This window comes from Phycodurus eques, chromosome 7 (assembly GCF_024500275.1).
Source record: "Phycodurus eques isolate BA_2022a chromosome 7, UOR_Pequ_1.1, whole genome shotgun sequence".
NCBI lineage: Eukaryota > Metazoa > Chordata > Actinopteri > Syngnathiformes > Syngnathidae > Phycodurus > Phycodurus eques.
In genome coordinates, this window is record NC_084531.1 from 12,230,142 (window position 1) to 12,492,341 (window position 262,200).

The following is a 262,200-nucleotide window of genomic DNA, read 5'->3' on the forward strand; positions in this document are numbered from 1 at the left end:
CCTGCCCGATGATAGCTGGGATAGGCTCCAGCACGCCCGCGACCCTAGTGAGGAGAAGCGGCTCAGAAAATGGATGGATGGATTATATATTAATGTAAATTATGATTTATAGTTTTAATAGATTTTTTGTAAATTACAAAATCCTCTTTAATCAAAACTGGACAACATCTTAAATAATAAATAAGTGCAAGGAACATAGCCAGTTAATTATGATAACTTGCAACATGTAAAAATAAATATGACACAAAATAATGCATAGAGTGAACCAAAAGTCCATGGCAGTCTTGTCACATGGGTACGTGCAATGTATGTGTCATATAATTATTGCAATGGCTCCTCTTACCCATTCTTCATGATAACCGCCACCTTATACAATCAAAATAAACACAATGGCTAGAAAGATGTGACAGTCAAAACAGTCCATGGCGCACTCATTTACGCACAGCCACGTACGCATCCAGTAATGAAAACAATTGCTCCTCCTGCCAGTTCCTCATGATAAATATCACCTTGTACGATAGAAAGAACCAGATAATCCACAGTCAAAAATCTCCACGCACGCAGGGGCAGATGTGTGGATAATGTAGACCGAATTACCGAAAAAAAAATGTAACTCGGTGTAATATAAAATTATTTATCCTTCGCGAAGAATGACTAATACCTGAACGAGTTCAATGAATCTGTTCATACTTGGGCGAACATGAACTGACCGAAGAGTATTTGTGCCTGAAGAACGTTTTTGTGAACGCGCTCATTCCGGCGTCTGTAACCGTTTTTTGGAAGGCAGTTCATTTTCATTCCACAGAGTGCAAGATTTCCTCTAAGCGGCACAGCATTACAGGCTTTACAGTAATGACAAAACATACAGTACATACCAATTACATGCGACACCAGTCACCTTACTTAGCCAATAAAGTCTGCATCTCAGGCAGTAATCACTGTCTGCATGTAGACTAAAAGACAGGGGGGGAAGGGAGGGAGAGAAATGAGAACGTCAGAAAATGACCGATAAAGGAAGAGAACATTTGGGACAAATGACACTCTCCCAAATAATTAAATAAAACAGAACAGCCAGGGTAATTTTTAATATACTTCCCTGAGGGAAATTCCCACTGGGAGAACTTAACTTCAAATTGTATATGAGAAACATCAGTATGAGACAAAACATAGAGGTTTTGAACAAACATTAAAACTGTTCAATTATTAAGTTTGTTAAACTAAAATATGTACAATTGTTTGGGGCTGTTGCGTCGAGATGGAAAACAGAAAAGGATCCATTTAAACTTTTTTCTTTTATTTTTCTGAAATTAAGCACTTGATTGAACACATACAATTTCCGCTTTTTATTTACTTTAATTTTGAATGCAGCACTACTTTTTTTTTAAATACATGAGAGAACATTACACAGTTGTGTTTATAAGTTTGATTACCCTGGCAGCATTTGTAAGATGTCTGCCATTTAAAAATGAAACATCAACAATTTTTAATGGGATTCACAAACTACAAGGCATTTCAGAAAAGCACAATCATTACAAAAAACATTAACATAAATAAAGTAATGAGATAATCCTTGTTCACTCATCAGCCTATTTATTTATTTATTTTTTTAATGCCAATATTTCCCAAATTCTACCAGGGTATGTAAACCTATGAGCACACCTGTACATATCAGCAGTCATACATGTTACTTGACAATAACAAATGCCAAAAGGCAAAGAAGACAGAGAAAAGGTCATCTTTCTCCTGTATCCTTGTGTCACTCTTAGATACCACAGTATTACAAAACAGAAAAAACATGTGTGTGTGTATATATATATATATATATATATATATATATATATATATATATATATATATATATATATATATATATATCAGACAAATGTCTTCAGTATAGAACAAAAACAAAGGAATTGACCTTGCAGTTCCAATACTTTGGAGGGGACTGTATGAAATTTGTTTACATGGCATCAAAAATAAACATTTCAAAATTGTCAAAATTCACTATTCGTATTTCTACTTCTTAATCGATATCAGAGCATTAAAATCAATATCGAATTGAATCGTGAGGTTATTAATAATGACCAGCCTTATACAAGACACCACTGTATTTTAATTCTGTCCACCAATCGGGAATGTTTGTTGTTCAACAAACAACTACTATTGGGGTTGCATCCTCATTATAGAAAATGTGCAATACAAAGCAGAAATAGAAAAGACAGCTAACTCTTAGTTCCAAACCAATAAACCACAGCAGAAGTGGTCAACACCATCTATATAAAAATAACAATTTAGAAATGTTTTAAATCTGATTTTGATCTTGCAAATGGAACAGTAAGAATACATAAAGTCCTGACAAATACAACTGTCTTGCTGGCAGTAATGATACATCCCACATGAGCATTGGCAGCCCGCAGAATGCTGACAATAACATTATTTTTTTTCCCCCCACCACTACCTTTTGTTTCCTTCCACTCCATCCTCCAAAAGCCTGAGACCTTCACTCCTCTAATCCCAGAGTCGTGGCTTGGCCCAGACCCCAAACTCTCCCCTCAGAAACACACAACCCCTAATTTGCTGAAGGATTAGAGTGGGGGCACCAGGGTAAAAGTGAGACCGGTGCCACAGACCCCAAAAGAGAAGAAACGCAAACACGCTGGGGACCTCAGGGCCGGCTGGGGATACACATGCACGCAGACACACACACACCCACATTGTGTGAACCCAGCACACATGACACAGACTGAGGGCTAAATAGCATTATGTATTCAAACCTTGTATGTGCACGCACTAACCTCTTCTCCAGACACGTCCTGAAACACAGACGGAGACGGGCACAAATAAACACTGACCTTAAGGCTGTGACAAATACATATTAGTGCAATTTAAAAGTATAACAACACTCAGTTGCATACAGACCTCCACCAAGGTTGAACAGGTAACAAAAAATGAAAAAATACTTTATTGGTTTGTTTGTCTGTCCAAATGCTAGCAGGTCACTTAGTGGTTCACAGATGACGATATAAGATGTCTGGACTGTATCTGGGGTGTGGGAAGCGGATCCATTGGCAAAAAGATAAAATACATTCTCTAACACTAGTAAATTAAAAATAATAATAATAATAATAATAATGGCCAGTGTGGTAACAGACAACGTGAGCGGGTACCCTTATTAAATACAGAATGAGCTGGTGACTTACAGTAAATATCTGTGGACCTCAGTATCTGTCTGCCTGTGCCCTGATCAAATTCACCAAAATCGCATTAGACCAGCAGTCTACCATTCGCCAGTATTTAGACATGGTCTTAGCAGGCGTAAGACTAACTTTTTGTCACCAAATTTTCACTCAGTCGGGCGTACTTCCATGGACACACCCTCGTTGCACCAAAAAGCCCAGCTTGGCACGGACTGGTATGCCCCATTGGAAAAGACGAAAATCAGAATCACCCGGCATTTGTGCCCGCCGCAGACGCGCTGTCTATGAAAATGGAGCCTTATAGCTCCACATTTCAATACTACACAATTATGTCTTTACATGTTTTCAGCAATTATCTTCAACCATGTAAAATGTATTTAGAATAAAATCTTTGAATTCACTTTACAGGTTCTTCAATTGATGCAAAAAAGAAACAAAAGTGAAAAACTGCAATGTGGAGCACAGGATTTGTTCACACCACTTCCTGGTCTAAGGGCACATCTGGAAGTGATGGAACTATACCACTTTTCTGGGCTGGGAACAAGTACATTCATTAGAGATGTCCCGATTCAACTTTTTCACTTGCGATCTGATACTGATATTGCAGCCTTGAGTTTTGGCCTATACCGATATCGGTCCAATCCAATATCAGCAATAATCACACATACTTTACTTATTTTGTAGTAATGAATATTAGTAAGGGCGGCACGTTGGCCGACTGGTTAGCACACCTGCCTCACAGGGCCGGGTTCACCTGTGTGGAGTTTGCATGTTCTCCCTGTGCCTGCGTGGGTTTTCTCCAGGTATTCCAGTTTCCTCCCACATCCCAAAAACATGCGTGGTAGTTTAATTGAAGACTCTAAATTGCCCATAGGTGTGACTGTGAGTGTGAATGATTGTTTGTCTCTACTGTATGTGCCCTGCAATTGGCTGGCAACCAGTTCAGGGTGTACCTGGCCTCTCGCCCAGAGTCAGCTGGGATAAGCTCCAGCACACCTGCGACCCCAGTGAGGATAAGCGGTACAGAAATTGGATGGATGGTTGGAATGTTGTCACTGATGGTGTAGCGGTACACTCGCAGGCAGCGTGGGTTCAGTTCCCACTCTGTGATGGTGTGAATGTGAGTGTGAATGGTTGTCTTTGTCTATATGTGCCCTGTGACTGACTGGCGACCAGTTCAGGGTGTAGTCCACCTTTCGCCCGAAGTCAGCTGGGATAGGCTCCAGCGTCCCGCGACCCTAACCAGGATAAGCGGTGTTGAAAATGGATGGAGGGTTGGAATGTTACCAACACCGATGGGACCCAGCAGGGCACAGCCCGAAGAGGTAATGTAGCTCACCTGTGAGAGGGGCCAAGGGGGTCAGGTGCGTAGTGAGCTGGGTGGCCGCCGAAGGCGGGGACCTTGGTGGTCCGATCCCCGGCTCCAGTTGCTGGCTGTAGGGATGTGGAATGTCACCTCTCTGGCAGGGAAGGAGCCCGAGCTGGCGGGCGAGGTTGAGAAGTTCGAACTAGATATAGTCGGACTCACCTCCACACACAGCTTGGGCTCCGGTACCAATCTTCTTTTCCACTTAGGCGTCGCCCACAGTGAGAGGCACAGAGCAGGTGTGGGGATACTGATTGTCTCCGACTCTGTGCCTGCACGTTGGGATTTACCCCAGTGGACGAGAGGGTAGCCTCCCTCCGCCTTCGGGAGGGGGGGAAGCGTCCTGACTGTTGTTGGTCCTTAAGGAGAAAACAGCAGTTGAGAATACCCACCATTTTGAAGTCCTTGGAGGAAGTGCTGGAGAGCAGTCCCGTTGGGAATTCCCTCATTCTGCTGGGGGTGGGTGCTCGGTCAACACTGTGTATAGTGAGGATGCTGCGCTCTGACCTCAACTCAGGACATTGTGAGTTGGTGGGCTGAATACTCGTAAGACCTCCTCAATTCCACCAGCACGCCTTCCCATGAGGAAGCACAGTCTGGGGACTCTGAGGTGGGCTCTTCTATCTCTGGGGTTGAGGTCACTGAGATGATTAAAAAGCGTCTCAGTGGCAGTGCCCAATGGGGGGATGAGATCCACCCTGAGTTCCTAAAGGCTCTGGATGTTGTGGGGCTGTCCTGGCTGACACACCTCTGCAACATCACGTGGACATCGGGGACAGTACCTCTGGATTGGCAGACCGGGGTGGTGGGCCCCCTTTTTAAGAAGGGGGACCACAGTGTGTGTTCCAACTATAGGGGGATCACAGTCCTCAGCCCCCCTGGTAAGGTCTATTCAAAGATCCTCTGGATCCCCCCGGAAGAGCTGGAGGAAGTGGCTTGGGAGAGGGAAGTCTGGGCTTCCCTGCTTTAGCTGCTGCCCCCCACGACCCGACCACGGGGAGAACATGCAAACTCCACACAGGCGGGGCTGGGGATTGAACCCCGGTCCTCAGAACTGTGAGGCGGACGCTCTAACCAGTCGTCCACCATGCCGCCAATTGAATCAAATAAATCAAAATGATTTTGAAGAAAAATTCAATAATAACAAAAAATATATATTTAAATTGCAACATAACAACTAAACACAAGCATATTCTACATTTTAATACATTAACTTTAAAAAATTACAAAACCATGAAAAATAACCTCATTAAATAATAACTACAAGTTATACATTTGAACTGCAAAATAAGTAAAATTCAATTCAGTTATTTTTTTAGTCAGTATATGTTGGAAACAGCATTTGGTTTGTCACATGTGGGGCAATGCATCTTGGGTATAGTTATAGTCGCTGTTCCCGATGTGTACATCTTGACCTCTGAGGGACAGTACGGTGCACATAATGAGATACACACTCACAGTAACAAAGAAAGTCAAAGTCACGTTTGAATATTTTTGGGTTGTTTTTCACAGTTTGAAGAATAGAATGCGCACAGTTGTGTGCTTTTAAATTGTGTTTTTATATAGTAGTGGTGGTTTCTAATTTGTATGTGTTAGTGGTAGCATTAAAAGGTGGATTAAGTCAGATAAGTCCCCACTGAAGGCCCAGATACCAAATGCTCTACCCACCACTGGTACTTATGTAATTTAATATGACTGCTTCTCACATATTTATTTTCTACTTACAACAACATACCCAATACCAAATCATGCAAGTTATTGCTTTATATGAAGACATTCAATTTATATTGAACACAATTGAGGTTAGCATGGTGTGGCCCTTGACAACCATTCCAGTTTTTCCCATGGTCCCTTTGGAAATTCTATTGCCCAGCCCTGCTCTAGACGGAATGGACGCTGGGGCTGGGAGCAGTGATTCTATTTTGTACAAAAGGTGAAAAGGGAAAGTAAATCAAAATCTTTTTGGCGGATTTGGGGTAAAAGCTAATAAAGTTTCATAGAAGTCACTTAAGACGTTTTTGCGTAATCCTAATGAGCAATCAAAGATAATACATCTCGCCTTAACACTTTCTAACTTGGCATAGTTGAAAAGAAAAAAGAAATAAGAGTGGAACAACAAGTTCAGAGGGAGGTTTGATGATCCTGGCGAGTGTAAGGCGTGTGGGAAGCAGGTCGTGGAAAAGAGAGAAAGGGATGTTGAGGCAGAACAATGGGAGGGAGAGTCAGCGAGCACACGAAAGTGATTGTCAAGGAGAGACGGAACATCAGTGTGAAAACTTCTAAAGAAGGCCCTGCTCTGAGTTTTAAATGCTCTCCTCCCTCTACCACTCTTCCTCTCATGCCTTTCATGAATTAAAAGCATGGCTGCTCTGTGGGGAGAAGCATAGTTAATTCTGATCAGATCTCCTCCTCCTCCCCTCTACTGCCGCCGCCTCACTTCCCTGGGCGACGCTTGCCAGCAGTCTGACAGACGGAGATGGGATCTGACAGTAAACAGGCCCGCCAATGCCCGGCTCATGATTGACACGTAGGCAGGTTGGCGGGGGCCCGCCCCCCTCCTAATCCTGCCCTGTCAGCTCTAATTGGGGAGGTGGGGCTCCGTGTCATCAAGGTGACTGATTGACAAGACCCTAGCTTTGCATAGATATGAGGCAAAGGTGGGAAGGTTCACGCATGGCATCACACTGTTAACACTACGAAACTGCTAATAGAGATACGTGCGTGTGCGAGCAGGTGAGAAGACTCATGAACATGTCAAAGTCCATAAATACATCCAGCACAATAAACTGTGAGCAATACTGACATGTGCACAAGGTGCAACATGGATACAGTTTTATACACAGACACACCTACACAAACCATCCCAGGCACGCTGGGATAGAAATGATGATAAAGGAGGAAGAGTTTTCCACAGAGAGCAGTAATATACTAAAGAACAAATAGTGTGTGCGTAAAAGTGACATGAAGTGTTCACTTCTTGACACACAGGTGGTAAGAAGTCAGGAGCCTACTAAGTAATTAATTAGTCCTATATCTGACCCACAAGCTTATTATGGCCCGTGCACCTTTAACTCATACACGGCCTGTTAGCAAACATACATGATTGCAACTGACTCTTAAGTATGCCAGAGTACTGTATAAGCAAACTGAAGTAGAAATTTTAGCTATTACACAGTTCAGTTATGGGACAAATTGGATAAGTTAGAGAGACAGACAGATAAACAGATCTATACTGTAGACAGGAAGACTAGCAGATATTGACAGAGCTTGACATAAAGACGTCCAATACCTACACTACATACGGAAGGGCGAACAGATGACGAGATAGCCACAAAACTAGAGATGAAGATATAAGCTAAGCTTGCTGGATGTCGAGAAGGTTAATTTAATGGAAGGACGAATGGAAGAATGGTCTGACAGATGGAGAGTTAGAACATTAGCTACATCCTAGCTAAACTTTCTAGCTTCCTGGAAGGATGGAAAACTAATAAGGTGTACAGACAGACATATACTGTACAGTAGATGACTCATAGAGAACTAGCATGCTAGTTACATGCAGTACGTACATACAGAAAGAGGGATGGGTGGACAGTTTGAGAGCTACGACATGATCCAGATACTAGCAAACTTGCTACCTTGCAAGAGAGATACATTTGTCCAGCAGACAAATGGACTGACAAGTAGACAGAGACAAGACATTAAGACAGATCTAGAACTAGTGTGTGATTCTGTGTTAGAAGACTTAGTTTTGAACTAAATGCTATAAACACGCTTATCATGCTCTCGTTTAACACGACTTTGTACGCTGACAAATTTGGATACGTTAAAGGTCACGTATTTCGTCACGACAAACCAACTTTTTCTGGTATTTGGGATTTAATATTGTCTCTATGGTGCCTCAATAAACAAGTGAAATATGAATTAAAATCATCCACCCATTCCTGAGTTACGGAATTTTTTTTGCCGAGAGGCCTGAAATCAGGTCAATCAAATTCCTCGAGCTTATCTATGTCACTAGCAAAGATCACCGCCTACTTCTCCGCTTCAAGCCAGCGCTGTAAACATAACAAACAGGAGTGCTCTCACAAGTGGGTCTTTTACACGGAGGGAACCAATCAGAGAAAAGGGGTGGGGGGGTGTCTTAGCCAAATATGGACAAAGCGGATACACAAGTGGGTCAAACAAAACGTAGCTGTCAGAGGGGCCTTTTCTGGACACTTGTATGACAAAACAAGGTGTTTTTTTTTAAATAAAATAGACACTTTTATGTTAGAGTCCATGTTAGAGAATCACTCTATGGAGGTCTAAGTAGCCAAAATGCGGGACATTTAAACAGAAGCACAAGGATTTCTTTTCAGGGTGTTCAGAAACACAAAGATTTCCTTGTAAAATCAAACAAAGGAATTTACGAATTACTAATGTTCACTTTGTGTCATTCATCACTACACATTCAATAGTGATGACTTCTCAGAGGATTAGTGAGAGGTTTGACATTTTGGTGGCCGTAGAACAGTGATTTCCAACCTTTATGGTGCGAAGGCACATATTTTACAATTGGAAAATCTCACAGCACAAAAACAAACAAAATGTCACAAAAAGTAGATTAACAGTGATTGTAATCCTGCCATTTAATAGAAGAGCATTTATTTGTTCTGTCTGTCACTATGCCTCACTGGCATAAATAGAGGAACAAAAATACATTATTTCTTGAAAATGAAAAATTTTTTTTAGTAGTTAAGTAAAATTTGATAATTTCCCACAGCACACCTGAAGATTGCTCATGGTTGACTAATGTCCCACGGTTCGTGGTTGGGAATCACTGCCCTAGAATCAAAGTCCGGGATACACCAGTGTCAGCATAATTTATCTAATAATGAAAAATGTAAAATAGTTAACCATGAAGACAACAACGCTGCACGTAGCCTTCTATTTAAAAAAAAAAAAAAAAAAAAAACACCCCTGTGGCCACTTTATTAATTAAACCAACGCACCAGGCAGGATGATGGATCCTGCCTTGATGGATGTACTAAATGTTTTATGTTGAGATATTTTATGTGAGTTCACTTCATGGCTGCCGTGTTGCATCATGTTCCACTGACAAGACTTGTGTATGATGCACAAAAATTGATGATTTTCAACTCGTTGACCTCTAAATCCATTGGCAGTAATTTTTTAACCCTTTTAGCACCATAATAGATATATTTATTAGTTTCAGAGCTTTCAGGGGCAGTTTAAATGATTAAAATTGCACGAAGTAGCTATCAGGCCAGGACCAGATACAGGACTCAGATCTTGTAGAGAGTGCAGATTTTATTATACACACCGATTACCTCTTAACGAGCCGATGAAATAATCAGTTACAAAAGTACTCTAGTAGTTCAGAAGGAGGACCAGTATATCCGAGGAGAGGGATCTTTCCTTGCATAAAAAAATAACAGAAAAACAGAAATCGCTCCCTGGGCGGCTCGACTTGACTGACATGGAAGGTGGGGTGAATATGGAGGGAGCGAGGCAGACAGAGTCGGCTGTCGGCGGGACTGATGACTTTAGTAATGGGGAAGGGGCTGACGAACCACGGTGCTAGTTTCTTGGAGGAAACTTGGAGATGAAGATTCTTAGCCAAGAGCCACACTTCCTGGCCCGGCTGGTAGGCGGGTGTAGGACGCTTCTTGTGGTCCACCGCTTACTTGACCCGGTCCCCTTGACGCACAAGTACCTGCCATGTGGCATGCCCAAATTCGTCGGCACCGGCGGATCGAGGCGTGGGCGCAGGGCACAGACACTTCAGGCTCTTGGTCACCAAACACAGGGGGCTCACAGCCGTAAACACATTTAAAAGTCGAAAAACCTGTGGCTGAGGTGGGCAAGGAGTTATGGGCATACTTGGCCTCCGAGTGGTAGCCTGAGGTCAGGCTGGCCTTGGCTCCGATGAGCCGACAACATTCCCTCCAAAAGCGCGACATGAACTGGGGCACCCGGTCTGACACGATGTCCCTGGGAAAGCCATGGATCCTGAAGACATGGTTGATCATAATCTCAACGGTTTCCTTGGCTGAAGGCAGTCTGGGCAGGTCAATGAATCTGGCCATCTTGGAGAATCTGTCCACCATAGTGATGATAGTGGTGTTACCTTGGGAGACCGGGAGCCCCGTGAAGAAGTCCAAGGATATTTCGGCCCGAGGAATGCAGGGGATGGGAAGAGGTTCCAGAAGTCCCATGTGTGGCCAAGAGGAAGTCTTGTACCTGGCAAAGACCGTACATGCCTCGACGTACTCCCGGACCTCACCACCAAAATTGCAGCGAGATGACGAATGTCGTCCACTGAACTCCCGGATGACAGGAAAGCAGCAAGGAGTGGGCCCAAACCTGTGGGCGCAGGTCTACAGGGACAAATAATCGATTCTCGGGGCACCCACGAGGTGGCGGAGCCTCCCCATTAGCTTGTTTAACCTCAGTTTCTATCTGCCAAGTCACCACTCCAACTCCACAGGTCAGTGGAAGAATTGGGTTTGGCTCTTTGGCAAGAGGCTCAGGGTCCTATGTGCAAAGTCTCAAGCAAGTCTCAAATCATAACCAAGTCTTAAGCAAGGCCCAAGTCACTGCGGGAGGGCGGGGGTATGGGTGTGGGGTGTGGGGGGTATGGGGGTTTGGTGAATCAAGCAAGTTTAGTCAAGTCATCCAATCTTGCAGTTTTGTTTTCAAATCATAGTCCTAAAAAAAGATTCACAACAAGTTAAACGAACGACAACTGAGATCATCATTGATTGAATTTATTGCACTGAATTGTTTTAAAGTTGTATTTCAAACTCAATTTAACTCAACTTTATTTCTGAACAAACTATGCTGTGTACTTTGTGGTGACAGCCGTTTAACTCCTGCGGTTCTTATGAGAACAACATTAAACAAAAGCCAAGACTGTTTTCTGGTGGTCAAATACATTATAATTAGATGTGTACCTAATGGGCTAATGGAGAATGAAATAGATTCATAGTTAAGGGAATAATCCATCCATCCATTTTCTGAGCCGCTTATCGTCACTAGGGTCGCGGGAGTGCTGGAGCCTATCCCAGCTATCTTCGGGCAGGAGGCGGGGTACACCCTGAACTGGTTGCCAGCCAATCGCAGGGCACACATAAACAAACAACCATTTGCACTCATGGACAATTTAGAGTCTTCAATTAACATACCATGCATGTTTTTTGGGATGTGGGAGGAAACCGGAGTGCCCGAAGAAAACCCACGCAGGCACGAGGAGAACATGCAAACTCCACACAGGCGGGGCCGGGGATTGAATCCCGGTCCTCAGAACAGTGAGACAGATGCTCCAACCGTGCCGCCACTTGGTAAGTCATGTAGTTTAAATCAAAGTCAATTCAAATCTCTTGGCTACCAAGTCTAAAGTCAAGTCTTTCAAGTCGTTGCCAAGCAAGTCGCAAGTCTCTCTCGATTCGAGTCTCCCCATCTCTGGCCATTACATCTTGCAATTGTGATGAAACATTTGTTTTGTTTTAATCAAATATTGTTCAAAAACAAACTTATCTTAAAAATGGTATAAAATTTGCTCGAGTATAACACTTATTAGAGTAACAACTTGTCATTTCTGACATTTTAACGTCCAGATGTATGTGTTTCTAACAGTCTTGCCACACATTTCACTCCTGTAACACAAGGCAGTTTAGTTGTGTGGTGTCATAATCTGAACACTAGGGAGCCTATCTCAGCTGTCATCGGGCAGGAGGCGGGGTACACTGAACCGGTTGCCAGCCAATCGCAGGGCACATACAAACAAACAACCATTCGCACTCACAGTCACACCTACGGGCAATTTAGAGTCTCCAATTAAAGCATATTTTTGGGATGTGGGAGGAAACCGGAGTGCCCGGAGAAAGCCCACGCAGGCACGGGGAGAACATGCAAACTCCACACAGGCGGGGCCAGGGATTGAACCCGGGTCCACAGAACTGTGAGGCTGACGCTCTAACCAGTCAGCCACCGTGCCGCCCCCAATCAAACTTTTACATTTGTGTAACTGTTTGATTGCGTGTAAATTGATTAGTGATGCCTGGAAAGTGGAACACACAGATGATATTCTGTTTTTTTATGTCCACGCTGCTACGTAGCCATATTGAATATACTTTATGTCACCTGAAATGTACTGTACATGGAAATAGTGGGTAAAAAAAACAAAAAAAAAAACATACATTTTAAAAACAAAACAAAACAGGTAGAGGTATTAAATTGGAATTAGGCACTTGGACCTGCACTATAAATCCATCTTAAAAGAAGTCTATTGCTGCTTGGTGCACAATGATATGAATTCTGCTTTTCCTGTTTTAAGGATCAGAAAATTATTGTGCATACATACTCTGGCGGACTATAAAACGCACATATGCATGTTCAGGTGTGTGTGCGTGGACATTATGTGTCTGTGTGTGCAGGTGTATGTGCGCTTTGATTGACAGCTGCCACTGACCCATGCCAGTCAGAGTGCCATGCTGTGGGGCGACAGGGTCGATCGCTACGGAGACGACCTTCGCCCTCATCTGCATCCCGCCTTCATTAGCGGAGCCAGGCAAGGAGAATAACAACCCAATAAATTAATAAAGAGAAAGCGGCAGAGGAGGGAGGGGGGCATAGGGCTTGGGGTGGTGGTAGCTGACATGAGAGGAGGGGAAGGGAGAGTCAGGTAAAGGGGGGAAAAGAAGGGGAGGCCAGGGAGGACAGAGAAAAAGAGCAGTGAAGTATGGATTGCTGGGAATGAGGAGGTGAAAGCAGTGTGGCTGACTTTGTGTGTTCAGTGCAGGTGAAAAATAAGCAAGGGGCGCTTGAAGATGATGTACTGAGGAGCTTTAGCTCAGCGGGCTTGGGTAGATTTAAAAAAATAATAATAACTTGCCAACTCTGAGGCTGATAGAAATGTGTTAAGCTCTATTTGTACATATATTTACTTTTCATTTACTTGACCTTAAAAAAATAAAATATTCCATTGATAATTATATTTGGAATATTACATTCCAGAGTTCAAACTGTCATCATCATAAATATGAACTATACACAGGTATAAAATGAATTTTGATGAAATTATTTATTTGTAAAAAATATGTAATCTTCATACCGTCTTATCTCTCACTGTACAGGCAATGTTGTAAGTAACATTTTAATACCAACGTGACAAGATTTCCCAAAAATGACAATCTGTCAGAATGGAAAGTCTGGTTGGAATGGCCACCTTAACCTGAGTACAATGCACCAAGAATTTTGAAAACCAGATGGTGAGTTCCTGAGAAATGTAGATTTTTTCCCAAGCTTTTTTGTGGAACACTTTTGTATGATATTTATTGCCTATCGAAAATCCGATCAAAAAACACAGTCGAATTAGAGTAAAACAATACAACTTAATTATTTCTATCAAGCTATACAGAAATTCAAGTTTAATTGGTCAGGCTGAATTCGATTTTGAACTTGTCTCTTATGACGATGCTCATTTAAAGGCCTAATTAGCATAAATTGACAACATTTAATTTTTTTAGAGGGATGGTCTGCATTTTCTTTTTAAAGGAAAATACCGAAACTAAGCTTTCCAAAGGTGGACATAATATATTAACCTATAATGTACTTTTAAAAATAGAACATTTGAAAATGTCAGCATTGGTTGCCTTGGTAACAAGAGTTTTGTCATAAAATTATGTGATTTCACCAGTCACGCTATTTCTCAGGAACTACAGTATGGATTTGGCTTAAACTTGCTGTGCACCTAGTTAGAAAGCTATTGTTTGCAACTATGAAGTTTGGTGCAACACAGTTAATTCTACTTGATACTGTGTAAGCCTGAAGTTTAGACCCCACACAAAGCTAGTCTTTCGTAACCTTGATAACAATATCTTGGGAAATAGTCATTTTAAATGGTCGGAAATTCTTATTTGCATTATAGAAAGTATCATGCAAAAGCTTAGAATATTTAAAGCTGTTATCTTGAGTAGATAGTGTAGAATATACAGAAGATTATACAACCCCAATTCCAATGAATTTGGGACGTTGTGTTAAAAATGACCCTGTCCCAGCTTTTTGGGAACGTGTTGCAGCCATAAAATTGTAAGGTAATGATTATTTGCTAAAAACAATAGAGTTTATCTTTTTGTCTTTGTAGTGTATTCAATTAAATATTGGTTGAACATGATTTGCAAATCATTGTATTCTGTTTTTATTTATGTTTAACACAACGTCCCAACTTCATTGGAATTGGGGTTGTATAAAGGTTAGTCAATAGTTATGCCAAGGGCTTCCGTTGTCTGTCGGTTTCATCGTGTCTGTCTAGCTGGATGCAAAATAACTACATCAATCAAAAGATTACTCACGACATACCAAACATATCGCTGAACGACGTGAGTAGTATTATTCTAGCAAATTCTTCCACGTCAATACATGAATTCAACGTGGACCAAAAGTCACATAGTAGCCAATGTTAGTTCATGCTCATTCTTTGTTCAAAACTACAAGACTACACAATCGCTGCCATTTTACTCACAACTACAAGCAAAGCAAACTACATCAGCACAACATTCTAGTTTTTCCCCCTTCTTTCATGGTCACTTGAGATGATTGTGGGGTTAAATGACCACTTCATTAAGGACAGCGAGGAGGTGAACACAACCTCGTATGTTATTTTCCGTATGTAAAAAGAGGGTTTCTTGCTTTGTTAGTCGAAGAGGCAGAGAAAATAAATCGATCACTCCAAAGGGAACCCATGTTTTGTTTTATCTAGCTCACCCCGAGGACGTAGCCATTGAGTGGACAGGTGTATAGTGCCGCACACACATCTGCTTGCGAAATCACTCGTTTCTTCGTTCAATTACAGGCATGAAAAGTCAATGATTCACGACTTTTTGACTATTAACTATGAGCCTAAGGCCCGGTACACACAAAGATTTTTCCACTCTTAAAAGATGTTTTACCTGCTACAGACCCCACACATAAAGATGAAAAAAATCAGGCATTCAACAGTTTTCTCAAAAAATGACTTGCTTTGGAAAATACTTCTTGGTGTCTGAGGAACCCACTTTTATACATAAAACGACATTGGGTAAGACATTATTGTTATCCTTTAAGGGTTTCTTCCGTGTTCATCAGTTTTGGCTGCTTGTTTTATTGGCTGCATTATTTTCCACGTCACCACTCTCAGCGTCATAACTCGAGAGAAATCGGTGTTCTCCACACACATGAAGAGTTTTGGTCGTAAATATTGAACACGTGCATTATTTAAGATTGTCGGCCCGGACCTGTTTTGAACTCTAAAATCAGGTCGAATCCACGCTCAACTCACATCAGACCTAAGGACAATCGCATAGGATTATCTTATAAGACATAAGATTGTCTGGGGTTTGACATGCTTGGTTGGGAACAACAAAATCACCACAAAAACAGGCCGATTGTCTTTATGTGTGTCCTGGGCTTCAGGAATAAATTAACTCTGCTGGAATGTCAGCACTCAGCCAGAAAAGCAGATTTATTTATTTATTTATTTATTTTTACATCTTTGGCATCCTCGCACGGATGTCCATAGCTACAACTGATAATTGCCTTTCGTCTTCTACTCAGTGGACCACTCTCCTGATTAACTGAAAAGTTTTAGTTAAATATATCCAACATTAAGATCGTAATGGCCAAAATTCCAAACTGTTCTGTAAACAGACCCCTAAAAATTAATGTGAACCTTTTAACTGTGTTACTTGCACTTAAAAACGACTTAAAAAGTGCAAATTGAACATGTCATGTCATGAACAGGTCATATACTTTAATCATCAATTATTTTTTTCGTGAATGTATTTGTTAGGGAGGATTTTAGGGGTGTTTGCAGTGCGCATTCCATGTTTTCCAAAAATTCAACCAAGATGGTGGCCACTTGTCGTCTTGCTTATTTTAACTTTCTTAATTGTCATTAGACTTTACACCGATTTTATGGGCCTGATCGGTATCGGCCGATAATTAGCATTTAATGCTGATCGGCTTTAATGTCATAATTCGCCGATCCGATCAATGACGCTCCGCAAAAGACATTTATTCCGTGTCGCCATTGTGCACAGTATATTTGAATCCAAAGGCTTGTTTATTTTTAGCCTTGTCGCGTGTCTTTTGACGTAGTACTGTAAATATCTCATTTAAATGAAGTTATTTAAAAATAATAATAATAAAAAGAACGTCGGCGGTGTGAGACAGACACGTCTGACACAGACAACATGTAATGCCCGGATCAGACTAGAAGACAAATTTGCTCTTTCAGGATTGCACTATGTCAGACTACTGCAATAAAATATTGTATTCCGATACCACCGCATCCCGTTTTTTACGATCATTGGGCTTTATCTTATCCACTCAAATGCGACCGGATACACTCGTTACCGTGGCGACGACAACAAGAGTGGAGCGCGCCGACTGTATTATAAGGACAAAATGGGGGAAAACGTGTGTTGGGTGGTCACCGGTGCTCAGCGCAGGAGAGGACGTTCGTTTAAGGCTTGCTTGAGGTATGTTCACGTACTTTTAATACAATACGGCTCGCAAGCAGGCAACAAAACGTTATGTAGCCTCGCAAGCTACTGCTAGCACTGACGGTTTTGGTGTGGGTGAAGTAATTTAATTACAATAAGTTAGCACCCATTATTTCTGTCACGTTGTAATGTTGGTTTGACCTGACTGATTAGAACACACGATCTGACTTGAGCAGTGATTTCCAACCTTTATGGAGCCAAGGAACATATTTTGCAATTGAAAACCTCACGGCACACCAACAAACAAAAATGTCCCAAAAAGTGGATACATCCGTTACTGTAAGTACTTCCTGCCATCTAAGACCATTAATTTGTTCTGTTTGTCACTATGCCTCACTGGCATAAATAGATGAACAAAGATACATTATTTCTTGTAAATATAATTTTTTGAGCAATTAAGTACGCAAGTATATACTGTAAATGAACAGGTCATTTAACTAGACACATTACTCCATCTTGTGATCGGATCGGTGATCGTTTTTTTAAACTCGCTGATTGGTGATCGGCCCCAAAAATCCTGATCGTGTAAAGCCTAATTGTCATACGTTAAAACTCCCTACCGATTACAATCAGCTAGCGCAAGAAGCTGACGTAGCAGTTAACGTCCTCACTGCAGTGGTCCTTGTCAAACATTACAAACAGATGCACTCAAATGGAAGACAACATTCAGAGAAAACCTAAAACAGATCCTGGATTTGATCTGATTTGTTTACACAAAGTTGGTCCTGAGAGGCCAACCAAGAAACTGAGAATGCAACAAAAAGAGCATGTAAAACACAATAAAACAAGTGATGGAGCTAAACATGGCTTAAAAGAAGCAACACTTCTGCTGAGTCATCTACATAACCACAGGCCATCATCTCTACCTACCATGATAGTGACATGACACTGGACAAGAAAAAGTGTCACAAAAATCAAAACATACATAAAGTTGATCCTTTGATGGTAGCTGAAAAATGAGGTGTGCTGATGTCGGTATTTTGAATTCCAAAATTTGTATGATATTTGAGCCAAATCTGCCGAAAAAATTCTGGCCAAACTCCACATTTTACAAGCTTTAAGGCGTTCAACTTTGACACTTCCACTGTACTGTATAGGCTCTTCCTGGGGTGAACTCCAGCAGTTACTTAGCATGCCGGCAACTCAGCCAACATGTTAATAAAGTATGAGGTTTAATCATCTATTGTTCCCAATACTTGTTCATAAACAGACAGCAAAAACAGAGGGAGGAAACACATCCACTCCGGTGGTAAAAGACACACACACACACACACACACACACACACTCAGAAGAGAGGCGGGTGAGCTTGCCTTGTAAATAAATAAATGATGACCAAGTATGTTACACAGGATGGACTGTTGGTTGGGGGCTCTACCCAGGAGGAATCTACAACCCCAATTCCAATGAAGTTGGGACGTTGTGTTAAACATAAATAAAAACAGAATACAATGATTTGCAAATCATGTTCAACCTATATTTAATTAAATACACTACTAAGATAAGATATTTAATGTTCAAACTGATCATCTTTATTGTTTTTAGCAAATAATCATTAACTTGGAATTTTATGGCTGTAAAACATTGCACAAAAGCTGGGGAAGGTGGCAAAAAAGTGTTGCAGCCATAAAATTCTAAGTTAATGATTATTTGCTAAAAACAATAAAGTTTATCAGTTTGAACATTAAATATCTTGTCTTTGTAGTGTATTCAATTAAATAATAGGTTGAACATGATTTGCAAATCATTGTATTCTGCTTTTATTTATGTTTAACACAACGTCCCAACTTCATTGGAATTGCGGTTGTAGTAATGAGTAATAACGCATTCTCATCTTGCGGCTCAGTTGCACAATACATGCCTACTACTACTACTACTACTATTACCCACTCAACTTTATTTATAGATCACTTTAAAAACAACCGCAGATGTAACAAAGTGCTGTACATACTTAACTTGAACATAAAACAAAACTACTATTTGATTACTGCATTTCCTCAAATAGTGCCCGTCCCTGTAATCGACAGCATGCTCCGGGTGCCCTGTCTACTTTACTACTTTAGAGTAATAAATGCCTCTCTTTTCCCCGGAGAAAAAAAGGGTGGTAACTTGCATTTATGTCAGGTTGTAGACACTATTGTTCACACACAGACATTTAACTGCTCAGCCCATTTGAACTATGTTGCCAACCAAAACAGCAGCCCGCTGATTCAAAAAACTGTCCGCTGCAATTTTTCTTAATTTTGTCAGAAGATTTTTTTTTCCCTCATTTTGACATTTGTATCATGATTACAAAAAAATGAAGAAAAGCAGATGGACAAATTAAAATGTGATGCTCTAGTTGTAGCAACGACTTCCTGATTCCATCCAATCTCTGTATCAGTGATAGGCAACTGGCAACCCCCGGGCCACATGCGGCCCACGCCCACACTCGGAGTGGCCCTTATAATATTTTTGAAAATTATAAAAATCTTTCCTCTGTAATACCTGATCATTTTAAAGTTGTAATAACACCGTTCACCTAGGGCTGGGTGATTTGGCAAAAAAAAAGATTAAAAGCATTTTTTCATATTGCCCAATCTCGATTAATTATCACGATTTCCATCCATCCATCCATTTTCAACACCGCTTGTCCTGGTTAGGGTCGCGGGACGCTGGAGCCTATCCCAGCTGACTTCGGGCGAAAGGCGGACTACACCCTGAACTGGTCGCCAGTCAGTCGCAGGGCACATATAGACACGGACAACCATTCGCACTCACATTCACAACGTCACTGAGTGGGAACTGAACCCACGCTGCCTGCACCAAAGTCAGACGAGTGTACCACTACACCATCAGTGACTTAATTATCACGATTTAAAAAAAAAAAAAAAAATTAAACTGCCAATTTCAAAGCATCTGTAAGGAAAACTAAAGAAAAAAGATTTGTTCAACATTTTACTAACAGAGGCGGCACGGTGGACGACTGGTTAGCACATCTGCCTCACAGTTCTGACGACTGGGGTTCAAATCCCAGCCCTGCCTGTGTGGAGCTTGCATCTTCTCCCCGTGCCGACGTGGGTTTTCTCCGGTTACCTCCCAAATCCCCAAAACATGCGTGGTAGTTTAACTGAAGACTCTAAATTGCCCGTAGGTGTGAATGTGAGTGTGAATGGTTGTTTGCTTATATGCGCCCTGTGATTGGCTGGCGACCAGTTCAGGTTGTAGCCTGTCTCTCGCCCGCAGTTAGCTGGGATAGGGTCCAGCATGCCCTAGTGAGGATAAGCAGTTCAGAAAATGGATAGATTTTATTAACATATGAAGACTGTAAATTATTTTTTAAAAAGTGAAAAAGCTGAACATAGAAAAATATTTAGAAAAATGTACTCAACATTGAAACAAATGTAAACAAAATATAAAATAAGACAAAGAACCAGTTTACAGTTTTGAGTGTTTTTGCAGGTATGCACAGCCCATGCTAAAAATTTAATGAATGTACCTGCAATCTGATTATGTCTTTTTTCAGAAAATGTACCGGATTCCAGTAAAAACTTCTTCTTTTTTTTTTTTTTTTAATCCTGAATACATAATGCCGGTACATGTATTCAGTGACACCTGTTGAGGCCTGTTCCACATACCCCCTGCAATGTGCTCACGTACCCCTGGTTGGGAAACACTGCTCTCCAACATACTGTACGTGGTGCCTCGAAACCTGATAAACGGCCGCAGTTTTTCCGTTGCAGCGCTTTGGTAGATTTGCGGTGCTCAATCGCTCGGTGTGCGGCGAAGAGTCCACCCAAGCCGTTTGTGCTCTTCTTCTTTTCTGTTTTCTATCTTCATTAGGATTTTCCACTGTGTTGCCCCCTCTTAGGCACCATACCATTTAATTGTGTACCCCAGTTGATTTAAAAATAATTATAATAATAATTTTGACTTCATTGCGCTGTACCGAAGTATAGTTACACCGGATCCTGTGAGCCGATGTAACTGGTGTCCAAGAAAACTGTTTACAGGCAGACATGCTCAAGTCACATCTGACTGAATTGAAGAAAGAGCTGAGGAACACGCCATGCCACCCGCTATAACCACCTCATCACGTGGCGTGAAGAGGATGAGAGAGGACGCAGGTAATGTGCTTGCACCCATTTTGTCTCCAAATGAAAAGAGCTGGCTGCTCAGGGTCGAGGCGTGCGAATGACGGGTAGCGGCGCCCGCTGCGCCAGGAAGGGAAATTCTCAGGGCGATCGATGGGGAGGATTAGGGCGGGCTTTGGTGGGGGGCTCTGGATCTGAGCGGCGCTCTCTATGGGGGCCCCCACGGGAGGTTCAGAGAGGAAAGCGGGAGGGAAGAGAGGAGGAGGGCCAAGGGGGAAAGTGTAGAGAGGGCTAACCTGGAACTGTCAGGAGGCTGAGGAGGAGGTTGGCCTCGCTGGGAAGAGGAGAGCTGTCAGGGTTCCATCGGGCCTCCTGCTAAAAACACACCACCGGGGGAGCTGTAGAACAAAAACATGGACATATTATGCTATTATTTGGCTTCTTCCTTGTACATCTTTTAATTGTGCTCAGGCCAGAATCACTAAAGCGGTGTCCACACATATCAATAATCAGGTCTAATTAGTGCATTTTTACTCTCTTCCGATAAAAGTCAGGAAAGCCCTAAATGATTAGCCTTACTGATTACCCTGTAGTGTAGAGTGTCTTAAGAGTCGTTTTTCTTTTCTGATCTTTTTAGGAAACAGTCTGGGTCAACAATTGGAATACGGGTTGTGCGCAATCAAGTTCCACATTTGGCAAAACAAGTCGAAGCACTTCCTTCTGGTTCAGGTCACTGGCGGAGCCCAATGGCAAGGATACCGGGAAAAGCAAGTACAAGGTCTTTGTTTTACACAAGATATTTTCAAGACCTACCAAAGATAACCATATCCGATGTCCATCGCATTTGCAGGGTGACATCTAAAACTCCTGCCATGAAAATGGACAAAGGTTTTAATCTGTATGCCTGTAGATAGCAAACTACAAGTAGCTCATCTTTGCTGACAGAATTGGATGGAAAACATGTTACTCCCATCTAACATTATATTTGTGCAAGTTAACGATAACTTCTCATCTCTCATCACAGCAAGTTCTTAACTGCATCATGCCCTAAGCCTGTAGCTAGGTCACCTGGCTTGTCCAAATTCTTATGCGTGTGTTCAACACAAAGTCTGTTCAAACCACTGAGTCTATGATTGTGACGTGATAAGGAACGATATCCCATTAGGAAGTGACCTGAAGCTTGTGCTATTGCTGTAGACAAATAGTGGAGCAACTGGCTGTGTTGAGTGTTTGTATAAAGTGTCTCACAAGTCATTCACAACAATAAAAATGACTTCTACTACTACGGTAGGGACTGACCTCTGCCGCGAGTAATTGATTCCCCCCTTAAAACTGTTTATGATAGTTTCAACCGTAAATATACCACAAGCTTTTACCCCAAAACACTATCATTTATAAACTTGTCTTACAACATTACACATAAAAATACATTGCTTACAGATCATTTGATTTTGAAAAAATGCACAGGTACATGCACATGTGGCAAAGCAAAGACTCTCCATAACAACCGAGGCTAAACTTAGCTCCTCCATTACATACAAAGCTTGTCTCTCAGTCAAGATGTGTCACTTCAACCGACTAGCTTGGACTAATTACTGTAGTACTACTACTACTACTGTAGTATTTAGACAGAACTTTGTGTGTTTGTGGCATTTCAGAAAGAGCACAAAAATGTTTGATGATCTAGGTGAATGTGTGAAAACTGACCCACGACTATGTGGGGAATAACTTTTATACTTTCGTGCAGTCTGGATGCCCTATGGCACAGTGCTGCCTTTCACAAGTCAGTTTTGGTACTACAACATCCATCTGGTTTTGGGGAAAAGACTCACGTTTGTCCGTGGAGATACCGTTGTGTGCGTGGTCATCTCGAGTCACCACACACTAGGGGATGAACGACTTAAGATTTTTGCAATTGACTATGATAAGATGAATTTGAGTTGATCAATTGATGATATCATTGATATTTTTATCAGCACAGTACAGCCGTCCCTAACCTTTTTTTGCGACTAGGACAGGTTTCACAGAAAGACATATTTCAAAAGACCAGCATAGAAACAAAAGAAAAACAAACTACATTCAGCACTACTCACCATTGTGCTGAATGTAGTTGTTGTAATTAATGGGAGCTTTGCATATTTTCCCTTCAACGACCCAGTCGGTCGCATCTTGTATAATGTTTTGTAGCCAGGCTTAAAAAAACACAACATTTCTCAGTTTCTATTTCTCATGTGCTGATATTTTATTTGGGGATAGACTTGCATATTTTGAAAGTGACTATTCCATGGGTCCATGGGATTTTGGGTAAAATATTTCCACATGCTATTAGCATAATATAACTGTATGCCATAATGCAACAAGTCTTAGGACACAGTGTGGTACCCCACACATTATTGGACATAACATTTTGGTGACTGCTACCCTCGTTCCTCGTCGCCAGTCCCGTGGTCCCGCTAGTATGAATATTTTAAGACTAGCGCCGATTGGAATAGCCCAAGCTAGCAAGGCTAAGTGCTATTGTCATCCATAATCATCTTATTTTTATACTCTGGGACCTGCGCAATTGTATAATGACTGTGTCGCCTTCTTGGCCAGACATTTCGCTGCCTCACTGAGCGATTTATAGTCTGACGGGCAAGTCTAAAGTCTACATCTATAAGTATAAATTAGCCAATTGGAGGACGAGATGCCAAAAACACGTGATTAACGATTAGTGCACTTCAAGCTTTAAACTTCGACGCAGAATGATAAAGTTGACTTGTCTATCAGTCGATCAATCGGTTCAACTCCTACCACACATTATTTATCCTTGACATTAGCGGTGACTCTCACGTTTCACATTTTATCGTTTAAGATGATACCTTGACGCGGAGACTCCTTCCATCGGCAAGTCTACCACCAATCCCCGCAATTGGTCAGCCTGCACGCCGAATCACCGCGCTCCCTCAGGCGCACACGGTCGGATCCATGATTCATATTGCGATGATGGGGGGGGGGGGGGGGGGGGGGGGGGGGGGGGGGCAGAGAGTGAGAGAAGAAACAGTCAAGACCACTGGGAAATTATATGGAGGCGCAGCATGGTGGATGTGGAATTAAACGGCATAATTAATCAAGCACAAAAACAAGCACGTTGCTCATACATTTATTATTTGCATTTTTTTTCTACTCGAGGGGAGGTAATCAGGCACGTGTAGATGTTGGCGCTCCTGATCCGCGTCACATTGACCTCCAGCCCAGGCGCCTGTCTCAAAGCAGTGACCCTACAAACGCAATGGGGGAGCAGTTCGGCTCCTTTTTTGCCGGATCCTGATGTTGTCTCCCTGTCCTTTAAATTAGGATGTCTTCAAAATTGGGTTCACAACTCCGAGCTCTCCATGGAGTTGTTGCGCATTATGCAGTGTGTGCACTTGAGCCAACGAGGGGAAATAATAACCACTTCAAAATAAAGAGATACTGCGGTTATCACAGCACCAAAAAAAGTAGTAGCACAACTCAACAAGACAGGACACTTGCAGGTTATAGCCACGCGCTTTTATCAAAGTATCGATCGACAAGCTCTTGACTGACAAACGATGCTGATTGTCATGCAACCTTGTGGCACATTTTACTGGCTGACCTAATTTAAATGTTAATATCATTCTGCCTTTGCTTCTGTACAGAAGACAAAAGGTCATTTCCTTCTTTTTTTTTGTGTGTCAGCGCATCGAAGTTGCGCCCTTAACTTTCTCACCTAAAAGAGGTTCCGACATTAACGGTGGGCCGGGGCCACTACACACTATGTCGGGCCACCACCCACGTAGACACAGTCCAAATTTCTAAGTCACCGAAAATTTGCATTGCACTGCATTTTCAGTGTCGTTCTGAAATTATTTCAACACTGAAACATCTCGTCCACGACATGATGTTGTGATGACGCAAGGAGTAACTGCGACGAGCACCGCCTCACCGGATAAACGGGCACGAATTCGGCTTAGACTCGAGACGATAGCTGAAGCTAACAAAGCTAATAAGGGTAGCCTCATACAGCAGCTCATACTTTGCAGCATGTAGAATGTTATTCAGCCCTCCCTGAGCGTGATTTAAGCCGTTTATTGAAACCCCAGTTGGAGTTTACTATAAATCCAAGTGCACAACAAATATAATTACACTCAATTTATATTTAAATACAAGATGCACATCCGTTTAGAAATCGCTACCTTAATGCTAACAGTCAATGGAAAATGCTATTGACGGGCTCGCTAATATTAATATTTGGACACAGGAGGAATTTACTAGAATTTACCTCAAATGATTTTATTGACGCTATTTTGTGACTTTCTTCTTCGATTCTTTTTTTTAGCTTGCAGTAAATGAGTAGCTCTATGCATGCATGGTACTGCACTGCCCCTAAGAGACCAAGGCACACACAGCAGGAACAGTAAACGCAGTCATTGACTGTATATTTAAAAAAAAAAAAAAGAAAGAAAATTGTTTTAAAAACATACTTTTTTTTCCCCCTGACTGTGAAATCAGACAACACTTTTCCTGTTTTAGGATTTTAGGATTACCCAAATTATTTATATTTCCTATATACCAGAATAATGAGAGGATTTTTTAAGACAACTACAGTATAATAGACAATATGGCTAAAAGCATTGGCGCGTTTTTACCCATGAATTGATTTATTTTTCGTTATTGTTTTTTTCCCCCAATTTCTATTATTTTAATATATTATTATTTTAAGTGTTCATTTATTTGTTGATTGTTATTTTAAGTTATATTTAAAGTTGAGTTTTGGTAGTTGAATAAACACAAATCTTTGAAATAAATGAATAATCATGCTTATAATCATGATTTCAATATCAATCAAAGTGATTGTGCTTATTCTATTTTCCATAATCGCCCAGCCCTAATATAGCGCACCCTCCCCTCTTCACACTGAGCTGTGAAGCAAACCCAAACTAACATGTCAGATCATATACCCAATAACACTAACCATAAATAAATGTAAAAAGTCCAGGGTGTAGCCCGCCTCTCGCCAAAAGTCAGCTGGCATAGGCTTTATATGAGAGGAGGCCTTTCATTTTTCTGGGTTTAGATTCTGTCGACGGTGAATAGTTACATTAGCGTTGGAGTGTGTAACTGGCTCATACGAGCAGTTTCTATCCCGGTGTCCTTTATGTCCTTGGTTTTTATCAATAATGCAGTGCAGTCGGAGGAGGAACTAGAGGGGGTCTTTGTTATATGAGGGCGTTCCATTCCTACTTTGACAAAGTAACTAGAATTTGTAAATCGGAACACATGGTAGTCTATCACTAACCTACGGTAACACAATAATAAAGTCGTAATTGCAGTAAATGTTGGTATGAAAAGCACTTCTAAGCCATGAATACAAAACAATCAAATGAAAACGTTAAGTGTGGCAAAAACTGAGCATGCCTTCTTGTACCCCTTTACAAGGTATTCTTACAGAAGTTCCACCTACACACATTTAGCATAATAATTTGATTTTGGTGTTTCGGTTTAGTAAATGCCCTATTCATTTCCCCCGCTGGCCCGGTTGGTTTGCACACCGCAAATGATGGCACCGAAATGACACGTCCTTCAAAACACAGTAAAAATGTTGTAGAGTAACATACAACCCTACGTCATGTTGAAGCGCTGTTCTTTTGTTTTAATGCAGAATTGGAGTTTAGGGGGGCACCAAAAGTTACATACTATAGCTACAATAGCAATACAAAATATGCACGTGATGTGCTTGTATTGTTTTTGACAGCATTGTTTGAAGATATTTGTATGCGTTCAAATGCTATTAAAGCGCTTTGAGGTTATAGTTTGTGCCAGATTTACGGTTTAAAATATTAATGGATTATAATCCTTTCTAGGGGAGCTTCTTTTATTTGCAGGAAATTTGCCATTTGCAGTTGGGCTCAGTCCCTATCCCCTGTGAATAGTAGGGGTCCACTGTATTGTAATATCATTTTCAAAACATCACCATAGAAGAAAGAAACGCACTATCGCTATCGCATAACACTGATCCATTTGTTACTCGTGTATCAATAAATATCAGACATGAAGTCACTGATTAATCCCCATTATTGTTGTGCACAAGCATAAATAAACGTCGTAGAAGAAGAGCTATTATGAGCACTGGGCATAAACCCATCAAGCGAAGAAGCTCAATAACAGCAGCTTGTTCCTGGAGCGTTGTCATCCATCCAGGTATCAATATGGAAATAGCACCACTACGGCCCAGACATGAATCAATGGTGCTCGCGGGGGGAAGGCAGAGGGGGAGGGGCGGTGGGGGGCACCTGAAATCATCAATGAGACGGATCGGCCAGCGGTCAGCCTCGGACAGGCCGTATTGATAAGAGCGTTTCCACCTGTAGAGGCCAGCCCAAATCACAATTCAATAGGCAGCGCAGCTGCGCGCTCCAAGCCCCACAAAGACACGCTTGAGCGCGGCTACGTGCTTCGACTCGTCATGGTGGCTCATGTGTGTCGCCTTCCTTCATTCTCAATGCTTCTTTAAGGCCTTCGAGTAGGGGGGGGGAGACTTCAAATTAACAGTGGTGGGATGTAACAAAATACAAATACTTCGTACTGTACTTAGGTCGATTGTTCCGGTATCTGTACTTTACTGAATATAGTATTTATTTTTCTGTCGGCTTTTCATCATAATCGTTTAGACTGTGCCCCCCCTTTCCCGTGCAGTGGACTATGGACCCTTACTGTGCTTGTGTAGACTTGACTAAGGAAGAGGGCAGAAATTAGCATTTGGAAATTCTCTACCTAATCTGAAAACACACACACGCATACATAGGTTAGATGTATTCTTTTGTTAGAATTATCTAATGTAGTTCACAGCAATAGTACAAAATATTGGATAAATCGCAGGGGGGGGGGGGGGGGGGGTCTTTGTGGTAGCGGCTCCCAAATTGTGAAGCCAACCCCCCGCATTAGACTTGCCAGTACTCTGGCCGTTTTTCAATTCATTTCTTAAAACACACTTCTTCTCCTTGCCGTTCCCTCACTGTGCATAAAGACTGGCAAGCTCTTTATGTTTTCTTTCTTTCTTACATTGGTTTCGAGAGTTTTATTGGTTTTACATAATGTTGTCTTGTTTTTATCGTCTGTAAGCTTACTTAGTCGTATATCCTGTGTGTTTTAAATGAATTGGATAGCACTTTGGTCAACCCTGTTGTTTTTCAATGTGCACTATAAATCCATTTGGATTAGCTTGGATGGGAACATGATGTCTCGATAGCATAAAAACCTGAGCCAACGTTAGGTCGGTAGCTAGCCTTTGGTGCCAAGTTATCAAAACTGGTACAATATTGTATGCAATTGACAATGGTTTTTGTATGTTTACTTTTTACTGAAATACATTTCAGAGTCTTGACATTTTTAAATGTTACTTAAGGAGTGACATTAGTACAGCTATTTTTACCAGTACATTTTTTCATGACTTAAGTACAGAGAGTGGGTACTGTCTTGACCACTGCAAATGAATTCGAAAATGAACTTGTCTGTGACTTGGCCCACCTTCTGAAGTTAGTCGAGGCCTCGTCTTCTTCCCATTTCGTTGCCTCGCCTACCGTCCGACTCACTTCCGCATCGTTGAGCCGATCAATGAGTTTTTGTTTGGGGCCATCGCCGACGAGACGAAACTGCTAATCGCAGTACACTATTAGTCGTGTGGGACGAGGGAGACCCCTGGTGGAGAAAACATACATTACTCGTACTGGACACTTTATTAGGTACACCCAGCACTGTTTAAATGAACTATATCGCTGAAAAAGGCAGTATTTAAAAATATTGAAGGTCAATTCTACCCAAACTTTGAGATAGGTATTCATTTTTAAATGTATTATTTATGTATGACGAATTTAAATATATTTTCAGGGTGATCGAAAAGTACCTCCCTATTTTAAAATACTTATTAAAAAAATGTGTGTGTATGTTCCATGATGTATGAGAATTAAATCTATGTTCTTGTTCTCTTCTCAGATCGATTATTTTGTTTAAAATTCCAAACCAAAAAAACATTCCACCATCCTTGTGAAATCAGTTAATGCGGGTCCCAGGGTGCTTGAGAAACTGGTGGCTAATGCTGGCGCCCATTTTAAAGAAAACTCCATGGAATACACTTTCTTCTCATGTTCATTTCTTGTAAGAATTATAGATCAGAAATAAATTACAAGTACTTAAAAATTGGGAGTTACTTTCCAATCAGCCTGTACACACACATGTATATATATGAAGTGATTGTAAATTCTTTTATCGGAAGAGAGTAAAAATGCTCAAATTAGACCCGATTATTGATATGTGTAAAAATGTTATCACTACGATATGTATTTGTCCTAATTGTGTTGGTTTTGTTTTGAGGTGTATTCTTTTACAAAATTGTGATGTATTTTTAAAATATACTTGATGAATATATGTGGTAATAATTTACATTTTCATATAATTCTAAACAAATTAGAAGTAGTTGGTCTCATTTGAATTATTAATTGTATTCTTTTATTTATTTTATTCCTTGTATTCATTGACATTTTTTTATTGTTGTTTTACTTCTTTTGTACAGTGACGTTGACTTTTTAGAAGGGTACCTACAAATAAAATGCCCTAATATTTTTACCCTTATATAACAAATCATACATCCATGTTCTATAGTGAGGAAATGTAAAATTAAATACCTATCATAAAGGACTGTGTTGCATTGTTGTGTTGTTTACCGTCTTGACTTGAATGTAATGGATCATATTGAGAGCTCTTTCAAATATTTTGTCTCTCTCATGTACTGCATTTAAAAGGTAAAATAAGCAAAATATTAGAAACCACTGTGTGTATGATGTCGCGGAGTTCTACGCCACTGCAAAGTACAAACACAAACATATTGTTAAATTAATTCATCAAAAGTTAGCATGATATAATTTGTCATTATTTACATTTAAGTTTTAATCTTAGTTTATGCTTTTAATTTTCACTTTCAATTTTAATGTTATTTTTAATGGCGATTGTGAATCTAATTCAATTTCAATGCTTTTGTAGTAATAATAATATGTTCTTATTATTATTATTATTTCCACTTTTCATTTCTTCATCTTTCAACTGCATTTGCAAAGGCAGATTTTATTATAGTAGTCGTACCTCTTTCTTGAACTACTTCATTCTTGTTAATGGGCTCTTATTTGATACTGCACATTCCGTTCTGGCCATCATAACACCTTAAAGGTCAAAGTTAAAGGGTCATGTGTCCTGTGTGCACACTGGCCTGCCCTTTTCACGTGCCAGGATGGAGAGAGAGAGAGAGAGAGATGCAGCACAAAGGTCACGCGCATGGATTTTCTTTGCTCCGACTCAGTGAAAAGGGCAGGCGAGGGCACCGCCAAATGGCAGCCAGGCCTTCACGTCGCCCACACACGGGGGACCGCAAGTCCTCACGTCCCCCGAAACTTTCAGTCAGGGGGGAGACCCTCTTGGCATGTGCGAACAAAGAAGAGGAGATCAAATAAACAGAATACGAGAACAACTACTGACCTGTCCTTACCTTTCCTGCAGCAGGACACAGCGTGAGGCAATGAAATCAGTTCGGTCTTCCAAGACCCTCATTCACTTGGACACAATGTATTCTGAAATTCTAACTGCTCAGTATGTGTATAGGACATTTTTTAAGAATTTGGCACGCTTTTTTTCTCTTCACAAGAAGGAAATTAAGTGACTGGAAACAATGACTGAAACATTTTTGGAATCTTCAAAATAAGTAACATTCAAGGCATCCAACTTTTCTACTTTAGGAACCCATCTTTTATTCGCTGGGGGGAAAAAAAAGCCTAATAGCTGTGTGTGTGAGAATGGCCAAAGAAATGAAAGTATTACTTTACCCCCATCTTGTGGCATATTGGCGTTGTTGCTATGTTTAAAGAATAGTTTTTTGTTGTTGTTGTTGTTTGGGTTAGCGTTTGTGTTGTCCTCTAATGTAGCTGGTGCAAGGGAACACCCAAAGTGTAAGTTTGTCTTTGCTTCTCTCCCGATGCAGCTACTGATACCTCGTGTCGTCTACTTTGCCGTTACAATTTGCCTGTATTCCCAAACATTTGTGTGTCAATGCCAAAAGGTGTATTTCATGACTGAGTTTGTGTAAAGTGCTTGTGCACGTATTTGTTTACCCATGTATGATGTCAAGTCAACATGTGCTAGCATATTATTTTGGCTAGTGTACTAACTAATACGATTGATGAGCCTCATGTGAAGGTGCTTTGTTTTTCCATCCATCCATCCATTTTCTGAGCCGCTTCTCCTCACTAGGGTCGCGGGCGTGCTGGAGCCTATCCCAGCTGACTCTGGGCGAGAGGCGGGGTACACCCTGAACTGGTCGCCAGCCAATTGCAGGGCACATATAAACTCAGAATGACACCTACGGGCAATTTAGAGTTCTCAATGAACCTACCATGCATGTTTTTGGGACGTGGGAGGAAACCGGAGTGCCCGGAAAAAGCCACACAGGTACAGGGAGAACATGCAAACTCCACACAAGCGAGGATGGATTTGAACCCGCAACCTCAGAACTGTGGGCAGATGTGCTAACCAGTCGACCACCATGCCGCCCAGGTTTATGTTGAATAATTTAACGACTGAATGCCGTTGTTTACAATGAGTACGGAAAGTATTATGACCCCCTTACATTTTTCACTCTTTGTTATATTGCAGCCATTTGCTAAAATCATTTAAGTTCTCTTTTCCCCCTCATTAATGTACACACAGCACCCCATAGTGACAGAAAAAAAACAGATTTATTGAAAAAGAAAAACTGAAATATACCACAGCCATAAGTATTCAGACACTTTGCTGTGACACTCATATGTCCATTTCTTCTGATCACACTTGAGATGGTTCTACACCTTCATTGGAGTCCAGCTGTGTTTGATTATACTGATTGGCCTTGATTAGGACGGCGCGGTGAGCGACTGGTCAGAGCGTCTGCCTTACAGTTCTGAGGACCGGGGTTCAATCCCCGGCCCTGCCTGTGTGGAGTTTGCATGTTCTCCCCGTGCCTGTCTGGGTTCTCTCCAGGCACTCCGGTTTCCTCCCAGATCCCAAAAACATGCATGGTAGGTGAATTGACAACTAAATTGCCCGTAGGTGTGAATGTGAGTGCGAATGGTTGTTTGTTTGTATGTGCCCTACAATTGGCTGGCAACCAGTTCAGGGTGGCATCTAGAGACAGTTACAAAACTTTTAGGGGGCATCAATCGCTTGCATATTTGAGCTATTCGCTGCAGGGCTCGGTCCCCATTCCCATTCCCAACATTTGCAAAGGGGTTAAAAATAATTGGTCATTTTCCAGAAACCAGACATGCAAACACCAAAGGCATGAAAAAGGTGACAAAAAAAAAAAAAAAACATTGCAGGGGAAGTCTGGGGGGGGATCCCCCGGGCCCCTGCAGAGAATTTGTTTTAATCTTTACATAAATTAAGCAATTTGGAAGACTCTGACTAGTACAATAAGGCAAAATCGACACATTTTCGTCACGCAGAAAAACGTATTTACACTGCTATTTAAACGTATTTAAAATGAGGTTTGCCTCATTTATTTGCTTTTTTGTTTTGGCCTCCAACTTGAGTCAGGACCATCTCCACCTGCACCTAATGCCTGCTTCAAGCTGTGCCACACGAATAGAATCCTCCTCTTTAAGCACTCTCATTCTGGAAAAGAATAGACGAAAATCGTTGTTTGTTTCACCTCGTTTTTCACTATTACCAACTTCAAAGGCTAATCCCAAATGCATCCTCCAGGTAAATGTTAAGTACAATATTATTCTGTTTTTATTGGCCATTTCTGAATTCAAAGTTAATTAATTCTGTGTTGTGACATAATCCCTACCATTGCTCCATCGCTTAATACATTTAACATTAACATCCGTGAACTAATTACATCATTGTAGCTGCGTTTCCTAATTAATACAAAATGTACTAGCGGATCAACTCTTGTCTCCGATGTTACGTGTGCTTCGCGGTTCCGCTGGGACCGCAACCAGGGCCACGACCCGCATCACCTCAATGCGAAAATACAAAAGACCAGTGCAACAAATACGACAATGGCTGATCTGATGACAAAAATGTTGCTTAAACGTAAGAGTAGCAATAGACGATGTCCGCTCCAGAGGTACGTAGAGGAGCCAAACATTGTACTCAAGTAAGAGTACTGTGACTTGACAATAACGTGACTCAAGTAAAAGTAAAAAGTAGTCCTCCAAAAAATTACTTGCGTAAGAGTAAAAAGTACACAGTGAAATAATTACTCAAGTACTGTGTAAATAGCACACATAAAACAAACACAAAAAAAACATCTGCAATTTACTGCACGGTGTTTTCTTAAGTTATAAGTGAGCTGAAATATCCACGTTTGGGCAGACAGTGTCAAACAAATATTACAATACATGCAAGCTGTTGTTTTTGTTCGTCTAAATGTAAACAAGAGGAGCGTGCCGTTGCCTTCATGGTAACGACGGCCTTCCCAAAATGGTGGCCATTTAGGCATGACGATCAGCCAGGCTGGTTTATCTAGTGTTAATACCTATGCCCGGGAACCCCCATTAGAAGACTTTGTGTGAGGTCATGTGACTTTTTTGTGTTGTTTGATTGGTGAACTAGACTTAAACGTCGCTACCGCTTAAATTAGATTGTCTCAAACAGCGCCCAATGCGGAAGTTGAAGTCGTAGTCTCGCGCACGAAATAGTTGATAAATAAGCCATCCATCATCTTTACTGCTTCTCCTCACTACGGTCGCGGGCGTGCTGGAGCCTATCCCTAACCCCGGTCCTCAGAACTGTGAGGCAGATATGCTAACCACTCGTTCAACGTGCCGGGTGATAAATGAGCAATAATTGATCAATAAAAGTAGCGAGCGACATTTAGATCATTGTAACGGAGTAAAAGTACAGTTACCGCTAGCTGCCAGCGTTCAAGGAGTACGAAACAGCCTATGACGACAGCGACGGCTACCCACCCCACCTCAGGAAAAACTCATCGGATCTATACGATTCACGTAATTGGCCTACTTTGAGTTCAAAACGGCGAATTTCGCTGAAAGGCCGTTGATTTGCATGTATGAGAAGCAGTAACCAAATTGGACACAGTCACAATCAGACAAAAAAAAGAGTAATTAACAAAATGAAATTTCTGACTGATTTTGTTTTTGTCTAGCAGTATAATCAATTTATTTTATATAGATATACTCTATTAGGCCGGTGAGGGAAATTAAGAATTTATTGAGGACTGTTTAGTAAGTCAAAATATCACGTGAAAAAGTTTGTCATACTATTGCTTAAATCCTGTAAATGTACATTTTCTTCTTGTGATATTACATGCATGTTGCAATTTTACGATAAATACTAGTAGTCTGTTTTTCAGAATAACCAGTGTAGTTTAAAGCTTAAAAAAAAACAAGAAAGTGGACCTTGATTTGTTTTTAAAGTTGTCGTCTTTACTTGAGCATGTCTCCGTGCAAACATAAGTGACACAAAGACATCTTTGTACAAGATTTCATTTATTAACTATGATACAGATCACATAAGGCCTTGCTGTATACACCATTCCCACTGAGACAAATTACCAGACTCAGCAAATTGACATGTTCTTTTCAGTTTACAGTACTTCATTACTTTGTTTTTTTACCCATTATGACCCCACCCCCCCAAAACTGTTCATAATATTTTGTTTCATTATCTTTTAAATAGTACAAGTGGTGAAGCCCTCCTCTTCCTCTTTGGGGAAGAATTCATGCACTATAGTGGGCATCAAAAGAAATGTTTAAAAAGCATTTTTATTTCCTATTAAAATAAAACCATAAAAAGAAACTTTCTATCACCACTGACTAAAGGGCAAAATGTTAAACCCGGGCCCTCCCCAAGCATACCATAAAGAACCCCATTCGACATACTTTTTCTTGTTTGTTTGTTTTTCCCTTGTTTTATTTTTTTTAATTTTTTGTTTTTTAACTTAACAGACATCTGACACCATTGTTTGGGGGGAAAAAAATGTCACATTTGTTTCTGTTTTAATATTCAATTGTTCTGCACGGTCACCTTTTTTGTCCAGTCTTTGGCTGCCTCACAGTCATTTCAACACACGGATTGGACTCACCAGTTCACACACACGCACACGCTACCAGTGGTCAACAACTCCCTCACTCTCCCAAGGTATCATCCCCTTGTTCCTAATAATATGGATGAGCGAACAGGCTTAGCCAGCGGGGGCAAGTGAACACGAGGGGAGCTGCATTCTTTGCCGTCACCTTTGTTTGGATCACGAAGCTGTCTGGACGTCTGCCACGCACAGCTCGTTTAACATACACCTAATTCCAGCACACACACATTTAGGAACACACACAAGAAAAGGGGGTAAATAGGTAGTGTTGTGATAAAAATGTATAGTTCAGTGATTGTTTAAAAGGCTTTCGGGCCAGCGAAGGGGTGTTCATGTGACCTTGGTGAGCTTCTGTGTAACAATACACAAAAACGCACTTCAAAAGCGGTTTGGATTATGGATCCTCCAGGCCCCCGTCTCGCTGGTTTCTAAGGTAACAGCAGGCCAGGGAAAGGGAATTTGGGATACTCCGTTCCAGTTGTGTAGACGGATGAATGGACTGTCTGTTCCGGTCTCTAGTCCCAAAAAAACAACGAGAGCCGCTCTCGGATGGAGAGGGTGGCAAGGAGCTGAAGTAGCTGAGCAGTGCCGTTGGGGGCAGTGTGGCGTAGCGGTCGAATTTTAGCAGAAACAACAAGCTGATTGAATGACAAGAAAGGATATTAGGACCCCCAAAAAAGAGGAAAATTCACATAAAATGCATATTTCAAAAAAAAAAAAATTCACATAAAATGCATGTTTTCCAGGTAATATTACCACTTCATGTTGTAATTTTATGAGGAAAAAAAGAAGTACCTTGACAAGAAAACAGTTGTAATAATAATAATAATAATATAATTAACGGCTTTATTGTAAAATTCTATTTTCTTTAAAATATTATGGATAAATTGTACTTTTATGGGCATTAAGTCAAAATATTACAAGGTGGGGGGGTAATAATATGAGATCAACTTTTTTTTTAAACCAGGTAAAGCACGGTGGTCGACTGGTTAGATTGTCAATCCCCGGCCCCGCCTGTGTGGAGTTTGCATGTTCTCCCCGTGCCTGCGTGGGATTTTTCCGGGCACTCCGGTTTCCTCCCACATCCCCAAAACATGCATTAATTGGAGACTCTAAATTGCCCGTAGGTGTGAATGTGAGTGCGGATGGTTGTTTGTTTGTATGTGCCCTGCGATTGGCTGGCAACCAGTCCAGGGTGTACCCCGCCTCCTGCCCGATGACAGCTGGGATAGGCTCCAGCACGCCCGCGACGCTAGTGAGGAGAAGCGGCTCAGAAAATGGATGGTGGAAAACCAGGTAAAGTTGCAATATTACAGAGGGGGAAAGGTCATCATTCCACATGAATAAAATAGTTTACGAGAATAAAGTGGAAACTGGTCGGTTAAAACTAGCTCCATGTTTTTCTTGTAATATTACATGATAAATGTTGATTAGATAACTTGTAAAAATTCGTTTTACAAAAATAAAGCTGTAATAATACGAGAAAATAGTTTACATTTTACAGGTTTGAAAAAAAAGTTGTGATGTTCCAAGAATAGTGGTAATATTACAAGAAAGCCCTCCATAATGTTTTTTCTTAATTTTTTTGCTATTATTGAAAATAATTGTAATTTTACATGAAGTGGTCATATTACAAGAAAAGCTGTACTATTATGATGAGTCTTTTTTTGTCTCCTAATTATGGGGAAAAAAAAAATTTTCAAAGAAAGAACTACTATTTTTATAAAATTAGGAAAATTTCCCCTCATATTAAAAGTTGTAAGTCCGCAAGAATAAAGTGGTAATATTACAAGAAAAACTCTTTAGACTTTTTGTTCTCATGATTCCATAAAAGCTAAAATACTTAATTTTACAAGCATAGTCATGATACTATGCGTGAAAAGTTGTAATTCTATCAAAGTTGTGATATTGTGAGAAGCCTGTTATTTTTAAGAATAAAATGGTGATATTACAAGAACAAGAAATAAAATCACTTTAAAAAAATAATGACAACCTATTTTATTCTTAATAATGACAAAGTTATAATTGTACAAGAATAAAGGCCTAAATTACAAGAAAAATACAGATTACCATTGTATCCTTACAAAATTATGACTTTATTCTTGTCAGATTATGTAGAAGGGTTTAACTGTCATTTTTTTCCTACAGTATTGAGACTTTGTAATATTACAACTTGTTCCAGTAATCTTACTTCAGTCCCGTGAGGTTCCAAATTCTAGTAAGTTCTCTCATTTTACCCCCAGTGTGACCCTAATACGATTATCAATTCATATAACCGGAAATGCGTCTGTGTTTTTTTATTTTAAAGCTCCAATAGGGTTGTAGAGAACCATCTGACAGTGCAATGTCCTCATGCTTTTAGGGGCGTTGAGGAAAATGTTATTAAAAATTTGTTGGGGGTTGGTTGGGGCTGAGTGTTTTGTGCATACCCAACTTGTCAATAAAGTTTAAAGACAATGCGCGATGCCATGCCATGATTACCTCACTTCTTAGAACAGGGATTCCTAACCAATATTTCATGAAAGATGTAGTGCGCTAAAAAATATTTACTGCTTATTTTGTTCATCTACTGTATCTATGCTAGTGACTATAGTGACATGCTCTTCCACTATATGGGAATTAACGTGTATCCACGATTTGTGACATTTTTGTTTTGACGGTGTGCCGTGAGACTTTTCCGAATGTAAAGTATGTGGAATGGCTCAAAAAATGTCGCCTTAGACAAAGGGAAGGCTGACATTAAAAAAAAAAAAAAAAAAAAAAAACACAGTGAAAGCTATTGGCGCAACGCCCATGTAGTGGCTGCTATACTCCGATTGCTCCTCTAGATGTCAGTGGTGTGCTCCCATAAGTGAGAGTGAAGGGTGACGTCAAAGCTCCAATCTCAACAAAAAAAAATGTGCCTTGAAAGTGCTCAGAAAAGTGCTTTTTAAACAAGGTCCTTACTATGAAAACGGCAGCAATGACACACACACAGCAGGTAAACTCACTGCCAAACACAGGTAAAAAGAACACACGCACGCACGCACACACACACTCGCACAATGACTGATTGGCAACAGAAAAGGGTGGAAACTTGAGGTGTGGGCCGACCTTTTAAAATACTATCAGTAGCGTCGTAATGACGGTCACATCCAGATAGAGCGAGCGTACAGTAGACTGAATGCCAAGGGAACGCACCCATGATCCTTTGCCCTGATCTGCAGATCTGGTTGGTTGAGTTCTTTTGTTTTTTTCCTCTTTCTGTCTTAGGTGCTTAACAAAAAGCCTCGAGTGAATCCGTCTTTGTTTGTGTGCATGTGTGCAGAGACAAGGATTTTAATCAGCAAATGTGTGTGTGTGTGTGTGTGGAGGGGGGGGGGTCCCCTCCAGCGAGATTTAAAAAAAAAAAAAAAAAAGTTGTTTTGAGGCTGCTAATGTGTCAATAGTGTGTTCTGAGCTGACGTTCCTCCTGTGCGACAGCATGGAGTCTGGGCTTCTCTATTCAAGCACTCTTCTTCCAAAGTATCTCCCTGTGCATACTGCAGATCCCTCAATGTCCTCATCCCATTTCCTGTCCTTGGTTTCTCCTTCCGTTCCTTTGTGTGTATCTCTTTCCGAAGCACACTCAATCTCTTTTTTCCCCCCTTGATCCCTTGGTGGTTCACAGCGTGTGTTGTTCCGTAGGTGGGTGATGCGGGTGGAGGGAGGGCGGTACCAGGGCGGGGAGGGGTAACTGCGGGGTCGGCGGCGGGGAGCGGGGTGGCAATTGGTGGTGGTGGTGGATGGGGGGGCCGTAGTGCGGGATGACGGGAGGGGTTGCCGGGAGGACGTAAGGGGTCGGGGGGGATGGCGCTGGCGAGGAGGAGTAGCCGCCGGACATGCACGAGTATGCCGAGGTGCCCACGCCGTAGGAGAGCGTGGAGGTCGGCGAGCCTGGGAGGCCGTTGGCCAGTGGTTGATTGTAGAAGAAGTACGCGCACTGGTGGATGAAGCTCTCAATGATTGTCTGGTAGGTGCGCGTGGCGGTCAGCGCGTCCATGGTGGTGAAGTCAGGGCGCATCAGCGTGGGCCAGAAGCAGATGGACAGGTTCTCGCTGGTCATCAGGTTCATCTTGCTATTCTGACTCACCCTGCGGAGCACATTAATCCATTAATTCGGCAATTACCATCCCCCAGAAGTGGGTAGTAACGCGCTAAAATTACTCCATTACATTTACTCAAGTAACATTTTGTATAAATTGTACTTGCCAGAGTAGTTTTAATGAAGCATACATTTTACTTTGACTTAAGAAGAAACGGTACTTTTACTATGGTACAATAATCTACACGCCGCTCGCTACTTTCATTTATCAATAAATCCATGCGCAATCTATTTTTAGACTTTTGTTTTAAACTTCCGCATTGGGCGCCGTTGCTCCAATCCACCATGATTACCACAGTGATGTTTGACTCAAGTTCACCAAACAACACACGAAAGTCACATGTCCGCACACAAAGTCCTCTATTGGGCTTCACGGGTGGTCCGTGGGTTAGGGTTAGAGGGCGACAGCGTGGTGCCTACCCATGCCAACCGTCGGAAAACACGGAAGAAGAAAGCGAGGGTGCAATTAATGAGATTCGTAGGCTGTAGGTGTGGGACGGAGAAAAGTCAAATGAAGAAAACATACTATCATGTTCCATCTCAAAAGTATTTACTGCGTACCCCTAATTTGATTTCTCCCACAAACTGAAGGCTATAAATTGCGTCTCCTCATTCCTCCGTGTTTTCCAACGGTCGTTTTTCTATTTTTAATATCTGTCTCCAAACGTTATATCCAATTACCAAAAGAGACACAGACCGCGGGCCAATCAAAGTGAGTCTTGACAGCTACGCGCGACTCTTGTTGACATAACAGACTACGAACAACAACAGCTTTAACATGCAGCGTAATTTTTTCACAGCCCACTTCTAACTTGAGAAAACACCTTGTGGTAAGTTGGAGATGTTTTGGCTGCCCATATGGCAATATTAGTTTTTGGGTTTGTTTTTTTGTGTGTAAAACATGCACCACCTTTTGGGGTATGTTCTGTTTTGGTCTCTTGCTTTGTCTCTCTCTCTCTCTCTCTCTCTCTCTCTCTCTCTCTCTCTCTCTCTCACACACACACACACACAAAGTCGGGTCATCAAACAGCTTCTTCATCCGGTCCTTTTAGTGGATAAAGCAAATGTTTCTGTAAGGCCCTACGCGTGTGGTGTTGTATTTGTATCACTTCAAAATTTAAATGGTGGCAGGTGTGTGTGTGGACTGCCTTAAACATGAGTTTGAATGTGATCTGTTACTTCTGAACATAGCCACATGCCAGTTATAAGAGGGACTTCATCCTTGTGCAACCAGATTTATTTTTATTTTATTGAAACTTTATTTACCAGGTAAAAGACCAGTTAAAACATAACATCTCTTTTGGAATGGTGACCTGGCAAAGAAGGAAACGAGTTAAACGTCAAGTCAACTTGATTTTCACCACGCCTCTCAAAAAGATACAAAAATAAATCAGTTGAGTTGTACAAATTCTATGTCACATTAATGGTAGAAAAGTTTTTAAATGATTTATCTTGGTCCAGGCGGTACGGTGGACGACCTGTTAGAGCGTCAGCCTCACAGTTCTGAGGACCTGGGTTCAATCCCCGGCCCCACCTGTGTGGAGTTTGCATGTTCCCCCCATGCCTGCGTGGGTTTTCTCCGGGCACTCCGGTTTCCTCCCACGTCCCAAAAACATGCATTAATTGGAGACTCTAAATTGCCCGTAGGCATGACTCTGAGTGCGAATGGTTGTTTGTTTCTATGTGCCCTGCGATTGGCTGGCAACCAGTTCAGGGTGTACCCCGCCTCCTGCCCAATGACAGCTGGGATAGGCTCCAGCATGCCCGCGACCCTAGTGAGGAGAAGCGGCTCAGAAAATGGATGGATGGATTATCTTGGTCCAAATTCTTTTACAACTCAAACCCTGACATTTGAAGAGGGGTGTGTATACTTTTTATATCCACTGCAGCCTTGTTCCTGTTTTTGTAATCTGTCTGGTGAGCATACAGTATTGTGCTGTTTAACAAGTACAAACTATATAGTGTAAGACCATTTCTTGGAGCTGAATTTACCTTAATTTGTTATTTTATAAAGATTGTATTGTTTTAGATTAAGTGATATTGTTCAGCAATATCTGAATTTGCACATTCATACTTTATTGAGTTATTTTAACTTTATTTTACGTTCATGCTCTGATTTAAAAAAATAAATCAGAAGTTGCTCACGAGTTACTCAATAATTTAGTAGTTTTTATTTTCTTACTTTTACTCAAGTAATTATTTGGAGGACTAATTTTTACTTTTACTTGAGTCAAACTGTCCCCTCCAAAAGTATTCGAACGGAAAGGTCAATTCTTTTGTTTTTGTTGTATCCTGAAGACATTTGGGTTTCAGATCCAAAGATGAATATGAAGACAAAAGTTCAGAATTACAGCTTTTATTTCATTGTATTCACATCTAGATGTGTTAAACAACTGAGGACAGAGCACCTTTTGTTTGAAGCCACTCTCTTTTCAAGTTAGAGAAGTATTGGAACTTGTGACTGATGAGTGTTTCTAGTTGTTCAGGTGTTGCCTTTTAGATTTATTGCTTAAACATTAGATTGTCCTTGTTTTTGGCTTTGGGTTTCACCTGGAGAAAAATGCATTTGCTGTTAATCAAAAATGAAGACCGGTGAGCTGTCTATGGGAGAAAAGCAAACCATTTGGAAGCTGAGAGAAGAGGGAAAATCGATCAGAGCTATTGCACAACTACTGGGCATAGCCAATACAACAATTTGGAATGTCCTGAAAGAGCGTGAGTGAAGAAATACACAAAGACAACAGTCAGTGACATCACTGCCAACTTCCACATGGCAGGGGTGAGGGTATCACAGTCCACTGTTCAAAGAAGACTTTGAGAGAACAAATATACACGCTATATACCACAAGATGCAAACTACTCATCAACAAAGTGATGGAAAGGCCAAATTATCTGCTTATGATCCAAAACGCACAAGGTCATTTGTGAAGTACGGTGGAGGTAATGTCATGGCTTGGGCTTGCGTGGCTGCTTCTGGAACGGGCTCACTAGTCTTTATTGATGATGTAACTCATGATGGTAACAGCAGAATGAATTCTGAAGTCTACAAAACCATTTTGTCTGGCAATTTACAGAAAAAATGCATCCAAACTAATCAGGAGAACCTTCATCATGCAACAAGACAATGACCCAAAACACACTGCCAACACAACAAAGGACTTAATCAGGGGGAAAAAGTGGAAGGTCTTAGACTGGCCAAGTCAATCACTGGACCTTAACCCAATACAGCATGCATTTTACCTCATGAAGAGGAGACTGAAGGGAGAAACCCCCAGAAACAAACAAAAACTGAAAAAGGCTGCACTAAAGGCCTGGAAAAGCATTTCAAATGGAAGAATGCAACAGTCTTGTGAAGTCAATGGGTCGCAGGCTTGATGCAGTTATTGCAAGTAAGGGTTATGCCACTAAATGTTATTCACTTTAAGCTAATTTAATCATGTGTGTTCCAATACCTTTGCTCACTTGAAAAGTGGGTGGCTTCAAACAAAAGGGGATCTCTCCTGAGTTGTTTAACACATATAGATGTAAATACCATGAAATAAAAGCTGGAATTCTGAAGTTTTGTCTCATATTCATCTTTTGGTCTGAAACCCTAATGTTTTCGTTATACAACAAAAACAAAGGCATTGACCTTGTCTTTCCAATACTTTTGGAGGGGACTCTATTTATTCTAAAGTAACAGGACTCTTACTTGACTACAATATTTGACTACCCACCTCTGCCATCCACTGTGCTAATGTGCCATGAGAGACTAGCAGGTATGCTGCCGGAAATTATCCAATTTCTCTTTATTTGTCGGAAAAATATTACAGTGGTGCCTTGGTTTGGAATTAGCTGTTAGTTTTTTTGGTTTCATGGTGGGATGGACATTTTATGTAATGCACTTCATTTTGCCACATCTGCTTCAAGGCAAATACATGTATTTATTTTTTTTTAAATTCATGCACCAATTTAAAATGTATAAATCCTTACAGTGCTGTTTTTCTCACTTACTGGTGCTGCAACATCTTGGTGTAAAACAGGAACGGGCACTTTTGTGCTCTGGGACAACATTAAAGCTTTAAAATGGTCAGATGGGCCATTTTTGTATCACTTTCTATTAAATTTGTTATAAATAATTCAAATATTAATTTCATGATTTCTTTTAATGTATAATATATTTTTTATTAACCTCATCTACAAATAAATTGGCATCATCTGTCCATTTTAAAAATCTAATGTGGCCCTTGAGCACAAAAGTGCCCATCCATGTTTTAGACCAAGATTTTGGAGAACCAGATAGTGAGAAAAACTTTGAAGCAAATGTGCCAAAATGAAGTGCCTTACACAAATGTCCATTCTGACCATGAAACCAAAAAAACTAACAGCTCATTGCAAACCATCTGCAAGTGATTAAAGTGCGATGCACTAATGATAATAGCATAGGCCATCAAAACATCACAGGACTGTTCTGGTTAGAACTGCGAATAATGATGTCAAGCGGATGGCATTTCATTCTTCTATTAGCAGTCACAGCATTAACTGTCCTTCGATGACGCTAATTGTGAGTCACCAAATGTCCCAATGTGTATGCATGTGGACCACAAAAACGTCCCGAACAAATCTGTCTGACTCTTGTCGGATGATGTATAATAACAACAGTGCACGCCAGTCCGGTTGTTCCCACAGTACACTTTTGAACAGAAAACCTCTCTCTAGCTTGACAGCAGTCAAAGAATTCACCAAATAATACGACATTACGCATAACAGAAACAAGAAACATAAGCTAATTAGAATCCTCTCAATCATGAAAGCTCTCTGTTGGCCAATCAACAAGTGCCACTGCTTCTATCTCCACCCCTAAGATATTGTACCACAGCATTTGGTACTCCCAGATGTTATGTATTATTTTTACAGATTTTGACACTGAAAACACTGAAATTATCTGTCTTACACTGATGTGAACGAAACTGTATTGCTTGGTAGAAAAGGAGAGAAGGATCATGTTAGCATATCTACAAGTACAACCCCAATTCTAATGAAGTTGGGACGTTGTGTTAAACATAAATAAAAACAGAATAAAATGATTTGCAAATCATGTTCAACCTATATTTAATTGAAGACACTACAAAGACGATATTTAATGTTCAAACTGATCAACTTTATTGTTTTTAGCTAATCAGAATCATCTTTATTTGCCAAGTATGTCCAAAAAACACACAAGGAATTTGTCTCCGGTAGTTGGAGTCGCTCTAGTACGACAACAGATAGTCAATTTACAGAACACTTTGGAGACAGAAAGACATAATCATTAACTTAGAATTTTATGGCTGCAACACGTTCCAAAAAACCTGGGACAGGTGGCAAAAAAGACAGAGAAAGTTGAGGAATGCTCATCAAACACCTGTTTGGGACATCCCAAAGGTGAACAGGCTAATTGGGAACAGGTGGGTGCCATGATTGGGTATAAAAGGAGCTTCCCTGAATTGCTCAGTCATTCACAAGCAAAGATGGGGTGAGGTTCACCTCTCTGTGAACAAGGGCGTGAGAAAATAGTCGAACAGTTTAAGGACAATGTTCCTCAACATACAATTGTAAGTTTTTAGAATTTAGGGATTTCATCATCTACGGTCTATAATATCATCAAAAGGTTCAGAGAATCTGGCGAAATCACTGCATGTAAGCGGCAAGGCCGAAAACCAACATTGAATGCCCGTGACCTTCGATCCCTCAGCATCAAAAACCGACATCAATGTGTAAGGATATCACCACATGGGCTCAGGAACACTTCAGAAAACCAATCTCAGCAAATACAGTTCGGTAAGTGCAACTTGAAACTCTACTATGCAAAGCAAAAGCCATTTATCAACAACACCCAGAAACGCCGCCGGCTTCTCTGGGCCTGAGCTCATCTAAGATGGACTGATGCAAAGTGGAAAAGTGTTCTGTGGTCCGACGAGTCCACACTTCAAATTGTTTCTGGAAATTCTGGATGTCGTGTCCTCCAGGCCAAAGAGGAAAAGAACCATCTGGACTGTTATGGACGCAAAGTTCAAAAGCTAGCATCTGTGATGGTATGGGGCTGTGTTAGTGCCAATGGCATGGCTAACTTACACATCTGTGAAGGCACCATTAACGCTGAAAGGTACAGATTTTGGAAAAACATATGCTGTCACCCAAGCAATGTCTGTTTCATGGACGCCCCTGCTTATTTCAACAAGACAATGCCAAACCACATTCTGCACGTGTTACAACAGCGTGGCTTTGTAGTAAAAGAGTGCGGGTACTAGACTGGCCTGCCTGCAGTGCAGACCTGTCTCCCATTGAAAATACGTGGCGCATTATGAAGCGTAAAATACGACAACCGGACTGCAAGAACGCACCCTAGTGATTAGTTTTAAAACTGCAGCTTTATAGAGGTATTTTCCACCTCCCACGTGACCATTGGTACGTAAGCCAGCCGCCTTGCACAACGTACTGAAGGCTAGAGACGTCGTGTCCCCAGATAACACGTTCACTCCTGGTCCAAGATGATAAAAAAAAATAGTTAAGACACAACAAAAGCGGCAAAGGGCGGATAAACACGCAGAACCTCTATTAAAATTCACATTATTGCAACTATGAATGGGATTAGGGGACTAACTGACTTAAAGCAGCATTTTAACAACGGTGTTAGGCAGGCTGGGAAATCCTCTGATAGCATGCCGCCATGTTTTTACGATGACGTCATTGTTGACTTTCCCAGTGTGCCTTGCACCGTCCTATAGTTGTTCCTATAAAATGAAAAAGAAAAAAAAATACCTCCGTAAAGCCGCAGTGTTACAACTAAACACTAGTTATAGTAATACATATATTACAAAAGAAATAGTAAACCAGAGGACTAATAATAATACTACAGTGTCAAAACTATACACTAGGATGCATCACAGCCTCAATACTTTCACACTAGATGATGTAAATCACAAGATTTAAAACTAATTAATGGCTTTTCTGAAACACATCTACAGCATGGTGGACGATTGGTTAGAGCATCAGCCTCACAGTTCTGAGGACCCGGGTTCAATCCCCGGCCTTGCCTGTGTGGGGTTTGCATGTTCTCCCCGTGCCTGCATGGGTTTTCACCGGGAATTTTCCTCCCACATCCCAAAAACATGCGTGGTAGGTTAATTGACAACTCTAAATTTCCCATAGGTGTGAATGTGAGTGCAAATGGTTGTTTGTTTGTATGTGCCCTGCAATTGGCTGGCAACCAGTTCAGGGTGTACCCCGCCTTCTGCCCGATGATAGCTGGGATAGGCTCCGGCACGCCCGAGACCCTAGTGAGGAGAAGAGGCTCAGAAAATGGATGGATGGATGAAACACATCTACTCATATACCTCATTTCACTGTGAAGGAACTTTTTAACTTTGACTATAACCATGTGTAATGGGTGCTATTGAGTTTTGAAGATTTTTTTGTGGAAAAAAATACAGATTATACACGAGAAATTAAGGTAAATCATTTAATAGCCTCCACTGCCCAATATTATCTTTAATTATTACAAATTTACTAAGAATTTGTAGTTGCATGTTTTGACAGCTATGATTCCACTGATTTTAATGATTAGGTTTTTACCATGGTTTCGTTTCTGTATCGGTATCGAGGTATTTTGTACAAGTATAGTATTGAAGTCAGAATATTAGTATCGTGACAACCGTACTTCTAAATTAAGATACCACTGTACCTGGTTTTCCCAATGGTACGCTATACAACGGGATGAGCAGATTGAGTACAGTGCAGTGGAAAAGTGGCATAATAAAAGGTAGTGTCATCACCGCAATCAAAAGACATCTACGACCTTGTCACTCACTTGTTCAAGTGGCTGATAACATATTTGAAGACCTCATAATTCTCCTGGGGGAAGCGGCGGAGAATGTCCTTCATCGTCTGGAAGCGCTGCTCCCTATCGTTGATCTCTGAATGGTGGCAGAGAGAAAAAAAGGGGGGGAGGGAGGGAGGGAGGGAGGGAGAGAGAGAGAGAGAGAGAGAGATTAGTGGAGGAGGCAGAAAAGTGTCAAAGAGAATAGACCATAAGATGTCACGGAGCAAGGGAGTCATGCAAAGATGAGGGGACCACAATGGAAAACTGTGACAAGGGTAATAAAAACAACTTTACTCAGCTCTCCAAAAATAATATGTGCAGGACACAGTGATTTCCTCCTACAACAGTACACATTTCACATGATTAAAAAGGATGCCAAACTGTGACACAAAGACCACACACATCGGAAAGAACAAGAATATCACACATACGACCACTGGAGATTTCGTTAACAAGCATATATACACACAAAAACACACACATAGGGTGGGTTAAGACTAATTGGCAGTGAGGAGTGAGTCAGAAGAGCTGACGTCACCCATCTAACAGTTGTTCCCAGGTGTACCGTATATGTGAGTGGGGCGGACGAAGCAGCAGATGTTCTCATCCACACGGCACACATGATTTACACGCAGAGAATTGGACTCTCTCATTCCCGCCTTGAGGTCACACCAGATCAAAACCACATTTTAGGTGGAATCCCAGTGCGAGAAACTATCATCAGTGACCAAAGTGTGACTTCTTACATTTCTGTTACGATGACATCAGCGCATATTGGACATGGCAAGCAAGCTAACACCTGATTTGTTGCTATTTGTTGCTGGATGTACTTGTCCAGAATCTGGCTGTTTAAAAAGCTGACTGATTGCCTCATGGGTGTGGAGGCTAAAAATAATGTGCAGCCTAGCTATCCAATATTCTTAGTGCTAAAGCTACATTTATAATATGTTCCCGGCGGCCACGATGGTCGTGAGACGATGCGAGGGGACGGGATGGGCAGAGGTGACAGGCAGTGATTGCCATGGCTACCCAGTGAGAATTTTAATTTGCCACGGCAATAACAGTGCGGATGAGTGAAACCTAGTCGGCCGTAATAAAACGGAGTCAATGAACAATAGCAGTACGTATTAGGGAAACTTGAAAACAGTCTGTCGTAAGACAGGAAGAATATGTATATTTCTCGGTATCTGACATTCACCAGCTACAACTCTTCTAAAGCTAAGCAATGTGTTTAATTTACCTACAATATAACACCTGTTATATTGTTTAATGAGTTTGCGAGAGAGAGATGCACTCAACTCTTTGAGGGCACGCAGATACTGTGCAGTGTGTATGTGAATAACGGGCTCTTTTGCATGTTTTGGTCCAAGAAATAAATTGTTGACAGAAAACTATTATTATCAAAAATTTGTTGAGCAGCATCTTCACATGGCTGCCACGTCAGTGTCTAAAATGTAATATGGCGGCCACGTAGGCACGTGTTTTGGAATTGGATCTAGTCATATTGTATATCTGCGACCTGGAAATACATCAGTCCCATTCTCTGGCTGCATTGTGCCACAGTGGCACGAAACAACACTGGCCAATTCTGAAATTAACAGACTTTGTCAACGGGATTTAAAGTGAGATATGGAAACTATTTTGGACACATTGTTCAGTCCCGACGGTCCGTTTTATCCGATATCCGTTATATCGAGGTTCCACTGTACGTAGAAAAAAAATGGCCCAAATCCTCCCATTGTCGCCGGGAACATAGTGTAAACGTTGCCTAACATTTGTAAAATATATAACCACACACAGTTTTGCTATGCGAAATCCAAGAAAGCTTCCAACAAGTATGATTATCACATAATATTCCATGATTGAGATCAAAACAATGACTTTTAACTCCATTATGGGGAGCTAAGGGTTGTCCAGTGTATTTATTTTTTGGTCCTATTATGTCTTTGAATTTAGGATTTAATCATTTACTCAACAGCAGCGTAATGTAACAGCAATGTAAATAATAATTAGTATTCAGCTTCTTTTGTCCAGGATGGGATGTATCCACTCCTGATAGCTTTACTGATGTCATGTTGGCTCTGCAGGTGGTGTGTGTTGTGGTAATGTGATGTCATAGTAAATGTTATTCAAGCCACCAAGAGCCACTACCCGTTTTTTTAATTTATTTTGTTTTTTAATGAGGGGATAAAAAGCCGGGGTCTATTTGAGGTGCGGTGTTTATTTAGTGAACATCGCAGACTGAGATTAATTGGGGCGCCACTATTTCACACATGAACCTCTAAAGTCGTAATTTCTATACTTTGGATATTTGTGGGACTTGAACCAGCCACAATCAGGTTTCCAAGGCTTTTAAACAATCTGAAAGGAATGGCCCAACCTACAATAAATGCAACATACAATATAAATCACACATAGCAATAAAGACTTAAATATGGCGAAAAATGTTTTTATTTTCATCCAGCAAGAGGGGGAATTCTAGAAAAGCACTGCATTAGTTGGTAATCGTCTACCAGACGAAGCTTTCAAACTGCACTTATTTTCTTTCCCAAGCATTCAGTCCCTCTATTGTGGTACAGCCTGCAGGAGCCTTATCATGTCCCTGTCACGGCTGAGGGGTCTTACTGGGGCCATGAAAAAATTAAACACACACACACATATATCTTAGTGTATGCGTGAGCGAAGCAGGGTGACAGCACTACGCAGCCTTGGGCTAAATATTTGGGACGATGCCAGTCAAAGCTCTGCCTTAAATCTTTATTCCTGAGTGGAAGCTGGGAGACAAAAAGAGCGCAGTGACCTCATTTACCTCAGCAACGACTTCATCAGGGAGACCCGATTCTCCTGAATCCTGTCATCATCACCACATTTACACATTTACCAAGCCTGAAGTATTTTCGCCGCCATCCTATTCTGCATAGCTTGTACTGAGCGGTGAATCCAATTCTCTCCATGAATGGACTTGCCTTGTGAGAGTTGTGCTTGTTAGGTTAACGAAATGCAAAAGGGATTTCAAGGAAAATCCAATACACTTCGGGTTATAATAAGCCCTCCTCCTCCCACCAACTTTACTACAATGCCAATTCCAATTAAGTTGGGACATTGTGTTAAAAATAAGTAAAAACAGAATACAATGGTTTGCAAATCATGTTCAACCTATATTTAATTGAATGCACTACAGAGACAAGATATTTAATGTTTAAACTGATAAACATTAATGTTTTTTAGCAAATAATCATTAACTTAGAATTTTATGGCTGCAACACGTTCCGAAAAAGCTGGGACAGGTGGCAAAAAAGACTGAGACAGTTGAGGAATGCTCATCAAACACCTGTTTGGAACATCCCACAGGTGAACAGGCTAATTGGGAACAGGTGGGTGCCATGATTGGGTATAAAAGGAGCGTTCCTGAATTGCTCAGTCATTCACAAGCAAAGATGGGGCGAGTTTCACCTCTTTGTGAACAAGTGCGTGAGAAAATAGTCGAACAGTTTAAGGAGAATGTTCCTCAATGTACAATTGAAAGTAATTTAGGGATTTTATCATCTACAGTCCATAATATCATCAAAAGGTTCAGAGACTCTGGATAAATCACTGCATGTAAGCGGCAAGCCCGAAAACCAACATTGAATGCCCTTGACCTTCGATCCCTCAGGCAGCACTGCATCAAAAACCGCCATCAATGTGTGAAGGATATCACCACATGGGCTCAGGAACACTTCAGAAAACCAATGTCATTAAATACAGTTCGGCGCTCCTTCGTAAGTGCAACTTGAAACTCTACTATGCAAAGCAAAAGCCATTTATCAACAACACCCAGAAAAGCCGTCGGCTTCTCTGGGGAAAAGAACCATACAAACTGTTATGGATGCAAAGTTCAAAAGCCAGCATCTGTGATGGTATGGAGCTGTGTTAGTGCCAATGGTATGGGTAATTTACACATCTGTGAAGGCACCATTAATGCTGAAAGGCACATACAGGTTTTAGAGAAACATATGCTGCCATCCAAGCAGCGTCTTTTTCATGGACGCGCCTGCTTATTTCAGCAAGACAATGCCAAACCACATTCTGCACGTGTTACAACAGCATGGCTTCTTAGTAAAAGAGTGCGGGTACTAGACTGGCCTGCCTTCAGTCCAGACCTGTCTCCCATTGAAAATGTGTGGCGCATGATGAAGCGCAAAATACGACAACGGAGACCCCGGACTGTTGAACAGCTGAAGCTGTACATCAAGCAAGAATGGGAAAGAATTTCACCTACAAAGCTTCAACAATTAGTGTCCTCAGTTCCCAAACGTTTATTGAATGTTGTTAAAAGAACACGTGATGTAACACAGTGGTAAACATGACCCTGTCCCAGCTTTTTTGGAACGTGTTGCAGCCATCAAATTCTAAGTTAATGATTATTTGCTAAAAACAATAAAGTTTATCAGTTTGAACATTAAATATCTTGTCTTTGTAGTGTATTCAATTAAGTATAGGTTGAACATGATTTGCAAATCATTGTATTCTGTTTTTATTTTTGTTTAACACAACGTCCTAACTTCATTGGAATTGGGGTTGTATTTCCCCACCATCCTATATTGCATTACAAGAGCACCCCAGGACTTACTGAAAGCTTCCACCAGCTCTCTCTGCATGCTGTAGGGTACCAGGGGCTCGGGAAGCTCGGAGAAGAAGGCCTTCATGGCCCCGGCTACTGTGTTTATGGTGAAGTCTTTCTCCACCAGGTCCAGGTTGTGGTCTGATAAAGAGGAGGCATTACAGTGTTAGTCGCACAACACCAGATGGAAGTACTTATCTTTATAAAATTCATAATGTTGAGCTGAATCTCACCAGTTCTTTTGAAATCCCTAATTCAAACAGAAAACCCACCATACAACAAGTAAATAGCATATTTAAAAAAATAAAACATTAAGGGCTGTGTATGTCTGTATAAGATATTACTTTTACAAATGAATAGAACTGCATACAATCTACAAATATCCATCCATCCATTTTCTGTAGCGCTTATCCTCACTAGGGTCGCGGGCGTGCTGGAGCCTATCCCAGCTGACTCCGGCCGAGAGGCGGGGTACACCTTGAACTCGTCGCCAGCCAATCGCAGGGCACATAAACAAACAACCATTCGCACTCACATTCACACCTACGGGCATTTTAGAATCTTCAATCAACCTACCGTGCATGTTTCTGGGATGTGGGAGGAAACCGGAGTACCCGGAGAAAACCCACACAAACACGGGGAGAACATGCAAACTCCACACAGGTGGGGCCGGGATTTGAAACCAGAACTGTGAGGCAGAATTGCTAACTAGTCGGCCACACCGTGCCGCCACACAATCTTATCTAAAACTTTATTTTCTAACCCCAAAAATATCGTGTGTAAAAAGTACAAGAAGCTAAAATTCTAAGGCCTAATTAATATCTGTAGCAAATATATTCCTCCTAAGTAATTATTCATTTATATACTGTATATAACTGTTTATACAGTGGTGCCTTAAGAGGTGAGTGACGTGAATTATGGGTTTTTCAAGATGCAAGCTGTTGTTCGGCCGATTTTTTGCTTTGACTTGCGGGCAAACATTTGAGATGAGAGCGCTGTATGGAGGCAGTGATAGTGAACAGTTCTTCAAAAAAGATTCTTCAAGCTGTTTATTGACACTGCCCAGTGAAGTTCACTTCCAAACTAAATATGAAACAAAGAGAATTACACGTTATTTAAAACCACCAAATAGCTTAAGCTTCAGCAAACATGTCCGTTTAGCTTAATACTATAAAACAATGCAAAATGCCGAACAGATGGGCTAACAAATAGAATCGGTCTCACCATGTTATTACCCTTTAAGGAACAGCTATTTGAAAACAAATGGTCTTACTCATATCTCTATATTTTATTATCTCCAGATTGCTGAGATGTTACAATCTCAGCAATCTGGGATTGTAACATCTCACCAGATGTGCGCATCTCAGATTGCTGAGATGCGCACATCAGATGCAGCAGCACAATGGCCATTGAATTTAAGCAAAAAAAATTTAAATTCTTCACACTCTTTTTAATCAGTCAGAACTGTATGTTTTTATCAGGTACAATGTTACAAAGTGCAATTTTTCAGATTGAAAACGCATTAATTTACAAACATTTCTGTAGTTTTTTGGGAGGCATTAATTTCAATGGGAAAAGATGATTTGAGATACGAATGTGTTGCGTTACAAGCATGGTCATGAAACAAGGCACCACTGTATTATTAGTATATTTAATGGAGTAATAAAATATATAAATATCAAAGAAAATGTCTCTTTTCAATTTTCCACGTCATTCAAGTTGAAGATTTTCACTTCAAATGTGTGCAGATGGTACTTCCGTGTATTTGCTTTTGGGGCTTTAGAAAACAAATACACTGAAGTCCAATTAAGAATAAATAATGGACAGCTTGGATGTTTATTTTTGGCTCGTCAAACTGCATTGCACATCACTTTGAGAAATGTTCTGAATATTTTGCTCCACTTATGTGGCTAAATGAGGCAACCAAAATATTAGCGACAAGTCTCAGTCTGATGAAGTACAGTTCGAGAGCACTGGAAGCACACATTGTTAAATGAATAACTGACAAAGTGTCAATCAAATTGACCGTCTTGAATTATTCAGCACAGCTTCAAGTCTGATTCCTCGAATTGGACTCGACCTTATTTACATATCTATGTGCTTGCATTCTGACACCATCTTACGCCACTATCCATCTTACCCATGATATGCTTCATTAAACAAACCAATCTGGAGATAATGATCTGCCCTAACCTTATAAGACACATGCGTGCGCACAAGCACACACACACACACACACACACAAAAGCACATTGAGAGCAAGTAGAAAACTGAGGTGGCATCTACCATTTACGTACAGTCTATTCCCTAGTGTCATCGGTTTACGACGGAGTTCTCTCCCTACGGCAGTGACGCAAATAAAAGACAAAGCACGAAGGTAACCGAGCATGGCTTCTTGCGCCATGTGACAATGTATTCTTACGCCACTGTGCAAACGGGGGCCTTGCATGCAGTTTGTAACCTTGAAGAGGCATATTTTAGGACCATTGTAATCCGAGGAACCCCCTTATACTTGCATTGTCCCATAGGAAAGTGCTATATGGAAGAATACATACCTTGGTCAAATTGACGCTGCATGCTCTCCATCTCCGCCTTGTTCCCGCTGACCCTGTAGATACCCTCGGTGCTTAAGCCTGGGGAAAAGAGTTCATTTAAGAACCCGTCATTGTGGTTTTGTATACAGAAGCACTGTGAGATCCAAGGACAGGGGCTTCTAATGTCCCATTGTTACGTCACTTGTCCTTCTTAACAACACTTTTAGCACTTACTGAATCCATAAAGCACTGCTGAAGATCCACTATGAATGAGGCTGAGGCTACCTGAGTGCCACATATTAACAAGACAATGACCTGTGAAGGTGCGCTCCTTCAAACACCTGTCCTTGTTTACTAGAATTGTTTTAATGGGCTAGATTAGAGACAGATTAAATTTGTTTCAAGCCTCTACCGTGGAAACTCAGGTGATAAAAAAAGGGGTGAGAAAACTTCAATTGATCATATTTTTCACCTAATACTTTCCATCTTGGATTCCCTCGCATGTTTCCTGGCTTCTACTGTTACACAAAAAGGCACATACACTTGAGGTTTAAGTTAAATGCCTGTTAAGGTGGCCCCTGTTGGACTTTACTACCTGCTGACAGCACATGAAAAGCATCACGAGCAGCATGAAAGGCTGTAGCCGTGGCACTGTTAGTTTCCCCCCCCCTCTTCTTTAAAGGAGCAGTTACCCATTTTGCTTGATGTTCTATTTCACTACTGACTATTACTGATAAACCAAAAGCTCAATGACAGGTCCATGCAGTTCCATTATGACCTCCATACAGGAGGAGAAGGATAGAATTAGAGTTAGGTTTAGGTATCTAACTCAGCAGTAAGAAGGAACTGTATGAATTTGCTCGCATCAGCAAATTTAGCAGTCAACAATATCAGTGAATAAGCCTGGACACCTCTCATGTTGTTAGCATTATCTTCTATGCTATAATTAGAGTTCTGTGCATTTCTTGTACAAACTTTGCAACATACTAAAATGTTGCAACAATGGTTATTTCAAGACAATGTTGTAATCGAGACAGCATGTTTAGCTTAGCTTCTTTAGCTCCAGACCACGTCTTTTTCGTCACAAATACAGGGAGAGCTCAGGAACAAAACAAACAAACAATGGATGGATGAATGAACAAACAAATGAACAACAGAGCAAAGAAAATAAGTGGAATGATAGTACCTCTGAACTATCTCCTTAAACTCCAAAATAGTCTGCACAATTATATTTTAAACAAATTGTACAGTTGCAGTATTGGTTTACAACAACCCAATGGTATTCCCTTACAGTATTTTGTCTCCCTTATTTTATCTCTTTTACAGCTTAAAAAAATCTTACATTATATTGCATTCATGTGGATGGAAAAGTAAGAATTTCTGTGCAGGGGAAACATGTTTCCCTACAGCTCATATCATAATAAATACATTAAATCTTAAAACATTTAACCGTACAAATAATGCCTTAAGTAGCATTTTAGGTAAGGTAACCACAGTAAAACAAAATAAAAATCACAGGTAATAATAGTAGCTCATAGAGGTGGTATAGGCTAGTCGAATTGTCGACTAGTGAATTTGTTGACTTTACTACTGCACAATGACATTTAAAGGGTGATGTCGACTAGTCACTAATGTTTTTGGCTTGACGAGGAGGCAGAGACACTTTCAGCAACAGATGAATGCACTGAATGAAATTAGTCACCTTTTAAATTGTTATTTCTGAAAGTGCAGCTCTGATAAGTGAAGGAGAACCAGCAAAAGGAAAAAAATAGAGGCTCAGGCAGAATTTTTAACAACTATTAACCCGCAATATCAAAGTGAAATGAGAGTGGGAAATTATTCCACTGCACACAAAGAGATCTGTGATTATTTGCAAACACCGCAAATTTCTTCCATGCAGAACTCACTGCTATAGTGTGCCCAGAACGAGTACAGGTTGCCCAATTTGTTCAAATACTACCAGGCTGTCCCAGTGGCAAGCACACAAAGCAAGAATAATTTTTCTCTGGCTGACAATGCCATCACTTGAAAGCAAGAGAGCCTTCACCCAGCCCACGTCAATGCTCATGTTCCAACGTGTATATTCTGCATATGAGCTTCCCGTTGTTGGTGAATATACAGTAGATTATTACAGAGCATTATGCTGGTTGAATTGATCTCTTGCATGGTACACTGAACCCCTCGCATCACACATGAAGAGGATTTGACCAACTTTTTCGACTTCGAAAGCATACCTTGATAAAAAATGTTGTTGGCCAAGTTGCACAACTGGGACAAACTTTGAGGTACCATGATAAAATGAAACGACAACTGACTTAGTTCTACTTTAATTTAGATTTGTGAATAGTCCATTGACTATTGTAAATTCTCCAATGACAAAACACAGCCGAGTGTGGAATATAGTAAAAGTACAATTACCGTTGTGAATGGGAAAAAAAGAATCACCGTTGTTACATTCATAATTTAAAACATTTTTCATTAAAAAAAAATTTAAAAAAATAAATAAATCCACCTGTCATCACTGAAATAGTCCGTTCAAACTTTTGATAGAGACAAAGGAGGACCGAAGAAGGTGAGGTAGGAAAGGAGGTAAGAGGGGTGAGGCAGAGAGGAGAGCATTCAGTCAAGCCGTACGGTATTGACCGCCTAAGCCTCCCAATCAATTATCCACAAAAGCTTTTCAAAGCAGACAAGGAGGAAAACAGGGGGAGAGGGAGCCAGAGAGTGGCGAAAGAGGGTGGAGGATTGGGGGGTAAATGGGAACAGTAAACAGCCAAGGACGAGAGCGATACTGAGGGTGGATGTTCACTGTAAGGATGAAAGAATAGACAGGGATGAAGACAACATGGGGGAAGAATTCTCGTAATAGTGCATCAAAGTAGTACAATTCAAAAAGATTGCGCTGACATTTTGTACTGGATTGGATTTTGCATTTGGGTGAATACCTAGCTGAAAAGTGGCCAATAACAGACCTCAAGTAGTGTCAGTTTCTCAATTAATGGCTCGGTGCACTGTGAACAAAACAGGCAAATGTCTACCCTCAATAGATGGTTCCTTTACACCCCAGAAAAACACACGTAGTAACTGTAATTACTTCACTTCAGATCAGTTAACTGCTGAGCCTTTGTGCCCTCTGTTGCCAACCAAAATAGCACCACCTACCGAAGCATGTGAGCAGTCTTTAAGATTAATATAATTCTAGAATTGTTTTGTGTCGTCACTTGGATTTTGGAAATAAGTTGCCTCAAAGTATAACTATTCATTTGTGAAAAAGGATATACAAATCAAAAATAGTACAAAGGGACCTTGGTTTTCGTATGCTGGAGTTTTCGTACAATTCTGTTTTCGAATACCTTTTTCAACTTTTCGTTCCCTTGTTTTCGTACATTGTCACGGTTTTGCTACTCATTTCCCGGAACTGATGCGGCTTGACAGACTCATCCCGTCTATGTTTCTTGTCCAGTGAGTATCACCCCACATGTTCACCCAAAGACATTTGTATGTTTTTGTTTTTACCTAGTTTATTGAGTGTGACTTCTAAATAAGCCATCATGAGGCCAAAGAAAGCTCAGAGTGCCAGCCCTTTGATAAAGAAGGCGAAAAAACACCACAGAATTCAAGAAAAAAACCCTCATTTTTATTTATTTAAAATAATTTTGTTGGGAACGGATTGGATTTAAATTATTTCTCATAGAAAATATTGCTATGGTTTTTGTATGATTCTGTTTTAGTCAGACTTTCTGGAACAGATTAATCACCAAAAATTAGATTCCATTGTACTTCATGGTTTTCTAAATGGGCAGTATTGTGGACTAGTAGTTAGCACGTTTGCGTCATAGTTCTGAGGTTCAGGATTTGAATAACAGATCTGGCTTTCCTGCGTGGAGTTTGAATGTTCTCCCTGTGCTTCTTCTCACATTCCAAAAAGATGCATGTTAGGCCAACAGAAGAGTGAATATGGTATATAGGCGTGAATGTGAGTGATTTTTGTTTTGTTTTTGTTTTATGTAACCTGTGACTGGTTGTCGACCAGTCCAGAGTTTAACCTGCCTTTCGGCCAAAGTCAGTCGGGATAGTCTCCACGACCCTAATGAGAATACCCAGTATAAAAAGGGATGAATGGACAGCCAATCCTTTCTGCTGTTGAGTAATCACAATGCTGGTCAGTATATAAACAAATATATACAGTCCCTATGAAGCAGCAAGCACATGATCTCAGTGGCATCAATGCGCAGGCAGGTTAATTGGTTGCGCCCCAACCACATGTCTCAGTGGTACTACGCTCCAGCTGATCCTGCATCAGCCCAGATTCCGAAAGAATCTCTCTATGGACTAAGCCGCCGGGAGGCTGATTTCATCGCTCACCATGGCGACAGCCAGGTCGGCGGCTGCTGCCCCTTGCGTCACTATGGGGGCTCACACGGTCGGCAGATATGCCTGCACACGCTCGCGCAAATCACTTCGGCACCCATAGGCAAGACGCGGGCTATCACGCTGAACAAAAGCCAGGGCTGATGGCAGATAACAGCAAGCTAGCATGGATTTATTTTATACAACCGCTTGTACAAAAGCTCCAAAATAACACAAAATAGCACTACCATTATTCCCAAGGACACGGGAACTTGGCTTCAACATCTAAAAAAAACAGAAAATATTATAGGACATTGTGTAGTGCCAAAACAGCCACTATTAAGAAATTGCCTTTCTTCTTGAAATTGGATCTGGCTGGGGATCATAATGAATCTTGCCATCATTCTTTACAAAGAAGATTTTATTGAAGATATTTTTAAAGGCTGCGATTGGCTGGCAATCAGTTCAGGGTGTACCCCCCCTCCTGCCCGAAGATGGCTGGGATTGGCTCCAGCACTCCCGCAACCCTAGTGAGGATAAGCGACTCAGAAAATGGATGGATATTCTTAAAGGTCAGAGGGCAAAGATTCAAAATGTTTCCTTGATAACTCCAGAACCCCTTTACAAACCACATCTGCCATTTCGAAGTGATTATATAGCAGTTAAATATAAATATGATGCAGAATGCCCCTTCTGCTTTTTGCATCCAGTGCCTTGCGGTCTTCGGCTCTATCCGGCGCTGTGACGTCAGACGAGCCAAACAGCCTGTTCATTCGGCGTTGTGTGCTATTTTTCCATGCCGTTATTCACGTCTTTGTATATTTGTTGTCGTATGATTTAACGATGTTACGATGATTTATTGTGTGGCATTTGGTTGTACAAATGCATCAGGCAGCGGCAATAGTTTTTTTTTGTGGCTTTCCAAGTGAAAAAGGAATACGTGAGCAGTGGATAGGGAAAGTCAATTGACAGGGGAAGAAACGTGGTCAGCTATGGGTGCCGAGCAAGCATTCCAAACTGTGCTGATCGCTTTGGCATGTTTTGAGAAAGACTTAGCAGAAACCATCGGATACACAGGTGTAGTTAGGGAGTGGCGGAAACCAGCTGTGGTGCCAAGTATTTTTCCTACGGCCATCGGGACCTCAACCGCCAGCAAAAGAACTCAATCTCGCAGCCGCCCCGGTGCCGCGGCGCAGACAAGAGGTGAGGAATTCCTTGTATATACCTACGACTCTATTATGGTTACTATGCACTAGGGAGTAGGAAAAAAAAGACCCACGCAGTACTTTTCAGTACTTTCTGTGCGGCGTGTTATAACGCTACTCAAGCAAGGGGCACACAATATATAGGAACACTGCATCCTATGTAAAAGCTTGTACCGTGTCACTAAAACATATATGAATATATAATACGTATAGTCGTGCTCCAAAATATTGGCACCCCTGGGGTGTCATTATTTCAAGGCATGACTGTATAAAAAGACATGCTTTTGACATACCGTCACCTGGAGCCAGTGGCCACTCTCTTTTTCTGTTGTACAGCTGCTACTTGGCTACTCGTCGCCGTCACTGTTCCGACCTCCTGATCGGCTCAAACATGTACAGTTTGAAGATGTCAAACATGTACAGTTTGAAAATGCCAAGTTCAGTTGGGTGCTCTTCTACTTCAAAATCCTCCTCCTCCTCATATTCCAACACGTTGGTCGCCATTGCGTATAGAGTGTAGCGCACTGTGTTTGGCAATTGCAACGTCACTTCTGGTAGTCCTTGCGGAGGATAGACTAACCACACCCCGGTGTCTTGAGCTTCGGGTATGTTCGGGGAGGCCTCAATATGTGTCATAAAAACCTATTTTTTAACTAAACTATAGTTGAAAACTTGCTGGAAGTTACGTGCATGTATTACATAACATATAAACAATGCAAATATGAATTCTAACTAACCCCATAACATCTTTGTCATCTGACCTTTAAAGATAACGTGGGATAAAAGGAGGTACACAGCGGAGTGCTTTGCTGTAGGTATTTTTTGCTGTAGGTATTTTTGCACGAGAGTGTAAGGATGTGGGTCAAAGAAGCGAGCTCAGGGTCAGCTGCGCAATACTCAACAGACTATCAACGGACCCTAAGGTGACTAACACAGTGTCAGCATCGTATCGTAATTTCCTGCAACCACCATTATAGCAGCAGATTGCAGTCACAGATAGCAGATAAGTCTGACTTACAGCAGCTAAGAAAGTCTCATAATACATTGTTACTCATTTCCCACCACTTCCACCCCTCATCTGTGTCACCGGTGCTACTGTGTTAAAAGTGTGTCCTTATATGTAAGCAAAATGCACCTACTAAACACTTCATTCAGTGATTGTTTTTAAATACATTATATATGTTTTAAGATAATTGCTAAAAACATGCTGAAAATGTACTACTCAATTGTGGCGCTATAGCTGTAAACTGTTTTTCGCCATTTCAGGTTTCCTGATTTTTTTCATTGTGGCTAAAAGGCGCCCAGTGACGTACATGGGGTCCGGCATGAGTCCCCCCTTCACCACTATATAAAAAAATTTAACGCCCTTGTTTGCATCAGTGGTTATCCAACGCAGTTGCGACGTGCAGTTAGTGTGGCAGTGAATGTGCGCAGGTCAGAGAGAAAGGCGAAGAATCATTTTATAATCTTTTTTTTTTTTTTTTAACATCCAAATTTGGCAGAGTTATTAACAATACTCTGTTCTATTCTCTGTGGTATGCCAAATTTATCAGACAAAAAAAAAAATGTTCACTTTACAAGGACATTAAATTCAAATGTACGGAGACACCCTGGTGCCAAGGAATGAGAAAAATAAAATACATTGATAATCTGTTCCCTCAATTTAGTAATCCGTTCCCTCAGTTTAGTAAACTGTACCCTCAGTTTAGTAATCTGTACCCTCATTTTAGTCAACTGTACCCTCAATTTAGTAATCTGTACCCTCAGTTTAGTAATCCCGACCCTCAATTTAGTAATCCGTACCCTCAATTTAGTACTGTGTTTAGGAAACACGCAGGCTAATTGTAGCCAGTCCTGCTAGTACTGCTATATAATGATCAACCCCCTCGAACTACAGCAATATTGCCTTTCAGTTGAAAAAATGGGATGTAGGATATATCACGACATGACAATTTATACACAGAATTCACACGAGTAAGAATATAACATACAAATAGAATTTACTTCACTTGACAGATATACCTAGGTATACGGAGCCTCAGACATTTGCTAAACTGAGGGTACAGTTTACTAAACTGAGGGAACGGATTATCAATGAATTTTACTTTTCTCATACCTTGGCACCAGGGGGGCTCCGTACAAATGTAATATTAGCGTTGTAATGTTTTTATTTTGTTTGTTTTTGAACTCTGATTGATGAATGCAGGTCAAAATCAGGTGGCTCAATTCATCATTATGATGCTGTTTCCAATGCAAAATGTAAATGCCTTGCTTAGATGACATCGTGAGCTCTGAGGGCAATATGTTAAGAGCTGATAGTACCAAATGACAAATATTGGTTCATCATAGAGAGGTATTATTATGAAAACGAAGTATCAAAACATTAAATGCAGATGAACAACATAATGTAAAGTAGGTTTCTGGTGCTAAATATATCTTGGACAGTGATTCTCAAAGTGTGCTGTGTACCAGTAGTAGTACGGTTGTTCCCTCTCGTGGTACACGAGACTTACTACGCAGAGTTCAGTTGTATTTAACTTTAAATTTCAATAATTTTTACGTCGTACTTGGTGTAAAAAGTTTGAGAACCAGTAGCCAAGTGGATACCTGCAGTTGGATGCATTGTGGTCACATACAATGCATTTGTCGTTATTCAGTTATTTAATTCATGATGCAGCCCTTGGATTGGATCTCATTAGATTGTGCAGTTGCACCGAATGCAACGGCTGGTGTTTGTATTTCTATTCAGGCTTAAAGAGGCAGAATTACTTGAATAACCTGTATCGTCATTTTTAACTTATGAGAATAAACACAAAAAAGGAAGGCAATAGAGGAAGAAATGTAAGGATACAAGAGGGAGGCAGGTGATAAGAATGCAGAAAAATAGAAATACGGGTGAAGAAGTAGTTGAAGGAAATCAAAGATGACAGATTAAACGTACTCAAAGAGATTGAGGGGGGAGGAGGAGTGAATCAGAGGTAGAGAAACAAGGTCAGCGAAGGACATGGAAGGCAAACTGAATAAATGAAAACCTGGAGGGTATAAAGTTGCAAATGAAATTAAAAAAAACACATCTGGTTGAGTGTGTACATAAACAAATACTCAACCTTTTTTTCACCTACTAAGAAGTTATTGTAACTGCTTCATTTCACACGGAGAGGTGAAACCTAACGTGATTCCTCATTATCCGGAGAGTTGCCCCCGCTCTTCTTCGTGTAGCAGGCCAGTGGATGTTTTCTAAAGCTTGAGTAATCCACACATACATGGGCTTTTAACAGCAGAGAGATTAAAAGAGGAATGTCTGGAATGTCAGTAAGCAGCAGAATTGTTTTCGATGAACTCACGTACTAGAATACAGGTTGCCTAGTCCTGGCCTTTTAAATTATATGTATATAAAGCAATGTAAAGCTTCTTGAGAAATATTTTATAAAGGGCACTATTTGAGTTTAACAGGACGGGTAGAATAATTGATTTGGCTTGCCTAACTTCAATCGTTCATCAAGTTAGGAGCGGATAGTTAAAGGAAATATTGTATATGTAGGGCTGTAGCTATTGAATAATGTTAGAACTGATTATTCTACCGATTATCCCATCAATTAATCTGATAAAATAATGATTTTGCATTAATAAACAACAAAATGTGCATGTGTCGTGCAGGCATTATTTTTGTCAAGATGGCGTCGTCATCCTCACGTTCCAAACTATAATATCTGTGACTTTGTGTATGTGTGTGTGTCTGTGGCTTTAAAAGCTGGGGCCTGGCCTGGTGAGTGACATGGGAGTCAGTGAAAGAAAGTGTAGAGTTGGTGGCTGTTGTGAGCTTAGGTTAGCGACTGGTTGTTAACTGGCTAACTGTTAGACAGTCTGTGTGTTAAATGCCTAGGCGTCTGTTGTATTTTGTTACCATTTGTACAATAAAGTGATTGAAAGTGCACCGGCGGCTGTGTCTATCCTTTACCACTTGTGGAGGCATTACAATATGTCCTAACTTGTGGTCTTGGGCTTTAAGTCAGCTAACATCGTTACCTTGTGTTGGCGCTCGTAGATGTGCTGTTATGGTACTGTCGTTCTGCTTTGCAGTCGGCACAGTTACTTTATCTATTTTAGTGTGAAATGATCCTAAATTTTGGACATTCTCTGTCTTTTATGCACTCCTTCTTCCTGGCTTGCCGCTATGATGCAAATCTATTTCTTCAGGGAGTGGTACATGTGTTTGTAGTGAGATTAGTCTGTCTGGAAAAATGATCACTACAAAGCTTGAAGGCAGACATATTGCCTCAACTTTTTTTTTTAATCTACTTATTCAAGTTTTTATATTAATCATTTCAGCTGTATGCATATGCTGGGGTTGAACTAGGCTTAATGGTTGGTTGGTGCAAGATGAGTTAATTCCATTCTTGAGACTGACCTTTAAAATAGAGCAATTCATACTAGTACAGGGCAACTTCAAATCAGTTTGGAAACCGAGTTGCTGTACACGTCTGTGTCCTGGCTCCTCAGTTATAATAAAGGAAAAAGACAATAAATAGACATAAATAAAAGTCAGAGTGTTGCATCTTAATGTGAAGAGACTCACCCCTTGGGCATATCAGAGATAACGGTGACTGCAGAATATATTGTCTAGGTTTTAAGATACAATGGTTGATTGCCTATTAGGTCATCTGGCAGCCTGCAACGTGTTCAAACCTTTTAGTTCAGTGTATTAGTAAAGCCCATGCAATGTAACGGAATATAATGTGAAATACGTATCTTTAATGGAGGTCTCTATATGACTAATCGGACGACTAAGGACTCAGTGAGATGCAAAACAAAGAATTTAGGTGTGCCATGAGAAAGCATTACTTATGCCACAGGAAATAGTTTAATTTCACTTATTTGTTTTGAAACTCATTTACTTCAAATAATGTGTTTGTTTAATTATCTATGCCAGCAATGTATACTGACAGGCAGAATCTGATCTTGACTACATGGCAGAGGGTGCATTACTAACCTGTGTATCCACTGTTTGTGACATTTGTTTGATTTTTTTTATGCAAAATATGTGTCTTGGCTAAATAAAGGATGGGAAACCATGGTTAAGATCATGAGAGTTTAAAATGAATGAAGATAATGTTCAAATTCTGTTCCTTTCTTACCTGTTGTTTCAATAAATCGGATACACTTCTCAATGAACACTGGGATGGGCCTCTCCGGAGTTACGGCGGTAACCAGCGGCATTCCGAAGTAGTTGCTCTCAATAGGTTTTGAGATGGAATGCCTCGGCTTGGCTCGCTGTTTCTGAAAGAAATTCAAGACAAGATTGGTGGGAGGAATAAAGAGTTGAGGTCTTTGTCTTGCTTGATTGACACCACTAACAAAAGAACATTGGATTGGATGGAGATGCGTGCAAATTATGCATTATGATTGCAAGTATTTACTTGAGCGCACGTACATCCATCCCGTACATTCCTTTAAAGCTTATATGATAAGCAATCATTCGTTCAATCTTGTTTTTTCGCATATCTCTAAGATAGACATCGCTATGGTGTCGCCACACTCCTTTTTTTCACCATTGGAAATATGTTCATACTGTAATATGTTCATACTGTAATTGCTTTCAAAACACCCTTATTTACAATTACACATTCTCTGCCTGCCTCCATATGGCTGTACTGTCAGCAGTAATTGTACTGAGTTGAAACCGTTAATGGTTTTGGGTGGGCGTGTTTTGAAGGCCCCCAAGGCCTGCATCTCTAGTAAGTCTGTCAGGCCCCCGAGGCTGTGTCCTGGCAGGCTGGTTGGTGGGGGCGGAGATGCATGGTTGGCTGGGCACATAGACTTTAACAGTAAAGCAGGCCTGACAGTGCAGTGGAGAAGTGCTCATTAGAGAGATGGGGCTTGGAATGGCCTCTGCTCCAGATACTGGCCTCACTGCACTGCACTGAAGGTTTTCCATCCTGATTCTACACACTTTCACACAGTGCAACAGCAATACACAGACACATAAGCAAGGAAACACTAATTAAGACTGATAAGCTCAACAGAGGCTGACCTCTGCATTTGTTGCACTGACAGTTGAATAAACAATCAAAGTTGTCCTTCACATGGACCCATTGTTAGTGACTGCCATTCACTATTCAAAGTGACTGAAGTGATGCCGCACTAACATTTGCAGATACTTACCCCTCTTGGGCAAATGTGGCAGACATAAAGCAGCTACAAAGGCTGACTTACAAAAAGCATTAATGTTGAGAAAGCTTGAAAGCCATAAAGTCAAAGTCAACAGAGCTATTGCTTTGACATAAGTAGACCTTTAATAGAATTTTAAAGAAGATGGTTTAAATCCATTCCAGGGTCAAATTGCCGTTATCATAAAACCTGTATTAACTTTACAGGCAACATTCTAACATATGTTTACCACTTTACTACTTATTACGTAAAACAATAAAACACTAACACGCTCTTAACTTTAATTACAAATGAAGAGGGAGTAATAAAAGTTGCAGATGCACCTCACACCTCGGCCAACTGTGTAAAAAGAATGTACTAGGGGTTTGAAAGTCGGTTAATCATCATTTGTCAATTATATTTTTTTCAGCACAATTAAACAGCGCTTCCCAACCTTTTTTTGCGTCATGTACGTTTCACTTAAACACATAGTTCAACAAACCAGCATAGAAACAAATAAAAACAAATGATTAAAAACACAACTCACCATTACACTAATTGTTGTAATTAGTGGGAGTAGTGCACGTTTCTCTTCAACAAACCGGCTGATCTCATCTTGTGTTCTATGGCATGGCATAACGTGACAACGTAGCTAGGCTTGGATAGAATTGCTACAGTTCAGTAAAACATTTGGTAAAATGTTCCCACACGGGCGGCAGGGTGGACGACTGGTTAGATTGTCTGCCTCACAGTTCTGAGGACCGAGGTTCAATCCCCGGCCCCGCCTGTGTGGAGTTTGCATGTTCTCCCCGTGCCTGCGTGGGTTTTCTCCGGGCATTCCGGTTTCCTCCCACATCCCAAAAACATGCATTAATTGGAGGCTCTAAATTGGCCGTAGGTGTGAATGTGAGTGCGGATGGTTGTTTGTTTGTATGTGCCCTGCGATTGGCTGGCAACCAGTTCAGGGTGTACCCCGCCTCCTGCCCGATGACAGCTGGGATAGGCTCCAGCACGCCCGCGACCCGAGTGAGAAGTGGCTCAGAAAATGGATGGATGGATGGATGGATATTCTCACACGCTTGTAGCATTTATAGGGCTGTATAGCATAGTGACGTGAGTGTCGTAAAGCGACAAGTTTCCCTTTTAGTTACAAAGCAACAAGTGTCACCTTGTTGGTGTGTGTTGTATCACAACTTCTAGGATGAATAAAGTTCTCATTAGCACACAGTTGTTGTAGATGCATTATTTGAATTAACATTTTGCCCCGGCGGCACGGTGGCCGACTGGTTAGAGCGTCAGCCTCACAGTTCTGAGGACCCGGGTTCAATCCCCGGCCCCGCCTGTGTGGAGTTTGCATGTTCTCCCCGTGCCTGTGTGGGTTTTCTCCGGGCACTCCGGTTTCCTCACATATCCCAAAAACATGCATTTATTAGAGACTCTAAAGACTCTAAATGTGCCCTGCGATTGGCTGGCATCCAGTTCAGGGTGTACCCTGCCTCCTGCCCGATGAAAGCTGGGATAGGCTCCAGCACGCCCGTGACCCTAGTGAGGAGAAGTGGCTCAGAAAATGGATGGATGGATGGATTTTGCGCCTCGTTCCTCGCCGTCAGTTCCAAGGTACCACTAGTATGAATCTTTTAAGACTAGAAGTGATTGGAAAAGCCTAAGCTAGCGATGATAACAGCTAGGCTGTTCCACAACCAGCCTATTTTTGTACTTTCTGACTCAAAAAGACGTATGAAGACTGTGGCCTTGTGGGCCGGACATTTGGCTGACCCACAGATCACTATAGTCTGGTGACGCCAGCAGACAGGCGAGGAGAAAGACCTCTGTAAGTTGGTCGACTGGAAGACTAGATGCCAAAAAACAGGTGATGAGCGATTAGTTGACTTCAAGATTTAAATGTCGATGGGGCACAGTAAAGTCGGTCACCTAATCGGTTCATTCCCAAGAATGTACAATGTTAAAGTTGAACCAAACAGTCAATTTGACACATCACAGAAACGAGTCTCGTTAACAAGCCGACAACGAACAAATGAATTTATAAATAATAAAAATAATGAAAAATACAAAAATAAAAAATAAATTGCAAAGTATGTGAAATCAGAATCAGAATCATCTTTATCTTTATAAATGTTCAACATTTATAAAGCTTCAAGGCTATAAGGCTTCAAAATGTTCAACAATTGAGACATTGTTTCAATTTGCAGATGCTGTGGGCGTGTCGCTGAATGCTCTGAAAACCCCGCCTCTCTGGAACTTACAGCTGTCAATCAAATACATAGCGGGGAGAGGAGAATTCCCAGCGACGGGCATTGTACACGCTCTCACAGGATGCAGAGAAGCAACGTCTAGGCCGGCATAATGACAATCGGCCGTGCCGCCGGGACAATTTTCCGTCCTTTGAAATTCAGCGGGACAACGTGCTTCTGTGGCCGATGAAGGGTGGACCATAAGCTGCCACATAGCGCAATGCGCACCGCTACCCTTGGATAATTTTTTTAACCTCCTGGTCCTCGCCTCACAATGTGCAGCTGGCAACTGTGAGCTTGACAGCCCTAACATGGTTGTGCTGGACCTCCAGCAGCTCCTCTAACAATTGTTGGGCTGGCTAGGGGCCTCGGATCCCGTCCGGTTTGCCGCTGTCTCGCAACGCGTGTGGGGCCAGACGGCAGACACACTGTTGCCCAAATAACACAAAATACATTACACTTCAGGGAAGATGTATTTTCTCAAGTTGTGGGCATAGTTTGATGGCCAATTGCACACTATACTGGTAGTAATCTGTCAGGTTATAATGAATGAGGAAGTGGCAATTCTGCCTAATGGCCACTGTCTGGCACTGCATGGAATAAGGGAGCTGGTGTTTATATAGCGGGGGAGGGCCTCATGCCAGAAAGTATACGCCCCAGCCCGCTGTCGTCACAGGGCTACTTTTTAGCCCCACTCAACAAATCCAGCCAACTGAGATCCTGAAAAATAATTTTTCGGTATTTCTCAACAATTCAGTACTGAATTGGTTTGAACTCAAACACGCTGCCACGTACCTACTGTCACATCCTAAAATGCTAGCTACTCAAGTGGACTTGCACAACAGACACCTAATGCCTTGTTTTTGTTTTTTTAATTTTTTTTGTCTGTCGTGTTCGGCTGTTAGGTCAAGCAGAATGGAGGATCTGTATCCCTTTATGCCGGAACAGTTTTACTGTGTCACAGTGGAGTTTTTAAGCTTCCGCTGTGGTTTCTTAGTATTATAATTGATGTTTATTGAGACTCAGAATCAATCAGTCGAACAGAACAAAGTTTTAGAGGGGAGAGAGAAACGAAGACAAAAGACAAAGCACTAATTGTAAACAGGATGAGAAAAGTAAATCATTACATATCTATAACAATGAAACATTAGATATGAGTGTTGTATGGGGCTGGAGTGCTACACACCCTGTGAGACAAAGACAGGAGAAAAAGCGTGCAGGACGAGGGTCGTGAACCCAGCTGTACAATTTAAGTGTAGTGGGATTGACAATGTAAATTATAAAAGTCTTGAGGACAAGCGTGTTAGTGAGGGTATACACAAGCAATTCGAATATTCATGAGTTATTTGTCGCAATAAGTGAGTGGCCCCACATTAGGGGTGTGTACCTGCGGACACATGCAAGTGAATGGACACCGTTTTGCATGGACAGACTGACAGTGTTATGTGTGTGTGTTCCGTATCCTCTGTTCCGTTCATGACAGACAGACGTTTTCTGTAATAGCTGTGCCTGCTCCGCGGAGGCTGAGGACCCCACCCAATCAATCAAGGGGCGGGATCGGGCCCAGGGGTCGACCCGAGAGCACCCCAGTGGACGGAACACGTCCCAGACCGAGGGACCTAGGGCGATCCGCCGGCCCCACCGAGGCGCCCCGACAACTGGCCACCCGATGGAGGCTGCAGGGACCCAGTGTCACGCCCCAGCCAAGGAGCAGCCACGGGTCATGAGAGGGGAGCCCCAACGCCAAGCAGCCTCAAGCACTGCTGCCTTTTTTAATGACTAACCTGTTTTTATACTTACAAGAAATGCTAAGAAGATTTATTTTCATGTGTTAAAAATTGCCTCGCTGAAAACATTTCTAGGGAAGAAAATAGTTTGCTGCTCAATGTGAATTTAAAATATAAAACAGATGATTATCTCAAAAAAGAAAAACAATAGGTCGTTAATTTTTAAGTGAAATGGCTTATTATTGCTTCCGTATTCATAATTGCTCTTTAACTAAGCAAAAATATAATTTATCCGAATACCTGATTATTAAATAGAAACATTGGTAGGATACTCAAATACTAAAATATTCGACAGCTGCAGCTCTAATATCTTTGCAGGATTGTGTTGTCTATGTCAGAGTTATCTCCCACTCTCCTCTTTCATGCATGAGGACACTCAAGTGGAGCTAGGTGACAGAGGAATTCAAAGCATTCCGCTTGCCGGCTGAGGACAAATGGAAAAAAGCTGCAGGAGAGAGCAGGAGAAAAATGTTTCCGGCCTCTCGCTGAGCGAGGGAGGTAGTGCAGGACAGTCACACAGGTTGTGGCTGCCTCAGGTTAAAAAGCTGTTTCAATTATTTGTTGTCACCCGTCACAACTCAGAGTTGTCGGTACCCTCTGTCTCACAGCAGATCTCTGATGTGTTGACTGCTTTAAAAAAAATATATTTAAATTAAATTAAATAAAAGCACAATATACTTTCCAAGATGAACAGATACCTCAAAAACATCCACACAGTTGGCGACCCAGAGGGGATTCTAGGCTAGAACCGATTGAAAACAGAGTCCTCTGGTAGACTCAGGTGTGTTGGAAACACTATGATGGAGCCAGATCACTTTTTTACTGCAACAATGGCTTTTAATGTTGCGATCTAAAAATGCTCTTGGATAGTCAATAATTAGCGCAAAAATGGTGATCCAAACTCTGCAGGGTTACATTTGTTTTGAAACGTATAGATGTAAAATTGCATTTATTGCGCTTCACCCCCACACTTCCAGGGCCAGGTCACAGAGCACTATGTTCAAGAGAAAGGTCGGAGCTACTGGAGCCTGTAACCTTGCTTATGTAGGTCACAGACTCTTGGCCATCGTAATAATAGTATAGCCAGTAAACAATCTGGCTTTACAGTTCTCAAGCTGTTGGTGCACAAGGTAAGCAAGTTGTGAGCTAAATACACAAAAAGAAAAAAAAACTGTTAGGCCATATAGTAATAAAAGAGACTTTACACAGACACTCCTTTGACCTCACAATGAATGTGTGAAAATGTGTTCCATGCCGCTACCAAGCATCGTAATTATCACATGAGCGCAACATACACACAAGGGCCTTCTGTACCATGCCGTGCAAGAGAATGAACAGCATACCAGGACTGGTAAACAGTTTAAGGTCAAAAGTGTCACCGCAGTGGTGGGGGAGTAGAGTGAAGGGGGAGATACCTACGAAAAACACTCCACTAGAAAATCAAACAAGTCAAGTGTAACTCGGCAAGAGGAGCCTTTTCTCTGATCGCACAGCCAGGATCATTTACGCCTCAAGTATGCCAGTGTAAGGCAAAAATCTGGCTAAAAGAAGAAATACATTTTGATTTTGAATCTCCCTCATTTATAGCTTGCTAATACAGTGGTACCATGAAGCTTGAACAACAATTTATTTTGAGGGAAAGTATGCATTAATGTTACATTTTGGACATCGCGCTGTGATATTCTGTTATGTCAGAACCTCACTAGCCCTCACTTCAGTCAGCATTAAAAGATTAATTTAGCCTTATCCTTTTTGGGAGTTTTGCCACAGTTTTTCCTGAAAGAAGGCGATATGATATCTCCAGAAGTTACCTTGAAGTAAGAAGATCCACTTAAACTAGAAATACTTTAGCAGTGTCCATGTACTTTCAAGTTAGTCAGTATTAGTGCCATGATAGTTTGAAATGATCACAGGATCATGTGAATGACGAGCACAAGTGTTCACAAGTATTCTATTAAGGAAGGATGGACCGAATCTATACATCTGTACTCCTACTTGAAAAAATGCTCAAATACTACAACATCTATACCACTTTACCAGCCTGACATGTACCTTCTGAGTAGGTGGAGAAGGCGCTATGTCAGTCATGTACTGACATCATAAACCAAATCATAACACTGGACCGGCCTAGCGCCAACCAGCACATAGCAGAGCTCCAGAAACTCTGTGCTTGCCGAACAACTGCATCTTGCGGGGCAGATGCCTTCGTTGGTGCCCGAGCAGAGTTCATCATCCATTTTGCAGACCGACTGCAAATTATATTTTGCACAATGGATGATGACCTCCACCTGGGTGGCGACGGAGGCAGCCGTCCCCAAAGTTGCAGATATGGGCCATTTAGCAGGCACAGAATTTCTTGAGCTCCACTCCATGGTATTCCGTTCCAGGCCGAACAACCCGCAAGGATCACCTCAATTGTCCTGCTAAGTTTTATTTTATAACTGAAATGCCTTGTGTTACAGGCTACATCTAAGTGTTAAATGTGTAGCAAGACTGTGATAAAAACATGCAGTTGGATGGTAAAATGTCAGTAATGACAAGTTGTTAGTCTAAAAAGTATTATGTTTGAGTGGAACAAATTCCATGTTCAAGAAAAAAGTGTTTTGTGTTTCTGAATAATATTTGATTAAAATAAAACATCACAATTGTGTGTCGTAGTGGCATTATTAAGTATCGCTACTTGGTATCGGCGAGTACTCAACTGTAACTACTTGTACTTGAATTCAGTTTGAAGCAAATGGTATCAATGCAACCCTCCTATTGCCTGTAAATATTCTCATTTGTCCAGGTCTTTTCATTATCAGGGCATTGAACCGACTGCAACTGGACTGTTCTGGTTGTCTTAGAAGACGTTTTACCTCTAATCCAAGCAGGCTTCATTAGTTCATACACAAGACGAGGTAAGACAGCACTAGCTTACAATTAAGAAATGTTTATTTTGGTTGGTTTACACTTGTCTTTTGTTACCATGTCTGTTTGCTTAATAGGACTTGGGCACAGCAGGTATTGACCAGCTTTTTGTTAACAATGGGCTTCAATTTGGAAGTTGACAGTTTAGACTCTGGAATTAGTTCAAATATAATTAATCTCAATCGTAAATTTTGTTTTGAAAGTAGGTTGACGCAATAAATATTTTTCAACCTTGCAGGTACCTTTCCTGCAATTTCTAACATTTCCTGAAAAGCAGAAATGTTTATAAATAATTAGCGAATATGAATTTCTCATTCATTTTTATTCATCAGTATACTAAATGAAAAAGCGATGGTTTCAATATCTGGTTGACATGTATTAAAGTGTTGGCGAATATGTCTCTATTCACTGTGAATCTCTTCCATCTGCAATCAGTTTAATGACGAGAGTTTTTATTTTGTCTCTGATAATCAGCTTGTTTAGAGGGCTCCCACAGAGCGGTCAGGGACAATGTAGCAAACATGCTTTTAGGAGGATCCTCTCAAGTCTGTCATGTTTTCACTGAGCATGGCTGCCCGAAAGCAAAGATTACACTAATTAGTCTTCAACTTCAGTGTTAAATTATCCACCAAAGGAAGCAGGTGTTGATTCTGAGCCAACAACTAATTATACTTCCATTCTAACCATAAACAAATGCATGTGGAAAAACATCCTGTATTGATGCAGAAGTCATTAAATGCTAATATTGGACAATATATTTAACAAGTGACATTCTATGGAAAATAATTGCATTGGAGTATGCACTTTTCAGGAAGGAGTTGGCAAATAACACCATTTATTCAAAAAGACTTATGAGAATGTTGGACTTGTTTAAAAGCAACACTGTGGACTCATGAACACTTTCTGACTCGCTTTGTTGATATAATAAATCACTCAGCAAGTCATTAGGTACAGTTTTCCTAGATCAAATGAAAAGATTGTGTTTACCCCAATTCAAAGTGAATGTGAAGGTAGTTGATTTGTCCTGTTATAATGTTCTGCAATCCCATTTTAAGAAAATAGACGATCTTAGGTCCAATCCAATCCAACATAACTCAGTTAAACAGCATTGAAGGTGACATTCTCTGAGATTAATACACCGCAAAATCAGTGTGGTATCATAATTAACTTGAAAGTCAAATTTAATCATAGAAACACTGACCTTTGTATTTCTGCGCAGGCTCTTCAGGATATTTCTCTTTTTTGGATCCTCACTCTCCTCAATGGAATTGTCCTTTTGGGCACCTCCTTCATCTTGGCTAGCCTTTGGTGGACCCCCCATTTCATCATCGCTGCCGAGTGAGAAGCTCGTCCTAAAACTGCTGAACTTTCCAAGTCGTTTTGATCGATCTCTGTAAAGCTTGGGCTTTATTCCAATAGCTGACAACTTTCTTCTGCGCTCCAGTGAGCTGCTATCGGCCTCGCTGTCCGACCCATTCCCCCCGGCACTACCATTGGAGTGACCTTTGTTAGCATTACGGATGGTGATTATCTTGCCCTGTGTGCTGTCATGAGGGACGGAGTAAATGCTCTCCTCATCTCCATGTCGAGGTTTGCTCACAGCATCCATAGGCTCTGCGTAGTCTGAGGGATCGTAGCCACCGTCACTACCTGGAGCCCAGCTGACAGCTTGGGGCAAGGAGCGTCGGTTGGTCCCAACCTGTTGGTCCATGTAAGGGCCAAGATTGACCTTGCGCACAGGTTTAGGTTTCACCTGGGGAGGCACCTTGTTGTTCAGCTTGCTCTCAAAAGTGCTGAGCTCAGAAATGACAGAAAATGTATCACTTGAATCCAGATCTGGCAGCTTGAAGCTTACCAGATGGGAGCCACTACTTCCATCTTCCCTCAGGGTAGGGTAAGGTGCTGACGGGTCAATATCATCTTCTGAGTCCATAAGAATGTTAACTGGACTGGGAGAGCCACAAAGGGGGCTGGTACTCTCATTGGTGCATGCTTCAGCCACATTATCGTACATGTGTGTAGCCTCAATAATAGTGCGTTTCTCCACTATCTCCTTGAGAAAAGATTGGAAAAGATCGATTTTATGAAGCCCACCTACAACTCCTCCATGCCCACATATTATTGTGTTGAACCTTGCCTCAATTTCATGAGCGAGTTCCTCTCCCTGACTGACCTGTTCCCTAGCTGACTCTGAGTCTGAAAGCTCCATCTGGCTTTCCCCAACTGCTAACAACTGTACTGGAATGATGTCTTGAACCTCACACAGAAAAGCACATAAAGTTTCCAAAGAGGCTTTCCGCCGAGCAGAGTAAACTGCAATGTAGCCATGGACCAGCTTAGTCTTGCGGAGGGAGAATGAGGAATGGAAAGACAGCAAAGACAGCTCAATAGTCTGCCTCTGACCACCTATACTCAGATCCAGCAAGACAGAGGTGCCACTGTTGAGGCTAATAGCAGGGCGACAATGCTGGGGCAACAAGAAAGGAGCCAGGAGCTGGTCGAGATCATACGTGTCTCCACACATGAGGCACATGACGATTTTGAGGTCTGATTCTAGAATTGGTTGAGACTGAAAGTCTCTGAAGGCAGATAATGACGGGGGTAAGGGTGGAGAGCTGGTCCGTAGGCTTCTCCGGGACTCTAAGAGGCCTCTCAACATCTGGTTGAGATGCTTCTCATGGAAATTGCGCCCATAGCCCATGCCTGGAGAGGCTGGGTCTAGGTAACGACACTGCTGCTTTGCAGAAACCTGCAGCCCTTGCTGGATAAGAGTCTGAGCTGTTTCCCCTCCAATATCCCCTATGGAACCCACCCCACGCTTAGTCACAAGCAGGAGGAAAAGTGGAAGTTGGGCTAAAATGTTTTCTCTGTCCCTTCTACTTATGGTTGACTCTCTAAGCTTTTCCACACTCTCAACGACATATGACAGTGATTCCTTTGAGTTGTACAAACAAAGGCAACCATAGGGTGCAAAGGTTGGTGTGTGGAAGGAATTAACTGGCAGCCGTACATTGCCCTCTATTGGACGAAGAGCTAATTCATATATCTTTCCATCTAACACATACCTATCGTCACTGGTACACAATGCCCTTATTTCATTTGCCATCTCTCTGGCAAGCCCATCTTTACCTAGTATGACTAGATTTATCCTTTCTGCCCTGCCTCCATCCAGTCTTGAACTATCTGGTGATGCATAGCGAGTGGGGAATCTGGAAGCAAGTATCTGCTCGAGTTTAGAGTCCACACAGTGGGGGCTGTTTGGACAGGTGTCCTTTGTAGGGTGGTAGACAAAGTGGATATGTTTCAATACCAAAGCATCCCTCTCTGCCTGCAGCTTCTGTAAGGCTTTAAACCTTTGTTCCTCACCCAGTAGTTCCTGAATTGCTCCCATTTTTTCTTTACTTGGTTTTGCATCCACCTCCAGTTCATAAAAAAGCTCAGAGTACTCAAGAAGCAGTTCTTGGAAGTCCTCTTTGGCTCTGTCAATAATCTCCTTCTGGTGTTTATTGTAGATATCCAGATATTCCGCTTCATCAAGCCACTGGTAGAAGTCTTCATTCATGATGAAGCTCCGAGCCTCCTCCCACGGTTTGCCTGGAGTAATGAATGGAGAGACACTAAGTTTCTCCTTGAACTCCCATCTAATTTCAGCTCGTTTGCGGTCATTCCTGAGCTGGTCCAGGTGGGTCTTATATATGGCCTCAGCCGTGTGAGTTTCGAGGAGGTCCTGGGGTATGCGATCATCCTCAATTTTGTCAATGTGGGGCGTGGTCTCCCATGGTGTGTCATCTAATACAACAAACCAATGTGAAAAATCTCTCTTGGTCTCCAATACTTTCTGAACTCCAGACCAGCTCAAGTGGTCTATCTCATCCAATTGTGGTAATAGTATAGACAAGGCCTGTGGCAGAGTACTTAGATACGCCTTCCTGCGTTTCTCTATATGATCTTGCTTTAGTCTATGTACATGTTGTTGAAAGAGTTTCTTTGCTTTAGGTGTCCCCTCAAGGAAGACATAGTCCTTGTACTCTGGAGCTGTCTGCATGCGGCAACTGACAGTGGGCCATAACTCATTATGGTTTTTCACAATTCTGTTGACAAGCCACTCATATCGGTCCTTGGCCGAGGCAATCTGTTGACTCTGCTGTTTCAGTGCCTCAAAGTAAGAGATTATCTTGGGCTTTCCTCTGCCTTTGTCAATTAGTTGAACAAGTGTCAGAAAGGCTAAGTCAACATTGACATTTGATCGCGCTGAGGTTTCGACCACCTGGAGGTTTTTCTTTGCTAGCGCAAAGGTGTGCGAGTCCTTAATATTGCGGTCAACTCCTTCATCATATTTGGTGAGAACCAGTACCACAGGTTTCTTAGTTTTGGAAAGTTGGTTGTACAGGTTGGTAACAAACTTCATCTGATCCTCAAAGCTGCGGTTCATACCACTGCTAACATCCACACAGAGTAAGAATCCATCTATCATGAGCTTCCCCTCAGGCATCTGTTTCTGCTCAAAGTCTTGCTCTAGCCCCAATTGGTCTGTGCAAAAGTACATCAGCTTCTCAGCTGAAGCCAACTTGGTGGAGGCTGCCCTCTTGATATATGGCTGCAGTGCTGTGCTTCGGTGTGGCTGGAATGTCTGGTCATCAATGAATTCTGTTTGTTCCACCACATTCATGCGCCACTCTGGCCCCTCCTCCATAGTCCTCCCAGCCTCTCCCCAGAAGAGGAAGTGGTCATTGTTCACTACACGGCCTCCAAAGTCACTGGTGCTGAGAACTGAGGTGTGGTCCAGGTAGAAGTCATCGGCGCATGGCCGAACAAAGCGGTTGCACAGACAGGACTTTCCCACTCCACATTGGCCCTTATCTTTCTCTGTACCAGACAGCCCAACCACAACCAGGTTGTAGGTAGGTGCCCGGACATCTTGCTTTTTGGCCATCATAATCGCTGGCAGAAGCTCATCCTGTCATCCTTGCCTCAAGCTCTTGTGAGAGACAGAGGCTGTCAAGGACACAGGGATCCCATGCAATAGGATTTCACGATACTCAGATCTGACCCTGTAAGACAGACAAAGGGAAGCAGAAGAGAAAAATATAATTACTCAAGAGTGATACTGAAATAAAACATCAAAATGACAAGCTATATTAGTGGCATTACACAGCCTGTCATCATAATTACTGTTTAATTTGTGATCCTATTCCTTCAATGAATGTTTCCAGGAAAGATTGAGGTCAATAGCAAAGCTGCTGGAATGCAGTGCATAACTTAACCTAGCTGTAGCTCAGCAAAAGACAATTCCCCCCTTCAATAGATATAACGCTGCTAGGATAACTCTCGGAACCGTGGTTGCAGCCTCAATGTTAATCATTATTTTGGTGCAATTAACTCACATATTACAACAATCTTGGTCTTGTGCAAAAAAAGTTGTGCAGTTTCATCACTTTCAGAAGAAACATTATTAGCATAATGACACACATACAGTAGATACCAGTGTAGACTAGCACTTCAAGCTCCCATCACCCCAAATGAAAGACACACACGACAAATAGATGAAAACATAGTGTTCCAATTTACTAATTGCCCAACTCGGGAAAGCCATTTATTATTTGGTAGCCCAAACGGCATAAAATGCATTCTGTCATGAGACACAATCTAAAAATAAATCAACAAGAGACAAGAATCCTCTTCATGAAACGACCCTGTCTGACAGTACAATTTGTAATGAACAAAATTCTTCCAAAGCTACAAGACAGCCAAAACACAGATGTGACAATTATTATCCATGTCATAACTTAAGCATTTAATATACAAAAACAAACTGCTTTTTTCAAAGACTAAAACCAAACCAAACTTGCACGCTGCTGTAGTGAGTCTGTGGATGCGCATTCATCTTTCAACATTGTACTTTAAAGTACAATGAGGAGCAGGCAGTGAAACAAAACCGGCAGGGGGAGTTGAAAAAATAAAAACTGTATCATAATAAAAATCAATAAAGCGGTACAGACAATGGATGGATGGAGACAGCGGAACCCACTGCATAATGCAACCACACAACTGCCATGTGTCAACTACGGCATATAAAGTGGATTCACCAGTTTCATATAAGCTGAGAGGCATTTTCTTAATCAAAGTTCAAAGCTGACAGTTACAGCAAGGCCTTTAGAACCTGGATTTCTGTAATTCCTTTAAGACTGTGAATCTAAATTACAAAGGCAATATCCCCTGCTGTCCTTTGCCAGGTAGGAGACAAAGGGGGAATCATTATCAACAAGAATGTCTTGTTTATTTATGTTAATCAAGGAAATATGCATAAAATATTAAGACATTACAGCAAAAACCTCCCTTAAAATGATAACAATAACATTATAGCTAGACTAGAGGTGTCATAATCAATTAATGGACAATTAATTGCTCATCAAATGAATTGACAACTATTTTGATAATCGATTAATCACTTAGCGACATTGTTTAACTTAAAATTGTCCAAATCCTCTGATTTCAGCCTCTCAAGAGTAAATCTCAAGTTTCTGTAGTCCTTCATGAAAGCAGACTGATTATCTTTGTGTTCAATCAAAATAAGACATTTGCAAACATCTGCTTTTACTTTGGAAAACAATGATCAACATTTTTCGCTATTTCCTTGACATGTTATGGACAAAACTGAATTATGATCAATTTAGATAAATAATGCAAAAGTTAATGGTTTAATCTATTATGAAAATAATCGTTACTTCCAGCCATAGTATAACCTGTAATCGACACGTTGCATCTGAGGTCGCCACAGAAGTATATATCAAACTAGTAGCCAGTCGCCTTAATCAGTAACAAAGAAGTAGCTCTCAGTTTCAAAAGGGTTGGTGAGTACAGTATCACTCCCTATATAGTACCATATTTTGATTGATTTAATGTGACCCTCATTTCTTTCTTTTTTTCTACAAAAACTGAGAAGTAAATGGTGATTTCTTCACAGTATTCAAATTTTTTGAAATCCTGATTTCGTGGGTTTTATGAACAGGAAGCCCAAATTATGTAAAAATAAACAAATACTTTAAATTGTTTAAATTGTGGACCCTGAATCTATAATCTATGAAAGTTTAACTTTTGAATGGAATTATGGAAATAAATGAACTTTTCCATTCTATTAAAATTTTTTGGAAAGGGTCTGTACGTTTCACAGCCTCAAGTCTAGTGGTGGGAATCAAAAACCGGTTCCAACTTAGAACTGGGTCCGGGACCAAAAATGCTGGTTCAACATATCTATTGAGACGTTCGTGCCAGCATTACAAATTTTGAAGTCACCGAAAAATTTCGCCCGCTTAGAAAGTCGCATTTTCGGACCGAAATATTTTTATCACTGAAATATCCCAGCTCACACGGAGTGTTATGACGAAAGTAAAAAACGCGACACGCACTTGACAGGAAACGGGTAGGCTTTACACGATCAGGATTTTTGGGGCCAATACTAATACGAACATTTTCATCCAACTGCATACTAATATCCATCCATCCATCCATTTTCTGAGCCGCTTCTCCTCACTAAGGTCGCGGGCATGCTGGAGCCTATCCCAGCTATCATCGGGCAGGAGGCGGGGTGCACCCTGAACTGGTTGCCAGCCAATCGCAGGGCACATACAAACAAGTAACCATTCGCACTCACATTCACACCTACGGGCAATTTAGAGTTTTCAATTAACCTACCATGCATGTTTTGGGATGTGGGAGGAAACCGGCGTGCCCGGAGAAAACCCACGCAGGCACGGGGAGAACATGCAAACTCCACACAGGCTGGGCCGGGGATTGAACCCCGGTCCTCAGAACTGTGAGGCTGACGCTCTAACCAGTCGGCCACCGTGCTGCCCGTGTGACAGAGTGCGAATAGTACTTTACCCTTGGCTGTTTTACGAGGAAGCACCGGAAAAAAGAGGCCACGAGGTGGGTAAACTTTGGCTCGGATGAAACCAAAGTACTTTTGAGGTTCATCAAAATTGGCATGTATGAGGGTGGGATGTCCGATCGAGATATGGACGTGACTATTGACAAAAGGGTACAATAAAGTGACATCTACATACCAGTGACGTGCAGTGAGGTTCATGATTGGTGAGGCACTGACTACGTCACGTAACTGACAGTCACGTGACGTCTGGAGCTTGATGAAGCTCAACTAAGCACTGCCACATGCTGGTTGCGGCACCATACATACCAGACTCCACTGTGCACTTTTAGTGGCTTTTCTGGTCGATCAGAAAGACTGAATGGATGTGTGCGTGGTCTCTTGAAGCATTTTAATATTTTGCATTATTTGTTTATGTATTTATTTATTTATTTCAAGGCTAGCCTCTTGAGATACATCATCTCCTTTTCAAGGGGGTCCTTTCAACGCATACGTACAGTACAACCTCCAATAAACAAACAATAATTAAAGGTACATCAAAATCATAATATACAAGCAACAGACACACACCCCACACTCATGGTGGCCCAATCAAAAAAGGTTTAACGTCGGACCCTGCTTCGTTATTTACTAGAAATGAAGAGACTTAAGGTTAGTGAACCTCGACGTTAATGCAGATGATTTGCTGGCATCTGCACCAACGCCACCTTTGTTCAAAGTTGTTGTGTGAGTGTCAACATGGTTAACTATGTATGTCTCAGGTGAAGTTTACATAGTACCGTCTTTCAAATGACAACTGGAAAAAAAGACATTGGACCACTCAATGGAAAACACAAATTTAAAAAAAAACTGTCATTGCTCACGATAATGAGCTTGTCAATGCTTCTCCAGCAAAGTGTACATTTGTCAAGCAGCGACACATGACTTCCATAACTCTGAAATTGTCACCCCAATTTTATAGTAGTATAGTAGTAGTAGTAGTAGTAGTTTTTTCAGTTCCTCATGATCATCAGGATCATCATCATCAACATCTTGTTGCCTGTATGCGAAACTAAAGTGAGAGAAAACACATTTCTACTCCCATTTCGAGTAAGGTACTCTATGTGCACATGGAAAAAATACTAAAAGTAAAGTCAAACCCAACTGCATTTTTTTTGCTTTATGACATCTGAATGACACTGGGAGAAACATACAGCAGAACTCCGTCTTGCCAAATGTGGGGATGTAAAAGTTTAACGGCAGATGGATGAGAAACAAATGCCTCAAGCGACTGACTGCCATGCCTAAGACAAACTGACAGAACAATAGAACATAAATGGCAGTAAACTGCACAAATCTGCTTGTATTAACGACATGCTTACAGGCAGACTAAAAGCGACATTTTAAAAAAAATAGATGTATTAATTTAGAGAGCACTTTCCCCTGTTTGGGTAGAACTTTAAGACACTGCAGCCTGAACTGAACTAGCTTGAGAGAGGCATAGAACCTTTTTGCTGCTTCACCCCAAAGCCTGGTGTCCGGTGGGCATGTCCTTTTTGCCTATTATCTTAAAAACTGGAGGGTAAGCAGAAACAAAAGATAGAGAGGGAGTAGGAGGCCGTGGAAAAGAAGTGTAGGAAGGAATGGAAGGCACTGTTCTGGGGAGGAGGCCAGGGGTGGTAAGTTAGCACACTGGGAGAGGATGGGGTATGGGGAAGAATGGTTTAGAGGGGAAGGGGGTAGGTCAGTGGCCTGGGTCATCTGAGCTGCAATCCCTTCAGGAAAGAAGGGGCAGGGCGTGGTAAAGCATGGCTAACTTAAGGTTCAGGGTCTAACACTAAGCGGCCGTTTACACAAGACCGGTTTTAACGTAAGACTGATTAATAATAATAACAGTTGATTTTGAATTTGTTGAAGCTGACAACAGTGTTTGAGGGCCTGAAATTATAATACAATATTTCAAAAGTCTCTTCATTCACCTGAAGTGTCATGAATTACTGGCCTGCCTGGTGTGCATACTACTTAGTAGATTAGATGGAAATTGGTTTGAAAATGCTGTCATCATAAACTAACACTTTTCTTGAGAACAAGTACGAGTACCAGTACTTACATTTGAGTACGAGGCAATACAGAGTATATATATTTGATAATGCCATACCTCTTGCAATTGGTTCATTTGAACCAAATATTGTTCAAAAACACAAACCTTTCTTGTACATGGCATTAGATTCACTAAAATATAACACTTTTCAGAGTAACACCTTGTCATTACTAACATTTTCATCCAACTGCATGTTTATCTAAGTCTTGCCACACATTTCCCATAAATGAAGCCTGTAACACAAGGCTTTTTAGTCATGTAAGTTATGTCTCAGTCTGAACTCTGTGTAAAAACAGTACATACAGTACATACAAGACGAAGAATAAGAGACGAAGAAGTACGTAGATTCTGGTGAATATACAGTAAACAAGTAGCAATATGGATGCCATGTATGTATGTAAACTACATGTAAATGTATGTAAACTACATGTAAACTACAAAATAAAGTAAGTACTACACTGCTTCTTGAGAATATCCTGTTATAAAAAGTAACGGACAGCACAACATAAGTGATAGTTCATTAAACCGTCGCATAGTGCAAATTCATGACTGGCTCGGCCGGAGGTAAGCAGCGCAGCCCGCGCAACAGGGTTCGAAACTCACTGCTTGCCAGACGGCTTGCGGTGCTGCCCCCCAACCCGTCGCTGCCCCAGCAGAGCATAATTTTCAGTCGGCTAAAAGTGTCACTCGTGTTTACCTTTAAATACACTATATTGCCAAAAGTATTCGCTCACCTGCCTTGACTCACATATGATTTTAAGTGATATCCCATTCTAAATCCATATGGTTTAATATGATGTTGGTCTACCCTTTGCAGCTGTAACAGCTTCGACTCTTGTGGGAAGGCTTTCAACAAGGTATAGGAGTGAGTTTATGGGAATTTTTACCCATTCATCTCCAAACTATTCCCACAAAGTTGGAAATGTCCAAAATAGTAGCCCCTGACCTCCAGTGAAAGGATTTTTCAATGCTTCAGCATACCAAGAGATTTTTGACAGTCAAACAGTTTGGGGATTACCCCTTCCTGTTCCAACATGTCTGTGCACCAGTGGACAATGCAAGGTCCAAAAAGACATGGATGAGAGAATGCGGTATTGATGAACTTGACTGGCCTGCACAGAGTCCCTCAACCAGATAGAACACCTTTGGATTTCAAGTGGACAGTGAGCAAGGCCATTTCGTTCAACATCAGTATGTGACCTCAGAAATGCGCTTCTGGAAAAATGGTCCTTGTGGAAAACCTTCCTAGAAGAGTTCAAGCTGTTATAACTGCAGAGCGTACACCCATGTCATATTAAATTCTATGGATTAAGAATGGAATGTCACTTAAATTCATATTTGAGTCAAGGCAGGTGAGCGAATACTTTTGGCAATATAGTGTATCTCCACACGGCTGACTTCGCTCCTACCCGGAAGGTATATGTAAGGCCAGTGAAGTGAGATCGGTAACGTATTATCCGTGCATTCTTATGAGTATTTTACACGTGCATAATGTAGTAATGCCACCGATACCGATATCAGTGAATCCCTACTCTCAAAAGACAACCCACCAGTGTTAAAAATCAGGTCCTTTCAAAACATCACTTTCTTTTTCCACAGCCCTTTCTTGCTCCTTTCTCTTCCCAATTAATTACAATGGTCAAAACAGACATGTAACGAGAAGAGCCCATTCTCGGTCACTACTCATCGAGAGGACAAGAGAAGGCGAGAGCGATAGGCAGGAGGGTAGTGGAAGCTAGGGCTCGTGCAGCAGGGCGTAAGGTTCACAAAAACGTGCGACAAAGGCCAGTGAGGGACGAACAGGCTGTGTTCACTGCTCGCAAGCAGGAATGTTCATATACAAGCCATCATGGGGTAGCTGCGTTCCTCTCATTACAGAGTTAACAAGAGTTAGGAAGGACAGAGAACCAGTCAAGGTTCACTCATGCCGACTATGAGGAGAAACTAATTTGAGACAGCTATTCCAGGAAACTAATGCATGTTAGCTGCTGAGGCAGAACATTGCGCGCCTCGGGCGCTGACAATATCAATGATTAATCTCCCACATATCCCTAGGTTATTCCTTGAGGTAAATCATTTCCATAATAACAAAAGGATTTGATTTTTTTAATGCTGATTTTCCAATGAAAAGTGCTCAATGAAGAATCACACTTGAGAGATTGCCACACCAGCCTTCTGCTTGTACACTGTTATCCACTCAGAAGGCCTGGTTATTGACAAGGTCATGAAGCAGTGTGACAGTGATGACGATGACAGTAGTAGAATGGGAAAAGTGGAAAAGTCTTCTCACTTATTTTTCCATTTAGTGCAAAAATGTTTTCCCTCTTTTTCACTTCTGCATGATGCAAGTGTGCAAGCGCTTCCTCGCCCTTATTGGTGCTCTGCTCATGTGCTGTCACCCCGACTAATATTATCTTCATGTTATAGATTTCCAACCTCCATCTGTGGGGATCGGCTCTCTTTCCATCACCATCTCACACACACTTCCTACCTACTCATTCCACTGTATCAGTGGACATGATGTCCATTAGTAAGAAACTGAAGGTTGAGGATAAGAGATAGAAGCTGTGGGTAGGGACAATCCTTGCACTGTTACCACTTCCTGGTCTTCATGTGCTAACACTTTGAAACGGTAAAGAAGGACTAATCTACAAAATGTGAACAGGTCTGACATGTATTACCACTGCTGCACCCATGTATATACCTATTAAACAACAACAAAATAGCAACTCATTTAAATTATTATTAATGGTGTATTTCCTCATACAGCAAACCAGGATATTTATTTACTGAATTACAGAAAGCATTGTATGTCTGTTTGGTGTAACATTAACTAATTGAACAGAAATTTAAATGAATATACAGTCTATTACAATTTACCAAAAGGAGTGAATCCCCATTTATCATGGGGGTTTTATGTTGCAGACCTATCCGCAATAGGTGAAAATCTGTTATACAGTGAGAGCACTTTTTTTTCTTCTTCAAATAGTTTTACTCCTCACAGACCCACACACTTTAAACTTATTAAAACACTTAAATATTTAGTGTCTCTTTTCACTGTCGCTCGCACAGCTCTCCAAATGAGAGGAAAAGCGTGCTTGCTTCGGGTTTAAACTTTATTACTCCCAGTTAACGTTTATTGAAAAAATGACACTTGAAACATGAGACTTAAATATTGTAAATTCAAACACAAACATTCAACCAAACCATATAAGCTCATTAAACATATGTCTGCTCGCTTAATGCTAACATATAATGCTAAATCCCATAGGAGGGCTGACAGAAATTAGCATTGATGTCAAGGTCATTGTAAACCCTCAAACTGCTACTTTAACACACACGGACCAGCAACGCAGACAAACAGTAACAATATTCACAGGCATATGCTCGTTGAGAACAATGACTATTACGAGAGCTCAGTGGGAACCTTCTCTGCCTCTTCTTGCTGTTAATTAGGCTGCATCTCTTTAGGTAGACCTTAGTGCTGCACAGCATGTTTTGGCACAAAATGGTACTACACTAAAGGCACGCAACTCTAAATTTAGACTTGTCAGCTGTATACGGTAAAAAAAACTATAGCTTAAAAATATTCGAATACAGTGGGGCGCAAACAATGATGAGTGGTACAGTGGGAGTCCACTGTACACGTATTTTAACACCTCCCTCTATTTTGCCGATTTCCACAAGTTGCACTCTCTTCTTGTATCTTTTGTGTTTTTCAGCTCAATGCTGAAATGATTTTAATTCCACAATGCTCCACACTACACATTCTCTTTAAAATATACCACTAACCTTACCTGTACAGATGTCTGTTGTGTGTGTCTTTGGTACCATCTGATTTTTTTGTTCTTGAAGGGAAAAAAGGAAGTCTCTCTTTAGGTGTGGAGCTTATTTGTTGATGTTAAAATGCACCAAGCGATTAATTGTGTCACGTCTATTAGAGTCAAGCTTACTATTTGAGGAAATATACCATATCTGACAGTATCGTGTAATGTATTAAAGCAGAATTGGGGGCAGGGTTTTCACCAACATTGTAATCACTCCTTGAGAGACTTGAACTGCGAGTCCCTCAAATGTAATTTCCTGACATATACGAGGTGTGTCAGAAAAGTTCCATGACTGGTGTCAAAAAATATGTATTTCAAAGCTACAAAGTAATGATTTTCCCCTTCGGTTTGGGCCAGACGATCAATCAACATGTCTACAGAGAGATTCTGATGCACTTAAATGGGAACAGGCAAACAAGCAAGAGTTGTGGCAGGACAACTCGTGGCTGCTTCACCATGACAACACGTCTGTTTACAATGCCCTGAGCATCCGATGGCTCCTGGTGGACCAGAACATCTACGCGCTGGAGCAACCTCCCCACTTTCCCAGCCTGGCTCCATGTAATTTTTTTCTCTTTCCCAAGCTCAGGGGGAAGATCAATGGGACCCATTTTGAAGACATAGACGACATCAACATGGCAGTGATGATGACACTGTGAAGGATCCAGGAAGAATCCAAGAAGAATGCTGCGAAAGTGCCTTAGTGCCTTAGGTGTAGTCTACAATTTAATTCCAATATGACAGGGGTACTTCAGAATCAGAATCAGAATCATCTTTATTTGCCAAGTATGTCCAAAACACACAAGGAATTTGTCTCCGGTAGTTGGAGCCGAACAGACAGTCAATTTACAGAACACTTTGGGGACATCAAGACATTGACAAAAAACAATTGTGCAAAAAGATGCAGAGTCCTCTAGCACTTAGAGCAGTTCGAACGACTAATATTGCAATAGTCCGGTGCAATGACCATTGTGCAAAGAGCGGTGAGACTTCAAGGAGTGTATGCGGTTTAAAGTGGCGAGTAGTGCGATCATCTGGGACAATGTTGGTTGTGCAAATGTTACAGATACTCCTCAATCAGTGTGCAAATGGAGCAGATGCTACTCTGGCATGAGTGGCCAGTATATGCAAATAGTGCAGCATGGCGAGACAACTACAGTGAGTGCACGAGTAATACATAATTGGCCCCACAGAAATGTGACAACGAACTCAAGTCAAAAAATTGCCAGCTTGTTGTAATGGAATTATAGGTTAGGTGTTATGGTGTTATATATGCAGTTATGACTGCATATTTGTACAGTTGTGCTCATAAGTTTACATACCCTGGCAGAATTTGTGAAATATATATATATATATATATATATATATATATATATATATATTTTTAATACGACTGAACAACAACCATCATTAATTTCTTGATCGTTATGTTTTGTTTAATGACAATGCTTTTCTGAAATGCTTGACAGTTTAATTTGAATCCCATTAAAATAAAATTAAATGTGTTTCGCCTGGCCCTTCATGTTTTCTTTAAAGAACTGCACCCATCTTACAAATTCTGCCTCGGTAATACAATTTTCTCATTTACTAAAGAATAGACTTTACACGATCAGGATTTTTGGGGCCAATCACCGATCATTGAGTTTTAAAAAAACGATAACCGATCTGATCACAAGATGGAGCTATTTAAATAACGTGTTCATTTACTGTATATAGTTGTCTATGTAATTGCTCAAAAAAATATATTTACAATAAATAATGTATCTTTGTTCCTTTATTTATGCCAGTGAGGCATAGTGACAGACAGAACCAATGAATGGTCTTCTATTAGATGGCAGGAAGTACATACAGTAATTAACGTATCCACGTTTTTGTGACATTTTTGTTTGTTGGTGTGCCGTGAGATTATACACGAGAAATTACGGTATATCTTTTGTGACGACAGGCATGAAACTTTTCTGACACACCTCATAAGGCACACCTTGACACAGTGGTATAATTTATATGTTTGAGGCATCAAGGCATGCAAAAAGAGGAAGGTAAAGATTTTCCCTCTCCTGGTCTGAGACTAAGGTTTATTTGTAGCAAAGAATTTCATTTATGTCAATAGAGCAGGTGTAGCTGTTGCAGCCGGTGCACTTCTTCCTGAGATCTAACAACCAAGAAAATGCACGTCTGCACACACACACACGTGAAAATAGAGATACAGCATCAGTCACACATCCATGGTCTGATTCAGAAGATTTACGAGTGGGATTATAGACACTCTGTGGATTAGGTACAGTTATTTGCATCTTCGCAAATGGAGCTGTAACAGACAGCGCCACTTGTATGATCCGATTGCACGGCGATAACTACGGTGAAGCAGTAACAAATCCCTTCATGCCTGTCATACAGCACTGCACATAGGGACATAAAGCACATAACCCTACATTTACTGGATTACTGTACCACTTTAGAGAACATGCAGTGTATATTGGTTATTTCCATTTCATACATACTGTATAGTCTGCTATAGTTTACTTCCACCTCTTTCCTCCGCCTGCCCGGCACGGGAGCAATAGCACGTCGGACGCCAAGAGACCTCCCGGGGAGAGCGGCAGACAGACGGACAGAGGGCGGAAGGATGCAGGATGAAGGTACAAAAAAGGATAAGTGGGACAAAGACTGTAAACCAACACACACTCAGCAAGTAAGAATGCAGGATACAAGGCAAGAGGGGAGAGGTGACCACATGCACAGTTTAGGAGGGAGCAAGGTTCTAAGTTAGATAAAGAGGGGTTCTTGAAATAATGAAGAGTCTATTTGGAGACGGGTAATGATAAAGGGGCAGAGAAAGTGTGTGTAACAGCGGTTTCACCTCTTCCACTGCAGCAGAAGGTCTTGCTGATAGCACAGCTAAACATAACGTGCCGGTGGACTATGACAGCTGGAAGTTTAAACTACTTCCTTATATATCCTCTCAGTGTCTTGCATTCATCCAAAAGTAATGACAGCGCACTGTCTACTTCAATCTGGGGGCCATTTCTCTCCGAATGGACAACAAGAGAGCGGAAATTCAAATCATGGGACAAAAGTGCTTCCAAGACAACGAACAACCTTTAAAAGTTTGGAGACAACTTGTTAGCTGTCATTCACCAGAACTCACATTTCATCAGAGAGTTTACAAGCGCAAGCTTCATTAACTCTCTAAACAAGGTATTCATTTAACAATGTTATATGGGAATGAATTTGCAGACTTTTAAAGGCCAGTGCTTATAAACAAAGTTTTTGTCCAAAGCCGACATAAAGCCGACATAAACAAGCTATACATCCAAGATGAGATATACTGGTGTTTTTCTCAAGCACAAACTCGTGACCCTCAACGTTTATCTTACTCTCTCTTGCAAAAGCGAGATGAGCATGCAGTGGATCAAAGTATTTCACTATAATAACAATTGGATATGCTCATAGGCACATTCAGTAGCTACTGTAGGTTGTGGTCTCCCAGTCTCACCTGAGGCTAGTGCACTTAAACAGCCCCAATGGCAACAAACACGTGTATGCAAATATGTACATTAAACCCGGCAGATAGTATTACCTGCAGGAGACACTGAGCACATACACACTCCTTGTGGCTTTCATATGACTTCTTTTTAGTTGAAAGATATTGAGAGGCTCCGCCTGAATGAGCCGCCAAATACGAGAGTAATTGGGCTAACGGTTAGTCTCACAGAAGCAGGGGAAGCCCCTTTCTATACTTCAATACATGCATCTGGCTGCCATTTGGGGAAGTTTTTACACTTAGTTATGAGCAATTTTTTTTATCAGTTAGGTGCACTACCTAATGAGTTATGACAAGTGCAGTGGAACTTCTGAAATTGAATACCCCTACTGTCTTACGATTCTGAATTTGACAAAAATTGACGGGAAAAATTTGCCTCTAAAGAGAGAGTTTGAACCCCATATTATGAGACCTCAGCGTACCATATAAGAGCTCAGTTCAGAAAAAGCATCAAAAAGTTAACGTGTAAACTGTTGTAATATTTCCTCTCTAGACACTTGATAATTTACTTGCTAATTTACTGTTCATAGATGATTATGCTCTGCTCTCCAGCCAGACCTCTGTTAAAAATGTACTGTCCCACCTAAGCACCAATTCAGATGTTTCACTACTCAACTTAGACGTTAGCTTAGCGGTTAGCCTTGCTTCTAAGTCTTCTCCTGTTCTCTCTTCTTGCCAATTAGCTACTCCTCATACTCTTTTAGTGAATACTTGTCAGAAGTGCAGCTTATTCGTCATCATGGAGTCATCATAGTGACTTACAGGAGCGGCTCCACACCCTCTGCAGCCACGCTAGCTAGCCAGCCGCAGCTCGTACCTGAAGGAAGTTAGCTTAGCACCTAGCAGTCATACTGTATTTCCCGAGAAGCCGGGAAAGCAGGGAGGATAGGAGACTGTTCGATGTAGATGCACGTATAGCTAGGATCTCTTCCAGCTCCGTGGTCAGATGTGCTTGAAGCCATTTTCACACTGAGGCAGATACAATGACGCTATCAACAAGCGGTATCGCAATCATTTGATAGAGTCCAAATCTACCGCATATACCACGCATCCCTAGCTTACGTTCCACAAAAGTTGGCTTCTTCTTACACTATTAGACGTGACAGGAATCACTTTTGCATGATGTCTTTGTCATCGGTCATGAAAGAGCCTTTTGTTGTTTGAACAAATTTAAATAGTGACAGTTTGACTCTAGAAGTAATTATGTCTATTTACATCATCTCCTAAGGTATACTTTTTTCTAAATCTGCTCAAATGCAGGTCACCAAAATGGATTTTAGAGGTTCCACTGTGCCTGTTTAATACAAATATGTATTCTGAACTTAAGAAACAGAGCAATTCTAAATGATGCTCCAGCCAGTGAAAAAATCTCGAGATAGTGTATTGTATTTCGAGAATTTGGCTTACATATCCATCAAAGCCATAAACCACCTAACCAGTGTGTCTATAACACTGTAAACCCAAATGAGGTAACCAAAACAAATTTTAACTGATTTTTTTCTTATCCAGCTCATTAGAAACTAGACTACTACAAGATTGTATAAAAGCACAATATCCAAGTATTCCACTGTTTTATTGATTTTATTCCCAGTTTTAAAAAATGCATAGTTTGACCTCTAATAAGCAGTCACCAAACTAAACGTAATGATGCTAAATCAGTTTCTTAGTGGATTTCAAAGCAGCATATTCACACACAATCAAGTTCTATACTGCTTACAAGAGGATGTTGCATTGAGATGAACCCACCTACACTCTTAGGTGACAGCTGGTCCTCACACAAACACACACACAAAACACCCTACAATTGCACCATATGCTCAAATGTAGATGCAGTGCCTTCAAAATCTCACACACATGCCCGTTCTGCACTCTGCTTAAACAGGCAAAGTTTAAATAAAAGTCTGCTTTTTAAGACACCCCCCTTCTCCTCCATGAGTAATTATCATGCACTGCTGAGTCTTGAGTCCAATTACATGGGAAAAGAGAAATGGAGAACAAGGGTAGGTCTTGAGGGGACTGAAAGATAGTGTAAACCTATTTCTAAGAATGTCTATTCTGAAAAGTGTTTCCAGACTGCAAGTGAATGCCAAATTTGCATAGGGCCTCTTCTTGTCATGTTCTCCTGTGTGAGGAGGCCAGGCGGCACTGGGGGAGGCTCGAGAGGCAGTATTCCAGCAGCATCATCTAATTCTGGCAGGAGTACAAGACGACACACACCCCAATAGCCGCTACCACTCATGTGCTCTGATGAAGGCTAATAAAGTAGTAAGCAGCTTCTAGACAATCCAATGTAGAGTGCTAAAGACACACAAACAACAACAAAATTCAGGAGAGCGCAGTCCCCAGTCAAAGCAAAATGGGGAAATTGTACAACGTGATAGGCTACATTTTATAATTTCGTGGAACTTACAGTTGATAAATCGCATCATGATTTAATGGAGAAAAATTAGGGCAAACTACTTGGATGCAACCAGCAAAGGTGCTGTCGATTTAGTCTCAACTAGTTTGCAGTCAAAAGAAGACCAACATGACATCAGTCAAAACAGTCATCACAAACAGTCATCACAAAATTTAGAAAGAGAGAATCTGCCATGTTTAAAATACACAAAAAAAGATGTGAAATTCAGTTAAGGAGAAGTAATCAAACTTTTATCAATACTACGAATGTGACTGCTGTGTAAGTGGACAGATTGTCGTCACTGCAAAACAAATCAACAAATACACCGATCAATGACGTACGCCTCTCTCAAAACAACACACCCACTGTAAATCAAAATGACAGCCAAAAAAAACCACACAGTTAGCCATTAAGTCTCTAAATGTAGTGACATTAGAGGCACATAGAAAAGTAAATGAGGAAAACGATGGCTAACGGCCATGTAACATCAAGCACAGTTTCAACATTAATACTGCGCTTAAGTATAGGGGAAAGAAATGTGCTTAAATAATGATTCCATTCAAATGTATTGCATGTAAAAGTTAAACAAAAATGTACCGGAACAGATGTTTAAAAAAAACTTAAGATTAAATGTATGAACTTAAAAGTTAAATACAACTGAACTGTACTGCTATAGAGTCTATAGGATTAAATTCTGGAGACTATAGTATAGCGCAAGGGTCAGCAAAATGTTGAAAGAGCCATATTCGACCAAAAAAACAAATCTGTCCGCAAAAAATTAAAAGCCTTATAATGAAGGCAGCACATGGTGTGAGTGTCTATATTAGCCTACTATCCAAATGACATAATGAGCACTCATGATTAAATGCAGTTTCAGACAGTTTCTCAACATCGGGCATGTAAGATGTAACTTTAATCTTGACAAATGACTGCAAGCTCTCATCTGTGAGGCGGTTGCGGTATTTGGATTTAATGTAGTTCATGTTTGAGAATATCTGCCCATAAATCTTTGTCAGCAATATCGGCCATTTCCATTTCGAGGTCAGCTTGATTTACTCCTGGGAATGTGTTCAATAAGGACAGCTAGCATGCCTTCCCTGGAAATGTCTTTCCACATGACTCTTTTTGTTATTTGACAACTTCTCATTACAAAGCAGACATGTAGACAATCCTTCCGCGTTGGCAATGAAAGCAAATGATTCGGTCCAAAAACTCTTAAATCCTCAGCTATCTTTCTCTTTTTCCCTTTGCGATTCATGGCCCATCATACACCCGCCGGTTTGTTTGCGACAGCCACCTGACACGCCGAGCTCAAAGAAGCGCGCGTCGCAGGCTATGACGTAAATCGCCGTTGACAGAAATGTTGAAATTTAATATTTATTCCACACATTATTACAGCATTGGAAAATGTTAATAATGTTTGTCATGTTTGTCCTGCTACAAAAAACACATTAAAAAAAAAAAAAAAAGTCTCCCCCATCTTTTTTCCATTTTCATACATTTTTGAAAAAGCTCCAGCGAGCCTGCGCTAAAGAGCCGTATGCGGCTCGAGAGCCGCGGGTTGCTGACCCCCGGGATAGAGGGAAGAGTAGGTGCTGCCAAAACTGTTTGCTCACTTCTGTGTTACAACACAACACTGCCTCCTGTTGTTGCGTATATTTCTGTATCGTGTGTGTAGTTGTTCACTGTTGTTTTGGACAAGCAGGTTGCTTCTGCTGTTCAGTAAATGCTAATGCAGTGATATTAGAAGTGGAACACTTGAAGGGAGATGCAAAAAAACTTGGATACAGGCACTGTCACTGTAAATGCAGCCATAGACACGTCTGCCTGATTGTTTTTCATTAAGATTTTAACATTACTAAACAATTAAGGAAAACGTTGAAAAACGCAATGACAAAACTGAAGATTAAATCCTGGATCGGAACCTTTAAATGGATTTATAGGATATGGCATTTAATAGTTTCTTCCGTGGCCATGGCACTCCCAAGTGTTTTTGAACATCGATGAAAACAAAACCTGCGTGGCAGGTGAATCAACAGCTGTCAGCTGAACTAGTTGTCTACAGTCAGGCCCCACTGTAACGAAGTTCATCTTCATTCGTGCCCCTGCTACGTTACAGATTTTTAGCCAATCTTTTTTTTTTCTTCCTTTTTACTGTATGAGGCGGCACGGGGAATGACTGGTTAGCACATATAGGCATATGTGCTAACCACACACATGGTGGTTAGCACATATGCTAACCACGCAATTCTGAGGTCCGGATTCAAATCCAGCCTTCCTGTGTGGAGTTTGTATGTTCTCCCCTTGCCTGTGTGGACTTTCTCCGGGTACTCTGGTTTCCTCCCACGTTCCAAAAAACATGTATGGTAGGTTTATTGAAGACTCGAAATTGTCCGTAGGCATGAATGTGAGTGCGAATGGTTGTTTGTTTGTATGTGCCCTGCGATTTGCTGTCAACCACTTTAGAGTGCACCTCGCCTCTTGCCTAAAGTTACCCTAGTGAGGATAAGCAGTTCAGAGAATGGATGTATGCATTCAGTGTCGTAGAAAGTCTCTTTTGTTGTATGTGATGCTCCTCTTTTTGTGTTAAATTATCCGTTGTTTGAAGTTTTATAATTACCATAACAGCTATGCTAATTTCCATTAGTTTGTCTATGCCATTTTGTATTGTACAGCATTAAGCTAGTTTGGTTGATCATTTTGCTCTTTAAACAGACAATATGTAATTCTCATTTTCAGTCAGTTTTACAGTGAAATTCAAACTCAAATACAAATTCAAACCGCTTAAATCAAGCACAATTTCACACACAAACGTAACTCAAATATTTACTGCAACTCAATGTGACTTTTGCTTTTGCTTTTCTTCGTTTTTATGTCTACCGTCTTCAAAAAGGATTTCTTGCATAAACAGTACGTTGCAACAAACGGTATGCTGCGAATGACAGCCAAACAAAGCGTTATGTCACGAATCATACGAGGGGGAAGAATGGAACGAACACAAACACACCATCTTGACCTCTGCTGAACCAGAGATTGATTCACCGAACAACTGGGGCTTTGATCAAACGCAGGTTGAGAAACACTGGTTTAAAGTGTGTTTAAAACGTTTTTCTTTTTTTTTTAAGTTTTATATGGTTACTCTATATCATGGTTTTTCGCCTATCGAGTGTAGGTCTAGAACAAATGGGTGTTCACTGCACTTGCTTTGTTTGTAAAATTGGACACATTTTGGAACACCAATTAAACTGACAATACTTGCAAGAAGCTGCTAATCAATGGATTTGAACTAGCTTTTGAATTCAGGCTTGTTTGCGAATACCAATGCAAGATTGGATTTTTTGTTCTGCTGGAGTGGCTTCAAATTATGAAAAAAGATTATTTTCTAACAGCAGCTGAAGCCATTTAGCAGCCTGAGTGGGACACACTACTCAAGTGAGACGAGCGAACGAAAATAATGACTTTGCTAGGGAAGAAAGTCTTGTGAGGGGCGGATGCAGGTTCGAAACCAAAACCAACAGAAGAGTGCAAGAGGACTTTTTGGCAAAGTGAGGTGAAAGGGGTGAGGATAAGAGACAAGAGGCAGCAAGGGATGAGCAGGTTAACGCTGGCAGTTTCTGCTGAGTGCTGAGCACTTGTGGTTGGTAATGGTACACTGGCAGAGCTACTTCACTATCACTCATATCCACTTCTTACTGCTGTCTGCCTGACAATCCTCAACAAGTAGGAGGTAAGCCCTTGATTTGAAAACTAAACTGTACTTGAAAGTATTTGGGCTTTGTTACTGTTTTTAAATCAGATGCAATACATTTTAATAATCACTGTTATTTTTTAGTATTTATTTATATTTATTGTATTAATGTTGTTTTATTTACTGTATAATTTCTGCTGTCTCTTGGCTTTTGAAAAGATTTTCTCTCAACAAGCTTTTACCTAGTGAAATAAAGGATGAAATACAAAATAAGGCCTGCTCTCGAGCTGCTGGGCTGTGATGTGAGACCTTAACTTTCCCATGTGTTTGGGTGTGTGTGTTATGTTGGGAACACACACAACTCCGAGCGCTAACGTTTTAACGATGTCGGCGCTGTCAAGTGAGCTTTTTAGGTCGAGCACTTAGCTTGCTAGCTCGTTAGCTCGCAGGCTAGCGAATGTAATAAATAGTTAACGTTCCCTTTGTCCCAGTTGTGTGTATCTATGGAGCAAAAGCCGTTCTGCCAGTGGCTTGCTGCGTCGTGAGCTGCCCGGCGCGCGTTACGACAACAATGAAAATGTATTGAGTCCAGAAAAAACTCCCGTGACTATTGTATGGAACCATAACCTGTCCCACTCTGCCTCTGACTGGCTAGCACCAAGGATTCATACTTGTCATTCAGTGTTCGGAAGCTCTTTACCAACACACACACGCGCGCACAAACACGCACACACAGTCCGTGCACTTTGGTTGTTTGTTTGTATGTGCCCTGCGATTGGCTGGTGACCAGTTCAGGGTGTACCCCGCCTCCTGCCCGATGATAGCTGGGATAGGCTCCAGCACCCCCGCAACCCTAGTGAGGAGAAGCGGCTCAGAAAATGGATGGATGTGTGGATATATATATACATATATATATATATATATATATATATATATATACATACATATATATATATATATATATATATATATATATATATATATATATATATATATATATATATATATATATATATATATATATATATATGTATATATATATATATATATATATATATATATATATATATGTATGTATATATATATATATATATATATATATATATGTATATATATATATATATATATATATATATATATATATATACATATATATATATATATATATATATATATATATATACAGTGTCGTGAAAAAGTATTTGCCGCCTTGTAAAATTATTTTTGTTGCATTGGTTCCTCACTTTGTTTAAGATCATCAAACAAATGTATATAGACAAATATAATGCCTGTAAACATAAAGTGCAGTTTTTAAACAGTGATTTTTATTTATTAGGGGGAAAAAAATCTATTCTACGCTACCTGGCCCTGTGTGAAAAAGTAAATACCCCCCTTTGTTAAATCATGAATTAACTGTGGCTAATCAATTTTTTGGGGAAAGCTGGGTTTATTTTCAATGACCAAATCCAAGCCTGATTACCTCCAGACCTTCTCAATCACGAAATCACTTAAATAGAAACTGTCTGACAAAATGAAGTTGGCCAAAATATCTAAAAAATAAAAAAATGTTTAAAAAAAAGCTACAACAAAATACCACGATCCAAAGAAATTTGAGAACAGATGAGAACTAAAGTAATTGACATCTATCAGTCTGCAAAGGGTTACAAAGCCAATTCTTAAGCTTTAGGATTCCAGCAAACCACAGTGAGAGCCATTACCCTCAAATGGCGAAAAGATGGAACAGTGGTGAACCTTCTCAGGAGTGCGCAGCCTTCAAAAAATAACCCAGGAGCACAGTGATGACTCATCCAGGAGGTCAAGAAGGAACCCAGGTTAATATCTAAAGAACTGCAGGCCTCCCTTGCCTCAGTTAAGGTTCGTGTTCATGACTCAACAATAAGAGACTGGGGAAATGTGTCATCCATGGCAGAGTTCCAATGGTGAAAACCACTGCGGACCAAAAAGAACAAAGGCTCGTCTTACTTTTGCAAAAAAAAAATTAGAATGCCCAACGGTCTAACATGGTGGTAGTGCGATGGTCTTTGGCTGCTTTTCTCCTTCAACACCTGGACCTGGTTGACTGTGATGCATGGAACCATCAATTCTGCTCTTAAACAGAAAGTCCTGAAGGAGAATGTTCGGCCATCAGTTTGTGACCTCAAGCTGAAGCACACTTGGGTTCTGCAGCACGACAGCAATCCAAAAACACCAGCAAGTCAACTTCCGGATGGCTTAAAAAAATTAAAAAAATTTTTTTAAAAAAGGCTTCGGAGAGGCCGAGTCCAAGTGCAGCCTTGAATCCGATTCAAATTCAGTGGTATGACCTTAAAAAGACCGCCCATGCTCGAAAACCCTCCAGTGTTGCAGAATTAAAACAATTCTGCAAGGAAGAGTGGGCCAAAACATCTCCACAGAGACTTATTGCCAGTTATAGAAAACACCTGATTTTAGTTGCTGCTGCTGAGGATGGGTCAACCAGTTCATTAGGTTTAGGAGGCAATTACTTTTTCACACAGGGCTAAGCAGCTTTCAATAATTTTTATTCTTTAATAAATAAAATCACCATCTAAAAACTGCATTTTATGTTTACTTGGGGTATCTTTGTCTGATATTTACATGTTTGATGATCTTAAATTGGGAAAACTAAGCACAAACAAATAGAAATAAAAATGCCCCCCCATTTCGTTTCAGGTATCATTCGGACAGACATGAGGCCATCAGTATTTGACAGCTTAGGGCTTACAGTTTTGGAAGCATATCATTACCCTGCCCATGGCTCACCAATTTACAATTGCCGCCAAGCAAGAAGTAATCTGTTATTAACCGGCAAGAAGTGATCTGTTATTGACAAACCACACAGTGGAAGGCCCGCTACTACTCCACCTGCTGCCTGCTACTACTCCACTGATGAAAATACTGATGTCATGTCAGACAGTCAGGGGGGGGAAAAAAGCGTTTGTGTCTTTATACAAAGCCATGACTGTATCTGCTGTACGTGCCTTGGCCTCTTGGGGGGAGTGTGGTGCGATGCATGCATGGAGCTGCATATAAGCAAAAAAACAAACAAACAAAAAAAGTAGAAGTCGTCGGAATAAAACTTTTTTTAAACTCATTTTTCACTGATTAGGAAGAATAAATGCCTGTGAGTATTTTTACATTGTCTGTATGTACATATGTGTTAATATGGCGTATGTGTAAATATTCATTTGAAGGTAAATCTCTCCCCTGATCTATGTTTGCCAGCTCATCAAGAGAATTTTCCATTGATTGATAGCAAAAGCTGGTGATTTCTAAAACTATGTGTGTCTTGTATTTAAATGTTAAATGTTCAACAAATTATTTTTGTTCTGCATTTCGTTTTACAGTAAACTCCAACTGGAGTGTCAATAAACAGCTTAGAGCACGCTCAGGGAAGGCAGAAGAACGTGTCACACGCTTGCTGAAAGCAACACAGGGTGCATTCAGGGTGTTTACAAAGCAGGATCCTTCATACACAACCCGGGCCGCTGCACATTAATAATTTTTGATCGATTATAAAAAAAAATTATGATCGTTAGAAGCCAAATCAGCCTTCAATTGTGATTAATCGCCCAGCCCTAGATCAGGTGTTTGTGCAAAGCCAGGGAAAGTCTATCAGGAGGCTGCACTGGAATTTGGCATCCACAAAAGTTTCAACGGTTGCTTGGAAGAGTGATAAAGCTTTGCCCGTACCGACTTCAGGTCGCTCAAAGGCTTCAAGCGGATGATTATGATACCAAACAACCTGAAGTCGTTAGTCAACTTTAAACCTGAAATACATTTTGTAACGCTGCTCCAATGTCAATTGCAGAGTAATGGATGAAGGAACGATATGCGATATACTGTACAAAAACTTTGAAGCCAAACCTTTCAAATGCTGAAGGCCTCACGTTCGACCGATAACTGAAACGAAATAGACAAAAGGAAGTGTAGAGTGACTTTTGGGAGACCCTGTTTTGGAAGGTAGGGCTGGGCGATACGGCTTTAAATTCATTTATCCATTACTTTTATCCTACTTTATTGAATTTCTTATTGTCCTTCAGTTTTTTTATTCTGTCCTTCTGTATTTTAGTCTTCTTAACCTTTTAAGTTTAAATCCAGAGTCTCCTCATGGGAGCCTCCACGCTGGGAGGTGTGTTCAGTCTGCCCACGGGAAATGTCATTCTGCAGCTTCCCCTTGCCATATCTACACACTATTAATCAATGTGTGCGTGTGTACATGCGGGTTTGCATGTTCATGTGGGATTGTTTTGCATTTTTTAAATCTGGGGGTGGGTATACTTATTGTATTGTATACAGTTTTTCTACACACATTACTGCCACAGAAATTTAAAAAAAATTCTTTACAGAAAATGTGAAAACAAATGCATCCTCTCAGTAAAAGAGAATTTTTTCAAAAACGTATGTAAACACACCCTAATAATTTACAGTGGGAGGAAAAAGTATTAGTTAAAAGCAATGTTTTTGCATAAACTGGTCATAGTATGTAGTCGGATCATCTAAATCACAAGAATAAACAGATATAAACTAATACCACACAACGTACCACACAACGTTGTATTTTTAAAAAAAAATACTTCTATGGAAATTAACGTAAAGATTCGCAGGATGGGGATGGAAAAGTAAGTGAAACCTTAGATTTAATAACTGGTTGACCCTCCAACCAGTTAAATAGTCAATAACTTATAACCTATAATATAACTTATAATAAAAGCAATAACCTCAACCAAATGTTTCCTGTAGGTGCAGATCAGATGTGCTCAATTAATTTTAGACCACAAACACGAAACCTTTGCAGTTCAGCAAAATTTCTGGAATGTCTGGCATTAATGGCTCTTTTGAGGTCTTGCCACAGCATCTCAAACAGGTTGAGGTCAGGACTTGGACTGGGCCACTCCAGTACACGTATTCATTTTTTTTTTCTTTTTCTGAAGCCATTCTGTTGTTGATTTGCTTCTGTGTTTTGGATCATTGTCCTGTTGTAACACCCATCCTCTTTTGAGCCTCAACTGTTTGACAGATGGCCTCAAGTACTTCTGCAAAATATCTTGATAAACCTGCGAATTCATTTTTCCATTGATGATAGCAAGCTGTGGGCCCTGAGTTAACTTTCTTGTCTTATTGACTGGACTCCAGGTTGGTTCACACCTGACTGATTAACTCTTGGAGAATCCGTAGCCTTGAAGTTCACTTACTTTTTCCTCCCTGTCATGTGAATGTTTCCATGTTATTTAAAAAAAAAATGAAAACATAATTGTTTGTTTGATATCCATTTAAATGTCCCATATTTTACCAAACCAGTTTTTTTCTAGTATTTGGGATGTTATATTGGCTGTATGGTGCTTCAGTAAACATGTGAAATATGAATTAAAACTGTCCACTCATTCCTGAGCTCCAAACCTTTTTCTGCCAAGAGGCCTGAAATCAGGTAATTCGAATTTCTCGAACTTGTCTCCGTCACTATGTGGAGTATTAGCATTATAAGTAATTCATATTATGAATTCTTCTTTTAGTGGTGCTCTTCATAAATAACCAGTTAATAAACTGAATAGTGAAATATGCTGGCCTCTTGGAAGCTACTTTTGGAAAGTTGGGAAGCCCAAAAGATACAACTCTGGTGGTCCTTACTCAGATAACGGCGGGTGACATATGATTAATGTAAAAGACAACTGGAAAGCTGAAATAGGCCCATGGTAGCCAGTCAGTCTACTGCATAGGTTAAAACTAGGAAGGCCTGCCAAAACTTGATAGTTTACGATTGTCAGCCGGACAACCAGCGAGACGCCCCCAGCCTAGCCAATGGACCAAGAGCGCCTCCAAGAGGGAGATAAATGCCATAACAACCTTGTAGTTACAGATACCATTAGAAAGCAAGAAACTCTTAATAACTAGTTGTATTTTATGGTAAAAGAACACCAGAGACCATTAAAAACTAAATATATATATGATTATATTGCATCACTTAATAATATTAAAAATATCAATGAAGATGCTGAGACACAATTATAAACTAACAACTTGAGGTAACGTGACATTGGATCTGTTGTGACACGATTAGAAACTATGCCATTTTCGGGAAACTTGGTCTGAGCCAATCAAGACCAAGAGGAGGGTTTTAGAATGAGGTGGGCGAGTCCCAGATGGAGTGTATTTAAACGCGTCTTATTGGAATTGTTCAGTATTTTCGTCGTCCTGGCGAGTTGCTCTGTTTGTTTGTGGCCTCGAATAAACATTCAGTAATCAGCTCAAGCTATTTCTTTTGGTTTCATTTCAAGTTTTAGTCCAAGATTACTTCTTAAAACTATGAGAGCTAAATTCAAATTCAAATCCATCGCTTGGCCACCGTCTTCTGAGAAGAAGCAGCCTTGGGAGCAGAAGGAGAGCGGACCAAGGCTGGGGACAGCACCTCACCAGACGGGTGCCAACCGACAAAGGAAGCGGTAATTTGGGACACCACAACTACCAAAGATCTCTGCCTATCTGCCCGCTCCTGAGCCAGCGCTGTCAACATAAATGTGTACTCTCAAATGTGGGTCTAACCCTACACAGAGGCAACCAATCAGAGGAAAGGGGGCAGTCTTAGCCAAATATGGACAAAGCAGATACAAAACTCAGTCAAACAGTAGTAGTGTCCAGAAAAGGTGCCTTTTCTGGACACTCATATGACAAAAACCAAGGTGTTTTTTTTAAATGAAATTGAGACTTTTATACTACGTCCATGTTAGAGAGACACTCTATGGAGGTCTAAATGGCCAAAATATGGGACCTTTAAACAGACTCTTTTTTTTTTTATTCTAGTGATTTAAATGAAGATCAGACCATATTTTATGATTAATCTATGCAGAAAATTAAGAAATTCCAAAGGGTTTACCTACTTCCTCTCACTGCGACAATCAATAAGTACTTTCAGTTGCTAATTGTTATCTAGTCAACTTTTCAAATCATTAATCAGTCTCAGTCCATACTAGAATATAGTATTGTGCATGACACTGCTGCCAAAGACAAGTAAATCAATGCAGAAAATGTGAAAAAAAGCTCAAGATACAATTGAAAACCCCTGGACCTGCTATAGTGTCCAGTATTGAGGATTTTTTTTATTGGTTATCAAGGTAACCAAATGTCAAGGCATTGCCAGTGCTGCAGTTGTGGAGCCAGGAATGAACGTAGAGGGTAAGTGGTGAATTATTGCAAGCTATCACTCAAGCTGACAAATGAGGAATTATGTACAATCTATTATTAGTTTATTTACCATTACTTGCTACAAACTACCCCTGAAATCAACCCATTCACAACATTACATGGACAGTTATGAGTATGGTTTACATGCTGCATCCCTTTCATTGCTGAGGTCTGCTCCAATGACGCTCACTAAACACAGAGCACCACATACCCCATCTTAATCACGCTTCTAATCTTTGATCCCAAAGGAGAGAGGGGGGGGGGGGGGGGGTTCGCTTGCACCCCCCATATGTTCAACAGCACACCAAAAAAGGTACAGGTCTATCTATTGGTGAGTAGGCTGAGATCATTAGTGTTATTTCTGTCAGCAATCCACTCGACAAACATCGGGGGACTTTGGTTTGTTATTTTCGCTTCCTCCATCACTTACACCTTGTTCTTTCTTGCCAGTCTGCATGGGGAGCAGAGTGAGGACGGGTGAGTCAGTTATTAAGATGACTGTACATGGAAGTTGAGTAGGAATAACCTTAATTGGCACTCTGAACAAATGACCTTGAGTAGGCATTTGGAAAGCCCACTCACACTGAGACAGACTGGCATCCAAATGGGATCCAAATTCACAAATTCACAGATAAAAGTAATTAATGTATTTGTCAAATAATAGACAACACCCCTACTAAAGAGTATTTACTGGCGTAAGGCTGAAACCTCCTTTGTCCAAATTTTCTTCAATTTCATATTTTTTTTTTTTTCTTCGATCCCTCAGACGGCACTGCATCAAAAACTGACATCAATGTGTAAAGGATATCACCACACAGGCTCAGGAACACTTCAAAAAACCAATGTCAGTAAATACAGTTCGGCGCTACATCCGTAAGTGCAACTTGAAATTCTACTATGCAAAGCAAAAGCCATTTATCAGCAACACCCAGAAACGCTGCCGGCTTGTCTGGGCCCGAGCTCATCTTAGATGGACTGATGCAAAGTGGAAAAGTATTCTGTGGTCCGATGAGTCCACATTTCAAATTGTTTTGGGAAATTGTGGACGTTGTGTCCTCCGGGCCAAAGAGGAAAAGAACCACCCGGACTGTTATGGATGCAAAGTTCAAAAGCCAGCATCTGTGATGGTATGGGTATCTGTGTTAGTGCCAATGGCATGGGTAACTTACACATCTGTGAAGGCACCATTAATGCTTAAAGGTACATACAGGTTTTGGAGAAACATATGCTGCCATCCAAGCAATGTCTTTTTCATGGACGCCCCTGCTTATTCCAGTAAGGCAATGCCAAACCACATTCTGCACGTGTTACAACAGCGTGGCTTCTTCGTAAAAGAGTGCAGGTACAAGACTGGCCTGCCTTCAGTCCAGACCTGTCTCCCATTGAAAATGTGTGGCGCATTATGAAGTGTAAAATAAGACAACGGTGACCCCGGACTGTTGAACAGCTGAAGCTGTACAACAAGGAAGAATGAGAAAAAATTCCACCGACAAAGCTTCAACAATTAGTGTCTTCAGTTCCCAAACGTTTATTGAATGTTGTTAAAAGAAAGGTTGCTGAACATGAGCCTGTCACAGCCCTTTTGGAATGTGTTGCAGACCTCCAAAGGCACGACTCCACTGGCAGCATTATTCTGCAAAACACTAGTATGGAAACAAGAGTCGAGAAAACTGTTGATTTTCCTTTCCCTTTATAGGTCCTATGTTTTGATTATTTAGACTTCCATAGATTGACTCTTTAACGTGGACTTACTATAAAAAGGTTAATTTCATTACAAAAAACACCTTGGTTTTGTCATGTGAGTGGCCAGAAAAGGCCCTTTCCTCTGATTGGTTGCCTCCATGTCGGAGACCCACTTGTGTGAACACACGTGTTCTTTATGTTGACATCGCCGGGTCGGGAGAGGAGAGGTAGGCGGAGACCTTCGTTAGTAAAGTAGATAAGCTTGAGAAATTCGAATGACCTGATTTCAGGCCTTTAGCCAGAAAAACGTCTGGAACTCAGGAATGCATGGATGATTTTAATTCATATTTCACATGTTTACTGAGGCACCATAGAGACATTATAACATCCTAAATACTAATAAAATAAAAATAAAAAGTTGGCAAAAAATATGGCCCCTTTAAAACTATATATGTTTGAAAACATTAAATAAAAAAATTGGTCATTAGGTTTCCTGTAGTTTAAGTCAAATGTACATCTTTTTTATGCCTTTTTACAACAGAATTCTTTATTTGGGGGCGAGATGGGTAAATATAAATAAATAATTAAAAATGCATTTGTACAAGTGAAACCTCTCTCCAAATAAACGCTTGCGAAGTTCTGGAGTTAAGTAAAGACACTAAAGGCCCCCGACCATCATGTCAAATAAAGCCGCCTTGTAAATGCATTCTGGAGGAACAATTACAGCGACATGATCCATCCATTCACCTAGTAGAAGTATTTTACAGCTTTTTAAGTAACAAACTAAACATTTGTGGGCACACCAACAGCGGACCACGCTTGGCTTCCAGCCCATAAGCCACTCTGATGTTTGGATTCTCAAGTGAGGTTCTTGCCCGACTTGAAACAATCCAAGACAGAAGCTAAATCAAACTCTTGGCACAATCGCATGACAACCAGCAAAGCTAATTAAATCATGCGAATTAGAAGACAAATAGGGCGGTGCAGAACAGCGAGACCAATCTAAACTCGATTGAGCCCTGACCACACTGGTAAATAATGTCCCGTTCATTCCCTCCACAATGCGTATTAAATCCCACGTCCACATTAATTGGCCTGCCAGGAGGTGTGTTTGCCAGGCTGCTATGCACACTGACATGTTAACCTCGAGTCAGATTCCTATTTAGATCACTGCAGACACGTGACAGTGACAGCACGTTACGAGTGTACGTGTTCGACCTTGCCGTAATTAGGGTGATAAATCCTTGTCAAAATGAACAACTGAGCTTATGTCACTTCTAACTCACATCACAGAGTTGTCATCACAATTCAAAACTAAAACGGTGCCTCTGTGAGGGTTAATCAAGCATTGTGTGTGAATTAAATGACTCAACTGTCAGCAATTGACTCCTACACCATTAGAAAAATACAATAAAAGGCCAGTATTTGGACTATGGTAACTTGGTGATCGAAGAAAAACATGAATCAAACTCTCAGATAGTAAAGTAAGATTTAAATAAAATGAAGCTGCAGTCCCTACAAAGCATAACGCATAAGCCAATATGAACTGAGGTCATCGACGAAGTTTTCTTCCTACGGCTTATCACGAATTTGTATAAACGCGTCATAGTCACTGACATATAGTAATGTAGTAGTTAAATCATAATTGCAGTGAATAGTTGTATGAAAAACACTTCTTGGCAATAAACAATCAATGAAAAACAGTAAGTACCGTGGAAAATGAGTGTACCTTCTTAGTCATGTCATAATTTAGGCCAGGGTGTTTCAAAAGTCGCTGTGCACTTCCTTTTTTCTATTTCGCTTCAGGTATCATTTGGACAGATGTAAGGCAATCAGAATCAGACAGCATAGGCGTTGCAGATTTTGTAGGCATATCATTCCTTTGCCCATGGCTCGCCAATTGACATTGGAACAGCGTCGAAAGGTTGGCAGGATGTTTTTCTGTCCTCGACCTCAGATAAGGGCCAGTTTGACAAACTTAATGGTTGTCACACTACTCCAAAGCGAAGTAGAATTTAGACTATTCATGGCAGGTTTCTCAAAACAGGATCTGTTATTGACAAACCATGCAGCAAAGCCAGGGAAAGTCTATCCGGACTGGAACTCAGCATCCACAAAAGCTCGGTTCAGCGGATGCTTCGGAGGGTGATCCAGCTTTACCCGAACAGACTTCAGGTTGTTCAAAGGTTTCATGCAGAGGATTATGATGCGCAACAACTGCTGCGTGGTTCGTCAAGAACAGATACTGTGTCGAAAAAAAGGATGGTGTAAATTTTACTACGTATTGGAGCAGTGTTACAGCCATAAAGCTTAAACTGGCTCTGGACTATGGGGGACAGAAAAACCTCTTTCCAAGTGGCTATTTTGCAACGCTGCTCCAATGTCAATTAGCAGGAGAATGACATGGTTTCAAAAACTCATGTTTCTTATTTCAATACATTCATAAATCAAAGACCCCCTGTAGAGTATTATTGCTCAGGCAAGTACCTCTTTCATCTGATAAGAGTCAGCCAAGGTAGCTGAAGTCTCAGATCGCCACCATCAAACCAAAGCATCTTTCCAGAATAGACCCATTCTACATATGGAAATCCTTCCTTAGTACATCCGTTTACAATTACCCTTCAAACGTGCAGTAACAGAAGACCTTCCATTGTTCGACAGAATGGATGTAATGTTTATTTCAATAACAAAAGTGGCATATTGTGAAGAAAAATAAGACTTCAGCACACTATAGAGGAAGAATGAGAATTAAGAGAATAGAATTGTGGCAGGAAGGATGTCTTTAAACACAGAAAACACCAGTGTTCATATTCCAGCACTACACAGAACACAAAGGAAGACATACTGTAACGTCTGCACCTCCAAGTGTCTCTCTTTTTAGTACATGTTCTGCTTGTCTTGTACAAGAAATCCCAGTGGAGCCAATATTCATGTAGAGAACAGCGGGAGAACATGGGAAATAAAAAAAAAACAGCTGTGAGCTATGGGCTTTGTATTATCACAAAAACTAAAAATGTCCAGCCGCTCTGCTGGGCTGAATGAATGCACACATGAACAGAGCACATGCATCAACTGAAGTATGAGGCAAGTGCAAAGGTGCACATCTACTTGCTCCAGACATAACACAACAACTGTCCATTTTTATTACGACTTGTTCTCATTGGGTCTCGAGTGAACTGGACCCTCTCTCGTTTGGCGAGAGCCGAGGGCCACTCTGAACTGGTCGCCTTCTGATTGTAGGGCACATAAACAAGCATTCACACTCATACTGTGTACACACCTATGGACAATTTAGAGACCCACCTTTCAAACTCAAGGCCCGGGGGCCAGATCTGGGCTCCACATCATCTTGTGTGGCCCACGAAAGCAATTCAAGTGCATCAACTTCCATGATTCTTGCTAAAATCTGTACCAAAATTTTAAATTGTCATATGTAATCAATAATAACTATCTTGCAAGCATTTTTGTTAGCAAACGCTCTTACAGTAACTTCAATAGTTGAACAAACTATTGTCCTTGACTTCAGATTTCGAAAATAATTATCCATACATTTTTTGTGTGTATGTATGATGATGAGGCGATTAAACATATGGTTTCACAGTAATAACGCCCCTGTCTGAGGGAAACCGTAACTACAATGTGGCCCGTGACAAAAATAAGTTTGACAACCCTGATTTAGAGTCAATGAATCTAACATACATGTTTTGAGAATGTGGGAAAAAGCCAGAGTACCTGGAGAAAACCTAAACAAGCATGTGGAAGGCATGCAAACGCCACACAGGAGGCCCTGAGCTGAGATTCAAACCTCTCTCCTGCAGACCTTGATAGATAATCCATACAATCATATAGTAGCTCAATTTCTGTACATTCTTACATAACTGTATGTCTTAGACATGCTGACTTGCTTAAGATTGACTAATGACTGATTCGACTGTTGACCATGTTTGTGGTTGTTGGGAAAGTTCCTCTTTGATTCAATCAGAGGATGACAAAGTCAGACCGCACCATCTTCCTGGGATGTACGGACACAAGGTGAGTCAGATTCTGAAGAGAAGTGGTTCTCAAACTTTTTACCCCAAGTCTCTCCAATGACCACGATTAGGAGCACCATCAAAATACAGTAGCATATTAGGCCCTAGTGTTCAAAAAAAAGCGGACACACCTTATACCACATGATGACTAGTTTGTAAACTGTACAGTTTGTAAACTGTATGCCAGGACCATCGTAAATCCACTGTATGAGAAACAAAAATAGAAGTACTCTTGTGTTGATGATGCATGACAAAGACGCATGGTTCTAAATGTGGCGATGTGATTCAATACAGGGGTAGAGCTATTCTACTGGGACACAGGGCTGCTGACCACCCCAAATCCACCCCCCCCCCCTCCCAAAACAAATATTTTGATTCTGTTTTATCTCCTAGCTGTTTTTTTTTTTTTAAGATACTGGTATCATATCTTTACCCACACTGGTGAATTGGGTTTTAGCATGTTTGCATCCTTTGATTTTTCTGTATGTGGCCCTTGGAAGAAAATGTTTTGACACCCCTCCACTAGGCATGGTCTGGTATAAGATTTTGACAGTAAGATAACGGTGAGCAAAGGTATTGCAGCTACATGGTATCACGGTAATGCAATTATAGCTCTACAAATTATTATTTTGAAATGTTTGAGATCACTTTTTTCCATTGAATGTGCTCCGTAGGGACATTATTAAACAGAAAAAGAAAACAATAGAATTTTTCAAAATAAAGTCAGAATGCAACAGTAAGAGTATGTATGTATTTCTCAGAAAATGAGTAGCTACTTCTCTGTTCTTCCCTGCTTGGTGAAGTAACATCAGAGCTTTAATGAACTGATGTTAGTTATTTGCCTCGGTAGCAACCAAACCAAACCAAATGTAGACAAATGCAAACTCTCGTAGCTGGTTACAAACATTCACTTCATTGACAGTGTGGTAGTAACATATTAACATTATCTTGAATTTGTCAAAGAGTGTTGGGTGGCGCTCTTGTAAATGTGATATCATATTGGAGGTATTGACTCCTATTGTATTCACTCTTCGTAAGTTTTGCATATCCTGCCTTTACCAAGCCGGCCTGCGATACCCGAAAATAATTCCTGAAAGAGACGACAAAGAGATAAGTCATTGGGCTCACTGATTCCTCGGACCAATAACATGAGGGTGAGGGATTATGTCACTGTGCCTGCACTGCCGACTCATACCGCTGATGGAAAGTTTTGGCGGTTTTGAAACCGTGACTTTTTAAAAACACAGTATAGCTTGTAGGGGTGGGTAAAAATATCGATTCATCAATGCATTACAATCCCCCCCCCCCCCCCGCAATTTAATATCGATTCAGCAAATCCTCCGAATCGATTCACCTCCTGGCGCTTTGCGTGTGATTCGCATTGTATGGCTTTTGCTGCGCTGAGATAGTGCCACTATGTGCTCCTTCTGTACGTCTGCTAATGTTCAATACCACCAACTTCCTTTGTGGTACGGTACTGCAAATACAGTCCCTCAAATGACTGAAGCATCAAGATTTATTTTTTGAGGTTTGATCTTCTGGTATCAGAGGCATTGACATTTCAAACAGTGTCGATCCTTTCTCATGCCAGTGACGCTGCTCTAGCATTGTAACAAAAATAGTTTGGTTAATACATTATGCAGTGCTTGGGTTTTTGTATAATTTTCAATTTCATTCTTGTTGCTAGATGCCATACATTAAGAAAGCAGCACATGTAGCATTAAGACAGCTGGACCTGACTGGTGACAACACTCCCATTCATCAGCATATCCCTGAAGAGTCCTCATCCCCGCACAGTGACAACAGTCTGCAGCACACAAATACACATGCGCGCGCGCACACACACACACACACACACACACACACACACACACACACAGCACTGTACAAGAGCCCATGTCAGCATCATCACCGATCGAAGACTGGCTCGTGGGAGTGTGTGTGCGCACATATATTATTCATCAGCATGCAATCACATGAACAAAGTGTCTCTGGTAGGAACGATAAGGCCTTCTTTATTTCTGCCTCTCGCTTTTGTGTGAATGAATGTGTAGACGTCTGTATTCTCCCCAGTCGTCTGGAAAACAGACCATTTGTAAGGACAGGGAGGAGTGGAGAGATGGAGCGACAGCAAGATGCAAAATAGGCAAGTGCGTGTCAGGGACGTCTAAAAATAAGAGACAGAAAGGGAATCACTTATTGGTCAGCGCCATGACAGAATGTATGAGGAAGGGTGATCGGGGCTTATCACGTCATATTTTCATTCTACTGCACAACCTTGAATTTATCAGGACACATTTGCTTGTACAGTCCAAAACACCACGTATCCACCTCCCTTCTTGAACACATGGCACTGAGTGCTCATGTACCCCTTCAGCTATAACAAGACAACACTGTCAACACTCAAAGTGGGCTCCATTCCATATGCAGTGTTTCCACAAAACCAAACAGACGCGTTGGCACTGGGAGAAGAGCATTTCACACAATCTCGCAAGGCATGAAGAAACGCTTCAATAGCACTACACTTAATCGTTTTGCTTTGTTTTTGTTTTTTAATATGCAGTGGGACAGGAAAACACAACCCACATTTTCTGGCCGGAAAACTGAAAACCAGGGCACATCAGTCTGAAGGAGATAGGTTAACAAACAACAACAATGGAGGAGAACGAGTTTCCCCTGTATTTACTTATGAACTGTCCTGAGAGCCAAAGGAGGGGGAAATTGTTTCTGAGTACCCGCAATGAATGGCAGCCGCGGTGAATTTGGTTAATTTCCGGATGCCGAACCGCGACTATGTGAGGATCCACTGTACTATGTAACTTTAGCCAGGAAACGAGGCAATATCTAGTTTGGTTACAGAGATCCAGCTAATAACATTTGCTTGGGAACTAATCTACTTGAATATCTCTACTTGAACGTGTAATCTGCAACCTGTATAATTATGTCTTGTTTTTCACTGATATGAAAGCGCATATGATTTTGCTTCAAGCAGGCAAATCCCATTTTATCAGACCGTACTCATGTGCTGAACTCGGAATTTGTTCTTCTGAACTCCGGAAGGAGATATAGGCTTCCCCTGTGCAGGGACAACCATTACAAACCTTCTTTAATTCAAGTATCAATCAAGCTCCTGAACACCCATAAATGACTCTGACGGTTCTGCATTGGGAAATAAATGTACTACTCCAGCAATTCTATTGTGATGTGAGGGGAATACTTGAGTGGATACTATGATGGAGTGTTTGGAGGTGGTATGGAGGTGTACTGTATATGTGGTAGTACCGTCCAGTGTTGGTCTGTATCTAATCCGCTACTGTCTTTTAAACTGATGTAATTTGTTGTTAGATGTTGTTTCCCTTGTATGTTATTTATGTGATGTGGCTTTTTCCCTGTCTCTCAGACAAACCTCTCCCTGGAGGAGACCAATAAAGTAACCTGAACCTGCTTATGTTTCCATTAGAATTTAGTGGGAAATTGCCTGAAAATCTTCCTGTCACAAAAATACTGTTTAGCAGAACCCCTGCTTTCATACAGCCTAGCTTTTGTACAATTCGTTTTTGGTTACTTTTTTGGGCAAAATTGTGTTCCAGTTTTCATACCAAAACCCTGTGACACCGTTGACTCAATTACCGGACTTAGGAACCCACACAAAGCATCTATCCGAAGCATTTAGTATGTTTTTTGTGCTAATTTATTGAGTGGGACTGCTAAAGGAGACATCATGGGCCTTCAATAAAGAAAGCAAGAAACACAATAAAATTAAAGAAAGAACTTGTAGCACAGTAAGAAAATGGCATACACATGGCTGATCTAGCCAGGATGTATGGAAGTCTGCCTCAAACAGATTCCTAGTGGGACAGCCGACACGGGTCCAGTGACTCTAAAGATTGTCCTGGCACTAGTAAAAGACAAAGGTAAGTAACCATTGATAGGGGGATTCCCCTTTCAAGCAATAACTTCTCCTCCCTCATTGCAGTCTTCCATACAGTAACAAGAGTCTTCAATAAAAGTGACGTTAATATTCATTTCTTCCATGTCATTAGTCATTTTTTTTCATTTCATATTGTTTTCTTTTTGTAAAACTATAGTTATTCTCTGGAAATGTATTTTTGTTAATTTTGTTTGGTGACTGGGATGAATACATTGAATGTACATTATTTTCTATGGGAAATATTGCTTCAGTATAATTCAGTATGATTCAGTTTCAGTCAGAATTTTACAAACAAATTAATCACAAAAATTGAGGTTCCACTGTATTCTGTCATAAAATTAATTAAAAATGAGGTATTTTCATCATCTACTCAATAAAGCATGTTACAAATTTTGTGTGAGAGTTTAGAATATAAATATTTTTTACAACAAAACATCGAATAGTTTGTTTGTGCACCAGTACTTTCCAAATGACAGACTGCCATAAGGTTAGTTCCAACATGATTAGATGTGTAATATATTACTTCCGCATGAATGCGCCTGGGTGATTAAACAATATGTAAGTGGGGCAGTAATGAGCACTTCTATGTCTGTCACCATTGCTGGAGTCTAAATACTTTAGTTTAAAAGTACCAGTTGGGCAGCTTTTGAATTTTATTTGTAAACATTATTTTTTCCTGCTTTTGATCCAAAAATGAGATCACAATAATGTTATAATGCATCCATCCATCCATTGGCTTGTCTTGATTAGGGTAGTGGATGAGCTGGAGCCCATCCCATCTGACTGTGGGCAATTGGCAGGGTACACTCTGGACTGTTTGCCAGACAACCGCAGGGCAAATATAGTATACTGTAGCCAAAACTAGTGTCTAAAAGGAACCTAACGTGCATGTTTTTGGAATGTGGGAGAAAGTCAGAGTACCCAGAGAAAACCCATGTAAGCCCAGGGAGAAAACAATAATTCTACACAAAGACCCGAGCTGGGATACAAACTCGGAACCTCAAAACGGCAAGGCAGACATACTAACCACGAGGTGATCGTGCTGCTTAATGTTGAAATAAACAATATGTTAAATTAAAACTATTTGAACACTCTGTAGCCTACTTACTCATTCAACATAAATCTTCTCTCTTTAGACCAAAATGTAACAGGACTAGTGTGAAATAAAATCAAACTGTATGAACATCAACTCCCACAAAGACAATTGATGAAATCGAAAGTCAGCCATCGAAAAGGAAGAAAGTGGGGGCAGGCAGGTGATCACTAGATGGTCTATTGGTGGGAGATATGCCTTCTGTCCACCTCAGCATTTCTTCACTGTGCACAGGAGGAAAGGTAATTTTTTCTTCCTCTCTCCCCTCCTGTCGACATTGCCATCCTCCCATCACCTCTTCTCCTCCTCCTCCTTTTCTCCCATCGCATTTATCTCCGCCCCACCTGCTCTAACATCATACCCCTTGACTTTTATCTCCCCCTTTCAGCATCATCCTCCTCTTCCTTTGCCGCAACACCCATGTCCTCTCCATCCCCATCCTTCCTACTACTATGTTCTCAGTGCAACAGCCCATTCAGGCACTAAAGAAAGCTGCCTACAGCATCATATGATAGCTAATCAAGCACAACCAAAATGCGGCGGACTTCAGATCTACTCAGCGGGGAAATGATCATAGCGAGTTGCAGGCCTCAATGGAAGAACAGTAACGTAAGAAATAGGGGGAGCAGAGGGGGGAGGAAGGTGGAATTTAATCGGAAAAATTACCAGGGTAACGTCTTAGCAACCTATTGACGTGATCACATGGGCTCTGCATGCCATCCGGGAGCTGCTGGATAGAAGTGCTGGAGCATGGAATAGACTGCTTGTATAAGAGGGGTAAAATCTGAGATATGAGAACCAGTCTGATCCGATCCGATATTAAATATTATTTTGCTGAGATCGGACCGATTTCCGATCTTAAAGATTGGATCGTCACATCCCTACTGCAAACAGAGAGATTATTTACACCGCTCAAGTACATGTTGATGTACGAATTTAAGATTAAAATTAAATTTGCCTCATTTCTTTGCTTTTATGTTTTGCACCTGATGCCTACTTCAATCTGTGCCACACGAATAGCATCCCCGTTTTTAAGCACTCTCATTCTGGAAAAGAATTGCCTAAAATCATTATCTGTTTCACATAATTTTTCACTATTACCAACTTCAAAGGCTAATCCCAAATGCATCCTCCAGGTAAATATTAAGTACAATATTTTCTGTTTTTATTGGCCATTTCTGAATTTGAAGTTAGTTCATTGTGTTGCGACATAACATCGCTCCATCTCTTAATACATTTAACACTAACATCCATAAACTAATTAGATAATTGTAGGTGTCTTTCCTAATTAATACAAGATGTACTAGCGAAATCAACTCTTGTCGTCGATGTTGTGTGGTTCACAGTTCCGCTTGGACCACAACCAGGGCCACAACCCACAGCAACTCACGAAAATACAAAAGACCAATGCAACAAATACGACACTGGGTGATCTGATGAGCAAAAATGTTGCTTAAACGTAACCGTAGCAATAGAGAATGTCCGCTCCAGAGGTGGGTAGAGTAGCCAAATATTGTACTCAAGTAAGAGTACTGTTACTTGACAATAATGTGACTCAAGTAAAAAGTAGTCCTCCAAAAGAATACTTGAATAAGAGTAAAAAGTATGCAGTGAAATAATTACTCAAGTACTGAGTAAATAGCACAAACAATAACAAAAAAATATATATGTAAAATAAAAACATTTGCAATGTCTCAAGTTATAAGTGAGCTGAAATATCCACGTTTGGGCAGACAGTGCCAGACAAATACTACAATACATGCAAGCTGTTATTTTTGTTCGTCTAAATGTAAACAAGAGGAGCGCGCCGTTGCCTTCATGGTAACGACTGCCTTCCCAAAACGTGGTAGGTCATGTGACTTTCTTTTGTTGTTTGATTGGTGAACTAGACTTAAACGTTAGTAGCGCTTAAATTAGATGCCACAAACAGCGCCCAATGTGGAAGTCAAAGTTGTAGTCTCGCGCACGAAATAGTTGATAAATAAGCAATAATTGAGCAATAAAAGCAGCGAGCGACATTTAAATCATTGTAACGGAGTAAAAGTACTGTTACCACTAGCTGCCAGTGTTCAAGGAGTACGAAACAGCCTATGCCGACGGCCTCCCCCTGCCCCCCAGGAAAAAGTCATCGGATCTATACGATTCACGTAAATGGCCTATTTTGAGTTCAAAACTGCAAATTTTGCCAAAAGGCGACTGATTTACATGTATGAAGTACAAACTTTCTCTGATTCTGATTTCTCTTTTTCTGATTCAGGCATCACTGAAAACAACAGGTGGTGGGTTCGTGTAGCAATCTAACAGGGGTACCTCAAGCGCGTGTAAATATTTCACTGAGATCGGAGCCCGGTCACTTGCAAAATATGCAACTCAACTCTCAACTCTCATAAATGCACACCAATTTGAAAAGGCACCTATAAACACTAGCTGGCAAACAGCCTTAAATCCTCACTTCTGCCATCAGCAAATTCCCCAAACATCCTCCCATAACAGTGTAAAGTCAATATACTGAAGCGTCCGCTTAGACGAAACGAAGACAAGCAGTGGTCGATCAATAACTTTTTTATTGTGAAATTTGAAATGCTCATTTCAAGTTTTTTAGAAATTCCACAGAGATGGCTGCCGTTTGTCACAATGCGTCGACAATATATTATTGCAAAGCATTTCCTCCTCCTGTATTTTTTTTAATGTCCTATGCTATTATTATATACTGTTGAAAGTAGCAACCCTTCAGGTATGTTATGTGGATTGGTGTTTAGAGTTTTATAATTTACGACCGTCCGCGAGGCAATGAAGGTGTCTGAATATGAACGGATGAGCGAGTGTCTGAACGTGATTGGATGAACGAGACTTGGGGTGGGACCTGTGCAACCTAGGACAACAAGGAGAGTCCTGGAGGAAGTTTGGATTGGAGTTTGTGTTTGGAGAAGCACACAGTCAGTTGACAACTGCAACAAATATGAATGACATAATCAATTAATCGAATTCGACAACTATAATCACCTTAGCATCAACTACAAAAAAATTAAGTCATTCGACCCCTAAAGCACAGTATTAAGCCTTGTTAAATTGCTTTCTTTGTCCTGACCATTAGCTTTGTAAAGGCAGTCATTTTCTACAGCAGTCATTGGACAGATGTACCTTATGAAGTGTCTAGCGAGTGTGTATATCCCCATGGTGAGATTAGGGAAGGAATTTGGGTCACCAAACAACACACACATCCACGTTTGAATACATGGGGGAGACGTGAGGAACTGAGAACAAGGACAGGGGAGGGACTGTGGAAGCAGAAGTGCAGCAGAGACCAAAATGTGCTAAAAGGCAGAAAACACGTTAATTAACGTGTTGTACTGCTCACCACTTTCTCAACATTCTGAGTCAGGGATTTGCAGCACCCGGTGATGAGGCACCTTGGCCTGACAGAGCCATCATTATGTCATTGCTTGTTTGGTTTGTGTAGCGTGCGTGTGCTTTCAGTGGGTGAGTAAGACATCGTCCACTACATTTGTTGTCCATCTGTGTGACAATGATTTTTACAAAAGGTATTAAGTGACTGTTGTCATAAACGTATCACAACAAGGAGAAAATCTCATCAGTCTTTGGATTCATCAAGGAAAATTGGTTGACTTTTGCTACATCAAGCATATTGGAATCGGCTGGTCTGGAAAACAAACAGGGTTCTTCTTCTGAAATTGAACAACGAAAAGGTTAAAGAGAATTGGTTGAGACCAGTAAAGGTGACAAGGAATGTGCTGACGCATGCAGAACATCTTTTGCCAGATAATATACCAGATCAATAAAGTTCTTGCTTTTACAATGAACAATAAACTGTGAGCAGACAATTGATTAAAAACTGTGACTGGTATATGCTGACAAAAAAAAGTACCTAGCAATTATAGGAGTCTCCTGTTGACTGATCTAAAAAGTCTCAGGTCTCTGAGGGAATAACCGCAGCTTAATTTTTTAACCTATTTGATAATGATGATGTAGTGTGACGAAGGATGCAGTGGAAATCATGTGTTAAAAGGAAAGAAGGAAGCCAGTGGATTCAGGCAGCAAATCGAGAGGTGCAGCTATTAGACAAATGGTGGGTAGAAGAGAGTGTGATGGCAGGATTTGGGATTTGAGTCTTTTAACTTCATTAGTTCCACCTCAGTCTGGGGGCTGTAGATTATGTCTAATTAAGCAGCTTAACACGGCTTAAAAAACCCCGCACAGAAAGCACAAGAGCCTTATCTGTCAACCTCCTCAAACGGTTCTTCACTTCCCCTTTTCTTCCCGTGGCAGGCGGACATAAATTCTCTTTGCATGGCCTTTAACACGGGGAGAGATTAATGACTGCGACGTCGGTGTGATCGGGATAGCGAGCAGCCGCTATGATAGCAGGTTGGGTTGCCAGGGCATCAAGTGAGAGACTTAATGGAGAAGGGTGGGACTAGCCAAACCTAAGAGCCCCCTCCCCCTTGGTACACCACCGCCGGATTAGACTCCACATTAAGAGACCCCGCATGTTAGCAGGCACATAAGCAACCAGCTCAGCTTTCTTTAACGAGCAGACATCTTCAATGTCGGTAAATGAGACAGCTGGGTTCCATATTGCGGGAAAGGGATTTGGAGCTCTCCTGGACTGCATATGTTTAGCCTAGCATATGTGTAGTATAGCATTCCAACAGGCAGCATGTAAAGTTATTTTTTTCCCCCCACGCTAAAAAGGCACAAACTTCAGAGTTCGAATCCATGCATGACATCAGGCATTGCACATGAGACGTGAGAGCATAAAAGGATTTGGTTTTTCTTTGGCTTTTTGCAACAACAGACCACTGTCACGCATGAGGTTACCCGAGACAACTGAATATGACATGGACTACATTTGAGGAGGTATCGAAGGATTAACTTTATTTGAACACGTAATACTTTCTTTTTATTTACTTGCTCTTATTTTGAAATTCACAGCCCTACTTTTATTTAGTAAATGAGAAAACACACAGTTGTGCTGATGTGTTTGATTACCCGGGCAGAATTTGTAACATGGGTGCAATTATTTAACGAAAACATGAACGGCCAGACGAAAAACATTGTTTTATTTTAATGGTATTCAAATTAAACTGTCAAGCATTCCAGAAAAGCATTATCATCAAACAAAACATAACCATAAAGAAATTAATGACGCTTGTTGTTCAGTCATCATCGTATTTTAAAAAACAATATTTCGCAAATTCTGCCAGGGTATGTAAACTGTACATATTATGCAGTCATATGTACCCCTGTAATATTGGAATGAAAGTATAGACTACACATTTTTCATAGCCTCTAGGTGGCGCTGGCATATTAGAATGAAAGTGTACACCTTTCTCATAACCTCTAGGTGGCAGTGGCATATTGAAATGAACGTGTACCACTTTTTCATAACCTCTAGATGGCAGCATACAGGTTTTTTTCATTTCCATTTCCCCTATGTATAATGCACACAATGATCTGTTACATTTTTTTAGGGGAAAAAATGTGCATTATACACGGGAAATTACGGTATACTCTATATGTCAAGTATGTTTTTCAACAAGTAGCCGTGGAAGAGGCTCTCACCCAGTTTGTCTGTGAAATTCAGGTTTGTGTCACGTCAATTAGGAGGCAGAGAAATACTAACACAAGTCAAACACGTTTAGGCGCCGCACACTTGAACATTCATGAAGTGAACGACGAATGCCATGTACAAAAATTCAAGTTTGTCTCATAGCTGTATATCTGTAAATACATTATTTTGTCATCAAAAGCCCTTTCTCAGTCTTATTTTTGCTGTTTTATATAGTTTGACATGTCACAAAGGCAAATAATATTTATATCAAAGTAATTTTTCTGCTTGACATATTTCTTTACACTAAAAGCTTGTTTTTTCCACTTTCTGCTCAGAAACCTGTGTTTTGATGAAACCAACTCATTTTCTATTGCTGAAAGGCTATAGAAAAATGTTTTTCCTGTTGGTAGGTTTGGTGCTTATATTGTCACACAGCAATATTCTGTGGGTCTTGAAAGATCAATCAAACTGGTCCTAAAAGTCTGGCAATATGGGAAATGATGCTTTGAAAACAGCTGCCAGTGAATTAGTTAAAATTTTACTTTAAAAATGTGCCTGTAGAATTAATAAAGGTTTTACAATGGCGACAGTTTAGCCCTGGAAATGATTTCTAGTTCAATTTTTTTTCTATGGGACCAAAATGTCAAGAATACATTACATTTTATTTAGTTTGAAACACTGCTGTGGAAATGTCAAGAAGAAGAAAGAATTTAATGAAAAAAACAAGACAAATAGTGGTGAAAAATCGCCACTGAGATGTTGCTGCAGCTTATCACATCAATGCTGCAGCTGCATGTTCTTCCACGTCTCTTTAGCCACTAAAACTGGACAACCTCACAAACATGTTCTAACATCTGGTTGTTGCCTTCAGGGGGAAAGGACTCAGCGGGAATGACTGATGGGTATTATTTGGACAAAAGGTTTCTCTGCTAACTGTTTTCTAAGAAATTATGTTTTTTCTATTAAGAGTACCTATTTACACCAAACAATACTTTAATATGCTATTGAATGTTGTTGGAAGCACGGTGAGATTACTATGTATCGAAAATGCACAATAAATTTTCCTGAAATACCTCCCGAACAACACATCACCTTTAAGCGGTAAATGTTTGTGTGCCTATGTATGTGTGTGTGCGGTATGTGTGTGGTCCGCACACGCCTCTTCTAAACCTGCTAATTATCACACAGTTGGGAGACTGGACTGGCGTGTTTCAAACCAATAGGAAGCAGTGTTGGTATGACATCACTGGGTGCCGTATGTCAGCACAGAGCCATAATGTTGGCAGTTTTACGAGACTGGGGCGGAGTCAGGACTAGCTGCAACAAAAACGCACGAGGTCACAGTGAGTTTGGCTCTGCTCGGCTTTTTACGCCAGGCAACAGTCACCACCTCGGCAAGAGATTGTTCAAGGTACACAAATACACTCTTTTTTCAGAACACATCTACCCAATGTTCTTTTTCTTTTAAAGTACAAAATATTTCTATGGAATGCCAAACAGGGGTACCTGCATGATGTGTTCCATGATGTGACTGACTTCCTAGTTGTTCTTATTTCTAGTGAATGATCATATGATGGTAGTAAAGGGAATTAATTCATGCCATACTCAAAACTGTCAACATTATAAAATCTTTATCAACACTACAGGGAATACAGTATTTTAAGTAGCATCTTAACATTCTTCAGCTGAAAAAAAGGACTACAAAATAATAATTGAAGTAAAACTACTCACACTTGGAATCAGCATGACAAACTAAGATTTGCATGTTTTCAGCACAGTAAAACTGTGCTTGGTTGACAAGCTTCTCTAACTCAACTCAACTTTTATTTTAACGCACTTTAACAACAACCAATGGTGTTAGGCTTTCAATTCTATGCTATTCGCGTTAGCGCCTTCTTTGGGGGAAAAAGGTTTGGGCATCATTGATATGGAATTGCATTGCTCATATTGTATTGAACACTACCTTGTGCCCATATTCCAAAAATATGCATGTTAGGTTGAAGAATATAATTTTAGGGTGTGCACACTTTTGCACTTGCAGGCCACATTTGATTTTTTTGTTTGTTTGAAGGAGACAGATAGTCATTCCAATATGTTTAAAAATGTGTTAAAATGTTAAAGTTAAAACGCTTAGTCTTAATGCATAAAACGTGATTAAGTAATTAAATAAAAACAAAAAGATTAAATTAATAATTTAATGAAATAAATAAATGTTATTTATCATATATGTAAAATTAGTTCATTTTAAAAAATCAATCAACCCATTTTTAAAATAAATGGTTTTATTTATAAAAAAAAAAATTAAAAAAACACACACTTTAACCTAAAATAATGCAACAAATATTATGGGACTCCCGAAAATGTAAATGCCCAGTGGGCCAGATTAAATAATAGAGGAGTATTATTCCTGTACTGTGCCCACCACTGCGCTAAATTCTCCATTGGTGTGAATGTCTGTGTGACTGCCTCTCACCCAAAGTCAGCTGGCATCTCAGCCGTGACTCTAACTAGGACAAGCATTACAGCAAATGGATGTATGGCTATTGTATTGAGCAGCTATACCTGTTCCTATGTCACATTAAATTCCAATTTTGGTTCTTCAGTATAGTTGTGATGATACTTTTCTTTGCCATAATTGGTACCCTTCTGTGGTGACGGCTGAAGTCGCCACAGATTTACTGATTTCTCACATGACATCACGCATGATGTTTGTTTGACTTTAACAGCATATTTTTCAGAAAACCTTTCCACAGCATTGCGTCATGTGTGACTACAGATTCAGCAAGATGGCCACCCTTAGGACAGGTCCATCTTGTTAACAAACGCCAACGCACCAGGGCGTTTGAGAAACTGGTCACACAGGGTCTTTTAAGCGTCAAACAGCCTCTGATCCAAATCTGCTAAGCGTCTATTTTCTGACAACTCCTCCACTCAGCCGCCCTGTCAATAGGAGCGCAAGTGGAGGTGTTTAAATGATGAAAGCTGGGGACAACAAACGGAAAGGAAAGGGTATTACGGCTACAGAGAAGTAGAGAACGGGACGTGAGGTAGCGATGGAGAGATAAAGTCAAAGCATGATGGACGTGGCCAAGAGAAAGACTAGAGTGAAGAGAGAGCCGCTATCTGATATTAGGGATTTGCTCTACCCTGGAACAGCAATTTACTAAAGCCATTCTGCACAGGCCCATCAATGGCGATCTGCTGCCAGATTAGACAACAAAACCTCATCCCTCGCTTTCTGTCCAGCCAATCAGAAGCGGGAAGTGGGTGAGAGGGAGAGGATGAAAGGATGACAGAGAAGAGGAGAAGGGGGTGAGGGGCTCTTACCGCCCTCTTGCCGTCTGTTGAATGAAGGAAAGCAACATACGCAAAATACATATTGGAGGGTGGATTGGATTTGATATACAGTGGTTACGGAAAGTTTTCAGACACTCTTAAATTTTTCACACTTTGTTATATTGCAGCCATTTGTTAAAATCATTTAAGTTCATTTTTTCCTCATTAATGTACACACAGCACCCCATATTGACAGGAAAAAAACGTAATTGTGTAAATTTTTGCTGATATATTAAAAAAGAAAAACTGAAATATCACACAGCCATAAGTATTCAGACCCTTTGCTGTGACTCTCATATTTAACTCGGGTGCTGTCCATTTCTTCTGATCATCCTTAAAATGGATCTACACTTTCATTGGAGTCCAGCTGTGTTTTATTATGCTGATTGAACTTGATTAGGAAACCCACACACTTGTATATAAGACCTTACAGCTCACAGTGCATGTCAAAGCAAATGAGAATCATGAGGTCAAAGGAACTGCCTGAAGAGCTCAGAGACAGAATTGTGACAAGGCACAGATCCGGGCAAGGTTACAAAAAACATTCTGCTGCACTTAACGTTCCTAAGAGCACAGTGGCCTCCATAATCCTGAAATGGAAGACATTTGGGATGATCAGAACCCTTCCTAAAGCTGGCCGTCCGTCCAAACTGAGCAATTGGGGAAGAAGAGCCTTGGTGAGAGAGGTAAAGAAGAACCCAAAGATCACTTTGGCTGAGCTCCAGAGATGCCGTCGGAATTGGAGAAAGTTCTAGAAAGTCAACCATCACTGCAGCCCTCCACCAGTCGGGGCTTTATGGTAGAGTGGCCCGACGGAAGCCTCTCCTCAGTGCAAGACATATGAAAACCCGCATGGAGTGTGCTAAAGACTCGAAGATGGTGAGAAATAATATTCTCTGGTCTGATGAGACCAAGATTGTTGGCCTTAATTCTATGTGGCATGTGTGGATAAAACCAAGCACTGCTCATCACCTGTTCAATACAGTCCCAACAGTGAAGCATGGTGGTGGCAGCATCATGCTGTGGGTGTTTTTTTCAGCTGCAGGGACAGGGAGACTGGTTGCAATCGAAGAAAAGAAGAATGCAGCCAAGTACAGAGATATCCTGGACGAAAACCTTCTCCAGAGTGCTCAGAACCTCAGACTAGGCAGAAGGTTCTTTGAGCATCTCTGGAAAGACCAGAAAAGAGCCACTCACCAATGTTTACCATCCAACCTGACAGAACTGGAGAGGATCTGCAAGGAGGAATGGCAGATGATCCCAAAATCCAGGTGTGAAAAACTTGTTGCATCATTCCCAAAACGACTCATGGCTGTATTAGCTCAATATGGTGCTTCTACTAAATACTGAGCAAAGGGTCTGAATACTTATGGCTGTGTGATATTTCAGTTTTTCTTTTTTAATAAATCAGCAAAAATGTCAAAAATTATGTTTTTTTCTGTCAATATGGGGTGCTGTGTGTACATTAATGAGGAAAAAAACTAACAAATGATTTTAACAAATGGCTGCAATATAACAAAGAGTGAAAAATTTAATGGGGTCTGAAAACTTTCCGTACCCACTGTATATTCACTCTCCAGACATTTCATGGACAATTTACAAAGATTGTAATGCTCAGTTTTGAATGACAAACTTTCATGTTGCTAAATCAGGTAACCAACATAAAGACTTCTCAGTATGACAACTGTGTAGTTCTAAATCAAAATACATTGAAAACTACAACCACGATAATAAAGCAATTGCCCTCTCTCACAGTATATCGAAATAAGAGCACAGTTTTATGATCTGATGTTTAATATACCTTTATGGGCAATGGTAGAAGATTTTCTGTACAAGTCATTTCTGGCAGCATAATGCTGCCCCTGAAGTAGTGTAGCACTGATTTTATTATTTACATTAAAGACCCAGTTAAGTCATTTTCCTCATGTTTTTTTTTTCTAAAATTAAATATGTTTGACGGTAAGTCCTAAAAACGTGCAAAGACTGAGAACAATTAAGGACTGAATTGTTGCGATATAGCGTTAAACAGTTTTTCACCATTTCAGTTATCCGGATTTTTTGGGTTTGGCTAAAACTAGCTCAACAACGCATGTAGGCTGGGCCGTATACTTTCTGGCATGAATCAGCCCTCCCCCACTGTACAGGTGCAGTATAACAACCATCCATCCATCCATTTTCTGAGCCGCTTCTCCTCACTAGGGTCGCGGGCGTGCTGGAGCCTATCCCAGCTCTCATCGGGCAGGAGGCGGGGTACACCCTGAACTGGTTGCCAGCCAATCGCAGAGAAGATTTACAAAAAATGTAAAATAATAATAATAAATTAGTCATTGAATAGATGATTAATATAGTCAAATACCCATCAGCGGGAAGATTTCAATTTTTTTTAAAAAAAATAAAAATCATCCAGGGTGACCGTGGTGCATCGCACTGCTGTGGCCACATATGGTGCACCTTTTGGCAGCCACAGCAGCATGATGCACGGCCAACTAAAGTTCAACGGAGGGAAAGGAGGTTTAGGAGCCGGGAGAAGGCATATATTAGATTGACAGCTGAAAGTTCCGCGGGGCAGGGTTTTAACAGCATTCAGCGGCATGCCCACAAGCTACTGTGGAAAATGAAATGTGGTGACTACAAAATTGCAAAAACAAGTATTAGTTACTGAGAGCACTACTTCTCGCAACATGACCTCAACTATGGGAAGTTCATCTTAAGTACATAAGTGCAGACACCTGCTGGTTCTACAACTCTGGACACTGGCATGAAAACGTGAGTTCAGAAGATTTACAAAAAATTTAAAATAATAATAATAAATTAGTCATTGAATAGATGATTAATATAGTCAAATACCCATCCCTTGAATATACTATACCTTAATTTCAAGAAAATCTAAAAAATACAGAGACCCAATTTCAGTCTTAATGATTTGGAAACACCCTGGATTAGGGATGCACCAATACCAGTATTGGGTTTCGAGGTACAGTATCGGTACTCCTCGAAATTGTCCAATACTGTACGCACCAATACCACATCATCAGTCTGACATACAGGTATACCATCTAGATAGGAGCCATATCAGCTATGTGTGTGTGGCTATACTTAAAGACTCAGATGACAACACTTTTAGGCAACTGCGAATTATATCTGCAAAATGGATGATGAACTCGGAAGAGTTATGAGAGCCCCCTCACTGGCTCTCCTTCACATACAGTGTGGCAAGTTGTGTTTCTGATGGTGCGGAATAGTTGATAATAAGGTGTTCATATTCTGTTAATTTTTTATATTTTACCAAAATTATAACGTGCAGATAACAGCTCTCTTTAATTGTTATGAGCCGAAACTGAGATCTGTGTCGCCTTTAAAGTGACATTTTGCAGACAAAAACTGACTTTTTTCACATTGAACTAATATGCAGTTGTTCGTGTGTTGTGCAGATTAAACTGTGCTCTCGGTAACTCCATGCATCTCTGTGTCAGTTTCATTGTGCTTTGTTTGGTTCTACATTATTTTTCACCCTTTTGGCTTGTAATTAATGCCGGCTTGCTGTTCAGTACAACCGCCATTCATGTTTACACTAGAAGTCATGTAACGGCTGTTTGAGCTGCATTCAGCTACACATTGTAAATGTGTAGTACAGTAAATTTCTTACTGTACAGCATAATACAACGGATTACCCGGGGAAATAACTTTTGTACTGGAATGCTTTAGTTAACACATACTGTACAATCACAGTTGTAATTAATTATTTTGTTTGTTTGTTTTATTTTTGTATTATAATATGGGATTTATTCGGTTCGGGTCGTCATGTTGTAATGGCAAGTCGACCACAGAAATTGTTTGACGCAAATATTTCTGACTCGAGGCAAAGAAAACTATTAATAAAAGCATTTTTGTGCTGCCTGGGACTACTGGCCACTCTCCATGTTTACCGCACGGACATTTGTTGCAGACGGACGCACTGTTGAGCCAGTGGAAAAGCATTGCCAAAAATGACAGAGGAGTGTCTGTAAGTGATTTTTAAGACAGTATTAGATATGTATGCTAACCCTTTAGCAAAGGCTGATTTAGTTGTCTCAAATTCTGTACAGTTTATACCATACACTCAGTACCAACATGCAGTGGCTGAAATAAGTATAGAACACCTCACCATTATTCTCACCAAATATACTTCAAAAGGTGCTATTTTGTCAAGAATGTCTCGGTACATTTGCCCATTCACCCTTCCTTCAATATTGTGAAGTTTACCAGTACCATTTTCTGAAAAGCAACCCCACACCATCAAGCTCCCACCTCTGAACTTCACTGTTGGTATGGTGTTTTTAGGGTAATATGCAGTGCCATTTCTCCTCCAAACGTGGTGTGCATTATGGCATCCAAAAGAGTTCAATTTTGCTCTCATCCGACCAGACTATATTCTCCCAATATTTAACTAGCTTGTCCAAATGTTGTTCAGAAAAACTAAAACGAGCTTTGACGTGATTTTTTTCCAGTAATGGGGTCTTGTATGTTGAGCGTGCATACAGGCCATGGCGGCGGAGTGCATTACCCACTGTTTTCCTTGTGACAAGAGTAACTGCTAATTCCAGGTCTTTTTGAAGCCCTCCACGGGTGGTCCTTGGCTCTTGTAAAACTCAAATTCTATGCACTCCTCTGTCAGAAAATCTTGCCAGGAGCACTTGATTGAGGCAAATTTATAGTGGTATGATTGGCTTTCCACTCGCGTATTATGGCCCCAACCGTGCTCACTGGCAAGTTCAGAAGCCTAGATATGCGCCTGTAACCAATGCCATCTTTATGTTTGCAACCATTACTTTGTGATGGTCTTGAGACAGTTCTTTGCTCTTACCCATCATGAGATGTGTCTTGACTCACACCTTGGCAATGAGACCTTTTTGTTGGCCATCAATTAGGACTGAACCAGCTGATATTCATTTCCACTGACAAGGGGCTGGATTACTGTTTCATTATTGATAGATTTTAGGTGTTGTCTTGGCTTTCCATGACTTTGTGCACCTCCCTCTCATCGTGTTCAATACTTTTTCCCTGGTTCATTTCACATTTTGACACACAACTTAATTTCTAAGCTTATTTGTTCTACTTTCTTTGTATGTATGACTTGGGTTGTTCCCAACATCTGGTGAAATTTTCGGGTCAATAGCACCTTTGGAAGTATATTTAGTGAGAAAAATTGTGACGTTAAATACTTATTTCAGCCGCTGTATGCAGTTTAAGGATAGAAGTCCAGCCCTCGTAAATGAGAATAAAATGCATGTTAGGAGTAAAACAGTTTAATTGCGGTTGGTAGTTTTTTTACTTTGATTACTCAAGTACTCAACAACATATCTATAAGATAATTGATTCTAAAAAGATTCAATAGTGACAGCCCTAAATACAGTGGTGCCAACTTGGTGTTGATTTTTTTTAATAAGACTCATAGTTAAAAGTTTACTGTCAAACTAAACATACAACTAGAAATAATTACGTGTATTTAAAACAAACTTTGCCTTTCAGTCGGCTAGCTCAGTGCTAATACATAATGGGAGTTGCCACAGACAGGCTAACAAAGAGGATCACAATGCAGAGCGTGTTATAATGCTTTAAAAAAAGGATATTTAAACAAACGGTGTAGCAACACATTTAGACAGACAAAATAACAATACTCAGATGTATATGTGCTTTATCCTCAGAAAAATGTTTGACATTACTACAGGTTACTGAGGAAATTACGGTCGTTCTTTGTTTGTCTACATGACTATTATACTGCTGCCTGGTGTCCAATTCGCACACATCATAAGGAGCCTATATGAATTATGAGCCTAAATCATTATGCACAAACTGTTTCATTATTTACATTCTATTGACTAATTCTATTACCATTTATTTTTACAAAGTACAATATTATAGAGTGTTTTTTAATTCATTCATTTTCCGTACCGCTTATCCTCACTAGGGGTCGCGGGCGTGCTGGAGCCTATCCCAGCTATCTTTGGGTGAGAGGCAGGGTACACCCTGAACTGGTCGCCAGCCAATCGCAGGGCACATATAAATAAACAACCATTCACACTCACATCTATGGTCAATTTTGAGCCCTCAATTAACCTACCCTGCGTGTTTTTGAAATGTGGGAGGAAACCGGAGTACCCGGAGAAAACCCACGCAGGCACAGGGAGAACATGCAAACTCCACACAGGCGAGGCCAGATTTGAACCCGGGTCCTCAGAACTGTGAGGCGGATGTGCTAACCAGTCATCCACCTTGCCATGAGCGTTATTTCCCTAATTTAAAAAAAACCATTACAACATTTTTTGTTGTTTTTTTGGGGGAGGATGGAATGGATTAATGGCATTTCCTTTCGTTTCAATCTGAGGGATGATTTGAGATACGACTGTTTCGAGTTCTGGGTGTGAACACACAAATAATTGCATTTCAAAGCACCACTCTATGTGATTAAAATTAAACACATTTTTAATCAGAATTTCAAGACGTATTAGCATTATCAAGTATCTGTACTCGGTATCTGCGAGTACTCAAATGTAAGTACTTGTATTTGTACTCATCCATTGCAGCCTGGTCCATCCTGAAAGGGGGATTCTCCCCGCATCTGGAGTACCTTCTCAAGGTTTCTTCTTTGCCCAAATGGGCTTTCAGTTTTTTCGTGCCTAAGTGGGTGGTTTAGATTTGGGGATGTCGTCAATCATTGCCAACTCAGGGCCTGTGAAGCCCTTTAAGTCTTTTGTGAATAAGGGGTTTACAAATAAACTTGACTTGATTCAGTCTAAAAAAAAATTTAAATAAAAAAGTGCTATTCGTGCACCCAATGCCCTCCAAAAATGTTTTGTGGAAACCTGTTATGATGATCACTTTTATGTAATTCTGCAAATAATAAAATGCAATGAAAATATACTAACAAAGAAACACCAGACAATGTTTTTAAAACTCAATACAGTGTGTTGTCCTCAAACACACTGCATACACACAAGCTATGAACTGTTCTTGAGCATTCACATCCTGTGTCTCTAGCTTTCGCACTGACACATGAAAAAAACTAAGTGGAACAACAGTGAGCTGTTCCTTCCCCCAGAGACTCTGCCATCACCGCTTCCGCGCTCACTTTGGAGCTGGTACCAAACCTCAAAGCACCCTTGGGGGGGCCTCTAGTGATCCCTTGAGGAGAGAGCTGACATCATCCATCCATGTCTCCTGTCAACTATGAACCCTGGAGAACCAGGCGGGGGCGGGAAACAGCCCGGGCCTGGATGAAACTGCACGTGAACTCTCTCACTGTTGCACAATTTCCCAGAATTGGATCTGTTATGGCCAAACACTGAGTGGGGACAACCAGAGGATATATTTACATAGTTAAGAAGCAAAAAAATAAGGGTGGGATTCACCATTGTACCATGCGGCGTTTGCTTTGGGTCTGACCGTAAGTGCGCTTATAAGTCGGAGCTGCGGTTCAAGAGCAGGTTAAACTAGTCAGAGCCGACTTGTTCGGTTCGTTCAACCAAACAGCACTCAAACAAGGAATTCTTTGCAATCACAGCAGAGTGACTCAATTCACTCCGCCTGTTTGTCACAGCACAGCTAAAGACTCAGATATGATTTGTTTGTCATTGTAATTGACCTCTTTAGGGACTTTCAAGCACTAATTCCAAGTTTCTATCTTTTTGCACCTACTGTCAGGGAAACATCAACATTCTCATTATCTCTTTGTGCCGTCCTGACACACATATGACAGGAAACCTATAAATTCTGCCGTAAGTGGTGATTGCTACGATTATAGGGATTCTGCAAGGCTGATTATCTGGCCTAAGACTCAATTTCTGTAAGGCTCAATTTCTGGAGCATTAATTAAATCAAGTCATAGACAAAACCACTGAACACCAACTTTTTTAGGAATGAGTATGAGTACTTACATTTGAGTACTTATACAGTATGTACTTATGAGTACATAATGCCATTATGTCTTGCATATGTGATGAAAACAGGGCAGTGAAAAAAAGCGGCAAACTCGTCTAAGTCAACAAAAATTTGTCAACGCAAAAATTTGTGCCTCGAGGTAACAAAAAATATTAATAAAAGCATTTCTGCCAGTTTGCGCTGCCCGGAACCATTTATCCACTACGCATGTTTACTGCACAGACATTTGTTGCAGATGGACGGACTGTTGGGCCCGTGAAGAATATTGTCAAAAATGACAGAGGAGCGTCTGGAAGGCCCATTACACAGATAAAAACAATCAGCCTGTTTTTCTCCCAATTTTGCCCCTTCGCAGAAAAGCACGTCAAACGGCAGACAATCTTAAGTGTTATAAGACTGTTCAATAAGATTGTCCTTAGGTCTGATGTGTGTTAAGAGTATATTCGTCGCAATTTTAGGGTCCAAAACAGGTCGGGCCGACAATCTTAAATATCCATCTATCCATTGTCTTCCGCTTATCCGAGGTCGGGTCGCGGGGGAAGTAGCTTCAGCAGGGAAGCCCTGACTTCCCTCTCCACAGCCACTTCCTCCAGCTCTTCCGTGGGGATCCCGAGGCGTTCCCAGCCAAGCCGGGAGACGGAGTCTCTCCAGCGTGTCCTGGTGCGTTGCCAGGGGGCTCCACCCGGTGTGACGTGCCCGGAACACCTCACCAGGGAGGCGTCCGGCCAGCATCCTAAACAGATGCCCGAGCCACTTCATCTGGCTCCTCTCAATGCGGAGGAGCAGCGGCTCTACTCTGAGCCCCTCCCGGATGACCAAGCTCTCTCAGGGAGGAAAACTCATTTCGGCCGCTTGTATCCGGGATCTTGTTCTTTCGGTCAAGACCCACACCTCGTGACCATAGGTGAGGGTTGGAACGTAGATCGACCGGTAAATAGAGAGCTTCGCCTTTCGGCTTAGCTCCTTTTTTACCACAACGGACCAATACAAAGTCCGCATCACTGCAGACGCTGCACCGATCTGCCTGTCGATCTCCCATTACATTCTTCCCTCATTCGTGAACCAGACCCCAAGATACTTGAACTCCTCGACTTGGGGCAGTATCTCATCCCCGACCCGGAGAGGGCACGCCACCCTTTTCCGACTGAGGACCATGGTCTCAGATTTGGAGGTGCTGATTCTCATCCCAGCCGCTTCAGACTCGGCTGCGAACCGCACCAGTGAGAGTTGGAGATCACGGCTTGATGAAGCCAACAGAACCACATCATATGCAAAAAGCAAAGCTAAACTGCCTTTGACAATGTCTGTTAGTTCCAGAATTGACCGCTGTTGTTTACTGGGAGACACGTATTTACAGGTCATAGATATACAATATGACTAGACCCAGCCAACAGAGTAGCCTGTGCCTACGTGGCATGTTGAATGTGGTGACGTTCCATCAAAGGTAATGCATTGACATACTGTATGGCAGCCATTTTGAATGTCCAGGCATTGTATTGACGTGGCGACCATGATGGTAGGAGTTCTATTTATTCTCGTAAAGAGATTTGCGGAGAGAGAGACAGCAGCATGGCGTGGGCAGCGTTTTTTTTCTTTAAAATATGTCTCTGGAGCTGTACGTCAATCTGGAACATGCTATTTTTTGTCCGGTAACAGTTTTTTTTTTTTTTTTTTTTTGTCAAGCCGTTCTTTGATGGCATCTAATCTTAACCAATTTTGGAAATAGGAAGCACACTAAATTCCTCGTGGCTCATGAAAGCAAACAATTTCAAGCTTCACAATAATTTTGTACTGTACAGTAATATGGATGAATATTGCCACAAAAAAGGGCTTCAATATAATGGACAATCGGCTGTAACAGATGACCCCACTGCCCCGATTAGTCTTTTACATTGATGTTCCACTGTATTGTGCTATTTCAAACATTGTAATCTACCCCCATCATCTATTTGTGGTTCACCATAATACGAGGATTACAGGCCGATTTGAGGAATGAGTCCTTAATATCTATGAATATGTATTGGCAAAATGTAATACCAGAATAGGATTTGTACATATGTACCCCAGTGAATCATTATCAATTTATGGGTCGCTTGTGTTATCTTGCACTGATCATGGATGAGGAGACCAAACCATAAACTCAACCTTATGTTTTTGATCATTTCCGCGCACTGTTGCTCAATGAGTATAGTCATGAGTCACAGACTTCGAATTGATTTAATGAAGTTATTGTGTGTTACAAATAATGTAGGCAGTGACTGTGAACGTGACTCATTACTGTGGAAATCTTCTAATGTTAGCCATCATAATAACTCTGAGGCTTTTTGAAAAAAATGTCAACGAAATTTAAAAAATATACCTCGAACGTCGCACAAAATATCCGCGCTGACTGACGGACTGCATGAATCTTAGACATGTACGAATCAACACTGGCAGGCTTCATCGTAAACACCAATATCTGAAATGATCCCACTAGATCAACTGCACAAATTTAGTAAAATGAGCATTTTAACATCTCAGCTGCAGCTGAGGTTCACTTATTACCCGCGTGCTCTCTACGGCAGTCACATGGATTTAAGCTACAACAGGCCCAGCTCGTCCTGACCTGACAAACTGCATTCTCAATGACCTTTTCCCTCACTGGGCAAAAAAGTCTGCATTCTAACTTCGCCGACAACTGTGACTAACACAAGCCGTGGTGGGGTGAGGCCGTCTTGTCAAAAACAACTCTTGTTTACATTCTTCTCCTGTGTTACTTTTATCACGACAACTTATGACATGCATCCAAGTCAGAATAGCAATGGAAGACGGAAGCCAGATATAGCCAGGAATGAACTGGGGACAGTAAGGACTTAACCGCAGTTTTATTAGAAAAATAAACAAAACTCACAGATTATATGACAGTTTTTGTTGTTGATTTTTACTTGATTTATCCTAATACTGATGCAGCAGGAAATTAATTCTGACATAAGAACTGTAGACGTTGGGGCCCCTGGTGCATCCTGGACAATTATTCCAAGTCACCATCATGAAACTAACTCAGAGTAGTTTTGTCACGATACCAAAATTATGAATTTGATACTATACCTTCGAAAAGTATTTCAATACCAATACTGAAACGATATCACAGCAAAACCCAAAAACATTAGTAAAAGGAGTGGAATGATATATGAAAACATTTTTTTTTAGCTTTATTTCATACTAGCAGTAAGCTGTTCCATTGTTAAAGTAGCAGTTCGAAGGTTTATAATAACCGTACCATTGATGCTAATTTATATGAGCCCGTCTATGGGGTATCACGTGTTAATATTATTAAGATAGCGTACTTTTGTTCAACGAATCTCTGTGGTTTGGTTGAACAGTTTGTTGTTAAAATATCTATGACCCCAATTCCAATGAAGTCGGGACGTTGTGTTAGACAAATAAAAACAGAATAGAATGATTTGCAAATCATGTTCAACCTATATTTAATTGAAGACACTACAAAGACAAGATATTTAATGTTCAAACTGATAAATGTTATTGTTTTTAGCAAATAATCATTAACTTGGAATTTTATGGCTGCAACATGTTCCAAAAAAGCTGGGACAGGGTCATGTTTACAACTGTGTTACATCACCTTTTCTTTTAACAACATTCAATAAATTTTGGGGAAATGAGGACACTAATTGTTGACGCTTTGTCGGTGGAATTCTTTCCCATTCTTGCTTTATGTACAGGTTCAGCTGTTCCACAGTCTGGGGTCTCCGTTGTTGTATTTTACGCTTCATCATGTGCCACACAATGGGAGTCAGGTCTGGACTGCAGGCAGGCCAGTCTAGTACCCGCACTCTTTTACTATGAAGCCACGCTGTTGTAACACGTGCAGAATGTGGTTTGGCATTGTCTCGCTGAAATAAGCAGGGGCGTCCATGAAAAAGACGTTGCTTGGATGGCAGCATATGTTTCTCCAAAACCTGTCTGTAGCTTTCAGCCTTAATGGTGTCTTCACAGATGTGTAAGTTACCCATGCCACCAACACAGCCCCATACCATCACAGATGCTGGCTTTTGAACTTTGCGTCCATAACATTCCGGATGGTTCTTTTCCTCTTTGGACCGGAGAACACGACGTCCACAATTTCCAAAAACAATTTGAAATGTGGACTCGTCTGACCAAAGACCACAGACCACTTTTCCACTTTGCATCAGTCAATCTTCGATGAGCTCGGGCCCAGAGAAGCCGGCGGCGTTTTTGGATGTTGTTGATAAATGGCTTTTGCTTTGCATAGTAGAGTTTCAAGTTGCACTTACGACTGTAGCGCCGAACTGTATTTACTGACATTGGTTTTCTTTAGTGTTCCTGAGCCCATGTGGTGATATCCTTTATACATTAACGTCGGTTTTTGATGCAGTGCCGCCTGAGGGATCGAAGGTCACGGGCATTCAATGTTGATTTTCGGCCTTGCCACTTACATGCAGTGATTTCTCCAGATTCTCTGAACATTTTGATGATATTATGGACCGTAGATGATGAAATCCCTAAATTCCTTGCAATTGTTCGTTGTCCTTAAACATTGTCCTTAAACTGTTCGACTATTTTCTCACGCACTTGTTCACAAAGAGGTGAACCTCGCCCCATCTTTGCTTGTGAATGACTGAGCAATTCAGGGAAGCTTCTTTTATACCCAATCATGGCACCCACCTGTTTCCAATTAGCCTGTTCACCTGTGGGATGTTCCAAACAGGTGTTTGATGAGCATTCCTCAACTTTCTCAGTCTTTTTTGCCACCTGTCCCAGCTTTTTTGGAACGTGTTGCAGCCATAAAATTCTAAGTTAATGATTATTTGCTAAAAACAAAGTTTATCAGTTTAAACATTAAATATATTGTCTTTGTAGTGTATTCAATTAAATATAGGTTGAACATGATTTTCAAATCATTGTATTCTGTTTTTATTTATTTTTAACTCAACGTCCCAACTGCATTGGAATTGGGGTTGTATATAAAATAGGGCTGCATGATATTGGAAAGATTGACCTGCGATATACTGTATATTGCGATGTGAAATAATACAGGATCAGTGTTGGGAAAGTTTATTTTCTACACAAACTAGTTTAAAGTTCAATTAATCGTTTAAAAAATGAACTAGTTCAGTTCATCGATCATAATTCAACATTTTGTAGTCCACCGGTCCAAAAACGAACAAGTTCATAGTTCTTGTATTTATTTAGTTTTTACTTCGATATGTCCATCAGGCTATTACCCTCAAAATAGTGGCATTTAATTTCCCCATTGTTGCCACCCATTCAGTTAACACTAGTAGCCAGCTGCAGCTTTCATCCTACAATCTCAAACGCTTTCAGAAAAATGCATTACTTGAGTGGTACTTTTTTAATTTTTTTAGAAATGGGGAATTAAAACAAAAACAGGACTGTAGTCCTTAATGTGCACGGTATGACAGGAACAATGGTGAAAGGACATTGATAACTTTGCATTCTTTGCAGCTCTAGCTGACTATATTAACAAAATAATGAATCTATTCATACATTACATAAAATAAATTACATAATTACAGTGTGATCGTACAGTGTTTTAACAAAATCATTCTGATACAAATAATAATGGTCCTAGTAACCAATTTTTACAATTATGTCCTGTATTGCAATAGATCACATTCACTCCCATTCCTATTTACGCAGTGTCACCGAACTCACCTCGCGCACTCACGCAGCTGCCGCGTGCCTGTCTGTTTCAGTCTGAAGAGCAAAATAGGAAATGCAGCAGGTGTACAATCTTTTCATCTTTTGAGCATGTCTAAATAGGTCCCTCTGCTGGTCACTTTTTAATATCACAGTTGAGTCACTGTATACTACAGTACAGCAACATCGCAGCAGACCCTGCGATATTGCGCACACATACATCGCGATGACAATGCTTAAACAAAATATCGTGCACCCCTTATACAATGTGTTAATTTTTTTTGTTTTGGGCCCCAGTTCCACAGTAATCTTCAACTGGAGGTTGTTGTGTATTGTGGATTCAACTTTTTTCTACTATAGCTACTGCAGGTGTAGTCCCCACATGCTACAGTCTACCGCAGCATGCTCGTCCAGCTTTCATTATTTCCTTTCCACAGACAAACAAAACAAATACTGTACATATTTTACAGGAGTGAAGAATAAACAGCTTGACCCAAACACAGTGAACCTCTTTTTGGAGAACTACTTGTTATCTAGGCTATCTGCCGAACCACGCAGAAGTAACGGTACTGAAAACGCATAGTATTGTTTCATTACCGTGCAACCCTAACTCAGAGATCTACACAAACAATCCCCAAACATGGACATGTAGGTTGATGGCGTCCATAATATAACAGCCTTTTTCTCATTTTGTCTAATTTCAAGCTGGTGATTAGCCACTGGGAGCATTCATGTGCTGTTTGTCCAACAACAGAAAGACTCATAGAAACAAGGTCAAAGCCATGCCAACTTGGAGACTGGCACCCTGTCGGAAAATGTAGTCTGTCCTTCTATTGTGCAGATGGACCAGTCAGCACCCAAAGACGGTCTGCCAGCACACAGAGTGGGCCACAGACAGGGAGAGTGCAAGAAGTACATCGAGAACTACCACCCTGAAAAAAAGGAACACTCCTCGGGTCAAAGCTTTTCCTGTGAATTATATTCGATGCCGCTGTTTTACGGTCAATTATTTTCAACCGTGAGACAGTGGCATGGGCGTCATTAGCTAAGTGATGGCTGGGTGACAGGCGGTGGCGCTGCGATCGATAGAGGCCGGCTCAACCATCCGCAGCCAGAGTGGTGCTTACTCATCAGACCAGGGCTTGCATAAGCCTTCGCTCGGACCACAGATTTGGACCACGTAAGATAAACGATGTGGAGGTGCCAAGGCTTTGCAGCCCGAGATATCAAATAGCTATGTGCAACCACCTTATCTTCCACCTTAAAGAGGATATGATGGCCACTGTCACACCACTGCTCTGAGGACAGAAACAATCTTAAGGCCTCTTTATACTCCCGCGGTCGCGCGGCCGACAACGCCCGCATTGCATCACATGACCGACGAATTGCCCCGCGCAGCACCTCTGCGTAGTTTGCTGCGCAAGCGACAAAAATAGTTGATGCACGTCGAACGCCACAGAGATCATCTCTCGTGATTGGTCCGTTTTAGTCATGTGATGACGTAATCAGCATGCCCCTTGGTTCTACATACCATCTACGCCGCCGCCTTCTCGATCGATTTTGCAGCATAATTAAACGTATCATCTGGTCATCTAGGTCCATTGTCCGAGCCAATACCAGCCGTAGCAACACCCCCGACTTGGAGGTGAACTGCAGTAGATTTTCAAAACTGCGCGCGTGGGTTGCGCTCAAGTGTAAAGGCAAACTACATGCGGGACAGCTGCAGTGACGTCAGCACGGTCGCCATCCGCCCGAGTATAAAGAACCCTTAACAGTCATGCTTGGGGTGGGGGGTCGGATTAGCTGGGTCAATTTAGACCAGTTTCCAGAAAACAGTACAGCTCGGTAAATATCTGTGCAATTTTCTTTTTGGTGTTTCCATTGTTAAAAGTTGTTTAAATATTTATTTCCAATGTTATTTTTGATTGGATGGAAGCGTCTGTTGGGTTGGTAGAGTCGCCAAAACCCAATTTCTTTCATCAACCTCAGATACTGAAAAAACAACACCAACAATAGTCCAATGTTAAAATGCACCAAACTGAACTTTACCGCTTGGTGGAAATGAGGCTGTTGTGTCTGTGAAGTCACCAACCCTTAAGTAATTTGGATCAACCACAAATACTACAAAAATAACAGTAGTGTTGCAACTTTAAAATGCCTGAATCAAATCAAAGTTCAGAAAAGCAATTAAATGACAGTGACCAAAATAAGAGACAGCAGCAGCACGTGTTTGCAAGGGACACGCCAAAGGCCAACGCTGTGGTCAGAACCCCCTGAAGTGGCATCTGAGACAAATACTGTGTGACAAGGTGGCGCCCTTCCTGTGTTCTTAACCGCAGCTGACATTTACACTGCATCGTGTCCTCAAAACGGCCAAATTAAAAGAGCTGATGACCACGTGAGAAACAAAACTTGTGGGAGTTGGTATCTGCAGCTTATTTTCTCGTTTCTTGTAAGATGTTTGCCAGTCTGTGACTTAAGTGGCCAGCTTTAATTACTGTACCTTGAGATAGTTAAGTGACACGTCCAATGACGGAGGAAACAAAAACTTGGGACAAATTTGAACTGTATTTATCAAGATTGCTGGAGAGTTTCACACAACTTCAATCAGGATTTTTAAAATGTTTTGGCTGACATTCTGCTTGGCATAATTGAACCGCACAAGTATGTGGCTAATGCCTTAAAACTACATGATGTGGTAAGGGACATGGGAAAATGGACAAAACAGTATTTTCAGTCCAAAGCAGATGCCCCAGGAACAGTGATTCAATTGTTTTTTTGAACGGATTTACTCTGAGTCATCAAAACAAAGAAAAACACAGGTCGCTTGGATTGAGAGTGCTGCTGAATGTAAGTGGGCAGCGGGGATCTATGCAAAATATTATTGCATCTATAGACATAGAGTATCGGCACAGAGACTTCTTGTAAAAATGCTCCGATACTATGACGCCAATTCAACTTCACCAGCCTGACAAATTATTTTGCCCACCCTGAGTGTGTGGTGTGAATTTTGGCAAACACTGAACAGTTCTTCAACAAGTCCATGTGTGCTTGCTATGTAAAACACACAGTGTCGTCTTACAAACGTCCCCAAGCTTAAAGCTAAGATATAATATGAAACGCCATAGATGTGCTAATAAATTAGCATCAATGTCACAGTAAAAACATTTACGTTACAAATACACCTCTAAAGCACAAACAGCGCAGCAACATACCAGTACACAGAAATATGATATAACAATACTCATATACACTCACTAATGGTCATATATTCTTTCTCCTCTTCAAATAATTAGTTTTTACTATTACTGCAGCATAGCCACGACAGTCTATATTATCTAATCTTATTATCTCCATGAGTGCACCACACTGGCCTCTGGAGGCCAAAGCATGTTTTCTGGATTGCCCCGCCTCCAAAAAGTTTGAAAATATTGAAAAAGAAAATTGGCAAAATAATTTGAAATAATTTGGGGGGGGGGGGAATCCGCAAATAGATGAATCAGCGGGTGCTGAACCGCAAATGTGTGGGGGCCTACTGTATTATACTCAACATAAGAGCTTTATAATAACTGCGACCACCCGTCAAAACTACAAGTCAGGTTACCAAGAAAGTCAAGAACTCCTGCACAGAGTAAAATGACAAAGGCCACTTAAATAATAAAACATACAGATGTACTTTTTAAAAAAGCACGTGACTGGAAACTGCATTTAAAAGAAATGCTACAAGATTTAAATAAATTTAAAAAATTTAGTCTTCATGCGCATTCTTCTTCGTTGGTTTTCACCGCTTCTTCTTCGGGTGGGCGGACTGTTGGCGTTGGGGCTGGGGGCTGGAGGCTAGAGTTTTTGGGTTTGGGCGGTTCCGGTCAGTTCTCGATTCTCAATGCCCAACCCAATTCACGACGGGCACTTGGGCTCGCTCCTGCGTTGCGCTCTGTGGGTGGCTGGGGCCCCCATGCTCTTTGGGGGTTGTGGCAGCGGTGGGGCTCGCTGGGTGTGTGTGTGTGTGTGTGTGTGTGTGGCGGGGGTGGGGGGCTTCGGTCCAGTGCCCGTGCTCCTCCCCTTGGGACTGGTCGGGGCGCTTCGGTCAGGCTCGGTCAGCTACTAGATGCTTCGATTAGTCTTTCGCCCCTATACCCAGGTCGGACGACCGATTTGCACGTCAGGACCGCTGCGGGCCTCCACCAGAGTTTCCTCTGGCTTCGCCCTGCCCAGGCATAGTTCACCATCTTTCGGGTCCTATCGTGCGCGCTCGGGCTCCACCTCCCCGACGCGGCGGGCGAGACGGGCCGGTGGTGCGCCCGGGACGTTGGGGGGGATTTTTTAGTTTCTTTCCTTCCCCGGCGCCGGGATCCCGGCGTGGCCGGCCCTCACTTTCATTGCGCCTCGGGGTGTCGTCTGCAGACCCCCCGACTCGCGCGCGTTAGACTCCTTAGTCCGTGTTTCAAGACTGGTCGGGTGGGCTGCCGACATCGCCGCAGACCCCTGACTCCCCGGTCGTGGGCCGGTCCCCGCCCCGATCGACAGCCGCGCCGGGGGCGGGGGGCCCCGTTCCTCGGGTTGATGGAGGAAGGGCGCAGCGAGCACTATGGTTCCACGGCCCCGGGGGGAAGCGGCGAGGTCCGGGCGGGGGAGCGCTGTAGAGCGAGCGGGCCGCAGGAGGAGCTGAGGCGGCGAGGGGGGGCGGGGGGATGGCGTCGGCGAGAGGTGCGAGACAAGGGTGGGTGTGGGAGGGGGAGAGAGAGAGAGAGGAGCTCGGGGAGGGCAGACACGGGGGACCGCGCCCGACAACCCCGGAACTCCCTTGGTCCTGGTTGGTCGGTGGCGTCCCTCTGGTTGGGTCCCCTGCTGAACGGGCTCGCTGACTCGCCCCCTTGTGGCTTCCTCGATGTGCCGGCTAAGCAACTCCGTACACCAGTTGACTAACATGCATGAGATATGGCGTTCATTCACTAATAAGTTCGATAGAAGCACTATACACTTTAATTACTTGTGCTGGAAACCCTTTTAACAACACAGGTTATACTAGCATATCAACTCACAGGTTCTTACAGGTGTTTAGACACTAAAAAAAGAATCCCACCGCACCACTCGACAGTCGCACTGCCTTGCTCATTTTCCCACAGCCTGTCCTGCCCTTTTCATTTCTCTCTTATCTGTTTCTCTTGGTTAGTTATAGCATGTCCTCACCGGGTGTGTGTGTCCCCAATCTACAAATAACTGTTGTAATGTTACTTGTGTTCAAATATCTAGATTGTCTCACGATTGTTCTGCTGTGGTTTTCACCCCTAGTCCACTCTGTCCCTCTGTTTGTCCCTTAAAACCCTTTTCTGTCGGGCTGCATATTCAATAAACATCAGAACAATTAAAAATTTAAAAATAAACAGAGGGAGCATTTCAAACTCCCCTGTTGCACAGCAAAACTGTTCCAGTACAAAGGCATACAGATCCACCATTCTGCAAGACCAGGCAGCTGAACAGGACAGGTTTAAAATAAATAAATAAATAAATAAAAATAACATCATCTTTAAAAACAAGTGCACAATATGTCAAGATTTTACGTATGTCTGGCGAGCATACTCGGATTAAACAATGACTCACTCAAAAGCAATCAGATTATTATACACATAATGTCCAATGTTAATAGGTCACGGTTTCTCCGTGACCTATTAAAGTAAACTCCGATTGAAATCACAAATACATTTAATTATACAACTACTGACCTCTACGACTGAAATACAATGATATATATTTGTAAATTATTCCTATAAGTTAAAAAACTATTTTGTTTAGACCATAATTTGATACACTGTCGCCACCATGTTTAACGTGCGCAAAAAGTTAAGCTAGCCACTTGCGATCAACTTTTATAGTTAGTGAAAAAAAAAAAAAAAAAAAAAAAGAGTTAATTCCGCTTTGGGATGAAATTTCCAATAGGGACGGAATGCAAAAAAGGAGGTAAGCATTCATAGCTTTCCCAAAAAGTTGAGGAAACGGTGGGAGGATGTGGCCGGAAGAGTTGAGCTGCCGAAAGATCTGCGGTTGTTCGAAGCCTTTGATCGCCCCCAGCTCAAGAGAAAGCTCACCGGTGTGTCTGGGTATAAACGACGGCTTAATTCCAATGCAGTGCCGACTACCTTTCCTCACAAGGAGCCTAAACGGCCGCGTGTGACAAGCGAAAGCCAACCAAAAAGACGTGAAAGACAGAAGGTGCTTGCCGCTTACCATGATCAGCTCACTTTAGCAGCAGCAGCTATTGTAAACAAACCATCGCCACCGGACACCGACTTAGCAGTGAAAAATAGTAAAATAGGTATGCGTGTAACTTGACTTTGAGTTATCACTGAATACATTTATAACATCGGGCAACACGAACAAGTACCATGAGCAGCGGCAGAAATGAAACGGTGCTCTTTACAAAAGATACTCTCTTTCTCAGTAGGCATTGGCAAGCAGTAGCTACAAATACACCACTGAAAAAGACCAACTCAAGTTTCTTCACGCCTGTCATCTTCATCCTCATTTCTTGTGACTTCCTCAGTCTCCTCATTTTCCTGATCACAAACTGAAATGGCTGAACAGCGTTCATAGCTGCCAGGGGCTGCTACTGTGGCTACTGCTAAAAACTCCGGGTGTCGGGCAAATCCCCATTTGACGTCACTAACCACAATACACTGCGACGAAAAAACAATGGCGGCCTATGTTGAAATTACGATTTGTAAAAATATATAAATCTAGAAATTATTACCGAAAGTTGTATCTTATTTTTATGTTACTCAAGTCGGAAGAGATCATATATACCAAACATGTAATTGCAATCGGAGTTCACTTTAAAGCAGCGAAAGTCCAACCTAGTGAACTCCAGGCAGTGGCCTAATTTCACTGGCAACGACTCAATCATAACATCTTATCGACTGACATACTGAGTCATGGAATTCAGCTGTGGCCAATAGCCAAGCAGCAGAGTTACTTATGGCCATCATTGATTGGTTGATCCCACAGAGCAAAGCTGAAAGGGCACATACCAGGAACACAGCCTTGAAGCAGAAACGAACAGCAGTTTGTTCGCTCTCACTCTGTTTTCCTACAACTTACTAGCCAACTGGTGTACAGTCAGAGTCCATGTCGATCCATACAATCCTACAATCCATACAAACCCTTCTGGGTGAGTTACAACGTATTTAACTACAAGGTATCTATTGGCACCTTTCCAGGGCCCCCCCAAAAAAATCATTGTGTTCCCAAACTGTAAAAGTATAAAGGGTACAAAAGCAGTCGAAATCACCCATGTGACAAGCCATTCTACTCCTGAAAGGTACATTGATTCAACAAGCTTTGCCCTCATGTCCCCTATTTACAACTTCCAGTCTATCACTCTTGCGACTCTTGTCAAAAGCCACATTTCCACCAAACACTACAGTTAAGTTCTCTCCACCAAGGTACAGTGTGGTTTGTATCAGGTAAATGCTAATCGGGTTTGTGTTTCCACCGCAGGGTGTGTGTAGGTAAAATGGCAGAAAAACGTCTGGGACTCGGGAATGCATGGACGATTTTAATTTTAATTTTATGTTTACTGAGGCGGCACGGTGGACGACTGGTTAGAGCGTCAGCCTCATAGTTCTGAGTTCAATTCCCGGCCCCGCCCTTGTGGAGTTTGCATGTTCTCCCCGTGCCTGCGTGGGTTTTCTCTGGGCACTCCGGTTTCCTCCCACATCCCAAAAACATGCACTAATTGGAGACTCTAAATTGCCCGTAGGTGTGAATGTGAGTGCGGATGGTTGTTTGTTTGTATGTGCCCTGCGATTGGCTGGCAACCAGTTCAGGGTGTACCCCGCCTCCTGCCCGATGATAGCTGGTATAGGCTCCAGCGCTCCCGCGACCCTTGTGAGGACAATCAGATAATGGAAGGATGGATGTTTACTGAAGCACCATAGAGGCAATATAACTCTTAAATACTGGAAAAAGTTGGTTTGGTCAAATTAAAATATTCATACTCTATCGCTCCATCTGACTTAAGTGGCCAGCTTTAATTACTGTACCTTGAGATAGTTAAGTGACACGTCCAATGACGGAGGAAACAAAAACTTGGGACAAATTTGAACTGTATTTACCAAGATTGCTGGAGAGTTTCACACAACTTCAATCAGGATTTTCAAAATGTTTTGGCTGACATTCTGCTTGGCATAATTGAACCGCACAAGTATGTGGCTAATGCCTTAAAACTACATGATGTGGTAAGGGACATGGGAAAATGGACAAAACAGTATTTTCAGTCCAAAGCAGATGCCCCAGGAACAGTGATTCAATTGTTTTTTTGAACGGATTTACTCTGAGTCATCAAAACAAAGAAAAACACAGGTCGCTTGGATTGAGAGTGCTGCTGAATGTAAGTGGGCAGCGGGGATCTATGCAAAATATTATTGCATCTATAGACATAGAGTATCGGCACAGAGACTTCTTGTAAAAATGCTCCGATACTATGACGCCAATTCAACTTCACCAGCCTGACAAATTATTTTGCCCACCCTGAGTGTGTGGTGTGAATTTTGGCAAACACTGAACAGTTCTTCAACAAGTCCATGTGTGCTTGCTATGTAAAACACACAGTGTCGTCTTACAAACGTCCCCAAGCTTAAAGCTAAGATATAATATGAAACGCCATAGATGTGCTAATAAATTAGCATCAATGTCACAGTAAAAACATTTACGTTACAAATATACCTCTAAAGCACAAACAGCGCAGCAACATACCAGTACACAGAAATATGATATAACAATACTCATATACACTCACTAATGGTCATATATTCTTTCTCCTCTTCAAATAATTAGTTTTTACTATTACTGCAGCATAGCCACGACAGTCTATATTATCTAATCTTATTATCTGCATGAGTGCACCACACTGGCCTCTGGAGGCCAAAGCATGTTTTCTGGATTGCCCCGCCTCCAAAACGTTTGAAAATATTGAAAAAGAAAATTGGCAAAATAATTTGAAATAATTTGGGGGGGGGGGGAATCCGCAAATAGATGAATCAGCGGGTGCTGAACCGCAAATTTGTGGGGGCCTACTGTATTATACTCAACATAAGAGCTTTATAATAACTGCGACCACCCGTCAAAACTACAAGTCAGGTTACCAAGAAAGTCAAGAACTCCTGCACAGAGTAAAATGACAAAGGCCACTTAAATAATAAAACATACAGATGTACTCTTCATCACCAAAATGTCCACAAATGCGTGGACAACGGCGCGCACACTGGACGACCGGGTAGCACCTCTGCCTCACAGATCTGAGGACCCGGTTTCAAATCCGCCCTTGCCTGTGCGGAGTTTGCATGTTCTACCCGTGGGGGTTTTCTCCGGTTATTCCGGTTTCCTTCCCCAAAACATACATGGTAGGTTAATTTAAGACTCTAAATTAGGGCTGCAATGAATACTTGAATGTTTCGAGTACTTCGAATACAGAAAAAGCTCAAGGAATTTTCTCTGCCTTGGGGAACGGTTATTTAACATATTCACCATGAGCTCTCCTAGTTTGATGCCGTATCTGTAATTATGTGTGCAAGCCTTTAAGAGGGGTGGGGGTCAGTACTGTGATGTAAGCGTAAGGAAAAGTCAGTCTGGGAAGACGCTGTTGGCATGCATTGTGGCTGACACCAGCTCGTACGTTTGTGATGTTCTTGTGTTGCCACAACTTTAACAAAGCAACTGAAAGTGTACTGGAGACTCCCTTCCTCACTGACCATTTCTGATGGCATTACAATACTATTGGAAAACACAGTAGCTGTTAATGCAGGAAAGAGTTAATTGTCAAGCTGAGCCACATCTCACAGTGTTTAACAAGCATCCTGAATACGTTATGTCACGTTATAGTCACGCACACTGTAGTTGTGCATTATGGTAAGTCTTTACATCGTATCTGCAAGTGGCTATATTTTGAGTCAAAGTACTATCGGTGAAAACAACAACCACAGAAAGATTGCTAGTGGCAAAGTTTGTGAAAAAAATGTGTTAAGATAATAGGTGTCTTCATTTTCATCTTCATTTTAATTTTGTTAATCTGGTCTAAGATAATAAACGCAGAGCCACGAACCGACTGTATTATTATGTCACATCCTAAAATGCTCGCTGTTGAAGGAAAGTTGGACAACATGCTCTTATGGCTTTTTTAATTAATGCCTTATGTTTTTTATACTCACAAGAAATCCTAAGAATACTAAGAAGAAAAAATGCTAAGCTGCTCACTGAAAATATTTCGAGACAAGAAAATAGTTTGCTGATCAACATGAATATAAGAATATAAGGTTGCTTATTTGAAAAAGAAAAACAATTGGTTGTTTTTAGTAGGATACTCGAATACTAAAAATATTCTATAGCTGCTGCCCTACTCTAAATTACCCATAAGTGTGAATGTGAGTGTGAATGGTTGTTTGTCTACATCTGGCCTGCAATTGGCTGGCAACCAGTTCAGGGTGTCCTCCGCCTCTTGCCCAAAGATAGCTGGGACAGGCCCACGACCCAAGTGAGGATAAGCGGTACGGACAATGGATGGATGGATGCGTGAACAACTGTGTGGTAACGACCATAGTAATCAAAGAAGTTATTTGCAATGCTATGGAACACAAGATGAGAAGGGCATGTTTGTTGAAAAGAAATATGTGCAGGACTCAACTAATTACAATGAATACAATTAGCATAATGGCAAGCTGAATTTGTAATCAGTTTTTCTTTCTTTCTATGCCTGTCCGTCAAAATGTCTTTACGTGAAAACAATTCATGGAACAAAGATCTTGTACTCTGCTCAAAAAATATCAATGATATCAATTAATCGACTTCGACTCATCTGTCACTAGATTGTAGTCAAGTATAAAAAAAACTGTTAGTCATTCCACCCCTGAAATTGCATCACTATTCAACAACTTTGTCTTACATCTTGGTCCTATATCTCCAAGGCTACCATGAAAACGGTGTCACCGTGAGGTCTTTTTTATAAGACCAATTTAATCGTATTCACTTCTTTGGAGCCACCCATTACACCATTAATCATATCTAAAAGCCTTACTTACTACAAGCAATCCCCCTTAATAAGCCATTTAAATTGGAAAACAATACCGTTACAAGGTGGGCTATGTAAAGGGAAAAAGCAGTTTGCAGTTCTTCAGTGAGCAATTTATTATAAAGCCAATGAGAGTTGGCGATATTGAATAGTCATCTTCTCCTCTGAGGTATATGCGAGGCACAAGTGGAACTGCTGACTTGAGGTCAGTCCCTTGGACATAATTCAGCAATTCTTCAAAAGTACCGCTAAAGCAGAATAGGGGGAAAACTACAAAGGTCTTTATATCAAAACTATAATATGCAAATAGTCTGAAACACTGGCGAGAGAAGAGAACCTCATTTCAACCTAGGGAGGAACACTTTCTGATGGAATTTCAAATGCAATCGTCCCAGAATGCACCTCTTTCTGGCTAATAATCGGTCTCCAGAACAAAGCCACCATTGAGCGAAAACTGACTGTAATCTGGACCACCAAACTGCAAAGCTGCCTGCTATAATTAGCTCCTTTCTCCATCAAATACAGGCTTACATTGATTTACAAGCAAGCTTCTGCTGTGAAAGAAGATCGAGAGGGTGAGAGATTTAAGGAAAAGACAATTTTTGATTAGCAGCGAAGCAATCCAATCCTTGGCATGTCAAGTCACATGGTATTGACAGCTAGGCTCATGGGGGTAAATTTGCAAATGAGCAGGTGACAGGCTGGGAATAAAAACAGGGGTTGGCATGGAAATAGATTATCTGTTTTCAAATGGGGTGGTGCTCAAATTTAAAACAACCTTGTTCACATTTCAAATAACCTCCTCTCAGTAGAGCTAACTGATTTAAAAGGGCTCCACACGACCATTTCTCATTCTGTAGAAAACATCAAGGAGAGCACACCCCTCCACTTTTCCTCTTATGAAGCTTGCCAAACTCTGAGCTGTCAAGATAATGAGGGGCTTAATCTCACTTCCAGTGTCCTAATCAGAGTATGCAACCACATGTCTGGCCCACAGCCTGACAAGCAAAGCCAGCCTCTTGCTAATCCCAGCAATGGGATCCACTCCCAGGACTGGATCTACACAACCCGGTGACAGACGGTACAAGGGCCGCGAGCACGTCGCTTGGAGGTGTGACCACCGTGCTGCAATGAGCCCAATCAGCAAGGACCAGAAGTGCTGACATTTTCTTGTTCTGTAAATTGACTGTCTGTTGTACTAGAGCGGCTCCAACTACCGGAGACAAATTCCTTGTGTGTTTTGGACATACTTGGCAAATAAAGATGATTCTGATTCACGCAGATTTTCTTCTTATTTACACCACTCAAGTACTGTTTCACTTCATTCTTCACTATTAACAACTTCAAAGGCTCATCCCAAATGCATCCTCCAGGAAAATATTAAGCACAACATTTTTCTGTTTTTATTGGCCATTTCTGAATTTGAAGTTAGTTCATTCTATGTTGTGACATAATCCCTAACATCACTTAATACATTTAACAGTAACAGCCGTAAACTAATTAGATAATCGTAGCAGTCCTTCCTAATTAATACAAGATGTACTAGCGGATCAACTCTTGTCACCGATGTTACGTCTGCTTCGCAGGTCCGCTGGGACCACAACCATGGCCACGTCCCGCAGCATCTCAACGCGAAAATACAAAAGACCATTGCAACAAATACGACAAGGGCTGATCTGATGAGCAAAATAGAGGTAGCAATAGAGGATGTCTGCTCCAGAGGTGGGTCGAGTAGCCAAACAAAAGTAACAGTAAGAGTACTGTTACTTGACAATAATATGACTCAAGTAAAGGTAAACTGTAGTCCTTGAATTGAAATTACTTGAGGAAGAGTAAAAAGTACACAGTAAAATAATTACTCAAGTACTGATTAAATAGGGAGTAACTTCAGATTTTTTTAACCACAGCATGAACATCAAGAAAAACAATTCAAAATAAAATGTGAATATGCAAATTCTGATGTTGCTGTGTGCGTGCCCGCGTGCGTGCGCTCAGTCAAAACTAATACAAACAAAAAAATCATCTGCAATTTACTGCACGGTGTTTTCTCAAGTTATAAGTGAGCTGAAATTGTCAAGTTTGGGCAGACATGGTCAGAAAAATACTACATTACAGTGTTCCCTCGCCACTTCGCGCTTCACAGCTTCAGTGCTTCGCATGTTTTTCCAAAATATATATTTAAAAAAAACTACATTCATCAAAAAATACAAATAAAAAAAACAGCCATATCAGCAGCCATATTGCGGAAAGACGCATTTTTTTATGTTGATGCACGAGAGAGTCTTCCTTGCATGCCAAACAAAGAGATGATTTGACTCAGAGGCTTTGTACATGCCTGTACTGTACTGTACATGCCACGGGCACTCATACAAGGCGCGTGATTGGTTCCCGGCACGACATCGACCAATGAGAGCACGAGTGGATTTATCCCGTGAGCTGATTGGCTGCGCATCATCGCAGCCTCACCCAGCATCTTCCCATGTTGTGCCTCGCCAGTCTTCTCCCCGCTGTTGACTGTCTCGCATACTGTATCTTAGTGTTGTGTTCGTTATAACTTTTTTTGTTTAAGCGATAACTTTTTTTGATTAGTTAGGCCATTACAATGCCACCTAAGCGCTGTGCCCCTGCGAAAGCTTCCTCCGGGGAGCCCAAGAGGAAGAAGCAGATGATGACCATCAGCGAAAAAGTGAAACTTTTAGATATGATCAAAGAGGGCAGAAGTTATGCATCTGTGGCACGCCATTATGGCGTGAATGAATCTACAGTGTGGCACGTCAAGAAAGAGGAAGCAAACATCCCCAAAACTGCTTCAATAAGGAAGCGAAACGTGTGGTAACTCCGCGTAATAAGAGACGGCGTTATGTCCTTGTACAGGGGAATTTTGAAGCAAAAGAAAAAACATAGACAACTAGCCATCACCACTACTCCATCAGCCCCTCCAGCAGAAGAGTCTCCGAGTGAACCTAAAGCCTCTACGAGTCAAGTGATAGCCTCTCCTCTGCCACCAACGCGAGCCTCTTCGCCTCTCTCAGACGGCAATGGTGATGAATGTTAACTACTGTATAAGGTTTTATAATTAAAGATTTAAGTAAACGTGTACTGTTCTAATCTTTGTCTTAAATATGTAAAGTATAAATACTGGTTACCTTTTACCTATTACCTATTTTATCTACTTTGCGGTTTTTCACCTTTCGCGGAGGGTTCTGGCCCCCATTAACCGCGAAAAACGAGGGATCACTGTACATGAAAGCTGTTGTTTTTGTTTGTCTAAATGTAAACACGAGTAGCGCACCGTTGCCTTCATGGTAACGACGACCTTCCCAACATGGCCCCCACGTAGGCGCGACAATCAGCGGGGTTAGCTCTAGTGTTAATACCTATATATATATATAGGTATATATAAGCCCAATGGATGACTTTGTGTGAGGTCATGTGACTTTCTTGTGTCGTTTGATTGGTGAACTAGACTTAAGCGATTGGCACAAACAGAGCCCAATGCGGGAGTCAAAGTCTCCCGCACGAAATAGTTGATAAATAAGCAATAATTGATCAATAAAAGTAGCAAGCGACATTTAGATCATTGTAACGGAGTAAAAGTACCATTACTTCTTAACAACTGCACCGGAAGTGTTTTTTCTGGTCTCGTCAACTCCTGTGACTTTTCGAAAGCAGGTCCCGACCGCACAGGCGGAACCTCAGGCCAATGCGCTCGCATATATTAGTCCGCCGCGGAGTAATATTCACAATTACAACTGTGTGCGGATGGTGGATGTGTGGAATGGATCTAGCTGCCAGCGTTCGAGGAGTACGAAACAGCGTGACCTCAGCGACCCCCTCCTCCCCCAGGAAAAACTCATCAAATCTATACGATTCACGAAAATGGCCCATTTTAAGTTCAAAACGGCAAATTTCCCCGAAAGGTGACTGATTTGCATGTATGTTAAAATAAGAGTAATGTATTTAGAAACAAATCTCTCAATTCACCTTGCAGGGTCTTTCAGTATTATTTTTAGAGGGATGGGGAAACTCTTGCACGGAATGATCTTAACTCCTATTTCCAAGCCAGTGTAGCACTGAGCAGACCATCTAGTGCGGATGTGGTGCGACTTCCCAAAGCTGACAACATGTTGGCCTTCTTTCGACAGCAAACTAGTTGAAAATCAACAGCACCTCTGCAGGTTACAGCTTAGTTGTGCACTCCATTTTGCCTTGATTGGACTGGTATTTCACAAAATTTCCCGATTGATGACAGGAAACATGAATCCTATTTTTCATATTTTCTTGTAAAAGGATCTCTCACTGAAAGTTCTGAAATCCAGTTTTCATGCCAGTGTCATACTGACCAGAATAATGCTGCCCAAAGGAGTTGTGCCAAGGTCTGTGTGGATTTTGTTCTTATCCTGACAGCAAACTAGTTCAATCGACATTCTGCTGTGCCGCATCTGCTTCCAGGCGCGATCAATCAACAATCATTCCACACAAGTAATAGAATCCTTTCCAACCATATGTTCAATTTCTATCTCACTTGTCCTCATTAGGGCCAAAGGTGAGCTGGAGCCAGCTGAATTTGATTGATCACCCAAAAACAGTACTGAACAATCAGTTGATCAACTAATTGATTGTTATGACCATCATTAATTCGAGACATTTAATTAACTGCTTCATGATTAATTGACAGTAAGTTCCACACCATCAAGAGAATTGTTAATGATTAATTAAACAATTATCAATTACTACGCCATCCCTGCACTATACATCTTCTAGATGCTGCTCTTCTTCGAATATATAAAAAGTAAGGCTGTCAAAGTTAAACCATTAACTCATGATTAATCGTAAAAATTATTGCATTAATCATGTATTAAGTCAGACTAATCACACAATTTAGTTTGACCATTTACGCTCCTTTACCTTAACCGCGGATGGATATCTGAAATGCTGTGCAGGTTGCTAAAAGGTCAGTGATCAGGTCGGCGCTTATGACAGTGAAAAGATGAGTGAGGAGACTCCGACTGGTGTGCTTGACGGCAAATCTTGCTTCAAAAGTCACCCTGAGTTTCGAAAAAAAACAAAGGTAATTTGCATATTGTGCAGCGCTGAACTCTTTTCATCAAAGCAGTTTAAAACAAGTTTAAAATACCAACTCAAAGCAAAATGTGATACTATGTGTGGTGTACTTGACACCTGTGATTAATTATGATTAATCAAAATTCAAGAGTGATTAATCTGATTTTAAAAAATGAATCAATTGACAGCCCTAGTAAAAAGAAAACTCCTTTGTAAATGTTTGGATATAGAGTGGGGTGCTCTTGTGGTGGGGTGGATGACTGCACCTGGCGATTAATTGCAACATCTGAGGCCATTATGTGATGAAATATAGTATGTAAAATATGCATATGCTTTACTGAATCATCATTAAATTGAGAACGAACTTGCTTTAAGATCATTCCAGCATTAAATTACATTTTCTTACACTTTGTCTGAAGTGTTATCGGGACATGTGAAACAATATGGATACTAAACACACAGAATAGACTCTTCCAACCACTCTTCCACTGGTTATCATAACCATTAGGCATGTTGATGATCGACTTAACAAGGAAACCAAACCAGCATCCTCATTTGCTATTAAAGTTCCTGCTTCATTCTTCGACACGGCAATGACACAAAAGTGTAAACCCGCACCTGCCGCTTGTCTCTCACTTTAAGTCCCTCATCAATCTTAAACCAGTGCGGCAGTAAGAGAGACGTTTCCTAGAATGAAGTGGCCAGATGCCCTGCGGGGTCGCACTGGGGGAGAAAGGGAGTGGCTCGTGGGGGCGACGACCACTTTGCAGTAAGCGTCATAAACGGGTTTATTAGCTCTGGCACGGAAATAGATTCAACGGTATGTCTCCCAGTTGGCCTCGGAACGCCTCGGGATCCCCCCGGAAGAGCTGGATGAAGTGGCTGGGGAGAGGGAAGTCTGGCCGTCTCTGCTAAAGCTACCGCCCCCGCGACCTGACCTTGGATAAACGGAAGAAAATGGATGGATGGATGGATGGATGGATTGGGCGATGTTAATTGTTAACATGAGATAACCCTTATAAATCTACCGCGACATTATCATAACATGAGAAGCGCCAGAAAGCTCCGCATGTGATATGAAATGTATCCGGAAAAGATGACAAATTGTATTGAATATAATAGTTGGAATATTCAGGTTACCCACATACTCAGTTCTTGATGTTTGGTGCCCAAAATGTCAACTTGAGAACTTGGCAAAACCTTACTTAAATGTACTCTATGCTTCATTTTTGACCAGTTGAACAATATGTATGAGCAAATTAAATGTCGTTTCCTCCTGCGGCGGTGATTGTTTCTTAAACGCAACACACATTGGGCAGTTTTTCTGCAGGCCAGACACGACCAATGCATTCCAGGTGTTGCGCTCCAATCGATTGTTTGAATGTTTGGTTGGACGGCGTCCATGCTTATTGAGCTCCTTCCGCTCCTCTGTAAACTTCCCATGAATCGGTTATAAATGAACACACAAGCATCAATCCAATACGGAGAAATATGATTATTACTAGGAAGGGGTTGGGGTCACACAAGCCCTTTGGGGGCGGCATGGGGTTTGACTCCGTTATATTCGCGAGCTGCAGTGAAACAAGTGGTACAACTGTGGATATACACACATTATTTAGCAGAGCAAACTCCAGATATGGAACATTTAAAAGGAAGTAGTCGACGTACCATAACATTCCTTCCTCTCCGGATTCCGTCCACTCCTTTACGTCCTTGCAGTCTTGAAAGAGACACACAAAAAACACTCCCCGCCAACACTCTCATCGATTAATAGCCGCTTTTAGGGGGCGAAAAGAGCTCAAGTGTCCATTTCTTGTCACTTTGTACCCTCACGTCTGAAGTTTTTACATTCGCATTTCTGCGTGCGTGCGTGCGTATACCAGAGGGCTAACCAACAAATGCTAGTTAAGGGGGAAAAGCAACCAAAATGTCGCACAAAGTCGTCTTCAACACGCCTGTGAACGAGGAATGAAGGAAAAAAAATGGAGGGTCTGCTTGTTAAAAAAGCGTCCTTTCGGAGTCTTTTTCTCTCTTGCTTCGCCACCACGTTGTTTGGAGCAATTATTTCCTTTGTTGTGTCCAAAATAAAAGATTCGCCAGGAGAGTAGAAAAGGGGCGATCTGTCTTCAATGATACGAACGGAGCTTGAAAAAAAAAAAGGTTGGATTCCCGTCCTTTTCGCTGGCGTTGTAGAGCTGCTGGCAAGCTAGAAAAAAAGAAAAAGAAAAAAACGTGTGACGATGTGTGGGTATGTCTTATTTTTTTGTCAGCTTCCCAATAATGGCGGCGGCCCTTCTCCCGACTCCAGGCTGCATCTCCCCTCCTCTTTCGCGGCCAACACAGAGACACAGTCTCGCCCAGTGGTTCACCCACACCATTACAACACACACACACACACACACGCACACACACACACGCACACGCACACGCACACTCTCTCGTTCACTAACCAGCACTATTGAAAGTATTGTATCGTAGCCCTTCCTCTACCTTTAGAATTCAACACTGTTTTGAAATATTTTATGACAATAAATTTATGAAAATAATAATGTAACACAATGTCCTTAAAAATTGAAAACAATGACAATTATTATATATAATAAAAAACGACTACTACTACTACTACTAATAATAATAATAATGCTATACAGTGAGCTTGAAAATATTAGGTATCATTTAAATGAATCAAATGATTACTGCTATTGGTTAGTATTGAGTAAATATGTTGCAATTGTTATAGGTACTATAGTTATTGTTCAGAGTGAATATTTTACATAAATAAATACATAATCAATAACTCAATGTACTTAAATAAAATAATTTTAATTTATTTATGCCCTGCGATTGATGCAGCACAGTTGTACTTCACATACTTATTCATTGTAACATACTGTGCCATTTATACCTCTCTGACATTGTGAATCAAAAAAAGAGAATTACTTTTTCTGTACAGCCTACCCTGCTCAGGGGTCACGCAAGAAGATGGGATCGTTCCCAAATGACTTTCAGCAAAAGATGTAGTACACCCTGAACAGATCACCTGTCAATCACAGGACTGACACTAATAAATTTGAGTCTTCGGTGTATTTAACGTGCGCTTCACGTTTTTGGGCAGTGGGAGTAAGCCAATGTCGGAGCACCAAGAGTTTACTACATACCCGTGTTTGTTTTCCACGACAGTAGATGAAATATACACAGCTTGGCCATGTTCAAAGTGCACTAACCTTTGTTTGAATAAACACAAAAACTCATGTCCTATCACATCGGACACCGTGTCACTTTCAAGTAATACTTGCACGACCCCAGGCACACAAAGCAAGATTAACAGGGGTCGAAGTTTCAGCAAAAATAATCTGCCTCTGTTTGGGTTCCATTTTGTTTTTCTTTTCTGCCTTGGTTTTTGGCCTAAACAGTTCAGTCATATTACTTTAATTACAAAAACTATTAAAATAAAGATGCTCTAGATACCTAAGATAGCTTTTCTCGCTATTATTTTTGTTATTTTTCCATTTCACCCCATCCCTTTTTCTGGATTTGCAGCTGAAATAGTTCTTGGTATCAAGGGCCAGCACATTCCTCCACTCAAACATTGTGCAATCCCTGACAGTCCCACTTCCACTTCCTCCACCCTTGCTATGCAATGAATGCTAAGTCAGGAACGCTGTCCAAACTTCCTGGCCGATGCAGTAGTGAACTGGCTGGCCATCCGGATCCATCAAGTGATTCCGAGGCCATGATTCTGCATTATAGCCACACCTCATTTGAAGTAAACGGAGAGAGTGGATACGTCATGAAATGTTAAATCTAACCAAGTGAATAATCAGCTAACCAAATTATGGAAGATTTGTTCCGTTGTTATTCAGGCGGGCTGCCTAGTAGTTAGCGCGTCTGCCTCACAGTCAATAGGTTCTGGGTTCAAATCTCGGTTCGTGGCCCTCCTGTATGGAGTTTGCATGTGCTAATTGCTAATTGAAGACTCCAAATTGTCCATAGGTGCAAATGGGATTGTTCAGCGACCAGTCCAGGGTGTACACCACCTCTTGCCCAAAATCAGCTGTGATAGGCTCCAGTTCACCCATGACACTATAATGAGGACAATTACGAAAGAAAATGGATGGATGTTATCCAGGTTAAAATGTTAACTGACTTAAAATAAGTAGTATCTTTACCACTTACAGATATACTGTATATATATATATATATATATATATGCTATTGGTGCATTTTCTCTCCCCATGAGGACTATTCATATTTTTTATATTATATTATATATTTGTTTTTTATTATTATTGTGTGTCCACAATATTGCAGTCCATCCAGTCTGTGGTAGTTTTTCCCTCTAAAGAAAATAAATAGTTCCCATGAATCCACATTCTGGATGTGACGTCACTCTTTTGGAAGGAACAAAGCGACATGAGTGTAAACTTGCGGTCTGCCCTTGCCTTTCTGTGTATGTAAATTTGAGGATTTAAAGGTTTTTCACTGGTTTTTAACCTAAGTTTGTGATGTTGATTTTAATTTCTATTCATTTTTAGTCAAATTTCTTAATTATAATTTTAAATTGGTGTTTTTACCTTTGTTTGTATCGGTATTATATCTGTCATAACCTTGGTATTTTATCTATTTACATGTATTGCTATTTGCTGTGTTTTTATTTTCTTTACGTTATGATGTATTAAACACTGTGGTCAACTGTGTTGTTCTTAAAGTGTGCTATTAATAAAAGTGGATTTGATTGATTGCTATGTTTTGCTCTTAAATTTCCACCTTGTTAGGCTAAATTATGATGAAAGTAAACTACATTTAAAAAGAAAATCACAAACTTGTTTGATATGAGGTAGTTTCTAGCTAAAAGTTGCTGATTTACAGAACAGTGGCTAATTTGAATAAAACTGGGGGGATCACCTTGTTAGGTTTACCTAACAGGGTTGGATTAATTATTAATTACTAATACTAAGTTCTAATACAAATTTTGGGGAACGCTCTACCATACAAGTTCCTGAAAGTTTAACATGCCATCTGCCTGATATGAGCTAAACTGCTCGTCTGAATAATGTTCATACTTATTATATCTTTTTTGTTATTGTTCAAATTTCGTTATTTTGCAGTTCACCCCCCACCCCGAAATGCAGCCCGCAACGTTTAACGTACCCACACAAATGAGTAATACCACGTTTGTCAAAGCTGTGTGAAGGCTCAACGATGTGTCGAGTATCATGTGATCTCGGCAAATTAAACCCTTACTGATGAATGCTGGTTCCTGTGGTTTTAAATCATACACAAGTAGCTTCAAACGCGCTCATAAAAACTACTTCTCCCGACATGCAAGGCGGTTTAATATTTCCCCCACTTCCTGTTAGCTTGGAATAGAAAGCGGGCGGTCGGTTAGTAGAATTACTGATGTATTTGAGTAAACGCGCTGCATAATATTCCACGAACGTGCCTTTCTGGAGTTCATAAGATTCTCAATTAGGAGACAAACATGGTAATTACGTCTCGGATTGACGCGATACATTTGTAATACTTTAGTTGCCCATCACCGCTAGCATGCTAACATTTAACAGCATAGACATAGCTGCTTGGCTAAATGGCTAAAGCCAGATAATAATATTTAAACAAGGCAATGTAACCATTAGCAGAGAGAGCATTTGATATAAACTTGTGAAAGTGATTGCGAGGGATGTGTACTCTCTGCTCACACCTCGTCAATGCAAGCAGGAAGTGTACATTTGACTGCATTGTGATTTACAACTGTTTCCCCCCTCTCCAATATCATTTTGTCCGTTCATATCTTAGATCCGCTTCATCCTGATCCAGAACCGAGCCGGCAAAACCCGACTGGCCAAATGGTACATGCAGTTTGATGACGATGAGAAGCAAAAGTTGATTGAAGAGGTGCACGCAGTGGTAACTGTCAGAGATGCCAAGCACACCAACTTTGTGGAGGTGAGGAATTCATTTTTGATTAGTATTGGAATCATGTTACAAGCAACAGCCTACAATTAGGAGTTTGAGTTTCAGTTGCCCTTTAGACAAAACAATAATTACATATTTTAGGACTCTCCCTTAGGAAATGTTTGCCATCATAATAAAGACCATGACTGTTAACAAAATACTGTACAGTGAATCCCTGCTCATTTTCTCTACAGTTGTACATTTACTGTACCCAACACCTGGATCAGACTACAAGACAAATTTGGCCACTCACAATCGCACTATGTCAGACTGCTGCCATAATATCATGCCTTATTTCCGTCAGACACATGCAGCACTATACGACATGTATTACGATATCATCGTATGCTGTCTTTTAAGATCATTGGGCCACATATTGTCAAATCAAACATTGTCTGGGGAGGCGGGACCAAAATACATGTCACCGCTATCAGATACAACCATTACCATGGCGACAGTAATAACAATGGATTATGTTTTATGTTAGGAAAAATAAAGAAAAAAAAGGGGGGTAAACATGTCGTCACCAGGTGCTCTGGGCAGGATGTTTTAGGTTGTCCATTCTTCAAGAAGGGCTTGATGTCATGTTCACATACTTTGAATATCGCTTACAAGCAAGCAACATAATGTTATGTAGCTAGCTAGTACGAGCACTACCGTTTGTACGAAAACATGCCGCCATTCTGTTGATTCAAGCTCTAAAGCTTCAGTAAACACTGGTTTGTGCATGTGAAAGATAAAGTCGAGAGTGACACGAGTGACCTTTTTCATCACCAGGATGTGAGTATAGAAGCGGTTGAAATGGTAAACTATTAAATATTAATTAATGTTCTTGTCAGTTAGAGTAAAAGTGTTAAGATGAGTCACTTACCGTATTTCCACGACCATAAGCCGCACTTAAAAGTCAAAATGGACGGGGCACCTTATAATGGGGCGTGCCTTATGTGTGCACCGAGTTCCAAAATCTGTAAATGTTGTTGTAACTTTGATGAGCGCTCTACTTGACTGACTGGGATCATTTCCTGCTGACGCGCTGCTTATATAGAGGAAAGACGGACGTGACTGAGGAGAGCATGCGAACGTTGAAGGGGGAAGGGTGCACGTGAAAGAAGACGCTAAAGGCACGCCCCCAGTAGGTATATAGTGTGGGTATGTGCATTGTGCAAAACAACATCGGTTTGGCTAAGGACCCCCGAAAATGGCACCTCCGAAGAGACACGCTTACGAAACACAGTTTAAACTGCAAGCTGTCAGTTACGCGGAGGAACATGGGAATCGAGCAGCCGTGAGAGAATTCAAGATTAACGAATCCATGGTTCGCAAGTGGATGAAGCAGGAAAACGAGCTTCACCAAGTCAAGAAGACGAAGCTGAGTTTCCGCGGAAACAAGGCGAGTTGGCCCGAGTTGGAAGACCAACTCGAGCAATGGATATAGCGTATGTTTTACCATGCCTGTGCCCAATAATCGGTGCGCCTTATGTATGTGAAATAGAAATGGAAAAAGGAAATAGACCCCGTAACTGAGACTGCGCCTTATGTTCGTGAAAAAACGGTGTTTGATAATCCCCATCCTGCCTCAAAGTCTGCGCGGACCAGCTCGCTCCAGTGTTCACTCAGATCTTCAATAGATCTTTGGAAATGTGCGAAGTTCCATCCTGTTTCAAACGCTCCACCATCATTCCAGTCCCAAGAAACCTGCAATCTCGGGTCTGAATGACTACAGGCCTGTCGCTTTGACATCTGTGGTCATGAAGTCCTTTGAACGTCTCGTGCTGGACCACCTCAAGAGTGTCACAGGTCCCCTGCTGGACCCCCTGCGGTTTGCCTACCAAGCGAACAGGTCTGCGGATGATGCAGTCAACATGGGACTGCACTTCATCCTAGAACACCTCGACAGTGCAGGGACCTACGCGAGGATCCTGTTCGTGGACTTCAGCTCAGCGTTCAACACCATCATCCCTGAACTCCTTTCAACCAAGCTTCTCCAGCTCAGCGTCTCACCTGCCATCTGCCAGTAGATTTACAGCTTTCTGACGGGCAGGACACAGCAGGTCAGGCTGGAGAAGGCCACCTCATCCACACGCAGCATCAGCACTGGGGCGCCATCATCAGGATAATCATCCTCTCTCCGCTGCTCTTCTCTCTCTACACGAACGACTGCACCTCAGCGAACCCAACTGTCAAGCTCCTGAAGTTTGCAGATGACACCACTGTCATCGGCCTCATCAAGGACGGTGACGAGTCTGCATATCGACAGGAAGCGGAGCGGCTGGAGCTGCGGTGCGGGCGACACAACCTGGAGCTGAACACGCTCAAGACGGTAGAGATGATCGTGGACTTCAGGAGGCATCCTTCGCCACAGCTGCCCCTCACGTTGTCCAGCTGCCTTGTGTCAACCGTCGAGACCTTCAAGTTCCTGGGAATTACAATCTCTCAGGACCTGAAGTGGGCGACCAACATCAACTCCGTCCTCAAAAAGGCCCAGCAGAGGATGTACCTCCTGCGGCTTCTGAGACAGCACGGCCTGCCACCGGAGCTGCTGAGACAGTTCTACACAGCGGCCATCGAATCAGTCCTGTGTTCTTCCATCACAGTCTGGTTTGGTGCTGCTACAAATAAGGACGAACTCAGACTGCAACGGACAATCAAAACTGCTGAAAGGATTGTCGGTACCCCCCCTACCCACCATTGCCTGAACTAAGACAAGGGCGTGCAAAATCCTCTCGGACCCTCCGCACCCCGGTCACCAGCTCTTCCAGCTCCTTCCCTCAGGTAGGCGCTACCGATCAATGCAAACTAGAACTAGTAGACATTCCAACAGCTTCTTCCCTCTTGCGTTCAACTTCTTAAACACCTAACCTATAATTCCATTACAGCAAGCTGGCAATTTTTTGACTTGAGTTCGTTGTCACATTTCTGTGGGGCCAATTATGTATTACTCGTGCACTCACTGTAGTTGTCTCGCCATGCTGCACTATTTGCATATACTGGCCACTCATGCCAGAGAAGCATCTGCTCCATTTGCACACTGATTGAGGAGTATCTGCAACATTTGCACAACCAACATTGTCCCAGATGATCGCACTACTCGTCACTTTAAACCGCATACACTCCTTGAAGTCTCGGCGCCCTTTGCACAATGGTCATTGCACCGGACTATTGCAATATTAGTCATTCGAACTGCTCTAAGTGCTAAAGGACTCTGCATCTTTTTGCACAATTGTTTTATGTCAATGTCTTTATGTCTCCAAAGTGTTCTGTAAATTGACTGTCTGTTATACTAGAGCGGCTCCAACTACCGGAGACAAATTCCTTGTGTGTTTTGGACATACTTGGCAAATAAAGATGACTCTGATTCTGATTAAGAAGGATCTTAAGGACTTTATATAGAATTTTTCTCAAATTCAAACTTTTTAGTTGAAGATAAACAATATTCTAAATCTTTGGTGTTAAATATTAGTAGGCTAACTTTAGCTGTCAGATTTCAAAAGTATGACAAAGCGGCCAAAATTACATCGGGAGATGACTACAGTGACATGAATGAACCCCACAAGATCTAATTATTGTGTTTTAATTTCCGTAATTAGACACTGTTGCAGGAAATGCAGCCCTATGGGCGGCACAAGCCAGTGCAAACTGTAGACCAGTCCCAACCCTGGATAAATGCAGAGGGTTGCGTCAGGAAGGGCATCCGGCTTAAAACTTTGCCAAACAAATATGTTGCAGTCACGCTAGAAGTTTAGGGGCAGGGTTTAAATTATTCTACCATGGTGTTGATGGGAAGAGAAATTCAGTCGGGGTTATTTTAAAAGAAGAGTTGGCTAAGAATGTCTTGGAGGTGAAAAGAGTATCAGATCAAATGATGAGGGTGTTATGCATAATGTGATTAGTGGCTGTGCCCCACAGGTAGGATGTGACCTAGAGGTGAAAGAGAAATTCTGGAAGGAGCTAGACAAAGTCGTTCTGAGCATCCCAGACAGAGAGAGAGTCGTGATTGGTGCAGATTGTAATGGACATGTTGGTGAAGGAAATACGGGTGATGAAGAAGTGATGGGTAATTAGGGCATCCAGGAAAGGAACTTGGTAGACTTTGCAAAAAGGATGCAAATGGCTGTCGTGAACACCTTTTTCCAGAAGAGGCAGGAACATAGGGGAACCTACAAGACCGGAGGTAGAAGCACGCAGGTGGATTACATGTTGTACAGACGATGTTATCTGAAGGAGGTTACCGACTGTAAGGTAATGGTAGGGGAGAGTGTGGCAGGTAATGGTAATGGTAGGGGGGAGAGTGACAACATAGGATGGTGGTGTGTAAGATGACTGGTTGTGGGGAGGAAGATTATCAAGACAAAGGCAGAGCAGAGAACCATGTGGTGGAAGCTGAGACAGGACGAGTGTTGTGCAGCTTTTCGGGAAGAGGTGAGACAGGCTATCGGTGGACAGGAGGAGCTTCCATAAGACTGGACCACTGCAGCCAAGTTGATCAGATAGGCAGGCAGGAGAGTACTTGGTGTATCTTCTAGCAGGAATGGAGAGGAGGAGACCTGGTGGTGGAACTTCACAGTACAGGAAATCATACAAGGAAAAAGGTTAGCTAAGAAGAAGTGGGACACTGAGAGGACCGAGGAGAGGCGAAAGGAATGCATTGAGATGCGACATAGGGCAAAGGTAGAGGTGGCAAAGGCTCAACAAGAGGCATATGATGACATGTATGCCAGGTTGGACACTAAAGAAGGAGAAAAGGGGCTATACAGGTTGGCCAGACAGAGGGATAGAGATGGGTATGATGTGCAGCAGGTTAGGGTGATTAAGGATAGAGATGGAAATATGTTGACTGGTGCCAGTAGTGTGCTGGACAGATGGAAAGAATACTTCGAGGAGTTGATGAATGAGGAAAATGAGAGCGAAGGGAGAGTCAGGCAGAGAGTGAGAAAGGCAAGTGTGGTGGACCAGGAAGTGGCAATGATTAGTAAGGGGGAAGCTAGAAAGGCATTAAAGATGATGGAAAATGGAAAGGCAGTTGGTCCTAATGACATTCCTGTGGAGGTATGGAAGCATCTAGGAGAGGCGGCTGTGGAGTTTTTGACCAGCTTGTTCAGTAGAATTCTAGCGCGTGAGAAGATGCGTGAGGAATTGAGGAAAAGTGTGCTGGTGCCCATTTTTAAGAACCATGGTGATGTGCAGAGCTGTGGGAACTACAGAGGAATAAAGTTGATGAGCCACACAATGAGGTTATGGGAAAGAGTAGTGGAGGCTAGACTCAGGACAGAAGTGAGTATTTGTGAGCAACAGTATGGTTTCATGGCAAGAAAGAATACCACAGATGCATTATTTGCCTTGAGGATGTTGATGGAAAAGTACAGAGAAGATCAGAACGAGCTACATTGTGTCTGTAGATCTTGAGAAAGCCTATGACAGAGTACCCAGAGAGGAACTGTGGTACTGCATGCGGAAGTCTGGAGTGGCAGAGAACTTTGTTAGAATAATACAGGACATGTACGAGGGCAGCAGAACAGTGGTGAGTTGTGGTGTAGGTGTGACAGATGAATTTAAGGTGGAGGTGGGACTGCATCAGGGATCAGCCCTGAGCCCCTTCCTGTTTGCAGTGGTGATGGATAGGCTGACAGATGAGGTTAGACTGGAATTCCCGTGGCCATGATGTTTGCAGATGACATTGTGATCTGCAGTGAAAGCAGGGAGCAGGTGGAGGAACAGTTAGAAAGATGGAAGCATGCACTGGAAAGCAGAGGAATGAAGTTTACTCGAAGTAAGACAGAATATATGTGGGAGTGGTGGGGGAAGAGTGAGGCTACAGGGAGAAGCGATAGCGAGGATGGAGGGCTTTAAATACTTGACAACAACAGTCGAGAGCAATGGTGAGTGTGGTCAGGAAGTAAGGAAACGGGTCCAAGCAGGTTGGAACGTGTGGAGGAAGGTCTCAGGTGTGTTATGTGACAGAAGAGTCTCTGCTAGGATGAAGGGCAATGTTTATAAAACAGTGGTGAGGCCAGCCATGATGTACGGATTAGAGACAGTGGCACTGAAGAGACACAACTGGAGGTGGCGGAATTGAAAATGTTGAGGTTCGCTCTCGGAGTGACCATGTTGGATAAAATTAGAAATGAGCTCATCAGAGGGACAGCCAAGGTTTGATGTTTTGGAGACAAAGTTAGAGAGAGCAGACTTCAATGGTTTGGACACGTCCAGAGGAGATATTGTGAGTATATTGGTAGAAGGATGATGAGGATGGAGCTGCCAGGCAATAGAGCTAGAGGAAGACCAAAGAGAAGGTTGTTGGATGTCGTGAGGGAAGACATGAGGGCAGTTGGTGTTTGAGAGGAGGATGCAGGAGATAGGCTTACATGGAAAAGGATGACGCGCTTTGGTGACCCCTAAAGGAACAAGCCGAAAAGAAGAAGAAGAAGACACTGTTGCAAGACTGTGAGAAAGTCATCGCACATAGTTTAAATGATCAAGGTTTGAATGAATCAAGGTCTTGGCCAGCAGGGTTTCTGTCGACATGAAGCCCAGAGCAATAAACCTTTTGTGAACCAATGGGATCGAAAGCTTCGTCTTTAGAAGGCTTCATATGGCCATCACTAGCTACTCCTCGGCTAAGTGGTGCTTTAGAAGGAGCACTTTAACTGTATAGAGTCAATCTTCACTAATTCACGAACCACCATTCACAAGCTCTCCTACTGGAACATAAACTATTTGTTGAACAAACACACCTATTCAGGTCTAACTGGGGTATTAGTCAAGGTGGAGTGAATTACGAACAGTTCCACTGCTAGAAACCAATAAAATAATAGCTTACTACGACAGATGAACTTTATTTGGGGTTAATCAAGAGGCACTTTTAAACTGTGGCAGGTGTGTGCTAACTCTTAATTTTAATGAATTTGAATGAAAGTGATTGGTAAATTCTGAACACAGCCATCTATAGTTATGAGGGTGTGCACACATTATCTCAGTGTTTTACTTCCCCTCTCGTAAAGATTTCACATTAAGAGATTGAGCTGTACAGGTTATGGGTCACAATGGTGGAAAAGGTTTCAAAATGATTGGATATTGTTTTTTTTAACACCACAGAGAAATGACATTTAAACGGTAGTCGGGTTTACATGCGGACTTTTTTTGTCATTCACATTCAATTTATTCTGATTGAAGATCTCTGGTCAACCTGGTTTAGATGTGACGTGATCTATTCCGTGTATACATGAGCACAACGTTTAATCGGAACAGCCGTGTGACATGCGCACAGCGACGTAAATGTCACGTCATTTAGCACAGTAGTTTCTACACTTTTATTAAAACAACGGCTTGATGAAAAGCAAGTTTCAAGTAGTTAAGTTTTCCATCGCATACAAGCTCTAGTTGGAAGTCGCCATATTTACGTGTGTAAACAATAACGTCAATGCGCATTTACGTCAAGACAGCATGCGGTGACAGAACGCAGCCACGCACCATTCCGATTCACGGTTTACATGACGAAAATTGACTTCTGATTGGTTTGGTAAAAGGAATACTCCACCCCTGTGAAACCGAATGAAATTTCATTCGGATTCGGTCTTTTTATTCTGATTGAGGGGCGTCTAGCCCGGTTGTAATCTGAATACAAGACTCCATGTAAATCCCCCTACTGGTGTATAGACTTTTTTTTTTTTAATATATCCACTCTATATAGATGTCGAACTATCGCTCTTTAAAAACATGTGAAGACTAAAAAATTAGGGCTAACACGTGTTCTTTCCACAGTTCCGAAACTTCAAGATCATCTACAGACGATATGCTGGCCTTTACTTCTGCATTTGTGTTGACGTGACTGATAATAACCTGGCTTATCTCGAGGGAATACACAATTTTGTAGAGGTAAGAGACGCATGCAGGCAGCACAATGTTATTTACAGTAGAGTTACTCAGTAAGTCAACTATGATGATTGAGTTCTTATGCCCTGATTGTGATCTGGAATGTCTGTTAATGATTATCATTACCATTCTGTTTGCTGCTGCACCTCATCACATTGTTATGGGAAGTACATTATTGATAGCTGTATTAGATATGCTATTAGCTAATATTTCTGCAGTAGTATGTATGCAGGTTTTGGGGATTATAGGCAGTGTACTTAATTCTATTTAGGGTTTTATTACAACTAAATGCACATACACTACCGGTCAAAGGTTTTAGAACACCCCAATTTTTCCATCTTTTTTTCAAATTGTAATTTGTGTAGTTCAATTTCTCATTTTACTCTGAAATGAGTGCACAGAACAAATAAACTATTCAAATTAAAAAAGAAATCATGGACTCAATCTTCAAACGAAAATGTTTTCTTAACCTTCGACTCATTATAGTACCCACTTTGGGCATATATAACAGCTAATCTCACTTGTGGCATTATCTCTAAAATGGAAATAAAATATTCTTCAGAAAGTTCTTCCCAACTCTGTTGTTTGAATTCATTTAATTAAAAAATAAAGTAATTTAATTACAGTAAGTTAGCACCCATTATTTCTGTCATGTAGTGTTGGTTTGACCCGACTGATTAGAATACACGATCTGACTAGAGTAGTGATTTCCAACCTTTATGGAGCCAAGGAACATATTTTACAATTGAAAAATCTCACGAAACACCAACAAACAAAAATGTCACAAAAGTGGATACATTAATTACTGTATTTACTTCCTGCCATCTAATAGAAGACCATTCATTTGTTCTGTCTGTCACTATGCCTCACTGGCATAAATAGAGTAACAAAGATACAGTATTTATTGTAAATATAATTATTTGAGCAATTAAGTACACAAGTAAATACAGTAAATGAACAGGTCATTTAAATGGACACATTACTCCATCTTGTGATCGGTTATCGTTTTTTTAAATTCGCTGATCGGTGATCGGCCCCAAAAACCCTGATCGTGTCAAGCCTAATTAGGATTGCAGTCTCAAAGTATTTATCACTCATATCAGACACGATAAATTTCATCATAATCCTTGTAAATTATACCCCGTTTTTTTTTTTTAAATACTGTCATCTTTGATCTGAATGATAAACATCTGAGGAATTTTTGATGGCAACAGGGTTGAACGTTCTAGACAGTGGTGGAGTCATGAGGGAGTATAGTGGAGATCTGTGTGACCTTGAATGTTTGGTCACTTCTGAAGGAACACATTGAAGCCTATTGCATAATACACAAGCAGAAACATGTATATGTTCCCCTGCAATTGCAGAACATTTAGCTGTCAACTCACAAATCTTGACTGTATGTCTCTCCCCCCAAGGTGCTCAATGAGTACTTTCACAACGTGTGTGAATTGGACCTTGTCTTCAACTTCTACAAGGTAAGCGCTTCGACAGTGGTTAACAAAACGCAAAAAACATGAACATGTTTCATTCCCCCATGTAATTAACACCTACGGTGGTCATTGCTTGGAAGGTCAAGGTGAGAATGCTTGGCAACAAACAACTCCCCAGCTGCTGTTGCTGCTCTTGCTAATTACTTCGTGTCTTTAACTTACGCCCACATATAAATTAACACTTGCCATGTTTTTTTTTGTACTGTGCTAATAGATGTGGAAAAATAACTGAATAATAACCAAGTCCAGAAGTGTTTGGAGAATGAGAGTTTTTATCTTTTCTTTTATACACACAGATATGTACCGTATTTTCACGACCATTAGGCTTAAAAGTCTTACATTTTCTCCAAAATGGACGGGGTGCATTATAATGCGGCGCGCCTTATGTGTGCACCGAGTTTCAAAATCTGTAAATGTTGTTGTGACTTTAATGAGCGCTCCGCTTGACTGACTGGGAGCATTTCCTGCCGACACGCTGCTTATATAGAGCAAGGCGGAAGTGACTGAGTACAGCATGCGGACGTAAAGGGGGAAGGGTGTGTGTGACAGAGGACGCTAAAGACACGGCCCCAGTAGGTGTATATAGTTTCGGTATGTGCATCGGTTTGGCTAAGGACCCCCGAAAATGGCACCTACGAAGAGACACGCTTACGAAGCACAGTTTAAACTGCAAGCTATTAATTACGCGGAGGAACATGGGAATCGAGCAGCCGCGAGAGAATGCAAGTGGAGGAAGCAGAAAAAAGACGAAGCTGAGTTTCTGCGGGAAAAAAAGAAAAACAAAACGTGGAAACAAGGTGAGGTGGCCCAAGTTGGAAGACCAACTCGAGCAATGGATTAATGAGCCAAGAACAGCCGGGAGAAGCGTCTCTATAGTCACCATTCGACAGAGTGCAATAACCATTGCCATCATTCCAGGAGGCTTGACGGAGGAACCACAGTTATGTTTTAACAAGGGGGGCAATTACGTTTTCCACACAGGGCCATGTAGGTTTGGATTTTCCCCCCCATAATACTAAAAACTTTAATTTAAAATCTGCATTTTGTCTTTACGTGTTGTCTTTGGCTAATATTTAAATTTGTTTGATGATGGCAAACCTTGAAGTGTGACAAACATGCAAAAAAATAAATCAGGAAGGGGCAAACACTTTTTCACACCACTGTACATAATACGTTGGTAACATTAGACATCACATGTTGGAATGACAGTATGGTTGTGGTGGGTTGATGTAATTCCACGTTGGGTTTTTGCTGTGCCGGACGTTCTTTTAATCATCATTTTAAAAAAATACAATTTTCGTTGTATTTTTATTTTATTTTTTTGTTAACTTGGGAGATGTGCTCTGTGAAGTGGTGGTACAAGAAATAAATCTGCCGTCTAGTGAACTAAGACAATAAATTGGATGCCGTCAACGGACGGACGCAGGTATGGCATGGCGGTGCCTACGAGGACGTCGTGATTCTCAGGTGAGCAGGGAAAATTTACCGTATTTTATATAGATTTGTAAAATTAGACATAACATATCATAGTGGAATGATATGACTTTTTCCACAACCCCTAGGTACAGTATATGTTTATACTGTGAAAGATTTCATTTTCCTTATGCACCTGTATAATCCGCTCTGACTTTTGACAAATTTTTCTTTTTGGGTGGGGCGGTATGCGCATTATACACAGGAAATTAGAGTATTAAAAATGGCTATACCTGTATTTACGACTTTCTCAGTTGGAAACAGACTTTTGAGCACTTAAAATTGACTTATTCTATGGCACCTTCACTTTTGTCTTTAGTAAGTGAAACGCATGCGCTCTTGGGTTGAGATCAGGTTGACTGACTTGGCCATTGAAGAAAATGTATTTCCCTCTAAAAAGTTGCCTTGACAGTATGTTTATCCTATCAGGTTAGTAGCAATTGGCTGAATGTGGGGAGTCAACAGGCCTTTATACACCTCACTATCTTATTTCTGTCAGCAGTCACATGATCATTGTTACTTTCTGCTCTACCGCAATTTACTGAGAAAGGAAACTCAAGGCCTTAATATCCACACTTTACGCTGATTTAGTTTTATGATTGTGGTGCCCTATGGAGACAAAATCATAAAGACTTTGTCGCTCCAAATATTTCAGGCCTTACTGTATGTGTTTGGGTCATTTGGTGGTTATTTAAAAATATGACGTCTTGACAAGTTGCCATTTGGTGAGGCAATGTTCCAGGAAGTTCGTCTATATATGAGTAGGGAAGGAGATGTCACGTCCACTTTCAGTTTGTGGTAGTCATTGACTATTTTTATCCTCCAGTTTCCCTCGCAGCTGATATACTATATGGCGGAAGGCTGTCTGGCTTTTTAACCAAGCTATGTCTCCCTCCAGGTTTACACGGTGGTGGACGAGATGTTCCTTGCCGGTGAGATTAGGGAGACCAGTCAGACCAAGGTCCTCAAGCAGCTCCTCATGCTCCAGTCCCTTGAATAGACAACTGACATCTTCCTCACTTCCCTCCCATGGATTCATGGAGGGGAGTTCATAGACCTTGAATTTCTTAGTGATATTTTGGGTGTGTTGCACTGCTTGTAACCCCCAATATGAAATTTGAATTTGAGAAGTGAAGTGAGTCATCTCTTCCAGTCACTTGACAACAGTGTATTTGCATCCATTTCCTCCCAATTAACCTTCATCTCAGAGCACTACTGTCATGAACAAGCACCATCATAATCAGTGTACCCAGCACTTGTGATTTTTAAAACCTACCACTGATGTCATATCATACTCATGTGACTTTTACACGTGGCTCACCATTAACTTTAATTCGGAGGCCCTTCAGAGTGGCTCCAATGAGCATACTTCAAATGTGTGTGATGACAACCTGTCGTGTCACAAGATGGCCGCCTCATTACAATGGCATTTCAAATGTAGGCTACTACTCGACAATAATGACATGGTGCTTGTCACACGTTTTACAATGCAGTACTGTGATGTGTGCGTAGTATGGTTTGTGCATAAGTATATGTGTAACTTAACATAATTGTTGACTATGAAATGAAGCATTCATTCCAGAGCACACTACACGTGCCTCAAACAGTATTTACTCGTTTGATAAATGTCAGTTACTTATTGGCTTCTTAAAACCAACAGCAGCAGCTACTTTGCTTGTGAAACCACCTCTCATAGCCTAATATTGACCATATTCAAAGGTGGTTTCTGATGTTCATCTTTTTATTTTTTTGTCAATTTGTGAAATTTGTACTGCTTCCCTTATTGTCCATCTGTTTTTTTTTTAAACATTGCTGTCTCCCAGCTCAAATAAACATCCCAATATATGTAAATAAAAATATGAGAACAGTTTAAGGCTCTCTCTTTTTTTTTTTTTTTTTTTTTTTCATATGTACATTTGCAAGTGAACATATTCTCAAGATAATTTTTTTTGTAGGTACTCCTTTTTATTCCACAAGAGTCACATTTGGACCAAAGTGATCAGGAACTTGTAGTTTATAGTACATTACATTCTGGAAGTATGAAAAAATGCAGTAATGTTGAACAGCAGAAACATTACCTTGGAAATAGGAACCTTGTGTGTAATTTTGGTGCAAAAGCACCTAGTGTTGCCTTTGTAATTGCGGTCCGAAGCACAATTACTGCCTGTTATACAGGTCTGGGGGAGAGGTAAAAAAATGAGACCACTGCAAAATAATCAGTTTCTCTGATTTAGCTATTTTTAGGAATATTTTTGAATAAAATTGTTTTATTCTATAAGCTACTGACAACATAAGTCCTAAAGATTTATTTTGAGCATTTCTTTGCAGAAAATGAAAAATGGTCAAAATACCATTTTTTTAACCCCCCGCCCCCCGAGCTGTATTACCCCTAAACAATGGGCCTTCAAAACTTCCTAGACAAGGTTTCAAGTTCATGTGGTTGAGTATGCACGGCCCATAGGACTATCTCCCCACATAGGCCACAGTTGGGGCCAAACTGCAAAGAAAACTAAAGGACTAACAAGTCATAACAGAAGAAGGAAAAAGGTGTCATTTTGCGATAAAATATTTTTGAATTAGAGAGCATGAGTCTGTGAGGAAATTTTTTTCACTGAAATAAAGCTTAAAACACAGTAAATCACATTTTATTTTTAGATTAATAGCAAATTTGACAAGGAAATAGCCATATTCAGTATTATTGAGGATAAAGTGGTAATATTACAACCACACAAACTGCTTCTTATGCTATGGTTAAGAGAACTTTTAAAGATGTCAAGTTACAGTTGCAAATAGTACAGCAAACAATGAAATGTCAGTGTTTTTTTTTAAGTTGCCAACAATATCATGTGTTTTTAATAATTGACTTAATACCAACTGATAGCAGGTCTGTAGCGTTGTGGAAATAATGGGACAGACTCAAAGTAACAATTTTGTTCATCTATGGCAGTGCCAGCGACACTAGCAGAACAATTAACATGTTCTTCCACTAGGTGGCAATTAACTTGCACATTCACTTTTTCTGACATTTTTGTTTTGCGATGTATCCTGATGTAAATTATGCGCCTAGTTGGAAAACAGCACTAGTCCACAGCTGCCCCTGGGATTAGTATAGCAATAACGTAGTACGTGTGCAATCCGGTGCTTTAGCACTATCTAGTGGCTTACTGTTAGCATCACACTTCTCTCGTGCAATTGAATCATGAGGTCACCGCGACAGCCTGCCCAAGATCGATAAATCAGTAGATAGATCCACACCAGCTCCAAAAAAAAACCTCACAGGCTGTAACTGAACCAAAACAGGAGCATATAGATCATGACAATTGGGACACCGTGGTGGCCATTTACCGTTCATCATGTGAGCCCTGTAATATTATAACCTCGCTCTGCTGCTTCTTAAGACAAACTGCTCCACTGTGCAAGGCGATGTGAACCCATTGTTACACTTCAGGGCGTGCCTATACAACCATTGAGATTTATGTTTTGTGGTTTAAAGAAGGAAGCCCGTTTATGTGGTCAGAGACATCAAATGACATGGTGCTGGATTTTTGACTGGAAAATGACAAGCAGATTTACTGGGCATTGCATAATCATTACAATAAATGAGCAACACTCACCCATCTAAAGACAACTGTTATTTACAGATGGAATACAGTTCTATTTAAAATTATGTGTAATTTGTTACCAAGCAATGACAGAGTGTATCAATGCAGACTTTATGACATCAGAAAATAATGGCTGCAGGTTTAACAACTCTTCAGAACACACAAAAAAAGCACCTTTCCAGTCAAATTCAACATCATGCTCAGCTGTTCCTTCGTAAGAAATAATGAAATCTACAGTTAAAATCTTTATTACAGTTTAAAGTCAAATGAAAATGTACAATTCTATAGTCACAGCATATAAACAAAACATCTGAAAAGTAAAAGTGCACTTGCAGAAGGAATGAAGAAGAGTTGTGGCCACACTGAAAAGAAAAAAGGCAGAAAGAAGTCATGACAGTAGGAGTGGAAAATGGGACGTTATGGGAATAATGTAAAATAAATTTTTTTTAAAAAAAATCATAATTTATGGGAATAGACTACATATCCGTCCATCCATTTTCTACAGTGCTTGTCCTCATAATGGTGGCAAGTGACCTGGAGCCTATCCGAACTGACTTTGGGCAAGAGGCGGGTACACCCTGGACTGGTTGCCACCCAATCGCAGGGCACTAAACGACAAACAACCATTTCCACTCAATTTACTGGAATTTCTCGTGTATAATGTGCACCCATGTATAACACGCACCCCGAAAGTTGACCTCCAAATTCTGGAAAACCCTTCTACCTATGTATAATGCATTTTTACAATGCAGGATTTTGCTTCTACCCATATGATCGAAACATGATTACCTGTATTTTGTTAGTTTTTTTTTTCCCCCAAAGAATTATTCTGAAGCGCTTTATTTGAACATGTAATACTTTTTTAAAAATGTATTTAATTTTGGATTTGTAAGCTGGGTACAATTCTTTAAAGAAAACGAAGGCCGGGGCGAAACATTTAATTTTATTTTAATGGGATTCAAATTAAATGGCCAAGCATTTCCGAAAAGCATTATCATTAAACATAACATAACCAAATTAATGATGGTTGTTGTTCACTCATATTTAAAAAATAAAACGTTCACAAATTCTGCCAGCGTATGTAAGCTTATGAGCAGAACTGTACGTACATGCAGTAATACGTACCTGTCATATTGGAATGAAAGTGTAGGCTTCACCTTTTTTTTTTAATAACCACTAGGTGGCGGTGGCATATTAGAATGCAAGTGTACACCTCCCATTACCTCTAGGTGGTGGTGGCATTTTGGAATGAAAGGGTACAGCTTTTTCATAACCACTAGAGGGCGGCATACATTTATGAAATGTGAAACTATTTTTCCACATGGCCATATACCTATGTATAATGCGCATTATTGACTTTTGACAAAAAATTTTTTGGGGGGGGGGGGCATTATATAGATATTACGGTAATTGTCACTCACATTGTTTTCTTGTAAAATTATGACTATTCTCACCACTGTTTTTCTTGCCAGTGTGATCCTAATACTCTTTCATACAGAACGAGACAAACGTATACAATGATTGAAAGCAGTTTCTTGATATACTGTGCATTTATAGTTATATTATCTCCCATTTGCGTGATTCCCCATCCTTTTGCTTCAAATGTGCTGGCTGGCTAACGTGAGATGATAAAAATGAGTATGTGTGAGCGCACAAACACTCGAGAGGCGACGACATTATACACGCCTTTATAAGTTTTAGGTCAGTCTGACCTCGAGTGGCGGGTTTTTGTTTTCTCACCCTTGCAGCCTCAGCAACCTCACAAAGCTTGCTCGCTGTGGTGCAGAAGATAAGGAAATTCCCCCTTGTGAGCTTGGAGCTGCTTTTGTGCTTGGGGAGGGAAAGCGAAAAAAAAAATACTCGCTCTTGTACGACCATTTTGAGGGCAGTGTGGGAAATGTGGCTTCCTGTGACGTCTGTATGTGCAAGAGGAGTGTGACTTGGGAGGTCCGTCAGTACAACTTAAAGTTGGGCCGACTGGAGCATTATCTCTACCTTTGTGCTTTGAGGCCAGGATTGGGCAACCTGAAGATCCAAAATGACACCAATCCTCTCAAAAATGTATTGAAACAAGGCCAATACTCCTCTGTAATAAAAGTGCAATTTGACACCAAATCTCAAGCTCTAAGTCATTTTTGCGACACTATTCAATCTCCTATTTAAATACAGTAATTCCATTGAAAATATCAACACATGCTCAAAAGGGGGCACACCTAGCAATGCGCCAATCAACGATTATAATTTATAAACAACAGATGTGCAAAATTTCGAGCTATGTGTTTAAACTAAAAACAGAATGAGAAGCACAGGAATAATAAAATAATAATAATCAAATAGGACAGTGCATACAGACAACCCTTGACTTGTTCATGTCTGGTAAGGACTATAGACCATTCCAGCGTGTCCTCACGCATAAATACGCCTTACCAGAGCCCAAGGCTCAGGAGTTGCAGTGGTCTCCTTGACCACTCATCCAGGTGCTCCGAGGTGTATGCACGACACCCCAAAACACCTGGTGCTGACACACACAGAAGAGAAGGAGACTTAAAACACATCCACTGGCTCGAACAGAAGGGTTTGATAAGGAGTCACTGACTTGTATAGGATGTCCTGTGGACTGAATGGAGAGGTGGGAAGAAATGCGGAACCCTAGCAACTACACTGCTGCTTGTTCTGTGCGGTGCTGCCTCGCGGCTGTCGCAGCTGCCTCAGCGAAGTGTCCCCGTACTGGATGCCGGAGCCCATCCTCTCTGGATCCAACTCGCCTGTGGAGGGGAAATGTGATCAGTGACAAGTGCATATAAAAAGATCCGCTCCGGAAGGGAAATCATTATTTCATCCCCTACTGAAGTTGTAAATTTGCTCCCTTACAAAGAAACTAACAGAATATCAGTCAAAGGAAATCAAGCGTAAGATAAGGCTTCCGTCTTGCCACCTGACACATAACCCAGACATGAAGACGGGAGATTGTTGTCACATGTACGAAACAGCCAGTACTTGCCAGGAATCAATGTTTCAATGTTTCAGTCAACTACTTGGCAGGCTCCCTGGCTGGTTTTCTTCTCTTCTTCTCTTCTTTTCATCAATTTTGGCGCGACATCCAGTTCTTGGTAATAATATCACTGCTGTGGCATATTTTCTTCACTTCATGACTGTCTTAACTGTGCACCATGGTATATTTAAAGGTGTGGTTTGTCGTAAAACAACAACACTTATTGTCAAACAAGTTGCCGGTAACACGTTACAGTTACTCAAACTATACTGATTTTTAAGGTAACGAGTTTTGTAACGGGTTACTGCTTAGAAAATATATATTCTTTTAATATCATCGTGCGTTTCTGTATTGAAAATAAAATGCACCTTAATGTTGAAGTGAAATTTTACTTCAACTTGGGCAATAGCAGACAATCGCCACTAGTTTGCAGTAGAGAGTAAAATGAGGCATGTCAATGAACAAGACATCATTCAGTGACTGGACTTCATAGGTTTAGACCGCGTCCCAGCGTTTGTTTCACAAACGAATAATAAAACACACTCTATTTAACTATTCCCAACTAAAAGGCACACAACGAAAAACTGTACATTATGAAACAAAGGCGAAATATTTACAAACAGAGCCATGAGGCATTCTGGGAAATCACGTTCTCCCATCTGGAGTGATGTCACAAATGCGGTAAGTCATGTTTTCAATACGTGGACAACTCACATGTACAAGCAGTCAATCAACAATAGATAAAGCGGAAAGGCCGGCATTTTCAAGCGTTCACTATTTTGGGTTTGTGTCAGCTAAAGATTAAAATATTGAGGTTCGTTGTACACTCTCTGCTGTCGACAGTGTTATACAGCTTCAAAAACATTACATCAATTTTGAAGAAACATTTTAAGTTGTGCGGCTACATTCAAGCTTACATAGAAAGTCCCACCTGTAGAATGAACAATAGGTAGACTATACGACATGCCCCTCTGAGATGTATGCCTAAGACAACCCAAAGCAAGTGTGAGCGCATTAGAACTGATATTCTGTCTATTTGCGTAATCAGTAAAAACATAACAATTTGAGATTTCTAATGTCTTTGTGAGAAAACTTTAATTCAGCAGGGGATCAAATAATTATTTCCCCCACTGTATACAACGGCTGAGTACCTGAGTCTATCTTGTTGAGGATGGTACGAGCGCACTTGAGGAAGCCCTCTTCCACATTCTCCCCTGTTAGAGCGCTGGTCTCCAAGAACATCAGCTCTGTGTAAACAGAGAAGGAAGCGCAATGAGGCAGTACGACAACAAGAAAGTGAAAAAGGGAAACAAGTGTTTGAGGTACCGTTCTCCTGAGCGAAGCGTGACGCCTCCAGGAAGGTGACCTCTCGTTCGGCCTCCAGGTCATTCTTGTTGCCACACAGGATGATGATGATGTTGGGGCTCGCTAGTGTGCGTGCGTCTGTCAGCCAGTTGGTTAGGGCGTTGTACGTCTCACGGCTGTAAGACAGGACATAGGGACACGTACAATGGATACAGAAACTCTACACACCCCTTTTGAAATGCCAGGCATTCCAAAACTTTTTCCACCATTAATGTGATCTTTAAGCTGTAAATTTAATAGATTTTTTTTTCTTTTCATCTTTGAGAGGGGAAGTATGTACAACCTCTTATAACTGGGGATGTGGCTCTGTTCAGAATTAACCTATCACATTCAAAACCATCTTAAAAGGGAGTCAGCAAACACCTGCCCCTATTTAAAGTGCCTCTGATTAACCTGAAATAAAGTTCAGATGTTTTAGTAGGCTTTTCATGACAATTTCATAATATTTTTTGTTGTTTTTTTTTTTTTTTTGCAAAGAGCGACTGCTATTTCGAACTACTATTTCGTAAATAATTCCCGCCACCTGGACTAAGGCCCCAGTTCCAGCTGAAGGATAACAGACCCAAAGCATGATGCCACCACCGCCACGTGTGTTCTTTTGGTGATGAGCAGTCTTGTGTTTGTGCGTTTCCTGGCATTGCGTTCTCTTTGAAATCTATGTATGCCAGTGAACCCTCGCCAACGTTGTGACCTGTCGCATTTCCTGTGTGGCGGCGTACACCGCTATTCAATTTGAATTGTAATCATTTTAATCGCACGTTACACCATTTTATGTTTTACACATCTTAAATATCATCCACGCAATATTTCCATGACTTTTCCAAACCTAAAAAAAAAGAAATTCCATAACTTTTCCAGGAACTGGAAAATACATTTTCAATTTCCATAACTTTTCCAGGTTTTGAATGACTGTGCGAACCTTGCAGTTAATCACGACTTTAACATGCAGACAACACTGAGTAAAGTGTAGACCAATGTTCCCTCTAAGATGCGCACCTGCGCAATCGCGCACTGTTAGCACATACTCCGCGCACAAGAAAATCTATGCTGTGCAAAAAAAAAAAAAAAATTCAACATAAACGTATTAAATAATGTCTGATTTTACGCCTGATATAATCTAATTAATTAGACCAATAATATTGTTTTCTGTACCAATTTGCAATGTAACTCAGTGAGCGACATGTGCCCAGCCAATGATACAATACGGTTCACTTACGCTACACAGCCAATCATAGCATTGACAATGCTTGCATATGTGCCCTGCCCATACGCGCCGTGCAGGTTAGCGAGCTAACAACGGCGGAGTTAAGAGACGCAAACGCTAACCCCTTATCACGGCGAAACGAACGGGCAGCGACACATCCACTCATCAAGCCAAAGTGAAAAAGAAATGCGGTTCTTTTAAGATGGAATGGCTGTCGGAGTAGGTGCAAATTGAAGAACAAGCGATGATATTTTTTCCTTTTCTAGTGAGAAAGGTGTACTCTGCAAAACATGCAGCAAAGCCAAAGTAGCAAGTGAGTTTTCGAAGGGAAAAATGTGGACTGAATGGAGGTTGGACTACCTCAAGCGTCCTATTCAGCAGAAATGTCATTTGAAAGCTGTTGGAATTGTAAGAAGACTCAAGATGGGACAGGGGATCGGTACATTATTGCGGGAGAGCGCAAAAGACAGAGAGAAAAAAAAACGAGCGGTCACACAAAGCAAAATCTGACCCCGAGCAAGTTAAAGTTCTCATTGACAATATTTTACTTGCTATCAAAACGAATGCATCAATGCTGTCAGTTCAACAAATCCACGATCACATGGTAAAGTATGTAAGTGTACCAGAAAGCTGGCGAAGTAAAAACTTTGCCTTTGAATTTGTGAACTCAATCAATGAAATAGTGCAGAATGAGATTATGTGCAGTGTTAAAAATGCTCCCTGGCATACCCTGATAGTAGATGAGAGCACAGACATATCAGTACACAAAATGCTAGTCCTATATATTAAATACAGGGAGGAAAATGATGTTAACCATAAAACTGTGTTTGGTGGCATCATCCAACTGACAGCTTGCACTGCTCAGGATATTGTGCAGGCAATAACTCAGTTTTACTCCAAACATGGACTGGACATGCAGAGAATGGTGATGCTGACCTCCGATGGTGCCTCAGTAATGCTAGGAAAACACAACGGAGTTGCGGCTTTCTGAAAGCGCCGAATACCACACCTAACTGAACAACATTGTGTGGCTCATAGAGAGGACTTGGGCATAGATGATGCCTGGAAAAATGTACCTTTGATGCGAGATGTGGAAACTTAGAACTGTGTATTCCACTTTCTTTCTCTCGGTCCACTGTGAAGAAGGGCAAAATGGAGGACCTAGCAAAGATTCTTGATGAACAAGATACACTGTCATTCAGGCCTCTGAACGAAGTGTGATGGCTGTCACGGCGCCAAGCTGTCAATGCTGTTCTGAGGAACTACACTGTGCTTCAAGAATTCTGCAAAAGAGAATTCACCGATAACAGAGATCCAGTGGCAAAGTACTGCTACAAAAAGCTGAGTGATTCAAAGTTCAAGGTTACTGTCACTGCTCTGGGAGATGTTTTGGGTGAGCTGGCACAACTCTGCCTCACTTTACAAAGACGCAACCTGACTGTGATGGAAGGACACTGCTTTGCAAGAGCAAAGATTGAGAAGGATGTACAGTGGAGTGACCGTGTCAAAGAGGCAACGGGGACCTCATCAGCTGATTGTCTAAATACTGGTGAGATTACTCTTTTCATTACTAAGCTCTGTGATCAAGTACATAATGAAGCAAAAACCTAAACAGGGGTCAATCAGCACATTCTCAGATATGGTTGCTGCAGCACTTAGATGTGAGGAGCTAAAGGAGATCTCACAGCTTGTGGATATTTGTGCTACATTTCAAGCGTCCAGTGCAGATTGTGAAAGAGGATTTAGTTTAATGAACCATATCAAAACAACATCCAGAAATCGTCTTGAAGTGGCACATTTGGACCAGCTGATGCGCATAAAGTCAAAGCAAGAAGCAGAGGAAGTCATCGACCTGGACAAAGTGTACAAGCATTGAAGAAGCGAGAAGGACAGACATGAACAATAAGGTAAAATTTCAGATTTGTGCATATTCTAGTGACATTTATTAAATTAAATTTTTTAAAAAAATAATATTTGAACATATTGTTAAATATGAGGGATGGGAGTGACGACGCTGAAGCCCTCCCCCACAGTTTCAAAAAAATCCTAGAGCAAACCGTGATTGGTATTAGAAATGCTTATAAAAAACTGAGTAATTAGATATTTTACATACAGAGTTACAGGAATTTACACTGTATCACAAGCTACAGCACATGTCATTGTGCAAAATGTGAATGTTTTAATGTGAACAAAATTATATGTCTGAAAGGTGTATATGTGTCATTTCTTCCAGAACATGACCCTCACCCAGGCCAAAGCAGGACTCCTGTGGTTAAAGCATTTTCATTTCAAGTGGGCCAAATCAATTATATTAAAAGTTAACCAATGAAAATTGCTGCTGTAATTTGGTTCTTTAAATAAGCGATGCAATTTGCTATGATCCAAGGTTTTGAACAGGTGTCATACTGGTGTGTGGCCACAGCGGGCACATCTGATGTTGCTCACAGTGGTCCTCAGTGCGCTCAAGGAGCTTGTGTGTCAGCCCAGACGCATGAAAAATTAGAGGGAACATTGGTGTAGACATATTTGAAATTAGTTAATTAATTGCCCAGTTAAAAGAAACACCCATCTTACCAAAAATAGACGTTTAAAATGGGGTCATGACAAACGCAAGCATGTTACCATGTTGCGTGAATATATACTAGTGACAATAAATCCAGGAAGCCGCTCCAAAAATAATTAAGTTTCTGACGACATCTTTATCTTTGTTTTGATTTCAATAACAACGCTTATGCAGCAAACTAAATGGGCAGAAATTAACTGTGTTCTGGTTGCTGACGTATTAAAATCCATGATGTCTCTATTCAAGACTACCACCAAACTACTACAAAACATTTTTCTATACAAACATTAAACAGATAAAATTTTACACGACAGGCAAACTGGCAGGAACACGACGAACATGAGCTGATGTTTAAAGAGGCAGTACTTTTTTTACTGCAAGAATGTGTTGTATGCCACCACTAATGAAAACACAGTATTCTGGTTAATACTGCTTTTGTAGACTAAGAATTAAACAGAATAATTCATCACTCTCCATCAATTTCAGGGGTCTGCCATTTTGGGCACTATCACCCTCTGCTGGCAATCAAAGCTAACGTCACAACTACCCCTCCGATGGTTGCGTACATCACGTGACCAAATCCAGAAAACAGGTTGCTGGTATGATAGTTTAACATTTTAACAAGTTCGGGTTCAAACTATCAGTGAAAAACATTAAGTACAGCGGTAGCTAAGCATGGGTTCTTGTATTGTGTGGTGACATATTCTTATGCCACTGAGCAATGAACTAGCTCATTGCGCACCATTCATAACGTCAAAACCTTGTATGTCGGTAAGGTAAACTGAGGAACTCCCTTGATTACACAATAGATATATATTTTTAAATCAATAATCCATTCGTTATTAACATCCCTGAATGCAATACAATACGTACATCGGGAAAATGGCTTACGATCGTAAGGGAATAGCTGATCTGATTTGTTAACAAGTGGATGGATGTATTCACATCCCATGCTACTTTTTCCCTGTGAGAAGACACTTTACAACAGTAGGGAGAGTTCAAGAGCTACAAATGAGACATGAATGAGACTTGAGTAGCAGGAATTCATTCATTTTCCTTCCCGCTCATCCTCACCAGGGTCAGGGTCGTGCTGGAGCCTATCCCAGCTATCTTCGAGCGAGAGGCGGGGTACACCCTGAACTGGTCGCCAGCCAATCGCAGGGCACATCTAAACAAACAACCATTCGCACTCACATTCACACCTACGGGATATTTAGAGTCGTCAATTAGCCTAACGTGCATGTTTTTGGAATGTGGGAAGAAACCTGAGTACCCGGAGAAAACCCACACAGGCACGGGGAGAACCCGTAAACTCCACACAGGTGAGGCCGGATTTGAACCCGGGACCTCAGCACTGGGGGGCAGATGTGCTAACCAGTTGATCACTGTGCCACGAGTAGCAGGGATTCATGATTTAAAAAAAGGACTCATATGGGAATTATAATCTGCTTCCTCCTAAGGGATATAAATTTACCAAAATATAACATGTATTGCCCAAACATTAAAGGTTCCATATTTTGGCTATTTAGACCTCCATAGAGTGACTCTATAACATGGACTTAATATAAAAGTGTCGATTTCATTCAGAAAAACCGTTGGTTTTGTCATATGAGTGTCCAGAAAAGTCCCCTATGACAGCAAGTTCTGTTTGACCCAGTTTTGTATCCGCTTTGTCCATATTTGGCGAAGACTGGTCCCTTTCCTCTCGGTGGCGGAGAGGTAGGCGGAGATCTTCGCTAGTGATGTAGATAAGAGCGAGCAATTCGAATGACCTGATTTCCAGCTTCTCGATAGAAAAACGCCGTACTCAGGAATGCGTGGACGATTTTAATGCATATTCACGTTTACTGAGGCACCATAGAGACAATATAACATCCCAAATACTCGAAAAAGTTGGTGAGCTAAAATATGGCACCTTTAACATATACTGTATGTTAAAAACAACACAGACAATTTTGTAAAATAAAACTTGCTATGGGAACGTGCCAAAACTCGAAACAAAAAACACATCAAAAAGCACTTTGCTGAGAAATTGTGTGTTAGAGCTCGATGTTCACCAAACGCTTCAATATATTTTACTCTGACAATCCAATAAAAATGGACACAAATATTTTACCTGGTAATATCATAGACAAGAAGTGCTCCGGCTGCTCCGCGATAGTAGCTGCGCGTCACAGAGCTGTGAAGCCATACAGTATTTAATTAACCAACTTTTACATTAATAGTCAAATATTCAACATAAACGTGCTGTCAAAATGTGTATTCCAAAATTGAAAGTGTGAGAAATTACCGGAAGCGCTCCTGGCCGGCAGTGTCCCAGATCTGCAGTTTGACTGTCTTCCCTGCGACATTGACCACTCTGGAACCAAACTCTACACCAATGGTGTGGTTGGAGTCCTGTTTGACTGCATAGTTACAGTAGTATTCATTAAACACAATGCTTATCATTGTGGTTGTTCATCATATGACACATGCATCCTCATTTTTGGTTATGAACTCAATGAATAACTTTTATGATGACAATATGCATTAAACATTTACATTTGCTCTCAATGAACTGATGGAGGAGACAGGATTTCCCCGTCCCGGCGCTGCCAATCACCAAGAACTTAAAGAGGAAGTCTGAAAGCAGAAGAGAGGAGAGAATGCTAAGCAAATGTAAGGAGAGAACCAGAACCGGCTGCACTTGGCGCTCGTAACCTCTGAGACAATCCTTTTAATCTCATCCAACTCCTACTCTCACAGCTCCTGGCAGGCCCCAAATTACCCTCCTAATCACAGAGTGCACACAACACGTTTTGTGTGCGCTGGCAGTACTGTAAGACGAAGGCGAACGATGCATGTTTGGCATTGGCTGTTAAACATGGCTTTGGGTGACTGCGCCACAGCCATGACCAGCTGTTTGTACAAATGTTGTTGTTGCGGAGGAGGTCAACCCGGATCGCTCTGATGATACCAGGTTGTGAGAATGCATGCATGCTGATGACATTCAAGAAGCTTTTTGTATGCTGTGATGCCCAAACAGACCAAAATATTCAGTAATAACACGTCTCTAAAGCATAATTAACCTGAAAGTTGAACTATCATGTCGTTAGCATATTGTTTTGGGCTGCAACGATTCATCAAATACAGTAACTAAAGTAATATGATTACAAAAAAAGGTTGAAACAAACACATAAGCACATTCATACACAAGCTGCTGATGGCCACAACTCCTGCTGAGTCACTCAACACGCAGACTGGCTAACAGGTTAGTTAGTTAACATCCAGCCAATGCTACACTCTCATTCACTAACGCTGACGTCAATCACCAGGCCAGGCATCGCCTTTAAAGTCATACACACTCAAAGTCACAGATACAACAGTAGAACGAGGAGGTGCTGATCCCTAGTGCACATTATTGTGTTTACACATCATCAACAGTGGCAGGTATTATTTATATTATACAGCAAGTAAGTCTCCCTATCGTCATCACTTAGAGCTAATTTTATGTTTGTAGTTTTCCGACAAGCAGCATGGTGCAATTGTGGTGAGCACGTCTGCCTCACAGTTCTGAGGTGTGAGGTTCAAATTCCTGCCTTCCTGTGGGGAGTTTGCTTGAGTGGGTTTCGACGGGTTCTCCAGGTTTCTCGCATTTTCCAGAAACATGCATGTTAGGTAGGGTTGGGCATCGAGAATTGATTGAAACAGAGACTAACATGCCGGTTCTCCCGGAATCGTTCAACTTAACAAATTTCGGTTCCCAGTTTCGAATCCTACTGTCCGCCAACCACGAAGAAGTGGCCAAAACCAACAAAGAACACGCACAAAGATGTGCTTGTGTCAAACGGCAGTGGCGAACAAAAGTGTTAATTGTGCTAAAATAAATGACCAGTCTCCTCAGTGCAACACTTGGATTAAGATTATATTGCGCAAAGGAGGCTTTCACGTGGAGTCTATGCGCTCCCTCGCGCTCCGAGCGTCATCCTACACTGCGTGGAACTTCAGTCAAGTCAGTTGGGTGAGTGAAAATAAGTCTATGCTAACATTGAGACAGCTAACAAGTTAAACGGTGGGTTGCACTCTTGCACTGATGCTTTAGCGTTTATTTTAGTCTGTAAACCAACGTAAGAGCTGATGACAGACACAAAAATAAAATATAAATTATAACGTGTGTAACACACACACACACACACACTACTTTACCATACTGGAAAGAAAGTAGAAACAGTCACATTACAACCTTAACATTGAGCTACAACTTCACCAAAGGTCAAACTAACAACTTTACATCACAATGAATTGGGACAAAATTTACAAAAACGTCTCACAGTATCAAAAACACTAACCTTGTGTCTCATCGGTGTGTAGGTAAAGTTATCAACATTTTACAGGGCATTTGGTTCCATCCATTACTTTCTTGGTTCTCCTTTTAAAATGTGTTTTTACCTGTGTCAAGTGAAGTTATTTTTAGTCCCAAAATGCTGAGTTCTGGTGCGTACCCTTCAAAATAAAAGGTTACATGCTTAAAACAGGAAGTCAAGTTAAATCTTGCCAATATAAATTATAATTACTTCAAAAGTGGCTACAGTGCAACATTTTTATAATGGTTGACTGTGGAACAGAGTATTTAAAGTTTAGATTATTTTCTAGGGAAAAACATCTGTGTGGGTGTTTGCATTGTGGTAAAAGAATAACCCAAAATAACCATGATCCCAAATCTGTAAATGTTTAAACCTTTCTCACAGGAGAAGATTCTTGCTAGAGTCCGAATTAGAAACCAGTGTCACATGCCAACTGAATCCATCCATTTTCTATCGCGGTTGTCCTCATTAGGTTCACGGGTGATTGGAGCCTATCCCAGCTGACCGTACACCCTGGACTGGTCCCAGGACAATCACAGGGCACATAAAGAGAAACAACCATTCATATTGACACCTATGACAATTTAGTATTCAATAAAAGAAATATGCTTGTTTTTGGAATATCGACGAAATGTATTATCCCACACAAGCGTGGGGAGTACAATCAAACTCCACACTACTGAGATGCAACCCCAGATCTCCTGAATGTGAAGCAAACATGCTTAGTCACTAATCACTGTGTTGTCTGCCAAGCCATTGCACAAGGTCAACAGTGGTTATGCAAAAGGACGAGCCAGTCTACTGGAGCATAACAATTTCACTCAAGCCACCTTGCTTGTCAAGCACACAACTAAGGCACAGGTGGCGTTTTGTCGAGGTTAAATTAGCAGCAGCAAAGGCACCAACGCGCATTCACACTTTTTTTTTCCTTCCGCCGCCAGACGCCATGACAGCACAGCTGACAAAATCAAAGGCTCCATTTTTAAAAGCTTGCCTCTGCTTTTTAACTTCTTCCCAGATGACCCGTAGTCTCTTATACAGTGTGACAACAGCAACATGCCATTGCTGATGTCTTGACAGAAACCCACCAGGATGTTGTGGTTGTTACATCACAATATTAAAAGAAGACATGAAGGGCAGTGCGAAATAGGAAATAGGTTGACTAATATGACTTGAATTAATGCATGAAAAACACTAAATAAAATCAATGCTGTCTATTATTGTGACCATATTTTAACTAGATATATGAATAATGCATACTGACCTTCACAATCTAATGTGTGCCTTTACAAAGATAATTGAACCCAGGACCTCAGAACTAGATAATTGTGGTTTGTGATTGAAATTGTGGTTTGTGATTGAAACTGTCTGAGAAGTATTTAAGTTATATTATATTCTAATAATTCATTCTAATAAATAGTTAATTTATAATCAGTATAATAAATGAAATAAGTTTAATTAAAATTGCATCAAAGTCAAGTCTAAATTTAACAATCATTTGGGGAAAAACTAATTTAAAACTGTCAGAGGCATGACTTTATTCTATTGCGATTTATTACTAGAGAATTATTAGGATTCTAGAAAGAGTACCACAGATGCATTATTTGCCTTGAGGGTGTTGAGGAATACGTACGGAGAAGGTTAGAAGGAGCTACATTGTGTCAAGGGTTGGGTATCGAGAACCGATTGGAACCAGGACTAACATTCCGGTTCTCCCGGAATCGTTGGAATTAAAACATTTGGTTCCCAGTTTCAATGCCTACAGTCAGCCGACCCAGAAGAAGAAAGTGGCGAAAACCAAAGAAGAAGAAGAATGCGCACAAAGATGTGCTTGTGCCCAACGGCAGGGGCAAACACAAGTATTTCTTAACTTTGTTAAAATAAATGACCAGTTGCCTCAGTGGAACACTTGGAATAAGATTATATTGTGGAAAGGAGGCTTTTGCGATGTGTAGAAGTCTGACGTGCTCCCTCCCGCTCCGAGCCTCAGCCGACACCGCGCGAAACTTCAGTGAAGTCAATTGGGTGAGTGGAACAATAACAAGCTATGCCAACATTGAGTGACCTAACAAGGTAAACCGTAAATACTTTCAAGCTTAACATGGAGCTAAAACCTCAAAGCTCAAACTAGCAACTTCAGTGAATTGGGACAAAATACACAAAAACATTGTCTCACAGTATCAAAGAGGAAGGGGCTCAGGGATGATCCCTGATGCAGTCCCACCTCTACTTTAAATGTCAGAGGACAAAGATGTTAAAATGTTTCTTGATAACTCTATAACCCCTTTACAAACCACATCTGCCATTTCGAAGTGATTATATAGCAGATATACTGTACAATAGTTAAATCGATAAATATGATTCAGAATGCACCTTCTGCTTTTTGCATCTAGCGCCTTCTGGTCTTCGGCTCTATCCGGCGCTGTGACGTAACAATAGCCAAGCAGCCTGTTCATTTGGCGTTGTGTGGTATTGTTCCATGCTGTTGTTCCCGTCCTTGTATATTTGTTGTCATATGATTCCGTGATTTCACGATGATTTATTGTGTGGCATTTGGTTGTACAAATGGTTCAGGCAGTGGCAAGAGTTTCTTTGGCTTTCCAAGTGAGAAAGGAATACGTGACCCGTGGATAGGGAAAGTCAATCGACAGGGGAAGAAACATAGTCAGCTGTGCGTGCCTAGCAAGCATTCCAAACGCTGTGCTGATCACTTCAAACTGGCGTGTTTTGAGAAAGACTTAACAGAAAGCACTGGATACACAAGTGTAGTTAGGCAGATGCTGAAACCAGCTGCGGTCCCAATTATTTTTCCTACGGCCATCAGGACCTCAACCGCCAGCAAGAGTACTAAATCTTGCAGCCGACACGGTGCAGCGGCAAAGCGCCGGAGACAAGAAGTGAGGATTTCCTTGAATAGACATGCCTATTATGGTTATTATGCACTAGGGGGGAAAAAAATACCCACGCAGTACTTTTCAGTAGTCGTCTGTACTTTTGCCTATATGACGAGCCAACAGGCATGGCAAAGACAAAGACTTGCTGTTCAGCGTGTTATAAAGCTACTCGACCGAGGGGCACACAATACATAGGAATACTGCATACCATGTAAAAGCTTGTGCCGTGTCACTGAAACATGAATATATAATGTGTATAGTTGAATGTTTAAAATATGTAAACAGTATTTATACTTTACATATTTGAGACAAAGATTACAACAGTACTCGTATTTACTTAAATCTTTAATTATAAAACCTTATACAGTAATGAACATTCATCAACATTGCCTTCTGAGAGAGGCGAAGAGGCTTGCGTTGGTGGCGGAGGAGATGCTCTCACTTGACTCGTAGAGGCTTTAGGTTCACTCGGAGACTCTTCTGCTGGAGGCACTGATGATGTAGCTGGGGTTTTACCTTGGAGAAAAACATGGTGATGTGTAGTTTTTGTCTTTGTTTTTTCTTTTGCTTCAAAATTCCCCTGTACAAGGACATAACACCGTCTCTTATCACGCGTAGTTACCACACGTTTCACTTCCTTATTGAAGTAGTTTTGCAGCTACCGTATGCGAGACAGTCAACAGCGTGGACAAGACTGGCGAGGCACAACATGGGAAGATGCTGGGTGAGGCTGCGATGATGCGCAGCCAATCAGCTCCCGGATAAATCCACTTGTGCTCTCATTGGTCGATGTCGCGCCGGGAACCAATCACGCGCCTTGTATGAGTGCCCGTGGCATGTACTGTACAGTACAGGCATGTACAAAGCCTCCGAGTCAACTCATCTCTTTGTTTGGCATGCAGGGAAACCTCTCTTGTGCATCAACATGAAACAACGCATCTGTCCGCAATATGGCTGCTGATATGGCTGTATTTTTTCATTTTTTGATGAATTATTATTATTATTTTTTAATATGAATATGAATATTTTGGAATAATGAATATTTCAATAATAATAATGAATATTTTGGAAATATTATTTTGGAATATTTTGGAAAAACCTGTGAAGCACTGAAGCCACAAAACGTGAAGCGAAGTGGTGAGGGAACACTATTTTATTTGATTCTTTTTGTTGCCTGTTCGGCTGTTAGGTCAAGCAGAATGGAAGATCTGTACCCCTTTTATGCCGGAACAGTTTTACTGTGTCAAATTGGAGTTTAAGCTTTCGCTGAGGTTTCTTAGTATTATAATTGAAGTTTATTGAGAATCAGAGTCGATCAGTCGAACAGAACAAAGTTTCTAGAGGGGAGAGAGAAACAAAGACAAAAGACAAAGCACTAATTGTAAACAGGATGAGAGAAGTCAGTCATTACATTATCTACAACGATGAAACATTAAATATGAGTGAGTGTTGCTGTAGTGCTACACCCTGTGAGGGAATGACAGGACAAGGATAGGAGAAGAACCATTGCAGGCCGTGAACACGGCTGTACAACTGAAGTGTGGTGGGATTAACTATGTAAATTATAAAAGTCTCCAGGATGAGAGTATAAATGAGGGGATACGCAAGCGAATAGTTGGGACGCAGTTGCAGTTGGGACGTTGTGTTAAACATAAATAAAAACAGAATACAATGATTTGCCTATAGTTAATTGAATACACTACAAAGACAATATAGTCAATGTTCAAACTGATAAACGTTATTGTTTTTAGCAAATAATCATTAACTTAGAATTTTATGGTTGCAACACGTTCCAAAAAAGCTGGGACATGTGGCAAAAAAGATTAAGAAAGTTGAGGCATGCTCATCAAACACCTGTTTGGAACATCCCACAGGTGAACAGGCTAATTGGGAACAGGTGGGTGCCATGATTGGGTATAAAAGGAGCTTCCCTGAATTGCTCAGTCATTCACAAGCAAAGATGGATCGAGGTTCACCTCTTTGTGAACAAGTGCGTGAGAAAATAGTCGATCAGTTTAAGGACATTGTTCCTCAACCTACAATTGCAAGGAATTTAGGGATTTCATCATCTACGGTCCATAATATCATCAAAAAGTTCAGAGAATCTGGAGAAATCACTGCATGTAAGCGGCAAGTTCCGAAAACCAACATTGAATGCCCGTGACCTTCGATCCCTCAGGCAGCACTGAATAAAAAAACGACACCAATCTGTAAAGGATATCACCACATGGGCTCAGGAACACTTCAGGAAACCAATGTCAGTAAATACAGTTCGGCGCTACATCCGTAAGTGCAACTTGAAACTCTACTATGCAAGCAAAAGCCATTTATCAACAACATTTCAAATTGTTTTTGGAAATTGTGGACGTCGTGTCCTCCGGGCCAAAGAGGAAAAGAACCATCAGGACTGTTATGGACGCAAAGTTCAAAAGCCAGCATCTGTGATGGTATGGGGCTGTGTTAGTGCCAAAGGCATGGGTAACTTTCACATCTGTGAAGGCACCATTAATGCTTTGATGCCACTGATCTAATTTTAGCATCCATGCTACCACTCTGTGTAGAAATTACCTAAGAATGCCAGGTGCTTGGGTTCGTTTGATGTCAGGTGGATACCATGCCGGTGCACCTAAATAAAAGCATATATCCGAATAACAAAACCCAACTACATAGCCTATTTAGTTATAATGAGACCCAGAGATGATGTAACTTTTAAGCAAAACCACGGCCGTATTTAACACATGCCCCAAAATACATAACAAATATGTTCACTAAAATTAATAATAACAAAAAGTTGCCCTGTATAAAAGAAAGTGTCCGAGGTTCGTTTGGCTGGTTGTAAACCCCAGTTGGTGTGAATTCAAACTTATGAATTAAACCCAAAATAAAACCTCTAAGTCAACCTGCCCTTAGTTGTCATTATAATACCATTCAATACACCGTATATAAAACAACTACGTATGCAGACGTCACACAAGTCTCACACACTTTCACCCCACCCACAGTACTCACGCTCCAGAGCTCATGAAGTGAAATTGAAGAAACTGGTTGTAGAAACTGAGGGTGTTATATAATTCCGTTTCAGAGCTTGCGCACGTTGAGAAAAAATCCTTTCCGACGCTTGAGAGCGCTGCAATCTCGCCGCTTCACTCCTCCCAAGCAAAGCTTTCTCGTCCCTTAGCCGCACCTCGTGGCTGTGCTACAGCTTAGCATTAGCCTTGTGACTTCGCTAACGGCGACGTATTTTGCCAGGGAAAGGTCCTTCGACCGGGCTTCTGGAGTTACTTCTGTTTTAGAGGCTATGTTTGTTCAAGTTTTGTTTCATCGTGGCTTTTCACATATGCAGTTTTAATAAGAACTTCCCACAGAAGTACAAACAATGATCGCACTACTCGTCACTTTAAACCGCATACACTCCTTGAAGTCTCAGCGCCCTTTGCACAATGGTCATTGCACCGGATTATTGCAATATTAGTCGTTCGAACTGCTCTAAGTGCTAGAGGACTCTGCATCTTTTTGCACAATTGTTTTTTGTCAATGTCTTTATGTCCCCAAAGTGTTCTGTAAATTGACTGTTTGTTGTACTAGAGCGGCTCCAACTACCGGAGACAAATTCCTTGTGTGTTTTGGACATACTTGGCAAATAAAGAGGATTCTGATTCTGATTCTGACAAATATGACTCTGCCTGTTAGATTTTAAGCACCATTTGTTCCAAATTTTCTCATCCTTTGTTGGTCATGTTCTTATGTTTCGCCATCTTTCACTCAACTCTCTCTCTCTCTCGTCTGTGCGCAGCCAGTGATTTCAGTAATTACTAGACTTTACACCGATCTGATCGGCTTGATCGGTATCGGCCGATAATTGGCCTTTTATGTTGATCGGCGTTAAATTCGCCGATCCGATCAATTACATCATCGATCAGTTCCGCAAAAGACATTTACTCCGTGTCGCCATCGTGTACAGTATATTTCACGTAGTACTGTAAATATCTGACCGCCAATAAAGTTTTTTGTTTTTTTTTAACGGCAGTGTGGGACAGACAACACGTCTGAGTCAGACAACACATAATGCCTGGATCAGACTACAAGACAAATTTGGTCTTTTACAATTGCACAATGCCAATTAGGCCTGTATGGAAGAGTGGCCAGTCAAAAGCCACTCCTTAGTAAAAAGCAGATGGCAGCCCGTCTGAAGTTTTTCCAAAAGGCACCTGAAGGAGTCTCAGACATTGAAAAAGAAAATTCTCTGGTCTGATGAGACAAAGATTGAACTCTTTGGCGTGAATGCCAGGCATCATGTTTGGAGGAAACCAGGCACTGCTCATCATCTGACCAATACCATCCCTACGTTGGTGGCAGCGTAATGCTGTGGGGATGTTTTTCAGTTGTAGGAACTGGGAAACTAGTCAGGATTGAGGGAAAGATGAATGCAGCAATGTACAGAGACATCCTGGATGAAAACCTCCTCCAGAGTGCTCAGGACCTCAGACTGGGGTGAAGGTTTACCTTCCAACAGGACAACGACCCTAAGCACACATTCAAGACAACAAAGGAGTGGCTCCAGGACAACTTTGAATGTACTTGAGGGGCCCAGCCACAGCCCAGACTTGAATCCGTTCAAACATCTCTGGAGACATATGAAACTGGTGGTGCACTGACGCTCCCCCATCCAACCTGATGGAGCTTGAGAGATGCTCCAAAGAGAAATGGGTGAAAGATAGGTGTGCCAAGCCTGTGGCATCATATTTAAAAAGACTTGAGGCTGTAATTACTGCCAAAGGTGCATCAACAAAGTAATGAGCAAAGGCTGTGAATACTTATGTAGATGTCATGTCTTCATTTTTTATTTTTAATAAATTAGCAAATATTAAAAAATAAAACTTTTTTCACATTGTCATTATGGCGTGTTGTGTGTAGAATTTTGAGAGAATACTGTAAATAAATGTATTCCATTTTGGGATGAGGCTGTAACATAAAATGTTGAAAAAGTGAAACGCTGGGCCCATTGTATTTATGGAACGATAACCCACCCTACTGTTCTTCTGATTGGCTAAGACCAAGACAGGGCTGTACTTTTGGCGGATAATGATTCGCTGAAGCACTTCAGCAACACACACACACACACACACACACATATATATATTTAGTTGTTCCTGTTAAAAGATATTTGGTTACTTTAATTCATGGATACTGACAAACACACCCTGTTTAAATGTATGAAGTAGCCACAAGTTGAGGGGGGGGGGGGGGAAATCCAGAATGACGAAAAACTATGCATCAATAATAGTGATAAGTGTTAATATCAAATCGTGAGGTGCCTTAGATGGCACACCCCTTATGTCAATTCATTTCAATGCGATAAGATGATTTGAACGAAGTCAAGGCACTGATTTGAACGAAGTCAAGGCACCTGCGTATATAAGCCATTGGCGTGCAGGTAGGGGGGAAAAAACACAGCTGTCCAACTTCCTGATGCGGCAGGCCGTGTTACCACTAAGGTTAGCTCCATGTGATATTCAAATAAACTTGAGTGAATAAATCATAGGTGGGGGGTTTCATATTACAATTACTTGAGCGAGCTCAGTGTCTGTCCACTCGTCATTCATGTCCAGACATATCACCGCACCTCAAGTTTGACCAACTTTCACCTGCCAAATGTAGCGCCACCCGTGCTACGGAAGCGGGGTGTGTACCGTAAGACGCAGGTGGAAGGACACCACCACCAACCCACAACAAAACTGCGTCATTAAATAAAAACTGAGCGCCATTTGGACATGATTAATTACCACTGTAGAGAGTTAGTGAACCTGTGAGCTAGCTCGTTAGCCGCGTAGCTTAGGTGAACACGTCAACATTCGCGTCTTAAGCAGGGAATTAAAAGCGAACATACCGTATGTCTCGGACATGTTGGGGCCCCTCGCCGTATTAGAGGAGTATCTTGGACTGTTTTCACGGTTGACTCGGAAAGTCGGGCGTTTTATTTAATTTTTTAATCTGATGCAGTCTGATTCCGTCTGAGCTGCTTTCACTTCGGCCACAGCCAACTGAGCCAAGCCAGACACGGAAGCTACGTGATGACGTCACGCGTCGCCCAAAGTGTTCTGGTGGAAGTCGAAGTACTGTACTGAGACACAGTATGTGTTCAGAATTTACGACTAAAAGTCTTCATGTGTGTGCGGGAGAGCAGACTTCTCCCAAGTCATGACGCCAAGAATTTGTGACGTGGAACAGAATATACTGGGGTTCAATTCCCGGCCCCGCCTGTGTGGAGTTTGCATGTTCTCCCCGTGCCTGCGTGGGTTTTCTCCGGGCACTCCGGTTTCCTCCCACATCCCCAAAACATGCATGTTAGGTTAATTGACAACTCTAAATTGCCCGTAGGTGTGAATGTGTGAATGGTTGTTTGTTTGTATGTGCCCTGCGATTGGCTGGCAACCAGTTCAGGGTGTACCCCGCCTCCTGTCCGATGATAGCTGGGATAGGCTCCAGCACGCCCGCGACCCTAGTGAGGAGAAGCAGCTCAGAAAATGGATGGATGGATGGAACAGAATATAGCCAATCAAGAAGCACCCTGACTCAACATAATTAAACGACCGTAAGTAAAAACAAGCATGTCTTACCCAATGTCGTTTTTTTTTTATAGTATAAATGTGGGTTTCCCAGACAGCAAAAGGAACCTTCCAAAGCAATTCGTTTTTTGAGGACAAGGCCATTTTACAAGGCTCCCACCTCTGGTAAACTTCGGGAAACAATGTTTGTTCTCCTTTGGTTTTGTGAAGTCACGCGTGATCACGTGAGATTTCGAGATCGGCGGTGAAGCAGAATCTTTGTGGGTAGTGTTCTGTGTTGATATTATCGGAGCAAACCACACACAATACGACCAAAACTGTCAAATGACAGATTTTTTATCTTCATGTGTGGGGTTTGTCACGGATAAAAATCGTTCAAGATTTGAAAAGTCCTTATGTGTGTACCAGGCCTGAGAGATAAGGTGAGAAGCTCGGCCATCCGGCCGAGCTTGCTCAGAGTCGAGCCGCTGCTCCTCCACATCGAGAAGAGCCAGATGAGGTTGCTCGGACATCTAGTTAGGATGCTTCCTGGACACCTCCCTGGTGAGTGTTCTGGGTACATCTCATTGGGAGGAGGCCCCGGGGAGGACCCAAGACCCGCTGGAGAGACAATGTCTCTCAGTTAGCTCGGGAACACCTCAGGATCCACCCGAAATAGCGGCCTGAAGTAGCTGGGGAGAGGGAAGTCTGGACTACCCTGCTAAAGCTGCTGCCCCCCCAACCTGACCTTTTACAAACGGGAGTAGATGGAGGGGTGGATGGATGGATGGATGGTTGAGTAAAAGTGAACATTGCCAGAAATCTAAACAACAAGCGGTTGCTAAAACACACCAGCCAAAATGCATCAGGGTATTGTTTTTATCTGGTGTTGTGACAAAATCTGCAACCCCAAAAAACTTCGACCAGGATTTAACCAGGGGGCTGTAACTAGTTTTCAAATAATCAAGTTGGATTTTTCATTTGTTGGACAATTACATCTTTATTACAGAATAGTAGGAGTAACGATTCAATTGCGATTTGCTATTCATTTGTTACTGTCAATCCAAATAGCGATCACTGATTGGGGATTCAGGCGGTGAGTCCGAGAACTCGTATTTGTACTCTGTTACATTGCAAGACTGGCTAACGTATTGTGCTCACATTCTGTGGGGCAGGCCTACTGAAATAGAAGTGTAGATACTGAAAAAAAAAAACAGTAAGTAAGGATTTAAATACATTTTTAAATAATGAAAAAAAAAATGTTCTGAAATGTACTTCAATACACAAGTAAGCTTAAAATTAATTCATTATTTATGGCGGCATGGTGACCTTCATAGTTCAGAGGTTGTGGGTTCAAGTCCAGGCTCTGGCCTTCCTGTGCGGGGCGTTTGCATGTTCTGCCCGTGGGGTTTTCTCCAAGTAGTTCAGTTTCCTCCCACATTCCATAATCAGGCATGGTAGGTTAATTGAAGACTCCAAATTGTCATTAGGCATGAATGTGAATGTGAATGGATAATAGGCTCCAGCACATAGTGAGGTTAAGCGGTGCAGACAATAGAATGGATAATTATTCATTACAATTTATAAAGTGGGTCTACTAAATATAGAAATGAACTATCCCATCAAGACAGGTTTAATTTGTTTACCATTACGGTCATTTAAATGTAGCAACAGAATGCCTGTATGTGCAACAAAAAGCCACAAGATGGCAGGCAACGATAACTTGATAAGTGAACTTCATTCCACTGTTACCTTCAAATGTCCTGAACTCAACCTAATCTGATTTTATGGAACCACATAAATTGATATGACATTGCTATTTGTGTTTCATTTGATCTTATTTGTATATTTTGCACACTTGTGTAAAAGGGAATGAAGGGGAAAATATGATTATTTCACAGTTTAGGCGTAAATGTGATGCATAAATACAATGGAGTCCTCCCACTTCACTGCAGCTTTGATGCATCTTATTACCTGTTCTTTGCACATACACTAATAAAGACACACTTACACAAAGCCCAGGGGCGAGAGGTGTACGTAAGGTGGCCCAAAGGCAACAGGTGATAAATTACAGAGCTTTCCACTAATATGCCTCCTTGTTCCTCCCAGCTTTTGTTGCACTTTGGCAGGTCCCCTCGCCGTTAAAAGGTCTTTTCACTGAGATTAAAGCTGGGGAGGAAACACAAGGCTGAACGTCGTGTGGGGGCAAGGATGTTTTCCTAAGGTGGGCTAAACAAGAAAGGGTGGGCTCAAAGGTGTGCAGCTGGGTGCAACAAAAAAAAAGAAAAAAAGAGTGCTTCTTTTTAGTCACTTTGCTCACCTTTGTGGGTGTTTCATCACTACACGTTTCATCTTCATGACAGATGTCTGAGCTGCAGGCCAAGAAAATGTGCTCCTGTGCGTATGTGTGTGCATTGGAGTCAACCTTGGACAACCAGTTCCGATGGACAGATTCTCTGTGACTTCTAGATATAGGCCCACGAGGAGTGCAATTGCACTAAATGGAAGGAGGAGGGAATTCAAACTAAAGATCAACAACAAACGTGTTCACAGTGATTATAGAGGGGAAAACCCCTGTGTGACGCCAGCGATGTTTACTATTAACAATGAGTCATATATAATATGACAAAATTTGATTTTGCTCGCATTTTTCATGGGCTGGTGTGGTTACACAAGGTCTGCACAGCAGTGCCTTGAGACTTACAGATATACTAAAGCCCTGTAACATTAGCCATTCTCTGCAAAGGATAAAGCATATATGCATGTGAGTATTGTTATATTATGTTTACATGTATTGTTCCGCCGTTTGTGTTCAAATATCCCTTCCTTAAGGAGTTATAACAACATGGCACAGATTGTTCGTTAGCCGGTCTATGGTATTTTGTATTGTTTGTCAGCCTTAACCTACAAGACTTATCGAAAGCAAAGCTGTGCGGTTGTTTCAAATGCACAATGTGTAATCCTCTTTGTTTTATTTTTAGCTTGACAGTAAACCTCAACTGTGAGTGCCAGTAAAGAGTTTGAAACCTCTTTTTTGAAGACGTGTTCACTATCGGCCGAACAACGGCTCATATCTCACACAAGCCGTAACTGAAGTCAATTCTATCTTAAGGTACCACTGTACCGCCAAATTCTCTGAAATGCCTTCGGAGACGGTTTATGGAAGAGAAATTAACATTTATTAGCTCTCGTAGACATTCCTGCAATCAGCATGCCAACTGCACGCTCCCTCAAAATGTGCGACATCTGTGGCATTGTGCTGCATGATAAAACTGTACATTTTAGAGTGGCTTTTTTTGTGGGCAGCCGAAGGCACACCTGTGCAATAATCACACTGTCTAATCAGCATCTTGATATGACACAACTGTGATCGGGATGGATTATCTCAGCAAAGGAGAAGTGCTTAATAACACCAATTTAGACAGATTTGTGGGCAATTTTTAAGATTAATAGGTCTTTTGTGTGCATAGAAACACTCTTAAGATGTTGGAGTTCAGCTCATGAGAAATGGGAGCAAAAATAAAAGTGCTGTGTTTACATTTTTGTTTTGTGTAGTTGAGTTACAGGCATACCTGATCACCCATAAATTGTAAAATATAAAACAAAAACCAGAAAAAAAACATGCAAATCTTTTGTCATCTGCTTATTTCTGTGTCTGTGAGTGAGGCTGGCTAATTTACATAATAACCGGCCCACGCCAAGTGTCTCTGCCAATGACATTGGGTAGGCTGGTTGAAGATCCAAAGCCACTTTCAGGCAACAGCCAGGGAGCTTTCAGCAAAACACCCCAAGATCAAGAATTAATAGCAAACTTTTACACACCCTATTTCTTGTCTTGTTGAAATTAGCCCGTTTTGGAGGGGGGGGGGGGGGGGGGCGCCCTGCTGTTGCAACAGTGTGACTGTATACCCTGCTGCTGGGCCAACAGTGAAGATAGCCCGAAGATAGCTGGGATAGCCTCCAGCACGCCCGGGACCCTAGTGAGGATAAGTAAATAAATGAATGAATAACCGTCAGAAGGTTGTGGTGACAAGCCGGTCTTCAAATCCTCACAATTAACATTTAATTAATAAACTGTTAAAAAATGTAATTCTTTCAGATTTAAAAAAAAAAACAATTTAGCATTAAAAAAAAAAAAAAATCAATTTAGCATTAAAAACCTGGCCTGAACAAGGAAAACGGTTTTCGGATTCAGCGATGCAAAATTGTCCTAAATGAGTTGAAAAAATACTTAACCCGCCCGAAATTCTGAAACCCATTGATTTAGCAGAAATTCACTATGCCCGCGCTGTCTCAGTGGGTTCAACTGCAAACGTTATTCTACTTAGTCTGACTTGGTTCTTTGACATTTCTCCTAATTCTGCCCAAAAAGTCTTTTTAATTTTGTTGTAAACTTCAGTTTCACATGAGATACATTGTTACATATGGGTTATACTGTTTGATAGTGCTACAAAATATTCATCCATCAATTTTCCGTACCACTTATTTTCACTAGGGTCGCGGGCGTGCTGGAGCCTATCCCAGCTATCTTCGGGTAAAAAGCAGGTTAGACCGTGAACTGGTCGCCAGCCAATCGCAGGGCACATATAAACAAACAATGATTTTTCACATTCACACCTATGGGCAATTTCGAGTCTTCAATTAACCTACCATGCATGTTTTGGGGATATCGGAGGAAACCGGAGTACCCGGAGAAAACCCACATAGGCACGGGGAGATCATGCAAACGCCACACAGGCGGACCCAGATTTGAACCCGGGGTCTCAGAACTGTGAGGTAGATGTGCTAACAACTTGGCCACCTGCTACAAACTAATGAGTGCCAATTATTTTACTGAATTGAAATACAATTCAGTAAAAGAATACTGAATTGTATTTTTTGCATTCAAATTAAAACGAATCAAAGTTCCTCCTATTTTATTCTGACGAGTGGCAACGAGAATTTCCTTTTTCTTACACATGCATATGTATATGTGCAGTTGTGCCGTAATAGCTGATCAAATGGATCACAGAGTCGTTCTCGCCCCAGAGATGATAATCTCCGCAGAACAAGGCTTCCAATGGTGGAGCTGCATGGATGTTAATGACAGACTGCGAATTGGATACAGTTATGCAAGATTCATTCAACACATCGTGGCAGATGATTGATGAGAGCTAGCTAGCTACTGCTAACTGGTAACTAAGCTAACTACCTAGTTTAGGAGAAGCAGATGTTGCCAGTTTGCGCATTTTACTCCACAGAAACGATGCAAAATACACTACGGCCATGATGTAGCATAGGGTCCTGGTCCAAGTAAACCATCCATCCATCCATTTTCTGAGCCGCTTATCCTCACTAGGGTCGCAGGCGTCCTGGAGCCTACCTCTCCCAGCTGTCATCGGGTCGCCAGCCAATCGCAGGGCACATACAAACAAACAACCAGTCACACTCACAGTCACACCTACGGGCAATTTAGAGTCTTCAATTAATGCATGTTTTTGGGATGTGGGAGGAAACCGGAGTGCCCGGAGAAAACCCACGTAGGCACGGGGAGAACATGCAAACTCCACACAGGCAGGGCCGATTGAACCCGGGTCCTCAGAACTGTGAGGGGTCCTCAGAACTGTGAGGCTCTAACCAGTCGGCCACCGCAGCGGCAGCAGCTTCATCTGGAAGGAAAGGTGAACGCTGTAACGCGCCAGCCAAAATACTCTGTTTCCGCGACCCCAAAAAAACTTCCACCGGGACTTAACCAGTGGGCTATAGATAGTTTTCAAATAATCAAATTGGGTTTTTCATTTGTTGGACTATGATGACATGTCTTTATTTTGTAATAGTACAAGTAGTAATGATTCAATTGGGATTTACTAGTCATTCGTTACTGTCAATGCAAATAGCGACATGGCGAGTCTGAGCTCTACTGTTTGTTTTACTGTAGTTGAGTAAATTAAATATGGTGTATAATGCCAAAAACAACCAATAAGCTGAGAACTGTCAACCAAATATTTGAATGTATTTACGATACTCTGACCACAAACCTGCACCGTTCTGTCTTATCTCCACTGAACTGAAATAATCAATCACATATTTGCATGCCATGTTAAGACACATATTGACATGGAAGATCCTATGTGCTCCATGAGCTACTGGATGGAACTTGTTGAGGAATCTCTGGATGATGTCACTTACAATGATTGGAATTGATAGTAGGTAGTTAATGTTGAGAAGATCACATTGCAGGTCTGCAGGGTAAATAGGAGCCATATCCTCTCCCTTACCCCCTTCTTCTGTCATTTGTTCTCTTTTATCCACCCAGGCACAGCAAATAACACACGTTCAGATGTCCTCACATGTGTGAGTGTTCCATCAGTGTGACTGACAGTCCATCTTTCAACAATCACTTAAATGAAAAGGTCCCTCTAGTGAACATCAAGTCTTTGAGGACACATGCCAGACTGCACGTCCACAAAGACCTGTTGACAACAAAAGGCTCTCTCCTCTACATTGCACATACTCAGTTTGCTCTTTTGCAAGACACTCCCATCTCTGAGTTTATCTCTCACCTTCCCAAAGTCACAGCAGGCTCATGTACCTTCCTTCCAGGCACAAACGCATTCCCCGAACCTCTCTGTTCATTTCCTTCCTCTCTCACCTGTCACAAACCCTCGGCTTTGATCATTTGCCCTGGAAAATAATCCCAGACCCCCCCATTGCCTCAGAACTCCCTCACTTTATAATGAAAGGAAAACTTGCACCATCCATGTCTCTATGACTTGCGCACAGCTCTGCGCTTTTCTGACTGCGTCCATTTTTCCGTCAACTTAATTCTGTCATTTTTGCACTTTTTCGCCATTTGCGCACTCTGGGTGAGGTAACCCTGGAGTGCGGGCCTTCCCTGTCAAATCTGGTTTAGTGCGCATTCCCCCATGGATTTAGGTGCCTTTTATCTTTCGTACGTCAGAGGCAGTTGTAACTATAGCACCCCATGAAGGTGAAACATCATATTGTGCGTTTTGATTGTTACTGTAACTGCTCCTGTGCTCTGAGCCTCCGACAGCTCCAGTTGATACATGCTCACTGCTGGCGGTGCGGGAGGCACCTAGCTCATATACAGTACGTACACTCACAGACTGCTCTGCATCTTCTTCAGACTCCATATCATCTCCACCAACTCACAACATCCTGAATCGAGGTCAGCAGTGCCGCATCCCCACTGTAAACAGTGTTGATGGTCCACTGCTTCCCCCACCTGAGATGCCAGACGGTGGACCAGAATTTCCTCGATGCCATCCGTAAGTGGTTCTCCATAGCCTCACCGAACTCCTACCATGCTCAAGTTTTTGCCTCACGGACCACCAAAGCTGCATTCTGCTCGGTCTTTGGAGTCCATCCTTCGATCCAATTTCCAGACCACCTATCTTCACTTGGGTCACGGGCATGCTGGAGCCTATCCCAGCTGACTCTGGGCGAGAGGCGGGGTACACCCTGAACTAGTCGCCAGCCAATCCCTCCAGGGTCCCACAGGCCGAAAAGCCGCAATAGGACCTCTGTATCCAAATACTTTAAAATAACAATTGTTGCCCACGGTGAGGATGGGATTCAAACCTTTGCATGTTGCACACAATGGATTAGTAGTCCATTACAGGGGTGTCCAGAGATCTTTGGAGGGGCAGGTGGCAAAACAAGAGTTTGAAATGCCTTAGTATAGCATGGCAGGCTATTCATGAACAGAATAAGAAAAGGCACTTGCCTTAGGGACCCCAAGATTGGACGATTGGACTACTTACAAATTGGACTACTTTCTGATTTCCATAGTCCTCTGTCAAAGCAAACAAGTTGCCTTTGTATTTTAAGCAAAACAGGACATTCATGGACTTAAGATTTTGGAAAGGTGATTGACATTATTGCCTATTTTGTGACATGTTTGGAATCAAACACGAATCCAGTCATTCCCAATGAGTGCCCGCCCGGTCTGCCCAATCTGAGAGCCTAAGGCCCACTAAAACCTTAAATCAAAACTATGATCAACATAAGATGGCAGTCAACAATTTTCCAAACAATGTTCCATAAATACTGTATGTGCAAAGCAGTGCGTTGCTTTGTTTATTACGTTCAAATAACTAGCTAGCAAGCTAATGTACTGTAGGTAACAATATCAGTCTTTCATCAGGGCCGCGATTTGACTTTATGACACATAGTGTATGAAAATGCTAACTCCTAACGTTAACATGACCTATTAATTTGTCATACATGGTCTAGAACGTGAAACAGTTAGTTAATGTACATGGGTTCTTCGTCTAACATGTGATCGGTCTGATTCCGCGTGTGTGAGCCAGCCGTATGGTGCATTCATAGCATGTCAGAAAGGATTGTAATAGTTGTAATGGCTGTAAAATTGTGTTTGTGTGCATGAGTGAGAGGTAGGAGGGGAACTATTCAGTGGTGCCTTGATTTCTTGCTCTGTTATGGCGCCCCTAATTCTGGTGATAAACGTGACTCTCACTCGTTGATGTGCGGCCCACGAGAGCACACGGAGAGACACAGCCGCTCCCCTCTCACATGCACTTTCTCTCTATTTAAACATGTATAACTTTATTCATTCCTTAATAAATTACAACTGATAATTCCTTCATAAATTATAACCAAATAAGTTTTTTTTCCAGCATAGTTACATTCGATTTTATTGATGTATGGCCCCAGACATTCTTACACACACTTGAGCACGTCTAAAAAGAAAAAAAACAACAACAACAACTGACAAAGGGGCACCTTGGGCGTCAAGGGGGCACCTAGTGTCTCTTATATAACATTTACAAAACTAAATCCCAAATGAAGTAATTAAAATGATGGCCATTATAATGAATACCAGAATGATAAGCTTGACTTATGTAGGTCTGTGGAACTCGTGTGTAATGAACTCCAAAGGGGAGCCTCACTCTGAGGCCTTTGCGAGTTGCGTCCTGCCCTAAACTGGCCGTAAGGTGTCATAGAGACAGTCAGTCAGCCCTCGAGGATGATGTCAGGAGGATTTATGAATGACATCAGTGACTTCCACACCAGACGCCCGCAAATCAGCCATCACATCATCCCTGTCTTGAGCAGTTGAAATCACCACCAATGCCTAACTCAGTCAGCGCACTTCAGCTTGTTTCGTTGAAGCCTCACATGTATGATAAAGTATGAAGTTTATATATCATGCAATTTTTGTATTTTCTTCCCCTCAGTGTGTATTTTTTGTCCGATAATTGTATGTTTTTTTGTCACAGAACTTGTATTGTTTTCTAATATTTTGTGTATTTTTGGGGAATATTAGTATTTTGCAAAAAAAATCATATTATTTTTGTCTATTTAGTATTATTCTTTCCTTACTGAAATGCCTGTATTTTTTCATCTAATATTTTTGTATTTCTTCTAACAATTGGTATTAATGTATAATATTTTCTGTATTCTTGTTATATTTTTGTCATAATTTTACATTACTTCCTAGTATTTGCTGTTGTTCATCTAATATTGTCGTATTTTTTTGGATTTTTTATATGTATATGTAAAATATATACATTATCTGTATTTTGTTTCACATTTTTCATTTTTTTTGTTTCTACAATGTGTGTATTTTTCATCTATTATTTTCAGATATTTTGTCTAACAATTACTTCATTTTATTTTTTTATTAATTTTCTGTATTTTTGTGTTATATTTCTGTGTAATAGTTTTGTATTTGTTTCTAATGTTTGTTACAATATTTTTGTATTATTGTCTTGTATTTGTACGATTAAAATTTTTTTTATGCATGTATTTTTCACGTCATCTTTTTATATGTTTTTCCTAACAATTTGTAGTATTTTCCAAGATTATCTGTATTTTTGCGTTTGCATGTTTCTAATATTTATATTTATTGTAAATGTAATATTTAACTACATCACATCACCAGCACATGCGGACAACGTGAGCATGAACAGTCAATGTAATCTGCAGCTAGAAGTAGCTTTCGGTGTGCAGTCAACTTCAGTTATATCTCAGCGCCTGTCATGATTACTATTACGGCAACACAACATGAGTAGGGTAAACTTCCCTCCAGGGATGAATCAAGTCTCTCTCTCTCTTTCTCTCTCTTTTACCCTGCATGTCTTAAAGTAATAATTCCCCCTCTTAATTTGTGTGTGTGTGTGTGTGTGTGTGTGTGTGTGTGAGGGGAGAGGGTTGCTGACCCCCATTCAGGTGTGTGAATATGAGGCCAAAAGGTGACATCTAAAGGCCCAGGTGTGCAACACCTGTGCTCAGCCCCATAATGCAGGTGAGTGTGACTCACCATACTCCTTGCCTCCCCCACACTCCTTTAAGCTTCTCTAATTGTGTTCTCATCCCCTCTAAATGCCCCCCAAAAGGCTCACGCTCTTATCTTCACACCTCTTAATGTCTCGGAATGTCTTGCTGTTACATGACATCATCAATGACATCATCATGGGAGGACCTATAGTAATGGTTTTAAACTTTTATAACATGTTCCACCATCATAAATATACGATAGCATAGTGGGCCGAAATGTTCAGCTAAAATGAGACAATGGTTTTATTCCTAAAAAGTATGTCTAATATTGTTGTAAGCATCTAGGATATTGTTGTGGTAGACTCGTCTGACTTTGGTGCAGGCAGCGTGGCTTCAGTTTTGCCTGGAGTTAGCTGGGATAGACTCCAGCTTCCTGTGACTCCGGAGGCTGGAAAGTGCAAAACAATATAAGTTGTATTTCAAACTCAATTTAACTGAACTTTACTTCTGAACATAAATAACTATTTTTTGACAGCCTTGTAACTCAAAGTCCTTAAGAGAACAGAATTAAGCAAAAGCTTCGACTGTTTTCTGTTGGTCTAATATAATTAGATGTGTTCCTAATGGGCTAAAGGAGAATGAAAGAGAATCTGTCACGGTCGGGTTTTCGTGGTGTTGGAAGGCAAGACAAAATGTGGAGGACCCAAGTGCAGGAAAGCAAGGCAGGAATATAAAACATGTTTTAATTTCTAAAAAAAGGATCAAGGAGGTAACAAGACACAAGTGCCAGGAGGGAGCTGATTCGTCTATTAGAACAGGTGCACACAACTAAATGAGCACACAAGACATGAACAACATGGGAAACAGGAAAACATGAAACAAAACTCAAATACAGACCATGACAGTACACCCCCAACCAAAGAAAGGATCCCAGACATTCCCCAAAAGTCACAACAAAAGAGTTCTCCAAAACAGGTTGGGTGGAAGGGGGCCCGGAGGCAGGTTCAGGTTCTGCCCATCAGGACCAGGACACCAAGCACAAGGGTTTCCACAGTGCCGTTCAGGCGGACGGCCACGATGCCCGACCTCAACAGCAATGCAGGGGCCAGGCAAGAGGGTTGAGGGGCGGCCGCCAATTGTGTGCCGCTGGAGCCTGGAGCTGCACAGGGAGCAGGCACGGTGCCCTGCCGCAGCTGCACAGGGTCTCCAGTCGCTTCCTCAGCCTGCCGCCATGGAGGTTTAGGAACACAGGAAACAAGAGGGGCAGAGTGCACAGGAACTCGGGAAGGAAACACAGGCGGTAAGAGACAAGGTGACGAAATAGGCATGGAATGAGGTGACTTGGGGGCAGGATTGGACGTAGGCGACTTTGTTGGAGGCATGGAAACTTTGAAGCTGGGGCAGAAAAACAGGAGGACGAAATTTGATTGTGACTTGGGCACCTCAGTTGGCCACCACGCAGAGGTCCCGGAGAGATGGCCAAATGGGTGCCCAAGTAAAGGTCAGAGGGAAATGACTTGGGGTTGGAGTCGCAGGGGTCGGAAAAGGGAAAAAGTGACAAAAACTGACTAGGATGAGAAAAATCACTCAGGGAAGAACCCTAAAATCTAAATCGCGGTCTGAATCGGTGTCAGAAAGATTAATTAAAACGGGGCCATCTTCATAATCTGATAAATCAGAATCTTAAAAAAAGAAAACTGTTAGAGCTTGGTGAATAACTAGGACAAGTGGGGGACACTGGTGAAAAGGACAAAAAAGAGAGAACGATACAGCTCACTGGAGGAGGGTCGGTTTTGTCAGGAGGCTGAGGGTGCTGGGACGCAGGGTGATACCATATGCTTTCTGCTGGGTCCTTTTGTGATCGGTTCATTCTGTCATGGTCGGGTTTTCGAGGCTTTGGAAGACAAAATTTGGAGGACCCAAGTGCATGGAAGCAAGGGGGCAAGGCAGGACTGCAGGAATATAAAAAAAAAAATGTTTTAATTCCCCCCCCCCAAAAAACAACAAAACAAAACAAAAAAAACAAAACACATGGCACACAGGAAAACATGAAACAAAACTAAACGTAATCTAAAATTAAAACACAGTCCATGACAGGTTCATAATTAAGGGAATAATATATGACATAACAATGTTGCCATCCTTCAAAAAAAAGTAATGTGAAGAAAATCTGCATTCCTCCTGTGTCCTCTAATTAAATCACTCGGATTTGTTAATTTATTTAGAGGCACTGACTCTGGACAATTGACAATTGTCATTAGATTAAAGGCTATGCTTTTATATGCTGTGGTCTCAATTTTAAAAACAGAGCAGACACAACAGATATTTTGATGGTGACACTTAAATCAACATGTTCAGTAGTATGAAAATTATATTCACACAATTTGTGCTGTTCTTAGTAATCGACATTTTTATCGCCGTGATCATACTGCAAAGTGATCCGATACATCCGACCTACAACGCACCTGGCATCCTCTAGCTCTTTCGTCATGCCCGCAAACCTCTCCGCAATGTTTTTTTTTTAAATCTCTACAACACTAGCAACACCGCTTCACTTCTGCATTCAGCAGTTGGGATTATATTTCGGGGACTTCTTTTTGCTCTAGAGTGTATGAGAGACAGAAAAAAAGGAGTTTTGCGTGCCTATGAATCAAAACGAAAGGTTTCCTGACCATTACCACAAAGCGTCCCACCCCTACTTATGTTACTTAGCTGTACTAAAATGTTCACAATCACAGCATTTTTATTGTTAATCATCGCAAACCAGTCTATGAAACTTAATGTTTTACCAGCTAGCTAAACTGTCAAATTCGCTTAGCTGTCGTTGTCAGTTTTGTCGTGACGAATGAAGGTCCACGTCGTTGTTGTGTCTTTAATGTGCGAGTTGCAAACCATGCAGGTTCCCATCCTCTTTTTGCAGACTTCATCGACAACATAATCCTTCAATCCAAATTGTATTATCTTTGGAGCTCCTTCCATTGTTCATGCAGGTGTCTACGTCACACTGGCAAGTGCGCAACAACCCAGAGTGTGTTGCCATGTTGGAGCGAATGAAAAAAAAAAAAAGAAGGGCAAACTGTCTCACTTAAAATGCAGATTTCCTACTCTAAACGAGATGACTTGTCAAGTCATGTAGTTCAAGTCAAATTCAAGTCAAGATTCTTGGCTACCAAATCAAAGTCAAGTCTTTCTGAAGTATTTGGCAAACAAGTCGCAAGTCATAAAACCGGCAAATCGAGTCGACTCGAACTCGAGTATCCCCCCCCCATCTCTGCTTTCCAATAAGCTGAAGCTTGGCAGATAGTGAACAATTAATCAAAAAAGAGACTTCAAGATGTGGTATGACATTGCCAATTAAAGTTTACTGTCAAACTAAACATCAAACAAAAAGAATTACACCTTGTGTATTTAAAACAACCATAGTTTACCATAGTCTGCCAATTAGCATCTACGTTATGGTGCTTAAACCCTTTAAGCAACGGATTGAACACACGTGGTGCAGCAGCAAAATTTAGACTGGGAATATAACAGTACTCACATTCACATATGCCTTGTCCTATCTGCATAGAACGACTAATGTACTGTAGTGTACTGATGAACTGCTGCATGCAGTCCTGCCTGGATTCATAATCACGCAGAACAGTATATCATTCTGTCTGTCATATACTACCCCAAGGACGCTAAGGCGGGCACGCCAAAAGGGGCAGTATTCAAATGATGCAATGTGACCAATTCTTTTTTTCAGATCTTTTTAGTTAAATTTAATTGTGCCGTTATTGTATGTTTTTATTAAGTACAATCTTATGGAGTCCTATTTTTCCTAAATAAAATACACATATCAGCATGTTTTTTTTCAGGGGAAGGCTGGACCGGATTAATGGCATTGTCATTCATTTCAATGGGGAACTATGATTTGGGATAAACATGTTTTGAGTTATGAGCGTGGCCATGGAATGAATTAAACTCATATCTCAAGGCACCACTGTATACTGTATACTGTATTTGTCAAGTCTTTCAGGAAACAGTTGGAATCCAGTTGACGAATATAAACATCCATGGCAGTGAATGAGTGAAATCAATCATAAATCATACATTTTAAATGTGAGAATAATTTATCATTTATATGTTTTACCTTTTTTTTTTTTTTTTTTTAAATCTAATCTACAAATGACTGACAAACTTGTCTGTTTTAAAACTCAAATGTGCTCCTGGAACACAAAAGTTTGCTAACCCCCAAATCATACACCAGCATCGATCAATACTTTCCCGTCCCATCAAAACATGTTATTGTGGTGATGACCTCTTAACAGCGTTTAAGTTGGAGAGAGTCCAGTCTTGTCCTTGCTTCCTCTCACTCGCGCCCAGCGAGAGAACGCGTGTGCAAACAGTGTGTGTCATTTATGGCTGGAGTGTGCCTCTCTTGTGTTTGCTGACCCCTTGATAGTCCCTCTGAAAGCAGGCCGTAGGAAAAGTTTTTCCACCCCGAGATGATTTCATAAGGACTCCCGTCAAGGCTGACTTGTCCACCTTAAAGGAGGCAGCGGTTAATAAAGTTAAAGCCTGGCTCAACAGTAGTTCTTTACAATCCGAGTTTTTTACATGACGTTCCCAGCGTCTTGCCTGCGGGGGCCTGAACGCTGAGCGAGCGGGACACAATGGAGAGGCCGGATTAGCCTTTGTGGGAAGTGACAAGTTGCGAGGGGGTCGGGAGGCCTTTTTTTGGTGGGGGCTTACCTGGGAAAATAGCAATTTAGTCAAACCCTGCTTTGTTACCATGGTGACACTGTCTCACACCTTTTGTCTGGGCACAAACAAGTCTAAACATGTTATAATCTGCTCAATCCTGCTATGATTTCACTGCTACTGTAATTGTTCTCATGTGTATGGATTCATAGAGAGCTTTTGTGTGTAAAAGACAAGTCACAATTTTGTTTGGATCCCATTTAAATTGTGTGGGGTTGGGACAAAAATGGAATTTTAAAAGACAGTTTTATTGGAGCTTCATTTAAACAGCAGGTGGCAGTAGTGTGTATGTAGCATTACATGACCCGAAACAGGATACAGTGGTCCCTTGAGATATGAGTCTCATTCCGTGACCTCACCTCACTTGTAACAAAAATAAATAAATAAATAAATAAATAATAATTAAAAAAAACCTTACCCATTGAAATGAATTTAAAACGCCATTAATCCGTTCCAGCACCCCCACCCCTCCAAAAACATTTTTTTAATATGTTTACCAATAATAAAAATAGCACTATATAATATTGTACATTATAAAAAGCATACAGTAATGACACAATTAAATAGAATTTAACGAATTTAACTGCCACTTTTCTGCTTAAATTCAATGGACATTTTGCTGCTCCTTCTGGTTTGCATGCCTTGGCCACTTTGGGGCACAGTATAATAGAGTATGGAAGTGTATGGAACTCGTCAAAACTCCTCAGTAAGCTGATATATTAGTAGTTTGTCACAGAGGATAAAGAAAATATGCCTGTGACTATATCCATCTACAGTACATGCGGTGATGCACCGCTTGTGTTCAAATATCCGTTACTTTAAGGGATAAAATACCATGACTATCGATGCTATTTGTTAGCCCCTCTGTGGCATTTCCTATTATGTGTTAGTATTACGCTCGCGGAAGGCAAAGTTGTGTTGTTGTTTTAATTACTAATGTAATTCTCTTTGTTTTAGGTTTAGTTGAACAGTAAACTTAAAACTTGAAGTGGCAGCAAACAGCTTGAAGTCTCTTTTTGGTTGAATAGTTCACTATCTTCTTAACTTCTACTTGTTGTGAAGTGAGTTGAGTTGTTTTCACTGCCCATACATGCTCGTATCGCAATATTTTTTTATCGCAAGTCAAAGCAGATAACGACGGCTTGTCTCTCAAAAAAACTCGAAAGTCGGGTCATTCGTATCTCGAGGGACCCCTATATACTGTGTCTTTGTTCATCTATCAGTGCCAGCAATTTATAGTGACTGGCAGAACAATGAAATCCTCTGTAATTAGATGGCAGAAGGTACAATGAACCTGTGTATGAACAATACCGATTGCCATTCATACAACATAGTAGGTGATGACTTCCTGCGAGTATTACAGCTTTGTATTCAAAACAGACCCAGATTTCACACTGAGTAAGCACATTTGTGAGAAAAGTCAGACAAGATCATTATTTCAATATTTGTATTTTCTGTGACATTTTTGTTTGGTGATATGCCAAGAGATTTTTCTAATGTAAAATGGGTGCCTTGGCTCAATAAAGGTTGGGAAACACTGAATGAGAGAGGGTTCCCAATGATATACAATGTGGTTATCCACGATGAGGCTTTTCTAGTTAATTTACCCAGTGTCTCAAGCTTAAATTCTGATTAGGCTGCTCATTATGACAAACGTTCACCCCCAGGCTACGACAGCACCTATGCAGGGAAACCCACCACAACACACACCCCTCTTTCCTAGTGCCCCCCTCGAGGCAGAAACAAGCTTCACTGGGCCTCAGTGGGAGGCGCAGAGCTGCCGGTCGCTAGTGGCAGGAAATAACAAAGAACAAATACTTCGTTATTTTATTGAAGTAGATTTTGTATGTGAAATATTCCGTTTTCTGGTGACCTTATAGTTTTTACTGTTAGTTACTCTTTTTATTTATTTTTTTTTTAAATTTCTGCTCAAGTACAGGAGTTTAAAAAGCACTACTTTCTCAAAGTCTTTTTTTACACATCCTCAGTCAGTCGCATTCCCGCCTACAAGGCAGGTGTGGATAAACAAGTCTTTTGTTGCATCTGTTCAACCTTACCATAAACGCTGCATATGGACAACATGTGGTGACATCAACTCGTAAGCTGCCTCACATGGGATGTTTTCAACGTGAGGTCCGTTGGCTTTGTTGTGTAAATACGGTCTTGACTTGATGCCAGCACGAGCGTTGCCCCCTTGATGCCGTGACTGAAACGCCTCTGCAGCTTTGATCAGCACGTGGATAACAACACACAAGTTTGGTAATCATTTGTTTCATTTGCACTGTCTATTGCATAGTACCTACAATATGTGCTAATTAAGCTTTTAAAAGGTACGGTATGTCATTGTAACATTTTACAGTACCTGGCTAGAAATGAATAAATACATGCGAATATTAGCTTGTGTTTTTGATGTACCTTATCAGAATCATCTTTCTTTGCGATGTCAAAAACACACATGAACTTTGTCTCCAGTAGTTGAAGCCGCTCTAGTACGATAACAGACAGCCATTTTGACCAAAAATACTTTTGAGACATAAAAAAAAACACACTACGGAGAGTCACTGAGCCATGAAGGGTTACCGGTAATGTGATAATGCTGATACAATGACAATTGCCTCAATGATGCAGAGTCCTCTAGCAATTTAGAGCAGATTGAAATTTCTAATAGAGTGATAATCTGGTACAGTGACAATTGTGCAAATGGTGCAGTCTTCAAGAAATGTCAGCAGTTTAAAATGACTACAAGTGCGGTAATCTGAAAACAGTGATAATTGTGCAAATGGTGGAAGCTCCAAGAGGATTTTGCATGCTCTTGTCATAATTCTGACAGGGTGCAAGTCCTCAAGGGTGTGTAGGGGGGTAGCGACGATTTTTTCGGCAGTCCTGATTGTCCGTTGACTGTATCTCTGGATGCTGCTGTGTTATACTCCACAATCCCTTCTTCGTTGCAGCTGCCACCAGTCTCCTCTCAGATAAAACTACAGTGGTCCCTTGAGATACAAGTGAGTCGACCTATGAGGTGTTCTAGATATTGCTGTCGTTTGGGCCAATTTTGCTTTGTTTTGCAAGTAAAGAATTGAGATACGAGCGCTTTATGTTTACAGCAAACCCGACTCAACTCACTTAACAACAAGCAGCAGTTAGGCAGACAGTGCACAATTCTTCAAAAAAAGAGGCTTTGAACTGTTTGCTAACCCCGGTTGAAGTTCACTGTCAAACTAAACATCTGAGAATCAATAGTTGTGTATTTAAAACAATTATATATGGGCTAACTAATAGCATCGCTGTCGCAGCTGGCAACCAGTTCAGGGTGTACCCCGCCTCCTGCCCGGTGACAGCTGGGATAGGCTCCAGCACGCCCGCGACCCTAGTGAGGAGAAGCGGTTCAGAAAATGGATGGATGGATGGAGTTACAAGTGTGGAAACAGAGCAAATGAAACTAGTATCTCAAGGCACCAGTTTCTTTACCACATTTCAAAAAATTTAAGACAGCAGAGTCATACAACAAATACAGGGACAAAGCCCTGCGAGAATAGCAAAAACACGAGAGTACTCAATGCCCCAGGTGTTTATAATTGCTTATATTAATTGCTGAAAGCGTAAATTTACCACAAACTATGATACCAAAACAATTTAATATAATTTCAATCTCCTCCTACAACATTACCTTTAAGAATAAATGGTTTACAGATTATTTGATTTCAGAACATGTATGCACATGCAGCGAAGACCCTCCATAACAACCAAGGCTAAACCTCGTTGCTCCCCAACATACAGAGCTTGTCTTTCAGTTGAGATCACTTCAAAATATTTCCTTGGAGTGATTACTTTACAGTACTGTATTTCCTTCCTATTTAGACTGGACTTCGGCGTCATCGTGTTGACATTTCAGAGCGAGCATAAAAGCATGAATAGAGGATTTTTCAGCCAATAAAGGGAGACAGGTTCCACAAAAAACCCTGAATAGGTGAATTTGCAAATCGTGAACATTCTCCTCCATTGTTGATATTGTGTGTTGTTCCAAATGATGCATTCAAAGTGCAGTGGTATTAATTTTATTCATCCAAGGTTTGCCACAGAAAACTGTCATGGCAGTAGAGTCGAGCCATTTCTGTGCAACAATTTGACACCCTTCCATTGGGGTCCCAGCCCCAGGAGGACTATACCGAAAGGGTGGCACGAGACACATCACAGTCTATTAAATGGTTGACAGATAATTGTCACTTCCATACAACGAACCTAATCAGATAGAACGAATAAAAAAAGGGCCTTCAGTCAAACAAAGCTTGTCCGATGTCAGAACGTACATAAATTGCTGGACGTCCTCCATTGATTCCGTTGGTGCTGCGCCATAGTCTCCACTTTGCTTCCGCGGCCAGTTTTGTGCTATCCTCAATCTCCCCCTGAACAAAGTTGTGTCTCTAACGTGCAGTACATCTGGCATTGCTTAGGCTGAAAATTACAGGGTCGGGCCAGACATTCATGAAAAGCTTGGACCTTAATAGTCGAGGATGACTAAATGAAATGAATGTCTTGGAAGGATACAGCTCACGTCTGTATGTTTGAGTGGTTCAGTGAATGGAAGTGGTAGGTGAATGTGGTAGGTGAATGTTTGCCTGTAGGTGCGCTTTTACCTTACACACAAACAGATGCACGCACGCATACACACACACAATTTGCGTGAAGCTCTTTCATTTCCCTGCTAATATAATCTCTTAATCATAAAAGCCACCTGGGGGCTGCCACCTCTGTTTGCGCCAAAATTACTTTCCATGATGTCATTTCGCCCGTCTATGAACTTTCCTAACAAAGCGTGATCACTTGCTAAAGCAGAGACGATAGGGACACACACGATGGTGTGTGAGTCTCATGTCAACCTAAACCTTTTTTTTTTTTACTTTTTTTTTATCAGAACAATGTGAATAAAGTTACTGGAAACAACAAAATTCGGAAATAACACACGCAACAGTTTTGTTTCGTTTTAAAGAAATGCCTCAAGATAAATCCATCCCACCCACCACACATTTCCCCAAGTAATTTCCACTTCACACAAAACAATGGTGCCTTGAGATACAAATTTTGTTCTGTGACCACACTTGATTCAACTCTCAATTCAACTCTCCCCTTTGAAATGAATGGAAATGTTATCAATCCGTTCCAGCATCCCCTCAAAAACAATGTTCGTTACCGTACTGTATTTCTCAAAGAAAAAAAGGACTTCATAAGAGTTTACTTGATAAAAAACACAATACAGTAATGACATGATTAAATAAAATGTCAAGAAACAGTTTTCACCACATTACTTAAATTCAATGGACATTGTGCTGTCCCTTTTTGTGTGTGCACCTTGGCCACCAGGGGGCAGTATGATACAGACATGGATATATATGAAGGAGACATTAAAATGGGGCGGCACGGTGGACGGCTGGTGAGAGCGTCAGCCTCACAGTTCTGAGGACCCGGGTTCAATCCCCGGCGCCGCCTGTGTGGAGTTTGCATGTTCTCCCCGTGCCTGCGTGGGTTTTCTCCGGGCACTCCGGTTTCCTCCCACATCCCATAAACATGCATTAATTGGAGACTCTAAATTGCCCGTAGGCATGACCGGGAGTGCGAATGGTTGTTTGTTTCTATGTGCCCTGCGACTGGCTGGCAACCAGGCTCGATGACAGCTGGGATAGGCTCCAGCACGCCCGCGACCCTCGTGAGGAGAAGCGGCTCAGAAAATGGATGGATGGATGGACATTAAAATGGCTCAGTAATCCGCACTAATATTAGTTGTTCTTCGAAGAGGATAATGAATACATGCCTGAGTGTATTGTTATATTATCCGTCTTCATGTGTTTCTGCACTGTTTGTGTTCTAATATCCGTTGCTTGAATGATTGTAACACCACGGTACAATGCTATTCGTTAGCCTGTCCTTGGCGTTTAGCATTTAGCTCGCGAACTTTGAGGTAAAGTTACATTGTTGTTTTAAATACACATTTTAATTTGATTTGAAACGACAGTAAACCTCAACCAGGAGTGCCAATAAGCAGTTTGAAGTCTCTTTTGTGAAGAATTGTTCACGATCTGTCAAAGTGCTGCTTGTTGTGAAGTGAATTGAGTTGAGTTCACTGCCACCACACAGTGCTCACATCTCAAATTGTTGCTTGCAAGAAACAAACAAACAAAAACAAAAAAACGGACAAACGACCGCTCAAAAAAACCTGCAAGTCGAGTCACTTGTATCTCAAGGCACCACTGTACATGTTTCTGCAGCAAATGAAGACTGTGTCTCATAAGAAACACTCCATTAAACATAATGACACCGCCATCCATCCCTGTATCCTACAGAGCGTTTCATGTTGACAGCTGTTTTGTTTTACAAGTTCACTGCCATCTTTGGCCCAGTATCAGAAACCTGGATAATGTTATGTTTTTTGCAGCGCCGAGTCTCTACCCCAAATGATGGGCCTATTTGGGGATGCGGCATCACACGGTTTTGTTGTTAACAATATGTGTTGTACTCCTCATTCTGGGGGCGGAGGCATGATCATGAGGTGACACACACATTTTTCAGCACACAGGCGGCACTGTCAATGAGGGCATGTTTAGTCATAACAATAAGTATGTAGTAAACATACTTATTGTTATGTGTATAATTGTATGTGCACTGTTAACCACATATGCACACACTGGGATTATTCTTAAACTCAGAGCAACTGCTTGTCTTTTCATATTTTCTCAAGTTATAATTTTTTTCTGACTCCCAAAGAGAGCCGGAATGAATTAATAGATTAAAAGTAAAAGAAAGAGCGGAGTAAGGTTTTAATTTCCTGTCGGGACATTGTGTTCCAATGTGGTTTTTGTTTCACTCCGTGTCTGTCATTGACAACAAAATTATGTCCTTCAGAAGGCTGACTGTGACGTTCATTCAACAACCACAAAAATCGTCTAAATACTGCATCTCTCTGTGGACAATTTGAACGCAGTGTGTTGCTGAATGATTTGGGATTTCAGTTGGGTACGTTATCAAAATTCTTCAAAAGTTAAACTTCTGTTCTTTGAGAAGCAAGGAGATAGCTAGATGTACCGCTAGATAGCTAGAAAAATATAAAAATACACCAGTGAGGAGAAGCGGCTCAGAAAATGGATGGATAAACAATATTAGATTAAAAGAATAACAAATATCATAAACAAGTACAAAACTATTACACAACAATAAAGAAAATAAGAAAAAATATTAAACAAAAAAAAATACAAAAGATTGCCTAAAAAATACACACATTTAAAAACAAACGCAAAATAAAAAAAATATAAATTGCTGGAGAAAAATTCAAAACGATTGCATGATAATTACACACATTTAAAGATACAAACATTCATAAAATAACAAAAATACTAGACAAAAAAACAAAAATAGATGAAAATAATATGCATTAGAAATACATATGCATTACACCAAAATATGACACAAAATGCAGAAAATAGAAAACATTACAAATTGATACACACAATACAAATACAAACCTTTGTAAAATGACAAAAGTATAAGGCAAAAATGTAAGATGAAAAAATAACGAACATAGAAACCAATTTAAACATAATATTAGACAAAAAGACAAATATTAAAGAATAATAGAATTTGTTAGATGAATATAAGAAATTACAATATTATAACATAAGGTAGCACAATACATTAGACTACAATACCAAAATAGTTGAAAAATAGCAAATATTAAAAACAAATGAACTATTACACAAAAATATAACTCAAAATACAAAAAAATATGATAAATTAATGCGAATTATTAGACAAAAAATACAAAGATTCAATTAATACAAATGCATATAAAATAATGCAAAATGTGAGACAAAAATACAGACATTAGATACAACTAATAACTATCAGGGAAAAAAATTTAAAACTATTCCACAAAAATTCAGAAAATATTACAAAATAATCCAAATTTTAAGACAAAAAATAATAAATACTTTTTGGAATGTGGGAGGAAGCCGGAGTACCCTGAGAAAACCCACACGACCCCTATAAAACACCCCTTAGAAAGGCCGGAGCCCGGATTCAAACCCTGTACCTCAGAGATGTGAGGCAATAGTGCTATTACAAACAGAGCATCGCCCAGTCAGATGTCTCTGCTGATCCCTCGGTTAAGTCAGTCTGCCGAGCCTCCCTGTCAGTCCAAACAAAGGAGCGTTTGGAGAAGAAATTGGGCTAATAAATCAAAAATGCAAGCGACACCGTGCAGCAACACGCCTGTGTTTCTCTGTCCTGTTGACCCCGCAGCTCTATTAAGGAGCCATGCCGGCGCGTTCGCGGAGGAAGCGACGCAACCCCCAGCTCCTTCCTCCTCCTCTTTTGCTCCACACACTGCATGGCACCTTTCCCACACATTGTTGGGGTTCACCTCTGACTCCTGACCCCGGTGAAGAGGGGGGAGGGTAGTTTGTGGGGGAATAAGGGGGAGACCACCCAGCCAGGCTCTTATGCCCCCCCCCACCCTTGTGGATAAGACGGCAGAAGGATGTGGTGCTGCATGGGACTTGAGGGAATAGCATTAGGTCAGGTTAGGGAAGGGGAAGAAGATCAAAGTGGGAGGAAAATAGAAATGCGATGGCGATGGTGAAGAGCTGCTCAGGGTCGTATTGGGCTAAAGCACTGGTGTCAAACTCAAGGCACAGGAGCCAGATATGGCCCACCGCGTTATTTTATGTGACCCACTATATTTAATGTTTCTTGAAAAATGGGTTTGTTCTTTTCATTTTGTCAAATAATCTGTACCCAAATTGCAATTTTAGAGCCTTTATTTTCACCAAATACCTTCTTAACTTTAATTATATATCTATATACACTGGTGCCTTGAGACACGATTGAACCAATTTACCAGTTTTTACCAGTTTTTTGAGATACAAAATGCCGTTCGGACGTTTTTTTTTTTTTTTTTTTTACTTGCGAGCAAGAATGTGAGATACAAGCACTGTATGGCAGTGAACTTTACTCACTTCACAACAAGCAGCAGTATGGCAGATAATGAACATTTCTTCAAAACAGGCTTCAAGCTGCTTATTGTCACTCCCAGTTGAAGTTTATTGTCAAGCTAAACATAAAACAAAGAGAATTACACAGAATTATTTGAAAAAAAACACATATTTTTGCCTTGAAGTTTGCTATCTTATTACTAACACAAAATAGGAAACGCCATAGACGGGTCAACGAATAGCATGGTGTCGTGGTGTTATAACACTTCAAGAAACTGATGTTTGAACACAAACAATGTAGCAAAACATGTAGATAGACAATGTAACAATATTTACAGGCATATATTCTTCTGCAAATATAAATACATTATAGCAGCTTACTGAGTCACTTAGTTGTGATGCTGCTCTTTGTTTACGTCTGTGTTATACTGACCCTAGGTGGCCAAGGCATACACACCAGAAGGAACAGCGCATCTATTGAATTTAATCAAAAATATGTGGCAAAAATTGATTCTCTCTTTACATTCTATTTAATTATGTCATTACTGTATGTTTTTATAAAGTGCAATATTATAGAGTATCATTTTTGTTATTGTTATTTTTTTTTTGGAGTGGGGTGGACTGAAGCAGATTAATGGCATTTTCATTCATTTCAAAGAGGAAAGATTGAGATACACTTGTTTTGAGGTAAGAGCTTGGTCACGAAATAAATTAAATTCACTGCCAGCCTTCCCAGTTAACATGGCTATTTGACTTCTAAAGCCGTCAATGGCAGTGAATGTGTTAAACTGATATCTCAAGGCACCACTATGTTTTTCACAGTCATAACCTCTCCTCTGAGGAAAACCACAACAACCATGTCGAAAATGCATTTGACACCCATGCGCTAGAGGAATAAGCAGTGAGGCGGAGACAAAAAAATCAACTGTAAATTTGTATCCGTCTTATCCTCCCCTGTGGCTCAAACATAAAGAAATTATTGTTGGCGCTTTGGGGAGGCTAAGTGATAACATTTGAGTGGGGAGGACTGATGGAGTGACAGATTGTGTCCTGCTGTTGTAAATCTCTCTCTCTCTTTTATTGCCTCATCCCAAAGTAATCACCCTTTACCCGGGGCATTATTTAGCAAGCAGGAAGCCCACAAGCTCAAATAAAGCCGCAAAAGAGAGCTTTAACAAGTGGACTGTGTCACTCACCATCTCCACTTTTCTCCATTTAGACTCTCGCTTGGACATGGAGACTTGAGCGGCACGAAACTTTTATTTGCGCTCAATAGCTTGAAGGCCTGACTACAGTTTTGTATGTGACCAATCATTCTCAAATGCACTGTCTCAATAGTGGATGTCACTTTACTGGATTTAACACTGCTGCATATTCAATTGAACCTTTTTTCCATTATTACTGGAATTCAGCTTACTGCGTTACAGGCGTGTATAAAATAGATCGTCATGCCTCTGACAGTAGGAATGGAAGCCATTAACGACTAATAAAGCCGTCGAGTGTATCCGTGACATGTGGTTCAGCGTTTAGAGTTTCAGAAGTGGGTTTGAGAACCTTTTCAGTGGTATATTTGAGTGGGAAAAAAATCTGTGATTTGTGTGACAGTGTTTCAGCAGTGTATAAGAGTTTTTCAGTAGTGTAAATGAGAGAAAAAAATCAGTCGTGTTTGTGAGAGCAAAAATATGTCAGTACCGTGTAAGAGCGTTTCACTTGTGTGTATGAGAGTGTTTCAGTATTATGCAAGCAAGCGTGACAGTAGTGTGTATGACAATGTTTCAGTAATGTTTGAGTTTTTTTAGTAGTGCGTGTGTATAAGAATGTCTAAGTAGCCCGTGAGAGCGTTTCAGTAGTGTGAGAGTGCTTCAGTAATGTACAGTATGTGAGCGGGGGGGAAAAAATTAGTAATAGGTGAGTGTTCTTAGAAGTGTGTGTGACAGCATTTCAGTTGAGTGTGAGCGGACAAAAATGTGTGAGATTTGAGAACGTTTTAGTAGGGCTCGTGAGAGTGCTTCAGTAGTGTATATGAGCAAAACAATTCAGTTTAGTGCATGAGAGTGTTTCAGTAATGTGCATGTGTGTTTCAGTTGTGTGTATGAGCAAAACAAAATTCAGTAAGAGTATTTCAGTAATGTATATGAGCAGAAAAAAAAATCAGTAGTTTGGGTGAGAGCATTTCGAGAGTGTGTGTGAGAGGTCATCCTGATGACCTAATTTGCATGGAAACCATAACAGTGTCACTTTCATCTATTTGCTTTTTACGACTCCAAAACATTCATTCATCTTCCGTACCGCTTATCCTCATGAGGGTCTCGGGCGTGCTGGAGCCTATCTCAGCCGACTCTGGGCGAGAGGCGGGGTACGCCCTGAACTGGTCGCCAGCCAATCGCAGGACTCCAAAACACAAGTTGTCATAAACACTAACAGACAAAAGACATAGTTTTATTTGCTTTTAAACTTTACAATTGAGTCACCTACGGCAGCCGTGTAGCATGTTGCCATGTCCTGAGCGGGGGTTATGCTGATGTGCAGAGTGCGCAACATAACACATAACACACGTCGGGGGGTGGAGAGGAACAAGGCAACATAAACACAATGTAAAGAGCGCCACAAAAGGAGTGCGAACACAAAGACATTTTGACATGGTTGGGCAGGAATGTACCGACAGGTAGTGCGTGGGGGCCCAGGAAGTAAGCAGCAATACAATAGTGGCGCGTGTGTGTCTGTGTGTTTGAATGTGCTCACGGGGGTTGGGAAGTGTATTGGTTTACCTGCTATCATTTAACCTGGTCAGCACGACACTCACGCTGGGAGGCGGCCTCAAAGAGAGCTGCATCAATGGCAGCCATTCACAAAATGCACTGGAATGCGTGCGTGTGTGTGTGTGTGTGTGTGTGTGTAAGTGTAAGTATAAGTGTAGGTGTGTGTGTTTGTGTGTGCGTGCGCGCGTGTGTACAAACTGTGTGTGGGTACAACATAGGGCAGTGGTTCTGAAAACCTTTACACCAGGTGCCACCTCAGAAAATGCTCTCCAAGTACAATCACCACAACCAATATGAAAATGCAGTAATGTATATTTAATACTAGTCCAAGCTACTGTATCATTATGCACAGTGTGAACATGCGCTTAAATACAGCGGTGCCTTGATATACAAGTGACTCGACCAAGGGGTTTTTGGAGATATGAGGAATCGTTTGGCCAACTCACTTCACAACAACAAGCAGGCGTTTGGAAGATGAAGTACAATTATTAAAAAAAAAAAAAGAGGCTTCAGATAAGTTAGTTTAGTGATAATAAACAATGCAAAACGCCATCGACGGGCTAACGAATAGCATCTATGTGGTGGTCCTATAACACTTTAAGCAATGGATATTCGAACACAAACGGTGTAGAAACACATGCAGACAAACAACATAGCAATTGTCACAGTCATATATTTCATGACGTTTTGGCACACGATCAGAGAGAAGAGGGTGGAAGTGTTGGTGGTTGGACACCATTTAGACATTGAGGTCACGATGATTCGCTGATTAGAAGGCACAAAGGATCCAATGACAGCACTTGTAGCATGATGCAAAGCCTTTAAATCCAAGAAATAGACACATTGGAGCAGATTTCTGCACAACATATCTTGCTAACAAAAGAAAAATGCCCCTTTTGATGTTCTCAGGTTTGATTTGTGTGTCATAAAGGCAATGCCCTGTTGTCATAAACTCAAGCAAATAAGCAAGACATTTTGGGTATTGAAACATATGTTGAAAAGGATGCAAATACATGATTTCCTACTCTAATACAGCGGTTCTCAAATATTTTACACCAAGTACCACCTATAAAAATATGTTGCTCTCCCGGTACCACTATAAACAGGAATATTAGAATACAGTGGTATGCCTAAGTGTCCATGACAAATGAGAGATTTTAACCGACAAACACATATTTAACAGTATTGTAAGCCACTGTGCACAGTTTGAATATTAACGCTGTAGTTAAATGTGAGAAAATAAAAAATTCGACATAAATATTGATTCCATTAAAAATTTATTGCACGTAAAAGTTAAATAAAAGTCATACATGAATAAATGTTGAATAACAAACAGTTCTTAAAAATTAAACGCAATGTATTGAAATTCGTCCATCCAGCCATCCTTTCATCCATTCCCTTCCACTTATGAGGAGTCGGGTCGCGGGGTCAGCAACTTTAGCAGGGAAGTCCAGACTTTTAACCACCTCGGTGACTTCAAACCCAGAGATACGAGGGCCTGCCTCAAAGTCCCCATATTCAGCTTTTGGTGGAATTGAGGCGTTTTGGCAAATATTCGACCCCTGTGAAGCCATATGAAATTCCATTCGGATTCAGCCCCTTTATTCCGATTGAGGTGTTGATATAGAGCATTTTTATTTGGTTTGGATTTATACAATTAGTGGTGTAATTTGGATGTGAAAGGAATATTTTTTTGTGCCCCCCGCCCCCAATTTTAAATGCATAAATCGAGTGTACTTGAGGGTCACATGCAGAGAACAATTATGTATTAAACAACATCCTCGAGCAGTAGTTCTCAAAGTGTGGTCGGGGCGGGCTCGAGTGCAGGGGTGCCAAACTGATTTTTGTCGTGAGTTACATCATAGGGCCCGTTTGACTACGAAAACCATATAAATGTGTAGTCACTTCAACATAATATTTCATATACACAATTGATTGTTACAAATATTGTTAACAACGAATTTAATTTGAAATCAGAAGTCGTGAAAAATTGTGGCACACAAATATTAAGTGTACAACCTTTCCGCAGAGATTTGGTGGAAAAAAAAAAATCTCGTAATATCTGTTAAAACTGAAGAAAAAATGGATGAAAAGAACAAACCCATTTAGCAAGAAACATGAAGTAGACACAATATAACTACTTTACTTTTGCGACAGACCAGATCTGGAGTGGCTTCAACTTTTTTTCTTTTTTCTTTAAATCCAGTACACTAGTTACATTTGCATGTAAACATTTAGAAATGTAAAAGTAAAAAAAAAATTCCCCTTATATTAAAGTGCAGTCTTAATGTTTCTGTAGCCAGGGGTCAGACCGCCAAGGTCCCCGCCTTCTGCCGCCACCCAGCTCTCGATGTACCCGACCCCCTTGGCCCCTCCCCCAGGTGGTGAGCCCATGGAAAGAGGGACCCACGTTGCTTCTCCGGGCCAGACCCCATGGGCGCAGGGCCGGCCACCAGGCGCTCGCCATCGAGCACCACATCCAGGTTATGTTATGTTATGTTTCGATATGTTTATCCTGTTTGGGGTTTTAGGGAGATGGTAATAAAATAAAATTAAAAAGTCGGAAATATTCTCGTGGATATATATACATATATATATATATATATATATATATATATATATATATTTTTTTTTTTACCCGTTACATTTGTGCACATTTACTGGAACATTACTGAATTTAAGAAAGACAAAATAAAAAAATAAAAATCTCCACTTAGATCCTTTAAAAATTAATGTATTTCATCTTTTAGAATATGATATAAGGAATGTCGGTCTATACACAGCTAAAAATCTCAATTTTGCCATGACTTTTACTTTGTAAACCATTTACACTTTCAAATTCAAAATAGAAAATCAAAATAAAACACATGAATGCATATATCCAGTGCATGCTTCCATATACAGTATGATATCATCTATTTTATTTTCTCATATATTGGCGTTGACACACAGTTTTTACAGTTGTCCCGGCACGTGTTGGGACACGTCGTTCTATCAGTGAATCAAGTTTGGGTGAGACGCAGAGCTGAGAAGACGTGAGCGTCAAAATCCCGACAGATGTTGGCGTGTAACCTAACACGAGCCCCCTTGTGTGTCGCGAGTGACACAAGATGAGGGTCACTGGGACCAAACCATGTGACCCTGCACTGCAGCTGGGGATCATGCTGCGTGTGTGTGGTTTTCGGTCCGTTGTATATGTATATGTGTGTTGCCAGCTTGTGACACACGATAGTGCGGTGGACATACTTGTGGCACAGAGATAACACTTGCGAGATGATTCCCACGCAGAATGATGCAAGGCGATATGATGAGGGGGCTCTCATATCAGATGCCGTCTTTTCATCTTGTAAATCATCACACACGAGCAGTTGTTGGCACTTAGCATGAGGATAAGTCACTTTAAACCATGAGATTTATACACATAACCACACTTGAACTGACTTGCATTGTTTGTGTGCCTTTAGCAGAGGAATTTGACAGACAGTTTGATACAGAAGTATTTTGACAATAATTTGTTATGATTTGGCCTTTATTTGCTGCCACAGTGGATTTGAAATGAAATGATCAATATGATTGAAGTCTGCGCTTTCAACTATCATTTAAGAGGCTTTGCAAAAATACAGCGGTGCCTTGATTTGCTTGTTGAATTTGTAATTCAAATCACTCATACCTCAAATCGATTCTCTTCACGGAGGAATAGAAATGCCATTTTCATGTGCTCCCTGGGGCAGTATAATACATACATATATATATACTTTACATACATAAATAGAATGCACATAGATTTGACACTAAAATATGAAGAAACTCGTTGCCACTAAGTCTAAGCAATATTAGTCGTTTTTTCAGAAATAGAATTAGAAATAATGTCTTTGAGTATTGTTATTGTGTCTGTCTGTAGGTGTTTGTGCCGTTAGTGTTCAAATATCCGTTGCTTAAAGGATTTTAACACTGCAACGTGGATGCATAGACGAGCTAACGTTTCGTTAGCTTGTCTATGATGTTTCACAATATTTGTTAGCATTAAGTTATTGGACCTTCCTAAGATTGTGATTATGATTAAGATTTAATATTGTGTGGTTTTGTTAAATACACAAAATGTAATTTTCTTTACTCGATGTTTAGTTTTACTGTACACTTCAACTGGAAGTGGCATTAATCAGCCTCGTTTTTGAAGAATTGTTCACTATCTGCCAAACTGCTGCTTGTTTTGAAGGCTGCTGCCACTATCTAGTGCTTGGAACTCCAATTTTTGCTCAAGACAAATAAAATCGGCAGAGCGACGGCTCATAACCTGAAAAATTCATTCACTCGTAAGTCGAGCTAGCGCAGTATAGTGTAGTATAGTAAAGTGGCGAAAAAAGTTGTCGGCTTACAATGAAGTAGCAATTTCTTCAAGAATAAAGTCAACGTTGCAAAAACGAAAGAAAGTTTTCTGAAGAAAAAAGTTGGATTGTATGAAGTAAAAAAAAAAAATTAATAATAATAATGTATATATATATATATATATATATATATATATAAATTATACGAGAATAAAGTGGAGAAGAAAGTCCATTTACCGGACACGACTCCCACACAAATACCCTCTACACCTAAGAGTCAGTGACTTATCTCCAGTATGGCATCACTAAAACACACATTGTGCACTGACATTGATTTACACTGACACATGCACACACACACACACACCCACGCACACGCACGCACACATACAGAGTCAAAGTTCAATCACATGACACTTTGCATCACAACACAACACAACACAACACATCTGTGGTCACTGGGCAGTGTTGTGTCAGTGGGCTTAACTAAACAAGTGTGTTTTCATTAGCTTTATCTGTGTGTTTTGTGTGTGTGTGCGTGTACGTGTTTTTTGTGTGTGTGCGTGTGTATGCGCGTGCGTGCGTGCGTGCGTGGACGTGTGCGTGCCTGCGTGTGTTCCAGTAAAGAACCCTGTTCTCTTGATAAGTTGACGCCAAGCTAATCCCTTTAAACTTCTTTCCAAATCATACTGTGACGTCACTACTTTTGAGTTAGGCACAAACTGAATTTCAGTCTATTTTATGACGGATAAAATATACATTACAGCCAGGTGACAGTACATTTATGACTTTTTCCTTTCGTTTTACCTTATCGGTTAATTTTGCCTCGTCTGGCCTACTATCCTCCCACCATATTCTCCACTATCTTGTCTCTCATGATATGAGATATTTAAAGACTAGACTAAAGCTGTACCTGTCATAATGTTTGTTCATCCTGTTATTTTGAGATAATGTGAAAAAGTCATAATTTCACAAGAATAATGTTGTAATATTGGAAGAAAAAGTTAGAATTTTACAAAAATATAGTCACAAAAAACAAAGTCACAGTTCAAGTGAACAAAGTCGGAAATGCGGAGAAAAGGTTCATAATTTTAGAATAATGAAGATGTCATTTTACGGGAATAAAATCTTAAAGTTTTGAGAACAAAGCTATAATATTACACGGATAAAGTCGGAATGTTTGAGAGCAAAGTTGTATTATAAAACCAAAAAATAAAGGTCTGTGCCTTCAATAAAAAAAGGTCATGTTATTTAATTAGAAGCAATATTACAAGAAAATATCATCATTTTAAAATAATGAAGTCATAATTTCACAATAATAGTCATACAGAACAAAGTCACAATTTCAAACAAAGTCGTAAATAGAAAGAGACAAAGTTGTAATGTTATAAGAATTAGGTTGTAATGGGAATAAAGTCATGTTCAAGAAGAAAGTAATAATGTTACAAGAATCATTTCATAGTAGTATAAGAAAAAGTTCACAATTCACAAGAATTAAGTTTTAATGTTCAAGAAGAAAGTTGGAATTTACCGAAAAAATTTTTTGTTACAAGAATAAAGTTGTGATATAAGTACTATGTCATAATATCATCAGAATAAAGTGGTAATATGATAAGAATGTCATGAATTTACAAAAATGTATGTTAGAACAAAGTCACATTCTTACATAAACAAAGTCGCAATACAACCAGAAAATAAATCGTAATCAGATTACTCATAACGTTATGAGAATAAAGTTGGAATGTTACAAGTTTAAAGTCACAAGAATTATGTAAGTCATAAAGTTGGAGAACAAAATCATACTATCGCAAAAAAAGGGAAATATGATATAATATAAAAATGGACTGAAGTTGTAAGGTTGCAAAAAAAAAAGTCAAATGTACTGGGAATAAAGTTGCGATAGTACAAGAATGTTTTTTATTTCTTTGCGAAACAGCTTCAAAGTTGAAGTCGAGTTGTACTTCTGCGAGATAAAGTTCTAATATGACAAGAATAGGCGGCACGGTGAGCACATCTGCCTCACAGTGCTGAGGACTGGGGTTCAAATCCCGGCCCCGCCTGTGTGGAGTTTGCATGTTCTCCCCGTGTCTGTGTGGGTTTTCTCCAGGTACTCCGGTTTCCTCCCACATCCCCAAAACATGCAGAGTAGGTTAATTGAAGACTCTTAAATTGCCCATAGGTGCGAATGGTTGCTTTGTTTATGTGTGCCCTGTGATTGGCCGGCGACCAGTTCAGGGTGTACGCCTCCTCCTGCCCGCAGTTAGCTGGGATAGGCTCCAGCATACCTGCACTTTTGAGTTATTCACAAAATGAAAAAAAAAAAAAAAAAAAAAACATTTTTAAGATTAGATTCCACAGCTTTATATTGCCTGTAGCGAATGTATGATGTCACATTATTTTATTTTGCCTCGTCCCGCTTGATTTCCTTCCCCCATAATCTGCACTATCTCATCTCTTTTAACGCTCCCTCTCTTCCCCCTCCAAGATGGGAGTGCCAATTATATTCCTCCTTAGCACCCCCTTCCCCCATCCTGGTTATGTCACACTCTCCGTCTGCAGCCCCTCTGGGGGGGCACCCGTCAATCGGCGGGTCATAAAACAGCACTCATACTTTCCATCTGCTCCTTGTCACACAAGGTGTTACGATATGGTTTGCATGGCCTCCTGTCTTTGAACTGCACCATCCTAAAGAGGCTCTAAGTAGATATCCGTGGTTTGTTTCCGAATAATACACTAAATATGTTTGAAGATGCTGAAAACATATATATATATGTGTGTGTGCGTGTGTGTGTGTGTGTGTGTAAAACTTGTAACATTATACTGCTGAATTGTTGAGATATATCTTTTTCAACGTTTGCATTTTCCTGATTTTTGTGGGCGGGGCGTGACATCACAGGGTTGGGGCGTATACTTTGTAGCGCGAGTTCCCTCCCTTTACTATATAAGTATAAAGTGATGTCATTTTGTTTGGCTATGCTGCTCAGTTTGGAGTTAGCTGTGCTTAACTTCCATAACAAGGCCTATTTACCACTGCAGCTTGCAGTTAGCAAGCTAACGATGGCTACACCCCAAAAGTGAGTCTTCGCTGGATGCCCCAGTTTACAGAACAGCTCGGTGACATTTTTTTAAGCTCCCAAAAAATGAGGGGGAAAAAAAGCGATGGATTGACTTTTTAAAGACACACGCATCAACACCACCGGACTATGCAGTGCGCATTTTACGACGGATAGTTTTGTAAACTTTCACCAGAGACAACATGGCTTCATGGGTAACTTGATACGTGTGAATGTGGCAGTGCCGACTGTCTACCTGGGCTTCCTCCTTCCGTCCTGCTGTCGTCAGGTGCCGTGTTCGGCTTTGACATTGTCACCAACAACGAGGCTAAGTGGACTTAGCCTCGTTGCAGCCAGTGGCAGCCACGCTTCTGTCAGAATGCCCTAGGGCAGCTGTAGCCACACAAGTAGCTTGCCACCACCAGGGTGTGACGGTGGAGTTAATGAATAATGTGTGAAATTGTAAAGCGCTATGTAAGTATTATAATCGTTACTGTCGTTATTATCATTGTTGTTATTATTAATAATGGAAACCAAAAAATTGCTACATTAATGCATGCAGCCCTGGGGCTGTAGTTTACCCACCCCTACTGTGCACTGTAAAAACTCCGTGATATAACAGAGGCACAAATGATGAACTGCAATATAGCGGGGGAACACAATATGAATAACACAGCTGCTCTGTTAGTCTATGTGTATGCCTTTAGGTATATTCGCATGACTGGAATCTGAGCCACTGTCCATATGTTGAAGTGGAAGTGAATGGTCTGTTAAATGTATCAAGACTATAAAATTGTAACATTTGTTCTAAATGACGTGGCAGTCGTGCTAATTACATGAAGTGCGGCTACTGTCAGACAGTGCGTTGTTTGATTGGAGTGGATGGGCGGGATGGGGTTTGGGGGGCGACTTATGTAACTGATGGAAGGACGGAGTCATGCAGAAGTGTGGGCAAACGTACAATACAAAAGTGCCTTTTCCATGCTCCAACATGCCGGCGTACGGGAAGGACGCCTTGTGTTTACTGCCACTGAAGCTTCGACAACTGGCTTCCGCAATACAACTCTTCACAAAGACACGCTGTGTCAAGTCTCCTGGATTTAAATAACAAATCACGTTTCCCTATAGGAAACACTGACATAGAAATAATCCATTGTAGGGTCAAAAAACTTGTTCTTAAGAAACATTTTAATGTTCTTAAATGTCATTCATGTGTCAAAATAAGTTAACCACAGTGAGCATTCAGATGTACTGTAAATGCAATAGGAATTTAAGAATCAGAATCAGAATCATCTTTATTACGCCAAGTATGTCCAAAAATTTGTCTCCGGTAGTTGGAGCCGCTCTTGTACGACGACAGACAGTCAATTGACAGAGAACACTTTTGAGACATAAAGACATGGAGAAAAACAGTCACTGAGCAATAAGAGGTTGCTTGTAATCTGGTAATGCTTGAATTACAACTTGAATTTTTATTTTGTTTTTGACAATTGCACAAAAAGATGCAGAGTTCTCTAGCAATGAGAGCAGTTTGAATGACTAAGAGAGCAATAGTCCGGTGCAATGACCATTGTGCAAAGGGCGCAGAGACTTCAAGAAATGTATGCAGTTTAAAGTGACTAAATAGTGCGATAATCTGGGACAATGTCGATTGTGCAAATGTTGCAGATGCTACTGAGGCACATGAGTGGCCAGTCAACAACAGATATGCAAATAGTGCAGCGTGGCGAGACGACTACAGTGAGTGCACGAGTAAATGTATAATTGGCCCGACAGAAATGTGACAACAAACTCAAGACAAAAAAATTGTTGCAATGGAATTGTAAGTTAACTGTTTAAGAAGTTAATGGCAAGAGGGAAGAAGCTGTTGGAATGTCTGCTAGTTTTAGTTTTCATTGTTCGGTAGCGCCTACCTGAGGGAAGGAGCTGGAAGAGCTGGTGACCAGGATGTGGAGGGTCCGAGAGGATTTTGCACGCTCTTGTCTTAGTTCTGGCAGCGTGCAAGTCCTCAAGGGTGGGTAGGGGAGTACCGACAATCTTTTCAGCAGTTTTGATTGTCCGTTGCGGTCGGAGTTTGTCCTTTTTTGTAGCAGCGCCAAACCAGACTGTGATGGAAGAACACAGGACTGATTCGATGGCCGCTGTGTAGAACTGCCTCAGCTGCTCCTGTGGCAGGCCTTGCATCCTCAGAAGCCCCAGGAAGTACATCCTCTGCTGGGCCTTTTTGAGGACGGAGTTGATGTTGATCTCCCACTTCAGGTCCTGAGAGACTGAAATTCCCAGGAACTTGAAGGTCTCGACGGTTGACACAAGGCAGTTGGACAGCGTGAGGGGCAGCTATGGCGAAGGATGCCTCCTGAAGTCCACGATCATCTCTACAGTCTTGACCGTGTTCAGCTCCACGTTGCGTCGGCCGCACCGCAGCTCCAGCCGCTCCGCTTCCTGTCGATACGCCGACTCGTCACCGTCTTTGATGACTGTGGTGTCATCTGCAAACCTCAGGAGTTTGGTTCTCAATTTTTTTTACACCAAGTACCACCTCAAAAAAAAATACTTAGCTCTTCAAGTACCACCATCATGACCAACATTATAATAAAGTAGTGTAGTAGGCAAGACAGATAATATTCCTTTAATTTTGCAATACCTGTTACAATGACAATAAGACATTCTTATTCTTAAAAGTATATCTAATATTAGTGTTAGCCACTGTAACAGCTAGGGCCCTCAGGCAGCTGAGGATTAAGAAACAATGCTGAAATAGCAACATTTCTGCTTGACAGGTAAGTTTATCACCTCTTCTTGAATTTTTATTGATTGTATATTCCAAAAGATTAAACTTTAAGCCAATAACACTTCATGTTACAGTCACAATCCACTACGAATAAGACATGCTACTGATGTACCTGCCGTGGCTAATGTTTGTTTACAGTGCCTGCTCCATACAGTGCACGTCAGTGAGGGGCGGGGCTTTGGTCAGACACTTGAGGAGGAGTAGTGAAGTGAGGCTACACAAAAATCTTGCTAGCCTTTTCTCAAAACTGCAAACTTTCCATTTAAAGCAGAATTGTGCCTACATAATGTTTTTTTTTTTTAAATAAACAGTTCTTAAAGATTAAATGAAATTAAATATTGTGTTAAAAAGTTAAATACAACTGTAGTAAGGCATTGATTCTACTTATGGCATTAGTAGAATATTAAAGTCTTTTCATGATTGCTGATGAAGACCAATTATTTTTTAGAATAAAGAAAAATAAAACATTTTATTTTAGGTTTTGCTTTTGTAAAAAAAAAAGTAAAACACAAAATTCCCCCAAAAATGGTTAGTTATAGCGACGATACGCAAGATTATGAAAAATGTGCCAGTGTTGTTCATAGTAGATGAGCATGTGAAAATGTTAGTCATAAACAAATAAGCCAAGTTGATGTAAATAAGCTCCCTGGCGGAGGTTACAAAGCAGCATGTCTTCAGTCCCCATTTCAATGACGGTTGGATTCCATCATGTTATGAAAAAAGAAGAAAAAGAAAAAAGAGAGGGGCAGGGGGGGCGGGGGATTGTTGTCTGTATAGACCCTTGAATGTCAGACTGACGCCGTGATGACAACACCTCTTCAACACGTCACTTTTTTCACTTAGACAAGTCTCAGTCAACTTCAACTCAACCAGCAAAGTAGCAAGACCATGCTAGCAACAGCATTCCGCTTTCAATCAAATATGACAGCGTCTATTCCAGATATTCGATTGTAGACTATCAAGTGACATGCAGTCATGCTGATGTATTTTGCACGTGTAATCTCATATGGATGGAGCTATGTTCAGCGGGGTGATTGGTGCATCTATAGCTGGGTCATTTTCTGTCCCCGTGACATTTAAAACCAGTGTGTCACCGAAAATAATGCAAACCTGTTCGTCATACGATCAGAAAAAGACAGTGTTTCTTTATTAAATGGCTACTTTTGTTTTTGACCAGTTAGTATAGCAGCTTAAAAATTTTGCATGTACTCTTGATTTGCAACCCTGTTACTGTAATTAGAGCAATACTCAAATTAAATTAGTATTCAAACAAAATTCTACTTTTTTAGAATTGAATGGTTTCTGATTTATTCCACAGTTATTTTGAATACCAAGCAAAATATAATACTCATACAGACACAAACAAAGAGTTTCACAACTAAGTGACTCATTAAGCGGCAGGAAAATTGGATGTTTTTTGCAAAGGATAAAGAATATATACTAAATGCGTTGTTGCACAGTTAGTGTTAAAATATCCGTTGCGTAATGGGTTATTACTCTGCCACGTAGATGCTGTTCGTTAGCCCGTAAATGTCATTTTCGGGCTAAATGTCTTTGCATTGTGTGTTAGCATTAATCTAGCAGACATTTAAAGTGACGTACATAGTTGTTTTAAATACACCACGTATTACGTGGTGTAACTTGGAGCGGCAGCTTGATCCCTCTTATTTAAGAATTGTTCAATATGTGCCAAACTGCTGCTTGTCATGAAGTGAGTTGAGTTCTATGCCACCATCGAGCGCTCGTAACAGAATCTTGCTGGCAACGCAAAGCAAACAAAAATCATCTGAGCGACGGCTCGTGAGATGGGTCACTCATAAGTCAAGGTACCCCTGTAAAGGAAAATAAAAAAACTGTACTTAAATAATGAATGACTTAAATGAAGTTAAATACAACTGAACTGTACAAGCCAGTAATGTTAATATGATCCCCACAAATGTAAGTGTGATTGTATGTATTTTACACACTATTTTTGTGACTGAAATGTGAAATTTGGTGCGACGTGTGGCTTAACTCTGCGCTGAAGTGCTGGTAATTTTGTGGACCAGCGCGTGTAAAAGGAGGGACATCTGTATTGCTGTGGCCGTGAACACATCCGACTTGAATCCTGTCCAATCAAAGCGGGTCCTCTCATTCCCTTGAAATGCAGTACGCAAGAACCGAACACAGTCTTAGACACGGCAGAAGAAGAAACGAATTTGCTCGAGTGTGGGAGGTCGAAGTGCGCAAAGTACCTTTATACGAAACTGCAAGCAGACCTCCAAGGGCTGATGATGTGAAGGAGATAATATCTGCGCCGTGAAGTGGACACTTGGAAATGCCCCCCCCCCCCACCCCCCACGTGATTGTTGGGATGATTTAAAAATTACAATAATGATGATAATAATACTAATAGGGTTTGGCATCGTTTGAATTTGAGCGATTCCGGTTCTTCATTTCGATTCCAGTTCCAAACGATTCTCGATTTCATTTCTTTTTGAGGGCTGGTTCAAAAAGGTTTGCATGGTTTAAGGTGTGCAAATTATGAACATCCATTTTCTTAGCAGCCGGCAGCATAAACTAAAATGCTACTTCTTCGAGGTCGGCATCGAAACTGGGAACCGAAAGTTTTTAATTTAAACGATTCCGGGAGAATCGGAATGTTAGTCCTGGTTCCAGTCGGCTCCCGATTCTCGATGCCCAACCCTAAATACTAATGTCTTCAATTAATTGATTTCTACAATGATTCAAAGGGTTTGCTGCGCGCTGTTCACGTGTTCATGAATGAAATACATCTGACATCAACCCCACATGTCCCTGGAGCTCAGAATCTGTCTGCCTGTTCTCCGATCAAATTCACCAAATTCGCATTAGACCGGCGGTCTACCTTGATACGTACGTTTAGACTAAATTTCTCCCACCAAATTGTCACGTCGTTGGGCGCATCTCCAAATACACACCCGTGTGCCTGCACACAAATCAAGATATGCCAGCTTTTGCACTCTGCCGTAGATGCGCCATCTATAAAAAGAGCCCAATGTCTATAATGGAGTGAAAAAGTAAAAACTAAAGATGCATGTGCACATACTGCTAGTGGTATTGTCCTGCAGGGTTGATACAGGCACTGTTGTTGACAATTTAGGAGATGAACTAGCCTGAATGTCTTTTCTTCACTCAGGAAAATAACATGTATACACTGTCACAGCCGCTTATTGCAACCTTGTGCTGATGTCTGATTAGTGCACAGGGAGGAGACTGCGGAGTCTGCGGGCCAGGACTAGCCGACTCAAAGACAGTTTTATTCATCAGGTTGTCAGGAATTTGAACTTTCTACCTCTTCTGTCCTCTGCCCACCCACATTCATGCACAAGCACACACACACACACACAGACACACACAGACACACACACACACACCAGACTCAGGGTCGCACTAGCCACTTTAGCAACATTGGGGTTTAGTCATCTAATTTTTTAATGTCTTATTTGACCTTGACTATGTTGCACACATCGCCTGATCTTTGATATTTGCACATTCAATTAATACTTTTTATACTATATATATATATATATACATATATATATATATATATATATATATATATATATATATATATATATATATACCATAGTTTTATTTAGCTTTTTATATTGTTATTAATTGTACTGTCTTTTGTAGCACCGCGGGCCCTTGAGTACCGTAATTTCAAACCTCTGTACGTGTTACGCATATAGAAGAATTGACAATAAAAGCACCTTGAACCTTGAAGAGAGGATGCATATGCAATTGATTTCTCACACCAACACTCATGCCTGGAATGTTACAATAGATGGATGGGCCTGTGTTTATCTATAAAAGTGATTGATAGGCATTACTGTTCTTTGTCTAATCCAGTCCTCAGCACCACACTGAACACTGACATAGATCTTTTGCAAGTGAAGCAGATTGACGTCAGAAGGAGCACCGCTAACTCCCTCAAACGCCAGCGCGTCGACGCACATTCACACAAATGAGCCTGCTGCCCAACATGTATTTACGCACACACACAAAACACACACGTTCACACAGAGACGGCTTGTTCCTCAAGCGCCAACCCCAAGACGCAGCGCTTCTACATTTCAAAGGCCAAGGTCAGAGCGACGCGCGTTGACCAGGAAGTTACGCAGTAATGAGGCCAATTTGGAGGCTGCGGCCAGGAGGGTATTCCGTTTCTCATTCTTGTGCTTCTTTGCAAGGATAAAGCCTCACTTTGTCCTCATAAAACCAGCCGCAAAAATGTTGAAAGCAATAAACACATGCATTCTCATAATCAGAATCAGAATCATCTTTATTTGCCAAGTATGTCCAAAAAACACACAAGGAATTTGTCTCCGGTAGTTGGAGCCGCTCTAGTACGACAACAGTTTTACAGAACACTTTGGAGACAGAAAGACATTGACAAAAAAAAAAAACAGTCACTGAGCAGTAAAGGGTTGCTAGTTATCTGGTAATGCCGGTACATTTTTTATTTTTTATTTTTTTTGACAATTGTGCAAAAAGATGCGGAGTCCTTCCTTATCCTTGGATATTTGCTGCCACCAGCGGATACTTTTGCCACATATGGGAAAATTCTGTTCACGCAAGTGAAGGGCTGTGCATTTGGTACTTGGGCCTTCAGTGGGGACTTACGCGACTAAATCTGACTCTTAATACCACCTCTATCACGTTGAACTTATAGAAACCATCAATACTAAACAAAAACGCAATATAATCGCATCCAAGTGTGCCACGTACATCATACGGAGCAGTTCAGAATCAATATTTATCTAACACCATGACAAAAACGTGAAAAAGAAAAAGTAAAATACATCATGCTCACCAGAGATGCTTGTTATTAACTGTATTAATGGGTGCAGATCCCTCATCAAACAATTTTGCTCTGATCAACCAATTGGAGAACAAAAAAGCTGAAGTCATCGAGGGCCAGCGCTCTGTCCCTATGTGGACGATTTAGAAATCTGATTGGTTCAAAAACAAAACAAAACAAAACTTAATATAGTTTAAGTTACATGGCCCAGCACAACTGATTCTGGAGGCCCTCGGAGGAAAGGATGGACATGGCAGTACAGCACGACAACCAAGAGAAATGCTACAAATGAAAGAGAATTGACTTCTCGAAATAAATTAGCACCTGAGAGCGAGAGTGGGAGAGTTTTTTTGCCATTCTGTAATGCATGATTTAAAAACAACAGTTTTCATGTATTGTCGTATTTTACTGGCACAGTCTGCTGTCATGTGCGTATATTTCAGCTCAATTATAACTTGAGAAGGCGGCACGGTGGACGACTGGTTAGAGCGTCAGCCTCACAGTTCTGAGGACCCGGGTTCAATCCCCGGCCCCGACTGTGTGGAGTTTGCATGTTCTCCCCGTGCCTGCGTGGGTTTTCTCCGGGCACTCCGGTTTCCTCCCACATCCCAAAAACATGCATAAATTGGAGACTCTAAATAGCCCGTAGGTGTGCATGTGAATGTGAATGTGAATGCGAAGGGTTGTCTGTTTGTATGTGCCCTGCGATTGGCTGGCAACCAGTTCAGGGTGTACCCTGCCTCCTGCCCGATGGCGGCTGGGATGGGCTCCAGCACGCCCGCGACCCTAGTGAGGAGAAGCGGCTCAGAAAATGGATGGATGGATATAACTTGAGAAAACACTGTGCATAACTAGCATACACACACACACAGCAACATCAGAATTTGCACAGTCACGTTTTATTTTGTAATTTTTTTAAAATTGATGTTCATGCAGTGGTTAAACAAATCTGAAGTTTCTCACTATTTACTCAGTACTTGAGTAATTATTTCACTGTGTACTTTTTACACTTTTACTTGAGTCACATTATTGTCAAGTAACACTCAAGTTACTTGAGTACAATGTTTGGCTACTCTACCCACCTCTGGAGCGGACATCCTCTTTTGCTACTCTTACGTTTAAGCAGCATTTTTGCTCATCAGATCACCCAGTGTCGTATTTGTTGCACTGGTCTTTTGTATTTTCGCGTCGAGGTACTGCGGGTCGTGGCCCTGGTTGTGGTCCCAGCGGAACTGTGAAGCACACGTAACATGCTGATCCACTCATACAGCTTGTATTAATTAGGAAACACGCCTACAATTATCTAATTAGTTTACGGATGTTAATGTGAAATGTATTATGCGACGGAGCGATGTTTGGTGTTCGCACGTCTGTAAATAACATACAAGGTTACAAGGTACTTTTATTGTCAATTCTTCAATATACATGACACATACAGAGGATTGAAATTACGGGAATCGAGGCCCGCGATGCTACAAAAGACTGCAAATAATAACATTGGCTGGGAATTGAACAGAGACCAACTGCTTGGAAGGCAGCTATGCTAACCACTACACTGTGAGGCCATTTTGAAAAATAAGTTTAAGTGAATCAAAGGCCTTATTCAAAGTACCACTGAAGTGAATGGCGATGGTTTTATACTGTTGAAGTGATTCAAAGGTTGTCGGTCTCTGTCACACATGTCTTATAATGACTGAAAACCTAGCATGGGACGGAGCCAAAAAAAATGCTAACAGTACCTTGTGTCACCTGAAAAAGTGAAACCTGCAATGAAACAATAGTGATAACAACAATGCCTTGTATGGGCAGTGTGTAACAATTTAAGCACAAAGACTTTAATTTAGTCCTAACATAAGGGTTTTTGGAAACAAAGCCTCCACTTTGAAAGAACATGATGTGCCGTTTTTACTTCCACGCTGTCAGTCACCGGACTGACAAGTAAGTTACGAGCTCAACAAGCCAAATGAAGCGGCCAGTGCGTTCAGTTCAGAGTTGAAGATACACACATTGGCCCACAATGGAGCAGGGGGACTCAGTTCAGGGTGCGAGTGTCTTGCTCAAGGACACTGCAGCTGTGGGTCCAGGGAGATATTGGATCCAATCTCTGTTATCTGTGTCCACACATAACGAAGCTGATGTTTTTTTTTTTTTTTAACCCCCACAGTCTTCTGCGGGTTGATGACTTGAACCAGGTCCCACATGGTGGCAGACCACGATCCTAACCACTTGACTTCATCTCACTGGAATGGACTTGATTGTTATGGCTTTGTATTGTTATTGTTGAATAATTATTGTTAAGTTGCATTTTGTCAAGAAATTCACCATAAATTGATTCTGGTGGGACTGAAACCCATAAACTTGGAATCAATTCAACAGTTTATTAGCTAGAAGTCCAATACTCCATCCATTGTACCTGCTCTAAAACAGTGGCCCCCACCCCTTTTTTTTTTACACCATAGACCGGTTTCAATAATTCTATTGTCAATGTGTTATTTTGTCTCTGCAGGAACAAAATCACAACCTTACTTGGAAGAAGTTCAACGCAAGACAAAACACAAACTAACAAAAAAAAAAAACATACAGTATATGTTAGGTCTAAATGTTAAGTTACACATTGATACCAAATGTTATTAGTTTTTTTTAATTATTATTCATCATAACCATTATTATGAATCCTACCCACCCTAATCCAAACAATTGAAGCAGACATCCTTCCCATGTCTGCGCTACAGCTCCCACCATGCCAGCCTGACCGTGAGGAAAGCCTCATGACTGGCATCCATTGGCACAATGGCCAGTTAACATCATGTCCCATCTTTTATGATTCTGTTGCATTTCATCTGTTTGCCTCCAGTAAGACCCAAACTCACAACCTTTGAACAACTTCCCTTGTTAATGATTTAGAAGTCTATTTTATTGGGTGGGAATCAAACCCAGATCAACTGCTATGCTAACCACTACGCCACCAACACTGTTGAGGATGGTGGTTCTGAGTCCACTAGAGGGGAATCCAAGTGAAGCTGCAACTGGATGGAGGAGTCTATCCCAGGTGAAAGGCTTAATGTTATCCCTGGACTGGTTGCCTGTCGATCTCAGGGCATGCGGATAAACACAAATTCAGAAGAAAGTTTTGGGGTTGTGCGAGAAGTCATGGAGAAACCCCCCATAATAACATAGAGAATACTTGTCAAACGATTCACCAAAGGTTGACTCTGGTGAGACTGAAACCCACAACCTTTGAATCTCTTCAGGAGTTTATTAGCTAAAAGGCCATTGCACTACACTTCACACTTCATTGCACCTCAGTGCCTCAGGCTGTATGGTAGTGGTCGCCAACCATTTTCCCCCAACGGATCTCTATTCAGTATGTAATCGAATTGACACTTAGTTGTTGTTTGAGTTCCATCAGTCATTTTATCAATAATAACAGAATGACTACATGAAACATAAGAGCAACAGGTAAGCCAGCAATTGAACAAGGCAGCTATGCTACCCACTAAACCACCAACACTATAAGGTAACTTCAAGGTTGTGGTTTTGCCCCACCAGAGACAAATGATAGGGAATTTTTCTTTTTGAAATAGTGAAAACACTGCAATGTTTGCAATGAACCTCTTCTAAGTGGGACTGTAATAGAGTGGGCAAAGGACAGTTTTGTTGAAAGACTCACCTTCAGATGTTTTAGAAGTGGCAATTTCACATTGGAGAGCTCACAGGAACTATAACATAAACACACTGGCTGGGAATCAAACCCAGGTCAACTGCTTGGAAGGCAACTATGCTAACCACGACACCATCAATACTGTAGGAGCTAAGTCGAGGGCGTCAGATGCCGTCGTGCAGCGAGAAATGCTAGTATGGAGTTGTCGGAATGGAGCCACTGCACTTGTGGCAGCTGTGTGGTTAAATGGTTAAGCTAGTCCCCTGCCACCGCAGGGATTTTTTGGGTCTGATTCCCACCAGAATCATCTTACAAATGGCAACAGAATGACAGTAGAAAAAGCGGTCGGCTGGAATCCCACCCATCACATCGGTTGATCGTTAATATGCAAGCAATTTTTCAGACATGGAAAGAGTATGCAGTAGTTATATCAGACGTTTGTACTTGGTACAAGCTTAATGTTATTCTATCATAACCACTCACAAGATTAGGGCAAGTGGCTCTGTGGTGCAATGGATAGCGCATTGGACTTCTAGCTAATTAATGGTGAAAGTCATTCAAAGGTTGTGGGTTCGACTCCCACCAGAGTCATTTTGCTGTCAAGTGTGCAACATAATGCAATTAATAATGCACAACACGAGTGGGCTTTTTATTGCATTGCACTTCGAAGAAAAGTTCTAATTTTGTCTCGCCACAGAAACAATTTCATACGAACTATCAGAATTTTTATCATAGTTATACAAAACATTAGAGCAACTAGCCAACAATGTAACAAGTATGACAACGGAGTAAGTGCCGGCCCACAAGAAAATCCAAAGCGATGCATTGGCTTGGAATCAAACACAGGTCATAGCTTGGTAAACAGATATGCTTACCACTAAACAACTAACGCAGGAAAGTTAACTTGAGGTAATTAATAGTTGAAGACCTTCAAAGGTGAGTTTGACCCACAGTCAAATCATGGTGAAGTTTTCAACCAAGTACAATTTCTCAATTATCATACAACCCTTTGATGCTCCATTGGCGCATCTTGTGCAGACGATGTAATCTGAAGGAGGTTACCGACTGTAAGTGGTAAGTGGTAGGGGAGAGTGTGGCTAGACAGCATAGGATGGTGGTCTGTAAGATGACTCTGGTGGTGGGGAGGAAGATTAGAAAGACAAAGGCAGAGCAGAGAACCATGTGGTGGAAGCTGAGACAGGACGAATGTTGTGCAGCTTTTCGGGAAGAGCGCTTCAAGAAGACTGGACCACTGCAGCCAAGGTAATCAGAGAGGCAGGCAGGGGAGTACTTGGTGTACTTCTGGCAGGAAAGGAGAGAAGGAGATTTGGTGGTGGAACCTCTCAGTACAGGAATTCATACAAGGAAAAAGGTTAGCTAAAAAGAAGTGGGACACTGAGAGGACCGAGGAGAGGCGAAAGGAATACATTGAGATGCGACATAGGGCAAAGGTAGAGGTGGCAAAGGCTCAACAAGAGGCATATGATGACATGTATGCCAGGTTGGACACTAAAGAAGGAGAAAAGGATCTATACAGGTTGACCAGACAGAGGGATAGAGGTGGGAAGGATGTGCAGCAGGTTAGGGTGATTAAGGATAGAGATGGAAATATGTTGACTGGTGCCAGTAGTGTGCTGGACAGACGGAAAGAATACTTCGAGGAGTTGACGAATGAGGAAAATGAGAGCGAAGGGAGAGTAGAAGAGGCAAGTGTGGTGGACCGGGAAGTGGCAATGATTAGTAAGGGGGAAGTTCTAAAGGCATTAAAGAGGATGAAAAATGGAAAGGCAGTTGGTCCTGATGACATTCCTGTGGCGGTATGGAAGCATCTAGGAGAGGTGGCTGTGGAGTTTTTGACCAGCTTGTACAATAGAATTCTAGCGCGTGAGAAGATGCCTGAGGAATGGAGGAAAAGTGTGCTAGTGCCCATTTTTAAGAACAGGGGTGATGTGCAGAGCTGTGGGAACTAACAGTATGGTTTCATGCCTAGAAAGAGTACCACAGATGCATTATTTGCCTTGAAGATGTTGATGGAAAAGTACAGAGAAGGAACTATTGTGTCTTTGTAGATCTAGAGAAAGCCTATGACAGAGTACCCAGAGAGGAACTGTGGCACTGCATGCGGAAGTCTGGAGTGGCAGAGAAGTATGTTAGAATAATACAGGAGATGTACGAGGGCAGCAGAACAGTGGTGAGGTGTGCTGTAGGTGTGACAGATGAATTTAAGGTGGAGGTGGGACTGCATCAGGGATCAGCCCTGAGCCCCTTCCTGTTTGCAGTGGTGATGGATAGGCTGACAGATGAGGTTAGACTGGAATCCCCGTGGCCATGATGTTTGCAGATGACATTGTGATCTGCAGTGAAAGCAGGGAGCAGGTGGAGGAACAGTTAGAAAGATGGAGGCATGTACTGGAAAGCAGAGGAATGAAGATTAGCTGAAGTAAGACAGAATATATGTGCATGAATGAGAGGGGTGGTGGGGGAAGAGTGAGGCTACAGGGAGAAGAGAGAGGGAGGGTGGAGGACTTTAAATACTCTGGGTCAACCGCCCAGACCAATGGTGAGTGTGGTCAGGAAGTGAAGAAATGTGTCCAAACAGGTTGGAATGGGTGGAGGAAGGTGTCAGGTGTGTTATGTGACAGAAGAGTCTCTGCTCGGATGAAAGGCAACGTTTATAAAACAGTGGTGAGGTCAGCCATGATGTACGGATTACAGACAGTGGCACTGAAGAGACAACAGGAAGCCGAGCTGGAGGTGGCGGAAATGAAGATGTTGAGGTTCGCTCTCGGAGTGACAAGGTTGGATAAAATTAGAAATGAGGGACAGCCAAGGTTCAATGTTTTCGAGACAAAGTTAGAGAGAGCAGACTTCAATGGTTTGGACACGTCCAGAGCAGAAATAGTGAATATATTGGTAGAAGGGTGATGAGGATGGAGCTGCCAGGCAAGAGAGCTCGAGGAAGACCAAAGAGAAGGTTGATGGATGTCGTGAGGGAAGACATGAGGGCAGTTGGTGTTCGAGAGGAGGATGCAGGAGATGGGCTTACATGGACAAGGATGACACGCTGTGGTGACCCCAAAAGGGACAAGCCGAAAGAAGAAAGAAGATCGGTTGCGCCTACCTGAGGGAAGGAGCTGGAAGAGGTGGTGACCAGGATGTGAAGGGTCCAAGAGGATTTTTCATGCTCTTGTCTTAGTTCTGGTAGTGTGCAAGTCCTCAAGGGTTGGTAGGTGGTACAGACAATTTCTTTCCGGCAGTCCTGACTGTCCGTTGTAGTTCATTGACAAAATAGCATCACACTGTCGGCGATTTCAAATCCAACCGTTTTGCAAGAATTAGGTCGTTTATTGCCTTTTGCATTCAATCAAAAAATCCCATAGATGACAAACTTAAAACCATGTCACAGACTAATTTTGACCTATGTTATGAATACAATAGTAGAAAAAAATGGATTCTGGTGGAAGGGGGGACCTTTAACCTAGAATTTCAGCCTCTTTACCCTAAATATTCTCACATTTCTGTCTTCCATTACAGCAGACTGATTAGCTTCATCAAAATAAGACATTTTCAAACATCTGCTTTTACTTCGGAAAACTATGATCAACAATTTTGCCCGTTTTCTGAAATATTACCAAACCAGTAACTGAATCATATTTGTGCATTTTCTTCACTACACTACGATACACTATATACACTATTTCAAGGGATAGAAATAAAAAAGGGTTTTGAATCCGATTTGATTCATCGAAAATATAATCAACAGATTAATCGATTATTAAAATAATCTTTAGTTGCAGCCCCTGTGGCCGACGGGTTAGAGTGTCTGCCTCATAGTTCTGAGGCCTGGGGGTTCAAATCCCAGTCCCACCTGTGTGGAGTTTGCATGTTCTCCCCGTGCTTGCGTGGGCACTCCGGTTTCTTCCCACATCCCAAAAACATGCATGGTCGGTTAATTGAAGACTCTAAATTGCCCGTAGGTGTGAATGTGAGTGCGAATGGTTGTTTGTTTATGTGTGCCCTGCAATTGGCTGGCAACCAGTTCAGGGTGTGCCCCGCCTCCTCCCCGAAGATAGCTGGGATAGGCTCCAGCACTCCCGCGACCCTTGTGAGGATAAGCGGCTCAGGAAATGGATGGATAGTTGCAGCTCTAGTTTTATCGAAAGAATCTCAGCCTGCTGTGATTCAGTCTTAACTGCAATGATTATTTTCAATCGACAATTCAAATTGTCAGGTAAATCAAGAATCGACATAGCAGAAGCACATTAGAAGTTTACACGTCAAGGCCAACCTATACCTCACCTTGAACAGCATTTGTAGAAGAACATCACACATTTCCAAATGAAATGCACAGTATATGTTTGAATAAATAAAATATTCTGCATCAAACTCACAATCTTTGAATCACTTCAATTGTTACTGTCAACTGGACTGACCTGTGAGTTGGCAACCTGTTCCAATAGCTCTTTTAATTGTCTCCTCAATTTGTTCTTTTCCACTGTTTTGGTCATTTAGTGTTACTCACCATCGGAAGAACTATTGGCTGTTTGAAAACTGTAGTTGTTTGTTTACGTTCAAACTCATCTTGTAGCAAACGCGAGGGACGTCACGCACGCTGTGAGATTACAATTTCAGTGTCCCAGCCATAGACATCTGTGATCCTGGTGCCCTCATACTGGTCGTTGGAGACTTCAATTTTGCTCCTCCTATTTTATCTACTAATGGCTTCAAACAACAAATGCAATGGAGCTCTTGTACATTTGAATTGGAAAATAATATTTTACTTTACATTATTTATTTTTGCATTATTATTATTTTAATGTTTTATGTACAGCACATTATTACACCTCTGGTTGTTGTTAAAATGATCAAGAAATAAAGTTAAGTTACTTAACGAGAAGTCCAATGTGCTTTCCATTGCGCCACATCGCCTCATGGCATGTGACTTTCTTGGCCCCATTTACAGCATTTAATTTCATTATAATGTGCAAGTCGAAATGTAATAGTTACACAACACTCTGGGCCCCAGTACTGTATCCTCACAAAGTTTCTAGTTGAAGTAAACTTGATGCACTGCAATAGTAACATGTCAGCTCTCTTTCCATCAAAGTACTTACATCTTTTGTTTTGGTGCGCCCTGTTGTTATGGCAACAAGATAATCACACAGTGACCAGCATGTGTCCATTAATAACCACTCATGGAAGGATTAATACTTCCATTTCAACAAGAGCGGCTATAATGCTGCAATAACAAAAAGTAATTAAGTGTACCATTGTTCGGGCTCATTTAACTCTTACACTTATTTAATGAGAACATTTTATACTGGAAACTTCCTAATGAGCTATAGTGCCGTTTCAGTTTTGTTATTGTTCACGACAAAACACAAATTGTGCAGTTTAATTAGGTATTAAAAGTGTGTGCAGCAGCTCTTTGTTCTCATTCTGGCGGCGGTGAAAAGCAGCTTGGGAGCTGACTCACAGCAGACGTCATGACCTCGTTCCCAACGTGTCCCACCCGGCGCTCTTTCTTTGCGTGCTTAACAACTCGGTTTTACTGACATTCTGTTGGCCGATGTCCTGCAGACCCACAAAAGAAAGGAGAGTTAACAGTGAAAGCTGAAAAGGACGTCTGTCAAAAGCACCAAAGACATTTTTGGTAACTCCCTAGAGAATTTTGGTGAAAACAAATGAAAGACATTTTGCTTGTAAACCTTACTGGGAGTGACCGTACACATTCAGAATGTCAAGGCAAAGGCTGTGAGATGAGAATAAGTAAAGGCAAATGTCTGGTATTGTGGTTGTAGTTTGCAGTGGTGTAGAACTGCTCTGCATCATCCTGTGATCTGTTTCTAATATTGTATAATAATGGAACAAAACTACAGACATAAGTGACCCACTGAGAAATAGTGTGGGCTAACTCCATATCTGTCAGATGAATACGAGTCTAAATCAAGGTTTAGTTCCAATTTTGATATTGCGACTTCACTGCGCTCAGTATGTTTTCCTGATTCATCATTTTCAAAATGGCCACGGCCATGGAAACCAACTTCATCTCAATGCTTTAGCTTGGGTGCCAAATCATTATATTTGGCAAAATGCCCCAAATATAGTTAGTATGCAAAAGAAGTCATCATGGCCAGAAAACTCACCAAGATATAATTTTTGTTAGATTTGATTGCAGCCATAAAAGTTTCAAAATCACTCCTCTGCAAAATGACAACAAGAGAGTTAGCCCACTCTAGTTCTCAGCAGCGCAAGTCCACTTTTCCATGCTTTCCCTGTCTAAAATAGCGCAGTGTAAAACTGTGAACAGGAAGGCAGACAGAAGGACTTAAACAGGTTAACGACTATATGCCAGTATAGACACATAACAAATTTTCCATGGTTCAGCTCGACTCACCTTGGGGCGGTTGCTATCCCACTTCAAATTAGTACCGTGGCAAACTGGAAAAAAATGGGCTTACTGATGATTTTTGAAAAGCCAGCATGAGGCAGTTTATACCTCCAAAAAGTTGCTATGTTTGGAAAGGACATCATCTGGCGAGTGGCAACCCAAGTCAAAGAGAGGAGACTAACACCTTCCCACTAAGGGAAAAATGTGAGTTGGAAGCTGAAATGGAAGTGTCCGGATAAATGACATCGTCTGAAAATGCAAGTCAGAGACAGGAGGAATACAGTATATGCTGACAGCAGGAAGGCGGGACTTACATGTAAGCAGAAACTCAAGTCACAAGGACAGTAATAATACATGCCTACTGAGAGACTGGAATCGCTGATGATTTTAAAATGCCAACAGGAAGCATTTTATAACATGTCCATATAATTGTTATTATTATTTATTTTATTGGAGTTTGCATGTCCTCCCCGTGCCTGCGTGGGTTTTCTCCGGGCACTCCGGTTTCCTCCCACATCCCAAAAACATGCATGGTAGGTTTATTGAAGACTCTAAATTGCCCGTAGGTGTGAATGTGAGTGTTGGCATTAATTATGTAAATTATAAAAGTGTACAGGACGCGAGTATAAGTGAGGGGATACACAAGCGATTTGCATATTCATGAGTTATTTGTTTCAGTAAGGGGTGTGTGCCTGCGGATACATGCAAGTGAATTGATACTGTTTTACATGCACAAAGACTGACAGAAGTGTCCTGTAATTGCTGTGGCCGCACCGCGGCGGCTGAGGACCCCACCCGATCAATCGAGGGGCGGGATCGGGCCCAGGGGCCCACCCGAGAGCAGCCCGGCGGACGGGACACGTCCCACACCGAGGGACCCAGGGCGGTCCGCTGGCTCCACCGAGGAGTCCTGACAACCGGCCACCCAGCGGGTGCCGCAGGGACCCAATGCCCCCCCCCCCAGCCAACCACCCCACACCACACAAGTTGGGAGCATTTAGGCCTCCCACTTGTTTACTTTTCTGAAGAATGGATAGATTGATTGTATTTTTCTTATTTATTTAATAAACATTTATTACAGCAGAATCTAAGGTTTGAAACCATTTACATGTGGGCTTAAATGGAATCATTGAAAATAAATAATTTATTTGAGGTAACGTTTTAATTTTTATTGTAGCTATTCTTCCCAGTAATGGTATAGGCAAGTTATTCGAGCGTCTTAAGTCAGATGAGATTTTTTCCAGAAGTGGTGTGTAATTTAGATTGGTTAGCTCTGTGAGTTTTGACGAAATATTGATACCTAAGTACTTAATGTTTCCTATTGGCATAGGGTACTCTAGGGGACATAGGGGCATGTCCAAGGGTCACAGAGAGAGCAGTAATGCATGCCAACTGAGTGACTGGAATTGCTGATGATTTTAAAATGCCAGCATGAAACATTTTAGAGGTGGCAAAAAGTGGACATGTCCTGATAAAAGACATTGTCTCGAAAACTAAGTCACAGACAGGGGAGTAGGCTTTAATAACGACAGGAGGAAGCTGGGATTTTAAACAGAAACTAAATCACAGGAAAAGGAGTAATACATGCTGACTAAGTGACAGGAATCACGGATGATTTGTAAATGCCAGCTTGAAGGCAATTTAAAGGGTGCAAAAAGTGGACCTGTCCAGATAAAAGACATTGGCTGGAAACCCAAGTATTGGTATTGCAGATGATTTTAAAATGCCAGCAGGAAGCATTTTATAGGTGACAAAAAATGGACACGGAGAAAATATGCAATGCGTAACTCCCACCACTGTTGTTGATGAGAATACGTGACTGTTTTGAACTGAGTCCTCATACATCTTGTTATCAGGTCTTGCTGCTAGCCCGGCAGGGCTAGGTAGACCCAGACACGTAGTCTGGACAGTGTCTGGGGTCAAGGCCCTCCTACAGAGCCCTCCTCATAGGTCACATCCTGTCCGAAATGGGGGGTGGGGGTGGGGGGGGGACAAGGAGGCGGTGGGGGTCTTCTTACCGTGAGAGGTGGGAGGCAGAATGCCAAAGGTCAGGACTGCTTTCTCAGGTTTCAAAGCTTGCTTGGGGGGGCTGAGGTGATCAGGTCACGGGGGGTAGTTTAGCTCCAGTTAGGGCCACTGTGTCGCTGCACATCACGGTAATGGCTTCCGCAATTAAACACTAAATATGGAAGCAGTTATATCCTCTGTTTAATAGAGGAGGGTTGAGGGGGACAATGATGGAGCCCCCTTTTAGGCCTCTTACCTGCTGTGCGCTGCAGCACATGCTCAAAGGGGGATTGCAGTCGGTGTTGTTGTCTTACTGGGGGATTAGTCGGCAATCAAGCATTGAGGGCAGCTCAGCTTTTTCGGCCTGAGTGGACAAACACAACCCCAGTTTGAGATCAGTTTGCAATAAAAGACCTGTGGCTCCAGTGGACTCAGGCGTTAGTATTTGTGGAAGTGCAACTGTCTGTGGAAGATGGATGGTAGAGTGGAAAAGGCCCTTGGAGTTTAGAGAAGCAACACCATAGGAGACAACTGGAAATTGCACATTTACACAGAAGTGCTCAATGCACAATTCCAACTTAGACAGCAGAGTCAAGTGACACAATTTATACTTTTTGCACTCAAGTGGCGTATTTGAGATGTGTCATGGCAACATAAAGACGATTAAAGAAAGGCATGGAGTCAGATATCTTCAAATCGGAATCAGCCCACTTCCAAATGTGGATGAAACTCTGATAACTATCCAGCGCTGCAGATGGACTTTTTCATTCGGAGCACAGTGGCACCTAACTTAGAATTTTAGGCGCCAAAGCAAAAAATTGAAACCTGCTGCACACCGAGCGATGTGGCCAAACCCGACTGAACTCTCATACAGTGTGCAGGGCTTGGCAACTTGCTTTCATGAGGGACCGACAGTTGGCCACTGGTACGGTTTTGCAATGTTGCAGATAATGGCCAATCAAAATACGCATGAGCGTTAACATGCAAAAAATAAATTTCCATTTTTTAAGCTAGCGAGACCCAGCTGCTAAGTCTTACGAATAAAGTTTATATAGTGTACATATATTGTGTCTTACAACAATACTTAACTATATTTATAATGTCATATATACCTGTGGATGAAATTGCAAGGCTTGCAGTCTCTATTGCACGCAAGTGATGTACTATACATAGCGTGCCGGGTACATTCAAGTGAACGGCGGCGAGGCAGCCTCTCATTCTTCTTCTCTCCTTTATTCACACGTGCTTCTTCTCTTTGTGGCAACCCATTTTTTCCTTGACCATCATGCTACAGTATGTCCATCCATCCATCCATTTTCTGAGCCGCTTCTCCTCCCTAGGGTCGCGGGCGTGCTGGAGCCTATCCCAGCTGTCATCGGGCAGGAGGCGGGGTAATCCCTGAACTGGTTGCCAGCCAATCGCAGGGCACATACAAACAGACAACCATTCGCACTCACATGCACACCTACGGGCAATTTAGAGTCTCCAATTTATGCATGTTTTTTGGGATGTGGGAGGAAACCGGAGTGCCCGGAGAAAACCCACGCAGGCACGGGGAGAACATGCAAACTCCACACAGTCGGGGCCGGGGATTGAACCTCAGAACTGTGAGGCTGACACTCTAACCAGTCGGCCACCGTGCCGCGCTACAGTATGTTTTGTGGTTTAATAAAAGTGATACAGTAAAAACCTCATACAAACCCTATACAAAGGTCGAACGTTTCTGTTGCAGCACATCGGGAGATCAAAGTGCGGGTGTGAGTTGCCAGCTGTCATATTTTGGCGAAGGTCCATTGCAGTCAGGTTCAGCTTTGTCGTGCGGTATGCGGCGGGATCTAGGGGTGTCTACTGTAAATCGACTTGCAAAGTCAATATTCACATTTCCTCTTAGTTTTTAACTGCATTGCTGATAAGTATTTTGACAATAAATGTAGAAACTACAATGCTATAGACGTTGTGGCAAATCAACAATACGGCTTATATACAACAACAAAAACACAACCACAAAAAGGCACGTTGATGTTGAACAGCAATTGATAATACCTGTACTATCGGCGAATTTCGTATTTCTCCCATGTTGTGGGTATTAACACCAGCGTTACCAGTCTCCCCTCTGATGTGAACTCGTGCAGCCGCTCATGCTGAAAACAGGATTTCCTGCCTTTTAGCGCCACAATCATTTTCACACAAAACGAGTCGGACTCATTATGAGGATTTGTCTCCACTGATACATGGGGTTTTATTGGGGAGAAAGCAGGCCCTTTGCCATTGTTCACATTTGCAAGTATTATGTGAAACATGTACTGTAACCTCCAAGACCTGCCTCTTTTCACACATTAGCCAATCACAGTGGTCATTTCCCCCATGCTTTAACAGATATTGACCAGCCTTCTTTTTCTTCTGGCATTTGTCTACTTTCTTTCTTTCTTTCTTTTACTTTCTTCTTTTGGAGTTATATCAGTTGGGAAACCAGCTGATGTGTGCATTATCGCGAACAACTGGACATTAGCATGAACAGGATATTTTTGGCATTTTGACCACGAAAGCAGGTGTTTACATTAACCATATACGGTTGCAGGGAGCATGGTGGTGTCCGAATAGCTAACAAGTCTGACTCAGAGTCAATAGGTCCTGGGTTCAAATCTCACTTCAGGTCCTCCTGAGTGGAGTGCTCTCTGGGACCATTCTCAAAACATGCACGTTAGGTTCACCGAAGACTCTAAATTGAGCCACTGAGAACTCGAGTGGGCTAACTCAATGTTTGTCATTTTTTTAGCTAAGTGCTGAAAGGACGAAAGAAAAGTATATCTTTCAGATGTATACTGGTCCAAATCATAGTTTAGTTTCAATTTGGACATAGGGCAGAGTCCATTTTTGCACAAAGAGAAGAAAAAGAGTTTAGTGTGGGTGTGTTCCACACAAGAGAAGAGAAGGCTGCCAAGAGTGAGGAAGCACACGTTCCAAAACGTGCAGTAGCAAAAGAACTAGAACAGGCATGTCCAATCTACGGCCGGGGGCCATTTGCGTCCCACCGTTTATTTTTTCTAGAAGCCCGTAGCATACAGCAAAATTTGAAAAAGCTTACATGGCCTGTATCTTTTGCATCCATTGTCTTACTTACATAGTTTCTACACTGGGTGGCTCAAGAGTAGAAGAAGTTAGTTTTTCATCACTAACTTACTTGTTTTCCACCAATCACTCATCATTCGGTAATGCATAATAATGCATTGGTTTTATATAATTTTTCTATATTTGCAAAAATGTAAAGAAACTGCAATTGAAATTATAACAAAATGTGTATTCATAATGCCCCAATGGATAAAGATAATTCAGTTAGACCATCCACTGAATAGCATGATTTATCGCTCCATTTTCTGCACCACGTAACGGGCATATCTTGGTAGTAGTAATGAAATGAAAGTAATGAAATTTGAATTCGGTGGATTATATCTTTGTTGTAAATGCTTCTTGATCCTTTTGATACTTCAGTCATTTGAGGTCATGTACAGTATATCATTAACAGGAAGACCGTAGAAAGTGACTAAACTATTGAGATCTTGTCTACATGATACGCGGTAGAAACAACTTTCTTCTGACTGGGTAAATGCGTAAGTGCAGCAGCACGCTGCCTGGTCACTCGGTACGCAATGGCAGAATGTAAACGGAGTCATGTGTGGAGCTATTTCACTTCCAAAAAACAGTCAAGAGATGCTTTCTGGTGTTTGTAAGCAGTTGAGACAATACAACAAACCTTGTGATATACCTCAGGTTAGACCACAATAGACATCTCTGGCACTATCCAGGGACAAAGGGAGAAAATGTGGAGCTTCAAACGGTGTGTGTCGGAGTTGAAGTTGTAAAACGATCAACTTGTTGTTTTGTGAAGCGCTCGAGTAGGTGCTATCTCACTTTGGCAATAAAGAACTTTGTGCACAGTGTGGCGTGACGCAAGGGAAGGAGACCGAGCAGGTCAGGTTTACATAAGTAGCTGCACACACACACACACACACACACACACACACACCTCCAAGTCTACGATACTGATCCAGATGTTGTGTGCGTGTGTGTGTGTGTGTGTGTCTGTGTCAGTGCACTCTTGACAGACAAACACGAAGACAGTCTGGACACTCAACATGTGTTCTGATTGGTGGCCAACAACTCACGCTGATCCACTTAGTCAGAGCAGACGTTCAGGATCAGTCAAGCAGTGATGGAATGAAACACTTCAGACCACGACCCCTCATTAACAGTTATCAGCGTGAGGCTTGAATGCGTCATTGTGAGATAAAAGTTCAAATATGTGAAAACTGGCAATTTATAAGCAAATCATATGAAAAAAACACTATCATTCAATTGTGGTAAATAATTAAAAATAGTATAAAAGTCCAAATAATCATGCTGAACCAAGCAAACATGATGAAAAAATGTGACACCATAATCCATACATGGCAGAAATTATTTGCTACAAATTGAGAATGTTGATGTCATGACGTGGAAGAAGATGGGCCCACTGGAAAGTTGAAAAGCATTATTGGTAAAATTATATTTTGATTGTATGGAAATGCTCATAATTAACCTTTCTATTTTGTGAAAATATATATATTTTTTTTTTTACGATTTCCTACTAAATACTAAACGTACTAAACGTAAGATTTCATGACAATTTTGTTGTCATTCGTGACTATTTTATTATCATTCTATTTGGCCATAAATCCAAATCACTTAGGGTTATTATTTTCCAAGAATTCACCTATCCCAGCTTAATTACGCTAATAATATAAGGGGAAACCCTGATCTGTGCCAACATTTACATGGTCAGCAATGATGTTTGACCTTCATTTAGAGTCTCGTCTTACATGAAATGCTTATGGAATTTACCATTCATAATCCTATGAACGTGACAGTGCATATTGTATGTAACTCACATTACGTCATACAGAATGTCCATTTAACCTGCAACAGGGTGCATAATAATCAGAACATAAACTGCTTTTCCTTGACTTGTATAGACATTTTCACCACGACATCACAGGTACATCCAGGTGGCAAAAGATCAAGAGATCTCCAATTGTTACAGCAGTAAACAAATATCCATCCATCCATTTTCAACACCGCTTATCCTGGTTAGGGTCGCAGGGTGCTGGAGGTTATCCCAGCTGACTTGGGGGCAAAAGGCGGACGACACCCTGCACTGGGTGCCAGTCAGTCACAGGGAACATATAGACAGGGAAAACCACTCACACCGTCACTGAGTGGGAACTGAACCCACGCTGCCCGCACCAAAGTCAGGTGAGTGTACCTCTACACCATCAGTGACTAGTAAACAAACACTTAAGTGTAATTTGACCAAGGTAGAGCGATCGAGGAGGGGTAAATGGCTCGTGTGATGAGTTTAGCCTTCTATGTGACGTGTCGGTCAAAAAGATGTTAGTGAGGGAAATTGCTTCCCAGGGAGGCAGAATGGCAGCTTACATTTAAACAGTGAAGTTGATTCAAAAATAGAAGTGTTGGAAATTCAGACATAGGTAACATGATCATTGGCGGATTGGCTAATTAATTGGCTTCTCTGTTGTTGTCTGATTAATGGCAACAGATGTGCTCTTTTGACGGTGAAATGCATAGTGCGCTGTCGCGCTGCTGTTAGCTAGCAGGCTAGCCATTATGTTTTACAAATTACTCCAAGACAACCCAAGCAAACATTTTATACGTACCTGTGAGAAACAGCCTTCCGCAAACCCGATGATGTTCAGTTTGGTTCCCAGTCTGTCCATTAAAAGTGGCTACTCTGCCTGGAGGCAGTCTTGCAATCGTCTCTGTACAACTACTACAGTGGCTGGAAAAACACTACACACCCCTGTTGACATGCTAGGTTTTTGTGATATGAAAAAATGACACCTAGATAAATCATTCCTAAACTTTATGCTCGTAAAATTAGGGCTCTTGAAAATATGCAACCTTTACTCTATTTTTTGTTAAAAATGTCTTTTTTCTCAAAACTTTATTCTTGTAAAATTAAACCATAATTTCTTTTTTTTTTTTTTTCAGAATATTTGCTGTCCTGTTATCGGGTTTGCGAGATAATTTGGGTTGAGAATGCCCAGGATGCTCTTTTTTAAGCTTTTATAGTTGGTCTTTTATGCCTGGGAATTGAGATGGTCAGATTTCTCATTAATATTCAATATGTGAATGAACTTCGTTCTGATTGGATTGCTGTCATTCTTAGTTTAAATGTGGAAAACAGCTTTGCTCTGATTGGTCCTAGGCGATATCACGGCATCTTACCGCTTGTGGCGGCCAAGCATTCATAGCGACGTAACGTTTAGATCTTTGGATGTGGGGGTTGTGATTGTGAAGCATAATTTACCAAGCGTCGGATTGTTGGCCCGCTCATCGGGGACAGGGGTGAAAATAATATAATTATATATATATATATATATATATATATATATATATATATATATATATATAATATTTTGAGAGGTTTGACATTCATCACTTGTGCACATTTCGATGACAATGACCGCAAGCTTCGCTGTTTCATCCACAGTTACATTATAAATTATATCAATAGTTAAGTATTGTTATAAATCACAAAATACAGTATAAATATACTTTATAGACTGTATTTGTATGGCTTGGCATCCATTGACTAACCGCATTGATGTCAAAACTCAGACATGTCAGACAACACTTAAATGCATAAAATAGTAGAGGAAAAAAAGGATTTTGATGGAATACGACCTTTAGTATTGGAAATAAATTACTTTTTCATGAAAACATATCTGACTTTTAATCTTGAAAACAACTTTTTTTTCTCTCTCAAAACTGTATTCTTGTAAAACTACGGCTTTATAAAATCTTGAAAATATGGAACATTTCCCCTGAAAAGATATTCATATATATATATATATATATATATATATATATATATATATATATATATATATATATATATATATATATATATATATATATATATATATATATATATATATATATATATATATACAGCAGCTGAAATTAGTATTTAACATGTCACCTTTTTCCTCATAAAACATATTTCCAAAGGTGCTATTGACATGAATTTTTCACCAGATGTTGGGAACAACCAAGTAATCCATACATACAAAGAAAGTAGAACAAAAAGATGAGAAATTGTGTGTCATAATGTGAAATGACACAGGGAAGAAGTATTGAACACATAAAGAAAGGGCCGTGCAAAAAGGCATGGAAAGCCAAGACAACACCGAAAATCTATCAATAATCAAACAGCAATCCAGCCCCTTGTCAGTACAATTGAATAGCAGCTGGTTTAGTCCTAATTGATGGCCTACAAAAAGCTCTCATTGCCAAGTTGTGAGTCAAGACACATCTCATGATGGGTAAGCGCAAAGAACTGTCTCAAGACCATCGCAAAGTAATGGTTGCAAAACATAACGATGGCATTGGATACAGGTGGATATCTAAGCTTCTGAATGTTCCAGTGAGCACAGTTGGGGCCATAATACATAAGTGGAAAGCCAATCATACCACCATAAATTTGCCTCCTCGCAAGATTTCTGACAGATGAGTGCAAAGAATAATCAGAAGAGTTGTCCAAGAGCCAAGGACCACCTGTGGAGAGCTTCAAAAAGACCTGGGGCCTCATGTACAAAGACTTGCGTGGATTTCCTCCTAAAACACGGCGTACGCTCAAAACCAGAAAACGTCGTACGCACAAAAATATTCAGATGTATGAAACTCTGCGTACTCATAAATCCAAGCACATTCTCTTTTTTTCAGTGCATGTGCTGGAGTCACGAAGCGATTGTGAGGGCAATAGGCGGCATAAATGATCGCCTTGATCAATTAATAGATGTCCTCACAAATATCCGTGGTTCATTAAATACACTGGTTAACAAATGAATTCTGAGCCCTTCCCTCAATTGCGTTGTTGAAATCAAATGTTGCCGGGCATGAATTGTGCATCAGTGCTAATTGTTCAGGTCTCTCTGATGTGCAGATTTATGATAACGGCATCCCCTCTAAGTGTCCCCAAAGCACCAAAAGCTGCAGAAACGTACGTACGCCAGCCATGCAGTTGGCGTGAGGCACCGGACATTTCCACGGTCATGTCACTCTTCATACATCTGAACTTTGTCGTGAAAAAGAACGGACGCCACGTTTTTGTGCGTACGCACCTTTTGTACATGAGGTACATTTCTGCCAGAAATGACTTTATTCTTGTATATTGATTTGAATCATTTTTATATATGATTTGTTTTCTTTAAAAAAAAAAAGAAAAAAGTACATTATTCTTATAAAAAATATTAGTTGAAGTTAAGTCAAGTCTTTCTCAAGTTTCCCAAGGTAGCCCTAAAATGGCAACTCAAATCAAGTCATGTGACTTCAGTCCTATAACCTGTAAAATATAAAATATTTTTGAGAGTGGAGGTAATAATAAACAACTGAGATTATGTGGTTGCATCCTCAGAGAATGTGGCTGTTCAGAATTAACCAATTACATTAAAACTAATTAAATGGGAGTCAGCACAGACCTGCCACCACTGAAAGTGCCTCTGATGAACCCCAAATAAAGTTCAGCTGATCTAGTAGTATTTTTGTGTCGCACAAAGCAGGCATTTGAACAATGGGGTGTGTGGACTTTTTATATCCACTGTATTTACGATTCATCCTCCTCACTTAACATGTTCCGCTTGATTAATTTGGATTTTTGTGGTAATCTGGAGATGTCATCGTTTTCATTTCAAGTCATTGGTAGTGAAACACTTTCTGCCACCCGGAAGCATCCGACAGCTGTTATTTACCGCGATCCTAGTGAGGATAAGCAGTTCTGAAAATGGATGGACGGATGGATGGATGGATGAAAAGGTCTACCACAGTAGGACCTCGCTTACAAACAACCACTGAACAGGACAGCAGAGGCCATTGTAATCTCACTTAATTTGAGTCAAGATCAATAGAGTGCTCTGTTAAATTGTGGTGTCTTATTAGACTAATTGTGTTAATATTAGCGATATTGCTGTGTGTTCAAACACAGCTGGTGTTTTATTTGCCAACGACGAGTGCTTTGGCCCATCGGTACATGCGTCTGTGTAAATTATCAGCTTTATTGACAACCTTCAAACCCTTCCGCTTCTGTTTACTCTGCGAATAAATGCAGACGTCTGTCGACAATACCGCTTGACCCGGGAGTCCCTCACACGTACTGACGTGTCCGAAGAGGGAACAACGTGGAGAACTTGGATGTGTGTGTGTGCCAGAGCACAAACACGCATGCAGACCCGCCTTTGTCTGTCTTATCTGCACCACATGAGAGATGAAAGCACCGCGGGCTGCCTGGAATCACACAGAGTGAGGGAACAAAATAGACTGATAAAGGAAGAGAAAGAACGGAAGTGCAGAGTAAGGAATAAGGTTAAAGTCATGCAAAGCAAATGTGTCCCAATATTGGATGTTGGTGGAGGCAAATGACATACATATGACACGTATTTCAAACCGGCTGTGGAGGCAGACAAAAAAGTGGTGCATAGGACATGTCGTATTAGAAATAGGAAGTGGTTCATATAACAAAGCATGTTTCAGCAATGCCCCACGGGTCATACTAATCTTAAATTTCTGTGAAAAAAAGGCAGATGTCAATCCAGCTCAGTGAGCAACAACCATTAATTCATAACTTTTTTTGTTTTTACCAGTATTTACCACCCATCCATCCATTTTCTGAGGCGCTTATCCTCACAAGGGTCGCGGGCGTGCTGGAGCCTATCCCAGCTGTCATCGGGCAGGAGGCGGGGTACACCCTGAACTGCTTGCCAGCCAATCGCAGGGCACATAGGAACAAACAACCATCCGCACTCACATTCACACCTACAGGCAATTTAGAGACTTCAATTAACCTACCATGCATGTTTTGGGGATGTGGGAGGAAACCGAAGTGCCCGGAGAAAACCCACGCAGGCACAGGATTGAAACCCGGTCCTCAGAACTGTGAGGCAGACGCTCTAACCGGTTGTTCACCGTGGCGCCCCAGTATTTACCAATAATGGAAAAGGACCTGAATACTCCGTAATTTATTTCATTCACATAATATTACAACTTTGTTGTTTATTCAAACTTTTTTTTCCCTCATAAAATTACAACTATAGTCTAAAAAATAGGATTTTATTGTTGTTGAATTAGTATATAACTTAATTCTTGTAAAACTAGGACTTTGCTTTTTAAAGCTTGCTAATATTGTACTTTTCTCCCCTCAAAAATACACTTTGTTGTCGGAACTTGGTTGTTGTAAAATTAGGACTTTAATCTTGACAATGGGATTTTTTTCTCGAATAAATACTACTTTTTTCCCCCTCAAAACTATTCTCCTGAAATTAGGGCAATATGCAATTTTTTCTCTAATAAATATAACGCAATATCTAAATATATAACTTTTTTTCTCAAAATCTTAACCTTATTCTGGTAAAATTAGGGCTTAGTCTTGAAAATTTTCCTGAAAAAAAAATCAATTTATTCTCGCAAAAAGATGCTACCTTATTCTCGTAAAATTATTAGTCAGTCAAGTTGAGTCAACCACCAAGCAAATCGAAAGTCCTAAAATTGACGACTCGAGTGTGCCTCGATTCAAGTCGTGATTCAAGTCCTCCATCTCTGCAGTTGAGCCATATTATTGCACACTTAGTTAATGCTATTGATTGTCCAGCTATGGCCAAACATTGCTAGACATTACATTTTGAAGAAAATTCATGAGGAATGTAAAATTGTGATGAAATAATTTATCTATTTTTATTTTTTATTTCTATTTTTCATGCCCCAGGATACAGTTTGGCTCTTAACACCGAAACCAAGTAGTGTACAGTCTGGGACAGCTTGAGCTTTGCAAACTTTCCTATCAAGAATCGCAGAGCTGGTGGTTAATGTCCACCGAGACCTTCAAAACGACAAGGCCCGATTGTGACATAAGTCAAGTTACGTATTAACTCCTACCTCAATAGAGGAGAGTTCCTCCGATATGTCAGAGGTGGAGATAATGAAAAGATAACGTCGTCGAAAAGAGCTTCATGAGTGGAAATAACACAAACCTCTGCTGGATTAGTGCTCTACGAGTATAAAATAAAGATAAAACATGATATGAATGCAGCAATTAAAGATAGTAAGGTGTTTTGGAAACTTCTTCAAGTCACCGCTGATAACAGTCAACAGAGTAACTACGGAAATATTTGATCAATTTCCTCAACAATAAACCTCTTTTTTACCAGGCAACACATTTTTAAACAGTAAGCACTGTCCTTCATTGTCAAATGAACATTTACGACACACATCAGGTCACATTCTATTTTAAGCTAACAGCAATGATGACATAAAACAAGCTCGATAACGCAACCGTGATGGATCCGACGCTATGGTAGCATTGTTCTGCTTTAAGATACGGTGACAAACATTCTAAAGAAACCATAATATACCATTAACATTTTCTACATTTTCTGTTAGCTTGCTTGCTTGCTAGCATTGCTATCTAGCATTGAATATATTAGTCCAGTACAAGAAATTGCCTAACTTATATTTAGTCATATAAATATTTGAAAGATTTGACATGTAGTCATAGTTTTCTGGCATTAAAGGGGTCACAGTTAAGTGAATGTTGCTAATTACCGCTTACTGTCCATTTGGAGAACAACTGGTATAACTATTACCTAGCCATAAAATGATTTAAAAGGCTTCACGTGATTTTTCTGGTGAATAACTACATATGATCATTAATAAATCAGAAAATGAGTTAACTTTGCTAATGCTTTGAGCAGATATGTTACATTGTAGGGAAACTACCTCAATAGCTGAAGTGATTCAAATGTTGTGGGCTGTAAAAAAATTACAGCTGTTTGTAGAGCTACCGTAATTTCTCGTGTATAATGCGCACCCATGTATAATGCACACCCCCAAAGTTGACCTCAAAATTCTAGAAAACCCTTCTACCTATGTATATAGCATTTTTACAAAGCATGATTTTGCTTCTACCCATATGATCAAAAAATGAAGTATTTTTTCAAACAATTATTCTGAAGTTAAGCACTTTATTTGAACATGTAATACTTTTTTATTTACTTACTCTTATTTTGAAATTCAAAGCCTTACTTTTATTTAGCAAATGAGAAAACACACAGTTGTGCTCATATGTTTGATTACCCAGGCAGTGTAAGATGGGTACAATTCTCTAAAGAAAACATGAAGGGCTCTGCAAAACACATTCAATTTTATTTTAATGGGATTCAAATTAAACTCTCAAGCATTTCAGAAAAGCATTATCATTAAACAAAATGATGGTTGTTGTTCAGTCATATTTAAAAAAAAAAAAAAAACAATATTTCACAAATTTTGCCAGGGTATGTAACTGTACATGTACCCCTGTCATATTGGAATGAAAGTGTAGGCTACACCTTTTTCATAACCTCTAGATGGCGGCCCACATTTATAAAATGTGAAAGCTTTTTTATTTCCCACTATACCTATGTATAATGCGCACTATTGACTTTTGACAATTCTTTGGGGGGGAAAGAAATTTGCATTATACATGAGAAATTACGGTACATTGTAAGTTTACATCACAGAACCCAATGTGTTAGGCAAATGTTACATTGTGTCAAACACTTCACTGTAAGATCTACTACACACACAAAGATTTTTCCACTCAAATGATTGGGACAGACAACACATCGGAGACAGGCAACACGTAATGCCCGGATCAGACTACAAGACAAATTTGCTCTTTCACGATTGCACTGTCAGACTACTGCAATAAAATCTTGTATTCAGATACCACCGCATCCCGTTTTTTACGATCATTGGGCTTTATCTTGTCAACTCAAATGCGACCGGATACACTCGTTACCGTGGCGACGACAACAAGAGTGGAGCGCGTCGACTATTATAAGGACAAAATGGGGAAAAACGTGTGTTGGTGGTCACCGATGCTCAGGACAGGAGAGGACATTCGTTCAAGGCTTGCTTGAGGTATGTTCCCGTACTTTTAATACGATACGGCTCACAAGCAGGCAATAAAATGTTATGTAGCCTAGCAAGCTTGT

At 41.1% G+C, this 262,200-nt stretch overlaps 3 protein-coding genes and 1 non-coding gene across 6 annotated transcripts; 2 read left to right on the forward strand and 2 right to left on the reverse strand.

Moving 5' to 3' along the window:
- Positions 1 to 34,697: 34,697 nt before the first annotated feature.
- arhgap35a (Rho GTPase activating protein 35a) lies at positions 34,698 to 155,385 on the reverse strand. Of its 2 annotated transcripts, XR_009768892.1 has the most exons (8): positions 154,717 to 155,385; positions 74,266 to 78,115; positions 65,104 to 65,245; positions 54,435 to 54,512; positions 51,889 to 52,020; positions 47,265 to 47,370; positions 38,494 to 39,425; positions 34,698 to 35,951 (listed from the first exon to the last, which is right to left on the reverse strand). XR_009768892.1 is itself a non-coding variant. In XM_061681474.1 (7 exons), the coding sequence occupies exons 2-7, from the start codon at positions 77,998 to 78,000 to the stop codon at positions 38,957 to 38,959; spliced, it is 4,662 nt and encodes a 1,553-aa protein (XP_061537458.1). In that variant the 5' UTR covers positions 78,001 to 78,115; positions 154,717 to 155,385; the 3' UTR covers positions 34,698 to 38,956. The 2 variants fall into 2 exon arrangements, 1 of the variants encoding a protein (XP_061537458.1); XM_061681474.1 differs by having other exon boundaries at positions 34,698 to 39,425.
- A 2,997-nt stretch (positions 155,386 to 158,382) lies between these two features.
- On the forward strand, positions 158,383 to 171,696 carry ap2s1 (adaptor related protein complex 2 subunit sigma 1). The gene is made up of 5 exons (XM_061682759.1): positions 158,383 to 158,533; positions 158,845 to 158,994; positions 166,762 to 166,875; positions 168,288 to 168,347; positions 170,734 to 171,696. Exons 1-5 carry the CDS (start codon positions 158,531 to 158,533, stop codon positions 170,833 to 170,835), a joined length of 429 nt encoding a protein of 142 aa, XP_061538743.1. The 5' UTR covers positions 158,383 to 158,530; the 3' UTR covers positions 170,836 to 171,696.
- A 6-nt stretch (positions 171,697 to 171,702) lies between these two features.
- Positions 171,703 to 194,849, reverse strand: rab4b (RAB4B, member RAS oncogene family). Of its 2 annotated transcripts, XR_009768968.1 has the most exons (8): positions 194,686 to 194,849; positions 184,103 to 184,183; positions 183,852 to 183,966; positions 183,678 to 183,740; positions 177,756 to 177,910; positions 177,581 to 177,676; positions 176,034 to 176,202; positions 171,703 to 175,955 (listed from the first exon to the last, which is right to left on the reverse strand). XR_009768968.1 is itself a non-coding variant. In XM_061682758.1 (7 exons), exons 1-7 carry the CDS (start codon positions 194,699 to 194,701, stop codon positions 176,087 to 176,089), a joined length of 642 nt encoding a protein of 213 aa, XP_061538742.1. In that variant the 5' UTR covers positions 194,702 to 194,849; the 3' UTR covers positions 171,703 to 176,086. The 2 variants fall into 2 exon arrangements, 1 of the variants encoding a protein (XP_061538742.1); XM_061682758.1 differs by having other exon boundaries at positions 171,703 to 176,202.
- A 46,372-nt stretch (positions 194,850 to 241,221) lies between these two features.
- On the forward strand, positions 241,222 to 241,314 carry trnar-ucu (transfer RNA arginine (anticodon UCU)). The gene is made up of 2 exons: positions 241,222 to 241,258; positions 241,279 to 241,314. It is a non-coding gene; the product is annotated as a tRNA-Arg (tRNA).
- Positions 241,315 to 262,200: the final 20,886 nt, after the last annotated feature.

Excerpts from the sequence above, each read along its gene's own strand:
- arhgap35a (XM_061681474.1), bottom strand. The coding sequence starts at position 78,000 with ATGATGGCCAAAAAGCAAGATGTCCGGGCACCTACCTACAACCTGGTT. Across the intron at positions 65,246-74,265 it reads GCCTGCGCAGAAATACAAAG|AAACAGCGAGCCAAGCCGAG; the intron begins GTCAGTGTTTCT and ends AATTTCTTTCAG. Across the intron at positions 54,513-65,103 it reads CCGATTTATTGAAACAACAG|GCTTAAGCACCGAGGGTATC; the intron begins GTAAGAAAGGAA and ends TCTTTTCCCCAG.
- ap2s1 (XM_061682759.1), top strand. Across the intron at positions 158,995-166,761 it reads AGCACACCAACTTTGTGGAG|TTCCGAAACTTCAAGATCAT; the intron begins GTGAGGAATTCA and ends TTCTTTCCACAG. Across the intron at positions 166,876-168,287 it reads GAATACACAATTTTGTAGAG|GTGCTCAATGAGTACTTTCA; the intron begins GTAAGAGACGCA and ends TCTCCCCCCAAG.
- rab4b (XM_061682758.1), bottom strand. Across the intron at positions 183,741-183,851 it reads GCCGGCCAGGAGCGCTTCCG|CTCTGTGACGCGCAGCTACT; the intron begins GTAATTTCTCAC and ends ATGGCTTCACAG. Across the intron at positions 177,911-183,677 it reads CTTGTCTATGATATTACCAG|CCGTGAGACGTACAACGCCC; the intron begins GTAAAATATTTG and ends CCTGTCTTACAG.